The 214,120-nt window shown below is 51.6% G+C and overlaps 7 protein-coding genes across 9 annotated transcripts; all 7 read left to right on the forward strand.

Moving 5' to 3' along the window:
* The first annotated feature begins 8,148 nt into the window (after nt 1–8,148).
* Nucleotides 8,149–10,105, forward strand: MT4 (metallothionein 4). The gene is made up of 3 exons (XM_054570255.1): nt 8,149–8,179; nt 9,408–9,473; nt 10,014–10,105. The coding sequence occupies exons 1-3, from the start codon at nt 8,149–8,151 to the stop codon at nt 10,103–10,105; spliced, it is 189 nt and encodes a 62-aa protein (XP_054426230.1).
* A 5,455-nt stretch (nt 10,106–15,560) lies between these two features.
* Nucleotides 15,561–17,983, forward strand: LOC129068139 (metallothionein-3). The gene is made up of 3 exons (XM_054570254.1): nt 15,561–15,708; nt 15,941–16,006; nt 17,732–17,983. The coding sequence occupies exons 1-3, from the start codon at nt 15,570–15,572 to the stop codon at nt 17,839–17,841; spliced, it is 315 nt and encodes a 104-aa protein (XP_054426229.1). The 5' UTR covers nt 15,561–15,569; the 3' UTR covers nt 17,842–17,983.
* A 7,529-nt stretch (nt 17,984–25,512) lies between these two features.
* On the forward strand, nt 25,513–26,437 carry LOC129068142 (metallothionein-2A). Its single transcript, XM_054570256.1, has 3 exons — nt 25,513–25,667; nt 25,936–26,001; nt 26,195–26,437. Exons 1-3 carry the CDS (start codon nt 25,640–25,642, stop codon nt 26,284–26,286), a joined length of 186 nt encoding a protein of 61 aa, XP_054426231.1. The 5' UTR covers nt 25,513–25,639; the 3' UTR covers nt 26,287–26,437.
* An 8,371-nt stretch (nt 26,438–34,808) lies between these two features.
* On the forward strand, nt 34,809–36,548 carry LOC129068143 (metallothionein-2A-like). The gene is made up of 3 exons (XM_054570257.1): nt 34,809–34,925; nt 35,508–35,573; nt 36,312–36,548. Exons 1-3 carry the CDS (start codon nt 34,901–34,903, stop codon nt 36,401–36,403), a joined length of 183 nt encoding a protein of 60 aa, XP_054426232.1. The 5' UTR covers nt 34,809–34,900; the 3' UTR covers nt 36,404–36,548.
* A 15,516-nt stretch (nt 36,549–52,064) lies between these two features.
* Nucleotides 52,065–138,006, forward strand: NUP93 (nucleoporin 93). Its single transcript, XM_054570356.1, has 22 exons — nt 52,065–52,155; nt 63,490–63,681; nt 70,544–70,661; nt 104,567–104,629; nt 110,037–110,165; nt 118,458–118,532; nt 120,559–120,648; nt 122,089–122,228; nt 124,715–124,847; nt 126,409–126,566; nt 127,435–127,600; nt 127,858–127,951; nt 128,712–128,903; nt 129,516–129,642; nt 129,742–129,814; nt 130,082–130,126; nt 131,707–131,823; nt 132,563–132,681; nt 133,545–133,662; nt 134,080–134,163; nt 135,369–135,497; nt 137,775–138,006. The coding sequence occupies exons 2-22, from the start codon at nt 63,503–63,505 to the stop codon at nt 137,883–137,885; spliced, it is 2,460 nt and encodes an 819-aa protein (XP_054426331.1). The 5' UTR covers nt 52,065–52,155; nt 63,490–63,502; the 3' UTR covers nt 137,886–138,006.
* A 15,394-nt stretch (nt 138,007–153,400) lies between these two features.
* SLC12A3 (solute carrier family 12 member 3) lies at nt 153,401–180,518 on the forward strand. Of its 3 annotated transcripts, none has more exons than XM_054570259.1 (26): nt 153,401–153,682; nt 154,104–154,250; nt 155,486–155,561; nt 156,240–156,335; nt 156,633–156,772; nt 157,342–157,452; nt 158,364–158,475; nt 158,661–158,791; nt 160,865–160,949; nt 161,824–161,978; nt 162,233–162,340; nt 162,785–162,908; nt 164,623–164,724; nt 165,578–165,733; nt 166,376–166,475; nt 167,441–167,552; nt 167,748–167,888; nt 168,923–169,029; nt 169,774–169,856; nt 170,935–170,983; nt 171,545–171,648; nt 172,612–172,723; nt 173,321–173,407; nt 173,939–174,074; nt 174,386–174,453; nt 180,304–180,518. In XM_054570259.1, the coding sequence occupies exons 1-26, from the start codon at nt 153,401–153,403 to the stop codon at nt 180,443–180,445; spliced, it is 3,066 nt and encodes a 1,021-aa protein (XP_054426234.1). In that variant the 3' UTR covers nt 180,446–180,518. The 3 variants fall into 3 exon arrangements, with proteins under 3 accessions (XP_054426234.1, XP_054426233.1, XP_054426235.1); XM_054570258.1 differs by having other exon boundaries at nt 154,107–154,250; nt 170,935–171,012; nt 171,547–171,648; XM_054570260.1 differs by having other exon boundaries at nt 154,107–154,250.
* A 12,565-nt stretch (nt 180,519–193,083) lies between these two features.
* On the forward strand, nt 193,084–202,693 carry HERPUD1 (homocysteine inducible ER protein with ubiquitin like domain 1). The gene is made up of 8 exons (XM_054570357.1): nt 193,084–193,285; nt 195,883–195,960; nt 196,048–196,122; nt 197,359–197,489; nt 199,656–199,778; nt 200,314–200,664; nt 201,011–201,116; nt 201,926–202,693. Exons 1-8 carry the CDS (start codon nt 193,145–193,147, stop codon nt 202,088–202,090), a joined length of 1,170 nt encoding a protein of 389 aa, XP_054426332.1. The 5' UTR covers nt 193,084–193,144; the 3' UTR covers nt 202,091–202,693.
* The last annotated feature ends 11,427 nt before the right edge of the window (nt 202,694–214,120 follow it).

Below are 214,120 nucleotides of genomic sequence, written 5' to 3' on the forward strand. Positions count from 1 at the left end.
AAGCTCTTGTCTTTGCTTTTCCCTCCCTAACGTGGACTGGGAGGATCCATAGCAGAGAGCTATGATTTATACTGGAGAAAACAACCGCACTCTGATTCAGACTTCTGAGCGAACTCCCCAGCAGGCGGGAGGGAGTCTCGCTCTCCTGAGGGGCTCCTTTAGACAGAAGTCCTGAGTGCCCAGGGTGCCCAGCCTGAGGAAATGGTAGAGGCCTGGCGAACTCACTGTTGGGACAGCACGTAAGAGGGGTCCGGGCTGCGGGGCCCCGAGCTGCTGAAGTCACCCACACATCTTAGGAGGAAAGACAAGACCAAAAAATACCTACAGACAATTAACGGTTAGTGAAGTTTCTGGAAAACATGGCTTCGATCTTGAAACTTTAGCCACAAACTGCCTTTGGGGGATGTTGGCTGAGGGGGTTGCCCTTCGAGAAATCTTAGAGATAGGAACCTCCTAAACAGTCTAAAAACCACTGTCTTTGCCCGCGCCTGGGGCGGAGCTGGCAGCAGCCCGAGTGGTCATCTCCCTGTGGACGCCTCCTTGTGTTTTCGGGGAAACTAAGCCCCAGGGCAGAGAAGAGAGCTTGTGAGTGATGCCAGGGAGGGGACCTAGAGGGCTCCGGTGTCCTGAGTCCCAGCTTAGTCTTCTTGTACTAAGAGAGAGAAGAGGAGACGCAAGAGAAAAAGTGAGATACGGGTGGATAGAGGGGCAATGAGAGAGAAGGAGGAGGAGAGAGGAAAGGGAAGAAACGTAGAAGAAGGGACAGAGAGCGAGAGGAGAGGCAGAGAGAGCCATGTACATGAGGCCCCTAGTTTACTTCATCATCCGAGCCCACGATTCTGTGGCGCTCGCCAGTGGTTTCTTTTCTGGGGGTCTCAGCATCCCAATTACATCGTCAAACCTTCTTCTTCGTACCCCTGCGTGATGCACGTGGCCCTGTGCGGGGCCCTCAGCAGCCGCTTAATCCAAGCAGGTGGCTCTGCGAATGGTCACCCTCTGAAGTCACCGAGGAGGCTGCGAAGGCCCTGGGAGGTTTTCCTCCCCAGTGGCCTCACCTGCGCCAGCCGACCTTACCCGCACTGGCGGTGGGCGGGCAAGACGCTTCCCCTCGGGCCGCAGGCTCCCAATCCGTAGCGGGGGGTGGGACTGAGAGGAGGTTCGGACCTCATTATATCACCCTGATAGCTCTGGTGTTCTAGAATTATGTTAATACCAGGAGCTCTGCTTTCCTCCTCCTTCAGGTCTTCCTGGGAGGGGTTGCAGAGCCCAGCCAGAACTCCTGGCTGTGAATCCATTACAGCCAGAAGGAAGGTTTCTGAATAAAGGGGATAAAGTGCAGGAACCTAAGGTGAACTTTGCCCACTTGGAGGACGTAAAGGCTGAGGATGCAGCTCCAGGCTGTCCCTTTACTCCCTCCCACTGGGGGAGGGGTGGGACCCAAGCAAGTGAGGCACCTAGGGCGCGAAATTTGGACGGGTGCTCACTCCCAGGGTCGTTCGAGCGCCGCCCTGCCCCTGTGCGCCCTCACAGAAACCTGCTGCTTCCCCCTCTTCCGATAGCTATGGGCGTGCTATGATCTCCACTGGAAATCAAGCTCCTGAGGACCAGGCCCCGTGTCTGGCTCACGTACCCCATTCAGAGGGCTAACCTGAAGGTTCGCTGAATGATTGATTAAAGGAACAGGGCTTGGGGACGGAGAGAAGAAGGAACAGGAGGAGGAGAAAGAGAAGAAAAATGGAGGAGAAGAAGGAGGAAGAGGAGGCAAAGGAGAGGCAGGAAGGGAGAAAGAATGAAGGAAGGGAAAAGGCCAAACGAACGTGAACCTCCTTCCCCCTCTCCAAAGCCCCGATCTGGGCAGCCCGCCAAGCTGGCCCAGCCACTTTGCCGCTGGGGGTAATTGCGGGCTTCTGGCCTTGCTCATCTCCCGCCGGGGCCGCGGGCACAGTGGAGGGTTCCACCTGCCCAGTGGGTGCTGAATTACAGCTGCCGAGCTGGCGTCCCATGTAATTAACCAGCAGCCGCCAGCCCTGGAGAGCCTGTGAAGCCTGCCGACTGCACCGGGGATGGGGCCCGAGCAGAGCGGCTCCCAATTAGCCCTGGCCTGGTTTTCACAGCCTACACTCTGGGACCCACCTCTTGGGAGGCTGTTCACGCCCTGGCCACACGGCTCTTACCCGGGCTCCATGAGTAGAACTGGGGTGGGGGTGGGGGGTCAGAAAGCAAAATTGTGTGTGTGTGAAAAACTTTACAGCCTATCAATATCCACAGAACCTCTTCTAGATGATAAGATCTTTCGAACTCCCACAGCAGAGCCGTCAGAACTGGGATCACAAAGAGGGGAGGACCTTGTCAGCCCAGCAGCGGGACAAAGCGGGGGCTGCCCCTGTTCTTCTCAACCAGCCTCTCACCCCAAAACCCAACATGCCAGGGTTTGGGGGGGGTCTGTGCCAGTGTTCGCCCCCTGCACTATGCTCTCTCTCGCTAGCGTGTGAAAGGCTGATGAGATGCCCACAGTCAGTGTGAGGACAGCTGGACCATGGCTTGTGCTCGGGATGTCAATGGATGGTGGAAGGCAGGGATATGCAGATTATGCCTCACTGAGATACCATGACACTTCTTCACATTTATCAGATAGACAACCATCTCAGAGAGTACGTGCCAGAAGTACTGGAGGAGGAGGTAGGGAAATGGGGATCTCAGAAATTGCTAGAGGGACTATAAATTACGGTAGGATCTTTGGAGAGCAATTGTTCCACTACCCCCACTCTGCCCTCCTTCTAAGGATGCATGCGCCTTGTACCCTCATGTCCGTGACACGGATGGGGCTGTTCCTTGCAGCGGTTTCAGAGTAAAGACAATGCAGTATGAGGGTCCAGGGCAAGGGCACACTCAGGAGGCCCCTTAGGAGGTGAGCACTGAATCTTCACGGGAGAGGATGGTGGCTCAAACCAGGTGGGTGCTGGAGGCAAGCCAGACTGTGGCTGGGAGGGTCCGGTGGGAGGCGAGGCAGGGAGCAGGAGCTCCACTGAGGATGTGTCAAGTTCAAGAGGTTGTTTGGCATCCCTGCAGCATGTGGAGCAGCAGCCAGAAACGTGGCTATGGAGTTCAAAAGAGAGGAGCGCATATGCACAGACAAAATTTAAAGCCATGAGCTCATTCATTTTTTATTTCTTATGAATAGAAGAGTTGAAGCAAATGTGACAGTGTTGGCACTTGTTAATGCTGAGTGGTGGATACTGCAGCGTTTGTAATGCTATCCTTTGTCCTTTACAGTATGTTTGAGCTTTTGAGTAATCGAGTTAGTTAATGAACAGTCTATAAGGCCACAAGGCTCCAAACTGCGGAAACGTGTGCCATGAGTGCCTTAGACCTAAAGTGGGGGTGCTGGCAAGGAGTTGCGGAGCCAGGTTCAAATCCCCCTGCCACCACCATGCTCCGTGACCAGAGGTCGACAGTGTCTCCCTGGGGCCTCTGCTTCCCCACTTCACCAGCAAGGAGCTGGCCCAGGACTTCTCAGGGCTCTCCCAATGCTGACCACACAGGCTTCCCACTGGTGCCCCCAAGAGCCCTGCCTGCTCTGATGTCATCCAGCGACCTCTGACGCCTAGTCCTGCGGGTGAGGCCAGAGGTACCCCAAAAGAGGACTCTGTGGGTGGAAGGTCAACTTTGCCTCCAAACATATGGAGACTGCAGGAGGGGGAGTCAGAAGGAACAGGGTCCCGTGCTCCCCGGAACCTGGGACCCAAAAAGAATTAGGCTGAGCTTAAAATCAGGGAACCCAGAGATTAAAATTCTTCCCAATATTTGCGGCCGATGAACGCATCCTGCTCAGGACCCCAGGACCAGTCTCTGAGCCTGAAACACACAAATGGGTGGTGTCCTAACAAATCTGCCCAGTCGTAATAGGCACAGGTAATAACAGCAGCATTAATAGTAATAACAATAATACTATTTATGTGCCAGATGCTGAACTAAGTGCTCGGTGTCCTTTCTCTCACGTAACCCTCACAACGACAGGGTATGGGGTTATTGTTTCCATTACTCTGACTTTGCAGATGAGTAAACTGAAGCTCAGAGAGGTCAACGACTTGCCCCAAGCCACGCGGCAAGGAAGGCGCGGAGTCTGGATTAGAAAGAACCCAGGCCGCGTGGCTCCAGGTCTCAAGCTGTGGAGTGCTCTCGGTGAGCAACACATTTCTCTAAATCTCTTCAGCGAGAGCCACAGAGGGCAGCCGAGATGTAACTCTGTCAGTTGAGCCCCTTACTCACACCAGCCCGTCAACATTTCTTGAGGCCCCACTGTGTGGCAGCACTCAGCGTGCCCCACCATGGGGATGCGGGGACGAGTGGGTACAGCCTCTGTCCTTGAGAACCTTGTGGTCTGGCAAGAGGTTCGCTTATAAACCAGCACAATAAAACCAGTGGCCCCAGGCCACTCCCGGGGAGCCACACGTGTCCAGAAGGTTCCAAGGGAAAGGTTGGCGATCCCGAGAGCCAAGCACGGACCAGGGTGTGGAGTCACAGCGGGGGACCTGTCTCGTCCATCACCACGTGGCTGAACTCCATTCTGAGGCCAGGACTCCCAGAAACTCCTTTCTGGCAGAAACTGCTGGGCGTAGGGATTGCCTATGTTTAGCTTTTATGGGGAGGGGAGAAGAAGAAAAGGCTGTCATTTTGTGTTGTGTAAGCACTAGAGCATTCGCTGCTTCCTTGGAACAACCTGTTTTCATCATTCTGAGGGAACCACCTGACGTGACTTAGGCCTCAAGGAGAGGCCATAACTGGAGAAAGAGCTATTTCGGGCTCAGTGGCTCAAAGGAGCCGCAGCTGCTGTGTAATAACAGAGGAGGTGTTGCACGGACTGCTTCTTTGCGGAGGAGTCCTCAACTCAGGGACCCGGGGCGGGGGTCACCCATGGGGTTTAAGAGATCCGCAAAATCCTTGAACTCGCGGGAAAGTGCGGTGTATTTGTGCATTTTTTTCCCCCTGGGTCGAGGGCTCAGAGTTTTCATCAGATTTTAAAGGGCTCCTTGAATCCCCCCGAGAAGGCTAAGGATCACGTCTCTGAAGAAATAGTCCCTTTCTAAGTGTGGCTGTGAGCTGCGCTCACCATCCACTGAGAGTTCTTGGGGTGGCGTGTGTGCCCTTGTTTTCCTTCTGCCGTGCAGGCGTCGGGAGCTGGGACAGAGAAGATGGGCCAAAGTGGAAACAGGGGCTGCAGAAGCAGGGAAGGACTGTGTGAAAGGAGCCGGGCAGCCAGGCGCGCAGTTCAGCATGGACTCCACTGCTCCATGCACAGCCGTTTCAACCCGCACAGCCCAGAGGCTGGGAAATAGCATCATGCTAGGGAATTGGATTTTGCTATTATTCAGTTGGGGCATTAGGCAACGTCGGAGCCTCAGTTGTCCAAGGAAGAAGCAATTCCTGGACAGATATTGAGAGAGGTAGCTCACAGGTAGCGAATTCACAGGTCGTGAAGAGGGAGGAGAGGGGGCTCAGGCAGGGGTAAAGGAAAGTCTCTATCTCCCCCTAAGCTCACTCGATTGGGCCAGACCTTCCAAGGCATTATTATCGATGAGGCAGCACACCCACGCTGTAGGGGGAAGCCGGCCCTGCCCAGAGATGGGCTGGACTGGGCTGGGAATGCAGGCCCGGGAAGATGGTTCCCGCCTCTGGGCTCTGCCCTGCCCAGCCGCGGGTTTCCCGAGCTGAGACGCCCTCCTGACCTTCCGAACCATAACCTCTACTTTTCTTCACCTTTGGCTCCCAGGTGCCCAGCGCAGTGCTGGCCCCCAGAAGTTGTTGAATGAATGAATGAATGAGCGAGCCTGGGTCCCCCACTAGGCCGTGAGCGCGTTTCTGGCAGGGACCTCTTTGGGATCACTACGCTATTGCCCCTACCTAGCCCTCCCCAGTGCCCTGCAATCCCTTTCTCCTCGTTAGACAGTCTCAGCTCAAACCCATGGATCCACGGGTCAGCCTGAGGCCCTGGTGGTCCTTACGGGTAAGAGATAGAGACCCCATTAACCTACAAATTGGGGGGATTATCTCCAGAGGTTATGGCCAGTCCCTGCCCCTCCTCTTTTTTTTTTTTTTTTTTGCCTTTCTGAATTGTGACAACATTTTTCAGCAGAGGTCCTCAGAACCCACATGCAGGAGATACGTGCATTTGTCACTGATCATTAATTCACTCATTGATTTGTTCACTTATATGCTCGCTCAGTCTCACTCATGTCTTCAGTCATTCAGATATTCATCTGATTGATTCATTGACTGACTCATGGATTCATTGATTGACTGATTGACTCATTCATTTATTAAACATCCCCTAAACATTGTGCAGAACACTGTGTGGATGTAGTGATGCTTCAGAAACAGGCTTTGCTCCTCAAAGCTCCCAGATTGGGGTGAGGGGCACAAGAGCCACGAACACACATAATCACACAGAGCAGAATAAAAAGTAGTAAATGTCATGAGAAATGCACAAACACATCCCTGAGCAGCCACATAGGGAGAGGTTTCTTCCAGCCGAGAGAGGGAGCGATCAGAGGCAGCTCCCTGGAAGAAGTAGGATCAGCAGTACCTGCAGAATTTCTATGTGGGGAGAGGAGGAGGGGGAAGCTTGGAGCTCATGGCAGGCACTTTGCGTAAGACTGAAAAGTAGTCAGCCATCCATATCAAAGAAGGGGGTCATGGTGGAGACTGGCGGGTGGGTGAGTCCCTCTCAAGCTCCTTCTTGCTTTCACCTCCCAAGAGATGGCATTGAAGCACATGCCTCGGTCAATGGGGAGGATTTATTTGGACTCAAGGTGATAGGGAGAAGATGAACACCTGCCAGGAGCACAGGCCTGGGCAATCACAGAGATCCTGGAGCTTTGCGTTTTGGTGGAACAGGTAGAAGGAAGTAGTGAGTAGTGGCTCAGAAAGGTACGTTGAGCTTGAAGTTCAAAGTTCAGATGTTGGGCTTCATTCAACAAATGTGGGGAGCCAACAAATGAAGGTTTGGGGCAAGAGAGTAACACAGCCTATGCTATTTTTAGTAATACATCTCTGGGCCAGTGTAGAGGAGGAAGAGAAGGAAGCAAGACCACAGGAGGCTATTCCAGGTACCTCCCAATGTTTAGGGAGGCACAACAGTATGAATGTGGTCCACATGTTACTTGGCTAAAAGATTTAAAAGTTGTAAGTCAAATTAACAAATAAACAAAATATGTTCTATCCTCTTACCCTGACAAAATGAAGTTCATGGTAGCCTGGATGGCCAAGTTCAAATGTATGGTTCTCAGAGGACTACAGAGCTGTCAGGATCTGCCCAGTGGTCCCAATCCCCAAGCGGCGGCCCACCCCCTTCTCTTCCCACACCTAGCTGCTTCCCCCACTGAGCGGGGCCTCACACACACCGGTGGGCACCCTGCCCACACACCCAGCTCTGATTGCCCCCCTGCGAACAGCCACCCCCGGCCACCCCTCAGGCTGAGAGGGACACACATGGGCTGTACAGGTGTCCTTGGGGACCTGGAGAGGAAGACTGAGCCAACCCTTGGGAGCAAGTGGGCTTGGGATGAATGAATACTGGCTCCCCCACGTGTGGTCTAAATGGAGAGGCTGCACATGGCCTTGGCTTTTGGCCTTCTCACCCATGGGGACTGGGAGCCACACCCAGGAGAGGGCCCGCGTGGGGACTTTCAAAGCCCAGATCCTAGGATCGGGCCCCTTCTGCCCAATCAGGGGAGACAGCTGAGACCCTGAGCCGGGAGGGGGCAGCCCCCGCGAAGGAGCAGACAGAACTGGCGGATGATAGAATGCACAGGGCGGGGAGACTGGATGGATGCAGCTGCCAACTACCCTGCGAGTGCCATAGAGCTTGACACCTTGGCAGGTGGGCGGGGGCAGTCACCTGCATACCTTGTGGTGAAAAGCCACTTCAATGACTATACTGCTCTCGCTCTCCTCTGCCCCTCTCCCGCTTGCTCTCCCCAACCCCCAGCCTGTGGTGTCAGGCTGGGCCGTGTGCAAGGCGTCTGGCCCCAGGGAGAGGTGGGGTGAACCTACACCTACAGCTACACGGCTATAAATAGGCAGCCTCCAGCTCACTCGGCCTCCCTTCTCCAGCACAGACAGCACTGGAGCCTCTCAGATACCTGGACCATGGACCCCAGGGAATGCTCCTGCATGTCTGGTGAGTGAGGATGCCCACTTGGGCTTTGGGGCCTTGCCCCAGCTTCCTCCAGGGAGCCTGCCGGCGTCTGATTCACACTTCTCCTCCTGCAGTTAGGGCCGGCCAGGGGTGTTGGTTTCAGACGGGAGACCCCTGGGGCAGCTCCCACTCTCAGTTGGCCACCAGCCTGGTCTGTAAGAAGTGATAGCCTGGCTCGGGAATGTCTGCAGGGGGCACCCAGCAGCAGGCCCCTGAGAGCAGCCACCAGGACAGGAGAAGAGCTCGCGCCCAGAGCTTGGCAGCCTGGTTTTAGTCCATTGCTGCCATCCCTCCTGACTCAGCGTTTCCAGGTGTCCGTTTCCTCATGGAAACTAGGTTACTCACCTCCCACCCCCTGCCCACCTCCCAGGGAAGCTGCAAACTTGCAGGCATCATAAAGCACTAGCAGTTGTCCGGGGAGTCATTAGAAGTCCACGTGGACTCCCGAGTCTCTGAAAGCGCTTAATGCCACAGAAGCACGTTGGCCAAGAGGAGCGGGGCCGCGGTTCAGGGCCATCCTGAGTTTTACAGCCCTGGTGCAGGGTATGATGAAATCTCCCCAGCCTCTGTGGTCTTTAACGGGACATGTCTGTACCCAAAGAACTTGCCAAAGAGACAGGAGTTCCCAGCATCTTGCAATTCAAAACGATAGGTGGGATGATTTTCTAAAACGTGTGGCCTTTGTGGTACGGAAACAGCAGTGCCCGCGGCTCTCCCTTCGGGCTTGTTTATGTCCTTTGCTCCCCTTCCTGACCATTCAGGGCTCCCACCTTGCCCGGGACCTTGACCAGGTGAGGAGGGTACAGAAGGCTCTGACGGTCCCTGGGAGACCTGGGGCTTGGGGAGTTGGCCTCGTCCGGTGGTTCTCAACCCTGATTCTACAGCAGAATCCTGTGTCGCTTTCTCTAAAATACTGCCTCCCTTTCCCCACCTCCGAATCAGAACATCTCAAAGCCTGGTCCCAGGAATCTACATTTTAATGAGGATCCTGGGGGTCGCTGAGGCAGCCGCCCCAGTTTCTGTGTGCGGACTGTGACTGGGAACCACGGGGCGGTCCTCGCCACTTGGGGGGATGCTCCGCAGCGTCTTCGCCCCCTGTCCACACCGCCCAGGGACAGCCGGGAATCCTGCCACTGTGGCGGCTGCCTCACACCTGGTGTTCCCCGCGCCACCTCGGCCCTCACGCGGGTGGCTCTGTCCTCTCTTCTAGGAGGAGTCTGCATCTGTGGAGACAACTGCAAATGCACAACCTGCAGCTGCAAAACATGTCGAAAAAGTGAGTATGGTGACCAGGGCACCGCGGGCCAGGAGCTAGGGAAGTCGGTTCCCTCCATCCTCAGGCCTCCAGCCATGGGGGGAGGGAGGGTATCTGGATGCCCTTTACCCCCTTGGCAGGGATCTGAAATGAGAGCCGGGTTCCCCAGGACTGCTGTCCCCCAGCGGTGAGGGCCTCCACAGTGTCTCAGGTGCTCAGAGTGGGAAGAGGACTGAGAGGCGGCTCCAGCCTGCCCAGGGGAGAAGGGGAGAGCGCACCGGCCTGGGGTCATGAGCTCTGGGTTTTGGGCTCCCATCAGCCACCGTCCAACAAACTTGGGCAAGCCCCTCCCCGTCCCTGGGCCTCTGACAGGCTCTGCCTGGCCTCTGAGGCCCCTTCCAGCTCCAACTCCCACGGCTTCCCATCCCAGGGTTGCCGTGACTCTGGGCTGAAGCCCGTGGCAGGCTCTTCTTTACCTACTCCCTCTAAGTGGGGGGAAGGGAAGGGGTAAGAGAGCAGGGAGGACCCAAGCCTGACCTGTCCATCTCCCCATCTGTCCAGGCTGCTGCCCCTGCTGCCCTCCGGGCTGCGCCAAGTGCGCCCGCGGCTGCATCTGCAAAGGAGGCTCAAACAAGTGCAGCTGCTGCAACTGAAAGGCACCGGCCTCGCCGCAGGGGGAGGTCCGGGAAGCGTCTGTACAGTGCATTAGTTGAGAAGTTGAAATGATTGTACTTTTTATATATTCGCCCCAGAGAGGTGTTGGTGACATTCCTCTAAAGTGCTTGAAGCAATAAAGCTTTTACTCATGGTTGTCTGATGGTCAGAGAGCTGTTTTCCCCTCACCCAGAAGGACCACGAAGGGCTGACTCCGTTGCTGAAACGCCAACGGGTTTCGCCCAGCCTACGCCCCTTCAGCTCGTGGCTGCTCGCCAGGGGGTCCTGCCACTCTGCCTGGGGGTTTTCTCCTGCTGCCTGAGCTCTCTTGACACAAGCACGGGGTAGGCTGGGGGGACCGGGGAAGTCAAGGCCACTGGGAACGGCCTTTAACCGATGACAAGTAGGAATCAGTAGGTCAAACAAATACCCTCAGTATCTTTACCCTCACAGTGGGACACATCTGGGACCTGGTCTACACCATGCCCAAGGAGTCCCCAGGAGTCTGCTGCAGTGACCTGACCGTTAACATACCCCAAATTTGCGTCCTTCCTTTTCTGTCTCACTTTTCCATTCTCCTACCAATGCTCGCTGGGGTTCCCACCCAAAGAAACTACCTGTACACACCTGCTTTGGGGGTACCCTGGGCTAGCCGGGCTCTTCGGGCACAGCGCTGGCACTGCGGTGTTAACGGTGCTGTTTGGGAGACGTCAGCCTTGAGTCTGCCATGGAGGTCTATGTGGATCTAATGCAAACCCTCGAGGCTGAGGCACCGAGGGCATTGGCTGCCCTGGCTTGGCTATTCGGGTCAACCCTCCGGAGGGGGTAACTCGGACCAGGAGAAACTGGCACTGATCATTCAAGTTCTTGAATTTCATAGAAGTCAATAACAAAGAAACCAAGGTTTTTGTTATTTCCCCTAGAAGGCCGATGTACAAATTAGAGCTCTCACTACTCCACTGACTAATGCATTCATTGGTTGATTCTTGTATTTGCCTTGACTGGGGATCAAAGTCACAACCTTGGGGTATTGAGATGGTGCTCCAACAGCTGAGGGCTTATTTTTATTATTATTATAGTTATATTAATCCTCACCCAAGAACATGTCATAGATTTTATTTATTTATTTATTTTTAGAGAGAGAGAGAGAGAAGAGGGAGAAGGGAGGGAGAGAGAAAGGGAGAGAAACATCGATCAGTCACCTCTTGCACAAGCCCCATCAGGGGACCAAACCTGCAACCCAGGCATATGCCCCGACTGGGAATCGAACCCTTGACCCTTTGGTTTACAGGGTGACACTTCTACCAACTGAGCCACACCAGCCAGGGCTGTTTTAATTTTTTGAATAGAGTAATTTCCCAAATCTCTCGGAAGAGTTAAAGATTTTTTAATTTTTATTGTTAAGTTCACTCTTTCTTGAACTATTTCTGCCTCTTGGAGCTGAAGACAGGCTCTGTGGATGTGAGTGGGACTTGTGGACTGGCGGCTTGGTTTTCGCACGCCCAGAGAGGAGCTGGTCCTTCTCTAACCCTCCCCTTCTCTAACCCGGGCCCCTCCAAGACGGGCTACTCCCTTTCTTTGGAGAGCATCTCGCAGTCTCAGGCAGGGGGCAAGTGGCGGAGCTGTGCAGATAGAGGTGCAGGTAAAGGTGCAGGAGGCTGCCCCAGGGACCACCTGGCAGGTCCACAGCCACCTCTTCCATTAGCCACCACCCTGGTTTCTGCAGCTCCTTCATCTTCTGCTCCCCCAGCCTGACTCCCTCAACTAACATAAAACAAAATCCCCCATTGTCTTCTCTCTACTTCTTGAGCTGAGCTGTGGCTTTCTCTGCTCCCATTTACCCATAAATGTAATTTGACCCATTCTGGTGTTCCAGAAAAACATTATACTTGTCCAAATTATCCTCTCTCACACTCTTATGTAAAATTTCTTGGGCTGAGAGACCGAAGAAAGAGCCTAACAGCTCCATCATTACATTAAGAGTTTTTTAAGGAAGCTTATATACATACGAGGCTTATCTGGGGAAGAGCAAGATGACATGGATGTTCTCTGCACCATGTGGCAGGCACTAAGGGGACATATAGGACAGGGCAGAAGGGATAGGGGTACCAGATCATGGGGAACAGGCTTACATGTTTGCCTGAGGAAGGGCGCAGGCCTGTCCCCGGAAGCTGCATGCCTGGGGCACCGGGTGGGCTCGGTGGGGCTTACCAGAAGCAATCTTTGTTCTGCCCAAATATAAGTGGATCTAGCATAAGGGTCCCACAAGGGTCAGGCAGCCAAGCCTCTCCTCCACAGACTCCAGTCCTCAGCTCTTTTATTAGTTTTTCTTTTTTTTCTCTCCTTGTCTTTTAAAAGTTTCTTTTGACAGAGTTTCAGGAAGAAGGAGTGGTAAATGCAGGATTCGGTCTACCATCTTCAGCTAAAGTCTGGGCGAGGCTTTTTATTGATATAATTGCTCCTCTTTGTAACCACCCTGCAGGATGGGGATTATTATCGCCATTCTCCATGTGAGGAAACTCATATGAGACTCACAGAAGACCCCGCCTCAGGCAGGGCCAGCTGAGAACAGAGCTTGAAGGCCATGTGGGAAGATTGGGTGGGGGCGAGTACCTGTCGCTGAAGTGAAAAGGAAGCAGACTGGGTTACACGTGATCTTGAAGAGGTAAAACTTAGGCAGAGGAAACACAAAGGAAGGCTGACACATCATAGACTGTGTTCCTGTGTTGCTGAAGGAAGACAATGGAAACCTCGAACAGGCTGTGGTAGACCCTATATCTCAGGACACATTCCAGCTTGGATGGAGACCAGAGGAGGGTTTGGTGGGAAAGGAATGGAGCCCAGGTCTCAGGACAGGAAGGAAGTTCCTCATGCAAACTGCAGGGGGCGCTCCAGGCCGGGAGGCAGCTAAGGCAGTAGGGCTCTGAGCCCTTGGGAATTGTGCAAGCCTTAAGAGGGCTGTTCCTGCTTCAGTTTGGCTTTATTTGGGGCCCAGACATCCCAGAAGGGGCTTAGACCCCTCCAACACCAATGTTGGGAGGATAAATCAGGACAAGCTCTCCAAGAGCCAATTAAGCCATAGGTGTAAAAGGCCTTAACAATGTGTAATCCACCCAGATTCACAGCGCATAAGGCTTTTAAAATAATTTGGCAATGCACATCAATGAACTCTAAAAACGTTTTTCCTGTTTGACACAACAGCTTCACTTCTGGAAATCCTACGGAATTCGCCACAAATTCAAGGGGTGGGGGGAGCCTCACTCACTCATAAAAAGGCTCAGTGCAGTATTATTTATAATTGTGAAACACTAGAAACAACCTCAAGTCCAAGTCTACAAGATTTTTCAAGTAAGCTGTGGCCCATGTACGTGATAGGACATGACACAGCCCCTAAAAATGCACAGGAAATGGTGACGGTAAAATCTGAAACCAATTAGAGGCTACAAATTAGTTATGCAATAATTTTTTTCAAAAAAGGAGCAAAATAACAAAAAATGTTATTTTTAACATTGTATTTCACATTTAATAAATACGTTAACAGTGGTTGTGTTCAAATCATAATTTTCCTTCTTGCTACTTTTCTGGATTTCTCAAAATGTATTAATCTTTATTTAAAAATACTGTTTGTAGAATAAATATATGTACATTTTGAGCCATAAATTCTACTGTAAAGAATGTTTTCTACTAAGGAAAAAATCATGAATGGACACACACAAAAGCCACCAAGGTGTTTATCATGGCACGGGTTATAATAGTGGGAATTTGGAAGCTACAAAAAGGTCTTAAAGTAGGGGATTGGTTAACTAGAGTGTAAAGTGAATCTACTAAAATAAAATTGTAGAAATGAAGCTGATTTCAGGGACAGATATTTATAATCTACTGATAATATGTGGGAAAAAGTCATTAATAAGTCAGTGTATACTGTAGGCTTCTCTTTTTATATTTGAAAGGATTATATATGCACAGCCCACTTGTCTTGAGAGCCATTCATTCCTTTGGTAAATGTGGCCTGAATGTCTTTTGTGTTCAGAACACCATTCTAGGAGCTTCAGGTGTGTCAGTGAACAAAAGTAAAGATTCCTTATTAGATCTGGTGCTGGTGCTTAAATTCTAGCAGGAAAGACAGCACATAAGCTTTACAGATAAAGAACTCGGTTCATCAGAAGGTGTTTTATGCCATGAAAAAAGAAAAGAGAGCAAAGTATGGGTGTCAGGGTCCTGGGGTTTTGAGATGCATGTTGCAATTTTAAACAGGGTGATCATGGTGGGCTTCATGGAGACAATAGGATTTGAGCAAAGACGTAGAAGCAAAGAGAGAAGGGAGTGAGCTGTGTGGGTATCTGTGGGAAGAGATCCACAGGCAAAGGGAACATAAAATTATTTTAGGTTAACAAGAGGCAGAGGGGAATAACGGTGGAGGTGGGGGGGCCCTCTGGAGCAATATGCCTGTGTGAAATGCCCTTCGGGGGTCCTGGAAGCTGAGAACTGAAGGATGGGGGGCCTGGCCAGGCAAGGAATGGGGGAGGGTATTTCAGAAGGACGTTGTGGTTTTCAGACCCCGCAAAATCCTGCTGCTCTAGGGTGTGGGGGTGTATTAGGGTTCTCCAGAGAAACAGAACCAGGATACATATGGATTTTATGAAAAAATAATGCAGTAATTAATAACTAATAATACCAGAATAAACTTGCATGCTCACAACTGTAAACCTACTTTTGCTGCACCCTGTTTGTGTGTGTGTATGTGTGTGTGTGTGTGCATATGTTATATATTAGAGTGTGGATCACATGACTATGGAGGCTGAGAAGGCCCGCAGTCTGCCTGCCATCCGCAAGCTGGAGAATCAGGAGACCAGGCGGGCGGTGTGATTCAGCGGGAGCTTGAAACCTGACCGCCAGGGGCCCGCCCCTGTCCCAGCGACACCCCCCTCACCACCCCCTAGTCCCCCACCCCCCGGCAGAGAACGTGTGTCTCGGCTCAGGCAGAGGTTAAACTCGCCCTTCCTCTGCCTTTCAGACCCTCAACAGATTGGCTGATGTCGCTCACCTTGGTGAGAGCAACCTTTACTTAGTCCAGCAATTCAAATGCTAATCTCTTCTGGAACCACCCTCACAGGCACATTCAGAAATAATGTTTTACCACCTATCTGGGCATCCCTTAGCCCAGTCAAGTTGACATATAAAACTACCCATCACGGTGGGGTTGCGGGGATGTGAGGAGCGGGGATTGCTCTCCCAGATCTGAAGCGTCAACCTCAAGGACGCGTCCCCAGCCGCGCACACGGCGGCGTCCACCCAAGCGGAGAGTGTCTTCCCCAATGCACACAGTGGGACGCGGGGTGGCTGCAGGAAGGGCGGGGAGTTGGGGGGCCCGGCGGGGGAGGGGGCACCGCTGCCGCAATGCGCGCTTCCGCCGGGCCTTGAGCCCAGGAGGAGACCGGGCACCGAGCGCGCAGCCAGCCGTGCATGCGCGCCACCGCCTGGGGCTATAAAAAATTCATCACCTGCTGCCGTCAGAGCATCCAGTTGCCGGGAGAAGCCAGTTCACCCTCTCCAGCGGCATCTCCGCTCGACATGGACCCTGAGACCTGCCCCTGTCCTACTGGTGAGCCCCCCTACCAAACCCCATGCTGAGACACAGCGCGCCCCTCACTTGCAAGGCATCCCGTGCCTTACGGCTTCCGTCAAGGACATTTGGGGGAAGGGACCCTTATTTCCCATTTTGAACCTCGTGAAGGGTGGGCGTGGCTATATCCCAAAGGGCACTGAGATCCCTTTAGGCCTGGCCCCACGCGAGTTTTTCACTTGAGCCATTCCTGTGGCTTCTCCCTTTCTAGGTGGTTCCTGCAACTGCGCCGGCTCCTGCAAGTGTGAGGGATGCAAGTGCACCTCCTGCAAGAAGAGTGAGTGGGGTCCCCCTCTGCGCATGTCCCTGTCCTCCCCAAGTCTGCCCACGCAATGTGGAGAGACCCCACCCCAGCCCCGAATTCCTATTATATTGTTTCCACCTTTTTCTGGGACGGGAAGCACCTGGGGAAGCCTTGGGATGCAATCACCCTGGCTCCACCTCCAGCGATTGATCCAGAATGCCTGGGGCAAGATGTTTTGGAAATTCCCCAAAGATGCTAATGGGCAGCTGGGACCGAGTACTGTTACCCTGGCCCAGCGCCTCCCCTTCAAACCTCCAGTGCATGGGGGAGCCATTAGTGAGGCTGGGCGTTGGCTCTGGAGTTCCGATCCCTTGGCCCCTCTGAGGCCTTTGTGGATTCCCTCAATTTGACCTCCCCTAGGTCTCCCTAGAAGCGAAAGCCGCCAGCGAGATGCGCGAGTAGGTGGGTGGGGAAGGGCCTGTTTTTCTTTGCTGTGTAAGGCTAGGGGTGGACCACCTCGTGGGTCTCCTGGACCCCCCACACCTGGATCTTCTCTCTCCTTCAAGTTTATCCTTCAAGGCTCTTACCAAGGCCCTTTACCCTGTGATGCTGTCTCCTTAAGGCCCGGCACTCCCCCAGCCGGGGCCTGACCCCACCATCCCAGACTCCACTGCGTTACCAGAAAGGGGACAGGGCTGGGGCAGGTCTGCCCAGGGCCAGCCTGCAGCATGCAGGCCTTTGTGCCAGAAAGATTTCACAGCACAAGTCCAGGTGATGTTAAGAGTGTGTTTATTAAAGCTGGGGACAGAACAAGGAAGGGCCTGGGATAGAAGAAGCAACAGGAGACCGCCTGGCTGTGGCTGCTTCGGCTCTCCCGAGGGGTTATGGGAAAGAAGTCAGCTCACTGGAAAGTCGGGGAAAAGGGGGCCTGGAGACAGGTTCAGGGGGTGAGCTCGGTGTGAGCTGAGCTGCTCATTGCTCCCTGGGTTGCAAGTCTCATGAGGACCCTTAGAGTTTAGGAGAAAGAAAATTCCCTTGAAAAAGAGATTCGAGTGCGTGTGCCCCAAGACAGGCACGCTGGCTTCTTTGTCTTGAGGGGTTTTATCTGCTTTGCAAAGGTGGGCATTTAAAGGGAGGTCTCAGGGGTGGATCTCAGTAGGAAATTCACCAGTTCTCCGGGAGTGTCCCTTCCAGAGTCCTGGTCTCCACCGATTGGTCAGCACCCGGGTAGGGAGTCATTAGCCATTGTTGCTGGTCCCGCTGTCCTCCACCTGGTTTTGCTGATTTTCTGGGCCAGGAGCTGATGGATGATGTCATCTCCAGGGAGGAGAGGGCCCTAACTGCCTGACCAGGGAGACGCCAGGGGAGGAAAGGCCGCCCTGGGGGTGAGGCCTGGCGCCAGTTGCCCAGTTGCGGCCCCGGGGCTCTCCGCCCTGCTGACCTCTGTGTCCGCTGTAAGATGCTCAGCCAGTTTGTTCAGCTCTCTGCCTGAGTTTCCCCATTCCACTTGCGCCAGGGCCTTTTCCCAGCTTCTTGCTTTCCAGCCTCACCTAAGGGTTGGGGGTGCGGGTGGTAGTTACTGGGTTCCTCTCTCCTGCAGGCAGCAGACTCGCCATAGATGCTGAGTCAAGCCAGGTGTGGGACGAGGAAGGGGACAACGGCCAGCCTCCTGGCACCCCGCCTTTGCCCCGCTCCCCTTTTTTGGGAACAGATGTGGAGGGAGGCCATCCAACTGGGTGCCCCCTGTTTTATCTGCAGGCTGCTGCTCCTGCTGCCCCGCAGAGTGCGAGAAATGCGCCAAGGACTGTGTGTGCAAAGGCGGAGAGGGGGCGGAGGCTGAGGCTCAGAAGTGCAGCTGCAGCGAATGAAACAGAACCAGCCGCCCCTCCCCTCCGGGAATCAGGTGTAAACAGTGCTGGGTGGCCGAGTGCCCCCTCTCCCTGTGCGGAGGAGCCTCGGCTCTGTATCCCCCACCCCTGCTAGCTGCTGGCAAGTGACAATAAATCCTATGAATGCAATAAGCTGAGGGCTGGTCTCTTCTTAAAGGGGAAGGAGGTGGCAGTAGCAGGGAGCCTAACCTTAGGGAACTGCCTCAGTTGAAACCCTAAGACTTGGCTGCGGGTCAGTGTGGGCTGAGACAGATGCGGAGCACAACCTCCCCACCTTCAGATGGGCCTTGATCTTCCCACTAAGTCAAGATCGAGTCTAGAGAACGGGGAGACCAGATCCCTATCAGTTTGTCTCTTTTTCCCCTCTCTCAGCCTTTCTTTGTACAGTGGGGCTGGGAGAAGTTAAAACCAACCCCCAGCCCCAAAGGCCGATAGTTTCTGGAATTTTCTAGTTGCTCCTACAAAGCTGCCTGTCTTCAGAGCCGTGAGAAAGGAGTCCAGGGGGGCCTACGGCCTCTCTTGGCAAACTGTCAGCTGCGTTTCCAAGGTCACAGCCCTGAATACCTTATGTCCCCAAAACCGAGCGTTCAGCTCCTTTTCAAACGTCATCAGGCAGTTGGTCTCAGTTCCTTTTCTCCTTCACGGGGAAGTAGGATAATGTGAGCTTTTATCCCCAGTGGTTGTGGTCCAGGTCTCTTGGAAGGGAGCACCCAGCTCCACCTGGGTTGCCTGGGAAGGGAGGAATAGAATCCGGGAGAGAAAGGTTTCCAAGTAGGAAGACACAATGGTGTAAACGCGTCAGTTTTCCTCCAAGTTAGTTTTTCAGAATGGTCTATTCAGAAGCCCCCCGGGATTTGGTGTTTTGTTTTTTTGGTTTTTTATTTAACCTAATAGGTTGAGTTTCAAAAAACAGTGCAAGAAGAGCCAGGCCAGTTTTGTAAAGAAACAACAAACAAGGCTTGCTCTAACTTGCTAGCACTGCTTGTTCTAAAGCCCCAGGAAGTGGTGTCAGCCCAGGAATAGATCAGCCGGGCAGAGAGAGTCCAAAGGGAGGAGGAGCAGGGTGTAGGGGGGAAACATGGTAATGGACCAATGGACGGAGACTTGACTTGGGGTGGCGAACACACAGTGCAGTGTGAGGGTGCTGTGTTGTAGACTTTGGTTAACCGGTGTCACCCCAATAAATTCAATAAAGAGGAAAAAAACAAAAAAAGATCCCCGCGTATCTGGAAGAAGCAGATAATCAAGTCAGTGTCAAAAGTATCCACTAATGAGGGAAAGTGTTGGGACAATTGGCTAGCCTTTTGCATAACATATGAAAAAAGCAAAAATCAAAGCTATAGAAGAATTTGGAAGAGGAAAATGAAATGTTTGTTACTTTGGAGGGGAGATGATTCTTTTATTTAATTTACTTTATTATTGATGGATTTCAGAGAGGCAGAGAAAGAGAAACATCGATTTGTTCCACTATTTATGCATTCATTGATTCTTTTTTTATTGTATTTTTAAAAAGATTTTATTTATTTAATTTTAGAGAGGGGAAGGGAGGAAGAATGAGAGGGAGAGAAACATCAGTGTATGGTTGCCTCTCGAGCACCCCCTACTGCGGACCTGGCCTGCAACCCAGGCCTGTGCCCTGACTGGGAACCCAGCTGGTGACTCTAATTCACAGGCCAGCACTCAATCCACTGAGCCACACCAGCCAAGGCCAATGGTTGAGTTTTGCATGTGCCCTGGCCAGGGACTGAACCCACAACCTTGGCATGTCAAGGCGACACTGCAGACAACTTAGACACCCAGCCAGGGCTTGGAGATTATTCTTTTAAATGAGACACAGAGCCCTGACTGGCGTGGCCCAGAGGGCTGGGCATCCTTCTGCAAACTGAGAGGTCGCCGGTTGAATGTGCCCAGGATGGTCAGGGCACACGCCTGGGTCTCGGCCACGTCCCTGGTTGGGGGTGTGAGAGAGGCAACTGGTTGATGTTTCTCTCCGATCGATGTTTCTCTCTCAGGTTATCGAGGTCTGCTACAGAGCATCGATCATGGAATGGGCTTTGGGGGCCGGCGGGAGGGAGCACACACCTGGTGCGCGGAGTGGCGAGTGTATCTGGAGAGGGCTGTGGGGTGCGCTGATCCTCGGGCGGGCGGGCGGGCGTGCTTGGGGACAGAAAAGGGAAGTCGAGGTCCGGTGCATGAGGAGGGCTGATACCAGAGGGGGTTTGGCTTCCGCCTGAACACAGGCTCTCCAGGCTGGCTCTCCTCAAGGGCCGACCCTTCCAGGGGCCTGCTTACCACTGCTGGCCGGGTTCTGTTCTCTCATTCCTCTGCATTATTAAGCAGCCCCCACGAGCTGGGCACTGCGCCAGGCGCCAGAGCTTGGATGGAGAACACAGCAGCCACAGCCCACAGCCTGGGGGAGAGTCGAAGATGAAACAAAAAGCTACACACAACACCACAAGCTGCCCTGAGGGGCTGTGCGGCAGACTGGCTAAGTGCACGGGCTCTGGAGCCAGGCTGCCTGGTTTGGCCCCTTCCTGGCATGCGGCTTGGAGCGGTATTCTGGACCTTCTCTGAGCCTCAGTTTCCCCTCTGTAACATGTAAATAAGAACAGCCCTCAAAGGCGGTCGGAAGGATCAAGTGAATTCACACGTGTAAGGGCATCCGGAGACCCCGGCGTAGGACGTGGGCTTTGTCAGTAGGAGCTGCTTAAGTGCTAGTAGCTGTCATTGCCAGAAAGGCTCCAGAGAAGGGGTGCATTTGCTGGCAACAGTAGGGTGCAGCCTATTCTGGGGTCCAGGAAGCCTTTTCTATGGAAATGGCCTTTAAACTGAGAACCAACAGACAAAGGAGAGAGAAGGATCGAGGCAAAGAGCCTGAAGTCAGACAACATACCATTGCCTTCGCCCATGTAAGGAGACTTAAGGTGGCCCTGAGAGATCCCAGCCTGCGCTACCCATGTCCTGTGCGATCCCTTCCCCTAGAGTGTGGCCTGGACCTCGTGACCTTCTACCGAACAGAGTAAGTGATGGGACGCCACTTCTGTGGCTGGTTATGAACGGAAGACCGCGCTGTCTCGCTTGCCCGCGGCTGGCCCTCTCTCTGGCCCCTTGCCCGCTCGCCGTCATGCTGTGAGATGCTGTCCACAGAGGCCCACGTGGCAAGGAGCCCGGGGCAGCCTCTGGCCAACCGTCTGTGAGGAACCCAGGCCACGGTACAAGAGCCCGCGAGGACCCAAATCCTGCCCACAACCACACAAGGGGGCTTGGAAGCAGACCCCGTCCCAGGTCACTCTTGAGATGACTGACTGACACTTGGCTTGTGTCTGGGGGCCCGAGGGCCCTGCCAAGCCCCAGCTGGATTCCTGACTCGCAGGAACTAGGAGATAATACGTGAGTGTTGTCTTGACCTGCTTGGTTTGGGGGTAGTTTGTGACATAGCAAGACATAACTAATACGCCCCCTGAATGAAGGCAGGGTCAGTAGGAGGAAGAAGAACTGAGATCAGACAGAGGGTACCTGTGGGAGGACCACAGAATCACACTAGCCCCTGGGGAAGAAAGGATCTGACCACTTTCTGTTCCCGTTACATTTCTAATCCTGGAAGTCACCACCTCTGTTTCTATTGCTTTGGTGACAGGAGATTCTTTCTCAAAGCGGTTGATCCCTTCCGGGGATGACCAGCTCTAATCGCAAGAAAGGTCTTTCCAACCCAGGGCAAAACCTTTATCGCTGTAGCCCCCACCCACTGCCCTGGTTCTGTCCTTGGGACCCCAGAGTACAAACCTAATTTCCTCTTTTCAACGTGGCATGAACATGTGCGTGTGGAATCAGAGAGTCCTGGGTTCAAGTCTCAAAGCTGCCACTCGCAGCTGTGTGACCCTGAGCAGGCCATGTGACTCTTCAGTGCCTCACCTGTAAAACGGAGGTGGTAACAGCACCTGCCTGGAGGGCCATGTGGGTGTCTAAGTAGAATACACTCCGAAGGTGCGTAGTAGGAGCTCGTGTTATTCCCTGTGTCTGCTGTTGCAGCTTAGAGATGGCAGCAAATTCGTCCACTCCTTCCGTCCAGACGTGGTGCCTTCATTCTTTCCCCTTGAACCTGGGAAGGCTCTGGGACTTCTTGACACACGGACTGTCCTGAAAGTGACCAGTGCTAGTGTCAGGGCCCAGGACTCCAGAGACTCCCAGCTACCACTCCTGTGTCTTGGGGCTCTCGCCTTTGAGGCCCCAAGCTGCACGTAAAGAGCTGATGGCCCTGAGGCCGCCGCGCTGGGGGGGCCACATGTGGGAGTCCTGGTCAGCAGTCCCAGCTGAGCTCTGCCCACCAGCCGTCCCTGCCGGGTGTAGAGGGAAGCTGTCTTTGCTCTCCCAGACCAGCCCATCCAGCAGCTGAATGCCACCAAGTGACCTCAGTCAATGACATAAAAAACAAAAGGATGACCTAAATGAGCCCTGTCAGAATTCCTGACGCACAAAACTAAGAGAGACAATAAAATGGTGGTTGTTTTAAGCTGCTATGTTTGCGGTAATTTGTTGCATAGCTACAGATAATCAGAACAACCATAGTTATTTGATGGTGACTGTTTCCTTCCGGGTCGAACCTGCCCACCCCTCTTGGCTCTTGCTCACATGATGGGCTTTGAGTCTTAGGACTATTGTGATCAACAGTCTTCTGGACAGCGGAAGCCCAGTCATGAACATAGTCCCCAGGATGGCCTGCCCAGTGGTGCCCATTAGGACTCTGCGTAGAACTGATTTAACAGGAGAGGAAACGATGGACTCACAATGCCTTCAGGCATGGCTGGATCCAGGGGGTTCATGGGCTCCAGTGCTGTTGCCAGACCCCATTTCCTTCATGATGACTTTATTCTCAGGCTTTTCTCATAGAGACAAGAGGCTTCGGAAACTCAGCTTCACACCCTCTCAGGTTCTTCCAGATGGTAAGCGTAACTGCCATTTTCCAGGATTCCCCGCAAAAGTTTCACTGATTCTCTTTGGTTCGGGGCTAAGCAACTCCATCAGACTATCACTACAGCCAAGGTGGCAGAAAGGCCTGGGAGTCCACAGATGGGGCCTGCTCCTGCCAAAGCACATGAGCTAAGAATGGAGAAGAGTGATTCTTCCAAAGAAAACTAAAGCTCCTGCCACAGGGGAAGAAGGAGTGAACGGCTGGGTCGCAGAACTATGAACACCCACGTCAGCAGTTAAAAAGAGAGTGAAAAGTCACCTCCTTGATTCTAGAGGGCATACCCCTGCTGATGCAGGCTGGGAGCACAGCACTGCTTCACCCCGAAGAACCACATCAGACTTGCAGGGGGGATGTTTTTCCACGCCTAAAGCAGCCTGGCTTCATCTCCCTCGCCTGCTACCACGCTGAGGGGCAGACGTTAGGAAGTCCTCCCTCTCCATGTCTGTCCCAAGCCCGGGGAGGCTTTCAGGGGTATGGAGATGAGCAAGACTAGGCCCAGCCCCGCCTTCGCCTTTGCTGATTGGTCACCCTTCTCCTGGCAGCGTCAAGGCGATTCAAGGGAGACAACTGAGACTGGAACCTGGCTTTACTCCCCATGCATATAGCCTAAACCCAGGGCTTGATTTAATACTTTCAGGGCGGAACACAGGCCCAGTTGTCTCTTTGCAGAGTTGGATTGTTTCCACTGAGTGGACGATGTGCCCCTGGTTTATTAGAAAGCAGCAGTTTTGCATATATGAGTGTGCACATGTAAGTATCAACAACACAACTGGCCCACTGCCGAAGACCAGCCCTTCAAAGCTCTCAGTTCACAGCGCTGCCAGACACAGTGAACATGCCAGAACCTTGCTCGAAAATCAGAGAGTATTTGCATGGGAGCCCCAAATCCTAATGCAATCTGATCATTTCACAGACAAGTATCCTGAGGTTCAGAGGGACCCTGGCATATAACTGGCCCCAAGTCACTCAGCAGAGTGACCGCTAGAATGTAGTCCTTCTAACAGTCCAATCCTCCCTGCTTTGTGTTTTTATTTAAGTTAGCACACAGGCCCCAGAGGGGAGAAAGGCATGTTTTACTTTCATTTTGCAATCGGCCCTAACACAAGGTGGAGGCTGGGAAGAGAGGGGCCATCGAGGGGATCACCACCAATAATTTACTTGACAAATGTTCATGGAACGCTTACTACAAACGCACCTTGTGCCCTGGGGCTGGAGGCACATTTCAGGGACAACAACGGCTCTTGGCGTTTTCAGCGGCACGCTGGGCCAAGGAAGGAAGGACACAGACAGCAATCCAAGAATCACCCAAGGTCCTACCTATTACAGACATGGAAAGTTCCAGAAAGGAAAAGAACAGGGTTTTTCCCAGCATGTTCCGTGGGCACCGTGAGGGAGCATGGGGGTCAGGACAAATTCCCCAGAGGACTTGACGTTTCAGCTGAGCTGTCAAGACGTTGCCACACCACCTTACAGTAAAGGCTGCGAGGACAGCCCGTTCCCGCCGCCTCCTCACTCAGCTTCCCGCCATAGCAACCAGCACTGTCCAAGCCTGCCAGGAACTTTCCAGGAACCCCTCCCCTGCTCTGATGACACACTCCGGGCATCCGAGGCTCATGACCCAGAGAGGAATCCGGGCCCACATGGCCTCTCTTTCTCTTAGCATCCACTGGGGAAGAAAGTTCTCGTGGGGGTTCCCCTCCCGGGTGGTCAGGGACGATGCCAGCTCTCCAGCCGGCCGCTTCCTCTGCTCCTTTTCCTCTGCTGCCTGGCAAGACCTTCTCACCCTCCCTGCTCAGGGCCCACTTCCTCCTAGCTGGACTGGGCCTCCTCCTCTCTGTCCTCCCAGCTCCAAGGGTGTCCTCCCGGCTAGCCTTGACCCTGGTTTCACTTTTCCTCTGGCTCTTGCGACTCTGCCCCCATGACCATGAGTTTCCAGAGCACAAAGCTTGTGGCTTCTTGATGTTTATTCTCTCATGTCCGTGGGTGAGGTATACCCTTAGATGGCCTTCACCAGATTCTGCCACTTCCTAACTCGGTGACAATGGACAAGTTACCGAACCTTTGTTTTCTCATCTTTAAAAATAAGAATCACTGATAGTCCTTACCTCACAGGGTTGATAGAGGATTAAGTGAGAGCTCACACATAACTGGATTACTACCCTTGACATTGCATGTCGAGCACTGTATACACAATGGATAAGGTCTGTCACCAATAACCTTCCCCGGGGTTTAATATGTTGCTATACAGTTACTAAGCCTTGACAGGTACAAAAAGTTTTTTGAAATCTGTCCTCACTTCCAAAGGATTATTTGTCTGAGCTGGATCCCCAAGGCCAGCTTTCACACGCGCTTTCTAACCGCTGGGGTTCAAGTAGCCGGCGTAGGGGGCTGGAGGCCGGGGCGCAGCACGAGGTGGGCCCGAGGTCACAGCGGGAGGGCCGAGGCAGAGTGCTCGGCGCAGGGCCCGGGCTGCTGGCGTGCCTCGTCACCGCTCTGCACCCGGTCCCTCCCGCGCAGGAGTAGCCGGCACGGCACGCAGAACGGCTTCTAGGAACAGCAGCCCGGAGGTCCGTGCGCACAGCCCTGTGCACTCGGCCAGGCGCTCGCCCAGTGCGCCCCGCCGCCGCCAGTGACTCAGCGCGGGGCGTGTGCAGGCGGCGCCCGGCCCGGGCGGGCTTTTGCACTCGCCCCAGCTCCTTCGCGCTATAAAGGAAGTCCACCGGGCGCTCCGCTCCAGCACACCTCCTCGAAGTCCTAGCGATCCGTTTTGCAGCTGTTCTTGGACTCCAGCCACCGCTTCAGCTCGTCATGGATCCCAACTGCTCCTGTGCCACCGGTAAGAGGGGACCTGGTCCGCAGCTGGGGACGCCGGGGGTATTTGCCGTGGAACTAGACAAGCAATTTGCGACCCCTCTTGCTTTTTCTAATGACTGGGTTTCAAGGCTCTAATCCCCTTCTGTAGCGTTTGGTCTACGTGTCTCTGCTGGCCCCCGTTTTACTGGGAGTTGGCTGTGCAGCCGGGATGGTTGTAGATCTGGGCTCCTGGCACCCGTTCACTGGGTAAAGTCCCCGGGGACCATTCTCACGTGCCTCTCTCCTCACAGGTGGCTCCTGCACCTGCGCCGGCTCCTGCAAATGCAAAGACTGCAAATGCACCTCCTGCAAGAAGAGTGAGTGGAGTCCCCTTTTCTACTCCTTACATGCCCCCCACACCCTCTATTCCACTCCGAGGGGAGTTTAAAAAGGGCGGTTGACGCCCGGTAGGGAGGGTGGCACCTCCACCGTGGCCCCAGCCGGGCAGGACGGGGTTTCTTACTGATCTTTTATCCCACGTGCTCATCTCTGCCACCTCCCTGTCCCCAGGCTGCTGTGCCTGCTGCCCGGCCGGCTGTGCCAAGTGCGCCCAGGGCTGCATCTGCAAAGGGGCGTCCGACAAGTGCAGCTGCTGTGCCTGATGCGGCGGAGAGCCTGCTCCCCGATGTAAATAGAACAACGTGTACAAACCCTGCATTTTTTTTTTTTTTTTGGTACAACTCTGACCCGTTTGTTGTGTTCCCTTTGTTTTTCTATGAAGAACATGAATGATAATAAAAGTTGTTGGCTTTATTCTGACTCTGTCCTCCTTGGGTGCCCACCGGGACTGGCGTGGGGGGTTGGTGGGAAGTACAGAGGTTTGGGTTCTGGACTGAAGTGTTGTTGTTCCCTAATAGCCTTAAGCCAAGCCAGGTACCTCAGTAAGAGGCTCTCAGGGCGCTGGGTAGCTGCAGGGTCCCCTCTGCTGCCATGTCAACAGGGATAGGACACAAACTTCTCAATCCCAGATTCTCATGGTTTCCCTGCCCAGCTTCAGTCCCTCACTGGATTTAAGGCTTGAAAGTAACAAAAGAGTAGAAAACAACTTCTCACTTGCTTGACTCCAACATGGGCTTATAAATCTTTGTAGTGAAGGATAAGCACCCCCTCATCTTTCCCCAACCTAAATCTTGGAAAATAATAATTACTATGAAATGACATAAAAAGAACAGTGCAGAGCCCCCATTTTTAGATTCAACACACAATTTCAATATATAAAGAAAAATGATAATATGCAAGCTTTTAAAACGCAGCATGTGGCTCATCAGAAGTGTGCAGTGAGCCCTGGAAACAATTCTTAAACGTCCCCCACTGTGTGGACCACAGACACCTGGGGCAGCACTGCCCTTGATGTCCCCACAGGGGACCAGGACTCTTGGCCTGCCCAGTGTCACTGACAGAACACCTGCTACCCATCCCCCCCCCCCCCCAGAGCTTGCTATTTGAACTTGGCTCTGAACCTTCCCAAGCTCCCCCCAAGGCTGAAATTCAGGCCCTCCTCCAAACTCCAGCTCTTGGCTATTTGAAAGCAGCAAAATTCCTACAGCTTTGGAGGAAATTGCCCCAGTTTTTCTCGGCAAATGGCAGTGTGCCTGGAACTTGGTTCCGGATGAAGGACTTGCATGGTGATCTGGGGCTCTGCAGTTTTAGGACGGAGTGGCCTGTAATTAATGACAATGGTTTGTCGCCACCCCCCACCCCTGTGGCCATTTGTGGAGGGAGTTGCTGTTTGATGTAAAATCAAAGAGAAAGACAAGTCATGGGGACCAGGAGTCAGGACCACGCTTGCCCACAGGGTTCTGAGTGGAGAGGGGGTCACAGAAGCCAGCCTGTGCCCAGGGCATGGGTTTTGGTGCCATGCATCCTGGCTCGCAGCCCCAAGTGGTAAGTCCTGGACAAGTTGCTGGAACTCTCTGAGCCCCCGCTTCCCCATTTATAGGGGGAGATTGTTTCTCTAAGTAAAGAATAAATGATAGCGTCCTGGCTCCAGGCTAAGGCTTAATAAACAGCGACCTTCAGGGCCACTGTGTCCACAAGGACATTTGGGGGAAGAGAATCCCTTCTAGCTCCTTGGTTTAGAAGCATCACTCTGGGTTGGTCATTAAGGGTGGGATTAAGAATTTGCTGACCTGGTGCCAGGCTGTAGATGACCTCCTGTAATAAGCCTCCTGGGACAAGGCACTGCCACAGCGTTTAGATAGACACAAAAGTCTCTCCCACCCTTCGTGTCATTTCAGCCTCACAGGAGCCAGGAAGACAGAGAAAATGCAAGGGCTGAAGTGACCACAGGCCAGACGTCACAGGTCTGAACCTGTCCTGCAGGTGGCTTCACCCCCGGGCCACTGCTAGCTGATCAGGGTGTCACTGGATGCTAAATGCTGCATCTCACAATGACGACCAGAAGGGATGTTCAATTGTGCCCCTGGCTGGAGAGACAGGAACCTGAAGCCCAGAGAGCCCGCAGAGCTACGCAGACTGCCAGCGCGCGTGTTCTCACCACTAAGGCCTCCGAGCCAGGTTCTAGCACCTTCCTCCATGGGCGGTCGGAGTGGAGGGCGGTGGCTGAGGGCACAATGCTGCAGTGAGCCTGCATGAGTGCATGCCCCAACTGTGTCACTTAGAGCCATGGGGCACACCCTCTATGTGGCTCAGTCTCCTCCACTGCAAAGGGGCAAATGAAGCCATGTGGGTCATAAGAGTGAGTGAACTCGTACATGGGCAGAAGCTGCTGTGGGTTCTGGCACATGGTGCATGGTCGACAGCCCCACCCGTTTCTTTACGCTGCTTCGACCTGGCCCGGGAAAGGGTGCTTACCTCTTGGCAAGTAAGTCCGGGCTGGTGTGTCCTGGGTTGTCCTCGTCAGCCCCATGAAGGTGCGGCCCGCAGACAAGACAGAGCCCTTCACTCGCCCACCAAACTGTCACCGGCATGAAAAACATCCGGTCATGAGGAAGGTGCCCTGTGTCTTCTCAGCAATGCAAAGAAACCTGCCATTTTCCCCTGCCGCCTTCATCACCTTGTACTTGGAAATGATTCCCGTTTTCTTAAAGATATTTATAGGGAAAGCAAACTATTTTACCACTGATAGTAAGAATCTATCTTATGCAAGACATTGGAGATAGCCAGACAATTTTATTGTTATAACATAATCGCTCTGATTATCATCCTTACCTACATTATTATTTTATATGAAATTATTATAAATATGTACATATTTCACTGGGCTCCCTTGTATTGCTGCCATGGTCGAGCTGGCAGCTTGCTGTTATTAAAACGGCTGCAAGTGGTAGAGGAGTGTTGTTGACAGACCTGGGCCACAGGCTGGCAACTCTGGAACCTTCTTCCCTTGGGAGCCTGACCGGCTTCCACTGAGTATACAGATTCCCAGTGACGTCCCCTTAGGCAAGGAATTTAGAATCCTTGTGTTGAAGTGGTCCTGTTAGCCAAAGGGCCTCACACGTGGAAGTATTTCCTTTGTGGGGCGGCAGTGCCGGGGACAGAGCGCGAAGTGACTAAACCTGGCTGGGCACTTGCTAAGCGCCAAGTCCCGTTAGGGGGTGAAACTGCTTTCCCTGCTGTGCTTTTCAAAGCCAAGTCTTCCCATCACCTAAAGGGATGCTCTTTGAGGGGTTTCCAAGCTGCAGGAACCTCCAGGATTGAGGGGGGGCAGTACCAACAGGCTGTGGGGAGCACTAGCATTTTCTGCCAGGGATGTGGACAAACGCGTCGGGGACAGGGAGAAGAAACGCGGGTGGGAGGCCAAGGTCCATTGCACACGGTCCTCTGCACACAGCACCCTCTGGTCTCTCCCCCATTCCTGCCAAGTCAAGGACATGCGTGGGAGGGAGTGTTGCACACAGGCTACTGGAAAGAGCAAAGCGGAGGACAGGGCACTGGGTGTAGAGAAAGGTGTCAAGGTCGCAGGAACTGGGTTTCCATACCAAGGGCCTGCAGCGCTGAGACGACTGCCCCCTGGGCAAAATTGGGAAGGGTCACACCAGGAGGCTGGACCCCGGGTTTCCTACGGCGTACAAGCCCCTCTCTTAACCAGGCGTTAATGGTGCGGCCGCACGGTGCGCACGGAGCCCAGTAGCACTAGGGAACGGTGCGCCCTGCCCCTGCCCCGCCAGCTGCGCCCAGCCCAGCCAAGGACGCTGAGAGCCGCGCGGTTTCCGCCGGGCGGGGAGCAAGAGCCCGGCAGAGGTCTCTGCGCCCGAGCCGCCTTTTCTCGCTATAAAGTGATACCCGGGGACACTCCAGGGCGCCACCACGCGTTGCGCTAGTGCACGTGACTCTCCTCCTCTAGCTTTGGACCCCCTGCCTCACGTCTGATCGAAATGGACCCCAACTGCTCCTACCTAACTGATAAGGACCCCAGGCTCTGGGACTTAGAATGCCGCGTTCCCAGCGCTACGACAGTGTCCCTGCGTGTCCCTGCGTGGACAGGAGGGAATGTTTTGAATTTGAAAGGAGGTGGACTCCCGCAGACAGGCAGCACCTTCTGTGATTTAGAGCACTTCCAGCCTCCCAGCAGCTCCTGTTGGAGAGGCCTGGGGCTCAAGGCTGTCCTGCTCCTCATCATCAGGTGGTCCCAGGCTGCTGGACCCAGGACTCTGAGCGGCCTGCGGTATCTTGGAGGCAGAAGCAGTGTGGCTTGTGCGCTCAGGACATAAGGCCCTGACCCTCAGACCCAGCTTAACTGAACTGGTTCCGCAGCCTGGGACCATCCCTGCAGGACACATACCTACAGGGACTGCACCCTCCTCAGGCACAAGGGCAGAGAAGGGGGCGGGCGGCGGGGGGCGGGGAGGGGGGTGCTTGCACCTGTCCCGTGCGGGCCAGGCGCTCCCAGGGCTGGATGCTGACAGGGAAGTGCAGGGAGCAGCTGTTGATTGACTGCTGTCTCTTCTGCATCACGCATCTCACTGCCTGGCTTTCTCCTCCTCGCAGGTGGTGAACCCTGCCCCTGCGCCGGCCCCTGCAAAGGCAAAGACTGCAAACGCACCCCCTGCAAGAAGAGTGAGTTGGGGGCCTTCACTGGGAACCTGGGGGCGGGGCTAAGGCAAGGGAGGGAGCCAAGGGTTATGAGTGGATGGCTCAGGGGGAACTGGTCTGCCTTTGCTCCTGGGACCCTGGCACTGCCTCTGCAGGCTCTGTGCCCTGTCCTGGGCTCTGACGGGTCGGGACAGCCTTCTCATGGTGAAACCCAGCCCCCACAGGTCTTACTACTTGTTTCACAACAGAAATGCTTTTGCATGCTCTGGGCCCTCTGGGGCTGAGGGCTCGTGCCAGGCCTGCTGTGGGGCAGGGAGGCGCCTGCTGAAGTCATCTCTGACCTCCCACTTTCCCTGCTGTCCCCAGGCTGCTGCGCCTGCTGCCCGGCCGGCTGTGCCAAGTGCGCCCAGGGCTGCGTCTGCAAAGGGGCGTCGGACAAGTACAGCTGCTGTGCGTGACCCCGAGGGTGAGCCCGCTCCCCGATGTGAACAGAGCAACATCTGCAAACCCGCATTTTTTTTTCGTTCCATCCTGACCCACTTGCCACATTCTTTCTGTGAAATACATGACAGATAATAAAAGCTGTTGTCTTTCTCTGACTCTGGCTCTTTTTCTGTGCATTGGAGATGAGAAACTTGCATCCACCGGGCCTGGGTTGGAGATTGGACTAGAAGGACAGAGAGCTGAGTTCTGCATGGAAATACTAGTCCCCAATGAACTGTCTTAAGGCCAACAGGTGACTTCGCGGAGCTTCATCATTGTCAGCCGCACAGCCTTGGGCTCCCAGCTGCGAGGGCTTGCTTCTAAAACGCTGGGGGTGAGGGCCATTTTTCCTCCTTTCTCACATTCACTGATATCAAGTTTTATCAAATAAAATGAATTACTAAGAACAGTTTGAAAGGACAATAGACAAAACCCATTTTGAGGTTCAACACACATAATTGCAATAAGTATTTGAAGAACTGATAAGAAAATTAGATATTTATAAACACTGTTCATGTGTTCATTGGAAGTGTGCACTAGGCACTTGAAACAAGTCACGGACGTGCCAGTGTGCGGTACACACGACCTTGCAGAGCAACGCACGCCTCTCACCCCGACATCCCCCTGGGCAACCATTGCTCTTGCCTTGTCTGGAGTCTCGGAGAGGACACCTACCCTCACCCCCACCCCAGAGCTCCTAGTTGTGGGGTGGCATCTCATCTGAGTCAGGCAGCAATTTGCCTCTCCCAAACCCAGCCCTTAGCTACTTGGCATCAACAAAGTGACTAGGGATTTAGAGGGAATTACTTGGCCCTCTCTCGGCAAGCGGGTGCGGACTTGAGAATTGGTTCCAGCTGAAGGACTGTGTGTCTGTCTGCCCTCGCAGGGCAATGGGGGGTCCTGCCCTTCGAGGGCGTGGTCGTGCCTACTAGACAGGAGCCAGGCCCTGAGTGTCTTGTAATTAACAACAACGGTTTTTCCCCCCTGGCTGTTGGTGGAGGGAGTTGCTGTTTGATGTAAAATCAAAGAGGAAGGCAAGTCACGTGGGCCAGAGTCAGGCCCATGCTAGTGCTCGCAGGCAGGTGCCCTGTGGGCAGAGGGCTCAGCAGCCCGGCCTTGCTGGGGGCGTGGGTTCCGGCGTCAGGCATCCTGGCTCACAGGCCGCTAGGCCCAGTCCTGGTCGTGTGACCGGGAGAAGGCCTTTCCTCCGTTTGAGATCTCTAAGTGAGGAACCACTGACAGTGTCCTGGCTCCAGGCTGGGGCTCACTAAACAGCGGGCCGTTAGGATCACTCTGTCCACACCGACATCCATGTGGCGAGGATCCTTTTACTCCCACGTGCTCTTGGAGGGAGAAAGGCTCCCTGATTCTGAAGCATTGTTCTGGGTCGGAAGCTAGAGATGGCACTGGAAACTCGCTGACCCAGTGCTGTGCAGAATGGGGATAAGCTGCAGTAAGCCCCCTGGGACAAGACGCGGCCACAACATTTGCACAGACATGGAGCCGTTCCCACCTATCAAGTCATTTGCTCTGCCCAGGAACCAGTGAGAAAGTGGAAGGTCTGGGGGCTGGAATGATTGTGTCACCTTCCAGAGAGGTTAAGCCACCTGCCCAAGATCACACAGCTCGTCGTCAGAGGCCTGAACCTACCCTCTGGCTGACTCATCCCCTGCCCACAGGTGGTGGACTGTAGTGTCTCTGGGTGTTAAGTCCTGTCTCTTGTTATCCAGGCTGGAAGGGTCCTTTGAGAGAGTCCTATTGTGTTTCTGGCTTGAGAGACGGCAAACTGGAGCCCAGAGAACTCCCAGGCCATGTCCAGGGACCTGGTTGCCACTCAGTGCTCGTCCCACTGCCTCTGGGCCAGGTGTTCCCTGTCCTTCTCTTTCATGTGATGTCATGGCGCCAGGCAGCAGGCGAGGGCCTGACGCTGCAGGCAGCCGGTGTGAGCGCCAGTCCCACCTGTGTCGCTGATAGCTGGGGAGGATAGTTACCTGTCTGTGGCTCCCTCTCCTCCACTATGAAAAGGGAAAATAATAAGTGTCTGGCTCTTAGGCCTGAATGATTTAATACATGCAAAGAACTTAGAACGAAACCTGGCCTTCTGTGAGTAACCTCTAATATTAGCTGTTACTTTATATGTACCATCCATAGCATGGGAGACACTTTCCTACTTGCAGACAAACACGGCAGGCCTGGTGTGCTAGCTCTGTCCCAGGTTGATTTCATCCACCACGCGGGCCTGAGGCTGGTGGTCTGGAGGAGGCCAGCCTCTTCCCCACAAAGAGGAATTCAAACGAGGGATATAACGCACGAGCAAGACAGTCAACAGAAGGAGCCACCATTTCTGCTATCACCTGCACCGGCAGTTTCCTTAACAATTTTTAAACCATCCGTATTTCCTTAAACATATTTATATCACAAGCAAATGCCTTATCACTACTGAAAATGAGAATCAGTTTGCTTCTAAACATAGAAGATAACCACAAAATCATACATATAAATGATATACTATATGTGTTCTATAATATATCTATCCCTTTTGTAGGCATCATTTTGTTGCTCCCAGGGTTCCGCTGGGACACAAGAGAGGTGGTGAAGATGCACCTCTGAGTCAGACAGAAGGTTCTTTCTGTTTCCTTGGAAGCGATAGGGATCAGATCCAGGGCACCACTTCCCAGCACCGTGACTGTGAGTTCCTTAGAATCCCCCTGTGTTGTGTGTAATTCTAAGATTTCCCTTTAGAGTTGTTGTTAGGGTTTAAAGAGTGAAAGTGATTAACGAGGCCTGGTACAGATTAAATGTCGTGTAACTGTCATGAACAGTGAAAGGGAAATAATTTTTTTTGGCTTGTTGTTTATGCCAGGTCAGCCTAGAGCCTAAAAGGATCCCTTCTCAGGGGCGGGGCAGGGCAGGGCCGGGGGCTGGGGGGTGGAGGGGGGGCGGGTACATCCCATACTTTGCTAACCTCCATCCTGGAATGAGGTGGACATACTAGGAAAGCGCTGGGAAGTTTAGGCCAAGGACGACCACGACAATGTGCCCGTTCATCCCTTCGGTCGTGGAGAATGCAAGGAAGGAGAAAGGGGCCCCTAGTGTCCGGTCGTGGAGAATGCAAGGAAGGAGAAAGGGGCCCCTAGTGTCCGTGTTGCTGTAAACAGGAAACACCCGCGGACAGACATCAATGCGGGGGTGGGGGGATGAGGGAGTGAGGGGTGAAGGTCACGTCCACCACGGGCTCTGCACACAAGTCCTGGGCCCCAGCCCAGTCAGGGATGTGAGCGACAAGACTGGGTTTGCACACGGGCCCGGGAAAAGGTGAACCTGAGGACAAAGACTAAGGGGGCAGGGGTGGGGAAGACCGCTAAGACTCAGGGGCTGAGTTCCCGGAACGCCCGGGAACAGGGGTGGCTGCCCCTTGGGGAAAATTGGGACGGGCCGGGAGCTGGAACACCCTGTGCCGCACAAGCCCCTCCACGTGATCAAACGCCACCGGAGCTCCGGGAAAAGTGCGCCCGGCCCCGGCAGGTGCGCTCAGCCCGCCGAGCGCGCTGCGGGCGGCACCGATTCTGGCGGGCGGGGTGCAAGCGCCGGGGCGGGGCTTCTGCGCCCGGGCCGCTGCGCCCGGCCGCCTCTGGCTATAAAGTGAGCACGCGGGCTCCTAGGAGTTACCACGCTTTGGACAAGCACAAGTGCCTCTTCTCCTCTTGCTGTGGACCTCCTGCCTCACCTCTCATCGAAATGGACCCCAACTGCTCCTGCACTGGTGAGAACCGCACCCCCCCCCGCCCCCCGGCTCTGGCCGTAGGTCGCTCCTTTCCCAGGCACAGGACCAGTGTCCTTGGGGTGGAGCAGGGGGTATTCTAATTATGGCTGTAGTGGACTCCTGCAGTTGGTTAGTGCGTCCTTCCTAGGCAAGCTGCTGAGAGCATTTCCAGTTTCCCTTCGCCTCTGTTTTAGAGTTGAGGGTACTGAGGCTCAGAGTGGCTGTTCTCCAGGTTAACCAGTGGGTAGGGGGCCTGGGACCCAGGGCTCGGCCCAGGCCTGGCAGCTGCCAAGACTTGATGGGAGGTGGAGGCTGGTTCCAGTTCAGGATACGTGACCCTGGCCCCAGCCCCAGTCCACCTGGGCTGTGTCTGGAGCCTGGGACTTCCCTTTGGGGTAAAATTTGGAGGGAAACCTACCTTCCTGGTACTAAAAGAGAGAAAGGGAGGCTTGTCTTTGTATGGCCTGAGTGGGACAGGTGCTCCCGGCGCTGCGTCCTGACAGAGGAAGTGCAGGGAGCGACTGTTGGTTGACCGCTGTGTCTTCTGCTTCACCCATCTCCCTGCCTGTCTCCTCCTCTCAGGTGGAACCTGCACCTGCGCCGGCTCCTGCAAATGCAAAGACTGCAAATGCACCTCCTGCAAGAAAAGTAAGGAGCCCTCTCTAGGGATCTAGGGGCGGGGCTAAGGCTGAGGTGGGAACTGCAGCCCAGCAGGCAGCAGCAGACCAGTGTCCAGGCATCTCTTCCCGACCTCCTCCCCACCGACCCCCACCCACTTCTCTTCAACGACTGAATCAGAATCAGAGCAGAGCGAGCCATAGAGGTGGTTGAGTCTAACCTCTCATCCTAGAACAGGACTCTAAGGTCCTGAGTAGTCACCAAATACAGTCAAGGCAGAGCCAGAACCAGAACCTGTCTCCTGAGGCAGCCTCCTGACCCCTCTAGTATCCCGAGCAGTTTATGCACATGAACTTGGTTTCTCTGACCTGCTGGTGCAACCCTTTCCTGTGGAGTCAGCTCCGAGCTTTCCGGATGCTCCTGGGCAGTGCTGTGGCTGGGCTTTGCCCCCTCTCCAATCTTGAGGACTTCCCTTACTGCACTGTATGGGTCTAGGAGGCTGGGGGCCGACTTCCATGGCCCCCAGAGGCCCTGGCACTGCCCCTCCAGGCTTTCTGCCCCATCTGGACTCAGAATGGCAGGGCAACCTTCTCCTAGGGGGCGGGACCTTTTCCAGAGGTCCTACCAATAGTCTCAGGACAGCATGTGCCATTCTCAAACTCAGCGTCATCTGGGGGGATTGTGGGGAGCTGATGCCAGGCCTGCTGTGGGGCAGGGAGGCGCCTGCTGAAGTCATCTCTGACCTCCCACTTTCCCTGCTGTCCCCAGGCTGCTGCGCCTGCTGCCCGGCCGGCTGTGCCAAGTGCGCCCAGGGCTGCGTCTGCAAAGGGGCGTCGGACAAGTGCAGCTGCTGTGCGTGACCCCGGGGGAGAGCCCGCTCCCCAGTGTAAATAGAGCAACATCTGCAAACCCGCATTTTTTAATATTTTTTTCATAAACCCTAAACCGATTGCTATGTTCCTTTTTGTATGAAATACCTGAATGACAATAAACTTATCTATACTCTTCTGGCTCCACGTTCCTGATGGTGGTGTGGGGACAGGGACTTGGTGCCCGCGGGGCTGCAGAGGAACCTGCGTTGGAGGGAGGAGGAGGGGGCTGGCGCCGTGAGTGGGGGCGGGTGAAACGCTTCCTGTTGTCTGGCCTGCCCTTGGTGCTGCCTGGTGAGCGTTTCCTCTACCACCTTCTAGAATTAACTGGCCCCTGCCCTTTCTGTGAATCTGTGCCACTGCGTGTATTTATTGGGTAGCCGCCTATGCTGCACCTACTGTATACACCAGCAATGGGCTCGCAGCGGTGAGTTGGCGTGAAGCTCACAGGCTGCTGGGGAGAGACAATGACTGCATGGGAGGAACAGAAAGGCTAAGGCTGAGGATGCCGGGGGCGGGGGGCGGCGCGGGGTGCAGTGAGCCTGGGTGGAGAGGCCTTGGCACTGAGGTCTGAGAGCAGCACCCCTGATGCGGGGACAGCAGGAGCAAAGGCCCTGGTGCCGGGAAGAGCTTGATGTGCTCAGGAAAGAGAAGGCCGGCCTGTCTGGGCCGGCGAGTGAGGGGCGTAGTGAGGGGCGTAGTTCGAGCACCGGGGAGAGGCGCAGAGACCGCGTGCTTCATTCATCTGAATGTTTTCCCAACCTGGTTACGCAGCTGAGTCGCTTGGTGAGGGGGAAAGGTCGCCAAGCTTCCACCCCACTTCCCCTCCCAGCCCCCACCCCTGCCCCCGTCTGATTTCTTAGGTCTAAGACGGGTCAGGGGGACCTGTATGTTTAACAAGCACCTAAGTCTGCAACCCACTGACACAGTCACACAGAATCATTTAGTGAAATGCAATGAGCTTCCGCCAGGAAGTATTTCTGCCCCAGTTGGATTTGGAGCCAAGACCTTTAATATGTGGCTGTCTGCCCCGGTGGCTGAGGGTCCCTGGAGGGACCGGGTTCCTGTCTTGTCTGGGGCAGGCAGGGTTTGTTATGCAGAATGTGGCAAGTAGCTTCGTAGAGAGCAAACCAGGCCAAGAGGGCGGTCCAGGCCTCCTGGGGGCTCCTGCTGTGAAAACCACGGCGTTGGGGGCGGGCTGTGCCCTCGCCGCTTTTGCCCGCCAGGAGCCTGGCACGGCCCCCTGGGCCTCCAGCAGGAGCGTGATGTGGCACCGGCCGTCCTGCGGTCAAGGGTATTGCTCTTTCACAATTGCCCTGGGAGAACACAGGTGTCAAACCTCCGGAGACGAGGACACAATGTTTCCACTGTGGCCGACAAACACAGTCATCTGACTGGCAGCTTTTCCTGTTCTGAGCCACCCATGAAGGGGCACCTTCACTCTGTCCCTTAGCCCCATCTCCCCAAGGATGGGTGGGGCATGCCCATTATGGACATCTGTTGGAGACATTAATTTATAATCATATTTTTCTAATTTCCAATGGCGGCAGAACATCTTGTTGAATCCCAGAGGTTAATACCTTGTTTAATGGGGAAAGCAGGTAAATGTGTCACCTCTGGAGCCAGACTGCCTGGCTGGAACCACAGCCCCACTACCCAGGCAAGTTCTGTGGCCTGTTGGTGCCTCGCATTTCTTGTCTGGAAAGGGGGTACAATAATAGTGCCTACACCACAGGGTTGTCGTGGGGTTAAATGTGTCTAGCACAGTCTCTGGCACATAATAGGTGCTTAGGAAACACTACTTCCTTCTAGGCCAGGGAGGGAGGGTGCCTGACAATCAGGCGGCAATCCGTAAGTGCTCTGAATTTGATTCAAGGAGCATTTATTGGACCCCTACTGTGTGAATCATTGTTCTGGGCACAGAGAAGGAAGATACCAGATAAATAAGATTCAAGCCCTTTGTTGGAGGAGGTATTTCAAGTCCCTGTTGAAGTCAGGAAGCATTTATTTATCACTTCAAGATGCAGCTGCTGAACACTTACTTCTGCCTACAGGAGGACAGCTCCATTTCACCCCAACTCTGGGACAGGCCGAGGGTGAGACAAGCTCAGACAGAGGTGTGCAAGCCTTGGGAAGGGGGTGTGATTCGGTCTGACCAGAAGCCCTGGGGAAACCCTGCTCCCTCTCCCTCCCTCCCTCCCTTCCTTTCCTCTCATTCATTCACATGGTCACTCCTTGGCCAGGACTGATTAGGGTGCTGGTGGGGAGTGGGCTGGCAAAGGGGGAGGCGATCCCTCCTGGGGGGGGAGGGGAGAGCTGGCAGGACAGCCCTGCCCAACACAGATGCTCAGTATGTCTGACACTGAACCAATCAGATCCTTGTTCCGGAGAACTATACTTTCAAGGGGCAGGTGGCAGGAACAAAGGGTACCTGGGACATGTGCTACACCTGGAACTATGCCATGGGAACAGTTACAAATCCACGCTGAGGGGTAGTCACAAGGACAATTGGCCCAAGCTACAGACCTGCTTCTGTGAGAACAGCGGCACCTCTGTCCCTTGAGGACCCCGAGAGGCTGAACACCTGTCAAGCCCAGCCCCCCAGCCACCATGGTGGCCTCCCTCCCTCCCTCTGCAGGCTCCCCTATTTAGCAGGGGGGGCAGGGTTGGGGTATGAGATAAAGGTCGGCTGTTTTTTGCCTCAAGGCCAGCAGTAGGGACTTCTCAGCTCAGGGGTACCCTCTCTGAGCCTCGGACTGGACAGACTGGGTGATCCTTGAGCTCTCCAGGAAGGGGGCCGAGACTCGGCTGGGGAGCTGGTGGTGTCGTGGAGGCCTGGGTTATACACAGGACTGGTGGATTAGGCCCTGGGGTTCCAGAGGCTGCTTTGCAAACCTGGGGCATGGGTCTGTGTCCCATCAAGCCACCTGGCCTTCCTGACACATCATCACCGTCACTGGGGTAGGGGGACAGCCACACGCCAACCACCTTGACTCTGCTCTGTCTCCAAGACACCTTCCACCCCCACCCCTACCCCAACAAGGCTAAGTCAGGACCTCCATCAACGGTTCAGTGACGCTGAGTCACCCCAGCCTCACGTGGTCCTTCAGACGGTAGGGCAATGCTTCCCCCACGGAAGTCTCTCTCCGGGGTGGGCTGGGGCTTGTGACAGGCGTGATCAAGCTTGACTGTCTGGCATCCATCCCCCAACCGCCTTTGGGGGAGCCCCCTCTGCCCCCATTGTGCTCAGTCTTGACAGGAGTGGGGACCCTGGGGCCCAGCTTAAAAAGCTAAAGGCTAATACCCTTGCTCTCCAGCCAATCGGGTGTTCCCTTTTGTACTCAAAGCTGAGTTAGAACAAGTTCTGAGGACATTCGTCACAGGCGCATACCCGCTCCAGGCTCTGGGCCCTGAGTCCAGGCCTGTGGATCTTGCAACTCAACCCTATGGCATTTCCTTGCTCCTGCCCCCTTCCCACACCTGGTCCCGCAGTTCCCCACCTTTATCCTTGACTTTCAGCTTAACTCCATTGCCTGTAAGCAGGGAGCCTGGAGAAGATGCCGGTGGGACAAGGGCGTCATTGCAGGCCCACCCCCAGGGCCTGAGGCTCTGAGGGCCGCCCCCCCCCGTCCTGGGCCACAGCCCTTCCTGCCTGGACCTGCGAGATACGCCCCTATGTGAGTGGTGTTTTGTCTGGGTACGGAGGGTTAGGAAACCCTGAGAGCCTGCCCTTGGGGCTTGCGGCTCTCAGGCCTGGGAAGCTCACTTTCCTGGCAGGGATTCCACAAACGCTCCTTAAAGCCCCATTAGTCACAGGGTGTGGGGCCCTGGGAGCAATGAAAAATCAAGGCAAAACCCCCCAAGTCCAGCTCCCCTAGAGGGAAGCCGCCCAGGGAGCACATGTGCCCAAGGCCCTTAGCTCCCTTGACTCTCCTCACAGCACACCCACCTCCATCCTGAAGGAGGAAGAGTGGAGGAAAGGCTTGGAGATGGAGAGCGAGGCTTTTTCGATCATTTCCCCGATAATGTGGAACCATAGAGGGTTAAGGAGAAAGAGAACAACACCTTTGGGACTGTTCATGGGTTCATTCCTGGGAACCTCCCCTGGGCTGGGCCAGCAACAAGCACTGATAGGAAAAAATAAACTGTGCATTCATACACACAAGCACATTTATTTACTACAAATTATAATATAGAGGACATTTAGGAAAAACAACGCAATTTAGGAAAATAATGAAATATGCAATACTATCTGTTGCACTCGATACCATCCCTATAGTCTGTTGATTTTCACTGAACACGTTCGTTGATTTTTTGCTGATTTGTAGTATCTGTAGCCAATCTATGGTTTGCAAGTGATGAATAAATGTAGCTCCAACAGGGTGAATGCAGGTTCATATTTTTGTTTTCATTAGTAAGTAAGACGAAAGCTACATATGGCCTCTGTTGCAGTTATTTCTTTTGTTTGTTTATTTTTACAACCCTTTCAAAATATAGAATTATTTGTAGGCCTTTCAAAGGCGAGCCATGGGCCCAATTTGGACCATGGGCTACTATCCATTGGCCTTTGATCTTTGTTCTTGAGACTGTTTACATCTGCATATCTGATTGATGAAAACTCTGTGTAACAGTGCATTGTGGCGCACCTGTTCCCAGCTCTGCACCCAGTTTCATCACAGTGGTAGCTTGAGGTGGGCAATATTTACACTCTCTAAATGGGAACAGGGAGTGGTTTGCTCTTTGTTGATTGTCCAGACTTAAGAGAGTGAGGCAGTAAGTGTTGATAATGCAGATCGAACCTGAAATGTGTAACCACTATATCGCAAATAGCACAAAGAATGGAGGAAATATTCTTCTAGCACTTGAAAAATGCAAAGAAATCACTCATGCCATTTTCATATATGAGTAAAGTGGAGACATGCATCTTCTGGTAATGGGGTCCTCATTTCACGGAGCAGGGCGCCCCCCCAACCATTTTGGGTGGCTCTGTGGTGTTGGCTCTGCCCCTCATCCCAAACACGACCCAGTCCAGGCCAATCAGAGTGAATTCTAAGGCATTTGCTAGAACTCTGGGACAATGGATGTTCTGTTTCTGTTGGGGTAGATAAGCTACTGGAAGCCACCCCATGGAGAAAACTCTCCCGAGTGTGACACCAACAGAGGACAGCAGGCCCAAGACCTGGAGAGAGAGGGTCCTGGTGTCATCATTGGAGCACCCACATCCAATGGGCCTGAGCAAGATTCACATGCATTTTCAGTTAAATGATTACATTCGTTCACTCAAGCCAGTTTCCCATGGGCTTTTTGACTCTTGACAAGCAGGGAGCGTGAACAGGCAGTTATTTTGAATGGCCCGTCCCAGATCTGTGGGCCAGTTTCTGGGATCCCCAGACCAAGAGGTGCTCATGGGGACTCAGGCGTCCAGAGATCAGGGTCCTGGTCTTGATTCACACCCTCTCGAGGGCCTGACCTCAGGCCAGCTTCTTCTGCTCTGGAGCCTCAGTTTCCCCATTTGTTGTCTCCCCTCAAAGGCGTGCAGAGACAGGCAGAGAGGGAGCAGAGCGTCCCTGCTGAGTTGCTGCCCGTGTTCTTGCCCCTGCCTGGGGCGCCTGCATCCTACCCAGGCACTCCGAGTGGCAGGTCATGGAATACTTCCCCCTGTAGTGGCCTTGTACTCCACAGTCCCCCGGTGTGCTACAGAAAGTTCACTGCGACCACAAAGAAGCAGGAAGGCTACGGGGAAAGAGTGCGGGGCACGGAGAACACCAGCCCTGGGTTTTCCTTCCAGTCATGCCCCTTCCGTCTGTGTGATACTGGGCAAGGTATTCAGCTTCTCTGCGTCTCAGTTGATTCATCCATCAAATGGGATTATGAAGACTAAATAACACCATGCGCAGCCGACAGTAGGCGCTCAATAAATGGCCGATAGTATTAACCAAAGCTGTGTGGCTTTCCGCCAGATCAACTTTGATTTGAAAGTTTGACAATATCAAATGGGCATGCTTACCCACTACTGTACAAGACCAAAAGGACTTTAGCCTTATCTACAGTGTTCTGAATTTTTTTCTTTGACAGGCAAATAAATTCATGCATTTCTCTTGGAATAAAAAAAAAAATGATTATTTGTGAAAGACAATGGGGACGAACACAAGGTCACAAGGTGGAAAAACGCTCAGGAGGCTCCCAGCCAGCGGCCTGGTGCTGCCCTCACAGCGTCTCTCCACAGGGCAGTCACGTCTCAGCACCAGCCCGTCGCTGTCCTGTGGGAGTGGGGGTTCAGTGTGGCCAGATGTTGCAAATTCTTAGGACAAACCGGAAGTCCAGATTTTAATGTAAAATACCCAGGTTTTAAAAATATTGGATGCAACCTTGAAAGCATTATGTTATCTGAAATAAGCCAGACGCAGAAGGACAAATACTATATGATCTCACCTATACAAAGTACTTAGAATAGGCAAATTCATAGAGACCGAAGGTAGAATAGAGGTTACCCAGGGCTGGGGAGGAGGGCGAGTGTTTCATGGGGGCCGAGCTGCACTTTGGGGAGATGGAAACGTTCCGGAGGTAGACAGTGGTCATGGTTGCACCACATTGTCAGTGCCCCTAATGCCACTGAATCGTACCCTTTAAAATGGTTTAAATGGTCAGTTCCATGCTATGTATATTTTACTATAATTGAAAAATCATATTAAGAGAAAAAATACATTGTGTGGAGCCAACAAAAGTCAGAGAACCAGATTTGACCAATCTTCAGCTCCCGGCTGGGGTGTCCCTGCCTGCAATGCTAGCTCCGCCTGCTTCCCCTCCACCTCCCCAAATCCTGCTCGTCCTTGAGGGCCCGGCCCAGTGTCACCCCTTTTCCTTCCCCCAGGCAGACGGTCCAGGACCACTGGGCCCGCTTGCCTGCATGGCACATTCTCCAATGTGTCACAGTCCCCACCCCATTTTAATCTCCTTTGGTCCCTTTCACCCCTTTTTTAACTCGCCAACCAGGAGCTTCCAACCCCCGCAGACTGTCAGTTGCTTGGGGACAGCGATGCGGTCTATGTTCCTGCAGTCTCTATACAATTCAGTGCGGTGGCGGTGGCGTCGCTGAGTGATTCCTCCGTTCCTGACCCGGGCCAAGGGCGGGGCTAAAGAGCGATGAGACCCAAGGAGCCCCTGTCCCTGCACCAGGGGCGGGATTTTGCTGTTTGTTGGTTTAATCCGGGGCGTCTCAATCTGGGCACCAGCGACACTCGGAGTCAGAAATGCCCTTGTTGTGGGGCTCGTCCTGCGCATTGCAGGGTGCTGAGCAGCATGCCTGGCTTCCAGCTCCTGGATGCCAGAAACACTCTCCCAGCTGTAACAACCCAAAATATTTCCAGATGTTGACAAATGTTCCCCGGGGAGACAAATAATTCCCAGGTGAGAACTGGTTTAATTCATTGATTCATTTATCTAGTAAATGCTTTCTAAAAAATCAAGATCCCAGATAAGGTCAAGGGGATAGGAGGCAAGTTGAAAGCGAGACACAGTTCTTTAAAAATCAGCAGCCTAACTGAAGTATGGTTAGCTAGAATGCTAAGTACGCCACAGCCCAGGAGTGCTACTGATCCCAGCTCTTCTGTTCAAATCTGCAAAAAGCTTGACTTCACTTACTCGGTGTTTGCTGCCATCTGGTGGTCATTTTATTTATTGTAACCTGTTTCTCTCCCCACCTCTTCAATTAAGTTTCACTTGACATCCAGCCTGCACATCAGAGGTTAAAACGACTAGACTTGCTATCCTCAGAGACTAGAAAGCAGTTCTAAGCTCACAGCCGCAACAGCCACAACAGCATGAGAGGCCCTCGGGAATGTAGTTTGGAGTTAGCTGGTGTACGCAATTTTCTGCCTATTTTCCTAGAGCTTTGGTACGGATTCTTAGGGCACTGGCTTTGTCCCCACCTTTCCTACCTTTTCTATGACCAAAGGTTCTGTTTGGACTGCGTTTATAACTTATGACCAAGTGCATTTCCATTCACTTTGTGAAGACAGTTTTGAGAATTTTGCAGTATACTTGAGAATAATTACTCTACGTTAGGGTTCCGTAAAATGAGGCTGCCCTGTACTAAAACAGTGTTTTCCAAATTTATCTGACACTAGAAATAAAGAAAGTGATGCCATAGGCCTAAGGTTGAGCCCTGCGCCTCCCAGCGTCTACTCACAGCAAGGAGGTCTGGGAACCTCAGTGTCATGAGGTGTCGGGGCTGTTGCTATGGTGACTTGGAGTTCTGGATGACCTTGAGGATGGCGGCTATCTCCAGGACTCAGCTTCCAGGTTCGTGCTACCTACTGTCCATTGGAGCCCAGACATGATGGTTATCCAGAGGTCAACCTTGGGCAGAAGCCAGGTTCTGCAACTGTTATTAGTATATATAAAATTTCATAGTGATAATGATGATGTTTCAATTCTTTGAGAGAATTCAAGTGAGTGCAGCCAGAACTTGGGTCTATTCTCTATACAGCACCCAGGCACATCCTGGTAGAACACGTCACTCCTTTTATTTAAGCTCTTCCATGGCTCATCATTTCTCTTGGGGTAGAAGCCAAAGTCCTTACACTGGCTCATGAGGCCCTATATTACTCCCTCCCACCAGCAACGTTTGCCTAGTCCTGTTCCTTAGGACCATTAAGAGTGTTCTGCCTCAGGGCCTTTGCACCTACCATTCCCTATGCCTTAGATGCTCTCAGTGGCTCCCTTCTTCATCTCCTGCAAATCTTCACTCAGCCCCCTCTGCCTTTGGAACTCACCCCAGCCCCCTTCCCAGCTTCATTCTCTTCCTAACCCCCCCTATATTTGTATTTGACACTTTGCATGTCTCCCCTAACATAATGCACGCTCCATGAGGGCAGGGACTTTTTTAATGGAAAAATTCTTGCTTATTGCAGACATTACATGGCAGAGTGTATACGTAAGAAATAAGTCAGGCAAGGCAAACTTGCAAATTAAAAATCTCTCTCTTTGGAACTAGGGACATTATTTGAAGGAGATCACTTATAAGCCATTATATAGTTACTGCAAAAAATGTCTTATAATTATGGTAAAAATTGTTCAATCATTTTTACTTAGCCCAGGAAGCAATATAATGATCTCACATCTTGGTCTTATAAGCACAGATGAGATCTGACCTATATTTCACTTCCTCTGCTTGTTACCTTAAGGGTTTAGTCAGTCAAGGAAGAAATGAGAACAGTGAGAGGTAGTTATGGAGTGATTGCCCCGGATTTCAGAACAACCACGTTGTAGAATAAGTGCTGAGAGATGAACCGCGATTCCTGCGATGGCTTTAATGAAAACAAGAATTTAATCATTGATGGTTCTGATGTCCGCATCAGATGCGGCGTCTGAAGGCCTGGGAGCAAGCCCCGCCTCTGCTGCTTATTGCACCTGTCACTGCGGGTCAATCCCAGTGCCCAGAACAGTGCCCTGCACATAGACGCTCAGCAAAGAAGAGCCCGGAGTTGGCAATACACCCTCGGGAGGCCGGGAGCAAAAACCCCTTTTTGCCAAAATAGATTGCCATAGGTCCTCCCTAAATGTTGCTAGCTGGTGAAATAAACCAAGGCAAGATAGGCAGTTTCAGGAAGTGCTTCCAGTGCCCCGTGATATTACAGAAACACTGACTGCCGAGACAGGGCCTCTTTTAGAAGCCGGCCCTGCCCTGCTACGCCGTGCCACTGTTAACCCAGTTTGGGCCAAGTGCAGAGGTGCCAGTTCTATTTGAGAAATTCGGCCTCTGCCTTCAGCATAGTTGATCATTTAGGGGCCAGAGCCTCCATTCTGAGAATCTCTTGGCTGGTGGGTCTTGCGGGGTCTTTTTCAACCAACGGCCCCCGAGCGCCCCCTGGTGGACATAAAGCCAAACACGCCACGCCCCTGCTCCCAAGGCTTCCAACCTGATGAGAGCTACGGAGACAATTGGAATGTCCTGTGATGCCTGGAGGTGGGGTGGGGAGCAGCTGGCAGCTTTGTCCTGGTGGGTCGGAGAAGCCTGTACTAATTGTAGAGTATTGTGGCAACAGGCCTTGCCAGAAATAAAAACAGTTCACACTTACCGAGTGCCTACTACTTCCAAGACTGCTTTAAACCCTGAACATGTATTAACTAATTTAATCCTTAGAATAACACTTTGTGGTAGATTATTATTATCCCTACAAGAGTAAAAGTGAAAGAGGTATTCTCCCCAATGTGAACTGGGGTGTTCTGGGGTATTGCCATCAAAAAAGGAAGAACGAGCCCTGACCGTTGTGGATCTATTGGTGGGGCGTTGTCCCGGAAGGCGACAGGTTGGTTCATTCCTGATCAGGGCGCATGCCTGGGTTGCAGGTCCAGTCCCTGGTCAGGTGCGTGCGAGAGGCCACGATCGATGTTTCTCTCTCGCATCCATGTCTCTCTCTCTCAAAATAGATAAATAAAACCTTAAAAAAGGTGTGCGGGAGGCAATGAATGGTGGGCAGCCTCAAAGCCATGCCATCCGCTATTCATTGCTATACTTGCTTGCTGATGATTTTTCTCCTGGGTTTTCAGAGAAGGGTTAAGTCCTTTGATTTCTAAGCGTGGGGATAACGCAAAGTCTGTTTCTGTTTTCTGCTTTCACTCTTGGGGACACTTTGCTTTTGTCATTTGTCATTTTAAGTTGGTTTTACCCCTCCTGAATCTCCAGCTGCAAATGCATTTAATGATCAACCACAACAGAGCCCCCTGACAGATGGGCCTGAAAACAGATGGCTCCATTGAAAGGCTGCAATTGAAAACAGAGGGTAATTTGAACCAATCAAGAAGATGGGGTCTCTTAGAGGCAAAGTTTCTACAGAAGCTGAAGCCATACCTCCCCCCACCCCGCCGCACCACCAGTTCCTTCAATATATTTTTCACCCACAGACAGGCCTTCCAACTTTTTTTTTTTTAAACATCTGGAACATGGCAAAGGAAGAGAGAGAAACCCTGGGGCCTTGTCAATCAAATTCACTTTTCTTTTGGCAAATTCAGCATCAGTGACAAATTGCACAATCTGACATAAACAAAGTTGATAGATGTCTGCAAAGCTGTTTTTAAACAGCAGCAATGGAGAGATGTATAGATGGGTTTTCTTTCCCCACTCAATAGTCAGTATGTTTAATAACAAATAAAACAACCAGATGTTTATAAAATCCCACCACCTTCACAATGTCATCTCATAGTTAACGGCTGCTGGTTAATGAGAACATGGGATTCATTCCAGTCCCAGTTCAGAAAGCTGAGAGTAAAGTCCATTTGAGGACTTCACTGGGTAGCTCTTATTATGGTTCATGAAGGCTCTAAGTCCACCTCTGAGGCTTTTTAGGGTAACGAACACTGGTCTTGATACCAGAAAACTTGTGTGCAGGCCCTGGTCTGCTACTATTTTCCTGTGTCATCTTAAATCATTTACTCATCCCTAAGTTTAGTTTCCCCACAGGACTTGTGATAATCGCACATGTTAATCAGCCCTGCCCTTCTTACCTCTAGTTACTGGAAGGTTCAAGTGTAATATTATTAGATGCAAGTCACTTTTTTAAGTTTCAAGATTATCAGTCTTTTTATTGAGGAATCATTTAATCTGGTAAAATGCACGAATCTTAAGTGTACTTCTCAATAAACTTTTACATGTACATTGCCACGCCGCTCAGATCAAGATGTAGGCTATTTCTGGCACCCTGAAAAATTCCGCGTCTTTCTTCCCAGTCAATACTTCCAAGGAATAATTATTCTCTCTTCTATCAACCACAGATTAGCTTTGCCTGTTCTTGAATTTGATATGAATAGAATGACATAGTATGTATTCTTTTAAGTCTTTCTGTCATCATAGTGGTATTTGAGCTCCATTTATATTGATACAGGGATCAGGAGTTCGTTCCTTTTTATTGCTGAATAGAAATGCATTGTAGAGCTAGACCACAGTTTATTCCTTTTCCTGTTGATGGACACCTGAGTCGTTTCTGGGTGTGGGTTATTCTGAATATAGCCACTATGAGCATTTTTGTACAAGGGTTTTTGTGTGAATGTTTCTATTTCTCTCGGGTAAATACCTAAAAGTAAAATGGTTGGGTTATAGGTAGGTGTGTGTTCAACTTTTTAAGAAATTGCTAGCTTTCCAAAATGGTTCTATAAATTCATATTCCCTCTAGTAGTGTGTGAGAACTCTATGCCTCTATTCTGGGGTCATGCTTGTCACCATTAAATTGTAGCGCCCTCTACAGTGTAGGGGGTATTATTATTATTAGCATAGAGAGATAGTATAGGGATTAATATGGGGTCAGGAGTCATGTCTGAATCACCGTTCTATGCTGGGCTTACCACATAGTTTTGAGTTAGGCACTTAACCCCTCCAGCCTCACTTTTCGCATCTGTAAAATGGGGCTGTCAATAGCACCTCTTTCACAGGGTCATTGTGAGGGTTAAATGAGAAAACCCTTGTAGACTTTGGAATGGGTTATTGTACCCAATGAGTGCACAGTTAATGATTTCTGTGGTCTTCGTGCATTTATTTACTTATTTAGTCTATTCCTGAACAGATCTCAGTTGGAGAGTCCATCTTTAAATGTCATTTGTCTGTCAGGAGCTCTGACAAAGGCCCAAGGATTATGACTCATTTTATAGGGTAAGAGCTTTGACCAGAACCATCTTTACTACCCCACGATGGTGTCCACACCGAGGACAGCAGGTCAGAGGCATGGGAAGGCCTGAGTCCTTGGGGACTGTGAGCTGCTGAATCAACCAACCAGATACCCTACTGCCAAACTTCTCATTAGCCTAGACGATACATTTCCTTCTCAGTTAGGCTAGTTTAGGTGATTCGGAGCTCAAACGTCCTGACTGCTACACCAAATGATCCCTGCATTCTTACACTGAGCCTGAGCTTGCTCTCAGCATCCTTAGCACGGGACCGCTGGTAAAGCCGACCAATGGACAGTAGCGTGCATTCTAGAGAAAGCCTACTTGCCATCCCTGACGATGCCAAGTCATCTTTTGTGTGGCTGAAATTAAACCCATCTGGAGTGCAAAGTAAGAAGCTTCCTTTTTAAGCTTTTAATGACTTTTAAAGAATATTGCTGATCACTCAGCCACAGTTCACAAAGCTTTATGTAATTTGCTGCCACCCACTAAGAATCCATCTCTGGCAGCCGCAGCTCAAAACAGGGACAACCACGGGGCTGGATTCTGTCTGTCACTCAAGAACTAGATCTTGCTTTCCTTCCATGGACCACATGCTGGGGGTTGTGGGGGGAAAACCAAAGAAGTACAACAAGTTCCAGAGGGCAAACAGTTGAGGGAGGAGAAATGATATGAGTTCTGGATAGCAAAAGTAGTTAATATACCACAGTGTAGGGAATAGTTTACATTTTTATTGTAGTAAAATAAGTATGTTTGGTCACCTGCACAGATCTTGAATGTGCAATTCAATGAATTTTTAAAAAGTGAATACATCCATGCACCCAGCATCCGGATTAAGAAAGAGAACATTAGCAGACCTCAGAATATTCTCTCATTTCCCTCCCTAGTCAACAACACTTCCTGTCTTCAAAATAACTACTGTTCTGACATTGTCGAAATTCTAGTTCTAGTGTTTTGCTTTTTCCCTCTTCTTGGGCATCTTAATTATATAAAACATTATTTTACACATATAAAATAATTTATTTGTCATACATAACAACACATAATATAATCAATGTCTGTGAACCAAGTACCCCGCCCCCCCCAGAACTAGAATGTGTCCAATGCCTTACACCTTCCCATGTGGCCCTCCCCATGCCCCTTTCTCTCCCTAGAGATAATTGCAATTTCAAACTCCCTATCTATCATTCCAATGTTTTATAGTTACGTATCTATGCATAAACAACATATGGTTTGGTTTTACTTGTTTTTTAACTTAATTAGAAATTTTGGGTTCATACTATACTATATAGTTTCCTGGTACTTGCTTTTTCCATTTAACATTGTTTCAAAGGTTCATCCATGTTGTTTTTGGGGCTATTAGCTCACATATTTTTCACTGCTGTGTAATATTTCATTGTGATAATACCCACAATTTATTTATCCATTTTTTGTTAAGGGACATTTGATTTATTTATTGTTTGGTTTTGTTTTGCTGTTGTGAACTGCGCTGCTATTAAGATTCTTGCTCATATCTCCTAGTGCACATGTGTAAGAGTTTCCTTTGGGCCCTGACTGGTGTAGGTCTGTTGGTTAGGCATTATTCCTCAATGTGAAGGGCTCTTGGTTTGATTCCCAATCAGGGCACATACCTAAGTTGCAGGTTTGATACCCAGTCAGGGTGTGTAGAAGAGGCAACCAACTGATCCATGTTTCTTTTGTATCATTTCTCTCCCTCTCTTTCTCCCTCCCTTTCCCTCTCTATAAAAATAAATAATTAATATCTTTTTTTAAAAGAGTTTCTCTTGGGCATGAATATAGGAGTGCAATTGCTGGTTTTTATGATACGGAAATATTCAGCTTTAAAAGGCAAACACCCTGATTTTTGGCAGTGATTTATGAGTATTTGTCTGTCTTTAACATTCTTTTTTACCTAAAGGAAACAGCAAGATAAAATTATAAAACACTACTCAGATGTAAGATGCTATTATGTTTGTGGATATTGCCTAACCACAGCAGGATCTAAATAAATATTTAATAGCTTTAGGACAAAGACCATGCTCATGCATATTGTCAATCAGCACCAATCATTTATAGAGAACCCACAATATGCTGGTGTAAAGTGTTAAGAGAAACACAGCCAGGCACTAAATAAAGTAGTAAGGGCTTATTTTAATCAGGAATATACCACTGCAATAGCAGGGGGAAAGTTCAGTATGAATTGAACTCAACTTTGATTTCTACAGAGGTGACTGGATGTTTCAAAAAGAGAATGGCGGGGGCGGGGGGCAGTGAACAGTGGTGGTGGGAGCTCAGTAGATTCAGGAAAGTGAAAAATTACAAAAAGTGAGAAGACGGTGTTGGTCCCTAAGAAAGAAACCCAGCCAGATGTGAGTCTTACTCCTCCTGTCTGTCCTTGTTCATCCTCTGCCAGCCATTCGTCTCTTCTTTCTATCCCTCAAACACTAAACTTGTTTTCCCCTGGAGCCTTCACTCTGTTCCCTCTGCTTAGAATGTTCTATAGCCAAGATTTTGCAAAGCTGATCCTTTATCATTCATGTTTCAGCTCGGACGTCACCTGCTCAGAGGCCTTCCCTGACTACATAGGCATTCTCTCTTCCATCCTCCGGCTTCTTTCGTCCAAGCTTTCCTTACAAAATAGCGGCTACAGATCTTATTTTGTTTCCCCCACTAGCCTGCGAACTCTGTTAGCGCAGGGATCTTTTATGTCGTAGTCGCCACCGTTCCCCCAGCGCCTAGATTAGTGCCTGCCACTAGGACGGCACTCAATGAAGGGTAAAAAATCCGCATAAGTAATTGTGGAATCGCCTTCTCCGGGCAGCGCCGTCTGTAACCACGTGGAGGGGCTTGAGGGGTGGCCGTGGCCGAGTCGAGATTGACAGCTCAGCCGGAGGCCCCGCCCTCGGACCCGCCCTTGTCCATGTCTCCTTCCACGGTTCTCCATAAAGTTCTTTTAGCAGCGCGCCGCGCGTGGGCTTCTGGGAGAACCGGCCTGGGCCAATCAGGGAGCGCGGGCGAGCGGCGCGAGAAGCGGCGGCCGCGTTCTCTAGCCGGGATCGGGGCGGCGGAGACGGCTACATCGCTCGGTAAGGCTGTCTCAGGCTGCGCTGTGGCCCCGGGGCTTGTCCTTGAACCCACCGGTTCCGAGGATGGGCGGAGCTGGGTCCCCACGCTCGGAGTCATGCTGCTGACACTTCCCGTTGGCCTCGTGGCAGACTGGATCGCTCAGTTGGCGCCGGCAACCTAGCTTCCTGTCGTACCGCCCCGGTGAAGCGTCGGGCTGCGTCCCGGGAGTGCCTCTTGTCGGCCCTTTTTTCTGAAGGCGGAGCCTTGTGCCTCCGACTCTCCCCGGTGGCGCTCAGCCGCGGCGCACCACGCCCCCGCCCCCGCCCCCGCCGTGCGAGCCCACTTGCCGGGTCGGCGCCGCCTCCCCGCCACCGCATTCCACCCGCGCCCTGGCTGCGCGCTTGCCCCTCGGGAGTGCACCCTGTCGAGGGGCGAGGGTGAAGACCCCGTGAGCCTCCCCCGACCTGTCGTCTCCTCTATCGCATCCCGCGGAATGTTCTTCCCCATCCAGGGAGGTGCTAGTGATGAGAACTAGGGGGTGGCTCGAACTTTCTTTGGGCTCACAGCACCCCATCCTCTGCAAAGGCAATGCCTAAGGTTATGGGTTCGACCGCAGAGGTCTTTGGTCAGAGTTTGGAGGATCCTTTTGACAGTCGCTGGTCTGGGTTTGTCCCTCTGTCAGATGTGAGAAGGAGGTGTTTGTTTGCTTAACGGAAATGGCTTTTAGCATGCAAGCATCACCTTTTGTATTCCTTCTGGGAGGCGTGGGAGGGTGTCCTTGGGCATCATATCTTTTCTTTCAGCTATGTTCTTTGTGCCTTTGTTGGGGACATTTTCATTAATGGTGAGCTCATCGATGCTCAGGTTACAAATATCTACATATTAGGCCAACATCTCATGTTTATATCTCCAGCCTGGGCCCCTCGGCCTGCATCCAGCTGCCTACTTAATTATCTCCACTGAGATGGTTGACAGGGAACTCACACTGAACATGTGTTAACGATTATATCTCAAGAATGCTGGGGAAGAAGGAGAAAGTAACCAAAGACACTGCAAAAATACAAGTATCACCGTGGCTGGGCCTCTCAGTGAGTTACAGCATCACCCCCATACACCAAAGGGTTGCAGGTTTGATTCCCAGTCAGGGCACATACTTAGGTTGTTCTTCGGTCTCTGGTGGGGTCGCGTAGAAGAGACCACTATCGATTGATGTTTCTGTCTCACATCGATGTTTCTCTCCCTTCATCTCTCTCTAAAATCAGTAAACATCTTTGAGTGAGGACCAAAAAAATCAAGAAGTATTCCTTGCTATCTAAATCTGTTTAGGTGATGAGAGTTTGGATAGCAAATTTGGAGAGTGAGGGGTATCATGTTAACTGAATAGCATTTTGGTTTCCTGAGGTTTTTTTTTTTAGAGTAGCAATAGTTTAGATAGCAGAAATGTATCTAGGTGGTTTCTCAGGTTGGAGAGTGGAGCATAGCTGTAAATAAACAAGCTAAGGTCATGCACAGATACAGAGGAGGTAGGACCTGAGAGAGAATCCTGGGGACAGAGATGGAGGAGTCGGGAAGGGTAGCAAACTCAGGGTTGCAGTGTGAGTGCAAGGCGCAGGCTGGGGGTGTGGCTTTGACAGTCATTCAAGCCTGCAGGGGCAGGGGTAGAACACACGCTCTGAGGCAGGGCGTTTAGAGCTATCTAAAAATTAACAAGTTATTAAGCATTAGAAAAGGTCACATACACTCATGGGAAAGAAATCAGACTGATGGTATAAAATGAGGAGAAATGTCCCCACTCTTAGCTTTACTCCTGGGAGGCAATGCTTAGTTAGGTTACTTGGTATGCTAATGTTGTGTTTCTTGCTATTTCTTCTAGAAACTATCTGTGAACAAACCATCAGTGTATAGTTCAGTAAAGTTTTAAGTATTTGCTCGCTCGTGACCGCCACGCATATCGAGATACAGAACATTTCCAGTGCTCCGGTGTGTTAGCTCTGGCAGCCATAGCCAAATGAACAACGGAAGTTGGGCTTACACAGCGAAGTTTGGTTCCCACAGTTCTGGAGGCCGGAAGTCTGTGATCAGGGTGCTGGCATGTTTGGGTTCTGGCGAAGGCTTTCTCCCTGGCTTGTAGATGGCCACCATCTCACTGTGTGCCCATGTCCTTTCCTGGGTGCAGGTGTAGGGGGGCTGGGGGTGGCCGGGGGGGGGGGGAGAGGATCCAAGCTCTCTGGTGTTTCTTCTTAGTAGGGCACTAATCCCACTGTGAGGACCCCATGTTTGTGACCTCATCAAATTTTAATTACCTCCCAAAGGCCCCTTCTCCAAATACCATAACCTTGGAGGTCAGGACTTCAACATAAGAGTTTTTGAAGGTCACATTTTTGTCCATAGCACCCAGAAAGTTCTGTTGTACTCTCCCCATCGATCCCCTCCCAGAATAACCAGTATTCTGATTTCCAGAACCACAGATTAGTACTTTTTTGTTCTTAAAATCCATATAAATGGAATCACGCAGTATGTCCTTTTTTTGGTATCCGGCTGCTTTAGCTCACCATTATGTCTGAAATTTATTCCTGTTCTTCCCTGTAGCTGGAGTTTGAGCTTTTCTATTGCTGTATGGTACACCAGGGTATGAATATAACCATAAAAATCCCAGATGAGATAATACTGTATATACAGCAGTTTGAAGTTTCGTGTGTGTGTGTAGTGGAGGGGGCTCAGGTTTTTGTTAGGCTGTAATAAAAGCTATAGTGCTTTTCTTATATTAAAACAAATTGCATGCATTTCCAGGTGTCACGGCCTCAGGACGAGAAGCCTGCCTTGGCTTACAGTAGGGTTTCTCAGACTCAGCACTGTTGTTTTTTGGGGCTGGATAATTCTTTGTCGTGGAGGCTGTGCTGCATCGTAGGATTTTTAGCAGCACTTACGACCTCTGCTCACTAGATGTCAGGAGTACAAGGCCTTTCTCCCTCAGTTATGACAACCCAAAGTGTCTCTCGATATTGCCAATGACCCCTGGGAGGCAGACTTCCCAGAGCTGAGAAGCAGTGGTTTAGAGAGAAAAGACAGAGCCAAAGCCCTCTTGGAGGCAGAGTTGGTGATCGGTCATACACCAGTTGTAACATGGGGTAGGTGTCATTCCTAAGGTTCTCTATACAAATAGTTTCCATCACCACTAAAATGGAGCTGCTCCTTCTGAGGACCCATTAAACGAGTTTAAAGACTGAATTAAAATGTCCCACGTTTGTAGATTCTTCATGGTGGTCAGACCCTAAGAAGTCATCGGAGCCAGCCTCCTCATCTTCACTGGTGGTGAAACTGGGGTCCAGAGATGGGGAAGGATCAGCCCGAAAGTCAGAGGGCTGATGTGGCAAAAGCCAGGCTGGCGGCCATTGCTCTTCCTTCCCCGGCCGGCTTCTACTGGACTGGACGGCTGGGATTTTAGCAGGAAGTACCGTATGTGAATGCTTTCTGTTGCCGTGGGAGGCCAGGTTACTTCTCTTTGCTTATTGAAGATGAAATAACGTAAGTGGTATTTTATGTATCAGGAAAGCTGATACTTACACATTCCCAACTGCAGACACAGAGGCATCCAGGCCAGCACTTCAACGGAATCAGCCAGTCTTTAATATCTCCTCTGTCTGGGGTAATTTATTTCAGTTCTTTATTTTCTTCAGCAGTCTGCCTTCTGAATAATGATTAGGTTTCACTTTGTTTAGCCTTACAAGACTATAAAGAATTATCCAGCAACAATTTTTAAAAAATCATCATTCTGTTCTAGAAGCCTCTGAAACAATAGTGACTGTTAAGATATAATTTTCTTTTTGGTTGTTGTAATTCACAACTGACAGATAGTGTAAAGAGTGGAATGATACCGTGATCTAACCATAGTTTATACGTTCAAAAGAAGAGAGAAGAGCAAAACCAGTCTTTGCTCTCTTGAGTGAGGCTTTACTCATAGATCTTTGGTGTTGAATACTGAACACTGCTCTTGTGTCTTGATCCTATTACAGTTTAATTAACAAGAAGGTCTGAGGCAGCTCAGTTGGTGAGCATGCCATCCTGGTGCGCCAGGGTGGTGGGTTCTGTCCCTGCTCAGGGTACATATGAGAAGCAACCGGTGAATGCATGAAGAAGTGGAACAATGCATCAGTATTTCTCTCTCTCTCTGCCCCCTCCCTTCCTCTCTCCTTCTCTAAAATCAATTTAAAAAAAGAAGGAAAAGAAGGTTTGAGGGCAAGATTTCCACTTGAAATTAAATGCTAAATTTCTTTTGAATCACACCTTCATTGTGGGAAATAGGGTTTGTAATGATAACCATATATGATAGGGAGCATAACATACATTTAAAAATTTTAACTGCCTTCTAGAAGTTCTTAATGATACGCGTTGTGATCAAATAAGTTATAATTTAGTATCAGTAACACATGTTTAACAGGACATTTTTTGAAACAGGGATGTTTATTATGGAATGACAAAATGTTGCTAAATTGGCAGCTTTGGAAAAAAGCTAAAGTAGCTTTTTACAATGATATAAATCGGTGGAGTTTATAAAATACTGTCTTGTGTATCATCAACCTTTTGAAGTAGATAGGGCTCCTTCTTATAGATGAGGAGACTGAGAGGGGAGATTTGGATTTCATCCAAGGGTAAAGGACCCCCCCTCCTTTCAGCTAGTAAGGGAGCACTCTAGACTCAAACCAGGTTTGTGGGTTCAAAATTCAGTCTTCTCCTGTTTACCTATTCTGTTTAAAATATTCGTTTTGGATTTGTTTTGTTGTCATATTAAAACTTTTAAAAATAATTGAAAAAGAATAACATTGTTAGTTGTAAACTTTGAAGAAAAAAGGCATATATAGCAGCATGAGTTATTTCCTCTGATATATATAAAATTCCCCTTCCAGACAACATCCAAAAAATTCTCGCACTGCTGACTGTGCATTTGGTTTAGATAATATTTGGGTATGTGATAAGATTAGAGTTCACAGCAAGTGGTAAAAGTATTGTTGGAATATATTGAAATTCTGTGGGGAAAGTAGTTGGTGTCATTTTTTCATGCAAATGGGTGAATCTTGAGATTCCTTTAACAGATGGCCTTGCCTTTATTTTTTCATCTCTTCCTCAATCCTTTGTATTTCTTGGATAACTGTGATGCTTGGATTGTGGGTGATAAGGAAAAGAAAAAATTCACATGGTTTAATACATTGCGTTGTACTTGAAAAGGACAGTGAGTTCTGTCTAGCATTCCGTGTGTTAGGTCAAAACCATATACTGGACAGATTTCATCATTTATAAAACATTTCTTCTCCCAGATATACTCTTCAAATACACAACTTCAGGAAGGGGGGGACAGCAGGTCTGCGGTGTCCCTCGTTCAGTCCTTCTGTGCTCACTGCACAGGCCTAGTGACGACAGCTTCGCTCGGGCACAGGGAAGGCCCTGAACCGGCCTGTGCTTACAGCGTCCAGCTCAGACACCCTCAGCAACTAGGGGCTGGCAGGCTACAGCCTGGGGGCCAGACAAGCTAAGAAGAGTTTCTGCATCTTTAAAAATAATTGAAAAAATTCAAAGGGGAGTATTTCATGACATGTGACTATTACATGAAATTCAAATTTGAGTGGCCATAATTAAAGTTTTACTGGAGCGCAGCCATCCTCATTTGCTCACATATTATCCACTGCCAGAGAGACTTCAGTAGTAGCAAGGGACTGTCCCACAAAGCCGAACGTACTCACTGTTGCCCCTTTACAGGAAAAGCTCGCTGACCCTTGCCCTGGGTTACCGGTCTCAAAGACTAGATGCTGGGAAAGGGAGTTTGGTAGACAGGCTAGGATGGGTGGCTGTGAGGCTCTTTCATGTTTTCCTTTGTTTCCTGCCAGCTCTGTGGCCCTAAGGCACCAATTTTGGGGACTATATTCTAGAAGTAACAAAGGCTTAAGTAAGGAAAACAAGTAACTGCCATTAAAGCACCCAGCCGTTTCCCATCTTGGGAATCCACAAAGCTTTGGGCACGTGAAGGCGTACTCTTCTTGTGGCTGATGCTTTAAAAGAAAAGGAACTAGCCCTGGCCAGGCAGCTCAGTTGGTCAGATGTCAGTTACCCTGTTGTGCCAAGGTTGCAGGCTCGATCAGGGCACGTTCAAGAATCGACCAGTAAATACATATAGAAGTGGAACAGCAAATCAGCATTTCTCTGTCTCTTTCTTTCTGCTCTCCCTTCTTCCCCTTCCTCTTGCTCTTTAAAATCAATAAATACAAAATTTAAAAAAGGAAAGAAAATAAGCTAGTAATACAATAAGCATGTCTACTCTGAGAGGCTAAGAGATCACTTGCAAAACCCTGCAGGGGCCGTTCTGGGAGAACACTGATTTAACACGGTCTGCAAGTGCTCCGCTTTTTGACGAGAAGCGGTGACTTCTTTCGTAAGGGGGGAGTGCTCTTCCTACACTCTCCTACCGCTCTGCTACAACACCGCTTCACTTCTGACACCAGACGCGTGGGCTCGCCACACATCAAGCCATGCTCTGATTCTCTGGACGCCAGCTGGGTATTCTACAGTTTAACGCGATTCTGACACTGTCTCACTGGAGGCAGCATCAGATCCCAAGGGGTTAAGGGTTCAGTCCCACGCGACTGCACCCCCCCCACCCTCTCAGAAGCCAAATCACAAGTTCACGTTGTTTCCTGTGCTTCCGACCAACTGGCTGTAGGTCGGAGGTCCAATTAATGTGCTAGAGTGGGACACAGAACTCAGAAGTATTTACTCATGTTTACCAGTTTACTAAAGGACATAGACGGACAGCCAGATAAGGAGGTACAGAGCGTGGGGTCTGGAAGGGTCCTGAGCGCTAGAGCATCTGCCCCGTGGAACTGGCATGCGCCACCCTTCCGGCGCATGGCGCGCCCACCACCCAGAAGCTCGGCAGTGTCACCGGTGAGGAGTTTCTGTTGAGCTCGATATGCAGCCCTCGTCCCCTCCCAGAGCCTGGCGGGTCAGGCTCAGATTTCCAGCCCTCCAGTCGCTTAGCCTTTCTGGTGACCAGCTTTGTCCCCTTCACCCTCCCCTTTGAGTCTAGCTCAATGGGTTTTCTCAAATAGAACAAACACACTGTGTAGCAGCACCCAAGTGAAAAGACAAAAAAACAAAAACAGAAAATTGCGCCCTCCCCACCCCACCCCCAAGTCTCCCTTCTGTTGCCGCCCTGCAGGGGTAACCGGTCCTGCCCTCTGACAGCAGCGGCACATGCGCCCTTCACTTCGAGGCTTTCGGTTGCCCGGCGGCTGAGGAGGCCTGCGGGGGCTCAGCAGGACTTGCGCCAAGTGGCACCGGGGCGCAGTTTGCTGCTCAGGGCCCTGGTGCCCTGCGAGGGTGTCTGAGCACCTGCCTGCCGGTGTTTCCAGAGGCCTCTCACAGCCAGGCTCAGAGCCTCTGCTGGCAGAGAGGACTCCCAGTGCCCTGGGGCCCATCCCTGCTGGCCTTTCCCGCTCAGCCGCAGCTTTGCTGCATTGGCCCGTGCGCGCGCGCCGCACTTGCGTGAGTTCCCAGGCTTCTTCCCAGCTTCTCCCCAAGCCTGCAGCCAGTCCAGGCTCTGCCAGCATCCTGGGCAGCTTTGCCATGCGAAGCTTGGGCTGTCTCCCCTCCCACCCCGTCCTTGTGGTTCCTTCTGTTGGTCAGAGCTAGTGAGGTTCTTTTCATGATCAGTTCATAGTGTCTTGGGTCAAAATTGATACTTGGTTGGCTTAATTCCTATGTTTTATGGTTAATTTGATAGGTATTTTGCAGAGGGGATAAAAATTGTCCTTGAATTGATAAAAATTAACCACAAATTAAAACATTTTAGTGAAATGGGATAATGACTACATCTAAGTTTAGATTTGGAAACTTTAATAACTTTTTTTTAATTTAACTTCCACTGGTTGATTTATATATAATGCAGGATAGATCAGTATTTCTTAAATATGGCATTATATACATATCTCTTCTCAGAGACATGGGACAAGTTTATTTTCTACTCTGAAGTTACATAGCATTTTTCTTTCTGTATGTCTAGTTGTCCTTTCATTTGGAATTCTGCTCACCTGAAAACGGGATGTTTCTCCTAAAATACCACCGGTTTTTGTCTGGGTACATAGATGGGAAGCACTAGTCTGGACCAAGTGTGATATGAAATCATGCCATTTATTCTGCCACTGCCTTATGCTCTGCAGCCGCAGAAATGTTAAGTATCAGTTGGTAGTCGGAAGGGAATGTTTCTGCTATGGTCTTGGCTCGCCTGTGGGTGCCAATTTGGCAGGTTGAGAAGAACAGACCCACAAATGGAGGAATGAAACTCCTCCTGTTCATTCAACAAATGATTGCCTACTATGTGCCAGGCACTGTTCTCGAGCCAGGGGAACACCAGTGAACAAGGCAGACAAATCCCTGGCCTTGTGCAATGTGCGTGCAGCAGAGGTGACAGACAGACAGACAGATGGGGGAGTGCGAGGGGCGCTAGCAGGTTGCGCTCTTAAGTGTTTTGTTCTAGGTTGTCCTCAAAGGCAAGGTGACAGCCTCCCTGAAGCAGTGGCAGGGGGTTGTCTTGAGCCGGTCTGGGAGGGGAGCAGTCCGGGTGGAGGAAACAGGTCACACAAAGGCTCCAGGGTGGGAATGTGCCTGACCCCCGGGGGCCCAGCAAGGAGGCCCGGGGTGGTGGTAGCCCAGGAACGGAATGGGGACTGGGCTCGAGATGAGTCGGGAGGTAAGAGGAGGTGGGGCCACTCTACAGGGCTTCACTCTGTACCGGCGATTTACGCAGAGAAGGGTCGTGACCTGACTTTTGAAGGACCACTGGTTGCCTGCCAGGTTGAGAATAGAGTGGTTGGGAAGGGGTGAAGGGGGGAGGTCAGGGAAGAGGTGACAGCGACTTAGGTGGGAGGGGGTGGGCTCTGGATGCCTTTTGAAGGTGGGTTTGAAAGGCATGGTTTGCCTATTGGATGTGGGGTGTGAGTCATGTTGGTCTTCAGGGATTTTGGCCGAAGCAACTGAGTAATGTTGTCTCCGCAATGAGAAGGCCAAGGAGCACGTTGTGTAGACGAAGGTTAACGCTCAGTTTGGGGCATGTTAAATTTAAGACGTTGTTTAGAGAATCAGGCTTTATTTTTACCATGGTCACCATAATTCTTTGACTTCAAAAAGCCTTATTTATGGGACCGTGTGAAAGTAAATCATGCCTTTTATTTGCCTTTATTGTCTAAGCTCACATCCATTACTCTAAATCTCTGTATGGGTAGGCCACTTGAGAAGTTAAGCACTTCCTTTGTCTGAATTTGTCTTAAATGAATGTAGAATGTTATTTTTCCTTTTTTTCTTCTTTTTTAAACATAGGAAAGTTTTATTTCATCCAGTTCTTTATTCAAAATTTTTCTTATGAAAGAAAAAGTTTCCTTCACATTGGCTATGGTAGACAAATTATTTTTATCTTAGAATGAAAAGAACGTGGTTGAAAAGGCAGTCGATTCCTGTCCCTTCCTCTTTCTGGTGAGCGACCATGTTGCTGGTGGTAGAATGTCATTGACCTTGTAGGTTTCTGAAGAAAAACGTTTTCTCTGTCAGTCAGGAACTGCTATTTAAAAATACTCTTCTTTCTCTGTCCCCGAGATGACCCTCCCCTTTTTGCCACCCCCTTTCGGCAGCGGCAGGGATTGCCGGCTAGAGCCGATTCTCCTGGGTTAAAGGAAACAAAACTGATTACTAGAAACTTCAGGTAAAGAGTTTGTGTATATGACTTTTTGTCTAAAGATTGAAATCAGTTTAGCACTTCATAAAGAATGCCAAAGTGTTTTCATGTTTACTCCAGCTGAGCTATTTTTGTTTTAACCCTGTGGCCTTGATTGTAACGTTAATGTTCTTTAATGTTCACTTTAAAAAGTTCTTGTTCTCCTGCTGTCGATTTATGGTGGTAACCGTGCCCTTTTGACATTAACCAGTGCTCCATAGCTGAGATGTATGTTACATTAATATTGTAACTACAGGCCTAGACCAGTGGGATTTCAAAAGTGCAATAGAAACCATGGATTTAAAACAAAACAGAAAAGTGTCATCAGCAAGAGCTACTATTTAAGGAATTTTGTTCTCTTTTAAATAAATAATTTTGTTAACTTTTTAGCAACGTAAAAAAGTTTTTATTATGATGGCGATGCTGTTTATCTTCTGGTGATTTAAATAGTGGTAGTAGTTAACATTGCCTTGGTCAAGAACCTTGTACAAGAATAGTATAGTATGTGTGTATATATTTATAAATGCATGATATCCATTAAATGTCAACATTGTTCATTGGGCTTTTCTTGGTCAATCAGTAGAGAAACAGGTTGTCTTGTTAATGTTCATGGTCTAGAAGCCAGCTGCTATTTATAGGGCCCAGCAGAAGTAATGCCATTGAGTGTGGTTGGTAGGGTACCTGAATGTCTTGCACAGGATAGACAGCAATTTGAACATTTCGCCTAAAATGTCATATGGTGTTCTTGAGTGTGATAACGTTATGTTACAGAATTACATGCTTATGATTTTCCAAAAGAAGATTTTTATGTAATAAAAAAAGAGGGGCATTATTTATGCCGGGCCCTGTATATTACTATAATTATCAGTAGCTACCGTGTTTCTAAAAGTAGTAGGTATATTAACAGTTGAGTCTAATACCTGAATGTCATAACGAGCACAGATCTCTGCCCTCAGCCACCTCATAAGCTAGAGAACATGAGAGTGCAGACTTGGACATGAGTTTGAAGAGACTGTCTTTTCAGATAGTGGAGGAGCAGGTGGGTGAGGAGAACGTGGGATTAGTCACCAGACCTGCCTTCCTCGGGGCTTGGCTCAGCTGCTGGGTAGCAGAGAGTGTTCTGGGCGTGACAGGGAGCACGGTGGACTGGAGCTGCTTCTCCTGTCTGCTCAGGAGAATCCTGGGACGAGGGCCGTAGAAATCGCCCAGCACCCTGCAGGCAGGGGATTTTTATTATAAGGCAGGTGGAGAAGTGGGAGGTGGAAGTCGCCCAGGGGTTGCCGGCCACCGTGGCTCCCATTTCCTTGTCAGCTTTGAGTCTGTGGGAGGAGGCAGGGATCTTGGTGTGGGGCTTAGTATCTTTGCATTTGTTTTGGTGGCAGAAATCAATTTTGAGACTGTCAGTATGCACAGAAATGATCTATTTCTTCACAGTCTGACTCATTTTATCAGGCCTGTCCTTGGGCTACGTTCAGGAACAGAGCCGCATGTTGATGAGCTGTCTCCTTGTCTGTTTACAAAAAGTCTATTGTTTCATTAAGATTGCAACGACTCAGGTAGTGTTTGAAGCCTGTCTTTCCCTTTTTTCTCCCCTCTCTAGGACCGGTGCTCCGATGGATACTGAGGGGTTTGGTGAGCTCCTGCAGCAAGCCGAACAGCTTGCTGCGGAGACCGAGGGCATCTCAGAGCTTCCCCATGTGGAACGGAACCTGCAGGAGATCCAGCAGGCGGGCGAGCGCCTGCGTTCCCGTACCCTCACCCGCACGTCCCAGGAGACAGCAGATGTCAAGGCGTGAGTACGGGTGGGGAGGCAGCACTGGTACCGGGGGCGTTCTGGAGGCAGGATCCGTTGCTCCCTTCCTGTCTTGAGTTTGCCCTCAACAGAGGTTTTGTGAACAGGTCAGCAGCCTCAGTTTGTCTCCCTGCCTGGGTTTTCCAGCCCGTCTGTCTGGCCAAGCTGCGAGCCCATAGCACAAGCAAAGATGATCAGGATGGGACAAGGTGAAGAGTTCTGTCATGTGAAACCAGGGACAGTAGTAATTCCTGCTTGGGCTCGCTGACTGTTGGGCTGCACTGGCCCCAGTAAGTGTATTAGTCACCGTGGGCCACGCAGAGAGTGCTCCCTTCTGTGCCAGAGAGCACTCAGCGATGAGCAGTTTTTAAGAGCACGTGGAAGAAATTGACGCGCAGTCAGTGGCCAGAAGCCATCCAAGTGAGGAGTGATTGCTTATTGTCAGTGACACCGTAGGCTGCCTCCCGGAGGCCTTGGCAGCGCAGTGGCTGCCAGTGACTGTAGGACAGGAAAATGGGGGAGCGCCAGAGAGGGCAACCGCAGAGAAGTGCTGGCAGCCGGCTGGCTGGTGGCCGTGGCCACTGCACGATGTTGATGGGGCTGTTGGTTCCACAGCTGGGCCCTCTGGGGCTCCGACCATCAGTAGATGCGGCCCTTGCCCTCAAGGAGCTTATCGTTTTGGAAGGCAGAGAAAGTCCCTGCTGCTTTCTGTAAGACCTGTGATTTACTGATTACTAACTGCTTAGTCCTCTCAGCCAAAGTTAGAATTGTTGTCCGCTTATTGCAATTGAGCAGCTGAGGCTCAAAGAGGGCGAGTAATTCTTGGATCCCACAACCAGTGAGTGGTGAGCCCGGGTGGAAACCCAGAGAGGCTGACTCCAGAGCACGTGCTGCCTTAGCCATGTGGGAAGGGTCACGGGAAGGTGGGGGGTGGGTGCTGTTATTTGTGACCTTGGTGGGTCTGGAAATCACTGAGATTCTGCATGGCAGATGTGGGAAACTGCCCGTTTTGGAATTGAACTTGAGGAGGACCTAAATGCTGATATTAACATGGGTACGTTGTTTTGGGTATGGATACGTAACAGATGTCCCAGGAGTGAGTATAAGGGGTACATTCTTTTTCCAACTAATCTTGAAAGCTGAATATCTTGGCTGCTCTTCTGAGTCAGTAAGCATGTTGTAAAAATTCTTCTGTAGGCCTCCCCAGAAGTTTATTTTTAAAAATAGTACTAGTTAGTTTTGGTTCTGTTGGTACTGGTAAAGGCAAGTCGGAGGAACCCTGGCAGGGGTTTTGAAGTCTGCAGCCTTGCAGCCGCTGCAGCCCAGCGCTCCCTGCGCAGCGCCCCCGGGCCCCCGCCAGCCCCTGGCCGCCTGTGCCAGCCAGCCCTCCTTGCAGGCTCCCCGCCGCTGCGCCCCGCAGCCCACGGTCCTGTGTGTGCAGGCTCCATGCTCGTGTGCGAGGTTGCTGCTGGAGCCAGAGGACCGCGATGCCAGCTGAGTTGCTATAGTTATAATTTAATTGCATCGGCTTTGCAGCCTATTAAGAGCAAAAAGGGAAAATGTTTTCTTGGTAACAGTTAACAGTTATGCTCTCTTTCTTGTAAATTTCCATTCTTCCTCATCTTTTTCTCCCTTAAATTCATTATTTTGGGGAGGAGGAAGTTGAAATATTGAAAGAATGGGTATGGGGTGGAGCCGGTGCTTAAAAAGAAGCCAAAGGGCCGATGACTGTGGTTTTCTGTCCCTTTGACAGGCAGAGCCGTTCGGGCTGCGGTGAATGTTTTAGGGCAGGATGAGGACTGAGGAGCCAACTGAGTTGGAAATTTTTTTTCTTGAAGTAAATTTTGAAAGAAATTCTGTCTTTTAAGATTTTAGTTAAAATTAGATTACAGGTTTAAGATGCAATTGTTTGGTGTTGAATTTATTTGTTTAAATACACTTTGTTGGATTTTTCATTTTAGGGAATAGAGCTGATAGCTTTTTGCCTCTGTATGTCTATTATTTTTGAATTGTTAAATTTTCTTCGCACATGTAGACGGGCACGCGTAACGACTGTGAAGGTGCTCTCAGGGGTTAGCAGGCTATGGCCCGGGAGCCAAAACCAGCGGCTGCCTTGGAGGTCATGCTGGGACACAGCGCGCTGGTTTCTGTGCTGTCTGGGCGACGGGGGCGCTGCGTGGCCGAGCAGAGCAGGTGAGACCGAGGCGCCGTGGCCTGCAAGGCCTGATGCAGGTGCTGCTGGCCTTTTAAGCATAAGTTTGCTGGCTCCTGGCGTAAATATTAAAATGCGTGAATACCCGTGTGCTCATTGCACAACTGAGGCATAGAATATCATCAGTAGCTGTGACGCCCTCCCTGTCGTCAATTGCAAACCTCACCGCCCCGCCCCCCCCCCCCCCCCCCCCGTACCATCAGAGATGCATCATCGGATTTTTCCATTCATATTAAGAAGCCAGACAACCTAGATGTGCACAGAGGAAAAGCCAGCAAGAACTCTTCCTCCCTAACTTCATACTCCAGGTTAGCCAGTGTTACTGATTTGCTTTTATTCTTTCGTACTGTTCACCATGTCCGTGAAAAGCATGAACAGGCATTCATTTGCCCCGTTACACAGCAAATTATAACCCTGCTTATGATAATACTACTAATCTACCTTTTTAAGCACTTACTATTTGTGAGGCACTGTGCCAAGCACATTGCCTGCCTTATATAATAATTTCTTCTTAAAATAACCCTATGAAATAGGTGTTATTATCTCCCTTTTTTAATTGAGGAATGTCAGATAGCAAGTGGCCAAGCCAGCAGTCCAATCCAGCTTGGTCAGTAAGACCCGCCTCCCATTCACAAGGCGCTTTTCAGGATGCAAAGGATGGTTCTGGGTGTCCTCCTGACTGACGGTCTTCACAGGCCTGAGAGGTGGGAGGGGCAGGGAGTTAGGTCCACGTTTAACAGAGGAGAAGTGACGCTTGGAAAGGTGGTGTGTGCCCCATGTTCAGGCAGTGAGTGACAGGTGGAGCTTGAACGTAGGCCTCCCGACTTTTGTTCTGCTCCCCACGGTATCAAGAACAGCTTGCGTTCTACTCTCCCGGGACTGGAGTGTTTGATTCCTCTCTGTGGCTTTTTGCTGAGGAGAAGCCGCTTGGTTTATGAAACTGGGTCTCGTACAGGGCAGGAGACCTCTGGGTTTTTCCACCCTTCGAAGCTGAAGGTTTCTGGTACCTCCCCGATCTGTCCTCCTGCCCCTCCCCACCCCCCGCACCATCACTGCGCAGTTCCTGCAGGCTCCAGCCACAGAGGTGACCTTTCTCTTCTAATAATTCTGATAGCTAATCCTTAAAAGCCAAGGTTCTCATCACTGGTGCACCTTAGAACCTGGGCACTGGGGATATGCTCACCTGTCACGGTGGAGATACAGTGCCTGTGAGACAGAGTTCAGCAATACCTGGCAAACTTTCCTTCAACCCAGCAATGCCACTCCCGGGGATCTGTCCCAAAGGTATACACTGGCAAAGGTATGAAATGATGTGTGCACAAGGATACCTGTGAGTTACAGCGTTATTTGTAGTAGAAAAAATTGGAAATATTCGTCAGAGGGGACTGGGTGACTAGATGTGGTACGTCTGTAGAAGGGGGCACTTTTCAGTAGTACGAAGGAATGAGAGTAGACACTCCCGTGGAGTGACTCCAGGACATACTGTCAAGTTAAATAAAAATGCAAGGTGGAGAAACATGTGTCGTACTCTCATTTATTTAAGAAAGCAGGTGAAAAACATCTAATGTTCCTGAATCAGAAGACTTAATTTTTTAAACTTAAATTCTTTAGGGTAACATTGATTAATGACATTCTACAGATTTCATTTGTACAGCTTTATAATACAACATTTTTATACTCCATTGTCTGCTTACCACCCAAAGCAGAAGATTTAATATTATTAAGTTGTTAATACTCCCCAGTTGATCTGTAGATTCAGTGCAGTCCCTGTCAAAATACCACCTGTTTTTGTTTGTTTGTTTGTTTTTTGGTTGTTTTTTTCCTCGCAGAAATTGACACGGTGATCCTAAAATCCATATGGAAATGCAAGAGACCTAGAATGGCCAAAACAATATTTAAAAAGCAGAAGAAAGTTGGAAGACTCATACTTCCAATTTCAAAACGTACTACAAAGGTGCAGTAATCAGGACTGCATGGGACGGGCGTAAGGTCAGCCACGTTGATTAATTACGTAGGATTATGAGCCCAGAAGTAAACCCGTGTGTCTGGTGAGCTCGTTTCCAGCCAGAGCACCATGACCATCCAGTCTTTTTAACAGATGGTGCTGGATATCTACGTGCAAAAGAATGAAGTTGGACACCTTAACTCCAAATGGAATACAGACCTAAATATAAGGGCTAAAATTTGAAAACTCTTAGGAGACAACATAGTATAAATCTTCCTGATCTTAGGTTAGGGAGAGCCTTGTCAGGTATGAAACCAAAAGCAAAAATAAAAGATCTCTGTACTGATTAAAACAAAACAAAAAACTTGTGTGCTTCAAAGGACTCCATCAAGAAAGTGAGAAAAGAACCCACAGAATGGGAGAAAACATTTGAAAATTCTATATCTGAGAAGGTACTTGTATCCAGAATTTGTAAAAAAAAATTTCTTACAACCCAAAAAGTAAAAGACAGCCCAGTTTAAAAATGAGCAAAAGATCTGAATAGACATTTCTCCAAAGAAGATATATAAATTTCTAGGAAGCAAGTGAAAAGATGCTCAACATCACTAGTCATCAGGGAAATGCGAATAAAAACCACAGTGACGTACTGCTTCACACACACTGGGAGAGCCATAATCAGAAGGACAGGCAGGAACAAGTGTTGATGAGAATGTGGAAAAAATGGAAGCTTTCATATCCTGTTGGTGGGATGTAAAGTGCTGTAGCCCCTTTGGAAAAACAGTCCAGCATTTCCTTGAAAGGTTAAATGTATAATTACCATACAACTCAGCGGTTCCACTCCTGGGTGTATACCCAAGAGAAATGAAAACAATGTCTATGCAAAAACTTGTACACAAGTGTTTAGCATTATTCATATTAGCCAAAACGTGGAAACAGCCCATCAACTGATGAATTGATAAATAAAATGTGGCATATTCATACAATGGAATGCTACTTGGCAATTAAAAAAATGAACTACTAAGACATGATTCAGCATGAATTAACCTTGAAAACATTATGCTGAACGAAAGAAGCCTGTCACCAAAGAGTACATATCACATAGTTTCATTTATGTGCAGTGTTTAGAAAAGGCAAGCTCATGCAGAGAGAAAGTGGATTGGCGTTCACCTCGGGAGTGGGGAGGGTGGGGGACACGGGGAGTGACTGCTGATGGGCAGGGGGTTTGTTTTGCTGGATGATAAAAGTGTTCTAGAACTGATCGTGGCGATGGTTACTCTGTGAACATGTGAAAACGCACTGAATGGCACTCCTTAAATGGCTGAATGGTATGGTATGTGAACTGTATCTCAGCAAAGCTGTTAGGAAACAGGAAGGAGGGAGTTATTTTGACACCCGCCGTCTGGGTATCACCCAGCACTAATCAGCATCCTTGGGAGGAAAGTTGCCTGGGGGATCCTAACGAGCAGCCAGGGCAGGGAGCCTGTAGTAGCTGTTAAGGGTTGTTAGGGGGGAGAGGCAAGATTATCTGTCTGCTACGGCAGCTTGGAGGGGAAGCCCCAGGATGGCATGACATTTGACGGATCTACATGGAGGAGATGAAAATCTACAGCGCCGAGCCCTCTGAGTACACACCATCGATCCCTGTAGTACTTAGCAGCACAGAAGTGAGTGTGACAAGTCCTTTCTCTTCGTCAGCAAATCTCTTCAGGATTGGAAGTTTTAGGGGCCACACCCGTAGACGTTAGGGTTGCTTATGCTGCCGAGTCGTCTAGCATCTTCTGCGTTGCTAAGAATGCGCACAGATTTGGTCAGTGGGATTACTAAATCATGATCCCAAAGCAACAGTCTGAACAATTAATCTAATTCCCCTAAGTGTCTTTCTTCCAGAGAATGTTCTAGATATCAGTGAGACGCTGTGATTTTTTAAAAAAATGCTTCCATTGTTACATTGTCCCAGAGAAGTAGAAATAAAGCTCACTGTATTGTTCCCATCTCTCTTCAAAAACATTTATTAGTCAGGCGACAGCCTCCTGTATTGCTGGACTGGGCCACAGAGAGGGAACTCGAAATACATGGCACGTGATTGGTTTTTGAAGAGATGCCATGGAGAACCGGCTTGGACTCTGGTTTGACTGCTCTTTGTTGGCCATTCACTGCCCTGGACTTCTGGTTTCCTCAGCTAATGAATAGAGTCTGGACTGGGTTCCTCTGAAGCTTCTAAAGTTGTGTGGTTTGCTGTTACCGGTGTTTACAGAAGCTGTAAGTAGAGGACAGTGGTTACAAGCAGAGCTTGACGGGCTGTGCTCCTTCCGGGCCCCGTGACTTCGGATTAGCTGGTTAACCTCTTTGCACCTTAGTTCCCGCATCTGTAAAATGGGGATTGAGGATATCCGTCTCATGGTCTGCTTTACTGGAAAATGTTTGGAGCCGTCTGGCCCATTATGTTATTAATATACTCATATTATTCCTGACAAGTCCCTTTCTCTAATTCAGGCACAATCAGATCTTTCTCTCTCGCTGCCAAATGCGACCTTGTGTCTGCTGTTCCAGGTGGTAGATCTTTATGGAAAGGTATAAGATAACCACATAAAAGCGTCCAGGTGGTGTATAGGAAATTCTGGGTAGAAAATACCCTCTAGTATTATATGAAGCTTACTGGGTGTCTTAATCCTACTCTTTCCCCCCTGTCCTGTTTCCTCACATAGGTCAGTTCTCCTTGGGTCTCGGGGACTTGACATATCGCACATCTCCCAGCGCTTGGAGAGCCTGAGCGCAGCCACCACCTTCGAGCCTCTTGAGCCTGTGAAGGACACAGACATCCAGGTAAGGGCTGCCTGTGGCCCGGCCCGCGCGCGTGGGGCCCTCACTCACCAGCTGGTTCAGAAATTCTAGATTGCTTTGTTCGTTCTCGTCTTCCTCGGATGGTAAGAGAATGGGAGGCTCAGCTTTGGAGGTTGGGGAATATTGGGTTATTTTCTGAGTGCTCTGCGATGCTGAATTTAAGGAAGCACTGCCGACCTGCACTTTCAGATTATTCTAATTGTGACAACAGACTTCTCTTCCTTCCCTGGGCTCAATCCAAGGCACAGAGACATTAGTTGTATGTTTCTACTGCCTTCTTTGCTAGATCTCAGATAATTTTACTATTTGTCTTCCACATTTCTTCTCTACATCTTGCTTGCGTTGGTTGGCAAAGAGCTGGGAAACCTAGAGTACTACTTACTAGAACCTATTCATTGATTTCTAGGAAGTATTTGGCTGCATTAGTGGCACCAGGAAATTGTCTAATAGAGCACTCCAGTCTCATTTAACCAAACACACCACTGGCACAACTGAATGCTATTCTGAGATAATCGGACACTGATAAGTGTGCGCGCGCGCATGTGTGTGTGTTTGCCTGCCAAAACTTGTTGCGGAATTGGAACACTGCACTGTGTCAGAGTAAAGGGACAGCGGGGCACCGTTTTTATTACTGATTTACCTTTGAATGGAAAGGACCCAGGTGCGACGAAGGCAAATCCGAGCGCAAACGATACTAATTGTGTTACTGTTTGGGCTCAGTTTGAATTAGTACTCTGTACCGCACTACCCTTTGCAAGAGCCGTTTTAATCCACCTAATGACCATGATCCTGTATTTACTCCAATTCAGACACCTAAAACTCTGTACTTTAAATTGAGAGTTAACTGTAGATGTCCGTTATTTTTCCTGTTATTGATATGTTCCCAGAGAATGGAGACCCAGTTTTTTCCAACTTTACGTACTAAATTACATTTCCTATCACCTTATCGATGCCTCCTTATTTCCATGCAATCTTAAAATGACAGGTATACCTAATTTTTTTTAAAAAATTTTGGTTTTAGCTCTTCCTTTCCATCCTATTTTTACTGCTCGATGCTCTATAAACAAATACTTATAACAGGGATGAAGTGGATAAATGGACTAGAGCTCAAATAATTTGAGTAATCACATGTATTGTGGGGAGTGCCCCTAATAGTACAGAAAGAAATGGCACTTGCTGAAAGGTGGTTGTTTGTTTGAGTGTTTTTGATGTTTAAAATACCAAAGAAGTTGTTTATTTTTAAAACTAGCTGCTTTTTAAAGTTTTCTCTGGCATATTTATAACCCATATGTGGAATACCCAGCCACATTGAGTGGTGCACTTCATGAATTCCCACTGATGCGGTGCTCTGTTTTTTACCTTGGGATATGAGTGACAGGTTCCTGATCGCATTGAGTTGTAACGATCTTTTAGTCTGACCTTCTACTAATGCATGAACGCTCCTCTTCAACACTCCCATCAGATGTTTTCTAGAATGCACGCTTGGTCACATTAGAGTTTCTTTATTTGGAATGAGCGTGGCTAAGCGTTTTGCTTCTGACCACCAGGAAATCTTTGAACTTTGAGAAGAAGGACACTTCCATTTCAAAATTTACCTCTCGGTTGGGCTTTTCTGGAATAGCTTCACAAATGCAGATCGGTCAGTCCAAGATAACTTGTGATTAATCGAGAATTGAGCATCTAGACCTGAAGTAAAGACTTTACTCGTTTCAAAATAAGGCCTCTATTGACTTCATCTTTTTTCCAGCGAAGGTTTTAAAGGAGAAAATTTAACTTTTAGAGGGCTGAGACTTAGGCTTGATCTGAGATGGCTGTGGGTACTAGTAGGGATTGGAAGCTTTAAGTTGTGTTGTGTGGCTTAAACTTCCTGTGCGCACAGCAGTGTACTGCAATTGCCTGACTTCTTGTTTTGTAGTCAGTATATGAAGAACCAAGCCAGCTTTCACCCTCAGCATGGGTTTATTTTCCTTCTAATTCTTCTCATAATATGTTTGTTGTCCAAGAAGAGTCAACTTGGAAATTTTCAAGTTTTTTGCTTTTAGAAAATCCAGATATACTTTTTAATGGACATTTTTCTCATGTATATTAACAGCTTTATTGAGATATAATTCATACACCATAAACCTGATTGACTTTGTGTATGAACTTCTGTTTTCCAACCAGTGCGGTTCGGAGATGAGCATGCACCCTAATCTCATGTGTTCAGTACCAGTCAGAGTGAGTTTGTTATGTCAGTTTATAAATTCACAAAAGGAAATGCTAGAGGGTCATTGGACAGATGCTGTCCAAGGCTTTGTACCATTCATTGTTTGCATCGAAGCTTGAAAAGGCATTTCCCCATGTATACATCTACAGCTATGTGGGCAGTCCTTTTCTGCTGGGTGAACATTGATTATATTTCCGTCCGTTTCTAATGGAGCTTGAATTTAATGCAGACTTTTTGTTGTCACTGTTTTGTTTGTCATAATCAGTGCCGTTGGCATACACTGAGAATGCATTTTTAAAAGATTGCTGTGGCCATTAAAGGTCACATATTTATTTAAAAACCATTTAAATATATGTATGGCTGATGCTAGTAGAATTTTTAAAAATGTTTATTGATTTCACTTTTTGGAAAAGGTCATAAAGAAAAATTGCACATTTGTGTAATAGAGTGAAGAGCAATAACTATTAATAGGACATGTTACCAAAACGATTACCCTGTTCTGTTCTCAGTGACTTCGGGAGCCTGTGAGTACAAGTCCCCTCTCAGAGGCTCACTAGCTCACTTCTGTCTTTGGGAAAAAAATCTTAAGGGCAGATCGCACAGCTTTACAATGATCCGAACAGACCTAATATACTGGGGGTGATGTGTAGTATATAGTAATAAAGTGCAGATGTACACAGTCCAGTAATATTCTGGGCTTTTTCATTAGATTACATGTGTATTTCAAGGAGGCTGTGCAGAAAAAGCCTGAGTTAGTCATAAAAATGGGAGCTGCAGTTTCTCTGCATGAGGCCATGTATTTCCAAATGGCATTAGACCAAAATATAATACTATTGCATTAGGTTCCTAGGGCTGCCACAATCATGTACCACAAACTTAGTGACCTAAGACATTAGAAAATGTACCTCTTACAGTTCCGGAGGCCAGGGTTTGAAGTTCAGGTGTTGGCAGCCCCGCCCACTCTCCGCCCCCGGCCACCCGTGGCCCCTGGCATTCCTTGGTGTGCGGCCACAGAACTCGCCTCCGTCTTCACAGGTTTTTCTCCATGTTGGTCGAATATGCCTCTCCTTTCTTTTTTATAAGGGCTCTGCTAGTCATTGGATTTAGGCTTCCCCTAAATCCAGGACAATGATGTGTTTGAGAGATTTCTGTCAAGACATTTTTCAACTAGAAACAGTTTTCCTTATAAAAGTATTAAATACCTAGTTATTAGAGTAAGTATAGGTAGGATTAAACCATGGTACTTCCTAAGATGGGGGGACTCGTGTGTGGGCGCATGTGTGCGCGCGTGCGTGCGCGTAGGTGTTTCTGCTGCAGCCAGCCGGATGGCCTGACCTGTTCCTCTCTCTTATGCATCGGGCGCCTTCCTACCACCGCTCTCTGGCAGGGAGCAGCACCTCTGCAGTGGCCGACGCCTGATCTCAGTGTGACACTCAAAGGCTTTCCTTAGGTACCACCCCTTTAATAGTCTTTTCAGATCTCCCTTCCCCATGTCTTCGAAATTTAGTATCTTGGCTTTACCGCTTAAGAAAAAAAACTTTCTGAATGCTCGCCCACAGAGTAAACAGAAATTTAGAATATGTTGTTGGAATTGATTTAGCAGCTAACTCAAATCTTAGATAAGTGAAAATTTAGCCCTTTAAGAAAAAAAAACAAACAGATCCTATACTGAAAGTCTTCATTAATCTGTCTAAAATTCCAGATGGAAATCTGTCCTGTGTGACTAAAAGAAAAAGAAGTCTTAAACAGAGAATAAAATAACTATAAGAAAATTGAAGTCAGGGAAACTGATCTGTCACATATAAGACTAATGGTGCAGTAATTGACTTGTTAAAACCTTGTTTTGACTACCACACTGTGTCTGTAATAAGATATTTGTTCTTTCCTTCTTTTTTCTGTTTTTGGCCTTGAAAGTATAGAGTATGTTCACATCACTCTTAGCTTATCTTTTAAAATATCAGAAGAAAATAAATGGCTTTGTAAGAATAAGAATGAATCACGCTGCTGGTCTAACTCTTTATTGTTATATAACTACTAAGTTGTTATTTTCATGGTTTATCTTTTAACTTTGTATCTTCAGAGTTAAGATACTGCTGCTTAAATGCAACTGTGTATACCAGCTAAGAGGAAAAGTGGTTGTGTTGCTTGCTAATTGTGTGTTTATAGCACTGGCAAGTTCTTGATGGGAACTGGTTACAAAAACCCTGTGGCAGTTTGTTGGAAAGAGGGTCAGCCTTGCCTAGAATGATCCGCGCGCTAACCGCAGCTCTCAGGCAGACTTCTGGCAAAACGCTGATCTGGAGGGAAAAGCACAGTAGGCTGCCCTTGCTCCAGTCAGTTGGGGGAAAATGTAGTTGTCATTTTCATCTGTTGCTAGAGATTGAAACTGCTAAGCATGTGTACCAAGGAGAGCTCTTATCAGAGCTGCTGTAGTAAATTTGAGGAAGAGATGAGGTTCATTCATAAAAGTTACATCCATTTGCTTACGGATAATTCTTACAACAATTCTGATAAATGGTCTAAGTAGGAAAAACATACCTATGTTCCGTGTTGTTTCCGCTGTTACTATTGCTTGGGCAGGCTTCTCTGCACATAATGGTGACCAGGGCCACGAGGATTATTGGAAATTTTGTACTGATGGACCCTGAAGAGTCGACTTTGCTCTTTAAATGTTTTCATGTATGAAGAGAGAACAGACTGTTGCTTGGCGTCTGATCGTGTGGAGGTTTTAGTTAAGCAGGCGTGTGTGTTGGCCACCTTTGTTCTGACTCTCTGGCCCCTGAGAGAAGGAACTTCATGGTAACCTTTCTTTTGAGGTTTTATAGGACTTTAAGGGGTGTTTGAATCTTGCCCTTCCCCTGCTTGTAACAGCTGCCTGTTCGGGACTTAAAACAACCTATAGCTAATGCTTTCGGGTTCACTAGCAAATGAATCCAGTCCTCACTGGATCCAAATTCTGTTAGTTAGGGAGAAGGCCTGTGTTGGAGCTCGGACCAGAGACATTTGGCGTGGAAGCCGGAGCACGCGTGGGAAAGGCGCGTCTCGCCGCACCCGGCCTTGTCCGGGCAGTCGATGTACCAGGCTTCGTCTCCTGTGCGAACATCGCAGTGTCCGTAGTATATTTTTGCTGACCCTTGTTATTCATTCGTGACCCAGTGTAAATCTTGGGGCTGGTAGAAGCCAGCAAACACATGAGAAAGAAAAAAAATAGCCATCTTCACGGAAGCAGGTTAATGTGCCGCCCCTGTTCTGTGTTTATAATGAGGTAGTCTAATGCGGATTGCTGTAGTGAGTACTGAAGTGATTTAATTTTTCTGTTTGTGATAAGGGAAAAGGTAGGCACATGGTCTGGTGGCAGAGGATGCAATTACAACATTAAAGTCTCCTTTGAATGGAATTAAAAATGGCAACTCTGGAAATAAAATGGATGTTCAAGGCATTGCCTGTGGAATGTGAAAAACTGCTTTTAGGTGAGCCAAAGGCGTAAGATTCCAGGTTTTCACGTGTCCATTTACTCTTGTCCTGAATGCAGAGCCCTCATAACAAGCCAGTAGGTGGGTGCTGAATGCGTTTGGAGCAAGTAGGAAATGACAAGCTGTTTTTGTCTTCTCAGAGGTTTCTAATATCCTGTAGTGAGCAAGGGAGTATCAATTACCAGCTTAAGGAACTTGGAACGGTTCTGTAAGAGATTTTTTGGGAGAAGCCCAGGGCTAAAGTATTTATCTAATAATTTAATAGAGCACTTCAAATATTGGCCAGGCCCCGGTGCCTTCGAACCGGAGCTGAGTCATCCTGCGCCGTCACGGGGTGTCTCTTAACTTGCCGACATCCGCCACTACCCCAGCACTCTGGAGACCATCTTCCTCAGGCTGGTGTCTTCAGATTGCTTGGTTTCCGCATCCAGGAATGGGCACGCCTTTGTGTCTGCAGGATCATTTGGTGCTGGAGTAGGTGTGATTTAAGTAGGGTCCAGGCCTCCTTGGAATGCCTTGCTCTCATCAGTCTCTCATGCCCAGATGGCAGCCCTCCGCCCTGTGCATGGCTTCGACCTGCTGGCCGCGGCGCAATGGGGTCTGTTTCCGTTTTGGAGAGTTGGGTCCCAGTGTTTCAGGCCTGCAGTCTGATGCGGCTCCTTCCATTGGTGGGGTTTGCAAAGCGCGGCTCCTCTGTTACAAAACTTTGGGACCCGGGCTCCCACGGTCTCCACTAAAATTCCACGCTCTGGGAGGGACTGAGAGGGGCTCTGGCAGGGCAGACCCTGGGCTTGCTGTCTTGTGGGTTTGTTTGGTGGGGGGCAGGAAAAGCAGTGCGGCGGTAGGATGGGCGGCATCCTCTGCTGATGAGACCTGTGCCTCGAACTTCTCCTGCTGCCGAGCTCTCGGACCTGGTGTGTACTGCTTTCTTCTTAAGCGTTTTCCTCTTTCGCAAGTGCTTGCTCCCGTCTGCACTCCACACAAGGAGAGGCTGAGCGAGGCCCCAGGCCCAGCTCGCCGGCAGCCCCGGGCCTGCAGCGCCCATGGTGTGTGGTGGTCCTTAGCGATGCCCGGCCGCCTTAATCGCCCCGGAGGGAGGAAGGGCAAGTCCTCGCCTTTCACCGCCCAGTAGCTGTGAGGCCGAGGTGCCACATGCAGCACCCTGCCTGCGCTTTCCAGAAAACGGCAGCACTTGAAGCGTTGTAGCCTGATCTGCTGAACAAGGCTGGGTGCAACACAGCTCCCAGGAAATGTGCAGAAAGCGCCCTTGTCTGAGAAAATACCTTCACAGCCGGGACTGGGTTCTTTCGTTTGTGAAACAAAGGGGAGGGGTAGGTCAGCAGGACACACGTGGGTAGTGCTGGTTTGCTGGCCGATTTTTATTATTACTATCCAATTTGGTCTATTTCTTTGAATGGCATGACCAAAAGGACATGGGCCAGTATTCTCCACTCCCCCCTCTTCTTTATTTTATTTTTATTTTTATTTTTTCAGAGAGTAAAGTTTTTATTCACTCTCCAAGAAAGGAGAGGGGCCTGATGTGGAGAGATACACCAAAAAATTATTTGTCTATTTTAAAATGCTGTCCCTATCTTAGGGACAGGTAGAAGCAGCAGCCACGGAAGGTTATAATGTGCTTGATCTCTCCGGTTACCACAGCACATCGGTGTGCTACTATCTGGGAGAACTTTCTCCTCCTCTCTTAGCAGGTCTCCCTTATCCTCAGTGCCTATCAGTCTGTCTCAGCAGGGCCAGTCTCTAGACGAGCAGGGCCTGGCGGGTCCAAGAAGGTTTACGGGCATTTGCAGTAGCACTTGGTCACGTGACGAGATCCCAAACTGCCGAGGTGTCTTCGCGCTGCAGGAGTGTGCTGGTGGGGGCTGTCCCTTCAGGAGTGCTTGCTGAGTTAGGGCTTCTCAAACAAGCTTTTTCTTTCTTTCAAGTTTATGTCAAGCTGAGAAGTACTTGCACAAAATGTCGTAAGAATGAATTAACCAGGAAAAAAATGAAATAAGAGATGTGTAAAATATAGGCGATAGTTTTTAAAATTCAATTTATGTACAGTTACTGTCAGATTGCTAGAAAAGTTTCTAAATGCTTATCCTCAGTTTTTGTCCCTACCTGCTGCAGACAGGGAACAAACCCTTCGCAGACTGGCACTCCTTCCTCCGCACTAGGGGTAGTGCCAGTTTAAATAGCTGTGCCTCCCCCCGCCCCCCGCCCTCCCCACCTCCCTTCCCTTCTTTTGTTTAGCTTAAGTGTCCCTGCTGGTACAGTGAAACATGGCACCAAAGACGAGTGTGAGTTCCTGTCCTCTGGTTTAAGCCAGCTAAAAGTGGGGAGGCGAACCGAGACTTACTGGATATTTTATTATGTCCGGACACTGCGCCGAGCACTTTCCGGGTTTCCTCACTTAGCCCCTTCAGTAACCGCCTGAGGCGGGCTCCGCCGACTGCCTCCGCGTCACTGACGAGGAACCTAAGGCCTCGGGGGCTCTGCGTGTCCGGCTGGAGCTCCCTCCTGTTGGTTTGAGCTCAGTGCTGTGCCATTAGCCCCCTAGGTTATAAATTTCATTTATAGACTCAGAGCGTCTTCATCAGGCAGTGGATTTTCAGGATGTATTTGAAGGAGGGGGGTAATGGATGTTTGAGATAGAAGTATAATTGAGTGCTCACTTAGAGCACAGGAAAGAGTAGGAAGCCCGCTCTGGAAGTGGTGGGCATCACTCCTGTTTGTATAAGCTTAGTAATAAAATAATGTTGAATAGAGAGAAGCTGGAATACGCTTTTCAAACCTTGGTACAAACCCCTGCAGGTTTTGAGGGGGGAGGGGAGACGAGGTTTCCGGGAAGGACAAACCTGTTTCATCCGTTTATCTTCTCCAGGTGCTTGCCTTTTTTTGGACATAGTTTTATGCTTTCTGAGCTGTCAGTTTAATTTACTGTCTAAGGCTCAGCCCGTTATTTCTCAGGTTTGCTGCCCTGCAGGTACACAGTGAAGGCTTTCTGTGAAATCCTGGAGCGGCTTTAGTTTTGAAATGCCAGGGCTTTTGTGCTTTGAAAATAGGTTGTGTTCAGCTTCTTGCTTGATCATCTTTGTTTTGTTTTGCTTCTGAAGCTGAGCTTGAGTTAGAAGGATGATGCTAGAAGCAATTTAAAGGGCACATAAAATTTTTACTGTAATCCTGAACTATTGATTGTTGACTTATTTGTAGGTTTAATGCAGACCCATTTCCTTACTTAGCGTCTGACTGGCCATTAAGGCCTGGCCGTGTGCCGGAATGTTGAAATCTTGCATCTTGTAATATGATTTGGCCGTCTAAGGGTATTATGCGTGTTTGGGTTTTAAAGATACAGACAAAGCCTTCAACTTTGTGTTTGCTCCAGAATATGGGAAAGAATTTCTCAATACAGCGAAATTGCTCATTTCTAGGAGACAGCATAGAAGTGAGGAATTGCCATTCAGCAGAGCTGAAGTGATACAAATCGGTACCCTTTGGGTTAACTGGCTCTTTTAAATAACTGCAACTAACGTGATAGAATTTCAAAGAGAAGACCAGGCAGGAAACCAAAAGGTCGTGACGGTGTTCCAGAGTAGGTCACAGTCCCGCGCTCCCGCCCGGTGGCCCTCCGCGCGTCCCGATGCCGCCCTGCCGGCATGAAGCCGCAGCCGGACTCTCACTGAGGGGCCGCCCCAGCGCCCCGCTTTCGGCGGGAGCCGGGCTCGGGGTGGCGGGGGAGAAGCGCTCATCGTCTGTGACAGACCGGCCCCCCTCGTTCACAGCCGGGACCCCCCCGACTGGGATGGGGGGCGAGCCGCACGCCGCGCCTGAGGGCCGAGGGCCTGCGATGCCAGGGAAGCTCTGCACTTCGGGTCCTGAGAGTGTGAAGAGAGCTGAATGGCTTCGGGAGGAAAGTTCGCTTTTCTCTCTAATCATAAAACGAAGACACGGTTAAGTTAGAGAACTTGCAAAACGCCTCCCTAGAGCTTCCCGGGCAGCTCTCTTGCCCCCGAAGTTGCTGGACGGCCACATTTTGGGAGTGTCGTGTGGTGTGGACCAGGTGGAACATCTGTTTGACATGACAAGGAAAACAGACTTATTTTAATGGAGAAGAGAGGAGTTGGTCCATGAAGCACGTGTCAGAGATAGACTATAAAAACGGCTCCTATTGTTCGGAATGGGCCCATTTCTGTAAATGAACCGTCTTCCCCTTTATTCTGTAATGGTGATGCTTCCTAATGTGTGACAAGGGGTCTGAGACATGCAGATTTTATGAGCAACCATTACATCATTTCACTCTCCCCCTCAAAGTATTTGGAAGAATGGTTATTGAGAAAGTTCTGTGACTTCGCCCTAATTTGGAACAATGAGAGGAAAATAAGTAACAAGCCAGACATTTTATGTGAAATGTGAGGGGCAGAGAATTGGAACGCTTCCAGTTGTCCGTCACCACCTAGTTCCCCACTGCAGTGTGGAGATGGGCGGGCTGAATGGGTGTCGCCATCACCCTCACTAGAAGGGGAAGGAGTTGGGGCCAAGACAGAGGGCTGCGTTACTCTCTAAGGTTGGAACTGGAGCCCAGATACATCCTTATGATCATGACCAGCTCCGGGACGCATTCAGGGGTGGACCGGTCGGGTCCATTCCACGTTACTATTTTTTGCCAAGACACTAAGGTAGTTCTTTTGCCACTGGTCAAGTTTCTTGATGTTTTGGTCCTGTCTTTCCTCTCAGACCTTTTCTCACTGTTTTCTTTGAAGTGACATTTCCATTTACTCCTTGCCATGTGAAAGGCTTGCTGGTTAATGAAATCAATTGTAGGGATGAAAATGCTACTTAGGAGAATAATGCTATAAACTGAGTGGCGGCAGACCTCATTTTTTCCATCCCAGGTACACTGTGGGACAGAAAGTGGTGCTGATACTTGCTTATTGCTGCTGCTGACATAGTTTACAGATGGCCTATACGCGAGGGGCTCGGGATTTCTTGAAATTTGTCACGCAAGAGCCTTTCAGCCTGGTTTGTACTGAGTAGGTCATTGGTGCTAAGCACCTGCAAAGTAGCAAACGAGAACCACGTCATATTGGAAACTTTAGGAAAACTAGACTCTCGGGGTTTAGAGCAGGTTGGAGAGAGGTTTCTTGTTTGTTTTGTTTTTGCCAATTTTTTGCTTTCTGTTTCACCCTCTGTTTTCTTCTGGCTATCCTCATTTCTTCCCTTTTTTTTGTCTTTTCTCCTTCCTTCCTTTCATTCTTGCTCTCTTTCTGTCCTTTGCCTCCCTCTTTCCCATCCCCTCTCTCCCAGCCTTTTAGACGGGTTCTCATCTAGAGCAGCCATTGCTGATGTACGTGAACCTGCTTTTTGCGGGCCAGGTACTAGCTGTGCAGTCGTGGCTGCCGGGACGACCCTGCAGCCACCTTGCGGTGGAGAGTGAGCATGGACTAGACGTAGGGCTGGACTGGGCCGCTGGAGAGGAGGTGCCGTGGGAGCCCGGCCTTGCTGGCTGCCGGAGGCGCGCCTCTTCCTTATGTGCTCTCCGTACTTGGGTTTTCTGCATTTGCAAACCCTGAAAAAGTAGAACTTAGTTTCTCCATCTAGCTAATCTGCTCATGCTTGGCTCTTTTAACTGGCACCCTGAAGTTTCATTTCCTTATTTTTGGCCCATGCTCAAAGCTTCTGTGTATGTTCTGCTTTTGTGTTTTTGGTGCCTGAGTCAGCTTGATATTGAAGGTGTATAAGGGTTTTCTGTTATAGTACATCGCAAAAGGATTGATTGTTCATAAAGCCAAACCCTACGTAGAGAGGATGACGGGGGAAAAATGATCGAGGAGATATAATTTTGTTTCTCATGTTTTCAGAATGAATTTATACACTAGCCTAGCTTCCAGCTGCAGGTGCGTTCTTTACCATTGTTAACTGTTCATCCTAGCAACTCATTTTCGGGGGAGAGGGAGTGTTAGGGACCGGGATTTACTGGGGAGCAGCAGACATATGCAGAGGCCCTCAGGCATCTCAATTTTGCTTTGGGAGTTAGGAAAGCAAAGGAGCTGCAAATCTCTCTCTGTCTGTTTTTTGTCTTTCTACCTCTGGCTGGTTTTCATTTCCTTCCCCATTTTCCTCATGCCCTCAATGCCTTTGGCAGCCGGGAAGAGGCTCTTTCTCGGCTGTTCCAAAGCGCGGTGTCCAGGCCAGCTTCGGCATCACCCACGCACTTGCTAGAAACGCGGGTTCTGAGGCTTCACCCTAGAAGTACCAGATCCAAATCTCTGGAGATGGGTCCCCGAATCCGTGTTCTAACAAGCCCCCCTAGTTGGAGGTCCACCAGGTAAGCAGTCACAGAAGGCCGGTGCAGGGAAACCCTGCTTTCCTAGCTGTCTGCCCACTTTCACGCTTTATCCACCCACGCAGCAACGCTGAACTTCAGCCTACAAAGTGGTATATCTATTATTTAAGTGTTTGAGTCCATAAAGAACTTTTTACCACCCTTGTTTTTATCTTTGCTTCAAGAAGGACACAGTGGTCAATAAAATACATGTTTAAAGCTTATGTGTATTAAAAACTTATGACTTATAATTGGTCATTGATTATTTGTTCACCATGGAGGTATTGACTGATACCAAGACTGTAGCTCAAAATACACTGCCTAAAAAGCAGTCTGAGCCAGAGGGGAATGAAGGAGAGAGAGAGACAGAGGAAAGGGAAGTGGAGGGATTAATAATCCCTTCGTAGTTAATCGTCATTATCCTCTGTGATCGCTGTGAGCGGATGCGCTATTGCTTCTGCAAATGTTAATAATTCATGGGTGGACCCTGCCAAAGGGAAGCCTTAAATCTGGTCTCTCAGCAGATTAAATACACCGTCTGTCATCAGTAGGAGCCAGGAGAGATGAAAAATGGACTTGTTGTTTTTCCTTCACTAACCCAGTTTTCTCTGCCTTTCCCCTCAGCTCCCACATCCTCATTTTGTTTACCTTCTCTCTGCACATCCCCCACGTCCCATCCCGCACTGAGTGAGTGCTGGGGGTCTAAGACCTACTGTTAATGACACTAGGTTTTACTTCTCCTTAGCTGCTAGGAACAACAGATGCCATGAGAAAAAGCAGAAAGGCAGAATAAGTATTTTCTTGGAAATGTCTAAATCAGGCTGCATATTTGAAAAATGTATTAAAATGTGCGGCCTGTGTTTTAGAAATCATTTGAAATGACTTCTCTTTGCTTTGAAGAGTAGTCCTATTGTATAGATAGTTGAAGATACAGTGTTCTTACTTCCTATAGGTCTGATGATGTTTTCCCATTTTACAGATGAGAGAAATAAGGCATAAGGTACATGACTTAGGTAGGATTCCCTAGAACCCAGCTCTTTTGACTCCAACTTCAGTTCACTTTCTACTAGACTGGATTACCTCTTGCTTTTAGAAATCATATGTAGGTAGCCTTATAGGGCATTAAATAAAACATAATTAGAAATACTATGTAGGTAGCTACACAGGAACACACAGTTTAAATTCTAAATGTCAGTTTGCCAAGAAGCACCACAGTTGGAGAAGGCTGATACCAATCTGCAACTGTGGAGACATTTCTAGAGCTTCTGAATAAGAACCCCCAACAAATTACAGGTTAATCAATAAATATATGTTGAGCATTTAACCCTGGGCATGATGCTTTGTTAAGCACCCTAAGTGAATGTAATATAGTCCTCTCATCATTAGATTTTCCATATTTTAGGCTTACCCCAGGGAATTTGGCTACTTGACACTCCCCGCACCAACTTCAGGATATGAGATGGCAAAGTAGCAGGACTGGGACTGTTTTCTTCACTTTAATCACCTCAGCCGTTGGCTGGCGGACTTAGTGGGAAGAAGCAGCACTAATCAAACCGAACCATTGTTTTAAAAATGATTTCCACCCGTGTCACTGTTGGCAGGCTGGCAGAGAGAAGAATGGTGTGGGAAAGGCAGACTTAAAAATCAGCTTCATTTTCAAAAAGCTGTTATAGAATTACAGGTCCTCATGTTCCTGTGCTAAAGATGAGAAGGGTGCAGATGAGAAGGGTGCGGTGCGGGATGAAGACCTGACCCGGTGTTTTGTTGTGGGGCAGCGCTGGCTCCTGGGCTGAGACCAGGCCACCCACCTCAGCAGCCTCGGCAGGTGGCGGCGACGACAGGGGCCGGCCCCGGCCAGGCCCGAGACTGCTGGGCGCGCGCGCTCTCCATTTCTCGTTCACTTTGTTGTTACTGCTCCTGGAATTTTGACCCTGGTTCTTTTTTTTTTTTTTTTAAGGCTATATCCTTGAATATAATTTTATTATATCTTGAGTTCAGATTTTATTTATTGCTTTGAGGAATGCCATATGCAACGTTATAATAGGGATTAAATGAGAAAATAGAACCCTGCCTATAATTTTTCTTCATAAAAAAATTTCATCAGGAACCTATGTTTTGTTAGGTCAGTGAATTTGAAATTCTGACCAGATAACAGAATACAATTTTTCCCTTACTTAAATCATCGAGGATTAATTTTAGTAATTCTTTTCTTTCTAAAGAGGAGTCTTTTTTAAAATCAGTTTTTGTCCTCATCAATGTTTTCCAGCCAATAGCAGAAATAGTAAATATGTGCAGCAAAAAATCCCCCACAAAAAAACATGAAAATTAGTGTCTTTTCCCTAAAACAATAGTAATAATATGATGGGTCCTGCTGTAGTAAGTAAATCCAAACGCTCAATATCTGCATGTATAAAAGAAATCTTGGGGCAATTTTGAGCTTTAGTAGTCCTTCAAATAACAGGTTGCCTGCTAAGTTTAAAATAGAATTTGTTTGAGACAATTCTATTTACAATCAGCCTGGTGATAAATACATCTGTTGTGTAAAGTACATTGGTAACAAGAACTAGCGAGCTAGAAGCCGCCACCCTCCTCCGTGTAATAACTTAAGATTCCATGAAATCTGGGCTCAGGCGCACACCCTTATAGGGGTTTTTTGTTCAGTGTCCCATAATACTGTGCAGAGAGCTCTGTAAGCAGGAAACCCAGATCCTGAGTGACCTTGGCCAGAATCTAAGTTTCTCTGTTCCTTGGTTTCTCATCTGTGCCACAGGGAAATGAAGTGCCCCTGATATTTTGTGGCTACGACTGGTAAGTTTCACACACTTGATTATTTTATTTTTTCCTAAGGTAGAACTTTGTCATATAGCCTACAAGTTCTTGCCGAAATCATTCATTCCCTCTATGTAAATAGTAAGGCTCCATAGATGGTGTGTGTGTGTGTGTGTGTGAGAGAGAGAGAGAGAGAGAGAGAGAGAGAGAGAGAGAGAGAGAGCGCGCGCGCGCACTCACAAGCTCGCGAGCTAGCTCTCTTCATTCTGAGTGTCTGAAACCTGGGGCTGCAGTATGCTGAGCTGCCCTGAAGGAATATTTGAGGATTCTTCCTCCTCTCCTTTTAGCCTATTCCCATCAGTAACTGCATTTCCTGAGGAGCTGCTTCTTGAAAACGTGTTAAACGCGGAAATGGGTTAAGTTTCCGGCCCACCTCTAGACCCTGTCCCCGCTTTTCGGTTTATGGGCGCTGGGGCAGCAGCAGCGCCTCGGCTTCTCTGTGCAGAGAGCGCTTTCTTTTCCCCATTGTCTCTTGACCTCTGGGCAGACAAGTTTGCAGATGAGCAACAGAAAATGACCATAATTTGTTTTACTGCTAAATAAAGACATGCAGAAATCATCTTCATTTTTATTGATTGCCTAAGTCTAGTGGTCCTCACATAAAACAATACTCAAGGTGAAATGTCACTGATAAAATCGGCAGATTGCTTTTTCATTCTCAGCTGATTCTTCAGGACAGATCAGCTGTGGCCACCACGTCACTGACTTTGGGCCAGGACCGGCTCATTTTCCCTGAAGCTCCTTGGCTCTCGCTGCAGCCGAGAAGGAAGCCGACTTGGGGAACTGAATACTGTCGGTAATGATGCTCAGTCACAAAGAAGAGCTTGATGCCTCTGCACATTGGCCAAGAGCCACATCAGCATTTGTCTTACTACCTGAGGCTGCACTTACCTCAGGGAGCTGGAGAGATTTGAAAGAGCAAACGACAAGCAAAAGGGATATTCATATTTCGCTCCCCTTTAAGCAGTTGCCTGCACCTACCGTGGGTGGGCCTAGTGAACACTTACAAAATCAATGCAGTGACTTGTTCACTTAAGGACAGCACTGTGGTGGGCACTGATGACGCTTAGAGAAACTATGAATCGTGGGCACTGTCTTCTGGAAGCAAAATTGCCTTCCACCCGGAGAGCCAAGCCTAACACTCCTGAATAGAATTAAATTGTCCAGGATGGTGTTAAGTGACAGGCAAAACTGAATGAGGCTGAGAGGAGATTCTAAATGCCGTGGGGGTTCCGAGGAGCGGGAGGAGGCAATGATGAGTGAATTTGGGGGTAGTTGAGGAAGACCCCTGTGATAGACCAGATAGGTCTGGAAGAATGGAATGGGTTTAGCCTGCAGGACGTGAATGAGGATCTGAGAGGAATAACCTCACCGAAGGCAGGTTATATGCTAAGGAGTGAAATCTGTCAGGGAGGGGGCATCGAGTGTGGAAGGAGCGACTGCCAAGCCCTGGTGTGTAGGCAGTGCTTGCTGTTGAAAGTTCTGGAGCAGGTAAATGTCAAAAGGAAGGAGGGAGGGTGTGGAAGCATGGAAGTTGCCTCGGCCAGTGAAAGGATCCCTGCTGAGGTGTCCTTCGGAGGCGGTTGTAGCTGTGCAGCCAGGGTGATGGCGGCCAGGACCCAGCTGGCGGCCCTGAGAAGAGCGGGAGCCGTGCGCGCGGCGTTGGGGATAAAACATCGGCCGCCCCTCGGGGGCTTAATAAGAAGGATGTTCAGACTTAGCTCAAGGAGAAGGATTGGTGCAACTGGTCAAGGCCGAGAAAGCGGGAAGATTAACTAGATTGGGGATGGAGAATTCCTATCAGTTTTTGGTGTTCTGGCAAGAGATCATGATGGAAATGCCCCTGAAACACTGAGAGAGGACGAGAACAGTTCCAGACCGTTTTCCAGAGCCAGTGATCTGGAGGTAAGAGTTATGGCAGCAAACACAAAGAGGTGGGGGGAAGTCTGTCGCGTGGGGCAAGGGGACCAGGTCTCAGCGAGGAGGGAGCGGCCGGGAGAAGGGTGGTGATGGCGGGCTTGGCCAGCGGCCAGGACCCAGCTGTGCCTCCGAAGGCTGGGGGCTGGGGGACAGTAATTGCCAACCTCACGTGGCCTCTCACTCTTACCTCTTTGAAAAGCACTTACCTGCCAGCGATAGGACTTGATCTTCCCGGCAGCCCAGGGAGCCTGACCGAAGGCAGCGCAGAGCTCACCAGGGGTCTGTAAAAAGCTTGATTTCTGGCCCAAGCCCTGATATTCTCAGTGTGTTTTAGAGCTTCGTAGTTGTTCACCTGGACATAATGTCACTGATGATTATTGTGACTCTACTTGAACCACAGAATTTCAGTGGCTTCCTTTTTCTATTCTGTAATCTTGTTTGTTCATGATTACAGGTAAAGGGGCGGGAGGGGTACTGATGCCACGCCTTCAAAAATGTCTCCTCACCCTTGTGCTTCAGAGGGGGCCTGAGGAAACTGAACTGCCTTCCTCCCCCTTCGCTGTTTTTTCCTTCCTACTCAGAAATCTTTCAGACCAATCAACAACTTTGGAATCGGAGTATCTTCAGTTGGAGGAAGTGTGCCTGCTCTTTCGGGAAGACTTTTTTTTCTTGGTCTTACACCTGTACTCTTTTGGGAAGCTCTTGAATGGACCCGCTGGGAGACTGTGTTGAGAGATGAAAATAAAAATAACAAACTTGAAACTTTTCTATGCAAGATTACGCTGAATTCTAAGGAACTATCTAAACGCATGCGTTTTTGGAATTTTATATGGAATACTGTTCAAGCCTTCACCTGAAATTTGGAGATTTTTTTCAAATACACAGAGGTCTTAATACCCTTTGGTCATTGTGGCAGTAAAGACGCACCTATCTTTACACTTGTGGGTGTCCAGGTATTTCATACAGAGTGTGTACGTGAGAGTTAGAGAGCTAGCTGCTGTTGTCGTTCAGGGCGATGCAGTGCACAGAGGGTTTCAGAAAGATGGTGTTGATCCCCTTTGATAGAAAGAATTAGATGTCGTCTCTGGATTTGTATAAGCAAGCCCATTTTTAGTCCCTATGTTAATAAATGCTGGGTCCACTAGTTGTCTCCCTTTTCTCTTTGTTTTAGTTTTTGATGCTTAGGGCTATATAAAACCCAAACAAAATTAAACAAGGGACTACCAAATAGACAGTTAGGAATGGACCACTTTACATTCAGCTAAGGATAAAGCCAGTGGAGAGCTACCTCCGTGGTAAGGTGGTTTCCTTCCAGTGTGTTTATGACCTTCCCGTATGTATTGAGGCATCTGGGGTCTGCAGCAGGCCAGGTAACCCGTGCCAGCACCCTCTGCTGCGAGGTCCTTTGCAGCCAGAATCTGGTTTCCTCCGGTTACTCGTAGACTGCGGGAAGATGGGGTCTGAGCTGCTTTACAGTTCATTCTGGCATAAATAGCCTCTCAATTTATTTGTTGGCTGTACTGACGAAGATAAATGTCTTAATAGTGAGTGACTCAATGAGATATTTTTTGTTTTGTTTCTTAGCAATTAAGGGGGGTTTTCTCATTCACCTGTTGTGAACTTCACAAGGTTCCCCCAGAGGATGGTTTTAACCATTGGTGCTGTGGTTTGACTGTAAACACACTGCAGTTCTGGGGTTCTTTTTTCTCTTGCCCCTTCCTTCCCCAGGGAGAGTCTCATTGCTGCATAGCCACTATGCTCCAATGCAGTCTTTATTTGATCCCAAACAAAAGAGTTTGTTTCTCGGACTGGTTTAGAGAGAGGTCCCCCAGGATTGTCTTTTGTTCAGTAATTGGAGCATAAGCCGAGCCTGGTTAATTTCAAAGCTGCTCTCGACCCACGGTTTCTCCCTCCTTCTCGCATGGCTTCTGAGCTGCTAGTGGTACCTTCTATTGGGTCTGGAACAAAAAAAGCTTGAATTGTTGAATGTTCTCTGCAACTACTGTGACATCTGCTATGGCATCGAATAGCACTGTTGGTGCCATTAAAGTTATAGGGGAAGAGAGAAAGCCATTACAGCGTTTGTTCACATGCACCCCCAACTTACGCATTTGGTGCTGTCACAGTGAATAAAACAGAGGAAGTCATGAGCTGACTTCTCTGTTAGTAACATAAGTTCTTTCATTGTTAATCACTGTTCAGACACCAATGTGTTCTGTGTTCATTTTCTTTCGTACAGTTTTCTCTCTTTTTATAAGGCAGAAATGTCTGAAACATCTCAACTCTGAGCATGTAATTGGCAAAAGTTCTGTTGTAAGATAAATTAAATAGTTGTTTTTCTTTTAGAGCAATAAAATCTAACTTGTTCTGCTTCTTTAAATACCAAGGTGATGATTCTAGACAAATAAGAAACTTAAGTAGCCAAATTCTAGATGCTGAGTAGCCAAGGTAATATTTGTGTAGATTTTTTTTTTTTTTTTTTTGAAATTGGCAAATATCGTGTGTTCTTTGGGTTCTGCAGTACAGGTGTTGGTTTTGCACCCAGCACATTGCAATCATAGGGTTTGTGGAGTTTGTTTTTGAAGATGAAAGAGTCTTTGTCTTGATTTTTCTCTTGCAGTCTGCACCATAATGACAGTCCACTACCTGCCCGGCCTGACTTTAATCATCTGGTGCCGCTTCTTAGTGAGATTTCATCTTTGCTTCTTCACAGGCTTCCCTGTAATGGCATAGTTGTTTGCTGCATTGAATTTCTTTAGCGATAATGAAAAACATGTTAGTATTTTAACATAGTCTTTAATTTTCAGGTTATACATTAAAACATGGAGGGGAAAGTCTCTTTCTGAGGAACACTTTTAAAAACCATTATGGTAGAGTGGGAATATTCATTACTCACACATCATATATTTTCCCCTAAATGTTGTACGAAGAAGTGACAGTTGAGCTGAGCATATGTTAATAAAAGGTCTGCATTCTCCTGTGTCACCGACAGCTTCATTGGCTGTCTGTTCCTGAGATGCAAATAACCTCGGTTCTGTTCAAAGCTGTAATTAATGTGAACAGCTATTTAAACAGTATCAAAATCTTTTAACTGCTGAGAGGCCAGACATTTAAGATGGTGAATTTGCCGTCTGTGCGAAGGCCAGTGCAGTTGACGAGGGTGCAGTCATCTGAGATGCTTGTGTGTTGGAGCTACACATTCTGTAGGCTAAAATGGCAGAATCTGTCTGCTGCTGTATGAAATCCTTTAACTACCATTTATTTTAACATCATGGCATGTGCAAATTTTTGCTGCTCAGTTAAGGGACCAGCTTCACAACTGGGGTTACAATCTGTGGCTGCAAAACTGCATCACAATGCAGCAAATGCATTTTTCACATTAAGCAAACGTGACAGCTGAAGCGATTTTTAATCATGCAAGATGTCGGAAGTCATCAAAAATTCACATCAGAGTAATTGCAGTGGCTGGGGTCGGGGGGAAAGTATCATAGCATTCCTTGCCTGCATGTTGTCTCTCCCCCTCTTAAATCTTAACTTGGTACGGTCCGTTAACAATAAAATACCCTTCTGTAACCTATAAACTGTTACTCCCATCAGTTTGTGCTTTCAAACTGATGCCCGACTTCGGAATTTGTGCAGAGCAGCAGGGGTGGTGATGCCGTGCCCGGGGGGCTGCGAGGCACCCTTTTTAAGGGGCCCTGCGGTCTCATTGTCTCATTGGGCTCTTCAGTGCTTCTGTCACATCAGCACTTGCAGGGTGTTCTCTTTTCCTTTTTCCTCTCTCTCTCTCTCTCTCTCTCTCTCCCCTGACTCCTCTCTCCTTCTCTCCTCCTGCCCCTTCCATCTACCCCACCCACTCTGGCCGTTTGGAGTGGGAAAGACTTGCGCACTGGTTCTAGCGGAGCTCACCCCACATGGAAGGGTTAGAAGGGCGGCAGTTACCGGCAGCACCCGCCGGGCTGGGACTCCTGACATGTGAGAGCTGCAGGTAGGACTGCCTGTGCTTGTGTTTTGTAAAGACATGAAGACGAATGCGCCGGGTACACGGAGCGACAGCGTGTTGTGCTGTTACCTTTGAGAGACGAGGTCTTGGCTTGTTCAGAACGTTGAGGTAAATGCAGAGGCATTAACTCATGTGATAGAAAAAGTACTTGATTCTCCTGAGAATTGTTCAGATTTGTGCCTTGTAATTCTAATAATTTTCTTTTTTTAAAGAATCTGTTGGGTGGGGCAGAGGGGTATTTGCTTAAAGATTGAAATGGTTATTTAGGATTTTTGCAGACTTCATCTTCAAGCAGTAAGTAGTATGGACTTTCTTTAGTCCATAGGATTTTTTTAAGATGCATGTGAAGTGCAGTTCTTATTAACGTAAAATATTGAAGTAGAGTTTCTTTTCTTTTCTAAAACCAGACGGTTCTTTGGGATTGTAGATGACTCCGTGTGTGTGTGTGTGTGTGTGTGTGTGTGTGTGTCCGTGTGTGTGTGTGTGTGTGTGTGTGTGTGTGTAGGATACCTTACCAAGGAATTCAGTCATTTGTATTTTGTTACAGGGAAAAAGTGCTGTTAGAAGCATTAGGAATTATCTCCCAGGAAATGCTTTAGCATAAAGCTTTACATGAAAGAACTAAATAGTGACACCAAAGACATGATTCTTAAAGTTACCTTTTTAAAATTCATCCTCAAAAGAGTATGCAGTAGGTCCTTTAAGTATATTTCAAATTTTTGGTGTAGAGAATGCGATTGTGTAAGTGAAATGAAAACTTTCTAAGTCATGCAAGCATTGTCTGGAGGGCAATAAAATTGTCAGTGTTACCTGTAACACTTTCAGTGCCTTAAGTAATATGGGAGATCAAATGCTTTTTTAAATTCAGCAGTAAAAGGCAGCTTCTTGTTGTCTTCCCGTAATAACAACAAAAAAGACAATGATGTGTACAGCTCTTTATCTTGAGGAATGTATTTGTATCGGGGGACCTGTAGGGTCTGGGCTTTGGGTCTGGACTTCTTTCCGCAGTGTGGACTTGGAAATTGCTCACCTGGTGGGGGATGTCACCCCTTTCTGAAGGTGTGGGACTTTCTGTACTCTTAACAATAGGGAGACTTGGGGAGCTGTCCAGTGGGGAGGGGGCAGGGCTGCTCAAGGAAGGGAGAGGGGCTGTGAGATGCCGCACCCCCGCGCACTGGAGGTCTGGATTTGCCCAGGACTAGGCTGGCTTTAAAACTCTGACCCAGGGCAGCCTTGCAAAGAATTGATTTCTGAGATGAGACAATGAGCTGTGGTTTGCATTTTGTAAAGATGGAGGAAACCTCTAACACTGACCCTGTGTGGGAGATGACTCAATTACCCGTGCCTGGTACAGTTGCAAATTATTTTCCTTTGTCTGAAGTGGGTGGGTGCCAGCGCCTTCATCACAGCTCCTTAATTTAATGTATGGAGACCGTCGGAGCCACCATTTTTAACAATTAGCTGTATCATGGTTGAGGTGAACCGAGCTCTGAAGGCAGCTGCAGGGCCGTGTCATTTACAGGAGGGTCTGTGCCCCGAGAGCTTTGTTGCTGTAAAACTCAGAAATGAATTTGCACACTGCGGAGAAGAGTTCTCTAGGAGGGTGGAGAACGTTCCCAGAAAGAAAATGGAATCCTTTTGTCTACAGTAAGTATTTCTCATACTCATAGAGCAGTGAGAGGTTGGAAATTTGTCTTTGGTTGAATGGGCAAAAAAGACGTCAAAATGAATGCCGCAGATGTTAAAGGTGTAGCACAGAGGTTCTTGGATGTGTTCTTTTTAATGTATGTGTTAGAAACCAAGTGGGATGTATATACTTGAAGTACAGGTTTTATGAATGATTTTAACACATGCTTTTTAATTATTCATTGGTAATTTAAGTTATTGAGAGGTATGAATTTATTACTAGTCAAAGATGAAAATGACACTGGAGAGAAAAAAGAAGTCTAAATATGGTTTATTTAAAAGAATTCAGGCTTCTTCTCACTGTCTTTTACAGTTTATTTTCCATGCCTAAAGAAAATTGCTGGATTTTAGGTTTTTTAAGAAAACACTCCCATGATCTGTAATAGCTGATGAAAATGGAGAAGAAAAATGTTTTAACAAAAAGATTTTGCCCTAAAAGATCAGTAGATTGTGACTTTCATTAATGAGGATAATTTTTAGTGCCTTCTGTTTAATTAATAGTTGTGACTTATAAGCTACTTGTGGAAAACTCTTATTTGTGATTGTAAGCTTAGAAATCTTGATTCTTAAAATTAATTGGATTTGATTTGACTAATTCCTTTGTTCTTTTATGCTATTACTGAGAGGAAACAAGTGAATTTTAATTTTGATTTGTGTATTTATCTTTTTGGAAGCACTTATCCCTGAAGAATTTATAGTAAGTATATATAGTAAGTAAACTGTACCATGAAGAATTTGCTTTTGTAGCCGTTCCAGGAGTTGAATCTTCACAGAAGGTGTGGGAGAATCCTTTTAACTTGGTATCAAATTTATAAAGCCAGCTGTGCTCACAGGTCTGGTTGCACTAGCTGTTCTTCACCCTGTTCCCTGAGTGCTGTTTGTTTAATTAATAGATGTTTTTGAAACTAGAGGAGACAAGGATTTTCACATCAGTCTTTTCATTGAAATAGGAAGGCTGAGATGTCCTAAGCCCTATTTAAGATCCTGCGAAGATTCCATAAAGCTTGCAGAAATCTTATTCATACTTGCAGCAGAAAAGCCTAGATCTCAATATAATTTTTTTAATCCCAAGTGGGACATTTACTATATTACTTCTTTACATATATGCAAAGGGAGTCTTTTTCCTTCAATTTTTATAAGGCTTGCACTTGGCAATAAAAGAGTGTTAAGGCAGCAAATGAGAGCCCATTTTACCGGCAGATCTGCGTGCACGACCCGCTTGGTTGGATGGCATGGTCGGTGTCAGCCTTCCTTTGAAATTTTTAAACTAGAACTTGGTTGAAGACTCCGGCCTTCTTTTCTTTCCCTGGCTTTACGTACGCTGTATAGCAGGTACTCGGGAGACAGCAGAGGCCCGGTCGCCTCTCATTTTCCTGGCCTCCACCCTGGGCTACTCATGCTTGGCTCCTGGGAAGAGGCTTCCTTTCTGGTACTTGTCGGGGATTCCCAAATTTCTTCAGTCGGGAAGCTCTTCGGTTTGCTCACGAAATTTTAGCCTGGCTGGTAGTGAAGAGCCAGGGGCTGGTTCTTTTTGCTACCAAAAAAAAAAAAAAAAACCCCACCAAAAACCAAAAACAACCGTTTCTGTTAAATCTTTGAGTGCTCTGGCAGTGAGTGGCACAGTGCAGATAAGCAGGCGTGCGGGCCAGCCGAGAGGCCGCGCCCGCGGCACTAAGATGGCAGTGCGGGGGAGGCAAATGGCGGCACCAGGAGCTCTGTGACAAGAGGTGACTGCACGTGACTCATGTCCCGGTCTTGCCAATTTACAGTTACTTTTTATTTCATTAGAAGATAGAAATTTCCCTAAAGTAAAGACTTAATTAGCATTTACAGCAAGATAGCTTCCAATGGATGCTTTTAAGAAATTGTTGACAAATATGGATAAAGTAAAATTTTAAGTAGATATTTTATATCAACACTTCTGAAATTCCTTGCTTTGTGCTTCCTTTTTTCTTTTTTAAATGTAGAAACTTGCTCCTTCCAGTATAAGAGGGATATTCAGAAAACAGGAGGCAGTATGCTTCTCCTTTATGGCAAGATGAAGCTAGCATTCCTATGAAGGGTTTTTCATGTTTGATTCTGATTTTCATTCTCGTTCTCTGTGGGCTTTGGTTATTCCATATATAAAATATGTCAGCAGCCTTGAACAACAAAGTTTATTATATTTTGTGGTTCAAGAAACAGGCCCATTGCATTGGCTGGGCATGAAGGGCGAGACCTCCTGGGATGGGGCGGGCCACACGCCCACCTGCTCTGAGCTGGGATGGAGCTGGGCGTTCTGACGTGTCCTTTAGCGCTCGGTGCGAGGGTCCCGCATGGCCTGGGTGAAAGGTCCTAGCTCCCTGCCAGTTTCAGGCAATTTCTATTTGAAGACATGGTCTTGCCCCCTTTTCTCCTGTTACGTGTACTTGTCACTCCAGCGAAGCAGGGAATTTGCATTTCCGGTGCCAGGGGGACGGTGGTGAGTGGAGCGTTCTGCAGGGCGACAGGGCGAAGTCAGCTCTGAGAGGGAGAAGTCGGAGCGTTTCCAAACCCAGTTAAGGTTTAGAGAGAGGATGAAACCCAGCCACTGTTAGCAGAGGAGAACCACGGCAAGTTCCATGTGAGACAATGGGAAGTTATAGAAGAGGTCTCTAGTTTGCTCTACTGGTCTCCAGATAGATACATTTTTAATTTAAAAAAAAAAAATTCTGAACTAGAAGAAACTGCAGGAAAACCGAAGTGCCTGCTCCTGTGACAGCCATGAAGATCCGCACTTCCCTCCCATCAGCATAAGCTGTGCCGCACAGCGGGAGGAGCTGCGATTTCGACGGCGGTGTACCTGACGGACACCAGGCGCCATCAGGGAATTAATACGCCACGCGGTTCCCCAACCGAATAGCACTCCTTGTGCTGCTTGCTAAATAGCACTCGAGGCTTCGTCTTGGGCTCTGTAGGAAGCCGCCCAGCTCCCACCTGCTGGGCTCGGAGACACACCCCCTGCGCCCTGTCCTTCTTGGTGGGGGCCGCCCCCGGTCCTGCCTTTGTTTCCCCTTTCCTAAAGGAAAGGGCAGTAGGACCGACAAAGCAGGGGATCTCTGGGTTGGTGCATTTTAAAAAAAATAACAGGTTGTTTTAATGAGTTGTTTTAGAGTGGGTTGGGGACAGCGGGAGGGGATGTTTGGCCACGGTAAAGGCCATTACTGATGCATTTTCTTTACACACACACACACACACACATGTATGTATGTATGTATGTATTGCAGTGTGGTTTTAGTACCCAGAGTTCTTTGAATGTGGACTAATTCATCTCCAAGATGGACATCAGTTCCCCACAGAGATATTAAAGCATTTTTTATTGCCCCTTAATGTATCCTCCTTATCTTATCTTTCCATCACCTGAGAGTGGCTGTGGGATTAACATTTTTTAGATCCTCTCCTACCTTTGGGTGAGGAGACGATTCTGCTGCTGCTTTTTGGAGCCGATCGTACTTTGGCTCACTGCTGTATTCCATTTGCACAGCTAGATGGGAAAGTTTTCTCTTTAGAATCTTCCCTGTTCTTGTGCCCCCAGAGGTTAACCCTGGCAAGTGTGCTGATCGGGGTGAGGGGTCGCGGGGAGGAGAGGAAATGCTCAGAGTCGGCGTCCTCGCTTGCCCCCACGGGGCCACCTCAGCAGGCTGAGAGCAGTTGGCTGGCTGCCCCCTTCTCCCTGACTTGGCTTCTAGTGTTCCTGGCCCCGCACCCCGGCTCTAGGAGTCGAGGGAGGGGATGGCCAGCCCAGGCCCGACCCCTGCTGCGAGGCGCACCCTGCTGCATCCCGGCGCCCCACGAGGGGGCAGGCCGTGGCTCACGGCTCCCAGAAGTGGTAAGGTTACCCGCACTGAGCAAGTCACATCCTCTCCGCAGACCTGGGGAGCAGCAGGGGAGAGCTGCTTACACAACCCTGAAGGGTTATTTCAGGACTTCTTGGGTTTGGGAGGAGAGGGAGTTCAGCTGAAAAGCGTTTTTTCCCAGTAGCGCCCAAATGGCCATCATTTATTATTTTACTCATTTCTATTATGCCCTCAGACTACTCGCTCCCCCTCTACATGGAGTCTCCCAGTGACTGCGCTGAATAGATTGCTGTGACTTTTCCTTCCTGGAGGGCCAGAGATAGGTAGCAGATAACAGGAATGCCCTGGGCCCCCTAGAAGGGACAGAACTGGCTTTGCAGCAGTAGCACAAGACACTCTAAATGGCACTCGCAGGGTGGCAGCCCTTGGCCTTACTTTCCAAGGGCAGCTGCCTGGTGTGCTCGGCAGCCCTGGCCTAGTGCCTTGGTGTAGAATAGGAAGAGGCATCTAGTATAGTTACATGCCCACGCGGTGTCGACAAGGGAGGTGTGCCGCCCACCCCGCACCCCCTCCTGTGCGCCGCAGGAAGGGCATGTTCCCATTCTCAGAGGTGACATTCCCTTCTCGGTCATGGGGGGTTCTTCCTCTTTTATTCTTTCTTTAACTAATGCTGAAAATCTTGCAAGTTGGGTTTTTTGTTATAGGATCCCTCCCTCCCTCCCTACTTTTGATGGGATGGGGAGGATAATAGGGAAGGGTCCACAAAAGGCAGTCAGATGGACTTACATGGATGACTCTCTCAAAGGCCAGCGGCTTTTCCAGAGGGCACAGGGGAGAGGCATTGTGTCAGCTGCGTAGCCACGCCCTTGAAGAGACGGGGCGAGCCAGGACACTTGGGTCAGCACGCTGCCCGGCAGGCCCTCAGCAGGTCCCGGAGGAGGCGTCTCTTGGAGCTGTACATTGTTGGATGCAGAATCTTCTTGTGCACTTCGAGTTCCCTTCAATCTGTGAGACTTTGTAGACCATCCTATAAACCAGTTTGAGTTATGGGAGCAAGTGATTTGTTTTGCCTTAATGGACCCAAATCCATCACCTAATTGTGTGACCCTGTGTTTAACCCAGTAGTAGAAACCATGTACAGAATTGGGCCCTGCAGCCTGGCAATGACAGATGGCCTGGTGCCCACACGGCGCCGTGTTACAGAGCCAAGATCTGCCACCTGTGGCTGCAGAGCTGCCTGCAGGCGGGTGGATGTGCGGAGCTGGCAGTGGTGGGCCCGCAGCCACTCTCGCAGGGTCTGCTGCCACCTGCTGCACACGAGCAGTTCGGCTGTTGCATAAACGCACAGTGGGAAGTCATACAGCAGCATTGAAAGTGGGTTACAGTTGGCGGTGTCAGCTCTGCCAGCTTAGCGCTGCTTTCTGCGGGGGTAGTTTTTGAAGTTATAGATAGATTTTTTAATGCACTCTGTGAACAAATTTAAAATATTAAAATGTTTGCAGAAAACAAGCAGTGAGACTTTAAATATTTAAGTTGGAGAATAAGTCCTCGATTTGCTCTTCAGTCTATATTCCTTACAAAAGGAGATTTAGTCTCTTGGGGGCCTTTTAAGTGGAATTCTTATGTGTTCTTCTTTTATGACATTAAGTGTTGGTCTAAGAAAATTACCGAATGTGCTATAAACAATATGAAAGTTTCCCAAATCCTGAAAATGCCCCAATTTTAAAATTTCTGTCTTCATCATTTGAGTTTTATCAATAAAGAACATCTCATGCATGTGAGAAATTCCTTGAGGTGCTCTCTGTAGGCGCCGCAGAGGAAGCTAATGAGAAGTGTCCACACCATCCGATGGGCCCCGGGCCCCGAGCACTGGCAGGGTTTCTGTGTGTTCATTTGAAAACAGTATCTTGCTGTTGCCTTCTTCACTTACTCCTTAAGTAGCAGTTGTACTTTTGTAAAAATTGCACCCAAGAGAAGGCTGCAGAAGAGGCCATTCATTCAGAAATTGGGAAGAAGGGTTGGGAGAGGTTAAGGGAGTAGATATTTTCCTCTGAAGGAGCTGATGCAAAATAATGGGCCTAACTCTCACTCTTGTCTTTACGGAAATGAGATGTTCCCCACGCCCCTAACGAATACTCGCAGTGCTTACTGGAATTCTAGTTTCATGGCAGAGCAGACCCTCTCCATTATCCTGTTTTCTAAGTTTATTTTTTGATCTGCTTATGTTTCGTTCCATTTCCATTGCCTTCCTAGCTATTGCATGTATCTTTGTAAGGTTATTTTCAACCACAATGAGCATTTTCTACTGTCATTGCTTTCATTTGTTAACATTATTTTGATTTGGAATGTTGGGTACAGGTTTCCTATTTTGTATATAGCGTATGTATTAAATGAGAAAGGATGCAAGGTTCCTATTGCACCCAGCACGTGTTTCGTCTTGTGTCAGACACCTGCTGTGATGCCTCCCTCGCAGTTTTGACAGGGCGGCTTGCCAGGCGGCCTGTGGAAGAGGAAGAGGCATGGAGTGGCCTTCTGTGTTTTGAGGGCCATGAAAACTATGGCTTTTGCTTTGTGGGGCCGCCTTAGACTAATTATTTTATTTTTTAATGGTCAGGCAGTCTGTTCTTCAATTCCGTTTATGTTATGTTCAATTCCAGCCTGACAGCTCGCTTGGTTGTTGTGGGCAGGAAGGCTCCGGGGTCAGCTCTGTTTCTGCTCTGGTACTTTCCCCGCTAAAGCGTTTGCTGAAATTTTTCTCACAGAGACCCTTATTTCTTACAGTTTTCACTTTTAGAAAGCAAATAAGCTAAGAGAATTTGGCCAGTTTGCAAAAACAAACATCCTTTTGCTTATTCTTTTTTTCTACAGTAGGAGTTAGTTGCCACTTGGATTTTGAAACCCAGAGTCTGCAAGGTGATTAAATATTGTGTAGTTTTAGGCCCATCTTCCTTAACCTGAGCCATGTAAAAGCCAGTGTGGCGCCAGGCTCCTGAGATTTGACCTCACACATGATAGCCGAGTGGGCTCCCCCTTCTGGCTACATTCTGGGTTGTTCTCTGCCAGAGTGCATTGCAAGGCAGCCTCCTGCCTCCGTTCAGGGTGGAACACGTGACTGAAGATGTTGCTGGGGCAGGTGCACGGTGTTCGTTGTCCCATAGCGGTGAATACTAATATTTGGAATGCTCCAGAGTTGGCATTTAGAGCAGTTGTTTCCGGCTTTCTTGTCTGTGACCCATAGTAAGAAATACATTTTACACCCTGACCCACTCTATTCACACACATAAATATACATAATTGAAAGAAAAGTTCCACAAAACAGTGTCTACCCAAACCAAATATCTCTGTTGTACTGTATTTCATTAAAAAAAAATTGCTGGTTGAGTTCATGACCCATATTTTGAAAAACCATTCTAAAGCAATGCCAACAATTTGACATTTATTGTCTCATTCTTCCCCTGCTGTGTGAAGTAGGGGGCAGAAAGGAATAAATATGCAAGCATAACATAGCTGTTTATTCCACTTTGAAAAGGGGTTAGAAAATTTGGATTCTAGGTCTCAGCTTTGCAGCTTACAAACCAGTTGATCTTAATAGGCAACCTCAACATTTGAGAGTTGGTAGAAGCCTTGGAAACCATCTCATACATCTTTTTAAATGCTTAACCTATTTTTTTAAATTAAAAATGTTTAAAATTTTCAATTACAGTTGACATACAATATTATATTAGCTTCAGGTGTACAACATAGTGGTTAGACATTTATATAACTTACAAAGTGTTCGCCTTGACACGTCCAGCACGGACCTCTATTGAGAGCACACTTTGAAGCAGTACTGAGAGGCAGCCCAGAACTGGGTGAACAGTGAGGACTGGGACCAGGTGCATGTGACCACCATGTCTGTGTGTGTCGGCCATGATCCTGCTGGTTGAGGGATTAGTATTCTGAGCCTTCAGCTTCATCGTCTGTGAAGGGGAGCTAATAACTGATGAAGACAACAAATTTAAGGGTATTTTACTCCCCTCCTGGCCTTCATCCTTTTAGAGAGAAGAAGTTTTCCTTCGTTTCCTTGATTTAGAAGTTTGCTGTCTCCCAAGTTCTCAGAGGCCATGTGTCTCCTGAGAACTGCGTGTGGACTCTGCCTCTGCCTCTTCCTGGTGGGAGCCCTTGATCAAGGTAGCTAAATGGGGAGCTCTGTTTCTTCCCTGTAAGACGGGTGGAGTAGATGGTGGGGAGCAGGGGCGATCCTGCCTGCTGTTTTGTATTGTTAGAAGGTTAGCAGTCATGTCTTTGAATTGCTTAGATCGGTGTCCGGCCCGTAATTGCTCCCTGTGTGGGAGCTGTTGTACGTGAGAGAAAGCTTGAACCAAGACCCACCCACGGAGCCCGTTGGAAGAGGGTCGCTTTCCAGGACTCTAGCAGGAAGGAGCAGTCACCTCACCTCACAGGCCTGCCGATGGTCAGGGAATGTCTTTTACTGAGCAGGTCAGCAGTGCAAGGGATGGGCGCCTACGAGCAATTAAAACGTGCTTGTGGGCAAGAAGAGGGGACGTTAGCGATGGGGAGCTGAGGGTCGCAGTCAGACCGCCAGCATCTCTGAGTGGGAGGGGGGCTCTGGGTCTTCTCTGTGACCAAGCCCTCCCCCCTGCCCCCCCAAGAGAAGGCACCTCCGGGCGTGCCCAGCTTGCCTGCCCAGAAACCCGCTTACCGGTAAGCGCCGAAGGTCTTTCTCTGGGCGAGATGAGAAGAGTCTCGCAGGAGTACTGGGAGGAAAGGAAACGCGGGAAAGGGAAGTCGAGGAAGGGGTCTGTGGGAGACCTGGGCTGGGACAGGGATTTTTTTGCCAAACTTTTTAAGTTTTTTAATTTGTTATTTTTTCTTGTGTGTCCTTGAAAAGAAACTGCCACTAGATGGCACACAGGTCCACCACTATTCTGACTGTATAAATTATTATTTTTAAGATTCTTTTCAAAAGATAGGTCACCAATATGTTGTTTTTAAAAATAAAATGTGACTTATAGCCTATTTTGGCATTTCATTTTAGAAGGGAATGAAGGATGAAAAATTAAAATTCAAACCCTATATAGTCTGAGGGCTCCGTTTGTGTGTTAGAGGAAACCCAATTGTGTATAATGGCAATGACCTTAAGAAAATAATCTGCCCCAAAGCAATATCTTTTTTCTTCTTTTTCTTTCTTAACCACCATTTCGAACTTCATTTCTTAGACAATTTTTAGAATTATGGTTCTTACAGAAGTATGTTACTTTTAAACAAATGTATCTGATTATTGCTTTGCATTTGTATAGTGTGTGTGTGTGTGTGTGTGTGTGTGTGTGTGTGTGTGTGTGTTTTATATGGAGACCAGGGTATAGTCAGAAAAGTGGGATGGGCTGATCATTGATTGGGAAGAGCAAAGGAAGCCCAGCGAGGGGGTGGGGAACTTGGCAGAGCCCCTCCCACCCCATCCAAAAAGACAAAAATAAAACCAGGCCTTGCCAGGTAGTGGCTACCACCGTCCTGGCGCCCTCCCTCAGCGTGACATTGGCTTCATGAAAAAGCGCAGCAAAGCGCAATCTGTGCCTGCTCTTTGAGCGGGGCCAGCCTTTAGTGGCGATAGTTCCATAGCTTTGTTCATGAACTGTGACACTAAAGCCTCCAGCTTTAGCCGTTGAAGACCAGTCAAGAAAGAAATTCATAGTAAGGGTTTGGTGACTTCACGTAATTGTGTGAAGGGTATAAATAAAGTCCATTAAAATCCTTCCCATTGCTTCGTGTCTGGCTCCCCTGCCATGGCCGGAAGCGGGCGTGTGGTAACAAGCTGCCACACTCCACGGGCACAGGGGGCCCTAGCTTTGTGGGCTCTGGTTTACTGGGGCCCTGCGATAGTGGGCAGTGACCAGTGCCTCTCCCCCGAACCCCAAGCTACAGGCATTGGAGTGGTCTCGCCCACAGAGCTGCCTGGGAGCTGCCTCCGCGGCTGCCCTGGGGGGCCTGTCTCCTGGGCCGCTGCCACTCCCCTCCTCTCCCATGCCCTGCCCGCGCTGGGGTGTGGCCGCGAGTGTGGGGAAATCGTGGGCCAGCACATATGAGATCGGGGGTCTTTGCAGATTAGTAATATTTTATTTAAATTTATACCCCCAATCTTATCCGACCCCCCTCCTGTTATTTCTTAAGAACCAACAGCCTCATAGCTGGGACTGTTTGAACAAAAATATACTCAGATTTACAGTTGTTAAAATATAATAAGTGATCAAAAATGAATTACTTAACCATGACAGTAAGTTTTCAATAAATAGTGTTTTTGAATTCAGCATGTCATTTAAAAAGCTGTAGCCTAATTCTGCTTCGGATTATTTTCCCCCAAAGAGTCTCTATAAAAGAAAGAAGAACAAGAACATGATTACGAGAAAGCAGGTCATTTTGGACAAATGCAACAGTAGTGTGCTTGGCCCGCTTACCTTGCATTACAGAGTATAGGTGCATCTAACATAGAGGGCAGCTTGAGTTCTTTCATGTTTCGACAAAGACTTTGATCTTTACCTATCAGTTGGCAGATCATCTTCCTCGTTCCTACTTGGCCCCTATGCCCCAGCTGTGGCAAAGAAGCATCACCCGTGTGTGACGGGCAGGGAGTTAGGGCACAGGGGCCGACGCCCACTCTGTCTGCAGCTGTGGCGGGCCGTCGGGACAGCGACCCCCTTCTCCTCCCCAAGACCTCGGCTTGAGCAACGAGCCCAATGAGTAGCAACAAGGAGATCACCCTGGACATCTCTTTCTTTAATGTCACAAACAGATCTGAATCTTATTGATTCTGATAATAGAGCTACGTGTATTGAATGTTGGGCCAAGCACTTCATTGCATTATCTCACTTAATATTCATTTTGCATATGAGTAAACTAAGGTTTGGAGAGTTTGAGTGACTTGGCTAAAATCATGCCATTAGTAAATGAAGGCACCACTGTTTGAAATTAGGTCTAGCATTGTGGTGTTGTCTAGTTGCATTTTACAGGTATTTAACCCTGTGCATGTTGGACCAGACTGTGGACTGTGTCCCCCTCGCCGCATCTGTGTTAAACAAGTAGCAACATCATCAGGCCAGGCATAGGGTATACATGTGGCAAAACCCCAGAAGCAATGTGTAAAGAAATGATTTCTAGGGTATCCCAGCCATTGACAAACAGGAGAAAAATATCCAGACAAGTGGATGGCAGTGGCTTCCTCAGGGCTGGGAAGAAATTGAAGAATTCATTGAAAGCAGCAGAGAAATAAAGACTAAGGGCCGATTAGGGGCACCGTGCCCAGCTGCGATGCCAAAGCTGCATCTATAGACTGTGAGCCATTCGGAGCTGGAGGGCAGTGCTGACTTCACACTTTCTGTTTGTAGGACGTGGGACTTTCCACTCATCCTCCTGGGGCCTTTACTTTCTGACAGTCATCTGTGTGCTCCCAGAATGCAGGGAACTAGGAAACATCTGTAATCACCCTCTACTTCGATATTCTCGAGTAGAGAGAGTTTTGTGAGGGCGAAGGCGGGCAGCGTAGGAGGAGTCCTTCTGGTTACTTTTTCCTACAGTGCACTTCTGGTGTTTTGAAGGTCCATCTGAACCCACATGGTGTCATTTCTCCCCCCTTCCCCAGGGCTTCCTGAAGAATGAGAAGGACAATGCCTTGCTGTCTGCCATTGAGGAGTCCCGGAAGAGGGTAAGGAACGAGCCTGCGAGTGACTGGGCAGCCTGGCGAGGGCAGTGTGGTGCCCAGGGAGCTGGCTCTGCGTGTCCATCGGTGGCCAAGCCCTCCCTCTGGCTGGGCCAGCGGGTTCACCAGAGGGAGTTCTACGGGGCTGTGTTTGAGGAAGACATCGTGCTTGTAACTCCACGTGTATTAATTTAGTGACTGAAATGCATCTGAAACACTGGTCTGGTCAGTTAATTATTAAATTAATCTTCAAGTGGAAGGGCCAGACAGTTCTTTGGTTTCATAGTAAAAAGTGGTATTTTGTTTTCTACTGAATTGGCAATTCAGAGAGACAATTACGATCATTGATAATTTTTCTCAATTTCTTTTCCTTTTACCACCCAAGCAGACTTTCTGTGCCGTGGTTGACATATATTAGTTTCAAGTGCACAACATAGTGATTCAACATCTATATTCCTTATAATGTGATCACCACAGTAAGTCTAGTAACCTTCTGTCACCATACAAGGTTATTACGGTAATATTGACTGTTTCCTTTTACATCCCTATGTTTCCTACTTACATCCCTATAACTTTTTTTTAAAAAATAACTGGAGGTTTGTACCCTGTTCTCTGTATCTGTGAGTTTGTTTCTGTTTTATTTATTTATTTGTTTTCTTAGATTCCACATATAAGTGCAATCATACGGTATTTCTGTTTCTAACTTATTTTACTTAGTGTAATACTCTCTCGATCCATCTGTGTTGTTCCATACGGCAAGATCTCATTCTTTATGCTGCCTTTTACATTAGTAATTTCCACAAGCTCATGAAGAAACAGAAACAAGCTAGACTGGCCCTTGAAAAGGGTGGTAAGTCAGCCAGAGCAGCTGTTGTATGTGCAGCAATATTTTGCAACAAGCATTCCCTCAAGATACTCGAAGATAACTTATTTTACTAACATATGAGTTATTGCCATTTGTTTGTGACAAGGATTAAAAGATCAAAACCTTTCCAAAACTTCCCATTATGGAGAAAGAGATTTTTCCACCAGAGTCTTTTCGGGAGGCAGGGGGAAGGTTAGTGATCACGTGGAATCGAGTCTAAAAACGCAGTTCTCCCCGGCAGGAGGCTGGAGGGCTTGCGCAAGGCTGCCCGCAGCGGGGGCATCTGCAAAGGTGAGCAGGGAGCGCTGATTTGCTGTTTACTTACATGGTCCATATCTGAAGTGAAGTACATTTCTGTGTTATTTATATAAAAAAATAATAAGATGAGAAAATGCTGCTTCTCAGTGTGCTTTATGGAAGTGTCCCACGCAGGTAGAAATCCTCAGTAGGGCTGATGTGAGGTAGGGCGGCAGGGGGCTTGCCAGCTCTGTTTATAAGAAAGTGTTCCAAAGGACTGACATGTTTAATTATCAGAGTAAAATTTCCTAAAATTTAATAAATTATATTTTTGGCAGTGGTACTTATTTCTAGAAATAGAAAAATCCGCTTGATTCAAAATTGAAAATATTTTTTTAAAAAGATTTTTTGTTGTTCACACTTGGAGCGAGCTGCCCGCTTTGATTCTCCTGCTGTAAGGGACGGATGAAATTAAATTAGGACTGTCGGAGTGCCATCGAGCCTTGTCAGCCCTCTTACCCTGTGGGACGTGCTTCTGGAGTTGGCAGTCTGTGAACACTGTGCCATGCTGAGACTAAACGTGCAGCCAGCCAAAACATTTAAGGGACATGCCACAGTGCAAAATGTGTGCATGTGTGTTCGTGAGGGAGATGTGCCGGTACTGGGAGCCACGCCCGGGGGGACCTTCCACCCGGCCGGACCCTGGGAGATTATTGCCACTGAGCGGGAGTCATTTTCAAACAAAGGGGGGCAGCTTCCTGGCATTTTGGTGGTAATTTCACATTTGAATAACTTGCCAATGTCCTGCTGAAATGCCAAGAAAACAAGCTGCAAAACCACAAATGTGTCCTATCTTTTCCCATTTGGTGCATCCCAGCAAAAACAGAACAACATTATCGGAACATATGCAGAGCTTCTAAAAGCCAGCAACAGCTCAGTAATAAGCAGGTGTGCAGTCAAGGCATATTGCCCTCTCCCCTTTCTGAAAACGGGGTTGAGTGCCCCCCCCTGCTCTCAGTTCCATCGCCCAGTTCTCTCCCTGCCTTCCTTTCTTAACTGTGTTCAAAGCGCTATATTTCTACACATAGCTTGAAAGATTCCAATTGAATTTGTAGTAGTTTCTCTGCTGCTTTGTCATTTTCTGTGGTTTGTCTTCCTTTAATGTTAGACCTCCACCCACCCTTCCAGGTTATCCCTTCCTCTTCCTTGGGTTTCTTTCCTTCCTGTTCCTACTACTCCCTGCCTCCCACCTCACTTCAGACCCCGCCCCCCCACCACTGTCCTCCTCTCCCAGTTTTTAGTGAGTAGCTTTGTTGGTTCTCTCTTGAGCCCGTCTGGTTGACATTCTCCTTTTCACCTAATGCATCCGGTGGGGCTGGAGCAGGGCAGGTGCTGCTGATCGCCCCTGCTTAGCCCACACACTGGCTGTTGCATTATCTCTAATGGAATCAAGATATGCTGGGGGCCACATGGTCAAGGGGAGAGAATTTTGCTGTTGGGCCATTTATTTTTATTTGAAGCTCTTTATCACACTGATGATGAGCGGAACCACGGTGCTGTTCATTCAGGTTATAGGGCTGTTTCTAAATGAATAGCTGGCATCCTTCTCAGGATACTCCTGTGTACCAGCAGCAGGAGTTCTTGGCACACAGGTGGGCAGCCTGATTAACGGGGTGGTTAATCCCCACTCACTGGCACTCTGACCCTTACCTGGTGCTAGACATCTGCCCCCCCGTCCTCGTCACCTGGGATGTCCCCATCCAGGTGTCTCTGGATGGTATGTTACCTGTTTTCTTCAATTGCCTTTACTACTCGGACATGCTTCTCCTTGAGAAGAACTCCTGTGACACTAGCGTCCTGGACCAGCACCACAGCTTGGTCAGAGCCTCGCTTGCTGTGGCAAGTCCAGAAACCCTGTCCCACCTCCTGATTGCAGCGCACCCTGGTCCTCACGCCCCGCGCCCGCCCCCCCGCCCCCCGCCCGTGTCCGCTTGCTGGGAGAGGCTCAGGCCGAGGTGGATGTGACCACTGAATTGGGTGAGTTTTAGAAGAGATTGTGGTTCGCCTGTGCACTATTTCTGGATACCTTCTAAGGAAGCTCCCCCACCCCTGCCCGCACCTTCCTGTTCTAATAGAACTCTCTCCATTCAAAATACATAGCTTTCTTGTATAAGTTCACTAATGTAGCAGGAGAAAATGACTTTTCTCTAGGCACTTTTTCAGTCCACGCTAACTGACGGGAATGGTCCGTTCTCCCTGATTCTGAGAAGAAAACCAGGTAGAAAACTGTTTTTAAAGTTTGTGATTGTCATTTCCCCTTTCGCCTTCAGAGTACCTATTAGAAAAAGGGTCCATTGATAGATGGACCAAAATCAAACTTGTAAGATGTGCCAGCCTTCTCCCTACCATTTTTGTATGTCTGCTGTCTCTCTTTTTCACATTTTAATAAATATTAGTCCTTAGTCGGACATCCCATTTGTAGGAAGAGTGTATGTGATTTTTCTAACAGTTTTCCAGAGCTCATGTATATGGCTATTATCAGAATAAATTATCTACATTGCCAAAAATAAAGCAGGCATTACTAATACTCATTCCCTTGGTGCTGCCTAATTAGATGCCAATCTGATTGTAATCAGATTGTAAATGAAATGGCTTTTTGAAAAGTGGGATTAAGCTGATGGAAACCTGCTCTGCCAATTAAAGAATAATAGGCCAAGAATGGCCATGATTCAGTATCTCGTCAGTTGCTTTAATTCCCTCCACAGAGCTTTTAGTTTGTCTTTCCTTCCTCGCTCCCTCCCTCCCTCCCTTCCTTGTCTCTCTCTCTCCCCCCTTTCCCTTCTGAGTGAGTGCCTTTGTTGTGGGAACAGCTGCAGTGCCACTGGTTGTCAGGAGTGAGGTTTAGTAGACCTTTCAGAAGTAACTTTGGATAGATGGGTGGGACACCTAACCACAGAAGGCTGTTTTTCTCTTACTGGTTTGCTCCCTCCCATGAAAATATCACTGTTTCCTAAAAGAATGAAGAGACTGGGAGAATCTTTTGTCTTTGTGTTTTCATATCTTAGATGTGTATTAAATCTCAAGATACCACTGATTGTGTAATTCCTCATTACATGAACTGCAAAGGAGAGAAACTAACATGTTTTCAGTTGTGTCATGTAGCCTAATTTCTGAGGTTTGAAAAATCTACAGGGTAAGGCAAAGGTGGTTTACAGTTGTGAGTATGCAAAATAGTTTATTCTTCTATTGTTTATTAATTATTATTTCCCATACAAACAGCTGTAAACCTCCTTTTGCCCCACCCTGTATTTGTCCTATTAAGCACATGAAAAGCTGGTCAGCATCACAAATCGTCAGGGAAATGCAAATCAAAACCATGAGACATCACCTAACATCCATTAGGACGTCTACTAGCAAAAAAACAACAACAAAGTAGTAAGTATTGGCAAGGAGGCGGAGAAATCGGATACTTCGTGCACTGCCGATGAGGTTGTAGAATAGTACAGCCTGAGTGGAAGCAACCTCCCAAAAAACTTAAACATAGAATTACCATGTGACCCAGCAATTCCACTTCTTGGTGTGTAGCCTAACAATGAAAGATAATTGAGGAGGTCTCCAGACAAGACAATTGAAGAGATCGTCGTACACCCACGTTCACAGCGACATTATTCAGGATGACCAAAATGTGGGGGCAGCTCGGGTGCTTATGGATAAATGGATAAGTACAACATGGTAAATACATGCAATGGAATATTACTATTGAGCCTAAAAAGGAAGGAAATTCTGCCTGTGCTACAACGCGGATGAACCATGAAGACATTATGCTAAGTGAGATAAGCCCGTCACGGGAAGACAAATACTGTGTGATTCCACCTCTGGGAGGCAGCCAGAGCCGTCGGGGTCATAGAGACGAAGCAGCGTGGCGGTTGCCAGCGGCTGGGAAGAGGAAGGGATGGAGAGTGGTGGTTCGTGGAGACACAGTTGCAGTTTTGCAAGATGAAAAGAGCGCTGGAGATGGGTGGCCGTGGCGGTTGCAGGACACCGGGCGTGTGCTTAGCACCCACTATGCTGTGCACTTGAAAAGGATCATGGTGCTAGATTTTGCTATGTATATTTTACCACAATTTTTAAAAATTTCTTTTGTGTGAGACTTGATGAAATAGGGTATGTTGGAAACAGTGAACTCCTCAAGTAATTTTTCCAGTTAATTGCTTTTTCTGTACTTATGGAAAAGTGGGAGATCTGGGGGCCTAAAGGACACCGTGTGCTTTGTTTTTCCGTCCGGGCCGCCTCTCCGCTCGTCTCTGGCAGACCTTTGGCATGGCTGAGGAGTACCACCGAGAGTCCATGCTGGTCGAGTGGGAGCAAGTGAAACAGCGCATCCTCCACACGCTGCTGGCATCAGGAGAAGATGCCCTTGACTTTACTCAAGAAAACGAGGTAGGTTGAGTCCAAAAGATAGACCCCTGTTAATAAAATGTGAGGTCAAAGAATGCTTATCTCCTTGACTGCCAGCCATATTGGCACAGCCGGTCACTGTCTCCCCCCGAAACACGGTCTTGGCTGGGCCCACATTTGCCTGGACTGCCGCCAACATGTCTGGCTGCTTCTGCTCAGCCTCCTTTGCTAAATTGTCCTCTAGATGTTTGAGTGTCCCAGGGCTCAATCTTTGACCTGTTGTTTCTCCCTCAGTCACTGCTCGGTTGATCTTGTCTGAGCTCGTGGCTGTAAATCTCTCTGCTGAAGACTCAGGTCCACATCGCAGCCCCAAACCCCAGACTCATTTATCTGGAGGCCGCCGTGGCTCTGCTTGGGTGCCTGGGAGGCTTCTCGAGCTACACATGTCCAGAGCTGAGTCAAGAGAGCAGCTGCCCCGCGTCCCTCCTGGCGCCAGCCTCCCCTTTCCAGAGTTTATCATCTTTATAAATGGCATGTGCAGCTTTTCACTCGCTCAGATCAAAAACCTCAGATTCATTTTTGTCCTCTCCTTCTCCTTCCTCATCTCACAGATGTTGGTAGATGCAGTTCAACCCTCCTCTCAAAATATACCCAGAATCCAGCCACGTCTTACCACCTCCACAGTTAGCGCTCTGGTCCAAGCCAGCGTCAGCTCGTGCTCAGGGCCTTGAACTAGCCTAACTGATTGTTTTATTGTCTGTTGCCACGTAACAAGTGACTCCAAACCATAGTGGCTGAAAACACGCATTGGGCTCAGCTGGGTAGTCCTGGCTCAAGGTCCCCGGAGGCGCCGCCAGGTGCTGGCCGAGGCCACACTCATCTCAAGACTCAGCCCAGCGCAGTCCACTCCCAGGGCACGCATGTGGTTCTTGGCACGCCCGCACCCGCTCTGGCTCTTGTCTTAGGGACAGCAGTTTCCTGCCAGGTGGGTCTCTCCGTTAATTGCACTGCTCACAACCTAACTCACTTCCCCCAGAGCAAGAGCGAGGGATCCGAGGGGGCGCTCAGGCGCCCCCAGCACAAAAACCACAGTCTTCACATAACTTCATCTTGAAAGTCACATCCTATCCCCTTGGTTCAAAGTCTGTCAGTCACTAAATCCAGCCTGCGCTCAAGAGGGAGAGGGTTATACAAGGGCTTGACTTCCAGGAGGTGGGGATTATTGGGGACCATCTTAGAGGTGCTCAGCCCCACTGGGCTCCCTGCCTTTGCCCTTGGACAGCCTCTTACACAACAACCAGAGTAACGCTATTAGAGCACAGATGAGATGGAGTCACTCCTGCTCGGGACCCTCCCATCTCCCTTGGAGTGAAGGCCAGAGCATTCGCCCCCGGGGCCTGGGAGTCCCCACCGGACCAGCCTTGCCTGCCCACGCCCCCATCACTTGCTGCTGCAGCCGCACGTGCTCCTTACAGGCCCCTTGGATGAACCTGGCAGGCTTGCTTCTGCCCCGGGTCCCCCGGGCTCCCGTCGCTTCTCCCCGGATCGCTCCCCCGGATAACCGCACGCGCCTTCCTCGCAGAGGAAGCCAGCGCCCCCACGGTGCGGCCTGCAGCCGTGGGCCCGCTCTCCGAACTGCAGCGCTCCAGCCGGCCTCTCTCTGTTCGGCACTTCCTCCGTCCCTTCTCTCGCTTTTTCTTCTCAGCACGTCCTCCCACGTACTGCTGTATGTTTTATGTCTTTGTGTTGCCTCTTGTCTGTTTCTCTCGTTAAAATGTAGTGATTGATGGGAGTGCTAGGTCGAGTGTTTTCTCCTCTCAGAAATCTAGTTTTTAAAAATGGCCTTGTATTTCTGTGGTTCAAGAACTAGAGGACCCTGGCCCTAAAAGCCTGTTCCCTCCCCTTTAGTGTCCCCCAGAGGCAGTCGCAGTTATTCCTTTCTTGTGCATATTTCCAGTGCATCTTAATACAGACGCAAGTGGACGAGACTATACATTCTGCCCCCCCTTCTTACACACAAAAGTTAGCTTACTGTGTCCTCTGTTCTGTATCTTGCCTTTTTTCACGTAATACATTCTGGAGACCTTTCCTGAGAGGGATTCGGAGCTGCACCTCGGGGTTAGCAGGAAGAGCGCCTGCCGTGGTTAGTGATGCCTGCCCTGTGCTGGGAAGCCCGTTGCTGGCCACACGTTGACCGCCCCGGTGGTGGGGAGAGCACAGCCCGGGCTTCAGATTCTGGCTTCCCCACTGACTAGTTCTGAGGCCTCGCCCAGGCTGTTTAACGCTGCAGGCCCTCAGCGTCTTCACTGGTGAAGTGGCGTTGCTGGGAAGATCAGTGAGCATGTAAAGCAACTGACCCACAGTGGCCGTCTCTTACTATTTTTTTAAAAGAGGCTTCAGATACTTTAGAGATGCAGATTAAACATTACGATGTTACAAAAATTACAGTGTTAGACATTTCAAATACTTTTGCCAATGCTTCCTGCTGAGTCTTTTCTCCAGAAGTAGCTCTGTGGTTAGCCAGCATGCTTTTCTCTTGAAAGAGAGGACAACTGAGACCCAAGACGTGTAATATGCTGGGGGCATCCAGGACTGTGGGCTTCTAGACCACTGATTGTGCTGTTGAAGTCTGGGTCGGCGGGGGCGTAGCTTGGCAGTTTGCCACGCCCGCAGGATAACTTTACACATGCCACATCTACAGATTTACTTCTAAACCAATTCTTCTATTAAGTTGGCCCCCAAATGAATAGATGCTAAGGTCATTTGTCTTAGGAAATTACTCCTTAAGGCCCCTGTTCCACATTCTTAGACTCAAAGACTTCACAGACTCAGATCAGAGTGTGGGAAAGAAGAACTAATGTATAAAATCCTTGCTCAGTCTGATGTCCCTTTCTCAATTTCTTGTGAGTCTGGGCAGATAAATAGAACAGCTCATGGTTTTATAAACTTCATTTTTAAAAATGGTGTTAATAGGTTGTAGTCTGTATTGGGATTTGGAAGTAATTACAAGCTGCTAATGAGATGTTATTTCTTGATTGTCCTTCTCTTAAAAATAGACCAATCTATTTAGCAGACTCTTCTTCCTTGACCTGGCATCCCTTTGGAAGGGAGTGACCAGCACTTTTGCTGTTCCCTGTCGTGCCGCCAAGCAGAGCAGATAGCTTTGCTGTAGAAGCTGGTCCATGGTGCGGTGGTTTTCCCTTCAGGTTATCCAGGAATTGCCACTTCGTAGACCCCGGTGGGTTTTGTTGTTGCTGTGGTTTGGAACTTTTTCCCTGAAGTGTACTATGTACAGAAAAGCCCACCTCGTAAGTATACGGCTCAGTGAGTGATCACAACTGGAACACACCCCGACGGAGAAACAGAACATCACCAGCACCCAAGGCACCTTCCTTGCGTGCCTGTCCGGTCCCTGTCCTCACCACCGCCAGCAAGGGAACCGCTCTCGTGACTTCTAACAGCATAGGTTAATTTTGCCTGTTTGTTAACTGTGTGTGGATGGAGTCATACACTACGTACTTGTTGCTGCTTAGCGTTCTGTATATTGTCACATGGGGTTGTAGGCCGTTCACTCTCATGGCTGAACAGTGTGACTGCAATCTGTGTCTCCATTCTGGTGTTGATGGACAGTTTGGGGCTTTTATAAATAGCCCTACTGTGACCATTCTCGTACATTTCTTTTGGTAAACGTATGTTTGCTTGTCTGTCAGGTACACCCGAGAGGGGAGTTGCTGGGCCAGAGGGCATACGTATGTTCAGCTTCAGTAGCGCCTGCCAAGTTACTTTTCCAAAGCACTTGTATCGATGTACCCTTCCACCGGAGGGCTGTGGGAGTTCCTTATGTCCCAGGTCGTCACCACACTTGGTATTTTTTCTCTTTTCCTATTTAACCATTCTGGTGGATGTGTGGAGCCATGTGTTTTTTCTAGCCTTGTCCACATAATTTCCTTCAGAGTGATGGCAAGGTTATAATATCTCCATTTGGACCGGCACTTTCTCTTCCCTCTTTATAGGACCGCATGTAGCCTGAAGGCCAGGGACAGGCTCTGGAAGTCAGCAGGCCAAGCTTCCCGGCCGGGTCCCCCCTGCCAGGGCCTCCCCTGGGGGACAGTGGGAGGGGCCGCGGGCGTGAGTACGGCGCCCAGCCCGGCGCTGGCACAGGGCGCACGCTCCGCACATCTTGGCGGCATGCGTGGTGGCGGCGGCTACTCACTGGGCTCCACACTGTTGATTCACTTTAACCGTTTTCCAAAGGACCGGTCCCTTTTTAAGTGTTTATTGTCAGGAATAAGGCTTTTGGAATTCGAGTCAGTAGTTAGGGAGGAGGCCTCCTGTCATTTTGAGCTGACCTTACATGGGAAGGAAAATGTCCAGATATGGGTAATTTAATATAAAGAGAGGCCTAAGGGTATTCTTTTGAAAGCAGAAATGAACTAGGATGTGATGCTTCCCGAAACGTTCCCCCCACCCCCCAGCCTTCTGATGACAGAAGAGCAGCGACACATTGCTAACATCTGCTCCCGGGGAGTTTTAATAAGGGAAATGATGCTTCAGCGGCACACATTCAATTTGGGGAATTAATTTCCTTAGGATATCATTGAAGAAAGAGGTATAATTTTTAAAGGAAGGTAGGAATTGGAAGATTGTTCATAACGTTTCCAGTTTTTGCTTTGAAGCAAGAAAGCGACTCCTGGCAAAGAATGTGAGATGGTGGAGCACACCTGTCCTCACGTCCCCCTCGGTGTGCACGCGTGCATTCCACGCACCTCCCCGCTCCGCTGCTTAGCTGCTGAGTCCAGAACCAGCACCATTTTACTCATTAGATTCTACAATCTAGCATTATGTTTTAATTTCTTAAAAAACGTATTTTGGAGATTTTTTTAGGTTAGTACGTGGAGGTGTCTGTCATTTCTTAGTGGCTGTAACAGGTTTCATCATATAAATGGCCCAGTTTTCTTCTCATTTTATCCATGAAGAACAAGGCTACAGAGAAGGTAGGTGTCATCATTACCCACGGTCACACAGTTGGGTTGCAGTTAGAACCTGGGTCTTCTGGTTCCTAGTCGGTGTTTTTTGTCTTGTGTTTCCCTCTAGTAACACTGGCTTCTGTGTACAGATTTTATAGCCTGCGTTGTAAATTAGTCACCTTGGTTCCATTCTGCCCGCATGAACCAAAACATTCCACTTGGAAACTGAAGACTCCCTTTCTTCTGCGTACTGTGTTTCCTCCTCCTCCTCCTCCTCCTGTTTGGCTAGGAGCCCTAGTCCCCACACTTTTCTACTGAACTAGAATGCGCCCTCCTTGGGAGAAGTTTTATTCACCCCTGGGTACATAAAGTACTTGCTTCATAGAAGTTTGCAGTTTCCTCCTGCCCCTCTCCAGCCACGTCCTTGCTGCTCTGGGATGCTCCCTAAGGGCGACTCTGGGAACCCCGTCTGCTCGGACAAGACCTTTCTGCAGCTGTGCTCCCAGAGGTAGCTGTTCCTGCCCGTATCTCTAGGCTCCTGGGGAGCCCCGGGCTCCTCCGGCCCTGCCCTGCGTCGGGCCTGCCTTTCTGGTCTCTGGGTCCCTGTTCCTGTGGTGTGGCCTGGCCCCCAGGCAGAGGGACCTGCAGGCCCGCGGAGCTGGGATGCTGTTGCCACACACCTGCTGGCTGCCCGGCCCTCTGGCTGCCCCTGGTCCTGAGCTGTCAGTGCCCGCTGGCTGGGTCCGCTGCTCAGGAATGTGCACGCACACACCCCGTTGGCCGTAATTGACTTTGCGTGTGCTGACACAGAGGGTAGGCCAAGGACAAATGAAGGAGAGGCACTTTTGAAAACAAGAGCATTAAGCCCAATTAATTTAAATGGAAATCGGAAGCCTGAAAACCAACTACTTTTTAAATGGATAATTTTAAAAATTGAGTTTTCAGTACTGGAAAATATTTCTCAAGGCTGTTTATGTATATGTGGCTGAAACAGCTGTGTCCTTGCAGAAGTGTTTTAGTGCTGTTCCCCTTTTCATCCCCATTTTCATTCCCCTCAGGGAGGTTACTGGGGTTAACAGGCTTCAGTGTTCTGTTCTTTAAAAAGACCTTGGGGCCATTGGCTTTCGATGGTTAGTCCTGTCCCGAAGGGTGGCTGTGGTGCAGAACAGCCCTCCGTGCAGTGCTACTGGGGACCCCCCAAATTAGTCCCGGTGGGGAAGAGGAGCTGGGGGGGCTGCTGTTCATACAAGGAGTGTGTGTTGACTGTAGAAAGAGGAGATGAGCGTTTGCAGCCAGCACAAAGTGAGCTGTGTTAGGTTGTGTTCGTGTCATGTCCGTATCTATCTGTTGTTATTCAGTGTAGGATTTATTTCTGTATTCATTGCGGTTGCTTATTTTTTGTTTAAAAAGTGGTAACAGCATTTATTGGCCCAACGTTGAGCACTTTGCTGAGCTCTTTCTACTTAGTCCTCACAACAGTGTTGTAAGTACTGTTTTTCCCTGCGTTTAGTCTTCCTCACAAAACTATGAGATGCATCTCGTCACTGCCCCTGTTTCATGGCTAAAGAAACTGAGTCTCAAGAGAAGCGCTCTACTCAGTCAAGGCCACATAGCTAGTGAGCGGTGGAGCCAGGGTTTCTAACCACTCCTGTCTTTTGTTCTTTGCTGGCTGTCCTTGGGAAGCTGCCACAGGCTGCCCTGGCAGGCAGTGCGGTGCCCCCTTTGGATTCAGACCATGGCTCCGCTGCTTCCTGTTGGAGTGACCTCAGGCAAGTTGCTTTCTGTGAGCTCTGGTGTCTTCATCTATAAAATGATACGGTGCACGTACATGTCAGTGTTGTGGAGTTGACACGCGGACATTAAGGCCAGGCTTGGCCTATAGTAGGTGCCCAGTAAGTATAGTTACTGTTATTCTTACCTGGTGGTTTTCAGTAATTCTGTATCTCAGGTAGGAATGACCATTGTGTGTATATCTAAGTCCATATGCTAGACTGAAGGTGGCAAGGAGCCGAGATGAGAGGTAGGGATTTGGAGTAGCCTGTGGGTCTGCCAGCCAGCAGCATCTGCCAAGGTCAGTCGGGCGTTTCGAACCCTTTAATAGCAGTGGCTGCAGAAAGTCAGAGCTGCGGGGGACCTCTTGGGATGGCCTGGAACCTCCCTCCCTTCACTCAGCTGTTGGGAACCAGAGGCTCCAAGGGAATGTGCCAGACGCCAAAGCCAGGGAGAAAGTGGCCCTCCGGGGACCCGGACGTCCTGAGGGTCCAGTTCCTTCTGCAGAGCCTGCGGGTTTGCAGCCCACCATCCCGCGCTCCTTCTGCCCTCTCCTGGTGCAGGCTCACGCTGGTGGTCTATGAGCGTGGCGGGTGCTAGGCAGGGTTGCTGCGGTCTTCTGGTTCCCTGGGAAGCCTACTTTAAACTGCTTTGTTTTAGGTTTTAGAGAATAGAGCATTGATTTTTGTTCTTAAGAGAGAAGCAAAAAAAAATTTGGTTTCTACTATAGTATATGTACTAGAAATGTAAGAATATACCAATAGGATACACCTAATTTTGATCCGTATGTTTACAGTAAGGAATAAGCTTAGCTAAAGATGAACTTTAGTCTTTCTTTTAAAAATAAAAAAACTGCTAAACTTTTCCATGTATTTGTGTCTAACTCTCGCCAGCAGACGAGACGGTAAGGTCTTTGAGGACAGGCTCTGCGGCCTGGCCTGCTGTCGTCCCCGCGGGGAGAGACGTGCAAACGGCTGTGCACGCGCCAGGCAGGCGCGTGGCAGCCGTTTGCAGCATGGTTGAATGACGGCCCAGCCCAGACTGGCTGCGCAGCTTCAGAGGCAGGAGGCTAGTCGCCAGCTTTTGTCTTCGTGTGGACAATAGACTGGAAATGTCTGAATCCCAGTCCTGTAACCCTACAAGCTCAATCCCCTCAGTCGCGTGACATTTGAGTTAATTGAGTCCCTTGCCTGCCCCTTCTCATGGTCATGGTAAGAAAGTTGCTCTCTATTGAAACCCCTAGAATCATCATTTGGAAGTCTGATTGGGAAGAGACTCCTCATAGCTTTGTTAAAGACAAGCACGGGCCCTGATTGGTGTAGTTCTGTGGTTTGGGTGTTGTCCTGCAGACTGAAAGGTCACTGGTTTGTTTCCTGGTTGGGGCACGTGCCTGGGTTTTGGGCCAGGTCCCCAGTTGGGGGCGTGCAAGAGACAACGGGTCAATGTCTCTCTCTCTCCTTTCCCCTCTCTCTGAAAACAAATAAATAAAATCTTAAAAAAAAAAAAGAAAAGAAAGACAAGCACGTGTTTATATGATTTTTTATTTATGTAACTGAATGTTGTTCTTAACCAATTCTGAATGTGTGTTTATCTACAGCCAAGTTACATCAGTGACGGAGGCCCCCCTGGCCGAAGCTCTCTGGATAGCATCGAGATGGCCTACGCCCGGCAGGTGAGCGCGCTCTCGAGGAGGAGCGAGTCCAGGAACACCCGGCGTGAGCCTTCTGGGGAGTAAAAGAACACAGAGGCCTCGTGTGAAAGTCAGGCCTGGAGAGCCAGCTGGGTTTTCCTTCAGAGGGCTGGTTAATGTTCCACCATCTAGGTCACTGGAGAACTCTGTGAAATTGCCTACCGGACTGACTCCGATTTGATTTAGGGAAATTGAGATCTGCCTCTACACTGGCCAAGGCAGCTCATTTTGCAGTTGGCAATGGCCCATGTACAGTGAGGCCTTCAGTAACCACACTGCTTCTTAGCAAATGGAGTTCTCTATTAACTGGATTACCTGGTAGGCTGACAGCATTATCAGAAATCCGTCCTCACCCTTTGTTGTTGAGAAATTTTATAAATGCTTTTCTGCTTGGTAAGCACCATGGACTGAGGGCTACTTCCTGTTGTCCGGGGCAAACTCACTCACTCTGGTTTGGGGACCGTGGTTCCAGCTGGGCATCATGGCCACGCAGCTCTGCAGGGGTGGATCGGGTGCTTTGTGGCAAGCACAGGGCCACGGGACTGAGAAGGCCCTGGAGCTGACTGCCTGAGTAAAGCAGTGCTGGCCACCTGTGTGTTTTATCCCAATTTGCTGCTTCCCCGCACAAAATGTCAAGAAGGGGAAATGATTTTGTTTCTTGATTTGAGGGTGGTGGGCTTCCATCCTCTTACACCCCTTGTTAAGAACTTTCTAAATGCTTTTTTTTTTTTAAGTCTCGGTGTGCTCTTGCCACTTCTAACCAGGCAGCCAAAGCCACAGTATCAGCTTCCTGCACACAAGTCCCCCTCCTTCCAGATCCCTCAGGTTTTGCTACTGCACCCCCATTGCTCCTCTTACGCTCCAGTTTTTAGGCCTCTCCCCCGCTACATCTATAGCCTTTGAATTTCACCTTCACTGTGTGGCTGGCAACTTCCATTGGCACAGCCACCCCCAGAGTTCAAGCCTAATAAATAAGCGTCTGGGGAGAGAAACTGTGTGTCGTCTGTATCTGTGAAGGCTAGGCCTTCATAAAACTAGCACTGAGGACACCACAGTGTCATGGAGCTGTTTACACGGCTGTCCCCTCCAGGAGAAGTGAGCCTTTATGTCCCATGTTGAACATAGTACCTTGCAAAGAAAGGGAAGGCCCCTTGTAAGCGCTCATTGTGGGAGTAAACTCCACCTTAGAGTTTAAAGCCCACGTTTATTTTACATTTACGATGCCTCCGGGGCTGCATGGTAGCACCCCCTGTGTAGAGTGGAGGGAAGTAAGGCTCGGTGGGCTGCTGGGTTATCTAACGTCGCTACTTTGTTCATTCCCTGTAGAGCCAGGACTTCAGATGTAAAGACTAGAACGTACTAGTTTTTACTATCATTATTTTAGGTTTTTTTTTAAATAAAATTCAGAGTAATAGTGGTTTTCCCATACCTCAAACCTCATGTAGTTCCTTTCTCTTCAGAACATTTACTAGGGAGACGTGGGACCCCCCGAATGGGCAGCAACAGCTGTTCTACTCCGTGGGGCGCTGCCCCCTGACCCTCCTGAGCTCGGTCCACAAGCCCTGGGCCCGGGACTGTTCCGTCCTTTTGCTGGAAGGTTACCGATCTTTGCCTTGGGTTCTTAGGAAGCAGCTGTGGGAGCCCTTCCATTGTCTGCTTCCCCTTTTGGTCCTTGCTCACTGGGCCTGAGGGTCTGTGGGCAGAGAGGCATAGAAGGGCCTGGCGTACCCTGCCTCCCAGGACCCCTGCTCCCGTTCCTCTGGGGTGAGGAAGCCTCGGGTGGCCGTGAACGCTGCTTGGCTGATGCTCCTTCGCAAAGCTCAGCCACAGAGCCAGGGAGCTGGCTAGAGGCCTTGCTCGCCGGGCGGTATGGCCGGGAAGAAGGCAAGGCTGGCCGAAGCTTTGCTAGCCGCCAGGCAGGAGCCAGCTTCAGCACTGCTTCAAGGGGTTTTAAAAAGAAGAGCTGAGGCTAGAAATGTGCCATTGACTTTGCTTTTCCTTATTTCAGATTTACATCTATAACGAGAAGATTGTGAGCGGGCACCTGCAGCCTAACCTCGTGGACCTCTGCGCTTCGGTCGCAGAGCTGGATGATAAGGTAGGGCCCAGGGCCACCCATGCAGACACCGCCTGCTGTTCAGAAGGGATTCGCGGCTCACTGACGTGGCAGAGACAGGCAGAAGAGACCCTGTTCTGTGAAATAAAATGTTAACTGCTCCTCAGAGTTCTATCGTAAATACTTCTGGGGTGGTTTTTTGATGATGGGGCTACCTATGCACTTTCAGTGCATCTCAGAAGGTTCCGCCAGGACCGTTGTTGGCCCCAAGAGTTCTCAAGCGGTGTTCGCTTTGAAGTCCTGTCGGGCTCCAGCTCCTCCCTCCTTCGACAGACTAAGCATCTCTTTAAGGGGTGCTGAATTGTAAAGGTGGGGTGGCGTTCACACCTGTGAGCCCCTTGAACTTGATTCTGGCTGGGTGTTTAGGAGCATTTTTCATATGCTGCTGGTTCCATTCCTCTCTGACTCTCCCTCTGTGCCCATCCCTCAGTTCTCCTCCCTGGACAGTTTTGCCCTCCAGGGGGAAGAGATAAAACGAGGACGGATAGGCTGGCAGGCAGCCAGCAGGAAGGGGGCTGGAGGGGAGGAGATCCTGGAAGCAAGCACCCACACACTGAATTTTTTCCTCCAAAAATGCACCCAACTTTTTTTTTAAATAAAATATAAGGCAATACAGACAGACCTAAAGAAGAAAGAATTCACCCACCATCTGACTACCCAGAAAGATTCACATTGGGGTGGATTTTCTACAGTTTTAAGTTTTGAGAGGGACAATGGAAACGGGATTTTTCTCTAATCGGTGCTTTCCTTCAAGGATCCTTGGCTTTAGAAGGCTGCCGAGGCTCAGGGAACGCCTTCTTCAGGAGGGACCTACAGCCGGGGCCGGGGGCGGGGGGGCGGGGGTGCCCTGGGGAGAGGGAGTCCCAGCTGCGGCTGGTAGCCAAGGAGGGGACGCCCGCCCTGTCCTGGGAGGGTGTCACCAGAGGCGCCCTTTGAAGGCCCTGGGCGGGAAGGAAAATGGGAGGCTGCAACACTCCCAACGAGGGGTAAGAGCAGTGGCCCCTGCAGAGCCTCGGGGAGGAAAAAGCATATTATTTAGGTGAAACTCTTATTTTAAGCCTTTAAAAAACTGAAATGACCTTGTAAGAACTGAAATAGAGCTACTTGAGTTCAAATGCCTAGCCCGTTGGACGATGACAAATGTATTTGCTCTTAAGCAACAATCCACTGAGATTCAGTGTTCTCGTTCCTTCTCTTTGGTCTTTATTATGTAGACCTGGGATAGTGATCGCTGTGAAAACCGACCTGGGCGGGGTGCTTGGTGGAAGGCGGAGGCCTGGCAGAGGCAGGGCCCAGGTGCGCCTCCGTGCTGGGCGGAGCCTGGGGCCTCAGGCGACGTTGACCTCTCCCCATCCACACGCTGCCTGTCCATGAGGTCCGCGTGCCACGAAGCATGTCCCGTGCTGTCTCATTTATGTGCAGAACATCTCGGACATGTGGACCATGGTGAAGCAAATGACAGACGTGCTGTTGGCACCGGCGACAGATGCCCTGAAGAGCCGCAGCAGCGTGGAAGTGCGCATGGAGTTGGTCAGGCAGGCGCTGGGGTACCTGGAGCAGAGGTAAGGCAGCGGCGGCGTGGAGCCGCTCATTTCTCCCGTGCCAAGGAGTCCTCGGCGAGGGGCTCTGCAGCTGGCAGGGTTGAGCACGCCAGAGGGCTGTCCCTCTGTTCTCAGAAGCACTTCCCGGCCAGGATGAGCCCTACAACGATGTGAGGTCACGGAGAGCAGGGCACTGTTAGACTTCTCTTCATCTCTTTCTCCACTCCCTGTGCCTCCGCGTGGGGACATCACGACTGTTAGGCCTTACATCAAGATCGGCTCCCTAGTGTGCGTCAGCCATTATTGCCCCTCGGGCTTTTTTGTTTTCTCTCAGCATTTTAATTTCCACACCCAGCAATCTTGCCACCTTTGAACCTTAGGAAAGCCCGTTGATCCTTTATTTTCCATCTGGCTCTATTCGATTAATCCCTGTGAGTCCGGATCCTTCCCAGCTGCTGATGCCTGGGATTTGTGCCTGGGTTTCTTTGCCACCCCCTCACTAATTGGACTTGGTTGCGGAGGGGGTTGTGGCTGTGCCCTTGTGCCCCAACTATTGTCCCCTTCGTTGGTAGGGCCGGTGCCATTCATCCCTCCCTGCGTACACTCCTTCCAACTCTGAATTGGCCAGCAGGGGTTGTCATGAGCGTGCAACAGACCCTCTTTATTTCAGAGGCGGGGTGCTGAGCCTCTCTCCGCTGGCTCCAGGAGAAAAGCCATGCTGAATACACTTGCTGGATTCAGCTCTTTGCCCCCGGGCTTGTGCGGCTGCCAGCAGCCTTGCGATGTGGCCGCCCTTTATCAACAAAATAATAGTTCATTAGGAACTCATAAAATTTCCTGTGTGTAACTGAGGGAATCCAGGCCGGTTACAGCAGAGAATAGATTTTTATCCCAAATACTGTATTAATAATACAATAGCTACATGAGAAGAACAGCATTAGACATAAGCTCACGAGCCTCCACTCTTGTCAAGTAAAACCTGGGACTCCTTCTGACATGCGCACACAAGGGTCTGTAAACCCTTCATCAGGCTTGGGCTGAGTCTGTAGCATAGGTTTTGAGTGCACCGATCTTGACCCATAGAGAATCTGATGGTTTAGTAGTATTTATTCGCTGCAGGTCTGCAAAATATGAGCCAGAATTTCTTACTGTATAGGATTTTTTTTTAATGAGTTTTTGTATGTGACTGCTCATGACTGCTCTTTTCCTTAAACCCTGTTCTTAACCCTGGGGCTTGGCTTCGCCAGTGGTGCCTGGCTGCGCTCCTTGGTTTTCTATCTGGTCAGCCATCCCATTTAGAAAATTTTATTTATTTTTCAGAATTAGCCGGTCCCATTAATTCCTGCAGCAGCACTTGGACCTATTTGGGAATTCCCTCCCCACAGTTATTGTAACCTTATTTTCTGTTTCACCTCAGTGGCATTGCCTTCTCCTGGCATTCTCTTTTGCTACTTTTTGATTAAAGGAATATTTTAGAATCCTCACTTTTCAAGTATTTTTGTTGGTGCTCATCCACTGACGGTGGGGGTGGACAGAATGGGCGAAGCGGGGTCAGAAGGCACAGACTTCCAGTTACAAGTCAGCCAGTGCTGGGGGGTGGGCGCAGCACCGTGACAGTAGCTGGCGGCGCCGTCTGCGAAGCTGAAAGCTGCTGGGGGAGAGGCTCTGAAACGTTCTCGTTACAGGGGAAAAATTCTGTGATTGCGTGGCGGTGGCTGTTAACTAGACTATTGCAGTGACCGTTTCACGATATATACAAACGTTAAATCATTATGTTGTACACCCGAAAAGAGTATCACATTGTGTGTCATTTACACCTTAATTAAAACAAATTTGAATATGGGTTATATTTTCAATAGTAATAGTTACTGACGTTGAATTTCTTGGTTTCATAATGGCATTGAGGTTAGGTAGGAGAATGTCTTAGCTTTTAGGAGATGCATAGTGAAGTATTTACAGATGAAATAGTCCTTACTTTCTATATTTCTAATAACCTTTTTAAATTCTTAAGAAAACAAGTGTGTGAGTATATATGCATGTATATGTTTGTATGTGCATATGTACGTGTGTATATACAATGAGAGAAAACATGCAGACAAATGTTAACAATATATGAATCTAGGTAAAGGGGATACATCATTCGTTGGATTCTTTTAAATTTTTGTAGGTTTTTTCCCAAGGAGAAAAGAACCCACTAGAAGACTAGTCTGTGAGCCGGAACAATTACCGTTCTGCACGTTAGTCCTAATGTGTTTGAAGTCCGCAGTCTCGTCCGTCCAGGGCCCCTTCCGGGTGCCTGCGCTGATGAGAGCTCCTGACAGGGGCCCGCGGCCTGCTGAATACGTCAGGCCCTGTGCGCCCTTGAATGCGCACTGTCTCCTCTTCTGGGTCAGGCCTGAAGTCCAGGTCCTGCCCTGCAGAGTTCACAGCCCAGTGCCGTGGATATAGACATAGATGTGTGTCATGCATGTTTTCTTCCTTCATTTCTTTCTTTTGCACTTTTCCAGTTATAAGAATTATACCCTCGTGACTGTCTTTGGAAATTTGAACCAGGCCCAGCTGGGTGGGGTGCCTGGGACTTACCAGTTGGTTCGAAGTTTCCTGAACATTAAGCTTCCAGCTCCCTTGCCTGGACTTCAGGTACTGGCGGTTTTCTCTATAAGTGGTGTGGTCATTTATACCTCCAGAGTTTTCAGTTAAAATGAGGTTCTGTGTAGAAACTGCTGGGTAGAACGGAGACCAGAGGGGAGGGGAGAGAAGTGGGGGAACCTTGGAGGCTGGGGGTGCAAGAGTCCTGCCGATGATGGTGCTGGCCAGCCCCGTGTGGGTGGGGTCGGGGTGCTCAGCTCAGTGGGCATTGGGGGGGTCCCCTTGGGCCCTGAACCTGTTTTGAGACTGGAACCAGTAGGGCTTGTTGAAGAATGTGGATATGGGTGTGAGAGGCAGAGCCAGGGATGACTCCTGAGGCCGCTGGGCCCAGCTGCTAGAAGAACGGAGTTCCTAGGGAGCGGCCGCTGTCCTCGGCTCTCCGTCCACCTGGGGGAATTACCTTGCATTTAGCACACTGTGTGCAGAAGGCGGCAGCACACCTAGTAGGCTGGCTTGCCACAGGAGGCGAGGTGCACACTTGTGCTTAGAAAGCAAGGGCTGACCAGAAAGAGCTCTGGCGACGCGGTAGGCTTGGCAGGCTGGCCGCCAGCTGGCGATGGCCTTGAGCGCCAGGCTAAGCACTTTGGATGGAAACAGCTGAAAGGGTATTTGGGGTTTTTTTTGTTTGTTTGTTTTTTTAAGATTTACTTACTTTCAGAGAGAGAGGAAGAGAGGGAGAGAAATGTCCATCGGTTACCTCTTGCACGCCCCCTACCGGGGACCCGGTCTGCAACCCAGGCGTGTGCCCTGGCCAGGAATCGAACTGGCGACTTTTTGGTGTACAGGCTAGCACTCAATCCACTGAGTCACACCAGCCAGGGGGTTTAAGTGAGGAAGTGACATGATCAGATAAGGCTTCTAGAAAGAGTCCTGCGAGGGGTGGGTGGAGGAACCAGAAAGGAGGTCTGGGGTCCACTTCTGGAGTTGTGCAAAAGCAGAGAGAGAAGAATAACCACAGTCCTGCTATGTAGAGGGATGGCAAAGCAGGTTCGGGACAGATAAGCCCCAGGACTGGGCGAGTGGAAACAGAGCCTCCTGCTCAGATCCCCAGCACCCAGCACTGTGTACGAAACAGAGATACTGAGTGAATGTTTGAGTGAAAGGCCACTGTCCATTTGGCTAACAGGGGTAGTTAACATTTTTTAAACTCGGGAACAATGATGGTTTCTTATGGTCAGTGAGCATCTTTAGTGCTCACCTTTGAGGGGACTGCAGGAGGACATGTCTAAGTTGTCACAGAAGAACATGTTACCTGACTGCTGCGGGTTGCTCGGGTTCCGTGGAGAAGCCACTGGTTGGTGCTGAATTGGAGGGAAAACTTCAGAGCCAGACTGCACCTTGCCAGCTCACCTTGAACAAGCACTTCAGGTTCCCGTGCCTCAGTTTTCTCATTTGTAAAACGAGGAGGGGGCCATTAATGGTCCCTACCTTTTGGAGTCCTGGTGAATATTAAGCGACCTAATACAGGAGAGGACTTAGCTGAGGGTCAGTCTGTCAGGAGGCCGTCGGTGGGCTTTCGCGCACGCGTGTGTGAGCACCCTTCCTCTTTCAGGACGGAGAGGTGGAAGGCCACCCCGTGTGGGCGCTGATTTATTACTGCATGCGCTGCGGAGACCTGCTTGCCGCTTCCCAGGTGGTCAACCTAGCCCAGCACCAGCTGGGAGAGTTTAAAACCTGGTTCCAGGAGTATATGAACAGCAAGGACAGAAGGTACAGTGACTGACATGGCGCTTCCCGAAGCATTGCCCTCTTTTCCCTGTACGCGTCTCAAAAAAGTTTCTGCTTGGGAAAAAATAAAGTTTAGAAAGCTAGTAGACGTCTCCTGAGAATCACAGCTGAAAACCTTAGAAGAAGAGCCCCCATTCTGACACTCATGTTTGTAGGGAGTTCTCTGTTCTGCTGCGGGAGAGGCTGTGATGGGAGCGTGATCTTACTGTAAATCCCAGGCACACCAAGGTGCTTACCAATGACACCTTGTTGTATCACACTTGACTTAGTAACACCTAGTGCTTTTGTGGTCAGTGTAGTACGTTGTCATGCGCAAAGGCTAGAATTAAGAGTGAGTTGAAATATACACATATTACATAGAAGAAATGATAGGTCCCCTGTCATACTTGTGAAAAGTAGGTGGGGATAATTTGTTTGGCAGTGTTAATAATGCCAGTCTGGAGATTATCTTCAGCCGTATACCCTCGTCTTGTTTTGGAGAGTAAAGTAGGGTTAATGTCCTGAGTTTCCCCAGAGGGAGGCCCCGAGGCAAGGGTCTGAATGCAGGTGTTTACTTGGGACAGGCTCCCACTCGGAAAAGGGAGTGGGGAACCGGGTGGGGAACCGGAGGGAGGCCGGGACAGGCCTTCCCTGAAGGCGTCTACTCAAGGAAGCTGGCAGGTGACGCAGGTGTGCTCGGTCGCTGTCAGATGAAAGTGATGGCACCTAGGGAGTGTGGGCGGGACAGTGTCTGTCACCCTGGGTGGAGGAAGCCTTGCTAACGCTGGCACCTCATTGGGACCAGGTGCTTTCAGGTGCCCATGAGGATCTTCAGTGAGTCCAGTTTCTGTCTGTTCCCCTGCGCCTTTAGATTGTCCCCAGCCACAGAGAATAAGCTCCGACTGCACTACCGCAGAGCCCTCAGGAACAACACAGACCCCTACAAGCGGGCCGTGTACTGCATCATCGGCAGATGCGATGTCACCGACAACCAGAGCGAAGTGGCTGACAAGACCGAGGACTACCTGTGGCTCAAGGCAGGCGCTGCTTTTCTTGCCCTGCAGGACTCTAGCCTCTTCCCTCTACTCGCATTCTGCCCACCGATTCTACCCGCTTAAGTTATGACATCAGCAAGGCGGCCGGGCTGGTGGGTTTCCTAGCTGCTGGCCCCAGTGTGTCCTCCATGAGTCCCAGGCAGTGAGCACAGCCAGGGGCACGGCTGCTGGGCAGCCACAGCCGCAGGCCAAGCTTGGGCACACCTGGTACCAATGCCCGCGTTTCTCTTGGGGTTTAGCTGAACCAAGTGTGTTTCGATGACGACAGCACCAGCTCCCCGCAAGACAGGCTCACGCTCTCTCAGTTCCAGAAGCAGTTGCTGGAAGACTATGGTAAGGCACCCTGAAATTGGCCACCTTCCCCTCGTTCACCTGAGGTCCCTGCGGACCTGCCTTTCCTCTGGGAAAGTCCTTCGCCTCCGAACTCGGTCTGTCTCTCCTTCAGAACCCTGTGGATCTTCAAATAGCACAACACAACACGATTCCAAATTTGGGTAGAGGCCGTGTGGCCTTAGGCAATGTATGTGACTTACGGTCATACACTGCAAACTGTTTTCTTTCAACTGCTCGGATTGGCATTTGCTCAGGGAGAGATGTAAAGCGGGCCTGCCTGTGGCCTCCTTGTAGATCTCACAAAGACTGAGCACAAAGCGGGAGAGAGAGCTCCCCCTGGTATTGTTTAAGAATTCTGGGAAGAAAAGATCCCAACTACCTAATGGTCAGCAGTTGTTGGATTCGGGGATCTGCGAACCCTGCTGTACGGAAGCACCTTTGAAATCTTCATTCCTCTCCTTACTGAGTGACTTTATCGGAATAAAGGAGATCAGTAGCCCCTTCTGGATTCCGCTCTAAGGTCCTGAGCTCTGTTTACCTCCCACCTAATGCAAGCAGTTGGGTTTTACAGCGTGGCCCCTACTTGCCAGCAGTGTTGTGTTGTAAGGTTTAGAGAAGGTCGTGGAACCAGGCGGGGTGCGCGTGGCAGGTCCCCGTGTCCGCCGGCATCCCGCCCAGCGGGCGCTTCAGGCACAGCGGCGCGGCCCGGGGCCGGGTGGCTGGGGCTGACTCCCTCTGAGCGGGCCGTCTCCTCCCCCAGGCGAGTCCCACTTCACGGTGAACCAGCAGCCCTTCCTCTACTTCCAAGTGTTGTTCCTGACGGCGCAGTTCGAGGCGGCCATCGCCTTTCTCTTCCGCATGGAGCGGCTGCGCTGCCATGCCGTCCACGTGGCCCTGGTGCTCTTTGAGCTGAAGCTGCTTTTAAAATCCTCCGGACAGAGTGCTCAGCTCCGTGAGTATTTGTGGGCAGTAGCGTAAGCGTAACACATCCCCCATCCGGCGGCAGGGCACCCATCCCTGCAGCCAACAAGGATTCAGGCAGATGGTGCCAAGCAGCATGGCAGTGCCCCTCAAGGTGCTCGTTTTGTGGCCAGGCAGTCCGGTCGCCTGGAGGGGGATGCAGGAGACGCCGTCCTGGAATCAGGAGTCTGGTTCCCATGAGGGCTGTCACTGGAAACCCCGCGCAGCCCTCTGTCTCCTGTGCACATCAGTGTGGGTGGGGGAGGCGGACGGAGAGGAGATAAAGCCGGGGCAGTGGCTGCAGCCTCCTTAAAAGTCAGTGCAGCATGGTCGCTCAGGGTGCACCCCAGAATTGTCGGGTGTCTCCACCTTTTCATTCAAAGACCGGTGTGCTAGTGATTTACTACTGAAGGCCGCTCTCTGTACCCCGTGCTTGGAAAGGGGCTGCGGACAGGGCAGTGAAGGGGGTGGCCAGAGCTGGCCGACGCTGGCTGGGCTGCAGGACTAGGCTCTGCTGGGTCTTTGGACTCAGCTCCCACGGTTCCTGGCTGCCTGGGTCAGAGGGGCCGTGCGGCTGTGAACAGCTCTGTCCCCCATGGTGCAGTCAGCCACGAGCCTGGCGACCCGCCCTGCATGCGGCGGCTGAACTTCGTGCGGCTCCTCATGCTCTACACCCGCAAGTTTGAGTCCACGGACCCGAGGGAGGCCCTCCAGTACTTTTACTTCCTCAGGTAAAACTTGCTTATGACCCTTGGCTTCAGCGGGTTCTGACCTCGAGTCCACACCAGAAACCACGATGCCTTTGTTCCCCCCCGCCCCCCCCCCCGCAGGGACGAGAAAGACAGTCAAGGAGAAAACATGTTTCTGCGCTGTGTGAGCGAGCTTGTGATAGAAAGTCGAGAGGTATGCCGGCCTCCTCCTCCCCCGGCCGCTCCGCGGCTCCGTGTGCCTGTTCTCGTGCCAGCGGGGTTCTGCAGGCCCCTCAGTGTCGTCATGGTGGACAGGACCCGGGGGCTTAGAGTTTTCTTTGGTTTCTGACGACTCACTGCTTCTCAGTTAATTTAAGACTTCTCTACCTCCCCTGTTTTCTTCCCCTTTTGTCCCAAAGAATTGTGGATAATGTGTATATCTTGTGCAGTAAATTGAGTACACTTTTTTTTGTCTCCGCAGTTTGACATGATTCTCGGGAAACTAGAGAATGATGGCAGTAGAAAGGTGAGTTAAACACGCCCCTGGAGGTGTGTTAGTTTGCAACTGGGGATTTATAGTTACCAAAAAATTGTAGTTAGGTTTTAGAATTCAAGGTACTAAAGGTGCAAATAGGAATGAAGTTGCTTAGTTTAAAAAACAAAGAATGAGTATTACAGGCCCCATGCGATGACCATGATTTTACACACATTTCTGTTTCTCCTTAAAATATGTAAGTTGGTAAGTAGGCAGCTTTTTTATTATGTTCAAAGGATTCTGTTCATGCCTGCCATTTTTTGAGCTAAGAAAGCCACATTCCTGTCATTCTGGGCTCAGAAGATATGCAAGAAAAGAAATTGATTACTGCCCCTACTCTCCCCAGATGGAAAAGCTAGAAATATGCTTGGCCTCTCTCCGAAGGGAGCTTCTGAGGGCTCAGAACCTCACACTGACCCCGGAGAGGCAGCTGCCCCATGGGCCTTCGCGGCTCCCTGAGAGCTGTCCTGCCCTCTGGCAGCTCAGGAGCAGGGACAGAGGCCCTGGCGCGGGAGACCAGTCTGCCGCCGCTCGGGCGCACTCCTCCTGCCCTCGCTTTCCCCCCGCGTAAGAGCGGTGGCCTGGGCACAGGGACCTCAAGACGCCTCACACGGCTCACACTGTGCAGCCTAGAGGGGAGGCCAGTGACCGAGCTGATGAGACCGTGGCCATGTCTGTTGAGCAGTGACAGTTGCCGGGCACTGAGCCGGATGCACTGCAGGTATTTTCGACTAATTGCCACAAGAATTCAGGCAAGGCTGGAACCATTATTATCTGTGTTCCAAGTGAGGAAATGGAGACAATAGACGTTAATTATTTTTCTCTAGATCACACAGCTGGGTAAGAAGGGGAGCTGGAATTTGAACCCTGTCCTTCTTGACCCCAGAGCTCCTGCTCTTCACGGATCTGTGCTGCCTCCAGGGTGGCAGGTGCAGGTCCCCCGGCTGGTCCCCGCTAGGGGGGAATCAATCAGCAGGGCCGGTCAGGTGTCACGCGATCCGCTCCCCTCTTCCGCAGTTCCCGAGGCCTCCCTCATACTCTCCTGACCATTTGGGTGCCACTGAGTGGTGATGTTGATTTTTTAAAAAAATACTCTGACACCACTTGTCCTGTATATTTTGAGCACTGAGCTCCTTTTGCCATTTGTCTTAGAAAGCAAATCCAGAATATCTCAGGCATTTTTTTCTGAGTTCTTTGATGTCCCCCGCCCCCCACCCCCTGCGATACTCCTCAGCAAAGTTAAAATCGTTGATGTTACCTACCCTCGGGGTCATTCTGGGAAATGAGAAAGCACAGAGTCATAATGCTGACTCCACTGTATCTCCCTCCTCTGTTGTAGTTTCCTTAGCCCCTTTCACATGTTTATTAGGCCCTTAGGTTTTTAGGAAAACCAGAGCCGAGCTGGGAGATACGTGCACGGCCCAGGGCAGGCGTTTTCAGTTAGAGTGGTTCTCAGACCCCAGTTTCTTCTCTGCCTTTAAAATAACAGCTCTGTGCACCCCCCCCTCTCTCTCTCTCTCTCTCTCTCTCTCTCTCTCTCTCTCTGCCCCCTCCATAATTTGTCTTGTCAGCCTGGAGTCATAGATAAGTTTACTAGTGACACAAAGCCTATTATAAACAAAGTTGCTTCCGTGGCTGAAAATAAAGGACTATTCGAGGAAGCAGCGAAGCTTTATGACCTTGCCAAGGTAAAGTGCCCTTCCTCTTCCTGCACTTAGTCGATCTGTCGCCTTCGGGTATGAAAGGCACAGGTGTTCCAGGGACACCGTAGTGGTAGCGCCCGCCCCTGCGAGGCCTCTTCCCCCGTGTGCAGGTGGCCAGCGGGCCAGTCAGGGTGGGATTCCGTCTGCAGATTTCTTTCTGCCCGTGATACATTTCGGGCTGAGCAGGAGTGGCGTGTTGTAAGCATGTCCTGTAGGCACTGAGCTGTTGTCTGACTGGGCAGCAGAATAAGCGTCCGTCACATGTTGATGGCGAAGCCGCTGGTGAAAATGCAGTGGTGCCCCTCACCCCCGCCACTGCAGCGGCCGCAGACACACTGGTGGATCGGCGCGCGGCAGGGAGCAGTGTGGCCGCGGGGTGCTCGCGAGGGCGGAATGAGTACTTGTGCACGAGAGCCCACGGTGACTGCTGCGGGGCGTGTAGCCCAGGAGAGTCCATTCTCTCCTTTTGTCAACAGAGAAGAGTGAACAAAAAGAGGCTGATTCACTCTTTAAAATTTAAAAATGTTTTGACCGAGGTCTGATTAAGGTGGAGACAATGTGAGCATACAGCTTGAAGAGCCTTCCAGAGGCATAACTACCTTCCCGGGTCAGGATATGGAACAGTTCCATCCATCACCCCAGAAAGTCCCCTCTTGCGTTCGGTTATTTAGTTTTTGCTTTTATTGACTGTGTGACTCCTTCCTTAATTTGAAATCTCCGGCAGAATGCCGACAAGGTGCTGGAGCTGATGAACAAACTGCTGAGCCCGGTTGTCCCCCAGATCAGCGCCCCGCAGTCCAACAAGGAGCGGCTGAAGAGCATGGCCCTCTCCATCGCGGAACGGTAAGGCTGGCCGGGGCCAGGCCTGCCCCGGGCGTCCTCAGCCCTCCGGTGACAGCGGTTTCCCAGAGCAGCCCTGCCGGCTCGCAGTCCCGCCAGCTCCTCAGGGCTCCCATTTTTCCACACCGTAGCCAACACTTGCTACCAGCAGGCTTAAATTTTTTTCCCAAAAAGGAGAGGAAAGGGTGTCTCAGCATTGTAGTCCTGCACTTTGGGTTTGATTGTAGGCGTGGTGTTCATCTCCACGCTGTCCTCAGCCCTCTCGGGCATCTGGGGGCCTAGGGGGCGGGGGCTGGGCGGGGAGCTCGTGGAGGGGGCAGCCAGTGTTTCCTCCTCCTGTGGGCGGCTGAGCACCCCTCCCTCCTCTGGTGACTGGGGGTGACTGAGTTGTTGGGCTTGACTCGGATTGGCTCCCCGGCCGAGGCAGCAGGCGTTCCCTCCTGTGCCCTCTGCGGATGCTCCTAATAAAGTGGCCCAGAGAACACGGAGTTGGAGGGGCTTTCCTGGGGGAGCACAGAAGAACATTCTTTGGCAAATGAGACATTTCCACTTAGCAAGCCATCCCCGGGGACGGCCGCTGGGCTTTTGGCCCATCAGGGCCTCCCATCCTTCCTGGACACTTGGATGCTGAGCTGGCGGCTGAGGCTAGAGAACATTGCTTCATGCAAAATAATTGTAGGAGGGTTCCTGTCAAGGAGGATTCACCATCAGAAGCTCAGCCATTTCAAAAAGAAACACTATTTTCGCCCCTTAATTCACCTGTAGAGAGTTGAGGTTTTGACAATTTTTAAATGCTGTCCTAAAGGTCCGGTCGCACAGAAATGCCTAACATACCCTTGACCCCGTCCCTCCCTCTTGTCTTTCAGGTACAGGGCTCAGGGGATCAGCGCCAATAAATGTGTGGACTCCACGTTCTATCTTCTGTTGGACTTGATTACCTTTTTTGATGAGTATCACAGCGGCCATATTGACAGAGCCTTCGATGTGAGTGTCAGGAGGGCTGTGCGGAGTGCAGATGGATGTGTGCCCGTGAAAATCTCACAACAGGGCGTGGGAGTCACTTGAAACAAAGGAGATGGCACCATCGTGCCTGTGAAGGACAGCGTGCTCCCAGGAATTAAAGGGGATTTCTGTGTTGCCCTCTTTTCCTTCTTCCCCCGCCTCATTCCTTACCCCCTTAGTCTGGAAACAGAGCTTTCTCAAAGCAATTCGAAATCTCTGAGTGTTCAAATGGCCTCGGAAAACGAGGGTGGGAGCTGCGTCAGTGAGCACGCCGGCGGCTCCGGGGCTGCGGGCGGCACGCTCTGTAGGTTGCCCGTCGTGTGTGTGTCCGATGCCAAAGGCGATGCAGTGGCTGTGACGCTTGTATCACAGGGGCTGCTGGGTTTGTCTTTTAAACAGATCATTGACCGCTTGAAGCTGGTGCCCCTGAACCAGGAAAGTGTGGAAGAGAGAGTGGCCGCCTTCAGAAATTTCAGTGACGAAGTGAGTCCTCTGCTTCCAGAGTGAATCCTTTTTCCCCGCTTCCCCCGAAAGCGTTTGTTTTAACATAGCTCATAACTTCGAGAGCCTTGGTGCAGTAGCCGTCTGGGCCAAGTCTGCTCAGATGAGCTCAGTTTCCCATATCCTGGGCTGGGTTTTCTGTGAGTGTACGTATCTTTGTCAGATCATTGTCCGAATTTCTGACTCAGAAAATAGACTCACTTGAGTGATTAGACATGCTCTTGGCACAAGCAGGTCTCTGGTTGATGCTGTGAGGTCTGATTTAATTCTTTATTATCCATTTGTTCTGGAAGGTGTTTCAGTGCCTAACTGTGATCTTTAAGTAGTTCCAGTCAGTGAATAAAACATGTCATGATTCACTTCCCCTCCCCACTCTGAACCGCTTTGCCTGAGAAGCAGGAGCAGTGGCCGTGGACCAAGCGTCAGCCTTGGAGCCCCAGAGCCACTCTCTCTCTGCAGAGCGTCTAGCACGTTGCCGCCAGCATTTCCGTTTAAAATGGTTACTCAGTAGCCAGTACCTTTTCTGAAACCAGGTTGCTGACTTAGAGGACAAGGCAGGCCAGCTCCTGCACATGTGCCGTGGCCGCCACGGTTCAGAGGGTCCTGCCCCTCGCCTCTCTTCCCCTCCCCTCACACCTGCTGTCCTCCCCCAGCCACTGTCCTTCTGTTGTTTCCTGCCTTCTCTGGAGACACTGTTCGTGGTGTCATGGGTGAAGCTGTGCACCAGCGCCTGCTGCTACCGACCCTTCCAAGGGCCCTGCCAGGGCTGTGCAGGTCCAGGGGGACAGCCTGGTGGGCCTGAGACAGGAGTGTCCCGCCTTCTGACATTTTCACACACGCTGTTCTTGGTAATCACCCTGCCAGCCAGTGCGAGCCTGCTGTCACAGGTGGTCACAGGCGGCCAGCCTGCTTCTGGCTCACCGCCTCCTGCCCCTCTCCCACCCCACCCCCGAGGAGGAATGGCATAAACAAGGCAGCAGAGGGGTGGCCCACCTACCTTCCTGGGCAGTGCTGCCTGGGCTTTGCCCTCACACTTGGCGTGTCGGTGCCGTCAGCGACTTCGGTGACTGTAGCTCTTCACCGGGCAGCTGCGGGCGTGCAGTATGACCAGGCCCACCCGGAGTCCCGCGCCTGTCATTGGCCCCGGGCTGGTTCTTCCCTCACTTCATGCGTTTCTCTCCACACAGATCAGGCACAACCTCTCAGAAGTGCTGCTCGCCACCATGAACATCTTGTTCACTCAGTTTAAGAGGCTCAAGGGGACGAGTCCCTCCTCGGCATCCAGGCCCCAGCGCGTCATCGAGGACCGTGACTCTGTAAGACCCCGGTGTGGGCCAGAACCCACGCTGAGCACCGCCTCTCACGGGGGCATAGCTCCCGCCCCAGGCCACTCGCTCCCCTGCCGCCCGGCCGGGGGTGGACCTTGTGCCGGGAGCTCCGCAGAAGCACGCATGTGTGGGCTGCTGTTCTCAGGCTCACCACAAAGCAGAGAAAGAGGCACCGAGTCTGCCAGTATCACCTTTTAAAAAAATCAGACGGAAAGCAAATTTATAGCACTGCCACAAGAACCTACTGCTCATTTCAAAATTTACTTTGTGAGTCCCAGCTCAGCACTTTCATCAAAACCATACTTACGTTTGTTCAACACATTCATTTGATGCAAATCCTTGTTTCTGCTCCCACCGGAGCCTCACAGTGACCCCAAAGGGCAGTCACTGTCACCCCCACTACACAGCAGGGACAGCTGAGGCCTGGAGACGGGAGTTGGGGAGCAGCGAGCTCCTGTGGGCCCCCGGGGGGCAGGGAAGGAGCCGTGTCTGGAGGCCACATCGGCCTGACAGCGGGCCAGGGCGCCTCCCGCCGCCTGTGGGGCTCAGCATTCGCGGGCAGGCAGCAGCCGGCCCGCAGGCTCCGGGGACTCGCACGGCGTGCGCCGTCCAGCTGATCTGACAGAAGGGCAGAGGAGTTCGACCCAATTAAACCATTAAAACTGCTAGTGCTTTAAAATTCCCTTTCCCTTCACTTTTCCTTTTAATGTTCAGTGAGACTCGGTGTAGTTTTTAACAGCTGCACCTGATCTGGGCAGTCAGAAAGCCAGACCTTAGAAAAGCCTACCTTCCCCTCCGAGGACGCCTGTGGGCTCCGTCTGCTGTGACCCTCACAGGCACTGTCGCTGTCACTGACATACCTGCCCAGTGAGCGATGGTGGAGATTTTCACCTTGAGCCGCGGAGGGAGCAGCGCTGGGGCTGGCGCGCCGGCGTGTGGGCCCACCCTTGAGTGCGCAGAGGCAGCTGCTGGCATCGAAGTGCTGTCGGGGGCTGCGCCGCACCGGGCTCCCTGTGCTGGGGCCTGGGCGGCGGCCTGTTCCCGCTGGAGGGAGCGCAGCAGTGAGGAGGCGGGCATTTCTGGGCCTCTGGGCGCTGCGCACAGGTCCGCAGAGGCCTTGCCCACTGGGAGCGGAGCTGGTGGCCGGGCAGACTTGTTGTCCCCTGATGGGAGCTGTGTGGAGACCAGCTGCACGCACATCCTGTGTGTTTTCATCTTTCTTTTCTAGGCACTTAGTTTTTACATATTGTGAGGAAAGCCATTTTCCCGTCTTCCTCTTGCCCGTCCCTCTTTTTTTTTTTAAGGAGAGGCTCACACGTGCAGGCCGCCAACAAGGCGGTGGGCCCTGCACCTGAACGCCCCGGGGCTTGTTGGAAGCAGCCGCTCGTCAGCCAGGGGAGCCTGAGCACTTTGTGCTTTTTGAAAGAAAATTTAGTGGGCACTCCCATCATAAAGTAAAAATTTATTTTGATTTGGACATTAGTTAGGACATAGACTTGCCATTTTATTTTACATACCAATTAGAAAGTACTCGCCTTTGTTTCCTTCTTGAGTGGTCCTTGAGAAGCATAGTAAGTGACCCCCGAGTTTTGCTTAAGAGTCTAGTTATGATCAAAAGATGTTAGTAGACTCTGCCTTTCTCTTTCAGATACGGTTTCCTTTCTTACAGGTATAAGCCTCCCACAAATCTCACTTTGGGGCCACATGAAGCTGTTCTCCAAAGTTTCAATACTCCTTAATCAACTTATCACTTAGAAATCAGCGTGAAGTTTGTCTCTTTACTGTTTTGTAAGCACCTGAGTTAAAATCTTTTTCCCTCCTGCAACAATCCAGGAATCCCATCATATTGTTGCCAGGGAAATGAGGGCCAAGCACTTAGGTCAGGAAGAAAGGAAAAGGGAAGGAGCAGGAGAGGAGAGAGAGCTGGCCTGGGGCTGCACTCAGTCACAGCCCCCGTCTTGGTGGTGCGGATCCCCGGGGAAGCCGGCGGCAGAGCCCAGCCAGGAGAGCGCGGCTCGGACTCAGGCACGGGTGGCCCGAGGCCCAGGGCCGTTCCAGAAGCTGGTCGCCCACCAGGCCCACCTGTCTTTGGCTCAGTTGAAGGGCTTTGCTCACCCTACGTCAGGCCAGAGGGACATGGCTGCCGTCTGACCCCCAGCGGTCTGCCCCAGTGCTGAGGGGCAGAAAACGGGAGACGTGGTGGCTCCCAGCATAGTGTCCCAGCTTGAAAGCTAACTGGCTTCCTTCTCTTCCCCTTTCTCCCAGCAACTCCGAAGCCAAGCCCGAGCCCTGATTACCTTTGCTGGGATGATCCCCTACCGGACGTCTGGGGACACCAACGCGAGGCTGGTGCAGATGGAGGTCCTCATGAATTAAGTGCGGTGCTCTGAGGGGCTCGGGCGCGTGGGCCCGCCGGGGTGGGGTTTCTGGTTCTGTTTCTGTTGTGTTCTGTTTTGTTTTGTTTTTTGTATTATGTATTTTTGTCAACACCAATAAATTTCTTTGATTTGTATTTCTTTACACATTTTTAATTTTTTTTTCCCTTTGAAATTTTGTTTAAATTTTTATTTCTGTGGGAGGAAATGTCTTTGATAGTGCTTGGGCCAGACAAGGACAGGCTGGTCTAGGCGTCTGTGATTTGGTTAAAGTTGACCTTAAGTGATTAAAAGTTCACCCAACGTGAGCAAGGAAATGAAGCCTTTGGCAGTTACTTTTATTTAGATATATATAGTTTTCTATAGCAGGGTCACAGTTTGTCACATTTTTCTTAGAATGTGAAAGCCAACCTGGGCCTTGGGTGAGTTGAGATCAGGGTGTGAATATCAAGCACTTCGCATTCCCTCCTCTCTCAGGTGCCTTGGGGTCCAGGTGGTCCGAGCCCATCCTCCAAGCCACATGCTCTGATTCCAGGGTCACTTAGTTTGCTGCTCTCCTGCAGTCGCATTGGAGAGGGAAATGTGGGCTTAGAAAAAGATGCCTTACAGATAGACGTCGCAGGGGCCCCAGGTGGGGCCTGAGGAGGCGCAGCCGTCCCCGCTTCTCCCCCTGCGGCTCCCCAGCGAGGTGGCCACGGCCTCGTGCCCTCCCCTATCAGGAAGGCTTCAAAGCCCTCATTCTCTTCTCTGGTGGTCAGCGCCTTGAGGCTCGGACCATGAAGCTCAGTGGCTGGGCAAGTTCGTGAGTCGCATTCTGAGCGTCTGGCACCACTGGGCGTCAGCAGTGGGTGTACCTGTGTGGTCCCGGGGCAGAGGTGGTCCCTCATCTTTGGCTGTGTTTCTTGCCACCAGTCCCGCAGGCCAGGGCTGAACCGGAGCGGAAGCGCGGATGAGGGCTTGTTCCTGGAAGAGCCGCCTGGGGCCGCGGGGGATTGGAGGGGGTCGGCGCTGCTGGCTTCGTGGCCTGCGCCGAGGCGGGCCCTCCCGGGAGGGTGTCAGGCTCCCTGGAGTCTCCAAAGGTGCTCCTTGCTCCTGAGGAGAATCCTCTCTCATCATAGGGCATGGTGGCCCTTGCCACTCTCTGGTGGTCAATAAATAATGGTTAGCTTTCCACGTGGGAAAGAGCTAATGCATAGCATTCGGGACCACCTGCCGTTCATCTGTCGGGTTCCATCTGTCCATCGGGCATGCGCTGTGGGGTCAGCGGGGCTGCTCTGCCTTCATCCTCTGTCCTGTCTCCCTGGAGCGTCGCCTTCAGCTGAGCTTTGCTACGAAAGTCTCAGAGGGTGAGCCCTGCAGGGCACTTGACTGGGCCAGCCGTGCCCTGTTTGTTTGCACTGATTGGTGTTTTGAGCAAGTCAAATGATTCAGTTTAACAGTACTCTGGAATTTTTATAAAGTGCCACAATACTTTGCTTTTTCAGTATTTGGCCTTGTAGGTAGACATGTAATGAAGCCATAGACAAGAGGATGCTCCCTGGCTCACGTCTTGCTCATCTTTCTGACCAGCAGGGTTCATTGTGCGTGTGCCTTTCCTTGCATCATGAAGTTCAGCCATCTCCAAACAGGAGAACTGCACGTGAGCGCTGCCCGGGAGATGCAGTCCGCTGCCCTTTGACCTGTAGATGAGAAAAAATCAGAAGGGAGAGGAAGGCCACCGCACCTTGAGCTTCCCTGGCGGGGGAGCTGAGCAGGAAGCCTGGTTAGCATTTGAGGACTTGTCCAGAGAGGGACAGTCGTAGGAGAAATAAGACAACAGTTCATTCCAGAAGGGCCAGGTTCACGGAGCGAGTCCCAGTGCTTGCGCTGTCGGCTGGTTCTGTGATCAAGTGCAACCTGCGGGGTCCAGAGATGCTGGAGAGACGGGCTGTGTGTGCAAGGCCACACCCTCAGCAGGTTCCTGTGCATCCATGGTGACAGCTTGTGCTCAGAATCGTGATCCTGTGACAGATTATTAGCTGCAGAGTCATCCTCAGCGCACCTGTTTGGGAAACTATCTTGTCCCTCGACACTGGCCCACGAGTTTGCCTTTTACCCAGAGAAACACAGAAAGTGGTGCTGAGAGTCTTTCGTCTTCCAGGGGCAAGTCCAATGTGTCTAATGAAATCGCGCTTGGAGGCGCAGGGTCTATGCCCAGAGCGGCTCCTAGAAACTCACCAGGACGCTGATGGGGGAGCTTCTGGCTCAATCTGGGTCCTTTTCAGAGGCCTTGAAATTTGATTTCAAGCAATCTGTGCCTTTGTTTTTTTGGAGTTTTCGGGTTTTTTTAAATGAAATAATTGTCTGACTTGAAAGGGAAAACTGGAGTGAGCTCTTTGAGAGCGAATCCTTTGGTTTTGTCGTTCAAAGAGCAGGAGGTGCCATCACATCGGGCCGGATGTAGGCCCTGCCCTGCCCTCTAAGAACGGACAGTCTCGTTAGAGATTCAGCAGCAGTTTGGCTGCCATGGCAGTTATTCCTTGGATGCATCACTTAACTGCTAGGCCTTAGGTTGCTTTAAACACAGCACCCACAGTGGCCAGCATTTGCTGATTTGCGCATTGCGTTCTCCCCTGTCTGCTCTGTGTGAGCCAACTCCTGATCAAACCCTTAATACTAAATTCAGCAGCTACGTGCAGATGTGCCAAACATCCTACTGCCTCAGGCTGGGTTCCACAAGCCTTGCTTCTGCATTAAGCATCAGAACCATGGCTACGTGTTAGGTGGTCCACGTCGCTGCCAGGTCTCCATCGTGCCACTCAGGGAGTGGCACGGACCTGCTGAGTGCTGACTCCAACCCCAGGCCGGTGCCGGCAGGCCCTGCCCGCGCTGACGGGCCTCAGCCGGCCACGGAATCCGCCTGGGCCCTGTGCCCAGCACACTGGGAGGCGCTCCCTACAGACTTCCTGATGGGAGAGTGAAGTTTACGGCATCGCCCAAGATGCCCATTTTATATCAGTAGAATTTGGCCTTTACGCCTGCATTTCAGGAGCATCAGGAAGAAGTCAGCAAAACAATGCTGTTTTGGGGTCCCGAATGTCCCCCATTCTTCATTCTTCTGGGCTGGATTCAGAAGCCACTGGCCCCCAGCCTGTCTTCTGATGGCCGCATAGCATGCTGGCACCTGCACAGGGTGGCAGGGGACAAGGAAATCTCTCTGCTTGCCGCTTGTTTCTTACTGCAAAGGGTGGTGGGAAGAAGATGAAAACCACCAACTAGAGCATTTTGAAAAGAAATTTCAAGTGATCTGCGCTTTTCCTTTCCTTGTTACGCCTCTCACTGTAGTGATTGGTGGTCGTCATCCAGGGCCAGGCTGGCCAAGCCCTGTGCGTTGGTGTGTCAGCCCAAGTTCAGTCCAGCCATGTCCAAGCCAGTAATAAAGTCCCCACCCCAAAGTTGTTCAAACGTCCAGGAAAAGTGGGCTCCTTCTAGTCTTCTTTTTGCCATGATCATCTAAGTGGAAATATTGAGGGTGCTAAGTTACTCACCCAGGAAAGGAGACTTTTCTGTCCTAACTTTGACGTTTGAAATAGCTTTTGTGTGTCCTGTCCTGGGCATCCGGCCCACAGTGGACACTCAGCAGATGTTTGCATGAGCAGATTCTTTGCTTTGGCCCCTGCGCCAGCCGCCAGTCCACATCCTCCGCTCCGCCTCCCCGTGCCTGGATTCACGTTGTTCCAACGTGGGGGTCCCTAGGAGGCAGTCCGTGTGAAGGAAGGTGGAGAGGAGTGCATGTCGCGGGGTCAGATAAAACAGGGCTGGTCCGAGAAGGAGACTCTCAGAGCTGCTCAGTCTGCGGGGAATCGTGGAGAGGAAGGAGGTGGAAATGTGGTTGACTGTAAACAACAATGAAGACCAGGACTAGCCAGTGGAAGCCCAGGATCGAATGGGTTTATCTCCTCCCCGCTGCCCTGCTTCTTGGGGTGGAGGGGAAAGGAGTTTGCATCAGGGCGCAGAGCCGGGGAGCTGGTGATCCCAGAGTGGGAAGCGCACACGCTCCTGTGGTGGCTCTGGCAGAGCCAGCCTGGACAGGCGCTCCGAGGACGTTCAGGGCCACCGGGCCTGGAGCTCAGGCCCCTTCATCTGGGCCAGATTTAGCAAGTGAAAACACAGGACACGCATTCAGTGTGAATTTCAGATAAACGACAAGTGGGTTCTCAGTAGGAGTGTGCCCAGTTTGCCCGGCTGCCCCCCTGGGCCGGGCTCTGCTGGCACGCGCTGCCCGGAGGCTCCAGGCTCGGCCCGTGCGCCCGGAGCGTTGCCGCTGAACTGGGTCACCCTGATTGGCCGCGCTGCTGGTGCTGCTGTGGCCGGGGGAATGACAGCACGATGGGGAGTCACTTGAGAGGGGGCTGTAACTGGAATTCGGCTTTGACAAGCTGGGCGGGTCGATGGAGGGAGGACAGTGGGCCCCAGCTGACCTCAGCCACTGTGAGCTGTCGGGTGTTTTTCCATTGGGAATTTCAAATGTGTTTTACAGAGATGAAGCAGGCAAAGCACAGCCTTTTCTCACTTGATCAGTAACTTTCATTAGAAGCACACTGGGGAGAATCCTTTGCTTTATTCAGTTGACTGATTATTTTCTTTCCGTCTTTGCTTTTCTGAGCCTGTCACTGTGTGTGGTGTTCGTGGGGGGAGGGGCAGGGCTGGGCGAGAGGCAGTGCATGTGGTCCGCTTGTTCCTTTCTGTTCAGTAACTTATGCATTTACTCTGTTTAGGATGGTTCCTTCACCACCACCCCTGTGTGTAGCCAGTAAATTTCTGGAATGTTCTCCCAAAGTGCCATGGGCCCCCTTTGTTCAGTCCATCAGTGGAGCAGAAACCTCTCTCGGGCCTCCTCTCCTGGCAGCGCCCTTAGCGCAGCCTGGGGCTCTCCGAAGGCAGCAGAAGTGCCTCTTCCCGGCCTCTGGGGCGCCAGGCCAGGCCCCCTCTCCACTCCCTGCGCAGAGGGCTAAGGCCTGCCCGGGCCTGGGTCTGTGAAGCCCCGCGGGTCTCTGTAAGTACAGACTCCCATCGCAGCCCCGCAGCCTTGCTCTCCCCGCCGCAGCCTCGGAGCTCAGGGCCCTGACCGGGGGCCTGCGGAGAGTCGGGGTTTGGCTCGGGGGGAGGGTGACCAAGCAGGAGCCTCTCGGTGATAAACGCAGCATGCGGCGTACAGCCCGGGGCTGGGAGCTCTGAACCGTCTGTGACCGTTAATTTTGGACACTTCCTGGAGAGCACCTTAAATGGGGCTTGTGAGCCAGTCACTGGCCTTGGGGAGAGGGGGGCAGGATTGGGGGACTGTGTTTTGGTCACATGGTGGGAGAGACTTGGGCCAAAGCACAGGACAGATACGTCCCCAACACCCCCTTGGTGTCTGCCTGTGTTTGACCAGGAGGGGCGTTCTCAGGGTCTGGGACATGGGATTCTGCTTGGGGACATGCAACTAGAGGGAGGGGTGTTTATTTCTCTCCACTTGGGGGACCTGGTCCTGATCAGAAGCCCTGAGGGACTTGGCTCCAGCTGCCGGCGGCCGAGGTGGGCGACGTGGAAGAGGTGCCGCCCACTGCCTTTGCAGGGGGCCCTGGGGCTCAGGGGAGGCTACTCCCGGGCGAATTGCCTGGGTGTGTGGGCCTCGTACAGGTACCCTCGCCCCATCGTAGGGTTTAATGGTCTCTTTGGGGACTCGGCAGCCCCTTTGGGGGCAGGGACTGGTGAGCCAGTGGCCCGGGAGGGAAAGTCAGTGCGGTGGAGAGGTGGCCGCTGCGGTTGAGTACGGCCCGTTTATCCAGGTCTCAGAGTCTTTCTGCGGTGTCCGCAGCTAACTGCCTGCCTTTCTTTCTTTTCTTTTCAAGATTTCATTCATTTACTTTTAGAGAAGAAGAAAGGGAGAAAGGGAGAGAAACATTGATGTGCGAGAGATACATCCATCAGTTGCCTCTTGTACACCCCCAATCGGCGACCTGGTCCGCAACCCAGGCATGTGCCCTGAATGGGATCCGAACTGGTGACCCTTGGGTTCGCAGGCTGGTGCTCAATCCACTGAGCCACACCAGCCAGCGCTCCGTTAAAACCTTTTAGAATCAGGTGATCAGCCCAACACAAGAGGCACCTTAGCTGTGCCGTAGGAGGGGCCAGGTTTCCATAGAAGCCCCAGGAAGCCATAGCCACGGAGAAGTGTAAGGACAATGGATGGGGGGCAGTGAGGCCCCAGAGCCTGGGGAGCGTCTTGCTGGCTGTTTCTGGGGAGTGACATCGTTGGGGAGGTCGGCTGGAAGTTCTTTTCCTTAGTTACTGCAAACGTCTTGGTCCCAAATACACCAGCCCGGATGCTGCGTCCACTCACGGCCCCGCCGGCCCCCCCGCACTCAGGGTGGGTCCCGGGGCTGAGTTCTTGTGCTGATCAGCTGGCTTGAGTGTTTAGGAAAATTAAGCTGGACCAAAAAGGGCACTTGGATTCCTCAAAGACAGCCCAGACGTTTGAGATGGGGTCTTCCCAAGGGGTGGAGGGCATGATCCTTCCCATCAGAAAGCACGAAGAAGACGTCAGAGGCTTTGAAGGCTAAATTCTGAAAGGAAAGAGCTCAGCACCCATAGGATAAGTGGGCAGCAGCCCCGCCAGGCTTCAGGGCCCAGCCTGTCAAGGGACAGTCACAGCCCCCGGGGCGGGTCCAAAAGTGGGTGAAAATCCCCTCTTTACCCTCAGGTAATCGTGTGACAGAGGGCAGGTTCTTTGCCCTCTTTGAACCAGTCTGCTCAGGGATAAAGCCGGATGCCAGCCCCTCTTCTGTCAGCCTCTTGGAAAGATGAAGTGAATTTCTAGAATTCTCCCTGAGCCCTCAGTAAAGGTCCGTTTTGGCCACCCTGTTCCTGGCCTTGTGTAGGCAGGCCTCTCGAGGCTTCTCGAGTTACAGGTCTGCCCTCCACCGTTTGGCTTCAGCCCTTCTCAGTGGCTCTTTCACGTGGGCGCGGCGGCAGACCCCTCTAGGGCGTGGGGGTCAGTTCCCTCTACCCCAGGGAGAGCTTTTATCCCCCCAAAGAGATGAAATGAGGTTAAAGTCGTTAGGCTAAAAATTTGCTATTAGGGGACAAACATTGACATGTCAAGTTCAACTTGTGATTCCTGCTCGTTCAATGACTGCCAAACAGAAGATGCAGTGAACAGACATTTGAGCCTCTGCCCTGGGCCAGGCGTGGTTCTGGGCCCTAGGACACAGCGGGGAGCGCGATGCGCTCCCCACGTTTTACTTGGTGCAACCAGCCTCTTCCTGTAAGAGTGGCGCTCTCTCCGCAGGCTGGCCTGAGCGCCTCGCCACTCAGCGCCTGCTGGAGGCCGTGGGGCTGAGAGCCGTGGGGCGATTTTTGATGCGGAGGCGCAGTCCCTGCTGGCTTGAGCGTAGGTGGGCGGGGAAGGGGGACCAGCAGGTGCGAAAGCACAGGTGCACACATGGCATGATAAAATAGGAAGCCTTAAGAAATGAAAGAAAGGGCCAGGGCCAGATAAGATGAAGGGCAGGATTTCCTGTGTCTGGGGCATGAGGGGGCCATGTGCAAGGGGCCAGGATTCAGACCTGCAGCCATCAGGGTGGGGCGTGGGGGTGGGCTTGCTGTGGGTGTGGCCATCCCACAGGCCCCGGGTACAGGGAACCCAGCTCCGATCTTCCCCTGGCCCCGGCGGCGTGAAGCAGCTGTTAATCCTGCCCACGACCTGGAAGCAGGAGAAACAGCAGGACTCAGGTGAGTGGAGGAGCCCTGGGGCCAGGTGGAGACCTGCCAGTGGTCACAGGCCTCACCTGCAGCCCTTGCTGGCCCGGCTGTCGGGAATCCACCGTGCTCAAGAAGTGGAGGTGAGTACATGGAGGTGGGGGGGCCCCTGGGGGTTTGGTCCAAATTGTGGGGGCTGGCGTACAAATTGATGATGAAAGGATGCCTGTTGGCCTTGGGCAAAGAGTCCAGCATAAAGGGCTGGTGGCCATTATGAATCCATGTATCTACCCAGGCGCAAGCAGCTCTTTAAAAGCCTTTTACAACACGGAAGATCATTCTTAAGAAACTCAGCACACCCTTTGTGGAGAAAAGCCAGATTTTGGCTGTGCACGGCCTTGGTCAACACGTCTTTCTCTAGCTTCCAGCTCCTGTCGTCATGCTCAACCCCGGCCACATGTCAGAATCCACCGGGGAGCCCTCCGGAAGGGCCGATCTGCAAGCCCCTGCCCCTGAACTTCTGACTTGCTGGGCCTGGGGAGGGGCCCAGGCACTGATCGGTTTTTTTAAAAGCTCCCCGGGTGCTTTTATGCCCTGGGTCAAGAACAGGGTCAAGACCCCTTGCCCTGACTGGAAGCAGGGCGTGAGGTCAGCCTTGGGCCTCTCTAGATGCCGAACCCTCTCCCCACTCCTCAACACAGGTTTTCAGCAAATCATAGGATGTCCGAGATGCACGAAATCGGGAGACGAAAATCTTAAACCTGGAGAGGAAACGGGCACCGCAACCAGCCGCTGCATACCCACCAAGGTTAAAGCCAGTGCGTCAGCACGGTCTTTGATGGTGGTGGTTAACTAGTAAAAACGGCATCGGTTGAAGAGCATCACTGTGTGTATGTTGGAGGAGGGGGGGTTAGTGTCGCATTTCCCAGGGAATCACAGGTGAATGACACCTGACAACTCTGGTTGAATCCTGGCCCCAGCCTCCCTGTGCACACCACAGGGCAGACGCGTGCTTTGACGGACTTGTCCCTAATCCTTGCGGTGCGTGCACTCGGTGCTCAGTGCTGCCGTCAACAGAACTCCCCAGGCATAAGGACCTGACTTCCCCTCCACGTGCAGCCCCTCAGACTCCCTGCTGTGGGGCTCCACGCCCCGTGGGACCTGCACCCCAGCAGAGCAGCCCAGTCTGGACCAAAGACTCCCCTGGATCCAGCCCCCACCCCCACTTGAGCACAAGTGCAGCCTGAATGGCGAATGTCATCTTGCAGCTGAACCCTGGGGTGCTGGGTGACCCCCAGAAGGAGACCCCCTGGGATCCTGCTTTGGGGTAGGAAGGAGGTCTGCAGCGTATTCCAAGTGTCTGGTAAAGGGGCAACGAGGAGAGGCGGGAAAGCCACTCAGAGCTCCTAGGATCCTCCGAACGTTAGTTTCTGTCAAGAGCCTGAGCTCCAATGGCCACGAACAGCCAAGGCCAACTCTCTCCGGGTTTCTGCTTCCTGGTCCTGAGCAGCTCTTCCCCGCCTCCTCCCCAGGCCCCGATCTTTTGTTAGTTTTTAATAAATGTTAGCAACTGCCCTTCACAGAAAGCGTTGACTTAAACAGGCAAGGATGGGTTGGTTGCCTCCCATCTTTTCTGGTAGCTAAAGAGGGACCAAACAATCTATAATTTACATACTGGCATCTGTTTGCATATGCCTGTATATATATATTTATATATGTTTGTGTAATGTTTGTAGAGTACTGTTACTGTCCTCTGCAACACTTCTTTCTCAAGTTTTCTCTCTCAGTCATCAAAAATCCCGTTGTTTTGTTTTGTTTTGTTTTGTTTGACTGGGAGGAGTTTGCATTTGACAGATGATGAAACAAGTACACAGGGAGCCTAAGGTCTGAAGGTAGGTGGTGCAGAGCCAGGTCCCGGCGTCCTTTGCCTTACATGCTCCCCACTCTCTCCCCGGGTCTAGGGCTGGGCCTGGTCTCGGGGGCAGGGGTTGGCTAAGCTTTTGAAAGCAGCTCCGTGATTCTAAGCCCCCGGCCCCTGCTGCGGGAGCCAGTGAGAGGCTGGGCTCTGAAAGAGCACATTAAAGTGTATTTGGACCGGAAACGCACCCATGGAATCCACGATCAAGCAGAGTGACCATGTTTTCCCTATTGCTTTCAGGACAAAAACAATGTTTACAGTAACATTAGAAAAGCTAACGGTGTATTTTGAAAATGCAACACTAGGCTCTGTAGCCCTGGGTTAGCACACTGGCCTTATGAAAAGGAAGGGCTGGGATAGGAGAGACCATGGCCTGGCGCCTCGATCTCTGGGGAGGCCCATGGTCCTATCTGTTACCGCGGACTATTTACTAGAAGTACTGCTGCCGTGTGTGTGGATGTGGCAGGCCTGGCGTTAGAAATCTCAGCTAAGCCTGGATGGTGGCGGGTAAGCGGTTGGTGGAGATTTCTTTATCAGAAGAGTAAGGGGGTGGGGGAAATGAAATCTCATTTTCATTGGAGAGTGACCACTGGTCACAATTCTACTTTCTGCCTTGGCTGCCAGAAAGCTCCAAGCTAATGTTTGGCCATTGCCCTCATTAAATGGTAGCTTGTTTCTTTTTGCCTTCATTTTACCTCTGCTGTTTCATACACCGCACTCTACCATTGCCCCAGCTAGAGGAAGCGAACCCCAGTAGCATTTCAGCCAGGGATTGGCGCCTCTATGCCTTGGGGTGAGGCTCCTGTTGGCTTCGCCACCTCTGATGAACTGGGTGCTCCTTGAGGATAGTGATCATGCCTTGTCCTTCTGTCTGTCCTCCAAAACAGCCAGGCTGGGACGAGTACATTATTAATACCTACGTTTACTTGTGGAAAGAATGTTGGCTAAGTAGGTTTTAAAAAAAGCAAATCTGACTGTGAAGAAAAAAAAAACAACCAACAACACAGTTCTTCCTTTAACAATGAAACGGTGCTAACTCATCAGCGTGTTTCCCTTTTTGCTTTAGCTGCCAGTAGCTTCAAGCTACTTGTGTCTAACTGTCCTAATGTTGTCGGGGTAGAAGGACCAGGGGTGCAACAGACACACTTACGTGGTCGGCAAGGCTCAGGAGGAACCCCAGTGTCTTGGTCCTGGTTGCTGGAGAGGTTGCAGTCCAGCCTCTGGCTCCCCAGGCCTTCCCAGTGCCTGGTCCCTCCGCTGGTGCCCTACGCAGGATTCTGGGCCTGCTCTCCTCTCCCTGGGACCATCAAGTCTGTGAGCCCCGTGTGGGCAGGGACCCAGCCTCCTCCTTCACAGCCCTAGGCCCTGGCGCTGTGCTGGCCCAGGGCCTCCCCCTGCCAGGGAGGACGTTTACCCAGGCCGTTTGCTGTCTCCAAGCCACGAAGCCGCGTCCAGCGGAGGAAGCCGGCGCAGTTCTGGTATCGTTGCTGCAGCTGGTGTTGTGAATCAGGCCGACGAGCAGCGCATCCTCTTACCCGGCTATTTCACGACACCAGGGTTGCATCATACCCATCCTCTCCAGGCGAGCCTCGTGGGACCGTGGGGCGCGGCGGACGCGGATCTGGGGGTGGGGTGGTGGCGGGGAGTCTGTTGGAAAGATTGTTCTTGTTAGCGAGCAGCATCTCCGTCGGGATGCTCCTCAGGACCGGCTGGGGAGCTTTCCAGAAATGCTGACACTGGCCCCCAGCCCTCCTGTGCCCAGGGCCCCAGAACCTCTTGCACGGAGCTGGGGAATCAGCACTGGTGAGCAGTTGCAGAGAGATGCCCAAACCCCTGTGCCACCAGGATGAGCCCCAGGGCTCCTAGCTGGGGCTTCGTCCCTGCTGGCTGCTGCTGTAGCCCCTCCGGCCTCCCCGCCCCTGCCTCGCCCTGCTCACCACGCCACTGCTGACCCTCAGCAGCCTCCCGTCTGGCACCCAGACACACGCCAGGCTCCTTGCCCTGGCATTCAAGGCCCTCCTCTCCAGCTTTCCCTGCTCACAGATGGGACCGATGCTGCCCCTGTAGAGTCCCCTGCTCCCGCTGCCCTGGAGCCCGTGCCCTACACAGACCACTGGGCTGGTTCTGTCGGCTGTGCCTTCAGATGACCTCAACTCCCACCGCCTCTCACCTTCCCACGGCCTGTCACGCCCCCTGCCCGAGGCCACAGCCGCCACGCCCCTGCACCAGCCCAGCTGGCCTTGCCTCCCTCTGTCCATTCCCCACACATGGCCAAAGGGATCTTTGAAAAATAGAAATCCGACCGTCGCGTAACAGGACGGGGAACTTCTAACCCTGGCTTAGGCGGCCCGATCGCCCTTCCTCCTCCGGGTCTCAGGCCCCATCTCCTTGGTCCCTCTGCTGCAGCCACACCTGCTTCCTTGCTTCCTTGAAGCCCCAACCACACCGACTCCCACCCCAGGGCCTTTGCCCACACTCCTTCCACTGTCTGGGACCCCTGTGCTCATACCTGCTCGCAGGTGGGTGGCTGCTTCTCGCTGCTGGAGCGCAGCTCAAATGTCTCATGCCCAGAGGGGCTTCGATGCCCCTCCAAAAAAAAACCCCACCTTTGTTTTCTTCATAGCACCTAAGTGTATTATAGTGATTGCCTGTTTACTGACTGTCTCTCCCACTAGACTGTGAGTCCCAGGAGGACAGGGCCTTTGTCTTGTTCCCTGTGCCTGTGTCGCCTGGCAAAGGGCATGAGGGTATGCAGTAGGCACTCAATAAATGTGTATGAATGAAGAAACAATTGGATCCCCTTCAGCCTCGCCCCCTTTCCTCCCCCCTGCCCCCCTCCCACCTCTTCCCTGGCACTGACTGACCACGCCTTTCCCCAACCCCCTGCCCCGGGGTCCCCTCCGGCCACACCTACCCTCTCCCGCCTCTCTCCTGAGCAGCCCCCCTCCTCTGCTGGTGTCCCTGCCAGGATGGGTTGTGAGTTGCAGTGCCTGGTATACAGCAGGGGCACAATGACTGCTCAGGTGCCTCCATGGCCCTGAGACTCAGGCTGCAGCCGTGCCCCCTGTCCTCAATATTTTGGCGGCCCACGTTCTGGGTTTTCACTGCCAGGGACTTTCCTGACCACTGAGCCTTTTCCACCCCTTTGTTGCCCCATTTCTCAGGCCTGAGAATCAGGAGATGGGGCAAGGGGCCCCCAGCCGCTCAGCCAGGGGCTGACACTGGACAGGTCAGCCATAGCTGGCCCAGGCCCCCCGGTCAGGCGGCTTGCTCAGAGTCACACGGAAACTGAGAGCTGACCTGGGGCCTGAGACCAGCTGCGGCCCCACTGCAGGGCTCCGCTTGGTCAGGTGCATCCGATTCTGGGTCCCAGGTCTCGGACCTGAAGGGCTCTGGGGGCCCCCTGGAAGTTGAGGTCCTGGGAGGCAGGAATGGCAACTGACCCCACACCATGTCCCCGTCAAGAAGGGGAGGGGGGCTCTGTGAACATTTCCCAAATGGATGAGGATGCACCCACGTGTAAGGAATCCCCTTTCTGAAGGGCATGTCTTGTGCTTTGGCACAAGGTTTTCTTACGATCCCATCAGCTTGTTCCATCGCTACGCCCTTGGAGGGGTCCTGCTGATACCGCTTCCCACCCCAGAGAGATGTGGGGGTGGGCCGGGCAGCAAAGGCTCCTTGAAGCAGCCAATGTTCCCCTCCAGGGCTGGAAGGGACCTTGGAGCTGACCTGGTCTGGGTATTGCCGAGGGAGGAGGAAGGGGTCACCCAGGGTCACCCAGCCAGTCTGTGGCCCCCTCACTCAGCCCCGGTCCCAGCGGTGCTGGAAGCCAGCCCTGGCCCCTTCCACCCCACCCCCTGCTCCCCCACCAGCCCGCTGAGATCTTAATCAGGAATTTTCCACAGCTTTTCCCGGGACAGGGTGTGTGGGAATGGTGTGAGGGGGTGTGGGGAGGCTGTGATTTTAGCCTGTCAGGTGGCAGTTTAAGAGCGAGAGGCCGATAAGATCTGCCCGGAGGGGATGGGGGTCGTGGGAGGGAAAGAGTAACTCACAGGCCCCCCCGCCGGAGGGGGTGGGGCCCCCAGGGAGAACAGGGACCGTGACTGGGGTCCCTGTGCTGGAGCCCTCCCCCCAGAGCTTGCCGCCCTGGCAGCTGCCGTGGGGGTGGGGGTTGGGGGTGGGGGGGCACACTCCCGCAGAAGCCTCTCTGAGGAGGGGCTGGGACTCCCGGGAAAGGGGCGGGCAGGCCTGGGGGTCAGTAAGAGGGGCCCCTGAGAGGTCTCTTTAAAAAAAGAAAATCAACACATAAGGTAAATATATAAACTTCGCAAGTGGTTTCACAGTGATCATAACCTTTTGGGTTTGTCACCGAGGCCTGTCACCCTGACTTCATCTCCACGCCCGGCAGAGCTGGGAGGACCCCGAGGAGCTGTCCCTCTCACTGACCCCCGTTTGGGGCAGTTCTGTCCACCAGGGGTTCCTACGGAGGCTCCCCTCCGCCCTCGTTGGTCTGGTCCCTTTGTTATTCACTCAGCAAGCGTTTGCTGAGGACCTGCTCTGTGCTTGTTAGTTGCTTGGAATCAGTGAACGTGATCCGCTCAGGTCTGTGCTCCTGAGGACCGGCCTTCTAGCAAGCTGGACGGAACGGATGTCCTCCTTCCCAGTGAAACGCGCTTAGGTGTGCAAACTTGCCCCAGTTTTGCGGGGCTCCTGGACTCCAGGCTAAGCGCGCTCACCGTGGAGGGTTACAGAGGGTGACTCCCTAGCCCGGCTCGCTGCCCCAACACAGTCGGAGCGCTTCCGCCTGCTCCTGCTGCCCGGCCCTACTGCGGGGCGCACCCCGGTCCTGGGCCCTCTGGATCGGGGATGAGGGGGTCAGCATGAGCCAGCCAGACCCCCCTGAAAGCTCTCAGTCCCCAAGTGCTGCCTTGCCGTGGGACACCAGGAATGCTGAGCATCTCTGCACTGGTCTTGTGGGGACCTGTGTGAGCTCTGAGAACCCAGGTCTGAGAGGCAAAGTAGGGAGGGAGAGAAAAGCTGTCCTTCCATGTCCCTCCCAAGGGTGGCTGGAGCTGAGCATAAGCCAGCATCAGATGCCTGGAGCTGGTTGGTGGTGGCCCCGAGGAGCCCGTTCATCCCCTGCCTCGTCCTCCAAGACTCGGTCCCATCCCTGACTGTCCCCACCCGGACCCCCTTCCAGAGGATCCCCCCTTGCTGCGCTTGCTGCACAGCCCGCCTGGTCTGTTTCCTTGTCCATTTCCCCACCGACTCAGCGGCACCATACACATAGCCACTGAGCCCCCTGTGGGTGTCCCTGCTCCCGTCCCCACCCACGGCATGGAGACTGGGCAGTAAAGTCTGTGGGGTGAACGGCTAAAAGCTGCCAGCCCAGCAGGAGTGACAAGGAGATCAGTGGTTGCCTGTGAGCCGACAGACCACCCGCGCCCAGGAAGCAGGCAGAGCCAGGAGCCAACCTGCAGGACGTGTGCCAGGGAGGGCTCTTGAGGCCGGCACCTCTGGGGAGAAGGGAAGGGGCAGGACTGAGCAGTGGGAGGAGTGGGAGGCTGTGTAAACCAAAGCCGCGGCTGGCCTGGGAAGCTCCGGAGCTGGGGTGGCCCGTCCCAGCTGGGGCGGGGCACCAGGCCTTTCTGCCCGGCCCTCTGGCCGCGGGCCGGCCGCTATCTCAGCGATCACATGGTGGGCAGGACAGCAGTGGGCACGTGCTCTGCCTCCCACCCTGTCCTGGGACCCTGCTCGCCAGCCGTGGGCGGTTCGGGCCAACCTCCTTGCCTCCTCTCTGCCGCAGGCCCAGCCTATAAAGTCACCCTGCATGTCCCCGCCGACCCTGGCCCCCTCCCCTGACACCCAGAGACACAATGGCAGAGCTGCAGGCGTCTGAGACGTCCGGAGACCCCACTCTGTGCAGCGGGCGCTTTACCATTAGCACACTATTGGGGGGCGATGAGCCCCCGCCACCGGCTGCCTATGACAGCAGCCACCCCAGCCACCTGACCCACGGCAGCACCTTATACATGCGAACCTTTGGCTATAACACTATTGACGTGGTACCAGCCTATGAGCACTATGCCAACAGCGCCCTGCCCGGTGAGCCCCGAAAGGTCCGGCCCACGCTGGCTGACCTGCACTCCTTCCTTAAGGTAAGCATCGTCTCAGAAGATGGGCCACTTCTCTGCTGTGTGACCTTGACCCAGTTTCCTAACCTCTCTGAGCTTGGCCCTGCCGTCTCTGCCATGAGGATGTGTCTTCCTTATGAGTTGAGAGGCCCTGATGAAATGCGGATGTGGGAGCCGGGAAGCTCTGGGCACAGGTTGTAACGTGTAGCATCCGGACACTGGCAACCCAACTGAGCCAACTAGGGCTGCCTGGAGGGGTAATGAGCTCCCAGGCAGGGGAAGCCTGCAAACAGAGGTTGCACACACCGGAAAGAGATGGGGAGCGGAGGGGGAGGAAGGTCTGCGTCAGAGAAGGGGCTCGCTGGGTTTGCTGCCTGGGAGGCTGGACTGCGGAGGGCGGGGGGCCTGGACCCCTGGTGCATCACCCGTGGATCCGGACTCCCAGCAGGAGGGCAGCCACCTGCACGCCCTGGCCTTCGACAGCCGGCCCAGCCATGAGATGACGGATGGGCTCGTGGAGGATGAGGCGGGCGCTGCCATGGAGAAGAGCCCCGGGGAGCCCGTGCGCTTTGGCTGGGTCAAGGGCGTGATGGTAAGTGGCGTGTGGATGAGGGGCTTGGGAGTGAGGGTGGGCAGACATAGCCCCCGCCAGCCTCAGCTCTGACTCTCAGGCCTCAGTGACCAGGGCAGACGCGGGGCCCTTCCTGGACCTCAGTTTTCCTATCTGCATAGTGGCCTCAAATTTTCTTTGGTTTTGTACTTCCTGGCCTTTGTTTACCCCGCCCCCCAGCCTGAGACCTGGCCCTAGGGAAGATCTCTTTTTGGCTAGTCACTTGTCCTGTGACCTTGGACAAGTCACTTAACCTGTGCCTCAGTTTCTTCATCTGTGAGATGATGAGCATTAAATGAGTTGGTGGATGTAAAGTGCTTAAAGCAATGCCTGTCTTGGAGTTATTAGAAGAAACTGTGTTTCCCCAGAAAGACCACCAGAGAGCAGCACTAAACACACAAATTCGCAGTGTATTTTTCTCTTTTTCCGTGATGGGAAGGGGAAGGTTTGCTGGAGTGTAGAGCACCAGTTAGTCTCCAGACAGCAAAGAATCAAGTGAATTTGGAAGACATTATGGGACTTTGAAGAGGGGGTTGCATGAGATTGCTTTAGCCTTGCTCTGGGAGGCCGTGGGCTGGGTCCTGGCCTTAGTTAACTCTGCCCAGCTGCCCCCTGGCTGGGCCTCTGTTCCTCCATCGGAGCGCCCCCCACCCCACCCCCCGAGGTTCGTGGGGCGATTCTGGATCTCCCACCCGGACTGAGGTGTCCAGAGCCCAGCATGGCCCGTTCAGTATCTCAGAGCAGATGGGGGGCCTTAGAAATCTCCCACATGCCCCGCCTCAACCCAAGACTTGGCTGGGGCAGCCCTTCCCACGGGAAGTCTCAGCCCCAGCCAGGGCCTCCCCCTACTTTCCGAGGCCTGATTCTAGCGTTCGCCAAGCTCCCCTAGTGCCAGGCCTGGGCCGACAGCTGGCCGGGCCCACGGGGTGCTGGGTCTGGAGTAGGTCAGGGCAGGCGATGCTTGCAGCCCACCCTCAGGCCTCAGTGGGAGCCCCGGAAGTGAGTAGGAAGGGCAGGTGGGTCTCTGGGTTCCCTCCTCTCCCTGCCCCACAAAACCTGAGGTGGGTAAAGCAAAGAAAGGACCCAGATGTCTCCAAGCCCTGGGTGCCTGCTGCTGTGCCATGGCTGGGGACAAGGACTTGTGCATTTGGCCTGGGGGTATCTGCCCCCTACCCCCCGTCCCCCACAGGTGACATCTGATCCCCCTCTCCTCCCAGATCCGTTGCATGCTCAATATCTGGGGCGTGATCCTCTACCTGCGGCTCCCGTGGATTACGGCCCAAGCGGGCATTGGTGAGCTCCACCCTTGGGAGGTGGGGAGAAGGGGTGCTTGAACTTGGCCTGCAGAGGCTCTGGGCCGCTGCAGTGACAGAGGTGGGGGTGGTGTGGCAGAGGAGCACTGGACACGGAGTCAGCAGGCCGGAGGGCTCTTCCTGGCTCTGTTGGCCCTCAGCAAGTCACCTAAGCTCTTGGAGTCAGTTTCTACAACAGAGCATCCAGGTTAGGAGCTTGCACTCTGGACAGACCAGCTCTGTGCCATGCTGTGTGACCTTGGACAAGTTTCTTAACTTCTCTGAGCCTTAGCTTCCTCATCAGTAAAAGGTGGTGATAATGATCTCTACCTCACAGACCTATTGTTGGGTTTCTATGATCCGTGTAAACAGCACAAGACTTGGCACCCAGAGGTGTTCACCAAGTGGTAACTATTGCTTTATTTTTTTATTATTAAAAAAGGGTACCTTCCCTTCCATATCTAATGGCCTTTGACACGTTGGCTCATCAGCTCCCTGACTATTCGGGATAGACCAGGAGGTAGACAGAGACCCATTTTTCAGATGAAAAAACAGGCTCAGAGAAGGGAAGGGATCCCAGTTACAGGGCGAATCAGTCGGCTGACTCAGGTTCCTCACCCGGCCCCTCACCGGGAAACGCTCCCACTGGGAAATGACCACATCCCACCGACCCCCACAGTCCTCACCTGGATCATCATCCTGCTCTCGGTCATGGTGACCTCCATCACTGGCCTCTCCATCTCGGCCATCTCCACCAACGGCAAGGTCAAGTCAGGTGGGCCCCACCGTACCTCCACCACTGCCTTCCCCCCAACCTCGTCTTGTGGGTCCCCCAGTCTTCTCCCTGGGCATGGGCCTCCGAACCGCCCCCACCCTGCCCCCACACTGGGGCAGCCCAGGCTGCGCCTGCTGGCTGCAGGTGAGGGCTTCAGGCGGGCTCTGCCCGCGTGCGGGATGGCCCGGGTTACCTCCTGCGCCGCGGGCCCCACGGAGCCTGTGGTCACCCTCTCCCAGCCTCAGCTTCCGCCTGCCCTAGTCCAGCCCAGCCAGCTGACTCCTCTGTCCCCAACAGGCGGCACCTACTTCCTCATCTCCCGGAGTCTTGGCCCAGAGCTAGGGGGCTCCATTGGCCTCATTTTCGCTTTCGCCAACGCCGTGGGTGTGGCCATGCACACCGTGGGCTTCGCAGAGACCGTGCGGGACCTGCTCCAGGTGCGGCGGGAGAGCCTGGGCCGAGGGGCCCTGTCTCAGTCTCCTCCCCCGATCCGGGCTGGGCCTTCCTTGGCCCGACCTGCCCATCAGGGACCATGGCCACTGTCGGATCGCTGTGGGTGACCGTGACAATCATCAAAGAAAGGCCATTCCCCGAAGCCGCCTCCAGGTGTGCACGCTGCCTTCTAGGCCACACTGTCCAGGCCCTGCAGCAGCTGCTTTGGAGGCTCTAGCAGGGGTGTCCCACCTTCGGGCGTCTCTGGGCCACACTGGAAGAAGACAAGTTGTCCTGGGCCACATGTTAAATACATTGCAACACGTAATCACATACACACAAAAAAATCTCAAAATGTTTTTTAAGTAAATTTACGATGTTGTGTTGGGCCTCATTCCCAGCCATCCTGGGCTGCATGCGCCCACGGGCCTCAGGCCGGATGCCCCGCGAGGCAGGGCAGGCGTCTGGGTCGCTGTTTCCCTGTGAGAGAGCAGCGCAGCCGAGGGGAACCCAGGGGGAGGGGTCTGGGCAGGGCACGGAGCGCAGCACGCAGCCTGGCCTGTCCCCCGCTCAGGAGTACGGCACGCCCATCGTGGACCCTGTCAACGACATCCGAATCATCGGCGTGGTCACCGTCACCATACTGCTGGCCATCTCCCTGGCTGGCATGGAGTGGGAGTCCAAGGTGAGGAGCCACGCTGGAGGGGACGTGGGGGTGCCAGGTGGAGAAGCAGGCATCGTGAGAATGCGCCCTGCTCCTGGCCTGCCTCCCCCTGCCTGTATTAGCCTCCCCCAATCTGTATGAGCAAGGCTTTAAGATCTGCTGCTATGACAAAAAGACCCCATGGAAGGACAAGAGTCACTCATTGCTCTCTTCTGTAGCAGTCCCGGTGTCCCTGGTTCCTGGGGCTCCGGTGCCCAGGCTCCTTCCATCCTGTGGCTTTCCCGGCCCCGGGTGTGACCCTCACCAACCTGGTTTGTGATGGCCACCCCCTCATGTCCACAGTCCAGTCAGCAGGAAGGAGACTGGCCCTTTCGCTCAAATCCCATTGTTCAGGATTTGCTCTCATGGCCACACCCAGCGGCAGGCCTGCCGGGGGAGCGCAGTCCTCATTTGAACCTACATCCAGCCAACGATCAGAGGGTTAGCACAATGAAATGGGGAAGGACAGATGTTGGGCCACAGCTGGCAGGCCCGGCCAAACCTGGCCCCCGCCGCCTCTCCTGTCCCCTCCCCGACTCTGACCCAGGCTGTGCCGGCCTCGTCACTGCCCCCTGAGTGCACCGAGCTTCTGCCTCATCACCCTGCTGCTCGCTCATCCTCCTTCAGGACCCCTAAAGACGCCTTTGCAGGCCACCCAGCCCCGTCCCCAGCGCAGCCCTGTTCTTACACTGTGTTCATGTCCCCTGTCTATCAGCAAGACAAGAGCCTGGTGACGGCGTCAACTCCTGACGAGGGAAGGAAGGAAGGAAGGAAGAAAGGAAGGAAGGGAGGAAGGAATAGGAGAGCGAGGCACCTTGGGCAGGTTCTCCCCTGCTGGGGTGCCCTGAAAAGGTGGGGCCAGACCCTCTGACCTCTAGGTCCTTTGTCCCCAGGCCCAGGTGCTCTTCTTCCTGGTCATCATGGTCTCTTTTGCCAACTACTTGGTGGGGTCACTGATCCCCCCATCTGAGGACAAGGCCTCCAAAGGCTTCTTCAGCTACCGGGGTAGGTGCGGGTTGGGGAGAGGGACCACCTGCCCAGCTATCTGACCTATTCTGTGGGTGCCGGGAGGATGGGACCCCTGACTGCATGGCCAGAGGCTGCCATTGGAGGCCCCCGCCTGCCCGGGAGCCTGCCAGGGAGCGGGCAAAGTCCTCCAGGTGGCCCTGACTCAGGCCTCCGTTTTCCAGGGGATATTTTTGTCCAGAACCTGGTGCCTGACTGGAGGGGCCCAGACGGCACCTTCTTTGGGATGTTCTCCATCTTCTTCCCCTCGGCGACGGGCATCCTGGCAGGTGCCAACATCTCTGGGGACCTCAAGGTAAGCAGCCTGTCCAGCCCCCCGCTTCCTGGGGCTGCTTACCAGGATCTCCCACTAGGCTCTGAACTTGGCCCCGAGACCCCAGGGCCAGAGCTTCTAAAATCCATCTGGTCCCGCTCAACCCAACCCACGCCATCCAAGGCCACGTCCTTCACCCCACTCCGTGCTCAGGCTGTTTGTTGGCACTGGCGGCGGGGATCTAGGCCTTGGGGGCCACCCCCAGAATGGGCTGGTTTCCTCCCTACTTCCTGGGGTCTCAGCCTCAGGGGAAGACTGACCCAGGTCGGCCATCTAAAACTCAGTCTGGGTCCCGCACGCCTTTGCTGGGCGGACTTCCTCCTAGGGCCCTGCACTGTCTCGACGCAGGCAGGCTCCTCAGCTCTGCACTCAAGACCCCACTGTGGCCACCGCCGTGACCCAGCCTCAGCCCCGAGGATCTGCCGCTTGGTCATGGTGCCCCGTCCCTCCTCCTCACCTTTGCCTCTGCTCTCCGGGACCCCCTATCCTGGTTTCTTTACCCTGCCAAGCTCTGTTCCTCTTTCAAATAACACCCCCATCCTTCTATCTCTCCCAGTGCTCCGTCAGCGTCACGGTGCCTGGCATAAGGCTGTCAGGCCATTTGTGTCGCTGTCCCCCCACGTCTGGAGACACGAGGCCTGACCCTGGGTCTCTGTGTCCCGCCAAGGGTCGGACACAGGCCAGGTGCTCCGTGCATGTCTGTGGCGTGAAGAGCGGTGAAGTGCAGCAGACACACAGTGTCGGCGCAGACGCACCGAGAGCCATGATGTGGGGGCGAGGGAGAGGCATGTCGCAGGGGCTCTCGGGAGGCAGCGCTGCAGCGGGGCTGTGGAGGAGGAGAAGCCCGGCGGGGTGCTCGCTGGTGGGCGGGTCAAAGGAGACGGTGTGTAAGTGGGCTGGGTGGCCAGCCGCGGGGCTCAGTGCTGCGAGCCCCTCCGCCCCTGGCCCATCCGAACGTGCTCCTCGATGCATTTCCTTAAATGAATTAATAGTTGTGCATTGGCGGCAATCCTGAACCTCAGCCCCAGGGGTGCACGGGGAGGCCTGGAAATCCAGGAGCAGCCGTCGCCCGTCTCTGGGGAGTGGCCCACAGAGGCCTGGCGCTCCTGCCCTGAGGTCCCGCCAAGGTCCCCTGGGTTCCCGGCCCAGGCCCGTTACAGTTCCTCATAGCCCCGGGAGTTTATCTAGCCGCTCCGTTAGCTTCTTACCTTACAACTGGCCCAGTGAGCTGGCCTCAGGCGGGGCAGCTGTCTGGGAGCTGCGTGGCAGGGGCACCTTCGCTCTGTCCTAAATGCTCCCAAGCCCTGAAGGGGCCCCTCCCTTCTGGATCAGGCCCTCTGACCACCCCATGGGACAGTGTGTCCTCAGCAGAAGCTCAGCTCCTCCTGTTCACGGAGACTTTACGCGAGTTTCTTAAAACCTGTCTGGGCCGAAGCTTCCCCCAGTGTGAAATGGGGTCAATTCACTCCCACTTCGCAGGACAGGAAGTGAGAATTTGGCATAAGTGCTTAGAGCAGTGCCCAGCACAGAGGAAATGCTGAAGACCAGTGGCTGCCAAAGTCATTGTCATTTGTACCATGTGTCTTCCATGGTGCTTCCTCCTTTAGGAACATTATCCCCCCTGCAGCCGGAAGGGCTTCAGCCGGCGTCGCCCCTGCATTACAGGGGAGCCGGCCAGGCTCAGCGAGGGTCGGGGCTGGCCCAGGGCCACACACTCAGGGGGCAGAGGACTCCAGTTTCTAGACGCAAGAGGCCTCCACTCGATCACAACGATCTTATCATTCAACGGACATGCCGTGAGCATGGGCTCCAGGCCGGCGTCTCGGGGCTCCAGCGGCGTGTGGAACAGACCAGGCTCGGGGCTCGCTGGGGCTCCTCTTCCGGCTCTGGGCTCCAAGGCCTGAATGTGGTCTCAGCCCTGTGACCTTGGCTGAGGCCTGTCTTCCTGGGCAAGCCCTCAATTGCAAAGTTCCCTTTGCCCCGTGCCCGACACCCAGCCTCAGGCAAGGGCAGGGTCTTCCTGGCCGCCTGATGCCCCCTCTCCCCTGCCCCCAGGACCCTGCCATAGCCATCCCTAAGGGAACTCTCATGGCCATTTTCTGGACCACCATCTCCTACCTGGCCATCTCGGCCACCATCGGTGAGTAGCCGGCCCGCACCGCAGGAGGGGCCGCAGGCGCGGTGTTCCTCTCACTAAGAGCGAGAGATGGGCTGGGAGGACTCTGCAACCCCAGGAGGTAGAGCCTGGAACCTTGTCTGGAGGGTGCGTTGGCGGTGACCAGGACACGGAGTGGGGGGTAGGACCAAGCGCTTCAGTCCCTTCAAATACGACGCACGACGTCATAGATTCGAGGGAGTGAAAATCCTACAGGAACCGTCATATCAGTGATGATGATGGTGGTGGTGAAAACGACAATAGCAACTGACTGCCCAGCCCTTTATTTGAATTAATCTGGTCACTGTCATTCCCACCGCTTTATGGAGGAGAAAATGAAGGTTCAGAGAGGTACTGCGACCTGTCCAAGGTCACACAGCCCCTGAGTGCGGCGCCAGGCTTTGAAGAGGCCAGGCCTGCGCTGCTGACGCCGGCCTACCACCGAGGCCCTCACAGGTGCTCTTGCTCCTTGTGGGGTAAGCTCCTCACAGGGGGCCCAGGGCCGTGGCCCAGGTCACAGCTAGGCAGGGCCTGAGACCCAGGTCCCCATCGTAAGGAGGACCTTGCGACCTTAGGTCCTGTAACCTCGCTGTGCCTCTATAGCAAGACAACCAAAGTAATAGCAGTGCCTGCTTCCCGGGGGCATGCAAAGCACTCAGCACAGGGCCTGGCACAGCGTAAGGGCTCCCGCGGCTTGGCTGGTATCCTCGCCTTTGTCAGCATCATTATCATTACATCGTAAAGGGGGGAGCGGCACCCCTCACAGCGTCTCCCCCTCTGCCAATGTGGCCTTTGGGGGCGGGGCAGGAGGGGAGGAGGAGCAGGAGACAGTCCTCCCCACGTCCTCCTCCCTCGTCAGGCTCCTGCGTGGTTCGTGATGCCTCTGGGGACCTGAACGACACCATGACCGCCGGCTTGGGCGGCTGTGAGGGGCTGGCCTGTGGCTACGGCTGGAACTTCACCAAGTGCTCCCAGCAGCACAGCTGCCGCTACGGCCTCATCAACTACTACCAGGTACATGTGGCCTCGGCCAGGACGGTGGCCTCAGCCAGGACGTCGGCCCCACCAGACGCAGGGAGGGGGCAGGCAGAGGATGGACACATTTTGGGGCTCAGGTGGGGCGCCCGGGGATCCCCGGGTGACAGTCACAGGCTCAGATGGAAGCGTCAGGACCCTACCCTTGCCCGCAGAGGGGCCTGGGGTGCCCTGGTGGGGGCTCCGGGCGCACCTCCCCAACCACACCGGCCCTGAACTCCACCTCCCTGCAGACCATGAGCATGGTGTCGGGCTTCGCACCCCTGATCACGGCCGGCATCTTTGGGGCCACCCTCTCCTCTGCCCTCGCCTGCCTCGTCTCTGCCGCCAAGGTCTTCCAGGTGAGGCTGCGGAAGGGGGCCTGGTCAGTATCTAAGAGGCCCCGGGGCAAGGGTCCTTCCGTGACCGCTACAGAGGCCTGGAGGTGGCGTGCGACAGGGGTCTCTAGACTAGAGGGAAAAGGGGCCAACAGAGTGAACTCCCGCGGGATGCAGCGCCTGCCCGTGGGGTGTGTGCAGAGCACCTGTATCTCCCGCCCCAGCTCTCCTGGTGCCCTGCCTGCCATCCCACCGTCCGGCTTCACCCCAATGCCGTCCACCCCTCTCGTTTTGCCCTTTTCCTGTCGTCCTGGTGTGGTGGGGAGGGCAGGGAGATGGCCCCCATTTCTCAGAGACAGAAGCTGGGACCCAGAAGGGCGCGCGCCCTGCTGATGCAGGAGTTGGGGTCCGGAGGGGGAGGCGGGAGGGGGGGCCAGCCAGGGGCTGAGCGCCGTGTCCCGTCTGCAGTGCCTGTGTGAGGACCAGCTGTACCCTCTGATCGGCTTCTTCGGCAAGGGCTATGGCAAGAACAAGGAGCCGGTGCGCAGCTACCTGCTGGCCTACGCCATCGGGGTGGCCTTCATCATCATCGGTGAGGGCTGCGTGGCGGCCTGGCCTCTCCTGCCTGGCCATGGGGGCCGCGGGGCAGGGCTCCTTTCCCTGACGCTCACCCGTGCGCCCAGCGCCCAGCCAGGCCTGGCAGGCGGTGGGCAATGGGTGCATAACTCGAGCAAGTGAGGCCCATGCTGGAAAGAGACTTTGGGAGGTCATGGGGCCCCTCCCTCTTCCCCTACTCCCCAACAGGGTGGCCCCCACTCCGTGCCAGTCAGGTGGACCGCCCTATATTGTTAGGAGGTCCCCCTCTGCCTTCCCTGGTTCCGCATTCCTGTGTCCTGGCAGCGGGGACCCCTCCCACCTCACCTCAGGCCTGAATTAGCTCCCTGGACCCCTTCGGAGCACAGGACAAGCTGACCGGTCCCCCTTGGGAGCTGATGTCAACGGCGGGATCCGCATCCCTGCAGGTGTATTAACTAGACAAACCTCACTTCCCACAGCTTGAGCTGCTAGATCCCTTGGGCTTCAAGGTAGGGGATGGCCTAGGAGAAAGGTCCCAGTTCATCTGCTAGATCGACCTTCAGCCCTGGCTTTGCCTGTGCCAGCTGGGTGACCTTGGACAAGTCACTTCGCCTCCCTGAGCTGCAGTTTCCTCACCTGCAAAATGGGAGCAATAGCGTATAGTAGGTGTGTCCCTGATGGGCAGGAAGAGCCACAGTATACATGCACACGCATGCACACACATGTGCACACTCCCCGATACTTCCTGATCATTTAGCCATCGAGGCAGAACTGCTAGAAGAGAGGGGCTGCTGAGAGCGAGACTCGGGCCGTGCTGTGGCCTGAGGGTGCGCCGGCCCCTGCTCCCTCCCTAGGAAGGGGGCAGGCTGGCTGCTGGTGGTCCCGGGGTCCTGCCGCAGCCGAACCCCTGCTCTGCAGGCCGGCAGTCCCAATCCCTGAGACCCACCCTACCTGTTTAGCCACTGCCACTCCAAGGAACCTTCCAGACACAGACCACTGCTCCTGGGTCCCGAACTGGGTCAGGAGGCGGCAGGGCCACACCCACAGCAGGGAAACGCCTAGTCAGACCTGGTGGTCCCGACCCAACTCTGTTTCCTGCTCGCCCTGCAACGCACCCTGACTTAGATTTGATGTCGTTTCTCTGGGGGTTCTGACCGGCCCTCAGCCTGAGGACGTGGTCTCAGAGGCTCACAGGCGGGGTTCTTGAGGCCGTGCAATGGAATCAGATGCAGACGGGCGTGCTGGTCTTGTTTGGGGGGCCCCCTGGAAGCAGGCCCTGAGATAGGGATTCACGTGCAGAAGCTTGTTTGCGGACGGGTGGGCAGTGGGGCCGGTTCTTGAGGAGGTTTCCACCGCAGCGGGGACTGTGACGTGTCTCAGGGTTTCAGATCAGAAATGACATGTGTCCTGGGTCACATCGTGAACTGCATTTCTTACTGTAATTCGTGGTCACACAAAATCTGTGACAACCCCTGTCCTTGCTCACCCCTCACCTGATGGTGTCTACTCTCCCGTGGTTCTCTACCTCCTTAAAGTTGGCCGTTTACACTTTACAAAACATCGGCCCTCTGAGCGGCACGAAATGACGGACCCATTTTACAGAGGAGAAGGTTGAGACTCGCGGAGCCTCAGGGGCCTGTCGGGAGCCCCCCACCCTTCGAGGGGGTGCCAGGTGGCTCCCCGGCAGCCCTGCCCGACAGACTGTCCCCTTTCTCCCTGGGTCCCCGAAGCCGAGCTCAACGCCATCGCCCCCATCATTTCCAACTTCTTCCTGTGCTCCTACGCCCTCATCAACTTCAGCTGCTTCCACGCCTCCATCACCGACTCGCCCGGTAAGCAGCCCCACACCCCTCCTCAGGGGCCGGTGGGCGGGCCGGCCAAGGCCGCCTCTCGAATCAGAACCAATGAAAGGCACCATCTAAATAGTACTAATTTAGCCCTTGTCGAGCATTACAAGGTACACTGTACATGGATTCATATACCCCTTACAGTGCGCAGAGATTTTTCTAGTATCTTCCTCTACCAGTTTTACAGGGGTCGGTTGTCTGAGTCCCCACAGAAGGAAGAGAATTGCCCAAAGTCACAGACAGGGTTGCTGCAGGTTGAACACTGCACAACTCCAGGGGACGCCACTCACAGATGTCAGAGAGTTGCATGTTTATTATGACGAGTTTCTGGCAGGTGGCGGTAAAGAGTCTCGAGGAAGACTTTTTCTAATTAGCCCCAAATTGCTGGTAGCCAGTCGCCAGACTGCCTTTTCCATAGACAAGGGACCATGGTCCCCCAGAGTGGAGCCGTGGAGCGGCTGTCAGTAGTGGTGGCCCTGGCGCCACCTTCCCTGCGGAGCCGGGCAGAGTCCCATCCTTCCCTCCACTCACGTGGCTCCGCACAAGTTACGGGGGCCCGTGCGCTATTTCTGACCTTGGCCGTGTTGCGGCCGCATGTGGCCGGAGCTGGACGCCGCCTCCTCCTTGCAGCCTCGACATGGCAGAATGCCAGTCAAGACAGGTGTGAAGTCCTCCCAGAGCCTCCAGGAGGGAGGGAGGGCGGGCAGACGGGCACAGGCTGGGACCCTGGCTCTGGGCACTGTCGGCATTGCCACCCAGACCCGGCTGGGCCAAGCTGGCCCAGGGGGAAGCTCCAGAGCGCAGAGCATGCCCGCCAACCTGCGTCCCCCCTGCCCAGGGTGGAGGCCCTCGTTCCGATACTACAGCAAGTGGGCGGCGCTGTTTGGAGCGGTCATCTCCGTGGTCATCATGTTCCTTCTCACCTGGTGGGCGGCCCTCATCGCCATCGGCGTCGTCCTCTTCCTCCTGCTCTACGTCATCTACAAGAAGCCAGGTGTGCAGCGTCGGGCTCCCGGGGGCCACCAGCAGGCCGTCCTCCCCACCCCCGCGAAGGGGCCCACACCCGGCTCTGGGCTCCCACTGCAGGAGGAGCTGATGGGAACGGGCCCCCTCCGAGCCCACCCCTCTACCTCTAGGCCCTCCCCTGCTACCCGGGCCCTGGAACTGCCTGCCCAGGTCCAGCCGCCTGAGAGTAGCCGGTCGCTGGTGTACACACCTGGGCCTGCGGGGGTGGCCATGGGCTGGCTGATCGGAGGGCAGGGGACAAAGCGTGACACATGGGCAGGGGTGTCTGTATGCGTGCAGGCAAGGGTGCTGGGATGATGGTGATCTGGGGCCGGGATGCAGGACTCCGGGGCAACCTAGGATTCTAGAGTTGAGCCTGGTTTTCCAGGTCATTGGGCAGGTCTGCTTGTCAAGGGAGGAGGATATTCTGTAGCGTTGAACGTCTCGATGACGTATAACTTTTAAGCACCGTGCAGCCGTGTGTTATGAGCACGCTGTCCCCCCACCAAGGGGCTCTGTCCCCACGGGTGCTCTGTTCCTAGAGAATGCCGACTCCCCTCCCCCTGTGTGTCCGGAGGTTTCTAACCCCCTGGTCTCTAACCGTGTGCTCCCCCACCCCCCGCGCCCCCAGAGGTGAACTGGGGCTCCTCCGTGCAGGCCAGCTCCTACAACCTGGCCCTGAGCTACTCCGTGGGCCTCAACGAGGTGGAGGAGCACATCAAGAACTACCGGTGAGTGTGGCCAAGGCCTGTCACCTGACGCGGGCAGACCCAGGGTGGGCACAGCCCCCACCGGAGAGAAAATAGAGGCAGTAGAGCACCACATGGCAACCATGGGCCGGGGGGTTGACATTGCCCAGCCAGGGCGACCGGGCAAGTGGAGTAACCTCTCTGTGCCTCCATTTCCGCAGCAAAACGTGCTCTTTGCAGTGCCAAGGGCTCCTTTAGGGCGCTCTGGTGTTCTCATCTCCATCACAAGGACCTGGGAAGCGGGAGGTGGTAGGACTCTCCCGGGCGCTCTTCTAGCTACTCCCCTCCTTAGGGAGGAGAGTCCTGCGCCCAGGACCCTGTCCCTCCAGGTCACAGTGCTAATAACTGGTTCTGTTTACGTTGCATCGCTGTGCTAAGTGCCTCACACAGTCTCTCCACGGCTCTGGGGGCAGGAAATCACTAACCCCGCTCACAGAGGAGGACGCTGAGGCACAGAGTGGGGAAGTAGCTGGCCCCAGGCCACACAGCTGAGTGACCCCGATTTTGTCTGGCTCTGAGTCTGGTGGTGACCCTTGACCGCGGCCCAGAGGCTGAGTCACCCACTCGGGTGACACAGTGAGCTCGGAAGTGACAGGCCTTCCCACGCCTTGTCTTTATTCTTCCCACTGCCTCACGGGGCTGGGCGGGAGCACCAGGCATGGTCAAAAGGGCAGTTTGCCCCAGTGGAGCATTTGGTGGCCTCGGCAGGAGGGCAGAGGAGACCCAGTGTGCTGGCCACCATGGGATCTGGGAGGGCCCCAAAATTCACTGTTGAGTCACAGATGGGAAGATGAGGCCCATAGTGTGCAGGGTCCTGCTGGAGGCCACACAGGGGCTCTGAGGAGGGAGACCCAGGGGGTGGTGGAGATCCTGGGCGCCTGCGTTGGCCTCCGGGCCCCCTAGGCTCTGTCCTGATGGCCTCTGCCCTTCTCCCTTCCCCTCCTCAGCCCCCAGTGCCTGGTGCTCACGGGGCCCCCCAACTTCCGCCCGGCCCTGGTGGATTTTGTGGGCACCTTCACCCGGAACCTCAGCCTGATGATCTGCGGCCACGTGCTCATCGTGAGTGCCCCCTGGAGGCGGGGTGCGGCTGAGCTCCTGCAGGGGCCTGCCCCTGCCCCGCCCCCTTCCTTCCCTCCCTGAGGTCCAGAAACTGAGTGCTGCCTAGCCCAGCAGGCAGCTGCCAGGGCCTGAGAGGGGCTGAGTTTCAGGCCGGAGGGCGAAGGCGGCCCCTGACGTCACTGCCCCCACCCACAGGGACCCCGCAAACAGAGGATGCCGGAGCTCCGGGCCATCGCCAATGGGCACACCAAGTGGCTGAACAAGAGGAAGATCAAGGCCTTCTACTCGGACGTCATCGCCGAGGACCTGCGAAGTGGGGTCCAGGTTCTCATGCAGGTGCGCGGTTGGGGGCCTCCCGTAGGGCTTCTTGCTTGGTGCGGCAGCCAGAAGGCAGGACACCGGAGGGGCTAGGAGAAGCCCCTTTCGCTGCAGCGGAAGCCCCGCCGTCCTTACGTCTTCAGATCTGCTGCTTCCAGGCCCTTCTCTGTGTGCCGTGACTCGGGAAAACTGACTTGGGAGCCTGTGAGGGCTGTGTGACCTTGGGCTCATCTCGCTTTTTTGTTTTCGTTTTTAAAGATATAATTTACCAGCAGCAAAGTGAAAAAGTGTTAAGCATATAGTTTGATAAATGTTTACATACGCAGACACTACTCGGTAATATGAAACCACCACTCAGGTCAAGTTCTAGAATATTCCACTGGGCAACTCATTTTACTGCTCCGTTTTCACCTCTGTAAACTGGGATCCATGGACACCATAACAGTTGTTGATTCTGAGTCAATATCTCGGAATCCCATTTAATAGTTTTAAATATTTCTCAAAATTAAAGCATAGATGGGGTCTCCTTTTGGGGTCATAATATTTCGGGAGCAGATAGAGATGATGGTTGCACAACACTGTGACTGTACTAAATGCCATTGAATTATACTTTAAAATGATTACTTTTGTTATATACATTTCACCTCAAATATTAAATATTTTAAACATTAAAAAACAAGAGAACTATGAAAGATGTATAGATTAGATGACCCAGAAAGACTCCAAGCTTGACATCCAAGTTCAAGTCCCTTATTATGAGAAATAATTCAGAGAGAAACAAGAGCTGGGATAATCTAGAACCAATGAGACGGTCCAGTTGTTGGCCCAGGCTTGGACAAGCCACAGTGGGTGGCTTTGGCTATAGCTGTACCTTTCCCACGGGTGAGTCCAGGCAGGCAGGACCGTGGACAGGGTGGGGGGGTGTGTTTCCTGGGTCCTCGCCGCAGGGTGGGGCGGGCAGCTGGGGCTGAGAGAGACCCCTCCCCGGCCCCCAGAACGAGGCTCCTGGGGGCGCTGAGGCCTGAGGCCTCACCTTGTCCCACCCGCCGCAGGCCGCAGGTCTCGGGAAGATGAAGCCCAACATTCTGGTGGTCGGGTTCAAGAAGAACTGGCAATCGGCCCACCCGGCCACGGTGGAGGACTACATCGGCATCCTGCAGTGAGAGGGGCCGAGGGCAGCGGGGCTGGGCTCTGTCCACAGGGGCCTTTGAGTTGCTGGGCCTTGGGAAGTGGAGGGGAAGCAGTTACGACATGTGATGCTGAGTCACTGGTTCAAAGCTGAGAAGGGGATCAGGCAGAGCCAAGTGGCTCCGATGTGGGGCTACAAGGAGCAGGGGGAACTGTGGCAAACGGGGGAGCCACTTGGCTCCAGCCAGTTGTGTCCGGGGGCAAGCGTGGGTCCAGTGTCGCCAGACCTTCTGGTTTCACAGAGAAGTTGAAAATGTGGGTGTTTAGGTGAAAGCCTGGCGCCCTCGGCAGGGTTCCCAGTCTCAGCTGTCAAATTCTAACGCCAGGGGCCACTTGTTAGTGTGTGACCAGGGGCGGGTTACTCCCCAGGACTCAGTTTCCGTGCCTATAAAAGGAGGGGAGTAATTCCCATCCCCACCTCTGTCGGCACAACTGTGGGGCTTATTCAAATGTATCAGGAAGACGGGGCCTGGCTCAGAGATGGGTCTGACTCAGTTGCCCCCTGAGTGCAGAGTCCACGGGATCCATGGTGCACGACCCGCAGAGCTGGAGGGTGCTGGGGGCTCTCCAGTTCCGCCTGCACATTTCACGGATGGGGAGTCTGAGGCCCAAGAGGAGGAAGGGGGTGGTGGGAGGCAGGGCCAGCTCTAGACTTCTGGTCTCCTGGGGGCTGGAGCTGGGGCTGAGGAGCTGGACCCACCTCCTCTCTTTCCAGTGACGCCTTTGATTTCAACTATGGAGTGTGTATCATGAGGATGCGCGAGGGGCTCAACGTCTCGGAGGTGATGCAGGCACACAGTGAGTGCACGCCCCACCAGCTTGGCACCCCTGTCCAACACCGCGGCAGGCTTCCAGAAAGTTCTAGAACCCCGTTTTTTTTAAGAAGTAGAAGGAAGTGAAGGGGAAATGAGTAAGGACCAAAGGTCACAGACCCCTAGAAAGTCAGCTTTCGGTGGTCCCTTTGAGCTCATCATGTTTCCAAATGGGGAAACTGAGGCTCGGAAAGAGGAAGTGATCAGTTCAAGGTCATGCGTCCAGCTGGGGGCAGCTCAGAGCTGCTGGAATCACGGTCAGGGCTTTTGTGGCCAGATGGGCTAAGAGAGGGGAAGGAAGGGAAGAGGGGAGAGCAGAGCATCCACGTGAACACATTGGACTATGGAGCCCACACACAAGGGCCATGGAAACTCTCCAAGACCATCGCTGGGGCACGGGGTAGGGATGCGTTGAACATTTAAAATCACATAGGAATGTGCAGCCTCTGCATTCATGTGAAATGAATAACAGATATGAGAACAACTGGGGGGGTTGCTAGGGGACCGAAGGCGTGGACGCCACTTGACGTAGGCAGGGCCTGGGTCTGGGGGCGGAGTGCCCGGCACCCGCCCAGCACAGAGCAGCCCTGTGAGGAGCTCTGCCAACAGTCCTCACAGAGCGGCAGCTCTGAAGGCGCGGTTCTCGGCGCTGGGGGTGCAGAAGGGAACAAAACTCGGTCTGCCCTCAGGGAGCTGCCGTTCCCGTGCGAACTGCCGCGTACCCAGGAGTCACTTCAGACAGCGCCACCAACACAGGGCGCAGTTCAAGAAGCCCTCTCTGAGCAGCGGCCTTTTGCTGAGAAGGGGGTTCTGGGGGAAGTTACTCCCGGTTCCCGGGACACCCACTGCCGAGGGCTGTGGCAAATGAGGGTGGCCTGTCCGAGGGGCAGAAGGACGCCCTTTGGGGCTGGAGTGGGAAGAGTCAGGTCGGAAGGGGGCTGAGCCAGCTCCATGGCAGGTGACATGCTGGGGCTTTCCTCCTCGTGTAGGAGGAAGCCCAGACAAGAACGGGAAGTGCCGGGTGAGGACAGGCTAGGGACACCACTGTTGTCCCTCTCTTGCAGTTAACCCTGTGTTTGACCCGGCGGAGGACGGCAAGGACGCTGGTGCCAGCAGGGCCAGGCCATCTGTCTCTGGCACACGTCAGTCCCCACCGCCCTCGGAGGCTCAGGACACCCCGACCCTGTGGGGCAACCAGTGGGGGCCACGTGGGAGCTTGGTCAAGGGCAGGAGGCGCCTGAGACCTCTGGGGCCGGGCCTGTCGGGGCGGGGCGGCGGCTTGGGCCGCACTAAAGACTGCAGACCTGCGGGGGATTCGGTGTCCGGGCATCGTGGGAGCCCACCCCATGTCCCACCCCGTGTCCCACCCCCTCCAAGGCTCTCTGGCCACACTCAGATGTTAGGGGAGGGGCAAAGTTCTCCTTCAGTCCCCCCCACACCCCGCCATGCAGGAGCTGGGGGCATCTTCTGGGCATCTGTGAGGGGCAAACCAGAGTCTTGGAGTCAGAGCGGCCATTGGAGGGGCTCTGGGCCACGCCCCCTAGGCCCTCACTCAGCAGGACGCGCGCATCCTCGCTGACAGCCAGTCCCGCTGGCAGGGCGGCTGGCCATCTGCAGACAGGCTGGGCACTGGAATGTGCTCTGCTCCCGGCTGACCAGCCCCTCTGCCCCTGCAGTGGACCCCGAGGCCCTGGTGCGGGAGGAGCAGGCCAGCACCATCTTCCAGTCGGAGCAGGGCAAGAAGACCATCGACATCTACTGGCTCTTCGACGATGGAGGTCAGTGTCCTCGAGCGCATGCTCTGCCCTGGCCGTCCTGCCTCCCTGGCCCTGGGCCTCTCGGCCTGCCCTTCCTGCCCCTGTGGGCACAGCCTCAGGTGGGACCCCAGAGCCCCGCAAAGGGGGGCAGGCGTCCCTGGGTCCACCACTGGTCTTGGGGGAGCCCAGCTGGGCCCCTCTTGGCATCCAGTTTTTCATCTGTAAAACGGGGACTTGAGGGGAAGAGCTGATGTCAACCTGAGATGGGACCTTCAGACTGGGTGGGCCATACGGGTCACGGCACGTGACATACGTGGGGAAGACAGGCCGGTGCTCAGGAAAGCTTAGGGGTCTTCTTTACTTCCCAGAGAAACGTAATCTCTCCCATGTTCCTTAAAAGATGGGACTCTCAGCTTCGTCGTTCCCACCTTGGATGAAGTCCTAGATAGAAAGTGTTTCTGCTCCGATAGAGTATGTTCTATTAATGATGCGAATAGGACAGATGACTTACCATACGCATGACACTAAGCATTTTACGTGGGTTCGCCCAACACAATCTCCAGGTAGGAGCTATTATTAACCCCCTCACAAATATGGAAACTGAGGCACAGAGTGGTGAAATAATTTGTCCAAGGTTCCACAGTCATACGTGATAGCTGGTCCTTGGCCTTGTGCAGAGAGTGTCAGGGAGGGACAAGGGAGCTCCTACCCACTGGTCCAATTTTCAATTGTCAAGAACTGCCAGGGATCCTGAATCTCAAGTAAAATCCCCCCATTGTTAAATGTCAGCTCACTTATTTAAAAACATGGTGAAGGCCAAATAACCCCAAGCCCACAGAGCGCTGTGTGCCACTCTGGTTTAGCCAGCATGCCTGTTATACAGATGGGTAAACTGAGGCCCGGACAGGGGAAGGGGTGAGAACCCAGAGCGCACTCCACCCTGAGAGCATTTTCCTCTTGATTTGTGGGGACCCTCCTCGCCAGGCCTGACCCTCCTCATCCCGTACCTCCTCGGCCGCAAGAAGAGGTGGAGCAAATGCAGGATCCGGGTGTTCGTGGGCGGCCAGATCAACAGGATGGACCAGGAGAGGAAGGCGTAAGTGGGGAGCACCGCAGGGATCGGGGCCACCTCAGCACCCCTCCTCCTCCGCCCCTGTCCCCAGGTGGCTCAGCTCAGGCCAAGTCACAGCAGCGGTGAGGGAGCTCTGGGCAGGAGCAGGTTTCCGTCCATTTCAGAATATGTTTACGTCCTGTCTCGTTTGATAAGATGCAGGTGCCGCACACCCGCCAGGACAGGGAGGGGTGTTAGATTTAAAGTCACACATCTGCTCAAAGAGAAACCTGTGTGCAGGGAAGGACGGAGAAGACCCTTCCTCCTGAGAAAGCAGGCAGAGCTTAGAGTCCTGCAGGGCAATTGTCCCACCTCCAAGCGTGGGTTTCCATCCCTGGAGAGACAAGAGGTGACTTCAGTGGCCTGGAGATGGGGCAGCAACCCCCACCGAATAAGCGACAATCTACTCTGGGTTCGTGGCTGACCCTGCAGAAGGGCTCTCTGCACGGAAACCGTGCTAACCTCCTACCTAAGTAGGAGAGAGTGGGCCTGGCGGGGGTTTGGCAGGCGACAGCATCAGCTGGCAAGCAGTGACAATTCATGGACCAAATAGAAGCATTTAAAAATACCGCCATCTTCCAGGATCATTTCTCTGCTGAGCAAGTTCCGGCTGGGATTCCACGAAGTTCACGTCCTCCCCGACATCAACCAGAAGCCACGGGCTGAGCAGTGAGTTCTCTGTATTGGGGTCCCAGGCAGAAGGGGCAGCCTGTGCTCTGCGCACCCCTCTGCCCCTCGCCCCGTCCTCTCTGCTGGGCCCAAGGCAGAGTGGCTGTCCCTCCACCTACACGGGGCACATGAATGAAAGCGGAAGGGCCAGCACCTGCAGCTGTTTACTGTCCTGTTTGTGTCCCTTCCTTTGCATGTCAGAGCTCTGGTCTGTGCCGGAAACACACCTGGGCTGGAGGCTGATGGAAGTTGACATTGATGCTTTTCTTAGAACAAGTGTCCTTAAAGCACTTGCAGGTGCAGGTCATGGCTGTCCTGCCACCTGAGCAGAGGCCGGTGTTTCATCCTCCGGGGACCCCCACCCCCAGACCCGGGCACCGAGGTGTCTCCGGCTACACACTTCACAAGCCAGAGTTCTGGCTATTCGACCTTCCAAGGGGACTGGTCTAAATTTTCTCCGACCCCCGGAGTCTCTTTGCAGAGCGGTGGGTCTCCATCTTACCTGGTCTCACCTGCTCTCTCGGTCCCCAGCACCAAGCGGTTTGAGGACATGATTGCGCCCTTCCGCCTGAATGATGGCTTCAAGGATGAGGCCACCGTCGCCGAGCTGAGGCGGGACTGCCCCTGGAAGATCTCGGACGAGGAGATTAACAAGAACAGAGTCAAGGTGCAGGAGGGAGAAGGGCCTTGCTGGGGGCGGGGCAAGGGGGGGCCCGCGCTCCCCTGGGTCAGGACCCTGTGCCCATCTGTCCTGAGCTGCCTACCCTGTTGGGGAGGATTGTCTCCCCCCACTCCCCCACCCCCCGCTGGAGTCCACCTTGAGCTGAGCTTGGCACTTCATTACTAGGAGGGTCCCCTTCCTTCTCGGGGGCAGGAGAACCGATAGTAGTTTAGGGGGAACAACGTGCGCACCCCGGGCTTGGTGGAGACTGCTCCTGAGGACATGGGAAGTGACACAGTGGCTTTTCCTCGCCCCAGTCCCTGCGGCAGGTGAGGCTGAATGAGATTCTGCTGGATTACTCCCGGGACGCTGCTCTGGTCGTCCTGTAAGTAGCCGGGGGAAGGGCCTCGTTCAGAGGCGGCGAGGGGTCAGCTTTGGAGGCGTGGCCACTGCTGGGTGACAGGGGCTTGGCCCTGAGTAGGTCTGCCTGGGGCCAGCTGGCTGTGCATGGGGTCTTGACCTCGTGTAGGAAAGATTTCCCAACATGAGTCCAGGTGACTCTGAGGGCACATTTATTAAAGCCGGGGACAGTGAGACAAGGAAGGGCCCAGCATAGAAGAAGCAAGAGGAGAGCCCAGGCCGGGCTGCCTTCGCTCACTGGGAGGTCAGAGGAAAAGGGGCTCTGGGGCAGGTTCAGGGGGTCAGCCCGGGGCAAGCTGCCGCTGCCCATTGCTCCCCTGGTTGCAAGTCTCCTGGGGACCCTTAGAGTTTAGGAGAAGAGTCTCTGTCGGGGAAGAAGAGGGGGAAGAGAAAGGCAGAGCGCACGCCTGGGTCCCTCGTCTTGAGGCTTTCTCTCTCCTGCGGGCGGGAATCTTCTGGGAGGTCTCAGAGGAGGGCTTCAGAAGAAAATCCATAAGTTCCCCAGGTGCGCCCTTTCAGAAGAGACCCTGACCCTGAAAGTGACAAGGTCGTGGTCAGTGACGGGGCGGGGGGTCTTTAGTCATTGCCGCTGGTCCTGGAGTCACCCATGTGGTTTTGTTGCTTTTCTGGGCCTGGAGCTGAAACGCAGCCGAGGCCTGGATGTCATCTCTGGGCAGGCGACCTTCTGTACCTGGCTGCACATGCCCCGGCCAGTTCGTTCAGCTCTCTGTCTCCGTTTCGCTGTTCCACCGCGCTGGCCGGGCTCGCTGGCCGGTCGCACTGGGGACATTCTCACCTGAGCGCTGTTAGAAAAGTCTCAACTTCCAGGACTGAAAGTCTTTTTAAAAGAAAGAGTTCATTGGGCCATCGTTTGAGGGGCGAGGGGGGAAGGAAGAATAGAAAAAGAAGAAGAAGACCAGGTCCTGGGGCAGGGAGTCTAAACCCCCACGGCTGTGCCTGGAGTGGCCGGCGGTGCGGGGTGCAGGGTGCGGAGGGAAGCCCAAGCGCCTGCCCCCAGGACTGGCCGTGGACAGCAGGTTGGAAAGCTCACGTGTGAGTGAGCAGCAGCGGCTCCTGGGCTTTGATGGCTGGCCTGGCGCCTGGCGGCTCCCTCTGTTGGGTAACCAGGAAATGGCCACCTGGAAGTTAGGCCCCTGTTCCAGAACACCCTCAGGGGAGCCAGCAGTCTTTGCTGGCTTTGCCCTGCAGTTGTTAGCTGATTAACCCCTCCCGGTCTCTCCCTCCCACCCTCTGGCCGGCTACAAAGTAACTGAGGACGCCTGGGTTGTCTCCTTGGTGGGGCCAGCTGGCAGGCGGTGGGCACATCGCAGGCCCCACTGACGCCCGCCCCACCTCCGCCCCTCCCCACCACTCTCCCTTAGCTGTCGCCTTTTGGCTGCCAAACTCGGCTTGGCCAAGGGATCCCAGGTCATTCCAGGAGAAAATTGATTCCTGCTTGTTTGGGATCACCCAGCCCTCTTTGGCCCTCGGCCACCCCCAGCTGAGGTCGGTGCCAAGCCCAGGCAGCAGAAGCAGAAGGCGCCACAGCCCAGTGTTCAGGCTCCGGGCGGGCCAGGCCCTCAGGCTTCCGCTACTGCCGCCCATGTCCAGTAATGCGCCGCCTCTGCTGGGTGCTGGCCAAGGCTGAGTAAGTGGATGGTGACAGTGGCGCAGAGAGGGTCTCACGGTGGCTCTCCCTGGAGGCCAGGATGCAGAACGTGGCCAGTGATGCCACCCGAGTCCCCTCTCCCAGGGACGCCCAGCTCAGAGGGAACGGGGCTATCTGCCCAGGCAAATATTGGCCTTTCTTACATTTCCCGGGAGCTAACCGCCTGGGAATTCTGCAGTTCAGCCAAGAAGCCGGTGGAACCTGCTTTTTTCTTACCCTGAAATGAGGAGGACGGGCAAAGTAAAATCGTGAGGCCCTGGTGCAAAGTAAAATCGTGAGGGCCCTTTGTTCACAACTTAAGACTGTCAAGATGGTGTCTGTGGGGCGCTAAGCCCAGCGTGGGACCCACCCTGCGTGAGACGCCCCGGGCATGAGAGCCTTGCAAGTACAGGGCTGTACAAGTGTGCCGTGTGCACGCCTGTGGAGCAGGCTCTCTGCCTGCAGCCGTGCTTCCTGGGGCTCTGAGGGTGATCATGTTCCATATCCAAAAAATGCTTCCTTTGATGTGGACACTGCGATGAGAGAAAGGGCTGGATTTACCTTCAGGCCTCTGGCCAGTACCCTGCAGAGGGTGTCCCTAGGCAAGGCCGGCCTGGGTGAAGACGGGGTCGCAGTGCAAGGTGGTGGGACCGGCCTCCTCCTGGGGCGCCCCCAGCCTGCGCTTGGGTGTGGCACAGGGCATGCGCCACGTGGGCCGCGAGGGCGGCCACGCCGCCCGTCCCAAGCGCCACCTCTGAGCAGAGGGGCAGGCTTGCAAATGTGCTCAGCGATTAGCTCACCGTGCGGCCTTGGGCACACAGCCCTACTTCTCTGAGCCTCAGTTTCCCTGCTTCTAGAAAACAGTTCAGCGAAGCGATTTTCAAGATGCTCTTTCACTGTCACATGTTATGGTTCTAAGTCCATTTGCCACTAAAATGACTGAGGCTCTCAGCAGGCGGGAGGCGACCACCTGCTGGCACGTCCTTCCCCCACCTCCCGGACCCCATAGGGAAGCTAATCCCCTGCCTCAGCCTTTGTGGGATTAGGCGACACAGATAACATTGAGTCCAGTCACTTTAGAGGAGCCGCTGGCACCAGCGACCGCCCACGGCAGCAGCTGACAGCTGTTGCTCAAAGGAACCGGCTGCTGGCTGTTGGCCAGCTGTCCTGGGAGGGCACGCAGATGCATTTCTTGTATCACCTGTCTCCAGCCTGCTGCCCTTCCAAAGGTTCTCTCTGGGGGGCAGCTTCGGCAGGACCACCCATGGACTGCGGGACATGACAAATTCCTCCATTCCTTCCAGCTCAGGGTCTGGGGCGGAGTCCGGAAACCTGCTTTCCCCAGAAGTTCTGAGGAAGCAAAACTCCTCCCCAGCCTCGAGAAAAGGGCAAAAGCACATCCTCCCGCATTTTCAGAATGCGACCGTTTTCTGGAGGAGGTTTGAGGCAGAATTTGGTTGTTTACTGCCTACAAATCAGCAGTTTGTCTGATTAAGTTTAGCTTAACTAGCACTGCAGATAAACCAAGCTTGCAACCAGCCCCCCAGCCTGGATTAAGAACCTTATTTCGAGTCTAACTTTGGGGTCTAGACCCCTCTTTTTTCTATAAAGTCTCCCTCCTCAAAGCCAAGTAGTAATCATCAACATTGCGTTTTATTGATTGAGCCGGACACTGAAGGTATTGGGCCTTAGTAATTTTCAAAACTGTATGAAGTGGTTCTATTTTACCCACACCCCTCCCCCACCAAACACACACACACACACACACACACACACACACACACACACACACACACACACGAGGTAAGGAAACAGCCTCAGAGGAGTTAAGCAACTTGCCCAGGCCCTACCGCTGGGCAGCAGGCCCTGGGTTATGAAGCCGTGACAATGGCTCCATTTCTGATACGAGGTTACTGCTTTGCATGGAGGTTAGAACGGAGGCTGCCTCTCTTTGTGGCTCAGCGATGTGACTCTGAACAAAAAGTCCCTTGTGTGGGAGTGGCTTTATTTCTAAAGATGAGTAGCTTAAAGCACACACACACGGTGAGCAGGAATGGAGCGTCTGTGCCTGGCTGGGCTGAGGGCAGAGGGGGCCTGTCCCTCCCCAGGGTGGACAGGCACCGTCTAAGTGGCCACAGCAGCAGTGATGGGTGTCCCCCGCTCTGATAATGCTGCCTCCAGTCCCTCATGGCCTTGGAAGTTTCTGCAGGCAGGACCTGGAAATGATGTAATAGTTTCCAGAGAGCGCTTTCAGCCTCTGGCGTCACTGTTAAATCAGGAAGTCCAGCTTCAACATGCCACTTCCCTTTCTCCAGAGAGTCACCAGACTCAAATTCATTCTAGCTCAGATGACACTCGGTTACTGAAATGTCCTGTTCCTGCCTGCCTTCCCCCATCCTGGGGAGCTTGCTTTTTCAAAGAGGGTAGTGTTGTCCCAAATGAAACTGTGAGGGTGGAATTTTAAATAAGGGGCAGCTGCTTTGGGAGCTCGACTCGCCTTCTCAGCAGAAGTGGGGGTGGCAGCGACCAGAGGCCGCGGGGGTGGGCGAGCCCAGGACCTTGGGTCAAGTCCCAGCTCTGCCACCCACAGGCGTGGTTGCCTCACGCTGGTCAATAACACCAAGCATTGAGGACAGCTGCTGATCTGATGAAACGCTTGCTCGGTGGCCTTGGGGTGCCTGTCTTCTTCCGTGCGCATGCCATCCTGGGAGGGGACTATGTGTGTCCTCATTGTAGGGAACAGAAAAGAGAGGCTCGGGGCCAGTGAGCTATCTATGAAAGCCACATGGCTGAGGAAGTGGCAAAGCCACAACCCAGACGCCTTCTCTGTCACACGGCCCAACTGGGGGAGACTGGGTGCGTCGGCCCTGCCCCTTCCCTAGCGTTGTTTTGAGGTTCAGATGAAATAATACCTGCAGAACGACTTTGGGAAAACAAACAAGGTGCAGCCCCACATAAGGGGCTGGGGACCCGACGTCCTGTAACTCTAGCTGGCTCTGTGAGGTGCTGGCTCTCCCGGAGCCAAGAGCAGGCCAGCTAGGGTCACCGAGATGCATTTTTGGAATCTCAAGATGGCGAAATAAGCCACTGCCTGAAATAGCCAACAAAGTCTGGCTGAACAGCCCCTGTGCAAACAAGGGGCCCTCCCAGGGCAAGGGCGGAGACCTGCTCCCCCGGCCTTACCCACAGGGCAGGAGGCAGGACAAGGACATGCAGATGAATGTGCCACATGGTGGCCACAGGCAGCTGTGTGGCCGGGAAGCAAGGCTGACTTGATTCAAGTAGCCTGATGGGAGGGGTCACCCACTTGACTTCCCACCTGCGTCAGACCGTGTTCCAGGAACAGGAGAGAGGGCGGTGAGTTAAGACAGACCCAGCCTGCTCGTGAGGGGGCATGTGTATGTTCTGGTCAGGGGAAGACAGGCAGCAAACGAATAAATGAAAAGAGGACTTCGAGCGTGTAAAGAGCGTGTAAAGGGCGGCCTGCTCTGGAGCAGGTGACCAGAGGAGAAGGTGCACCTGAGCCAAGAGCTGAGCGATTCAAAGGAGCCGGCTAGGTAAAGGGCTGAGGGCACTGCCTTCTGGGCGGAGAGAGTGTCAGGTGTCAAGGCCCTGGGGCAGGAGCAAGCTTGCTATTTTTTTTTAGGGACAGTAAGAAAGCCACCGTGGCTGCAGGGCTGTAGCAAGGTAGGAGGAAAGACTGGGGAGGCTGTCAGGGACCGGATCATGGGGGCCTTGCAGACCGTGCTTTGTTCAGGAACGCTCTGTGCCTGAAGGTCCGTTTGGAGTCATGTTTTGTTTTGTTTTTTTAAGATTGTATTTATTTATTTTCAGAGAGAGGGGAAGGGGGAGAGAGGGAGAGAAACATCAACCTGTCACCTCCCACGCACACCCCACACCGGGGACCCGGCCTGCAACCCAGGCATGCCCCCTGACTGGGAATCGAACCAGCAACTCCCTGGTTCTCAGGCCGCACTCAATCCACTGACCCATACCAGCCAGGGCTGGAGTCATGCTTTTACGGAGAGTGGGAGATCCTGCTTAGGGTGGCTGGGAAGAAGCAGCTCTGAAGGGGTCACTAGGCAGGGTTGCTACTCAGAAAGCTAGTCATGAGCTGGGCTGTGTGCAGAAGGCCCCAGGGTCATTCCTTGTCTTCCTGTCTTGCAGCACCTTGCCCATAGGGAGGAAGGGGAAGTGCCCAAGCTCGCTGTACATGGCCTGGCTGGAGACGCTGTCCCAGGACCTCAGACCTCCTGTCATCCTGATCCGAGGAAACCAGGAAAACGTGCTCACCCTTTACTGCCAGTAACTCCAAGCAGGGCCATGCCTGCACCAAGCGGAGGGTGCGTGGGGCAGCCCCCTCTCCCCGGGAAGAGGTCCACGCGCTGTCACATGCTAAGCAGTAGCATCTGATGAAGAAGCTGGTAGATTTCCAAACTTTGGCTGGACCCCACTCCCATCGGACATGTCCTCTGGGCTGGCGAAGTGGCATTTGAGGTTGGGTGGAAAATTTTCTGGCGGATCCATAGCCCTTTTAAGTTCTTTTGATTTTGATTACAGCAAATTAAGATTTCAGTCTTTGATTTATAGACAAGTTTGTGTCAGAGCGCTGGCCGCGCGTCTTGGCCGATTCTCCAAACGTTCCCTGGGAGTGCTCCCTGGCCGCGCCTGCCCCCCACCAAGGCCAGGAGAGGGGGCGCCCCGCTCACACACACCTGTAGCCCTGACAGGAGGGATGAGAGCTCTTGGAACCTCCTTGATAATGCAAATTTCTTTAACTGCCTCTCAGTCCCTTCACTTTCAATAACAACACGTCTTCAGTGTTCCGGCTGCTTCTCTGGTAGGCCTGGGACTTTCAAAATGTGGCGGCTGCAACCAATAGTAAGAAATATATTTTACTTTGGAAAAAACACACACTGAAACAAAAGTATGATGGGCCTCCATAACATTGCCCTCCTCCTAGTGAAGAAAAGAGAACTTGCAAAACAACACTCTGGAGGGTGGAGAAAGAGCTTCAAAGGAGGGGCGAGATTTAGGGAGTCTTGTGGAAGGTGTTCAATTCCAGGTTTGGCTGGGGCTGGGGGTGGGGGTTTCGTGAGGGCTGCAGGCCTGGGGTCGGGAGTGGAGAAGCAGAGGCCTGGGGGCGTGTAAAGACAGCCAGAGCGAGCAAAGGAGCAGAGGAGCAGAGAGCGCTTGCCCAGCCTAAGGCCAGGGGAAGGGCGGGGAGGAGCCACAGGTAAAAGACAGAGCAAGTGGTGTTGGGGGTGGTCTTAGGGTGGGTGTCAGAGCTGAGCGAGGGCCTGCGGATGATGGACCTTGTTCATGCAAGCGTATTGGGGTTCCTGTGGATTGAACACCCCCAGAACGCTTGCACCAGCCGAGCTTGGATGCAAGGGCAGGATGAACAGCCAGTGATACCCAGTGCCGGAGGACGAGGCTCCCTGAAAGGGCATCTCAGCTCCGGATGCACGTGCGCAGCGTTAGTGAGCTGTTGGCGGGCACAGTGGGCTGGGTCTTTTCCGGCAGCGGGGGCAGCGGGGGCGGGGGGGCAGAAGGAACGCGGCATCTTTGGGTCTGGTGGCCCCCCTCCAAGGCCACTGAAGCACCCACTTAGCCACAAAGGCAAAAATCTCTTTCTTAGGATCAGGACCCAAAGTGTCACCGGACACGGGCCTGGCCCTGAGCCAGTCTGCCCAGGGCCAGCTGTCATGTGTGGGCTCTTGACCTCGTGTAGGAAAGATTTCACAACACGAGTTCAGGTGACTGTGAGGATCCATTAATTAAAGCTGGGGACAGTGAGACAAGGAAGGGCCTAGCACAGAGGAAGCAACAGGAGAGCCCAGGCTGGGCTGCCTTGGGCCACTGGGAAGTCAGAGGAAAGGGGGCCTTGGGGACAGGGTCAGAAGTATTAGCCTGGGAGGCGTGCCCGCTGCCCATTGCCTACAGTTCAGGAGACACGTGCCTGTGATGAAAGAAGTGCGCGCAGAAGGAGGGAAAGGGAACAGCTGGGCTGCTCCCAGAGGGAGGGCCTGTGCGCTGGGTCCTTCGTCTTGAGGCTTTTCTCTCTTGCCATGCTTAGGGGAGGTCTGGGGGAGGGTTTCAGCAGAATAGCCCTCCATTCCCCAGCTGCGCCCTGTCAGGGTCGTGGTCGCCTCTGATTGGCCAGGGCCAGGACAGGGGTCATTATCATGGCAGCGTGTCCAGGTGTCGTCCACCTGGTTTTGCTGCTTTTCTGGGCCAGGAGCTGAAATCCAGGTGAGGCCTAAATGTCATCTCTAGGGAGGTGACCTTCTGTACCTGGCTAAACATTGCTAGGCCATCGTGTGCAGCCCTCTGTCTCAGTTTCCTCATTCCTCTTGCCAAGGAATTTCCGTAGCTTTTTACTATCCTGTCTCAAAAGGACATTAGCATTTTGTGTCCCTGCAGAGGACAAAGCCTCTGGTCTGTTGCTGATCAGGACTCCTTGCTGTGTTGACTGTGGGCAGCTCCTCTCCTCCCCGGGAACCTGGGGACCTCAGAAGGGCACCTGCCTCTGAGCCATTCAGTGCACCTGGGACCCACCCCCTGTCCCCCAGCTCCACAGAAGTGCAAGCCTCCATCAGTGGACACTGGTATTTCGAGAGCCACATGGAAAACGATGTCCCAGCAAATGGGTGCCCCCTCTCCAGACCTCAGGGACACCCTGATCCAAGACCAGAAAATGCTCTGGCTCCTGGCATTTAAAACAAAAACCAAAATTTCACTATGTTGGAAACTGAGTTTTCAACGATGATAATAGTTTTTGGAAAAAAAATAGCCTTGAATTAACAGAGAGGTCAAAACAATAAAATGAATAAAAATACATTCCCTTAGGCAATAGCACTTACTTGTTTTGGAACACACTGTTTTTCATCTCTGCTGGGTGTTTTTGAAAAGAACTGTAAGTGCATTGCCTTTTCAACCCCGGACTGAACTTTTCTCCGAGCTTCCGCTGGGTCTAGGGGCCACGTGGCCAGCTCGGTACGTGAAGATTTCCTAGAGACCCTTGTTCTCCCTTCACTTCTCTTGTGTGTGTTCGCAGACTCACAGGGACCCTGTTTTCTTCAGTTTTACAGAAGTCTCCCAGGATTTTTAATCTTGCCTCGAACCAAGAGGTGAAATGCCGAGTGAGAAGAGCCGCAGGGTGGCCATCGGGAGAACTGGGTTTGAGTTTCTGTCTCCCGCCACAACTGCCTGTGTGACCTCGATCTACCCCTTACTCTCTCTGGGCCTCAGTCTGTGAAATGAGAGAGCCGGGCCGGAACAGGTGTCCCTGGCCAGCTGGCCGACGAGGACGGTGGTTTGGCCGACACGTGGTCGATCAGTGTTTGGTTGCTGGGGGTGGGGTGTGGAGAACACGTCCTTTAGGCCCCGTCCCCACCCCGCCCCACCCAGGGCACACCACTTCCTTCTTACCTGCTGAGTGACGGGGTGGGGGAGCAGCTCTCAAAGGCTCTCCAAGTCCTGGAGGGGCCTGCTGGGCACTGGGATCAGCGATCTCAGTCCACAGCGTGTCTCTCTGTGCCTCTGGGTGATCAAATGCCCCAGGTTAATAAGTTTTAGTGGCAGGAGGTATTTTCTCTGCTGTTCTCCCATTGATCTGCGCTCGGAAAACCGGACCCTCAGAGAGGGAGGGTCACCAGGGCCCAGTCCCAGCCCGCAGCCACTCCGGCCCCCACAACAGCGCTCCCCGCTCATCGCCCCCACCCCTGCACCCAGGATCCTCCTCCCAGGTAGCGCCCATTCTCCCCTCCAGATTTCTCCTCCTCCTTTCCTTCCTGCCTGGGCTTGTTGTGGCTTTAAGGTAACCACAGTATAACCCATTTTTCATCCAATAGGCTCTCTGGCCTCCACCTCCAAGGCAGAAGGCCGGGGCCCCATTAGCCCGCGCAGAGCCCCGTTTGGACTGGATTCCCTGTGACATGCCCACTGGCCTCGCTTGGATGGCCAGGGAGAGGGGGTTTCACAGGAGTGAGACCAGCCGGCGTGTCCCCGAAGAACCACCTGGCTGGGAGGCCCCCAAGCACATGCAAAACAGCCAGGTTTCACTTGTAGCTGTATATAGCTCAGGATGTCAGAAAAAAAAAAGGTGCCAACTTCAGAAGTGCTCACAGAAATGGGGCCCCAAAAAGCCCAGCCAGCAGCTCCGCTGGTAATTAAGTCCCCATTCACAGTGGGAGTTCATTCTATGGCCGAAAGCTAAAGCGTGACACGGGCGTCTTTTTTGAAAGGGAACCACGACAAATTCGGTTTCCAAAAATGCCTTGTGGGTGGAGCCTTGAGAAGAGGCACCTGGCAGCCGGGCCAACCTGCTGCGTGTCACATGGATGAAAGACAGTGTACTTCACGCCAGAGAGTTACAAAACGGGAGGGGAGAGGCTCAGGGTTCCCGTCTTGCAGAAAGGTGGGATCGGTGAATGTGCAGAGGTTTCAGGAAGCAGGGCGATGTGGCTGTGCACAAGGAACCAGACCAGGGGTGACCCCTGCAGACGTGGGGACTGATGTGGCCTGGCATGGGAGAGGGTGACCGGGCCAGGTCGGAGACAGGAGGGTTAGAGGTGGCAATTGAGGGGCCTGGTAGAAAGGGAAACCCACCAGGGTCCAACAGGAGGGCTGAGCAGGCAGATCTAACTTCATGGGCGAGATTAAAGGCTCGCCACTAACAAGGTCGTTCTGTGAACGACGTCTGCAGTCATCTGTCTCTCTGCCTGAGTGCTGGGCCTAGTGGGGAGGCCGCTTGGGGAAGCTGGGTGTTTTGCTAGGGAAGAGGGAAAGAAACTCACACACAATCAAAATTCTGTGTTCGTGAAGGGAGGCGGTGAATCTTAGAATAAATGAATTATTTTTTCTTGTCTCTTTAGAGCCAAATGTAGGGCCGCAATCAGAAGTTTGTGTGTCGAGGGGGCGGTGGGGGGCAGGTAGCCAGGACGGGGCAGGAAATGTGGCTTCTGAGTTTTCCCGGGCCCCCGTGTTCAGCCACGACCTTGCCCGGGATGCAGGCCTGGAGGGCAGGGTCAGGTTCGCCCTGGCGCCAAAGCCAGGCAGCCAGGAAGAGTCCTCAACAGCTGGCTGCCCCTGCAATCGCGGGCCAAGTGAGGCACTTACTCCGTGAGAAAGCTGCTTAAACCAGGCAGCCACCGCCCACCAGCCCAGTCCGGGGTCTGCGCCCCTTTCTGGGGCATTCAGAAGGAGTTTGTGGTGTGGAGGTGGTTATTTTATTTGGGTTCCTCTCTCCATTGGAGGAAAGGCTGGGAAGTAGCACTTGGTAGCACAGAAGGAACCAAGTAGGTTTTGCAACATATTTTTAAAAATATTTGACTATTTTAAAGTGTATTATTTAGAACATTGACAGTGTTGGACAACCATCTGCGCTATTTAGCTCTGTACCATTTTCATCATCCCAGGCCCATTAAGCAATCGCTTCCACTAACCCCTAGTAACCTCTAATCTGCTTTCTGTCTCTATGGGTTTGCCTAGTCTGTATATTTCATATCAGTAGAATCATATACCTCGTGGCCTTCCGTGTCTGCCATCTTTCACTTGGCATGTTTTCGAGGATCATCCATGCTTTAGCACGTATCGGTACTCCCTTCTTTTACAAGGCTGAATAATATTCCATTGCAATGGATATACCACATTTTGTTTGTCCATTCATTGGTTGCTGGACATTTGAGTCATTTCTGCCTTTTGACTCGTGAATAGTGCTGCTGTGAATACTTACGGACAAGCTTTTGTTCAAACGACTCTTTTTAGTTCTTTTGGATAAATACTTAGGAACAGACTTGCTGGGTCATATGGTCACTCTCTATTCAGCTTAGTAAATGCACCCTTGGTACATTTTTCAACCTTGTAAAGGTCGAGTCTGAAAGCGCACCGTGCAGTTAACTATCAGGCCCATTGCTACGTCCAGTGGTCAGTCGTCACCGGCCACACCCCTTGATGTCTCCTGCGCAAGAGACCGTCAGGGTTCTCAAAAGCCAGATCAATTTTCACTTGATCTGATTTTTTTTTAAAAATGTATGTAGCAAGTCCTTTTAAGAGACAGGCAGCAAGGCCAGGCGATAACAGGAAGCAGGTGTCACACTCCTCAAAGGTTGGGAACCACAGGCTAAGAGATCCCGCCTCCCTTTATGACATGACAACACTTCCCCGTTACCCAGGAGGGGGCGGGGGATTTGCCTTGGGAGCTGCCTCTGGGGAGGAAAGCAACCTGCTTCTGGTTCAGCGCGGCACCAGCGTGGCAAGGGATGGAGTCCTCGAGCCTAGAGCAGGGCGTCCATTTCCTGGGCATCAGGAAAATGGCTGGTGTCTGTGGCCAGGTTAGGACTTTCACAGCCACCATAAAAGGCAAGGTTTCTGGTTGGAGCTTGAATTAATTGAGGGGAATCCCTAAAAACCAAATAAAAATAAGAGTTCCAAGAATAAAGTACAGAACATCAGCAGGGCCTAAGTCAGCAGATTGTTTTCAATAAGACATATGCGTTGTCAGCGACCCTTCGCCTGTTTGGGTCCGCAAAGGCCTTTCCAGGCCGTCCTCCCCCAGCTGATCAATGAGACAGGGCTTGCTTCCTCCGTCCCTCTCCCCCTTTGGGGACTCCTAAAGAGGACTTAAATCACAGAAGACACATAGTGCTGCCGAGGCCTGCCACAATCAAACTGAACATTTTTTCTAGTCCTTTCATTTCCACATTTCTGGAAATGTCATTAAAGAGCAGGGGTTTCCTTTTAGCAGACTAAATTTCTTCCCCAGACCTGATTTCGATCTTTGAGAAGCACGAGAGAATAGTGCTGATTTCATTGATATGAACTTCTAGAACAGGCCACCTCAAATGGAGTGACAGAGAACAGGTCAGGGGTCACGGGCCCAGGAGTGGTAGGGGCAAGCAAGTCGACCGGGAAGGGGCACCAGACGGCCTTGGACTGAAGGGGAGTCTCTATCTTGACAGGGCTGCGGGTTACACGTGCGAATCCACCTGCCGCAGCTCCTGGAGCTGCGCACTCCAGATCGATGCATTTTACTGTGTGTGAGTTATACCCCAGTACCCATTAATTAAAAAATTATAGCTTCAGAGTTATTTGCTCTGTGACCTAGTGCAAGTTACGTAAATGCTCCATGCCTCGGCTTCTCCAACTGTGAGATGACAATAATAATAACATTCTACATCACGAGGTTTGTGCGAGGATTAAGTGAATCAAGCCACACAAGGTTCTTGAAGCTGTGTTTCTGGCAGGTGATACGCACTCCATGGCGTTAACTGTTTGCTCTGTTCACGGACCAATCTTTGTTACCACGCCCCTTTTCCACCTGCTTTATTTCTTCAGTGTCTTGCTCCCCGCCCCCCCCCGGCACTTTTCCTTCTTTGGCCTGTCCTAGTGCTGATCCACACTTCCCTTTGCAGCCAGTCTCCTGGCCCCAAGTCTCTTCCAGTCAATCTCAGGCTCCCTAATGATGTGGGATCCACGCGGGCTCTGAGCCCATCCCGTCTACTGCTCAGAAACCATCCACTGCCCACAAAGAAGGTCTACATTCTCAAGAGTGACTGTGCCAGGTCTTTCCTGATGTGGTCCCAAGAATTCTTTTTATTATTGTTAATTTAAAAATTCAACCTGCACTTCCTGTCACACCTGACCTGTGGTTTCCAAACCTGGCCCTTGAACCAGTGCTCACTTGCGTGCACGAGGCCCTGCTTTCTTGGCCTGAGATGGGACCCAGACACCCAACCTTTTTTTTTTTTTTACATGTTGAATTGAGTTTTCATGTATATGTAGTGAAATGCACGAATCTTAAGTGTGCAGCTTGATCCATTTTGATGAACAGCTATACAACCTACACCCTATCAAGAGAGACATTTCGCCAACCCAGAAATGTCCTTCATGCCGAGTGAGTGGTACGTTGGTAAAAGGGGGAGGTCAGGGTGGAGTATAAACTCCACTTTACGGCTTTTGCTCATGTCTGTGGTGTAGATACTCCTACCACGGCCAACATCAAGCTCCCAGCACAACGCTATGAAGGCAGCGCAGGGAGAGAAGCCCACAGCTGCTTCGAGGAGCTGGGGCAAGCCGACTCCAGCACACCGTCTCTTTCCCGTCACCACGGGTCCGCCTTGCTTACTCTAGAGTTTCATTTCAATGGAATCATACACATGTGCTTTTGGCCTGGTCTTTGTGCTCAGCACGGTTTTGAAATTCATCCGCGTTGCTGCCCGGGTCGGCAGTTCATTGCTTTTTTGTTACCGAGTAGTCAGCCATTGCATGGGCGCACTCCGAGCCAGCCGCCTGCTGACGGACACCCGACGTTCCCAGCTACGATAGGTGCTACGATGAATAACGCTGCCGTCAGCACTCTCGCGCAAGCTTTTCAGTTCTTTTGGGTAAATCCCTCTAAGCAGCGGCTGTTGGAGGGTGGGAGTGTGTTTAACTTGATGAGAAACGGACAGACGACTTCCACGGGGGTGTCCCTCTACACAGTCCTCCTAGCCACAGAGGAGAGTTCCGACGGCTCTGTGTCTTCCACCTTCCAGGTGTCGCAGGAATTCACTTTAAAAAAAAGAAAGCGTTCCTCAGGGATTCGGTTTCACAGCCAGGATTCGGGCGCTGCTGGACTGGACTCCTAGTTCCCTAAATATTGATCATTAACATTCTTGAGCACTTTCTACGTGTCTGAATCCGCCCCAAGACCTTTAACAACGTTAGGTCATTTAAGCCTCGCAACCACCTTTTGAAATTGATGCTATTCTTCTTCTTCCTATGTTAAAGATGAGGAAATTAGGTACAGAGGGGTTAAGTAATTTGCTTAAGGTCACATAGCTCAAAAGTGGCAAAAACTGGGTTTGAAAACAGGCAGTGTGGCTCTGGGCCCCTGAGTTTAACCACTGAGCTATATTTGCCCATGCAAGTTCTGTATATAGGTTCCCTGTGGGGCTTACCCATAACTGCTACCAGTATTATTTTTATTCAAATGTCATCCTTCCTTCAAAGTTCAACTTACATTCTACCTCTTCTGTCAAGGTTTCCGTATTTCCCCTCTTCTCTGCCTCTGTGGAATCCTTTGATGTACTCATCACTCCTTCAGAAATGTAAGAGACTTTTGGGCTGTCTTTCATTTCTCTATTTTTGTACAGTCTTATCGTCCCCATTAGTGTTGTGAGGTCACCAAGACCAGGGTCACTCTCGTTTACCCTTCCATTCCCAGCATCTTTGTTGACTTGAATCTATTGCTTTTTCCAAAGATGCTTTAGGCGAAATCACCAGCCACCTTTACAAGAGGCGATCTCATGGGGACAGAACCCCCTAGGGAACTACGGACCTTGGAGTGCCTTTCCCCTGGGGGGAAACACCCCTTTTCGATCTCGTTATTGAGTGGAACCAGTGTGCTACCTTAAGGGGCCTGGGTGCTTGTCACTGCAGGCTAGAGAACACCACGCTGGGTGCCATACTTAACTTCCCAATGGAGCTGTGATGTCCTGCCTGGCTGCTCCCTCCAAGGCCTCTGGCTGGTTTTATCCGGCCTGGCCCCATCGGTCAGTGTCCTGCTAGTTGTAAGACCACCAGGGCACAGTCAGTCATTTTCTTTCATCCTGATGTGTGAAAAGCTACATAGTTTGTAGGACCCAGTGAAGAGTGAAAACACGTATTCAGAATTTATTCGGAATGTCCAGATGTTGACAGCAGAGCTTTAAACCAAGGTGGGGTCATGCCCATGAAGCCAATGTTCCTCAGCGGACAAAACAACCACCCCAGAGGGCTGAGCACGGGGACAGCTGGTCTCCAAAGCCCTCTACCTCCTGCCTTAACGTAAAAACAGCTGAGAGGAAGCCACCCCGTGTTCTGTGTTATTGCAAGGCCAGCTGTTATGGTTTGCATCGCATTCTCCAAAAAGATGCTTTAAGTTCTAACCCCAGTAACCTATGAATGGGGTCGTAGTTGGAAATGATCAAATCTAGATGACCTCTACCCGAACATGGCCAGAGGCGACTTCCGAAAATGGTTCACTAATCGCCTGCCCAGAAAACCCCACAAAATCATGCAAATCAAGAGGTTCAAATCTTTGTGTTCACTTTAAGAAGACTCGTGAAACTGCCCAGGCCATCAAGGGTATGTATATTGGAAAAGCCACCAAGTACCTGAAGGATGTCACTTTATAAAAGCAATGTGTCCCATTCCGTTAACACAGGGGTGGAGTCCAAACGATGGGGTCGGACACAGGGTCGGTGTCCCCAAAAGAGGGCTGAGCTTTTGCTGCATGTGCTTCAAGAAGCAGAGAGCAGTGTTGAGCTTAAGGGTTTAGATATAGGTTCTCTGGTCGTGAGCGCATCCAGGTGAACAAACCTCCAAAGACATGGCGCAGGACTTGCAGAGCTCATGGGCGGATCGCCCCACACGTGAACGCTCCCTGCCACCCTCAGATGATCCTACTGAAAAAGCAGATTGTTCCCCAACCAGGAGAAGAGGTTGCACAGAAGAAAAAGATTGCCCAGAAGAAAACGAAGATAGCCCGGGAGTAAATTCAGCATAAAATAAATAGTAATAACAGTAAAAGCGAAAAAAAGTAAGACGAAGTCATTAGCATGGGCCCTCGTCTAATAGGACCAGTGTCCTAATAAAAAGGGAGGAAAAAGTGATTCAGACACGCACAGAAGGACACACACAGGGAGAAAGCCCCCATGACCATGGAGGCAGAGATGGGGTGATACAGCAATACACCAAGGAACCCAAAGACGGCCAGCAAGCCACCATAAGCTAAACAGGGGAAAAGGGCATGAACAGATTCTCCCTCAAAGCCCTCCAAAGGACCCAACCTTGCCCCAACCTTGATCTTGGAATTCTAGCCTCTGGTCCTGTGGAAGAGTAAATTTCGGTCCTTCAAGGGGATACAGAGAGAGCTGATCAGATCCCTGGGGAGAAGTAGGGAGGGGCCGTAGGAGGCAACGATAAACAGTCCAGGAGGGACTGACTGAGAAACTGAAAGCCTCCAGAACACACGGAAATAAAAAAAGGGCAGGCTCTCCACCCACTTCCCCGAGAACACCTGGATGATCCTGTCACAACTGCCTGTGTTTCCCAATAGACAGTGTTTTGTGTGGGAAGGAACTCAGGTCACAGCCTGTGGCCGGGCTGGCCGGGCAGAGGGTGGCAGGGTTATTCTGTGGGTGTTCAAGGGGGAACAGGCTCGGAGGCAGAAGCCTGCCATTCTTCCAAAGTTGTGTAGTTTCGTATCTTACGTTGTTTTAGTTTGTAAACTAACCCTATAGGAATAAGATCATTAAAACTAACAGGGGGAATGATAGAACTCAGGTGTTAAAGAGTTTAGCCTTAATTGATAGACTTAAGTGACTAATGCTTGTGGAAAGCTGTTATTCTAAAATTGTGAAGCTTTTTAAAATTTATATTTTTTATTTAATCTTTATTGTATTTTTCCATCACCGTTTAGTCCCCTTACGATTGCTCCCCTCGGCAACCGCCCCGCTGTGGTTCACATCCGTGAGTCCTTTCTCCTTTTTGCTCAGCCCTGCTGCCCCCTCCCCATCAGCTGTCCTCTGCCCTCCATCGACGAGCCTGTCTCTGTTTTGCTTGTTCATTCAGTTTGTTCCTTAGATTCCACAAATGAGTGAAATCATATGGTATTTGTCTTTCTCTGACTGGCTTATCTCACTTAGCATCCCGTTCTCCAGGTCCATCCCTGCTGTTGCAAAGGATAAAATTTTCTTTTTTTTTTTTCTTTCTTTTTTTTTTTTTTTTTAACGACCGAGTAGAATTCCAATGTGTAAACATCCCGCAGTTGTTTTATCCCCTCATCTATTGATGGATGCTTGGGCTGCTTCTGTATCTCACGATTTTGAATAAAGACTCCTTTCCTTTATCACCTACCTTTGGCTCTGGACTTTTGCCTAGAGGGTGGCAGGCAGCGGGACACCCTGGCTGTTCGTAACAAAGCCACCCTGTGTGCGGTCCTACACCCACCAACCAGACCAGGCTCCTCCTGTTACCCTGCCACCCTTGCCAAGCTCCTGGCACACCTGGAAAAAACCAGGTGTCCCAACAGGACTGGAACAAGGATGGGGCCAGCGCCACATGAGTTTTGTTTTTCAAGAGCTTTTTCCTACGAAGAGAGGGAGGGAGGGCCGACTTTAGAGAGGGCTTCGGGATCACATTTTTAAAAACTTGAGAATCCTGCCCTCCTTGTCTCAGCCCCAATTTAAAGGAAGCACCTGTGAGCCACCTAGAAGGTGCGGCCCCTTTTCCAGTGCCTCCGTGTGTAAGCTGGATTGTGGGCTGCTTGCTGGTCATAAGGTGGATGTCTCATGCTCGAGGATGTAACCTTCAAGTCAAAGGCCACAGATGAACTGGCAACTTTGGGTCAGAGGTCTCCATCCTCAGACTCAGGAAGAACTGCCCAGTTTCTTCCTTACCCTTCTATAATGTGCCTGGGGTCTGCCTTCTGGGTGGGCTCGCAAATAAGGTAGGGGTGGGGGCAGCCTCCCCTGCAAGGTCAGGTTGTACAGGAGGGCCTGCTGTCCCTCGGTCCCTCCCTCCGGCGGCCCTGAAAGGGGACACGGGACTTGACGCCAGGGTGCTGCTTTGTGAGCAAACAATTTGCAGAGGCTGCCAAACTGAGAGTCGGCCGGGACGGCCCTCCCTAAGGTGCCTTGATCACCCGGACCTAGGCAGCAGTCCAGCGGACCGCGGCGTACCCAGAGACGGACACCGAACCCCGGGTCTGGGCTGCAGCCGCGACGCTGGGTGACGCAAACTCGGCGGGTTGCATCAGCCGCGCCCACGTGCTCTGCCCGCCCCTCCGCCCACCGATCCGGCCTCCGATTGGGCCACGTCGGGGCAGTGGCCTCTGCCTCAGCCAACGGGCGGCAGCCACACAGGGTTCCATTAGCGGGGACCGGGTGCGGGCTGACTATAAAGGCGGCGCCAGGAGGGGGCGCGCGCCCCAAAGACGCGAACGGTCGTTGCAGAGCTTGTGGGCGGCGGCGACGCCGACATGGAGGTCGACCCCGAGCCTGTCACCCTGCTGGTGAAGAGCCCCAACCAGCGCCACCGCGACTTGGAGCTGAGCGGCGACCGCAGCTGGAGCGTGGGGCACCTCAAGGCCCACCTGAGCCGCGTCTACCCCGAGCGCCCGGTAAGAGGGGCCCCCGGCGCCCGCTGCCAGCGCTCCCCTCGCTCCGGCCTCCTCGCGTTGCCCCCAGGGATGCCACGTCCGCCTCCCCCTTCCCTGTAGTTTCTGCCTTCGTCCGCCGCCCCTCGGTCTTGGGTACTCACCAGGTCACCTCGTCCAGGGCTGTGGTCCCCCCCTCCCTCCCTATCTCTGAAGGCGTCCCCTCTCCTGGCCCTGTGGCTGTCACTTCCTGGTCCTAGGCCGCCATCGCCCCACTTCCCTGACGGGCTGCCTTCTCCTGTCCCCTCTCCTCTTCCCCAATCCCCACGGCTGTCACCCTCCTGCCCTGCCGCCCCAGACCCCTTTCCCCGACCCCCTAGATCTGGTGTCCAGCCTTAGCCAAGACGCTGAAACAGCAGTTTGACCTTGGGTGAGTCAGTTCACCCTTCAAGCCTCCGTTTCCCCCAAAACTACAGGACGGCTAAGTGTTTCTCAGTAAGATTGCCTCCAACGGATAGAAATAAGAAAAATGCGGCGAAAAGGAGTTCTCTGAGTGCAGCTAGCGTCTCGCTGCGGAGAGGGGGAGGGCAGGTGCCAACCCCAGGCCACTGGGCAGAGAAACATGGTGCTCGCCCAGGCAATGTGCACTTAAGGTCCCACAGCCAGAGCGAGACTTGGCTCTTCCCTTCCCTGTCCACCTCCCGCCCCGGCCCCTCCCTGCCACGCTTGCTCCCTCGACTAGACCAGCCTTTGCTCAGCTCCAGGAGGGAGCAAGTGCACTTTCGGGTGATGAGTGACTTAGAAGGGACACATGCGGAAGGGAGTCTCCTTGAGCCTGAGTTTAAGGCTTTGGTGCCTCAGTTCCGGAGACTTCCTTGCTTTGTTTTGGTTGACACGTCTGTCATTATAACCCTTATCACCGCCCTCCCTCCCATGTGACAGAGGCTGTGCATTGGACCTCCCCGTATTTACTTTCCACTCTAACATTTTGTAAGTGTCAGCAGCGCTCTCCACTGTCCACAAGTGTAATTCTCCACCCCACAGGAGAGGGCATGGGGCGGGAAAGGGTTGGGAAACAGTTCCGCCTTATCTGCAGGGTTGCAGCAGGGCACGTGGTTGCTCAGGGGCCAGGGTGTTTTTGTTTCATGTTTGTTCAATGTCACGTGTAGAAGAGTGTGCCTTCGTAGGTGTTCTTTTGAAATTTGCCCGTTAATTTGCATCCACCTGGGGGCGCAGCAGTTTTACCACAGCTGCTACCAAGAAAGCAGGTGCCTGTGTTGCTGTAAGAATGGCTGTTAGGTACACAAATTGGCAAAGCAGGTGTTGCCCAGAGTTGCATCATTTGGAGAAGGGCTTTCCTAAGGGCTTCCTTGGGCAAGGATTATCACCCCCGTGGAATCCGAAGACCCCGAAGTTGTCCGTGACAGGCCTCCCAGGTGTGCAGATTCGGGTTTCAAAGTTTCAACAGGGGAGTACTCATTTGTTTTTTTAACGTGAGAAGCCTTACTTTATGACAGTTTGCTTACTATTTAATTTTTTATCTAATTGGCCTTCTGGGTGAAAACACAGTGTCAACATAGGCCTTTAACAGGGAAAACAATCTAAATGGCAGGCAGCTGTGGTTTTCAAACCTTTTCCAGAGTGGAACTTTTTCACATAATTCAGGACCCACCTCTGCAACAGCATTTTACAAAATCACGTGCGTAGATAGCATTTACCGATAAAGTCAATCGGGGGGGAATGGTGGTGAACACATTTTTGCTGCACAGCTGGAGAAACCCGATTCAAATAGGTGCGGTTATTGTTTACTTTGCCTTAAACCACCTGCTTTATAATCTTGGGCTACTTGGCAGGAGCAGCTCGATTCCAAGTGTTGCATCATTGGTTATTCTGGCGAGAGCAGGTTGACAAGTCGGGGCGGGGCGGGGGCATCGTCAGGTGCCCTGACTTTCACGTTTGAGGCCATTGTCTTTATGCACAGTTTGTTAAACTGTGCATAAAAATTAAAAATAGAATTTTAAAAGTGAGATTGGTATAAAAGGAGGTGGAGTCCCAGTGGTTTTCAAATCACTGGGCGGGAGAAGAGGGATTGGCATCTGGACTCTGGCAGGTCAGTCTCAGACCTTCCTCCTTAAAACAGAGATGCTGACACTCACAGGGCTGTTGTCAGTGTCTCTTTGGGGGCCTAGGTTTGGAATCGCTTCGTGTGACTCTGGGATAATAGTAGGTGGCTTTGGTGGAGGCTGACTTTGGGAGTGCTTTGAACTTCCTCTGAAACAAAACGTAAGTGTGGACGTCGCGTGCTGTGGGAGCCCCCCCCCCCCATCGGATGGGTGTTTGTAGTGGCAGAAGGCGGTTTTCCAGAGACGTAAGTCAAGCAGGCTGCTGTCCCTTTGGGGAGTGGAGATAATGTGCCACCCTAACTTGATTTACGTGTTAGAGACCAGTTTAAACTTTAGCACGTTCTTAAGGAAAGTTCTGTATATGGGCCTTTGAAGAAATGTTTTCCTGTGATGCTGGGGAAAAAAACAAATTTAAATTATTTGTCTAAAGCAGTCTTCTGTGTATGGGAACTTGCGGGGTTAAGTGCTGACTCTGCCTCTCTTTCTTTCCATGACAAGCGTCCGGAGGACCAGAGGTTAATTTATTCTGGGAAGCTGTTATTGGATAACCAGTGTCTCAGGGACCTGCTTCCAAAGGTACATCTTTTAAATATTAACTTGGGAATGTTTTGAAGCTCTTACCGGGGGGATTCAGGTCCTAAAGTACCTCCCTGTGACTTTTAGCAGGAAACCCGGCACGTTCTGCATTTGGTGTGCAATGTGAAGAGTCCTTCCAAAATGCCAGAAACCAGCGGGAAGGTATGTCCCCTTTGTCGTGAGTATAATAACCTGTGTCATTCAGACTCGTAAGGCAGGAAGAAAGGAAGTTGGATAAAACTCTTGAGAGATTTTATAGCCTTTGTGGCGTCATGTTTTGTTTCTTCCCGGGCAAGAACTGGGAATTAGAAACTGTTATCAACACAAGTGAGGGTTTACTATAACAAGAGGAGACAATTCCATTACTGTTGGAGTAGACAGGTAGAGTTCCAGCCACCGTGTCTTCTGGGATACGATTTGACCTACGATGGCTGTGTATCCAGATCACCGAACTAACAAGACACTCTAAAATGAGCTTTTATTGACGGTAGCGCATAATTTTCTTCTAAGGAGCTATTAATTTTTATAGAGTAAAAAAGTGAATATAGCTTCTTTGCAAAGGTTCATTGTGATTTAGTTGGATAAGAAAAGGCGAGTCTCTATCATGTGATCCTTAAAGACATCATCGGGGTTTTTTTGTTTGTTTTTTAAGATTGTATTTATTTTTTTAGAGAGACAGAAAGGGAGGGAGAAAGAAAGGGAGGAAAAACAGCAATGTGCGAGAGAAACACCGATTGGTTGCCTCTCGCACGCCCCCATCAGGGGACCTGGCCTACGACCCAGGCATGTGCCCTGACTGGGGACCAAACTGGTGATCTTTGGGTTCGCAGGCCTGCGCTCAACCCACTGAGCCACACCAGCCAGGGCAAGTGACAGTCAAAATCGTTTCTTTTCCATTTCACAGTATTGACTGAAATATACAGTATTAATAAATGTGGCGACACGTGCTAACTCGGCCTTGCATCTGCATTTCCCAAAACATCTCAACATAGCTCAGGAAATTCTTTGCTTTAGGTTGCTGGCTGGGTTGTATTTATAAATCTTGTTGGTCAAATTTAATTTCTTGACTTAGTAAAAGTAGCCATAAGATACACAGAGCATGAATTATTAAGAAGCTTCTTAGCAATGATAACTTCATTGGAAGCTTTTAATAAATGGATTAGCATAGTTACTCAAGGAAACATTATGAATGAAATATTTATATATTGAAATATGTATTGAAATTGTGTTGAACAAATTTCAGAAATTTTTTCACACAGCATTGTATCTGTTGAAGCTAGGCATGGTCAGGGGTCCAAGTGGGGGACATCAGTCATTGACAGCAGAATAGTTCTCGTAGTTGATTTCAGCCAGTTGCAGCGGACCCTTTGTTCTCACGTTTCTGTCCCGTTTACTTAGGTCGCTGAACCCACAGAGCAGCCCGCTGGTCCTAATCAGGCGCAGCACCCTGGGGAGGCCTCCGGGGAAGGGCTGAGGCCAAGGGAGGCCCTTCGGCACCTGTCTCCGTCTGGATGGGAGAGCATCTCCAGGTGAGCGTCCCACGCAAGGACCAGGTCTATACCACGTGAATGCACAGCATTTGCGGCAGTTTAAGAATAAGGCGTGTTTACATTATGTAGTCGTAGAACTTCAAAAGGTACAAAGTGTTGCTTTATAAGGGTTTCACTTTAAAGATCTTTTATATGTTTAACTTTTCCTACTACACAGCCTTTTGGGAACATACAAAAAAGCAGAGACATATATGCATTGAAAGGCATCTCCCCTTCTGCGCGGCTGGGCTGGCCGGGCTGGCCGGGCTGGCCTCAGGGCAGGAGATCAGTGCGGCGCCTGTGCTGGGTGGCTGGTCGTGACGCTGGGTGGCAGGCGGGGAAGGGGCTGTTTTAAGCGATGCTCTGCCAAGGACTGTGCTGGTGGCACCAGGAAGAAAGGCCATTTTCTGGAGAGCGGTAAAAGAGCGTTTTCCTTTCGAGCAAAAGCCAGAAGTGACAAAGGCACAGATATTTGGAACTCATAGCTCTTGGGGTACCTTGTTATAAAAGCTCCTAGTTTTTAATACGTGATGATTGATAAATCCAGGTGTATGAGGAATGAGGAGTTTCTTAAAGGTTTTTTTTAATTAATGGGAATTTCAAATATACACAAAAGTAGAGGGAACTGTATAAAGAGTCACCCCATAACCATCACCCAGGCCCAATAATGATCCAAGTGTTGCCACACTCATTCCATCTATTCTGTTCCCTTTTTTTCTCCAGAAGATTTAAAAGTTATTTCTAGACCTCATGTCGTTTCAGCCCCTACATACTCAATATGTCTCCGTAAAAAACCTTTTTTTATTTTTTAAAATATTTTATTTTCAGAGAGAGGGGAAGGGAGGGAGAAAGAAAGGGAAAGAGACATCGATGTGCAAGAGAAACACCTCTCGGTTGTCCCTCACACACCCCCAACTAAGGACCTGGCCCACAACCCAGACATATCTTGACCAGGACTCGAACCAGTGACCTTTTGGTTCCCAGGCTGCCGCCTGATCCAATGAGCCCCACAACCAGGACAATCATAAAAACCTGTTAGTTTCCTTGCCTGTCTGCAGTGCTGTCATCATCAGAGCTGACGAAAGCACTTTGTTATCCTCTTGTTTTCACACACTGTAATTTTTAATTAAAAACAGCATCACACCAAGACCTATTTGTATTGGAAATACTCTGGGTATGGAGTTTGGTTAAAAGACTGTCAACATGTAAATTGTTGATTAGATAGAAACACTTAAAACTGCTTCCCTTCTTCTGACTATACAGCTTGAGAATTGAGGCCCATGTCTGACTGCTGTGAATTTCACTGGAATAAAACTTGATGGTTCCACTCAACAAATATTTATTGAGCAGCCAGTGCACGTAACTTTGTTTAAGGAAGAAACGAGTTGCCCAGCAGAGACGACCCCTTAATCACCTCCTGATCCTCCCGCAGTTCTCTTAGTTTCCATTCCGTGAGCGGGGCTCCCTGTGCACAGCCCACAAAGCCACCGACGGCTCCCATGCCCTGGCCTCGGAGGTTTAAGGTTGAGTTGCGTGATAGAAAAATGAGTTTGTTTAGTGTCAGACAGCTCTCAAATCCAGCCCTGCTACTTCCTAGCTCAGTGTTTCCTTGTGCATACAAGTCTCTGGTCTTCCCTGAGCTGCACTTGGGGCTCCCCTCTGTGAAGCTGAGGAGAGCTCCCTCCCCATGAGGCTGTCAGGGATCGGCCCAGCAGCTGGTACAGGGCACAGTGGCCAGTGAGCAAGTGTGGCGAGGCCACCTGCACACATCGCTGACCCCTGCACAGAGTCGGGTGCAGAGGCAGGGGAGAAGTGGGTATTGGGAAGGGTGGGGAATTTCCTCAGGAAAGGCTTTGGGAGGAAGTGGCTTTTGAGAGCTGCTTTCTAAAGGATGAGCAGTGGATTTAGACCTGCCGTGAGACTCGGCAAGCCATAAATGGGGTGGGAATCCACTTAGCCTGAGGAAGTCCAGCTTGTTTGTACATTATGGTGGCGGCACGGTGACAACCCAGCGCTGGCACGGGCTCTTGTGTTCTCCGGGGGTCGCGTAGGAGGGCTTCGTCAGCCAGCCCTTTCTGTGCTCGAGCTACACAGTCCTTTAAACTCAGTCCTCACTTATCTGTACTAAACCAACTCAAAATGTGCATTTAAAACCATCTCTCCTAGGCCTGAGGCTGCCCAGCTGGCGTTCCAAAGCCTGGGGCCCGGCTTCTCGGGCTACGCGACCTACGGGTGGCTGCAGCTCTCCTGGTTCCAGCAGATCTACGCCCGGCAGTACTACATGCAGTAGTGAGTCCTTCCCCGCCACGTTGGGGGCAGCCAGGGTGCCCGGGAACAGGGGTGACCCATCCGTGTTGCCTAGACAGTTAGGGGTGCTCACCCGCTTGTGCAGAGCCCTCCTCTGGTTCTGTGGGTGGAGGAGAATGGAAGTGAGAAGTGCTGGCTAATCTGTGTATTGACGCAGGGGTGCTGGCGTCTGATACGTGGTCTGGGACTTCACATAGAAGACATTACTTCCTTTTCAATATGTGGGATCTTTAAAGTTTTGTGAAAATTTTAATTTGCTACGGCACTATACTCTTACAGTGACCGGGATGCTTCATTCCAGGCAAAGTTTATCATGTTGCTTCTAGGAGCAGGAAAGGCATGTATAGGTATGACTCTTAGTAACGAAGTTCTTCACTAAGTGAAAGAAAAAATTGTTTGTATGGCCCATTTATAATTCTTCACAGTAAAAGACTCCTGTGTAAATAAGGTGACAAGAACCACCGTCTTCACGGTGCTCTGCTCTCAACCATATCTGCCTTTGTCACTCCTGTTTTAGCTTAGCGGCCACTGCTGCATCGAGGACTTTTGTTCCCTCGCCAAGTGCACAAGAGATCCCTGTGGTCTCCGCGCCTGCTCCAACTCCTATTCACAACCAGTTTCCAGCTGAAAACCAGCCAGCCAATCAGAACGCTGCTCCTCAAGTGGTGGTTAATCCCGGGGCCAATCAGAACTTGCGGATGAATGCCCAAGGTGGCCCTATCGTGGAAGAAGATGATGAGATAAATCGCGATTGGTTGGACTGGACCTATTCGGCAGCAACGTTTTCCGTTTTCCTCAGTATCCTCTACTTCTACTCCTCCCTGAGCAGGTTCCTCATGGTCATGGGAGCCACCGTGGTTATGTACCTGTAAGCAGATGATTCGCTCTCCTTTTTTTCCCCTTAGTCCAAATCACACTTTACAGCGGCAACTCCAGCACTTACTGAGCACATACTATGTGCCGGGTGCTGTGTAGGTGGCTGGGTGTATGATGGTGAATAATCCCACCCCTGTAAGAACCTGACAGGCGGGTGAGAAAGCCTCGGGGACGGTGCGATAGGACGTCCTGGCAGATGGGCTTTGCTGGGAGCTTCTAACGGATGCTGCTCTGATTCCGGGAGGGGAGTGAAGGGGACTGATGAGAAGACCTTAAATTCTGGGGTAAATCCCATTGTGATGTTAGCTAAGATGGACTTCTGTGTGCTTCCTTTGAAGGCATCACGTTGGGTGGTTTCCGTTTAGACAGAGGCCGGTCCAGAACTTTCCGAATGATGGTCCCCTTCAGGAAGCTGTAAATCAGGACCCCAACAATAACCTACAGGTACGCAGCTTCCCATGAAGCCGGCCATGTGAGAGCCAGGCTTCAAAGTCCTTTGCCTTTGAATAGCCCGTCTTGTGGTTCCTCGTTCTATTAGGCTAACTGTCTCAAGATGTTTTCCAATTTATTCTTAGAACAGTAGCTATTTTTAAAAGAATAAATATGTCATAGCATCTATCAAGTATTTTATCATGTGGCAATTTGCATTTTGGAATATTGAAATAATTCTTTTAAGCTCACGCTTCTGAGTGTTCAGTGGTCTGTAACAGTGTGTTAATGCCGTGGGCAGCGCTAGTGGATAGTTATTCTAATTGAGGATTAAGAGCATAATCATGTCTCACAGAACTGATTTTCTGAAAAAGAGCATACAGAAATAGAATTTTTATAAGGCACTTTAGTGCATAATTCTAGAGGATATTCTTTTGTAATATAAATTGGCACACTAGTATCTGTTTTGGAACCCTGGGTTTCCGTGTTTAGTTTTTTTTAACTCGCGGCATTGCCTGAAGTGGAAGAATATCTGTATTTATTGGCAAAGTTAATCCAATAACTTGTTGAACGGTAGCTGAAGATCTGGTTACTTCATCTGTTTTGATACTTGCTGCTGGGAATAGCCAAAGCCACGAGCCTGTCACCAGCGTGGCTGCGCTCTGGAGACGGAGAGACTCCGGCCAGCACAGCGTTCCCTGGGGTCCTGCCGGCTGGCTGCTTCGCCTGTGGTGCGGGCCCAGGAGTTGCTCTGCCATTGCGCAACGTTACTTGGCATTTGTCACGGTCCTTACTGTTTTCTCATTGTGTTTCATTACCTGCAGGAAGGCCCCAATCCTGAAATGGAAGACCCCAACCACCTCCCTCCAGACAGGGATGTACCAGGTGGCCAGCAGACCAGCCCCTCATTTATGAGCACAGCGTGGCTCGTCTTCAAGACTTTCTTTGCCTCTCTCCTTCCGGAAGGCCCGCCAGCCATAGCAAACTGATGCTGTTTGTTCTCTGGCTGCCGGAGGCTTGGACACACATGGACTGGGTCACTTGACTCCAGCTAGATTTCCTCACCTGCACACGGCAGTGGCGCAGAACTAGTAGAAGAATCAATAAAGGACGACAGTATGCTTTTGTGATCAAGCAAAAGCAGAAAATAAGACGTGAAGCCATGATACAAATTGATGAACAAAATAATGCCCAAGGCTTCTCATGTCTTTATTTTGAAGAGCTTTAATATATACTGTATGTAGTTTAATAGGCATTGTAAATAGAAGGCATTAGTGTCGCATGCTTATGCCTGAGGAACTTTTCCGGATGTGTGTGTCTGCATGTGTGTTTGTACATAGACGTCATAGAGGCAGAAGTGGTTCTGCTGGTACGATTTGATTCCTGTTGGAATGTTCAAATTACACTAAGTGTACTACTTTATATAATCAATGAAATTGCTAGACATGTTTTAGCAGGACTTTTCTAGGAAAGACTTCTGTATAATTGCTTTTTAAAATGCACAGCTTTACTCTCAACCAAGGGGAAATTTGCAGAGGTGAAGGCCTTTGCTGGGTTTTTTGTTCAATAAAGTTTTATTATGAATGATTCTGGCAGAGACTCTTAGCAGTTTATTCCGAGTCCGTTGTCCCTGAATGCTCAGCATCGAGGTGCTGAGTTTTAAGAAACCTGAATGTTTTGCTGCTTTTTATAAAAGGATGTTGGTACTAATGAAGAATGATAAGGTAAGGCCATGAAAGTTTTAATTTACTAAGAATATATTGGGTTGGCCAAAAAGTCCATTTAGTATTTTCCATAAAATAAACGACATTTTTTTCACTTTCACCAATCACTATTGATTTGGATATTTTGAGTATGCCGGCTGCCTCCCACTATTGGCTCCCAGTGGGCAGAGGCCAGGGGTGCTGCCAAACATCTTCCAATGCATGAGACAGCCCACAGCAAACAATGACTTGGTTAGAATGTCAACAGCACCAAGAAACTTCTCAAACCACTTTTGACATGTTTGATCAGCCACAGCGCCTTCTCCATATACTGCAGAAATATTTTTTTGCATTTCCGTTGCATTTTACCTTTTTTTGAAATAATAAAGCATAATATGCTGAAAGTGTTGTTTTCTTCCATTCTCATACTAAAATGGCTGCACAAAAATTCATCAACTTTGATTTTTTTTTTTTTAAATGCATGTTGATACGACAGCTGTCACAGTACATCCAACAAAACTATTTCCAATGAAGTTAAAGACACCTAAGCATTGCTAGAGCCACCTTACGGAAAAAACCCCGAACTTTTTGGCCAACCCGATATTTGTGTTTGCCCCATTCCCTGATTTAAATAGTACTGGCTTGCCCTGGCTGGTGTGGCTCAGGGGATTGAGCAATGGCCTGCGAACCAAAAGGTTTTGGGTTCGATTCCCAGTCAGGGCACATGCCTGGGTTGTGGACTGGATCCCTAGTGGGGGGTGTACGAGAGGCAACCGATCAGTGTTTCTCTTGTGCACGTCACACATCTGGTGTCTGTCCCCCTCTCTTCCTCCCTCCCCCTCTCTCTGAAAATAAAATCTTTATAAATAGCACTGGCTTACATAGTAACTTATCAAAGTTAAATTACCCAATTTAAAGTTAGTGGCACTAAGTATCTTCCACCTTGGCAATTCTGAAGTAATTTTAACTGCTCAAATGTGCTGAACTGTGGTGATTTTCTTTTTTTAAATCCTCACCTGAGGACATTTTTTCATTGCTTCAGAGAGCGAGACAGAGAGAAACACTGATGTGAGAAACATCGATTGGTTGCCTTCTCGGAGGCGCCCTGACTGGAGATAGAACAGCAACGTGGTTATGCGCCCTGACCAGCTTGACCTCCTGCTTACAGGACAACGCTCCAACCAACTGAGCCACACTGGCCAGGGCTGAGCTTTGTGATTTTAATCCTTTTGTTAATTACTGATTTTGAGACTATAATTTTTTTTTTAAGATTTTATTTTTTTATTTTTAGAGGAGAAGAGGGAGAAAGATATCAATGTGTGAGAGAGACATTGATGGCCAGTCATGTGCCCTGGCCAGGAATCAAACAGGTGACCTTTCTGTTTGAGAGACAATGCTCAACCCACCAAGTCACACCTGCAGGGCAAAACTAACCTTAAAAGCAAACTCCTGTGCGTTCTGCACATGGATAATGCTCTGGGGAGAATGCCAAAGGCCTGGACGGTGTTGCACTTGGCAAAGTCAATCAGCTTATAACATGGTTGTGACCATTTAATCATCACTGAAAACATTACATTGAGTAAACACTCATTAAGGAATTCATGACAAGGTGCTGCATAGATGCAAAGGTATTTGACATACGATTGTGTTTTTAAAAGCCAACAGAGATAATTATGTAAGGAGTTAAATGGCATAAAGATTTAACTAGCACAGTACCCCTGGAACAGAGAACTACCAGGAGGCAATGATTGTTGACAAGGATGAAGGCAAAATTCGCTTGAAGGAGGAAATAGCTTGGGGTGGGAGGCTCTGGACTTTCAGAAGTGAGGTCACTTAGAAATGTCTTATTTATGGTCAGAAGTGACAGCCTTGAGAAGCTGGAGAGAAGGGTCACAGTAAAAACAAATGTCACAGATGATACTTGCATCTCCTGCCAGGAAGCAGGATTCTTGACATGCTTGGTGATTTATGAAAGTGACCATTTAGAGTTCATACTCAGGCTTTTTTTTTTTTTTTTTAGCAAAATAAAATGCCTAAATTTACCACATACGTGTGTATGGAAGCCCTGCATGCATGTGAGAGAAATCCCCCACCCCCACACGCAGGAGAGGTTCAGAGACAGGGGGACTGAGGAATACAAGACACCCTGAGCTCGAGATGGAGCCATACACCTTGGGGGCTTCAGAGGGTCATTGCGGGATCATACAAAGAACAGATGAGTTTGAGTATTTTATATAGAAGTTTGTCTAGCCCTATAGGAAGGTGAAAAGAAGTTAGTTATCTCTGATAACCTCTTATGGGCAAGGGCGCTCATTCAAGTTCTTCTAGGTATTTAAAGGGGAGGAGAAGGGGGAAGTTTCTCTTGAGCCTCTGCTCAAGTTGCCTTCAGCTCAAAAGAGTCTGCATACCTCGGAGGCCTGTCTTAGGGTGACTAGCACTGAATCCCCAGAGTTCTCTCCTGTGAAACATCCGGAAGTTTTGATTTCCAGAAGTTGGGGTGGTAGGTGGTTCTATACCTCATTAAACCAGTCGCAGCTGTGAGGAAAGTTCAGGTTGGGTAAAGCTGCGTCCCGTGTCTGGAGGCAGTGGCGCTGGTGGGCTCCCTCATTGCCCATGAGGCAGAAACCGGGCGTCTCCTAGGAGGCATCTCTATGGAAACACAAGAAAATTGAAGGCTCCTCACCGGAGCGGACTGTGATAGCGATTTCCGAGTCCTGAAGCAGGCAGCGAGAACGACTCTGGTGATTTAACCCTGAGGCGTTTCAGAAGGGCCCCCGATGACTCATATTTGCAGGAATTCCACGGGGGTTTCTGGAACATTTGGAACACATATAAATATAGCATAATTATTTCCTTATTTACAAAGCTTCCCCTGTAATTTGAGCATACTAAACAGACCTCATTTGTTTAGTATCTCTCTTTAGTAAGGAGAGAGAACAAATCGCTTGAGATGTTCAGGGGCCCTTGTGAAATACCTCCAGGTTATTTCCAGGTTAAGAGTCATTTGTAATTTAAATTTTGGCAAGTTTGTCAAAATACGTCAGAAGGGTTGGACATTTGACTAAACAGGATCATAAACTGTTATGAAGCAACACTTAATCATCCATTTCACCAAAGTGATAATGGATTTCAAACACAGATACAGAACTTTACATAAATGTTCGCATGACTTAGGTCTCACTATTGAGGAGATTCAGTTTTCTTAAGTAATCAAGGACCCGGTTAAGACAACATAAAACAGGAAATTATTTTGATAAAACACAGCATCTTTGCTTTCTGGGCAGAAAACCTCTTCATAATATCAGTAGCAGACCAACAGTCTTTTTTAACAGAGAAAGTGCCAAACTTTTGCATCGGTTCACTTTTGATATTCAACTTCAGTTTTAAAATTTATTTCAGTTTCACTCAGCTTGACCTCGCATGCAACTTCCTTCTGCAAGGTTCCTTGTTCCTCTGCTTTCCACAGCTTCCTGTGTCCCGTTTGGACACGCTCTCGTTCTCTCGTGCACTCAGAAGTGATCAGGACAAAATTGCCTCACTCCCCTTAACAAAACACATCTCTGTATCTCATACCATGCCATGCCAAGGCCCTTCCACTGTCCTGGGTGGAAAAGGCTAATTCATTTCAGGGGAGGGGAGGTCACCATTTGGCGAGGGGCCTGGAACCCCAGGCAGCTGGCGGCACCTGTCTCTGGTTTCTGCAGGAATCAGTCCTCTCTCTGGGATGTCAGGTTGTGAGGATTATATCCCACATTCCATTGACCCAAAATAGGTCTAGGAAGGTGCTCCCGAGGACAGCTGACAAGTTTTCAGGTTGGCCCAAGCCCCACTAGGACAGAGGGGGACCCTTCAGGCAACAAACAGATGAGGCCTAAGACACCCGGCGGGGTGGACATGGCAGAAATATCAATGCTTCCACAACAGCTACTAACACAGTATAATAATGCACAGCATTCTTCTATTAATACTTAGGAAAGTATTGCTTTGGATCTTCATTATTTTTTTTTTTAAGATTTTACTTATTTAATTATTTTAGAGGGAGGGGAAGGGAGAGAGAAAGAGAGGGAGAGAAACATCGATTGATCGGCTGTGCCTTGCAGAGCCCCCGACCGGGGACCAGGCTCGCAGCCCAGGCATGTGCCCTAGCTGGGACTTCAAACCCGCAACCTTTCAGTGTGCAGGACGATGTCCGCCCGACTGAGCCACATCAGTCAGGGCTGGATCTTTATTATTAAATGGGAATTAGATAGCTAAGAATGAACAACAACAACAAAATCCCCCCATTTCATCTCCGGCCATAGCTGCTTATTAAGTCTGCATTTTCCAGGTTTTTTTGTTTTTGTTTTCAGTCTTAGTTCTATAGGCGAAGACTTCCCGACATGAACTCGTGGTCATACAAACTTGGAAACCTCAGGTTCAGCCCGGTTCATGGGCTTCTTCACTGTAAGACTTCCAGGGCCTCTAACAGGCTGATGTGCCTCAAGGGGGCACGTGGCCGGGTCTGCAGCCTCTCCCTGCTGCGGCGGGGAGGAGGCAAATACAAGTAACTTACTGAGAAGACCTCACTGGGCAAGCTAAGCAGCAAACAGATACTTGGTTAGAGGTAAGATTTTACGTAATAACAATGGAGGTCAACATTCCTTATGCAGCCAAAAGAGGGATGAGAAGCCACACACGTCTGCAGTTTGACAAGGGAGAGCTTGCAGGTCTGTAGAAGTAGCCTTCACACCTGTTGCTAAGGAAGGTAGCCCTTTATCTGAAGAACTGTTGCGGCCCCCTTGAGGTGCTTACCTTGAAAGACACTGCTATGTCTTCTCAGGACCTACTCCCGCCCCACCCTCCCTGCTGTGCTCTGCCCCACAGGAAAGGCACCGCGCTCCCCGTTCATGCCAACATCGGGGGCATGCGTGCGAGCGGATATGAAGGGTGTGGGGGAACGCGGGAAGGAACGTAAAGTTGGATCAGGCAGAGCGTGTCCACTCAGGCCCATAAGCAGAAGCTCTGGAATTACTGAGTGAGTGCGAGGAGGTACGGTTGTGACAGTTTGGTGGGCGGTGGGCGGAGACCTAGGCTAAACAGTGGTCTCCGCTTACACGATGCTGACATGCCAAGCAAGCCTGGCACGCAGAAGAGGAAGTCCTTGGAAGGCTCAGGGAGATGGGAAGGTCAGAGCGGGTGTACAACCTACGGTCACACCCCTGTCCTGGGAGGGTCCGGAGGACGCACACTGACTATGACTGAGAAATAAATGACGGAGGGGGGGCCTGGCACCCCTGCAGGGCCCTGTATTACTCATGTCTGTGGGCAGACAGTACAGTGGGACATTGTGCCACTTAACCGCTATCCCTCAATGCAATGGGATAATGGGTCCCAGAATGGCAGGGACCAAGTGCTACGTAGCACTTAGTCACCAAAGACAAGGCGGCCGTGGTTACCGTAAGGGGCCGCGGCGCTGAAAGAGAAATCAGAATGGTCTGACCCGCAGAGACCTGTGGCACTGGCTAGCTGCTCATGGTGTTGTTCCCTTGGAAAGAAAGAAACAGACAGTCCACTCCTGTCTCATTTGATCTGGTTCGACAGCCAAGTCCTCAGGCGAGCGAATGGAGCTCTCACCTGAATCACCAAAACAGAGGACTATGCCTCCTCCATCGGCTCCCAGACAGATGCCAGTTTACGGATTCAGAACCCCCTGAATGAAGAGGGCTGGGTCCCTCTGAGGAAGGACGCTGCACCCCTGGGGAAAAAACTGCGTCCTATAATATGTCTCCCAGCATTCCCCCGAAGGAGCCTACAGCTTTTCAGCAGGTGACTGTGCACTGGGAAGAAGGAAACAGTCGGCCCTTTCAGGGGTCCCTCCAGGCTGGCTCTAAGGTGACATTCACCCTCGGAGACCCAGAACATAGCTGTGGCCCAGCGGTCGGAGCAGAAACATAAGGAGGTCAGCCGATCAATGGCACGTTAGCTCCGGTTCATCCCTCCCTGAGTCCGGTGGGCCCCTGAACACATCCTATAGGAGGGCATGCCCCCAGTTCCAGAATCCATAATTGGAATAGACAGACTCAGTAATGGGCAGGACCCCCACATTTGCCCCCTGGCCTGTGGCGTGAGGGGCGTTATGGTGGAAAAGGCCAAGTGGAAGTCACTAGAATTGCCTCTACGGAGGAAAAGAGGCCATCAAAAGCTATACTCCGTCCCTGGTGGGCCTCCAGGGATTAGTGCCACCAACAGGAACGTGAAAGACGCAGGGGCGGCGATTTCCACATCTCTCCTTGACTCTCCTATTCGGCCCATGCAGAAGACAGATGCGTCTTGGAAAGCGACAGTGGAGGATCATCAGTTTTACCAGGCGCAGACGTTGGCCAGCTGCCCCAGGCCAGCCCTGGCTTGTGGCGGCCCCGCTCTGATTTCTGCCTCCACACCCACGTGGCCTTCTTCCCTCTCTTTCTGTGTCTCTGTGTCCTCACATGACCTTGTAAGGACACTGGCATTCGATTTGCACCCGCAAAAATTTCATTTCCAAGTACGGTCACGTTCTGAGGTTCTGCGATGGACATAAGTTTTAGGAAACACAATTCAATCCACAGGAGGGAGAGATGACTCCACTGAGAGACACAGGAACGGTTCCGTTGAACTGGAAGCTAAGGCTGCCGTCTGGCTCCTTGGACTTGTCAACAGGCAAAGAAGGGCATTACTCTATTGGCCGGGGTGATTATCAAGAGGAAATGGGCTGCTTCTACACAACGAAGATAAGGAAGAGGATGTCTGAAATCCAGGAGAACCTCCAGGATGCCACTTAGGGCTCCCATACCCTGTGATTAAAGTCCATGCAAAACCACAACAAGCCCATTAAGGCAGGGTGACTCGGCCCAGGCTTCCCAGGAATGAAGGTCTGCCCACCCCACCAGCTGGGGGACCATGACAGCTGAGATGTTTGCTGAGGGCATGCGATGGGCAGTGGAAGGAGACAGAGGATTTAAGCTGCAGCAGTGCAGGGAGAAGAGTGACCGCCACTGTCCTCCCCTGGGAAAAGAGTCAGCGTGGTTTGGGTCTCACGCAGGCTGGCTGCACCACCTGAGCTGGAAGCGTGACTTTGTGATTGTCTCTATCCGGAGAGGGAGTGTGGTTTAAGAACCTGTGCTGGGTACCAAGTCGACCAACGGCAAACTGTGGTCGTTAGCTTTATGCGTCAACTTGGCTGGGCCCGGTTATGCAATCAAACAAGGAGGTGTAGCTGGGAAGGTAGTTTGCAGATGTGATTCATCCACAATCAGTGGACTTTCAGTAAAGGAGATCGTCCTTGATAAGCTGCGTGGACCTCACCGGCCAGCAGAAAGGTCTGCAGGGCAACGGTGAGGCTTCCCTGAGGAAGAAGCAGCCACGCCCATGGGCCACAGCACCAGCTTCCCAAGACTTTCCAGCCCACCGCCTGTACTATGCTTTCAGGCCCGCCTGGCCGCCCTCTGCAGCCAGGTAGGCCCACTGCTTGAAATCAACACACACACAATAAATAACATCTCCTATTGGTTCTGTTTCTCTGGTAGGACCCTGACCGGGGACAGGGCCCATGGTTCTCTCTGTGTCCCCTGAGCAAAGCCATCTCACCTCCACCAGAGTGAGGCCCAGTCTAAACCCTCAGCCCAGAGAGGCTGAGCCACGGCCGAGGCTGGGATGGGGGCCGCACCCAGGCCATAGCCCCTCCCCAGTGCCCTGTGCCCTAGGGGACCAGAACACCACTACGGTGAGCCAGACAGCCTTCCGGCCAGACAGCTCCCCAGATATCAAGGGCCATGACGACCTTTGGCCAAGTCCAGTACATGCTGCACAAGTGAGTCAGGCCAAGGGTGTGGATAGCCCAGGGGTTGGGGGAAGCACCCGGAGGCTTGGCCCCAGCCCCGAGAAAAGCAGGGCAGCCCAGAGAGCCCAGGCCTGGCCACCTGACTTGGCACCAGGGGCAGAAGGCTGATACTGCTGCGCCCCACCAGCCATGCTTCTTCGATCTACCCCGCAACCCCGCCGGCAGTGCCTCTGTGGGCATTTACTGAAGTGTATCAACTTCTCCAATCAGCCCCAGTGAGAGTCAGGCCTTAGAAGAACCCTTTCCCACTGTCCCAGGCAGATGGGGGTCTTGCTTGGGACAAAGGCAGGATCGAGAGTTCTCTTGGCAAAATGGATCTCCTGACTGGACGCGGGCAGAGGGCGTGCTAAGGGCCAGGCACTATTATAAACAACGTGTCACTATATATTCACCACACCCCCTTAACATCCCTGCTTGTAGAACAAGGACACTGGAGTGCAGAGAGGTTAAGCGGGCTGGAGGTCACACAGCGAGGAAGGCGCAGGTTCACACCCAGGTCATAGCACAAAGCTTGGCTCCTGGAATGAGCCTGCCTTTTGGGCTCTTCAGGCTGCACCGGAGCCTGGGTTCATGTCTGAGTATCTGCACGATACCCCAGGGGTTTGGAAGACAGTTTAGGGACCTTATATTTGTCTTAAAACCAGCCTCCTTCTCCCCAACCCTCCCCTCCCCTGCCACAACTGGCTCAACACAACTGAATCCTGCTTCACCCAGGTAACCAGGTACTAGAGTGGGTATAACATTTTATGGCCACTAGAGGGCGCCAGTTATTCTAGAATGCTGCTTTACCTCCTGTGGAAGAACCTCCTGCTCCCAGGGGTTTCCCGCAGGTCCAGCAGGGGGTGTCCCGGGTTCAGCGGGGCTGCCACAGCCCCTCATTCTCTGTGTGACCTTGGGCTTTTAGTTTCCACCTCTGTAAAATAAGGATAAAGCCATCCTAGACCTATATCACAGAGGTAAGAGATGGCAAGTTGCTTGAAGTTGAAAGAGATATCCTTAAAAAATCTTCAATAATTCTCTAAGGCCAGATGGTCATGTAATAGGTTTAATTAACATATAACTTATCCAAAACAGACATGGTGGGAGTAGAAATAAAGTATTATTGGCCATGATTGGTAATCGGTGAAGCTGAGTAATGGCTACAGTGAGAATTCTTCACACTAGTCTCTCGAAAAGGAGAACAGAATTGACCAGCACAGAAAGGGAGGGAAAGGTACATCTGGGTTCTTGTTGCTGGGGACAGTCTGTCACAGTGCTTGTGACAACACAAGATCTGGGGTGGGACAGACCGGGATCAAGTCCCGGCTCTGTGGCGGCCTTTCAAACCTCGTGAGTGCTCTGAGCCATCCCCACCTCTGTTCAGCGGGCGCAACCACAGCAACCCCGCCACAGGGCAGTTGTGGGGATCAGACTAGGAAACGCGCACAAACTCCCAGCGCAGCCTGGCACGTGGCAGCTGCTCTTACTGTGCCGCACCCTGCCGTCCGAGGCTGTTTCCTGAGCGTGCCTGTGGCCCACCAGTCCCCTGCCTCCCTGCCTCCAGCCTCTGTCCTCTGGTCCTGGCTTCCCGGGGCCCCTGCTGAGACTCGCCTCAGACCGTGCCCCTGCGGCACAGATCCTCCCTCATGCCCTCGCCTGGGGCCCAAGTCCTGATGGCTCAGCTGCATTCAGGGCCTGGGGAGCCTGTCCGGCCTGTCTGGCCTGGCTGAGCCCACCCCCCTGAGGGGCAGAGCCTCCCACGGAGGCTCCTCCAACCTGCCGCACACCCTCTGTCCAGTATGGCCAACGCCTCCAGTGGCCTCAGATCCCCACACAGCTGAATACATGTTCTTCTCCCTCTGGGGAGGCAGGGAAGCCTGACTCCAGGCTCTGGGGCCAGCAGAGAGCGAGGGCTGGGCCAAAGGAGGCTCCACCGGGGAGGTGCAGGGGTGAGGGAGCCCAGAGTTGGCCAAGCCCCTGGCTGGCCCGGGCACCCCCTGGGGCTGAGGCCGCCCTATTGTCGTGCTGGGGGACTCTGAAAACTAAGACCCTGGCAGTGTGAACACTGATGTCCCCAACTGCTACCTGAGTTTCCAGGGGACTGTAAGTACACCATCACTGTGGCCCCCTTTTCTCCTTGTGCCCCAAGCTATTAGCTGAGCCCCAGGAGTTCTCTCTGCCTCTCCCCAACAGGGCATGCCTGGGGGCGGCCAAGCCCTGGGGCGTGGGGACGGGGTGTCCATGCTCCGCTGACCCCACCCCTTTGCCCTGAAGGCTGGGAAAAGTCATCACTAACAGCTACTGAGCAGTTGCTACGCGAGGAGCACTTGCCCAAGCCCTCTGCTTGAATTCACATATTTAATCCTCACAGCCCAACCCTAGGAGGTAGATTTTGTTATTGTGCCCATTCTCACACCTGGGCAAACTGAAACATGGAGAGGTCACACAGGAAAGAAGAATTCCTGGCATCCCAGGCACCACGCTGGTCGGTGATTAAAATTCCTAGCCAAGCTAAGTAACTTGCTGGGGACACGTAGCTCGCCACAGACAGATTCCTTGGTGGTCGCGGCCTCTGCCTGCTCTGCCCATTGGCAGGATGTCTACCAGCCTCTCCTGGGTGCACAGTTCCACTAAGGATCCATGATCCTCCACCTGCAAAAGACCCTCGCCCTTTTCTGGGTGAGCCTCCTCCAGCTATCTGCTCAACCCACTTCCCCACCCACGGTGAGGATGTCTTCAAGGCCTTCTCTCCCATCCTCAAAATTCCAGCTGCCCCCTCCTGTCGATCTCCCACCTCTCCCTGACCCACAGCCTTGCACCCTACTTCCCAGAGAGCCGGCCAGTGCCATCAGCAGAACCCCTCCCTCCTCTTCCTGCTCCCAGTCCTGACACACCCACCTTCCCGTTGTCTGTCTCCTGTTCTAACAGAGGATGGTCCTTCTTCCCTTGTGAATTGCAGACCTATCCTTTCTAAATGCCTGTGGATTCAGCTCTGCCAATGTCTCCCTCCTTCCAGGTCCGCAGCTTAGAATCGTAGGCATACCCTTAGCCTGCTCTTCTCCCTCAGCCCCATACCAAGCCCTGTCTATTTTATGTCCTCAATATTTCTTGAGTGAGCACATTTTCTGTCTCTCCATCTCCGTCCTAGGCCAGGCTATCATTATCTCTTGGGGGTACCCATCTACAACTTCCTAGTGGGTCTCCTTGCACTTGGACATCCCCTACAATCTGTTCCCCAGAGTAGCCTCAAGAAGCAAATCTGATCGTCCATGTGTCTGCTTAAAACTGATCAAGGGGAAAAACAGTCAGAATAAAGGCAAATTTCTCTGACATGAGCCCCAGGGTCCTGCATTTTCCGATCCCTGTCTACCTCTCAATCTACTTGTTTTGGACCCAGCATAATCGTTCAGTTTAAAGAGTTTGATCTCTCTCACCAGCTCTGCAAATCCCCCAGTCCTCTCTCCATTAATTGCCCCTCCTCT

This window comes from Pteronotus mesoamericanus, unplaced genomic scaffold (genome assembly GCF_021234165.1).
Source record: "Pteronotus mesoamericanus isolate MK-2021 breed Mesoamerican mustached bat unplaced genomic scaffold, CSHL_Meso_final contig_202, whole genome shotgun sequence".
NCBI lineage: Eukaryota > Metazoa > Chordata > Mammalia > Chiroptera > Mormoopidae > Pteronotus > Pteronotus mesoamericanus.

Excerpts from the sequence above, each read along its gene's own strand:
- MT4 (XM_054570255.1), top strand. The coding sequence starts at position 8,149 with ATGGACCCCAGGGAATGCTCCTGCATGTCTG. Across the intron at positions 8,180-9,407 it reads GGAATGCTCCTGCATGTCTG|GAGGAGTCTGCATCTGTGGA; the intron begins GTGAGTGAGGAT and ends CCTCTCTTCTAG. Across the intron at positions 9,474-10,013 it reads CTGCAAAACATGTCGAAAAA|GCTGCTGCCCCTGCTGCCCT; the intron begins GTGAGTATGGTG and ends CCATCTGTCCAG.
- LOC129068139 (XM_054570254.1), top strand. The coding sequence starts at position 15,570 with ATGCGCGCCACCGCCTGGGGCTATAAAAAATTCATCACCTGCTGCCGT. Across the intron at positions 15,709-15,940 it reads GACCTGCCCCTGTCCTACTG|GTGGTTCCTGCAACTGCGCC; the intron begins GTGAGCCCCCCT and ends CTCCCTTTCTAG. Across the intron at positions 16,007-17,731 it reads GTGCACCTCCTGCAAGAAGA|GCTGCTGCTCCTGCTGCCCC; the intron begins GTGAGTGGGGTC and ends TTTTATCTGCAG.
- LOC129068142 (XM_054570256.1), top strand. The coding sequence starts at position 25,640 with ATGGATCCCAACTGCTCCTGTGCCACCG. Across the intron at positions 25,668-25,935 it reads CAACTGCTCCTGTGCCACCG|GTGGCTCCTGCACCTGCGCC; the intron begins GTAAGAGGGGAC and ends CTCTCCTCACAG. Across the intron at positions 26,002-26,194 it reads ATGCACCTCCTGCAAGAAGA|GCTGCTGTGCCTGCTGCCCG; the intron begins GTGAGTGGAGTC and ends CCCTGTCCCCAG.
- LOC129068143 (XM_054570257.1), top strand. The coding sequence starts at position 34,901 with ATGGACCCCAACTGCTCCTGCACTG. Across the intron at positions 34,926-35,507 it reads CCCCAACTGCTCCTGCACTG|GTGGAACCTGCACCTGCGCC; the intron begins GTGAGAACCGCA and ends TCCTCCTCTCAG. Across the intron at positions 35,574-36,311 it reads ATGCACCTCCTGCAAGAAAA|GCTGCTGCGCCTGCTGCCCG; the intron begins GTAAGGAGCCCT and ends TGCTGTCCCCAG.
- NUP93 (XM_054570356.1), top strand. The coding sequence starts at position 63,503 with ATGGATACTGAGGGGTTTGGTGAGCTCCTGCAGCAAGCCGAACAGCTT. Across the intron at positions 127,952-128,711 it reads GCAGTTGCTGGAAGACTATG|GCGAGTCCCACTTCACGGTG; the intron begins GTAAGGCACCCT and ends CTCCTCCCCCAG. Across the intron at positions 128,904-129,515 it reads CGGACAGAGTGCTCAGCTCC|TCAGCCACGAGCCTGGCGAC; the intron begins GTGAGTATTTGT and ends CCCATGGTGCAG.
- SLC12A3 (XM_054570258.1), top strand. The coding sequence starts at position 153,401 with ATGGCAGAGCTGCAGGCGTCTGAGACGTCCGGAGACCCCACTCTGTGC. Across the intron at positions 157,453-158,363 it reads GCATGGAGTGGGAGTCCAAG|GCCCAGGTGCTCTTCTTCCT; the intron begins GTGAGGAGCCAC and ends CTTTGTCCCCAG. Across the intron at positions 164,725-165,577 it reads CTCCATCACCGACTCGCCCG|GGTGGAGGCCCTCGTTCCGA; the intron begins GTAAGCAGCCCC and ends CCCCCTGCCCAG.
- HERPUD1 (XM_054570357.1), top strand. The coding sequence starts at position 193,145 with ATGGAGGTCGACCCCGAGCCTGTCACCCTGCTGGTGAAGAGCCCCAAC. Across the intron at positions 193,286-195,882 it reads GCGTCTACCCCGAGCGCCCG|CGTCCGGAGGACCAGAGGTT; the intron begins GTAAGAGGGGCC and ends TTCCATGACAAG. Across the intron at positions 201,117-201,925 it reads ACCCCAACAATAACCTACAG|GAAGGCCCCAATCCTGAAAT; the intron begins GTACGCAGCTTC and ends CATTACCTGCAG.